At 41.0% G+C, this 264,807-nt stretch overlaps 3 protein-coding genes across 12 annotated transcripts in view; 2 read left to right on the forward strand and 1 right to left on the reverse strand.

Moving 5' to 3' along the window:
* The first annotated feature begins 29,862 nt into the window (after window positions 1–29,862).
* On the forward strand, window positions 29,863–44,763 carry rgmd (RGM domain family, member D). Its single transcript, XM_058638653.1, has 5 exons — window positions 29,863–30,083; window positions 33,795–33,835; window positions 37,190–37,338; window positions 40,905–41,416; window positions 43,143–44,763. Exons 2-5 carry the CDS (start codon window positions 33,798–33,800, stop codon window positions 43,824–43,826), a joined length of 1,383 nt encoding a protein of 460 aa, XP_058494636.1. The 5' UTR covers window positions 29,863–30,083; window positions 33,795–33,797; the 3' UTR covers window positions 43,827–44,763.
* A 7,837-nt stretch (window positions 44,764–52,600) lies between these two features.
* celf5a (cugbp, Elav-like family member 5a) lies at window positions 52,601–231,906 on the reverse strand. 8 transcript variants are annotated; one of them, XM_058638531.1, is made up of 12 exons: window positions 231,415–231,906; window positions 214,364–214,446; window positions 134,775–134,823; window positions 90,082–90,207; window positions 85,997–86,076; window positions 78,801–78,947; window positions 72,009–72,153; window positions 63,142–63,342; window positions 61,791–61,877; window positions 60,398–60,541; window positions 57,725–57,888; window positions 52,601–56,531 (listed from the first exon to the last, which is right to left on the reverse strand). In XM_058638531.1, the coding sequence occupies exons 1-11, from the start codon at window positions 231,773–231,775 to the stop codon at window positions 57,761–57,763; spliced, it is 1,551 nt and encodes a 516-aa protein (XP_058494514.1). In that variant the 5' UTR covers window positions 231,776–231,906; the 3' UTR covers window positions 52,601–56,531; window positions 57,725–57,760. The 8 variants fall into 8 exon arrangements, with proteins under 8 accessions (XP_058494514.1, XP_058494512.1, XP_058494508.1 ...); XM_058638529.1 differs by having other exon boundaries at window positions 61,785–61,877; XM_058638525.1 differs by having other exon boundaries at window positions 61,785–61,877; window positions 71,988–72,153.
* A 17,749-nt stretch (window positions 231,907–249,655) lies between these two features.
* creb3l3a (cAMP responsive element binding protein 3-like 3a) overlaps window positions 249,656–264,807 on the forward strand; it is a 15,769-nt gene continuing 617 nt past the window's right edge. The window contains exons 1-10 of one of the 3 annotated variants that reach the window (XM_058639100.1): window positions 249,656–249,822; window positions 250,350–250,466; window positions 250,620–250,875; window positions 251,457–251,587; window positions 252,001–252,111; window positions 252,200–252,306; window positions 262,738–262,806; window positions 262,971–263,055; window positions 263,785–263,878; window positions 264,633–264,807. The exon at window positions 264,633–264,807 is cut by the window's right edge and continues 617 nt beyond it. In XM_058639100.1, the coding sequence (XP_058495083.1) occupies window positions 249,802–249,822; window positions 250,350–250,466; window positions 250,620–250,875; window positions 251,457–251,587; window positions 252,001–252,111; window positions 252,200–252,306; window positions 262,738–262,806; window positions 262,971–263,055; window positions 263,785–263,878; window positions 264,633–264,807 (1,166 nt within the window). In that variant the 5' untranslated portion in view covers window positions 249,656–249,801. The remainder of the gene's footprint in view (window positions 249,823–250,349; window positions 250,467–250,619; window positions 250,876–251,456; window positions 251,588–252,000; window positions 252,112–252,199; window positions 252,307–262,737; window positions 262,807–262,970; window positions 263,056–263,784; window positions 263,879–264,632) is intronic. The other 2 variants (XM_058639101.1, XM_058639102.1) reach the window with 2 other exon arrangements.

Genomic DNA, 264,807 nt, shown 5'->3' on the forward strand with positions numbered 1-264,807 from the left:
TTTTACTCCACTAAATTTCCTCTAAATATCTTTATTACTCGTTACTACCAAATAAAATCAGAAGAAGAAGAGTTGGTATTATGGTCTGTATGAGCTTTTCTAGTGTTGATGCGCTGCTTTACACTATAGTTTGGCCAATCATCCATCTTTCATACTCATTCACACACTTCAGCATGGGGTTAAGTATCTTGCTCAAGGACACCTGTAGACTAGCAGAGCCAGGAATTGAACCCACAACCTGAGCTACCAGGGCTCAATCCTAACTCCTCACTTTTTTAAAACTTAAACTTCTAAAAGTCAAGTACATTTTATATCATAAAAAGTACCTTTGATACTTAAGTACAGTAAATATCATATACTTATACTTCTTCCAAAGTCATCTTCTGGTAAGATACTTGCCCTTTTACTTAAGTATCCCTTTTAGGTACTTTATACAAGCCTGGTTTTGTATTACTTAATTTTAAGCCACTAGTTATATTTTTTATGTATTTTATTGTGTGACTTTTAATCTCTGTTAAACACGTTGTATTGTGTTGAAATGTGATTGACCGAACACCACGTTTTCCTTTGAAACCTAAGTTTTCAAATAAAAACTCTCTGCATTGTTTCAAAATAGAATTACTAATGCGAAACAAAAAAGGGTGAAAAGTAAGAACAAGGGTTTCTGTTATTAGCCTGACAACAAGGTAAAGTGAAACAATATGAGTGTTTATGGACTTTTCTGTTGACAGCTGATCGTGGGGTTGTGCTTGAGAGCCAACCAGGAAGCAAATACAAGTTTAAAAAAGTGTCTTCAAACATCTCTGTTTCCGGGATTCTAAAATGCCAACATAGTGTGGATAGCAGGTTATTTATGAGGGGAATTTATGAGTTTTTAGACAAAAATGGAATAGTGTGGATGTGCCCTCAGGAGATAGAGCAGGTTGTCTTCTAAACAGAAGGTTTGCTTTTCAATATCTGACAAAGTGCCTTTGAACAAGACTCTAAACCCAAAATTGCTCCTGACAGCATGCGAGTGGGTGTGAATGATGTCTAGTGTAACACAATTTAAGTGGTCAAAAAGCACTGCATACGGTAAATGCCAACCACTTACATGCATCATATCAGGCATACTACTTATTATTTATGACCCTCCTTTAACAAACAATTATAAAGTTATAATTAATGAACCGCACAAGTGCTGTTTGGTGAATTTGACAGAGCCTATATTAGGTTTTTCCCCTGCAATCTTTTGGCTGAGCTACAGTAAGTGGCATTCAAGCCACACATAACAGAGTGAGCTTGGTAAGAAAGTCAAAAACCCCACAATGCCATTATACACCATTGTATACATACTATTTTTTTTTAACACAGGTAAACCAGCTTAAAGGAAGCAGAAGATCTGAAAGAAAGGGAGAAGCCAAAAGAAAACAAAGAAGAAAAAGAAGAAGAGGTAAACCAGCTTAAAAGGTGATTTCACTTCACTCTCTCTTTATGACTTTAGATCACTTTAAAGCCTCAAGATTTGTGATTTGGCAGGTACCATGGTAACCAGAAGTTCAAAGATGTTACCTGCAACCAGGCTCCTATTGGAAGATACCAGCCGTCAATCAAATCGGTATCCACTTATATGAGCCTTGCTTTTATCTATTTTTCTCTTAATGGAAACATACATAGATGGGAACAATAAAAATGTTTACTGATCAAGTGAAACGAAGGCTAATTTTCCCATAGACGTCCATTCAAATGGTGTTCTTTTTGCAACCAGCAGAGTCGCCCCCTGCTGGCTATTCAGTATATTCTTAGTGCCTGTTTAGCTTCAACCAGCGTCCACTTTTTACATACATACATAAAACAAATAAGTGAACATAATATAATTCAGACAGATAAACTTAATTCTGCTTTTTAATTACAAATTGCCGTCTAAATGTTAGCCCACCTACGATCAACTCTTCATCCATGTATTGTGTCTTCAAGTTGAAACCAGCCATTGATCCGCATGGCCGTGTGAGCCAATTAATTTTAAGAAGAATGTTAATCTTTCTGAAAGCCGAGCTTGTGCTTGACCTCTGAGAAGTTTTTACTAAACATTGAGCTATGATAACAAAAGGAGTGAACGGGAGAGAGGGAGTGAGACAGAGGAGGAGCAGTGTGACACTGAAGAGTGTCAGTGGGAATAAAAAGCGTAGTGTGTGTGTGTGTGTGTGAGAGGTGGCCATGGTGGCCCTGTGACCCTTGACCTCCTTCCCCCTGGTCCATTCAGAGCAGGACAATGGTCGACACCTGTGTTCTTTCAATACTGGCACTATTTTTATTTACATCAGTCAGTGAGACAGAGGGAAAGACAGAAAGCAGCAAGAAGTTCTGTGAAGCACGGTGCACCAACCTCATGCCAGCCACCCCCTAACTCTTTGTCATAGAATCTCTCTCCCTCTCTCCCTCTCTCTCTCTCTCTTTCCGTGTGTGTGTGTGCATGTCCAATCTCTTCTCTCTAATTATTTTAGATAACACCAAACACATCAGCAACAGGAAAGGATCCATGAATAGGACGTCCTGTACCTGCTGGTCTGTTGTTTCTGTTCTTCAGGGGTGTTCAGTAAAGTTAAGGAGGACACGCAGACATTTATTAATGGAATGACACTTTTGAAACGTCAAGAAATGAATGTGAAGCAGTGACACAGTGACTGTTTTGTTGGATATGATATAATATTGAGTCTAACAGAGGTTTGTGGAGCATTTAAACGTGTAGAGCATATGTTTTAGATATCAACATGTTGGAGGTAAGACTCAGAAGCTAATCTGCATGTGTTTGGACTGTGGGAGGAAGCCGAAGGACCTCGTGCACATGGGGAGAACATGCAACCTCCACACAGAAGCGCCCTTGGTTACTGTGTATGTATATGTACATATATGTATATATATATATATATATATATATATATATACATATATATATATATATACATATATATATATATATATACATATATGATAACATATAGAATCTAACACAGAGGTTTGTGTGTTTCAGTATTTAATGACATTTGCAGCACAGTCCATTTGTTATGTGTTATGTTGTTGTTATTTATCCCTCTCTTGCTGTTCAGGCTGGTGGGGAGAGTCACAGAGAGCATGGGTGGCAGGCCGGGGGTTACATGAATTCTTTTTCTTTCCACTGGGGGAGAGAAAGCCCAATTAACAAAGGATAAGAAGTGAACCGTAAATACACTCAACAAGGCCCAACAAACCTACAAGAACAAGAGCTCTCTCTCTCTCTCTCCCTCCCTGCCTGCCTCCCTCTGCCTCTCTCTCTCCCTCACCCTCCTCTGCTGGACAACCTCCCCCCTCTTGCTCACTCACTCTCTCTCTTCCACTTCCCTCACAAAAGGAAGGCTCAGAGCTTACAAAGTGCCAATTAACACTGAATGTTTGCCCCTCACACCTCCCTCTCTGAACTGCTGACAGCTCTGGTGTTTGGGTTAATACCAAAGGCCTGCAAAGAATTATAATTCTCCTCCTTGCCCCATCCCCCCTTCTGTCCCTCTCCTATCCTTTTATTTTGTTTCCAATGGGGTGGTTTTACAGTTCAATGCACAGTCAAAGGGTGATATAAAATGACTTTCCAAAGAATTTCATCCAGGGAGAAGAGGGGCTGTGTTGCTTTGGGGCAACCAGGGGCAGAAGCGGGGATCTCGGGGGACCCCGGTGAGACAAAGAAAGACTAAGAAAAAAAGATGGACAACTTGAAAGATAGTGAAAGTACTTTCATGAAAATATTTCTACCATGCGTTGAGGATGCTTTTGTTTCCTTTGTACAAGCACAGAATTCATTTGCACTCATTTCTTTGATAATATTCATGACTAATATACATACATACAACCTTTATTTGTGCTTGAGAAATCATTGAGGGGCGAACTTCATTTACATTGATAAGACAGAGTGGAATACAATTAATGAAAATATTACATGAATGACATTAAAACCTAAAAGAAAGTAAAATATACACATATAATGCATGTATGAATGCATATATGTATACACTTAATACACACCCTTTTTAAACCATATATACCACTTGATGAAGACAACAGCGTGGGTCGTTTATCACAGACAAGGCTGTTTTTATTCCTTGTGAACTCCCAATAAATCAGGCCACTGAATAAAAGAGTGGCCAATGAGAAGAGGTGATGGGGTTAAACTCTGGGAGAAACAGAGAACTCGACTAAACTCTTTAAAGAAGCTTCTGCCCGCACTCATTTCTCTGTCCAAACTGAGTCTGCCTCGACAATTTATGACCTCCTGGGACCTGCTCTATAGCCTCCTCTTTACTCTGCGATAAGGTCCCCTGTTAAAGTAGGTTTATTCTTGGGGATGGAGATTTTGAAGGGGTTGAATTGGATTTTGCTTTTGTCAAGAAGAGGCTTAATATATCCAACAAGATCACAGTATATAACTTGCACCAAAGGAAAAAGATAAGCCTTTTGGCAAATATGCTTATTTCTAATGCAGGGATCATTTATTTAATTTTCAAGACAAGGAGAAGGGAAACATTATAAATACTGAGATTTCTAGGTGATGGCAGTCTAAGATGCAGCAAAAATGAACGGGCTGGATTCAACCTGTCAGTGTTCACTTACACATACTTTTAATCCACAGAGATTGACTGATATATCTCAAAACTTGACAGACTGAGTATGATCTTATATTGCCCCTGGTGTGCTTTTTATGAGTTTGGAAACAGCCTTCGAGGACATTATTCCAGGCCTGCTGTATCCTGATTAACTTCCATTCATCTTACTCCAGAGAGTCACTGAAAGTTTACAAGAACCTGGAGGGAAACAAATGGATGCAATTTGGCTTTGTGACAAACAGTCAACTCTGAAATCTACCGTCTAAAGATAGCGTTGTTGGCACTGGAAGGGTTATAGGGTTATACCATGGCATGGCTCGACTCCTGAAAACATCAGGTTAATCATTAATCACCAACATTTAGCGAGGAAATTTCCAAAATCTCAATATTTAACAGAGGAGTCTGGTGTATTTAGCAACAGCAACAGTATTTTAATTCATCGACTGTGTCAGGCGGAGTCTGTGCTCCGGTCATGCAGGAAGTACTGACCTAATGATTCAGTACACCAAACAGAACTGCTCTGCACACGTTTGTGTCTCGTGTATAAAACGACATCGTGGCATTTTCGTGCAGCCGTGGTATGGCGACTCCGCCCACATTGAGGTGCTACTGTAGGAATGGAAAACGACCCAAATCGTGTAGAGTCAAACCGTGCTGTGCTACAACTGTATAGTGGAAAAGTGCAAACTAGCTCTCTGTAAATCTAGTCTGAGTCCATGAGTTGCCAAGAGTTAACCACAAAATATTGCTTGCTTGTTGCTTCCCATTGCCCCGTCGTCTTCTCCTCACTGGGAACATGTTTAATCGCAGTGATTGACCCCTCCCGTCTCTGGATCTTTGGGGATCCTGTAAAATGCTCTCCTGTTAATCTGGCTCCGTCTGTATTGGCATCCTGTGGCACAACATCTATTCACCATCTTCACGTTTGTGATGAAAAACAGTTGCCAAAGAGAGGAGTTGTCAGACATGTTGCCTGATTTATACATCTATACAGGGGAACTGTGTTGTTTTCCTGTTAGAGGGCGGATTTTTAAACATTAATGAGGCAGGAATTTGGTTCACTGCCAAAATAAAAGCACAGGAAGAAGAGATGACTGTGCCCACCCGGGTCTTAAATTCCCATGAATGCACATTACTGCCGAAGCCGATTAAAACCAAATTGTGTGCATTGCACTCATTTGAAGTAGGAGTGAATGCTGATTAAACACATTCCCACTGGTCAAACGCCTATTTAAACCCAGGATGAAAACTGTATAGGCAAGAGAGTGATGTCAATTTTCTCATCTAATTCACAGCAAAAGCAAGTTTGTTGGCCCTCGCTAAAGAGGGGGAGTAGTACTGGTGGTGTGGGACAAAGCCAGTCTGGCATTATTTACATTCATGTAAGTGGAGCTGAGCACAGAGATGACATGAGCTGTCACGGTTCGTAGTTCCATTCCTAAGGCTGGCTGGGCCTCCACATCAAGCCTGGGACCCTGGGACACTGGGATGAAAACAGTTGAAGAAACAAGTGACTCTGGCCTCTGCTTAAAATCCTGAAATCTAGGATTTCTTTAAATAAGGGGAACTTGAAATGGGAACTTGGGGAGATGTGGGAGTATAACGAAAAACAAAATAAAAGGTCCACAAGGTTTCAGATTACCACATTTCCAGACATATGATCAAACCACAGTATATCATTTTTATCTAAAGATTTATGTGGAAGCAGGTGCTCCTCCTCTGGCTGGGCTGCCAGTAAGCAAAGGAGCACAAAGTCTCCTGTCTGTCATTTCTGATTCATATGACCCATAATTTCTGCTCGCCAAACGACAGATGCAATATTCAGTGATAAGGCAGTGTCAAACAAAGGTCATGCAAAAAGCAAAAAGGAGAATGTGTTTAATTAGACGAGGGTCTTAATTTTCTCTACTTCTTTCTCAAGGAAAAACACTTTGGTTGAAGTGCCATGGTGGGTCAGACCAAAATGTCCCCTTTCCTCCATTTATGTCATTCTATATTCATTGCAAAATCACCTGCATGATCAGGCACATCTTAAACTATACATATCCAAAAAGACTTTGCGAATGAAACAGTACATTTACATGACTTCAGAAAAAGTGAATCAGAGCCATGTCTTCCTGATTCTAATAAATATGCTTAAGGTCATTAGCCAAATGATTATACAGTATGTGTCATCTTGAGAACTGAAGGTGCCGTTAAGCCGTGTACATGCTTGATGTTGCCTCTGTTCTCCTTGGCTCTCCTTTATTAAAATAAATTCCCTTCAACTTAACTAATAACAGACTGTAGAGCCTTCTTCAGCTCCGCTCCTGTTCTCTAAAACCTTAAAAGCAAAATTCCCCAAGAACAAGATAACCGAGTCAAGCACACGGTGAAGTTCAGGCCAGTAAAGATTGATATTGTGCTCAGACTTAGAATGGCACTTGTCATGCTAACAATTATTGCTACCTGTGGAGCAGGGGCCGACACACTTCATTCAATAAATCAACTCCCCACTAGTGCTTGTACACTCAGACAAGAAAAAGTAGTCTGAAAAGTACTGACTGTCCATTGCTTACTTCATGTCCCATGGTCAAATCTAAGAACAAAGGATGATTGTGCCTTTGTAGCAGTGTCTCCAAAATTATGGACCACACTCCCGTTATTTTGATGAACAACAGCTTCTGTTTCTGTTTTTTTAAAAAGTCATCAACGATCCACCCGTTTGGATAGGACCTTCCATTAACGCAGTGGTTCTCTAACTTTTTCTGTTGGGCCCCCCTTTAGAGGAAGACATTTCTCGGGGGCCCCCTTCTCTCACGAAATTGTAACAATGTGTCAAGTATAACATTTATTCAATCAATGTTAGAACAAACGTTTCACTTTTCTTTCAATAATCTGTTTATAATAATCTTTAGCAACACAAATAATCTCAATATTGCTTGGTGAGAAAGCAAATTTCAAACAAAAATATGAAATGTGCAAATAATAGTGTCATTTTAAACAATAAATACATTTGCATAACAAAGAATACTTTACCAATATCAATAATTTGCTGTGCTTTGTGTGTTTTGAGACACAACACACAGAGAGGTTGTTGGTGGCATTTTCTCGTCTTGGGTTTCAGTCGTCAGCTTACGTTGGCTAGTTGTTCTGAAACATTGCACAGTTTTCTTTTTGCCTCTATTATTCAAATCCTGTCACCAGTGTAGATTTTGTTATGGTACGTCACTTATATGAGTCCGGGTTACAGTGAGACCAAAAGTTCCGCCTGCTAAACTTTAGTTAGGACTTAAAATAAAACAGAACTCGTGCCCCCCCCCGGAAAGTCTCCACGCCCCCCCAGGGGGGCCCGCCCCATAGTTTGAAAAAGGCTGCATTAACGTACGTTTTTCTAGTGCGTGTCTATCTTGTGTTTTGTTGGTGTCTATTGTGCTCAGATGTGTGCTCCCATTTTTATGGTCTATGTTTTTGTCACTCTTGTATGGTTTGACTGTTTCCATTGTTTTTCATTGTTTGCCCCTTTTGTCGTTTTTGGGTTTTATTTTTTATTTTTGGGAAAGATGCAATTACTGTCAAATCCATAGGAATTTCCTTCAGTGGGACCATGATTGGCGTGTCCTCGTCTGGAGTCTGTTTGACCCTATCAGTTGTGAGCAGAGCCACAAAGAACACAGGGGACTAAAAGACCTATTGGACACAAGTTCTGGCCCAGGATCCAGAACTGACTTCTGCACCACACTGGATTTCAGGCTGTAACTCACCCTCTGTCTATGGTTTGTGATGGTGCGGAGGTAGGGGTGAAACGCAGGTCAACCATGGAGTGCTTGCTTTATTGTCTGTCTCGGGGAATGAGGGATGGAGGGAAGAGAGGGAGAAAAAGTGAGAGAGAAGGTAGGAGGTGAGGGTGGATGTGACAGGAGGTTGGTGGTTGGACAAGAGAGGCACAAAGCAGGGAGGAGAAAGGGATGAATTAAAAAAACTGGGATGGAGGAGGATTTGACATGAGGGAAGATAGAGGAAAAAATGTATAGTCTGAAGATAGAGTGATGGCACCTCTAATCCCATATGTCTGTCCTCTTCATCTGTTAGCTCCAGCCTTTAAAAATGGCAGATTGAAAGACAGCTTCCCCTCAGCAGACTGGCTGTAAGCTCACTGTGTTTAAAGCCTTGCCAAAACCCTTGACACCGTGTTTATATCAAGCAGATCAAAAGCAACTCCTCCAGTATGTATGTGTTCGACACTACGTGCAAACGTCTAATGAAACTTAGCTCTTGACACTTTAGAAGTGAGCAGAATAGCACTGACGTGGACACAATGGAGAGAATCTACACCTTTTGTACACGCAAGCAGATTTGTAGAGTTCTCTGGGTTATCAAGTGAGATGATTTCTCCCAGATTTTGGGTGTCAGAGTTCTTCACAGAAAGTGATTGATGAGCACTGGGTAATTGTCCATTGTGAGGAGATGTCAGAGGGAGACGGCATGTCACCTCGCAGTGAGAGTAAAAGAGCCGGCAAATGGAAGTGATTACATCTAATATTCTCCATCTGGGAGTGATTGCCTCAGAAGACGAGTTTCAAAGAGGAGAACGGCGGGGAGAAAAGAAAGAGGCAACAGTAATTTGCACAGGATTTACAAATCTCCTGAATCGAATTTGGGAATCTTTGTGCACATCTTGTTCTATTCCCTCGAGACAATCACTCATGAAATGCATGCACACATGCATAAACAACTCTGCACAAATAACTCACACTGTTTTATCTCACAGATGTATTCGCGGCGGGGGAGATAGCACAGCGCACAAATGCTAACAATCCTCAAGAATACATTTGTAATATTTCATGTAGCGTGCTGGAATTCGAGGCTCACACATCAATACTCAATATATTTCGTTGTCTGTCTGTGAGTAATCACAAACCACCCAAGAAATAGTTGCCAGTGTGTCAGAGCTGAGCTGGAGCCAGGTCAGAAGTGATCAAAGACTCCTGAGGAGAGAGAGAAAGAGAGAGGGAGAGGGAGAGGGGGTTATCTGGTCCCAATTACATTCAATCATGGGAAATTGGCAAAGTGCAAAGCGAGAGATCCTCATGATGAGAGCAGGAGGCCAGATGAGCCGAGGTGGTCTGTCGACATTTTTGACTTCACAGAGACGATGGGAAAATTGAGATTAGAACTCTAGTCAAGACTTATTAATCCCCTATTTCTGGGGGATTCGAAGTATTATTTTTAGGGATAATGACAAGAATGGCATGAGAAGGATTTGTCACTCTCTGAAGTCAAACATGATGTAAACAGCAGTAGGACTTTAAATGTACACATCAGATAGAGGAAGTGGACACATCGTGACAAATAGAGTGTAAAGTAGACATATAAGTGAGATGTTTTGATTTATATCGGCATAAGTGGCATGAATGCACTCACAACACTACATACCGAACAATGTGTTATCAATTGTTCACCAATAGTTATTGACAAAAGAGCAATTATACTATTTTCTGTCCACAATTTTGGGGTTATTTGTTTTTTGAGAGCGTGATAGAGTTAGTGAATAACAGATTGGTCTAGAGACTGGTCCAGCCATATGTAGGACATGTTGAGTATTACCAAAACGGGACAAAGAAATCTGATTGTGTCTTTTTTACATGTTGCACATGTTTTTACAGGTCGGCCCTCTCATCAACACTCAGCCCCTAAATCACTGTTGTCGTAGTGTAACTTGGAATTTTACCTGCACTTTCACTCAGATTGTTTCACTCATGACTCACTTGCTAACCTCTGGTTATCATCTCTGGGCAGCAAATCATCTCATGTGGTATGAATGAAACCATTGGTCGTGTTTATTACTGTCTTGCTTGGGCTGGCCAGGCCCAGAGGGTTTTTAGAAATAAATGGATTAAATGTACTCTGCTACAAACTGTAGACCTGAACACCCTGACCCCCTTTTTCATGGGTTGCTAATAAGTGAGATCAGGGCTTTAAAAGCATTAGCAATTGAGGATTTAAATAATTAACTGTTGATAAGTGTGACAATGAGATGATAGTGAAAGAATCTTTAAAGATGATGAAGCTGGGACAAAAGGCCGTCTTTGCATACAAAAGAATTGAACAGACTTCACTTCCCCACCTAATGAATGCTGATGAATGGAGAAGAGATAACCAAACAGGCATAACAAAAGGGATTTCTCTCGCCGTGGTTTTCACTGTGATTCGTCAAGTGATTCTTTCTCCTCCTCTGATTGGTCGGGAGCCCTCACCAAGGAATATTTCACAAAAGTGACCCTCCAGTGTGCACCTCCTCCTCCCTCCCTCATTGTCCCTCATCCCCCTCCCCCCTTCCTTCTATCGCACCCCATGCTTTACTTCTCCACCATTTAAATCTCCCCCTCCCTCTGCCCTCTTGCGTTCTCTCCCAGTTGCCTCACGGCTTGCTGTGACCCATCTTGCACCTCCCAGAGTCCACAACAGACGCTTGGTGTGTGAAGAAGGTCAGGAGTTCAGGCTTGGCTGAGGCTCCATCCCTCCCTCTGCACAGAGGAGGCCTGCCCTTCGGGTTTATAATTGTCTGCCGTTGGCATTCAGCGCAGGTTCAAGCACAGTGCACGCACTGGCACCAGCGTGGGGGGATGCGCTTGGCTACACATTCAGTGATTAGTTGTCCCTAATTGTCAGTTCCTTTTTTACCTTTCTCTCCCTCTCCCAGTGCACACCCCCGACCCACACCCTCCTCCTCAGTTAGAACATATCACATAAAACCCAGAGCTTGTGTTGTTGTGATTCACTCAGCTGTGCTTATTTCTGCTTCATTTAGTATGTTTTCATGACATCAGGGAAAAAAAGCGGAATTATTGTGTCAGTCCAACTAAATGCAGACTTTTAAAGTTCATGTAAACACATTTTTCAGATTGAAATTTAACTTACTAGCATTACGACCACACCCAGATACTTTGGTTCAGAATCAAAATCCTATTGAATGCATACATGCTCTGCAAATGCGTCACAGTTCCCACCCCCTGGGTTTTGACCCAGAAATGGAAGGAGTGGTACAAAGAAAAGATAAGCATGGAGGAGTTTGTTCTCAGGTCAAAGAATTGAATAATTTAAAGTTCATGGATGGTAAAATGACTGGTGTTTGACATGCTGCTGTCTGTGAAAATGTGGAAAATGCCTCACATAACAAGCTGAAATTGGGTCATATTGCCATTTAGTGCAGTGCTAGTATTGTGGTACAAGGGGAGCTACCGCCTTTGTTAAGTCGAGCTACACTACAATTCAACTTAACTGTGCATGGAAGCAGGCGTTTTATTCTTCTTATCAGTCTTTTAATCAGTCTTACTCCTCTTACAAAAGAAACTGCCTTCTGTTTCAGCACCTCAGATGCCTTTGCAGTTTGCACCACAATTTTAACATTTTTACTGAACATTTAAATGATCGTCACAACCCAGACTTTAACAAATAATATCAAAGTAACACCAAAAAAATAACAAGGAACACAACCAACAAACTGTCTGCGCTAACAGAGGATTAAGTCTAGTGCTGAGAGGCTGATGATCAGAGAGAGTGTGAGGAGTGTGACTGCCAGCTTTTAAGGAAAACAGGGAGAGTGGCCAGGTGCTCCCCGTTAAGTTAATTAACTCCGCCCACATACCTGCAGAGACAAGAACCAGGACAACTCAAAAACACAGCAGTCTGACAAAATCATGCAGTGCCTGTTCATTTCTTCACAGCCATTTTTTTCAGCTTAGAAAAGTAGTTTTTATGTTTTTTTATGATGAATTTGAACTTAAAGTGACTCATTCAAGGTTGCACTCAAAGGAGGATGATTCTGCATGCAATAAAATCCTAAAAGCCAAAGATGACAAAGATCTGTTTGAGTGACAGTCAACAGTTTTGGGCAGTTATGTGTTACTCAGTAGTGTAAAGGACAACAATAAAACAAACAGTAATAATTTTACAATTATGCAACGTAACACAGAGTTACTGCATTACTAGATGGTGATTATTTTTGTGTCCTGTAGATGTGTGGGGAAACTTATAAGGAAAATAATATTATAACATTTTAAAGAAGTAATATATAATAAGTAACATATTACACTCTCTGAGTAACAACACTGACAGTCACTGAAATGTGAGAATCAGTTGAACTTGAACTTGTTCATTTACTCTACATGTGTTTATGTTTTCTGACCAGAATAAATGTTCTTTATCATCAACCTAAAGTTCAGAATTGAGCAGGAACATGTGTTCTGTGTGCTTTAATCTGTTCCTGCTATCTGAATGTGCGTTTGATATTTAAATATCTCTTTCAAATGTTCTATAAATACTTTATGCCATGATTCATTGCAGGCTTTAACCCCGAGTTTTGTGAAGGAACTGAGTCGGTTGCACTCAAAGGTGAATGTGTGCTTTCTATCAGCCACTAATATTGGCACTGACAGGCGGAGTGATAAATGACACTGGATAAATCCATTCCTCAATGCCCTCAGAGATGTCTCTGCGCCATTAGTCACTCACACTCGAGATCTCTGAGAGAGTCCATCATTGCTGCTCTGAGAAACACATCTGCAGACCTTGAGACAGACCCTGAAATGGGCTGACAACTGAACCAATACTGTTGGGGGCTGTTGGGGGGAAAAGAAAGAGAGGAACAGCAGTCAGACAGATGTGGGGCCTGGATGCCTGCCAAGCAGCACCCTGTCATCCTACAGCAGACCCTTCATCTCACTGTGAGAGAGAGAGAGTGAGAGAGAGAGAGAGAGAGAGAGATGTGGAAAACAGCAGGGTGTAGGAGGAGGATGAATGGGGGACATGGATAGACTTTATACAAAGGCTCCATGACTATTCCTCCATCTGAGAACATCCTCTAAAGCTCTTGGCATTACAACCACACACCCACTGTTCAATCAGCAGTGCCAGCTGATGTTAGGGGGGAAAGAAAAATTGAATTTGAAATAATTTATTGTGCAAACACCTCGCCGAATGTAGCACCTTGAATGGCCTATTATTCTTTGACATTTTGAGTGGAAAGTAGAACTCGTCCGTCGAGCCCTCCATAAAAATCTATATTTAACACATGCACAGATGGTTGGAATAAAAACCCACATTTGCTCTTCTTCCCCTTTGCTTTTGGTGAAAGGAAGACGTTGAGATTTTTGCCAATTTCCAAGAGCTATGTGTTATGAGACATGGACTTTTGACAGGTGTTTGTTTGAATATCAAACAGAGCCATGGAGCCTGCAGATGGCAAGCAGATTGCATTCCAGACAGGGGCATCAGTCTGGGACTGGGACAGTGGGGGGAGATCCCATCTCTGCTCTTCCACCTTTCTTCAGGGGGAAAGGATTAGCAAACTTTTCATCAACTTCTCTACAATCTTCATCATCATCATCATCGTGGTCAGGTTTTCCATGAGTTGTGTGCACAGACATGGACTCAGTGTTAGGTCATAACCAAAGACTACAGTTTTAGTTTGTTGAGGAAAAATTTGGGTGGAAATTCAAATCAAACACCATCTTTAATTATGTTTTATCATATACTGACTGGGTATTAGGTTTTATTTCTGTGTGATAATGGTCGTAAATGCTGCCTTTTTGCCAAGGTTTCTCTCAAGGTGAAGACTTCAACTTAACCTAAGCACGTCCAGTTGCCTAAAGCTATAACTCCTGAAATCGCATGAGCAGTTTATAGAATCTGGATAGTTTACAATCTGTCTATTCTCTCTAGATGTCTGAATGCTTGTGTAAGATATTGTGTTCACCTGTTGCTGCAATGTCAAAATGTTCCTTGATCTTATAAATGACTTTATCATAAGTGACATAAAAGACGTTTGGCTCCATCTCGTCCCCAACCCTCAAAGGCAAAGCGGTATAGATTATCACCTCTCAATTGTTTTATTTAAGTGACAAATGAATCACATCTTAACATTTAATGCATGTGTTATTGAAAACATATTCATTAGGCTGGAAAGAAGTCCTGAAACCATATTTGGCAACCCTCCCAAACAATTTCCCATGACTCTTCTTCAGGTGCTGACTGGAATGAATGGATAGTTGGATATATAGATAGATATGATCGAGATACATATTCTTATTATCAATAAATGTCAAAATTATCTTTTTTTTGCCAGAATATCTCCATTTGCAATGTCTCAAAGCACAATGCATAACAAAGAAATAAACACAAAACAACAGGCAACGAGAGAAAAATCACTTTCACTGTGTTGCATTTGTATAGATTTAAGTTTTTCTATGAGGTTTTAGGATAAATTGATGCACTAAAGCCTCAATGGATGAATAGTTGGATATAGATGATAATACTGTAACTATGAAACCCATGTTGGAATAAATCATGTACTTTTTTAAGTGTAATAACAATAAAACAGCTGCAGAGATGTTTGAAGACATTACTCTTATATATACACAGTATAACTAGTCATACTGTGACTCAAACACACTTATCTGAACAGATAAAGGTTTCATATTTCTTTTCGCCTCATCTTTGTGCACAATCAAAGCAAACAAAGCCCAAAGAAAGTAAAGAGCAGATTGCTTATCAGATAGATTTTCCTATCTGTGTTTCTGGCTGCTGGCTGGCCGATGGCCTGGTAAGCTGACTAACTGATTTGCTAGAGGAATAAAATGAGAGTAGGAGGAAAGTATGAATAGCTGGCAAGGTGCAACTCAGTGAGTCAACAGACACTGGGCGCTGCCAGAAAAGCTCCATGTGCCGTAGTCTTGTGCAGAGGCAAGCGAGTCGGGTTGTTTGTTCTCGCCTATGTGCTCTGCTTCATGTCACAGTCCTTTCACAAACCTTAATTGTACTTTTTTTTTGTATTAGTTTAGAATACGTTTTCGGTGTTGTTTGTTTCAAGCATGCCATACATGCGAGAGAGCAATGGAGTGGGCTGAAGAAGAGGTGAGAGGCCTGCACACAGGCTCATGTCGGTCCTGCAGAAGAACCAGGCCAAAGTCAACAGGAGTCAGGCCACAGCCTGGTTCCCCTGCCCACACATACATCACCTGTTTGGGGCTCATTACATAACCTTTTTAGAGAACAATTGGCTGAGTGTGGTTCTGTTACTCCCACACATTTTTATTCCACAGACTTAAGTAGCCCTACAGATGTATCTATCCTCACATCCATACAGGTTCTCGGTGTCCAGGAACAGCTTAGGATCTGAACAAGCAAGAATAAAACCCTGAAGGGAAGGTCAAAATTCCCCTACGGTTTTATTTTTTGGTTTTATTTTTTTGTGGAATTGAAAGGGGATTTTTTTCTTTTTTCACAACCATCTGCACTTATAAGACAAAAAAAAGTAAGTCCTCACAACAAGTACCAGATGTGCTTTTGGCTCCACAGCCAAGTCTCCATCAGCAGCCTGCACTCTCCCTCCCCTGAGGGTGGCAGGCCAGCAGCATGCATAATGCCTGAGCTGTTTCATGCAACAGGTAGCCTCAATTTCCACATTCATCCCCCACAGCTTTGGCAAAAAAAGGTATCCTGCAGATCTCTTACTGTGAGCAAAGCCAGAGAGGAGAAGAAGACACTCTGTTTGCCCCACAGCCCCATTGTGATCACCCCCATGCTACTTTCTACTGTAACAATGACCCGTGGTTGAATGCATAGCCTCCACCCCCACCCTCTGCTTACCCGGACCCATGCTTAGGTAAAGACATGAGGTTATTTTCTTAACCCTGATACAAGACAAATAGAATTTCAGGGGAATGGATCAACGGCCAAATTTGTCTTTTAATTCTAAAGAGATCGCAGAGGAGGGGGATACACTTGCTGGAATGTGTGACTCCCTTCTTTCTCAGAGAGAAAGAGGAGGAGGGGGTCAGATGTTAGTCAAGCAGAACTGAAGACTACCTTTCCCCATTTTTTTTAATCAGGAGGCTTCTCTCTTTAAGTCAAACGGCCTCAATCAAGTTTGCTACCTCAATAAAGACGAAGCCTTTTTGTTGTACTTTCACTGGGACAGAAACCACATGAAATGAGTAACTGTTGAACAAAAAAGCCAATAAAATAGCCCACATTGCTTCTCACTGGTCAGAAAACCTGTTTAATCCTGGTTTAAATGCTTTTTTTTAATAAGTGAGACATGTGTTCAGTCAGCATTCAGCCCCGGGACAAATGACTCTGCAATGCACACGGGCTTTTATCAGCTTCTGTTTCAATCTGCATGAGTGGGAACACGTTTCTTCTTTGTCAGCTTCATTTCTGAAAGTGGTGCTAATTTCAGTGCAATTTCCAGTGCAACGCTTTTATGTTATTTCATCTTCTTGCTGTTAGCACCGCCGCCAGCCATGAATGTTTTGCTGAACCTTACTTTTACAGATAGGACAGCAATCCATATTTTTTTGAATGAAGGACTGAAGTTAACGATACAAAATAGTAACGACTATAACATTGTTACTGAGCGAGCTCCATTTTCTTGCTTTCTTCTTTATCTGACTTGTTTATTTCCAGTGCATTTGGAACGTCGCATGTTCATCCCGGGTACACATCAGGGACCACATGAGGTTAGCAAAGGAGAATATACTTTACTTTACTTTACTTGACTTTACTTTAAGACTATGCATTTGGCAGTAAGGGAATCTCTCACCCTGTATGTGGTCGGTTGTGTCTACTTCATGTTTGAAAAAGAGTTCAAGGTGAGGAAAGGTACTGAAAGAATGTGGCTCTTCTTTCAACTGTTGGCATGCTCGCGGCACCTCCTATCAAGGGAAGAAAAACCTCAGGAAGAAACAAACTGAAGAAATGCAAAACAATGCCAGCCTCCTGCTGCCTGATGATTGATTGATTGGGACTTGTTGCATTTTCTCTCTTTCTTTTTTTTTTTTCAAATGGCTGCAGGCAGAGAAGGTGTTTGTCAAGACTTTTGAGTTAATTCTTGTGACGAAAAAAACAATCAGACATTTTAAAGTAATAATCAATGAAGGCTTTTAATGAAGTTAAACTCAATGTTTGATTCTTAATGTGGCTGGCCTTTTATAAGCAATAGCCATTCATTGTACTGTGTTTACAACAAGGTATTACCTCTGTAAGTGCAAAAAACATTTTTCTTCAGCTTGAACCAAACATTTTAAACCAAGATCCAATTATTTATCAGCCTCAGATTTGACTCTTGCTTTATTTCATTTCTGTTAGAGTTGTTGAGTGTTTCTGCAAATGCAAACCAAACACTGATGTTGACACTCTATAAAGACGAGGTACCATCTTTTGATTCAGGAAGGTCGCAGGGCTGCTGGTGCCAGTGAACAGCTGGGTACACCCTGGACAGGTCACCAGTCCATCGCAGGGCCACATATAGAGACAAACAACCATTCACAGTTTATTTTCTTTAATCAAAAAGGATAAAAATGTATCCAGACAATGTGTTTTTGTCAGGATGGACAGCAGACTAAGACACGGTGAGGTGTTAGTTCACACAGTCCACAACCAGGGTCGTATCTACACTGTGCTCAGCTGTTGTTTGGAAAACTTGTGCTCCAATTATTGCTCACCAACAAACTGTTTGTTTGGCTGCACTGTAAACAGTTGCGCCACTGTTGCGTCGAAAGCTCAGTGAAGGTTTGCTGTAGGAATAAATCATACTTGCCCACCACCATGGAAACTGTGGATGTCAGCTAATCAATCACAACTCAAACACTGAGGAATATGCATTTGAAATTGTGTTCACAACTTTCGGAGAAGATGCATGTGTTCACAGCTCTTTGTAAGAATGAGTTTAAAACTTCTTCCTGTGAGAAAATAAGGCACACACACACAAAGCCACTTGTTTGTTCTTTCCCTCTTGTTTTCCTTCCCCCTCCTCAAGCTGCAACTATTTAGTCAGAGCTTTGCTTTGACAGGTGAAGATCAACCGGAGTCATCGCTATTGGCAACCATGTGGGTTCGGGGGAGGAGGGGGGTGGTGGGTGGTCACGGGGTCAGCGGCAGCAGAGTTATTCTATACCCTTTCTATACGTACGGATAACACACCAGAGCCTTTATCCTCTTCTTACAAACACAGTGCAGCACTGTTTCAGACTTAAATCCACAGGCATCAGCAAGAGAAACACTTCATATTTACTACCTGTGCCCATTCCTCTCAACTGTCAACAATAAATGATGAATGTCAACAATATAGACACACCCATATAAACTTACTGTTAGTTTTCCTTTCACATGTGCCATTACAAGAAGACAGCGACTCTGTTTTCCTGTTCTGATGAATGGTCAGCGAGGACCGGTTGAGCCTTACTAACATCCGCTGCAGACACTTAAAAAACGGCAGCCTGATTAAGAAGCAACCACATTTGTAATTACGATAATGTCAATTAAGCTTGTCAAGGATGAATAATTTCAGGGGAGACAGTAAAATATACCTAACAAGGCTTTTCTCAGCGGTAAACACGGGGCTTTTAAAACTGTAATTAGCTCTTTAATGTCTAACACATGGCTTACAAGCCATCCATGGGCCCAACTTCCCTTCTCTCAACCACTTTCCCCGACTCTCTGTAGGACACACTTTTCACATAGCTGGAAATCTAACCACACAAATAGGAAGCTCACTGGTGTAAGTGGGGGTGAGGCACAGGCAGGCGTAATTCAGCAATTGTGGGACAAATTGTTATTTTCCTGTGCTTAAAATAGACTCTAAAGAGATGCTAAATAACATTCTTAACGGGTCAACCTTTGGCTGGTTTTGCTGAATTAAATTTTCTCAAGTATTATGTTTGTTTTTTTTGTTTAATGGCAAGCTATTATACAGGTATTGTTGCTATATGTTCACTGGAATTCCTCAGAAAATTTCCATTCCAAAGAAAAAGACTGGATCTGACGCTAACAAATGCAGCTCCCTGCTCGGCGGCAGCACAGTGCGTCCCAGCTCTTTCTCTCTCTGTCCTATAGCTGCCCCACATGCATCCTCTCTATACACCCATGTCCAAGAATTCCCCCTTGAGAGACAGACACAGATAATTGGTCACAGATTTTTGTTGGCAGAACACAAAGAGACCTCCTATTCACCCCTGCGCAGCTGTCTTCGTCCCATTCTACCATCCCTGCTCCCCACTAGTTGCTTCCCCTCCAACATTTCCCCACCACAGAGCACAGTCACTCCTCATCGCCAGAAAACAGCCCCTTTCACAGGCACAACGAAGCCATCGGGACACATGCCTCTCATGACCCTGACCCAAACCCCCCCCTGTCCCAGCCTCCTTACGCCTCAAGGCCTCAGTGACATCTAAGAGACCTTTGGATCCGTTACCAAGGTCCTTTGATAAAAGCTGTTGCACTAATTAGAGATCCACTGGCTTTGATTAATGCACCTGTAGAGTTGTAACTCACAGTGTTATGAGGTTATTTGTGAGGCTGTCTGAAGAAGGATATACTCTTTTATAAAGTGTAGTATTGTCAAGTATAGTTGTTTTGTGTATCTATCTGGATGATGCCACCACTGTGACTTTCAGATGAAGATAGGTTGCATAATTAAAACTACATCCAATCCTGACATTATTCATTGTTTCTGATTGGAAAATGCACACATTGAGAATAATCCAATGCTGGGAAGCCACAGAATGATCAAATGTTTTACAGGAAACAGAATGAAGTCGAGCAACACGTTTCACCTTCATCTCCCTCTACTTTCTCCCTCCTCTACCTATGATAATGGCTTGCATGTGCAGAGCTGATGTTAAACTGAATACTAAGAGGACTAAAACAGACACACGATGGAAAAAAAAGGAGGCATAAATAAGAACAAGGTACAGTGGTGAAAGAAGGGGAAAGAGGGAAAAGAAACAACGAGAGGAAATAAGGAGAATAAAGTGATTAGAATTCCAGTCACAACCAGCACAGCAGTTTGTGCAGTGATCCTAGATTTTCTGAGCAACGGAGCAAAGCTTTTCCCAGGGGGCTCATGGGAAGGCATAGGTCAACCACCCCTTTCCTGACTCACCACATGTTAAAGGAATTCAGCGTTGCATTGTGGGATATGACACTGGTAACCCCCCAAACTAAGTTTCCAAATGACTAACACATACGTTCTCCAACCTGTCTGCAATTTCAGCTCTGGAAAAATGACAATGGAAATGTATCATGTGTTATGATACTGGTGAGTAAGACACATTAAAGGAGTAATACAGACATTTTAGTGTATATCATTCTCAAAATACCAGATCAATGATTTATTACCTCACTAATAACTGACTAACTCAACAAGACCGATTTTACGTGTTTAACAATTGCTTATCATTATTCTTATTCTTATCTGTTTACCAAATGAAGAGAAAACAAAGATATCACACGAACCACATTGTTCTTTTAGGGGGAAAAAAAAATACATGTTTGTCTTTCAGGATTAAAGTAATTTCTCTCCTCTCCTCTCTGCTCCTCCTCCCTAACATGAGAGCAATTACAGGTTATTAGTAATCTCTTCTAAACATTATGGGCTGTGACTATCTGCTGTTTGGTCGGAAATTAAGTCAGGAGAATAATGAATAAAAATGTAGCCAACAAACATACTCATGAGGCACAAAATTGCTTTATTAGGCACATTAACGTTGAGAACGTTCCTGATTATGTTGTATTTATAAGACTTAAATACAAGCCAATGAGAGGAGAGTGAATTAAAACAGTGAACAAACTGATTATAAACAGCTTTTTGAGTGCTGATAGAATGGTTTATGGTGACTCTGTTTATTATTCAGGCATGTTGTGTGAGAAAACAGTGACTTTTTAAACATCAGGAACATTTTCGTTCTTCCACCCCCCCCCCAAATGTGGGTGTCCATTTTGTTTTTCACAGAGGGATTATTGCCAAGTTCCTGTTCCTGTGCTGTGGGGCCTGGAGCCGTAGCGGGGCGGGTGGAGGTAAACGATGGAGATGACGGACATCTGTCAGCCAGTCACGCTAAAATGAGACAATCCTACAAGAATGTAAAAAAATGGAGAGATAGTGGAAAGTAAGTAAATAGTAGGGAATAGCTCTTGCAAAAATAATAATGCAATAGTTGAAGAGGGTAGACAAAGAACAAAGGGATCCATCTCTGATATCCTCAGGCTGAGTCCCTGTGAGCCCACAGGGACTATTTGGAGCCACAATAGTCCTGAGGGAGGGATCGGCCACAGGTGGCATCCAGCAGCTGCTGCGTGTCTGTATATACAAACACACAACGCCTGCTCTAATGCACATTCTCTGAACATCATATACTGACACACACACACACACACACACACAGGCTTGAGGAGCTATTCTTGTTAGGACACTTCAGTGAGTTCCAAGCATTCGCCCTCGACCTTAACCGTAACCAGTGAACACCTAATCCTGACTTTAACCTAACCACAAGTCACACGTTACCTTTAACCTTAACCAGAGGCTCATGAAATTAGGTTCTGCCTCATTAGGACTGGGCTTCGGACCTGGTTCTGACAAGGTCAGTTTTTGTACCAGACAAGGTACTAAAGAAAAGAGTAAAGACACACACACACACACACACACACACACATCATGGTGTCAAATCAGGACTCATAGATAGAAGCACATTTAAATGCTTGTCACGGCATGCTCACATACATAGCTGACACTATAAGATGCAGAATTTCTCTTCTATGGACACACAGACATAGAGAGAGAGAGGGAGAGAGGGAGAGAGAGAGAGAGAGAGAGAGAGAGAGAGAGAGAGAGAGGGAGGGAGATATTTCCACAGTTAAGTCAACTGATGCGTACTGTACACAAACACTCTGACTCCAGGCTATTATTTTAAATATTGTGCCAGTGTCTGGCCTGCACACCACACATGCCAGCACACAGTGCGCCTGTCCATCAAAAAAACGAAAAGAGAGAAGAGAATTATTCCTTCATGACACAACATGCAAACATATGCGAGCACCACACACACACACACACACACACACAGAGAAAAGACATCTATCTTTTTTAAAAACAAGTGCAGTATGCTCATGTGCACCCATTCTCACACCCACACAGATTCCTGTAAGGAAAATCCAATGCTGCTGTCCATCTTCCAGCTGTAATACTAGACACACACACACACACACACACACCAAGCAGTCAAAACTGTAACTTAACAGCCGTTTCCATTATTATAACACCATAACAATATATTCATGTACTGATTTAATTACATAGAGTTAGTTTTCCATTTATGTTGCAAATGCAATTATGCAGAAATGTGGCGAGGTGGCGTTCAACGTTCCTTGTTCCTTGAAACATGTGCAAAATTGTCTCTAGAACAACAAACTCTAATGATAAATATGGTAAACACTCGCTGACTTTCCAGGCAAGGCCGTACACATTTTGTGAGCAAGATGAACCACGGCGGCAATTTATCCCGGATTCCAGAGCAATGAGGCAACAAATTAAAACAGCCATTTGTGGTGAATTTGAGCTCTTGCATGGAGTAACAAGACACATGACTGACAGCAACGTTATGCAAACCCTCCCACAATTGTCCCTTTCATTGGCCCCCAGGATTCAAACGTGTTGCCTTCCTAACGTGTGACTCAACTCGTGGAAAAGAGAGACAGAGATACGATTAGTTGGGAGGGATTTCCCGTCATTTTTGGCAAATTTAGCTTCACAACAAAACAACTGGTTCCACATTTGACTCGACGAGAGGTGTAGCTGTAGGAGCTTCCATCCACCTCCACGTGTTTGCTTATTAGCGTTCAAGAGTGTCATGTGTTTTCTCGCTGCACTAAACAGAATCATTGCAGCCTGATGCTTCTGGTTTGTCATGACCCTGAGCCAAAAACACAGTTGTGACTTTCATCAGTAGATTATTTGCTTTACCTGCCATGACATGCAAGGACACCACAGTGGTGTCTTCAGATTTGCCCTGATGGAGAGAGAAAGAGTCGAGCAGCAGACCTGAGGAGGCTGATAACTGGGTTAATAATGTCCTCTGTGCAGGTGAGAGGCAGGGACCGTGTTGCACATGGAGGAAATGAGCTGCATCTTTGTACATCTCTCCCCGCCACTCACCTCTAACCTTCCATTTTTCAATCTCTTGAGCTGACACATTTCATGCTGCCTGAAAGATCAGACACTGCCTTCAATTTCTCATAAAATAGGCCTGGATAGAGTAGAGTCCACAAACACTACTTTCTTTACCTCAGTATAGAATAAGTGTTCAAGAGCTAATGATTTAAAATTACACTAACTTACAATGGACAGTGTCAGGCTACATTGACACTATGAGCCCCCCAAAAAACTGACAGAAAAACTCAGCTGGCTTCATTGTAGTTTGAAAACTCCAGCCCTGCATGTCTCACACTAGAGCATTTTCAAATCTTGAATTTAAAAAGGTGGGAGATCACAGACACAACAAACTTTGTAACCGATTGCCAATTTTCGAATCCTGAGAAAGCACAGACAGACGCAGGACTTCAGAATATAAACAGACAGAGTGACGGCATCTTCGGTTAATAGCTGTTGTGTGCGATGTTTTGCGCTAAAAAATGTGTTATTATGGGGTTCTGCTCATGCCCCAATCACTGTTCAGTCACAAATATCAAACATGTTTATTCTTATGATTGAACCCCTCAGACTGCTCTTATCAGCCTAAAATCGGAAGGCAGCCATGACTGTCGGAAGTGCCAGATTATCCCTTAGTGTGGGACACTCTTTATTCTCTTTAAGACCATTGAAAATGATGTTATTCCTAATGGGATCCTATCAGCCACAACACAACTGTTAGCTGTGCAGAATAATATCTGTTAAAACCTTACCCTCTTCATCTGTCCAATAACAGGTCTTAGATCTTAGATCACTTCTTCATATTTTCAGTTTGTCCCATAAAACCCCAAAACCTGTAAACAGACAGTGGGAAATCAATGGAGTTCTTCCTTAAAGCATTGATTGGCACATTCTGGAAATCCAGCTAGTACCACACCATGAGTCTATACTGGCTGCATAATCCTATGAGTGAAGCTGTAATTTATTAGGTGTCTAGAGAGGGATTAGCAATTTTTGTCTCCCTTTGTTCTCGCTGCATTGTCCGCAGTGAGTTGGGATGATGGATTTAGGGCGTGTGAATGTTGTCAGGGATTTTGGTTCCGCAAGCATAGAGTAAATAAAAGTGCTGCATATATGGATCAGTAAAGCTGATACATGAAAGTTAGGTGGGTGCTTATTTGTCAGAACTGCAGGCCTCGTCTTGCCCCTCTGCGATCAGACGTATATCTCTCATCGCAGGACTTTGCTGCAGGGAAAGATCCGAGTAAGCATTCGAGGGATTATTGCTGTGCTCTTCTAGCGTTTGTTTTTCAGGAGGGATGGGGGTGGTGGGTGGTGAAGTGGAGGGGGTGTGGGCCTCTAAAATCTGACAAATTGCTGAAAATTGCCTTCGCACAGTCATTCCTGTTTGGACACACTTGGCACATCTGGTTGTGATCTGGCAACAAAAGCGCCGTGGTGGAGGGCTCAGCTCTCAGAGTGGTGCCACATATTATTCCCTCCTCCTTCTTGTCCTCTCTCCCGGTTTGTTCTGCAAACATACTGATGATCATCCCATTCCAACCCCCCCCATTGGGTGCTGTAGGTGTTGTGTGGTGATGCTTGGCAGTTGTCTCGTCAGAGCATTCCTGAGCTCCTCTTCAGTTTTAAGGCTATCAGTGGGATGTAATTGAGGTGTGTGCAAAGATGAATGCAGCACTCCGGCACTTTGAGCAAAGCATAGTTTCAAAGGGGAAAGCTGCTCACAATCTGGCAACTTAAAACAGTGACAATAAAAAGTCTGCAGAGAGATATATTCTCTGTGTTTGGCATGATGCAGCACACATGCATCCTCCATAACTCACATTAGTAGATCAAAGGTGAAGCATCACAATCCACAGATCTCTCCCTAATTGGTATGTGACTGATCACAGTGTGTGGTGCAGCAGCATCGTCCAACAGCATCTTATAAATCTTCACCTCATTGTTATTGTAGTCTTTACTAATCTCTGGGTTCTGGAGAACATGTGTTGGGGCGATCGCATGTTTTCCATGTTAGCGCTGCTAATGTTATAAAGTCTCCAAGGAGAAACACATGACATGAATAAAAGACTAAGTCGCTCCACTGACTCAAACTGCTGTGGAAAAAAAAGATGCCAAACATAACTTTTCAAACAACTCTAGGCGATATTTGACATATTTTTTCGCACCGTGCAGCTAAAAGACGCTGCTCAGCTCAAGGACATTTCAATTCCACCTCTGCATATACTTTAGATTTCCGTATATACACAAATATTCTTTTGTAACATACTGTAGGTGTCAAACAACATGCATAGGATTGTGAATTAGAGGAGAGGTCATGGGTAAATACTTGAAGTATTGTCAATCCTGCAGCTGTGTTGCTGGGAGAGAGAGAGCACAGCTGCAGACTGAGGCCTCGGCTTCTCAAATTGCTTTTGCCTCAGTTTCCTGCCCTTTTTACCGACCAGGCCAAGCCAAGCCCTTATTAGACCCTCCCCCACCTTAATAATCCATGATGTCACCTCAACATCACTTTTTTTGTGTGTTTTACCTGATATTTTTCTTATATTCCCTCTACTGCTGCTGCTGCCCCCACTTTTGGTTAAATATTAACAGGTGTTGGAGCAGAGGAGAAGGAGGAGAAGTCTCTACACTGTGCTGAGGTTCTTCAGTTCCCGTCCATACATCTATCTGTTCATCTACTGCTATCACCACATCTGCTTCAGTTTTGACTTCCCCTGGTTTGTTTGTCCATCTGTATTTGTGTTTCTTCCCCCTCCTTCTTCTCCTCTGACCCCCCCCTCCTTCAGAGGAGGGAGGCCGAGGAATGATCAGTCAGGCTTTGATGCCGCTGGCCCCTGCCCTGGGTTTCCACAGCACATGAGCCCGGGCAATTACGAAAGCACTGCTAGCCGACTGTTATTACTCTGTAATGCTCCTGTCTGGAGCAGGAGGAAGAGGAGGAGGTGGGGGATGAGAAAGAAGGGAGAGGAGTGTATAGTGTAGAGGAAGAAGGAGAGGGATGAGGAGGCAAGAGAAAAGCAGTGTTGGATTTGAAACAGCACCACCGACATAGTGTCATCTCGCAGTAAAGACGGCCCACATGTCCATCCATGAATTTCTAAATATGCAAAATAACATCAGGAGAAACTGTCCTGTGCCTGCAACACTGTGACTGACAGCTTTCCCACTCCACCACCGCGGAGAGGAGAATAAAGTACATGGACATCTGGATGCTGCAGCACACATGTGGCGGACAGGAAGTACTTGGGGGGCTGGGGAGTTGGGGGAGTTGGGGGAGTTTGGGTGCTGGAAAGATGATGGCCCCTTTATCCCAGCAATCATTAGACAAGACTCCAGAGGAAGTCAGAAATCAGCATCCCATATGATCCATACTTCCCAGAATATTGGACGGGCGTTTTTTTGAAAATATTCAGTGTGTGTGTGTGTGTGTGTCCACAGCTGGGTAAAGCCTGCCATTCAGTGTACATAATGGTCTGTTTGTGCACCAACCATTTAAAATAAATCATGAGGATCATCTCCTTAGCTCTGTTCAAGTATGCACTGCAGTGACAGAGTGATGGCATCTGTTTAGAATAATGCACCCATGAATGGTGAAAACAAGTCCCAATCAATAGAAAATAAGGCAGAAAGTTGCCGTAATTTATATCACTAATTGGAATGTAATGTATAGCAACATCAATCATCTAAGCTGCAGATATTTAAAAGGGAAATTTGGATCATTTTTACATTCTACAAACATTCGATAGTTCTCCTGTGGAACGAAAGACATTTTGAACCATAAATGGATAATAATCTTGCCACATTTTGCTAAAGGTTGTGGGGGAAAATATCTGATGTCATTTTGCTTCCAGAGCCTAGAATGAGTTGCAGCTACGTGAGTTGGCAGCATGAGGAGTGTTTACTTGTCTGGAGAGTAGGAAAATAATTGCTTGCTCAGCATTTGGAGTTGCCAAGAAGAGAAAAGGGTTTGTAGGTATTAGAAAGCTATTGTCATCCAATACAGAAGATTTTCTCTCTTAGTTTTTCACTCCAACATTGAAGTCACAACAATAACTTGGATAATTGACAGTATAACATTTCTTTATAACATATATCTGTAATTTTCTGACATAGGACTCTGCTGTTCTGTATCACAGTTTGATTTCTGACTTTTTCCTCATCATTCCATCCTCAGCACAGTCAAACCAGCTTGGCATTATGGATGCTTATAAGCCTGGGTATGAGTTGAGGGATTATTCTGTTTACTAGAGTCAAAAACAAACGTAACAATCAGGATGAAAGTTTTATATGTTCATAAATGAAATTATATCGTGAGCGTGTATTTGTGCAATGTTGGCAGCCAAAGAGCATGGCCAATTGTTTAATCCCATTAAATCTTCCAAATCAAATCCAAAAAAGTGCACACCACATTTGAAACAATAGACAAGCTGTTCTTAAGTCTGCAGATCACCCAGCACCACTGCCACCCAGCCTCACACTCCTCCTCACACCTGCTGCGTGCCATGAGAGGAGAGAACAACTGGAGGCATGGTCACTCTGTGTGTGATCTTTTGTGTGTCTGTGTGTGTGTGTGTGTGCGTGCAATTTTGGACGAGAGAGAGGTACAACTGGGCGCACAAGCCCTCGTATGAATGTATGTGTTTACGTGTGCAGCGGCTCATGAGAATGCATCAGTGCTTGTGGCACAAGGCACGGCCTCAGCTCGAATTAACCCTCAGCTGAATGCCACTGTGACGCCAGTCAGACTTTGTGTGGCCACATACCTCCACTGAAGAAGATATGGAAAAAATCTGTGGACCAGTAAGTATTGGAGATTATATGGCTCCTCTCGGCTCTGGCATCGATAATGCCTGAGATCCGTCGGTGCCACTGTCACTGCAATTCTGAAGGCTTTTGTCTTCAGGAGAAAAAAAAGAATCTCCACACTATCTTGTTCATGAACATGTGTGTTTGCCTGAGAAAGAGCTGGTGTGTCTGTGCGTGTGTTTGTAAGAGAGAGGGGAGACACGAGAGAGGGGATTATATGTAGAAATAGCAATGGATCAACTGAAACACAACATTGGCTTGATTTTTTAATTGCCTCTCAGCTGCAATGGATGGCCAGTGCAGCTGTCAGTGTGAACAGCTGCTCGCCTAAAAAGATTGGACAGAACAAACTCTGGGAGGGAGAAAAGAACAATGCTGGATGAATCATATGCAGCCGATGAGGTATTTTGCAATTTCACAACTTTGAGAAATGCATGCAGGATTAAGAATCACTTTTATTGGGGATTCACATCTGTTCCAAGGCGTATTTCCCAGGGAGCTTGCAAAGATGCATTCTCTATGCTGCCTGAGCAGGGCAGAAACATTACGCTGTGTTACTGTGTAGAGTAAACGAGAGCAGACAATGTTTTTTTTCTTCTTTCAGCTTTGTTAATGTGGAATTTGTGAGTTTACAAGTTGCAATTTACAGCTGTGGAAGAACCAGGGGGTCTGAAAGATTTGATGGAGCAGTCTGTATGGATTTCCTGCAGAATATTTGTCAGACTTGAATTAAGTACTGTTGTTTTGCTCTCTCCCTCACTCACCCTCAGCCTGAGGCCTTGTGGCTGACTACTCCATGTCTATAAATCACCAGGAACGCATGCTTATATCCCGGAGCGAGCGCGCTGAGCCAGTCTGGGAAGCTTAATCACACTCACATCTCTCTGGCCTGTTTGCAGCAGCCAAATGATAACCAAACACACATTACAGGGCATGATCCCTCTTGCTTGTGAATTCTGCTCATATCATGCTTTAACTGTGACGCCACATGAAAGAGATGGATGGAGTTGAAGCTGACTGCATAGTGTTTTGGTGATTGTTACCAACCATAAATGGCAGTGTCTTGGGTGTTTGAACAACAAAACATTTAAAGGCAAAACACAGAAAGAACTGCTGATGCGGGGATGATGGTGCAGGGGTGGGGCTGGGGTGGTGGGAGGTGAAGATCAACCACAATAACAGAAAGACGTTCCATTCATGTTGCCCACTTGTTCAGCTCAGACTGGGGCCAATCGTCGGCTGCTCTCATATCCATCTGTCTGTGAGTTTGATGGACTTTTGGAGAATATGGGAAGCTTTCCAAGTGTGACACATGGTTTCAAGCCCATGAATATAAGTAGCATAAGTGTAATGTAAGTGTGGGTGTGCATGTTTCTGGCTATGCACGCATGTCATTGTGCTTTAGTCTTTTTTCCATTCAATGCTTTCACTCTTTTTTTTTCTGTTCTCAGAAGTGCCCTACCCAGATATGTACGAATTAGGCCACATCGCTCACTACCGTCCTGCGCTAATCAAAGTGCCGATTCTTGAAACAGACAGCTGTTGTCATGTGCCTTGATTCAAATGGCTATCTGTCCCTGGAGCTGCCCAAGTTCTTAGTTGGCCAGCTGAAGTTGTAGACAGGACGAGGGTATCGGCCAATTGTAAGAGCTGTGCTTTCATTCACAATACAGCATATACCACAAACACACTGATCCAAGGTAAGTTTCCTTTTTTTTCCCCTTCTTTCCTCTGGCATGACTCAAGACGTCCTCAGATTCATAAACACCTGACGATGCTGATAAAAATAATGTTTAAAACTGTTATGGTTATGTGTGTAATGTGTGCATGCTGAATGCAAAGTGCATTCATTCAGATAACCTTTGGAGCTGAGTGTCTATAGTAACTCAACAACACTTTGGTTTTTAACATTATACTGTTTATATTGTTTGTGTCTGTGTGATCCATATATACAATATATATATATATATATATATATATATACTGTATGTACTGTATAAATATACATATATATACACCATGCAAGGATGGACTTTATAGACTAAACGTGAATGTGAGAAACATCTGCTGAAATGCATGGAAAATAAGAAAAAAAAAAGCCATATCAGTTTCCCGGCACTTCACGCAGACATTTCCCCACCTAAAACTTTTGTGCACAGAGTATACTTTAAAAGAGTGAGTCAGTCAAATTTGATTAGTAGCAGCGTTCATCCTTCATCCTTGCCATGTTCCTTCATGTTTCACTGCCTTAAACCAGCTCTAGCAGGAGGGAACATTCCCTGAATGCCTTCCTGGCTAAAAATTTGGTCAATCAGAATGGCTAAATTTATACTCTCATGAGTTATTGTCTATCCCGCTATTCCTGGGTCAAGGCTGTTGTCTGGGTGGGCCACAGCAGTTAGAATACCAACTGTTGCAGACTAACCAAATGACACACTTTATTACAAACACATCTGCAGATTAAACCATAAGCTGTCAGGTGCCAAAGGGCAAACAACAAATGTGGAGCAAAAATCTAAAACAGTTTTTAAAATGCCCAGAATTAGGATGGAGATTAAGGGTCATTATTTCCATAACCCCAGAAATATGAGAGTCTAAAGGCTTGTTTATGAATGTATTTTTTTTGTTTGTTTAAAATCTAAATCTACATATATAACTAAAATTTTAATTATTGAAGTTTTGACGTTGACGGAATAAGTTCAAAGGAGATTGAGCATCCAACAACAAAACATCTCACTTAAAAATGACCGGCTAGTGTTCTTCTGAGAAGCCTGGTCTAATCTGTTTGGTACATAAAAGAAACATTTAAATGTTTTAAATGGAACAAAAGTGTATTTTTGGCACAAATTGAAAGAGGAAAAATATCAAGCGTTAATTCTCACATGCCTCTGCACACGTTTTATTGGAGCAGAGAGAGTTGTCAGAGGCCATCACAGAGCAATTTGTTCCCTGTTTCCATCATGCATCGTGGCTGATGACTAAAAGCGAGGGAGTGCTGTCGTGAAAAGAGAAAGACGAGGCATGTTCAAACAAAGTTATGCATTGGAATAAGCTTCACAGGCTGCTCACTGAAGCCGTACATTTGACTGTTTTTGTTCCCTGATTTATTGGTTTGAAATAACTTGGCCAGAGACAAAAAGGCAGAAAAAAAAACATTAGAGAATTCACGACCAGTGGGGAGAGATTTAACCCTAAAAACACTCACATGCACAAACACACAAACACATATGCAGGGCTTAGGTCAGAGGTCAACTGGCCCTGAACTCTCTCCCTTTGGGCCGAGGACATCAGAGGTCCCTCTGTGCGCTGCTCTCCATTTATTTTACCCATCATCCCTCGTCAGGCTGGGATGACCCCGTGACCCCACAGCTAGGGTTACCTGTCAGTTGACTGTCTATTCATGAGCACAGAGCCTGACGCTGTGTCAACATTTGTCCTTTGAAAAACAGAGGGAGGAATAAGAGAGAGGTTTGGTTCAGTTACAAACAGAGACAAATATATCAAAGCGAGTCCGAGAATAGTCTTATGTTCACGTAACTGAACAAAAATCAATGTTTTCTTTGTTGCCACGCTCAAAACTTTAGATATCGGGAAGTGTGAGGCACTGACTTGTGCACTCCCTACACAGATGTCATGCATGTGCCGTGATTTCTGTTTATTTAGAGACAAAGTGTCACAGGTACAGAGCAAACAGATGCCTGCATGGACACCTACTGAGGGATACCTACAAAAACACTCTAAACCCCCCTCCTTCTCCCACTGTGTGTGCTGTCAGTTATCAATCAGGGTGCCGTAAGTGGGATCCTTGAGCAGAGATGGTATCAGCGCTGCCCTGTATACACTCACACCACAGTTTCCCTTATCTCCACTGAGATAACAGATCCCCTCTAACAGCGAGAGGCCTGAACCAGACACACTCGCTTTCTGAATCTCTCTCTCTCTCTCTCTCTCTCTGTCTCAGCTGTGCTATAGGCCACTTCATTTCAGACAGGGGCCTTCAAAAAAAACACCCAATTTGCTCTGGTTCCTGTTTAAAATTCAATAAGTGTGTCTCTTATGTTGCGGCCATGTGGTGCAGGCGGAGGCCACGGAAGACCCGTGCTCCTTCTGATTCCAGTTTCTGATGTTATCAGCCCCGAGAAGAAACACGATACATGTCTCAGTTGGCCAATCTAAATGAGCATGAAATTAAACAAGAATCAGAAGCATGAAATATCAACAGTTTCCTGAAGCTCTACTCTTTTTCTCTGTCTTATTTTCCCAACACTGAGGTTTACAGACTCGAGTTTGAGTTTCAGGTTAGAAAAAGTATCGTAAATGCACATGTTTAATGTACATACGACTAGATTTTAATATGAATATTTAATATATGAATGTTTGTATGATGGTTTCAAATATACCGCATGTTTACTATGTGGCGATGTGCATACATGAGGTCTGTGCAGTTGTTTTTTTCTTTGGTTTGAGGACAGCGGGCCGAGGAGATGGTCTTGAACTGGTCCTGTTGTCAGGCTTCTACCAGACCACAGTACGTTAGACCTAATAACAAAAACAAGCATCCCCGTATGGAGCTGGTCCCACAGTGTGAGGACCTTAATGAGGAACATGTGGAGCTGCCCAGACACACAGTCAGAGGAAACCCAATCCCTCAGCCCCTCTTTTTCTCCCCCTTCCTCCTCCCTTCCCCCCTCGCTGCCATTCTTTCTCTCTCACTCTCTCTTGCTTCACTCTCCACATTGTCTGCTTGAAGTTTTAACGATTAAGCACCACATTTGGTGCCTTAGCTCTTCTCTGTGTTTCTGCCAGATATGTTGAGTATTTGTGCAAAACAACAGATCCTTCCCTTCTCTTGCTGAGATTGATAAAAAACTGTTCTTCCGATTTTTTTTTGGAGGGGGGGGGGATTTTTTTTATTGCACCAAAACAAGTGACCCACTGTCAGCAGAAGAAATATGTCTTTCTTGTTTTTATACCTGACATAGACTCGTGTAGTCCACCATCGCCTCAGTTTTTTTTTTTTTTTTTTTTGAGCGCTAGTAGTGTATACATATTTGCTGGGTCATGCAATGCAATATGCTTATAAGGAAATGTGGGAAGAAAGAAGTCTTTCTCCACCCATCAAGCTTGACAGGCTGTCTTAGAGTTTCTTACATGCACTGAATTCATCTCTACGCTCCACCTGGATCAATTAAATGCTTGCTTCAGTGGTCATCAGGACCACGGTGTGGAACTACAGGTCATTTACTAGACAGCAGCTTATTGATTGAAACTGTGTCTCTTTGTTGTATAACACACATTAGGTACACAGATGTGTGTATTTCTATCCCTGCTGCTAAAACTGAGCATTTCTCCTCTTCAACTGCTATTAACTGAATTAAACAATGTGTTGTTGTTTTTTTTTCTTTTCTCAGGAAATGCCATCAGTTTCTGCTGAAGACAAACACTGGAACAGGTGAGACACGCATTTGCTTTAGCATTATCAACACCGGCAGCAGACGCTCTCCCTTCAACACTGTGCCACTGTCCTGTCTGCAAGTTGTCACAAGTACTGCGCAGTGTAACCTGTTTGCAGGCAGGGATTTAAATGTGACCATAAAGTAGAGCCGTAAAGCACATCAACTGACCAAGTCTCCAAAATTAGCTGAACAAACAGAGTAAGGTAGAGCCCTCTGGGGGGATAAACTTGGCACAGTGGATCAAGTGTGACAGAGGCCCTTCTGGCAGCACAGAACAATCCAAACGTTCCACTTGGGTTGAGCTGTCTTCGTTTCCCCCTCTACTATATATATATATATATATATATATATATATATATATATATATATATATATATATATATATATATATATATATGTATTATATCAGCCCCACATCAACATGGGCTTGTGAAGACCTTTCACAAGACTGACAGGCCACCTGAATCACACAATTGTGTGGCCAGAGGAGCCTGCATGTGTATAGAAAAACCAGTGATCCAATAACTGCCTGGGTTCACTTCTCTCTCATAAAGTCAGGAAGGAGGCGGAGAGGAAGACCCACAGCTATACAACCCAAATGTTCCAGCTGCACCAAGACAAAGCCTTAACTTTAAAATCTGATTTGAGAAACTACACACAAATATTCACTGTTGCTTTTCGTCTTGCAAAGATTTAACTGAGTAATTGGCTGGTGCATTAAAATTCTTCACTAGCATGGCTCCGAAAAGCTGCACAGTGTGTCTCATGCGAAAAGGTGGTGAGTCCATGTATGTGCCTTGCAGATGGTCTGGCCTCACAGCAGCTGTGCAAATGAAAGACAGAGTGTCGCGGAAGGAGTGCAGGAGACGGAAAGTTGGCCACAAAAGGAAAAGAGTAACACACAAGTTGCTAACTGAAAATGTAATGGAAAAATCAATAGCACACCAAGAATCGCTGAGCGAAAATGAGCCAGTCCTAGTATTTTTCTCTGAGTTTTTACTGGTAAACATTTGACGTCTAAACCAGGAAAGACTTACATTACTTAGCTGAATTTACTGACCCAAGTTTAAAGGGATAGTTCAGGTTTGTATGGAGTATTGACACACTCTCTGTTCTGACTTCACTGAGCACGGGGTCAAGCGAACATCAGACTCTGAGAACCAGCCTGCGACACGGACGCTCACTCTCACTGAAAACATGGCTGCCATCAATGACACAAAGAAACCACAACATTTAGCCTCTTACCAAAAGTCTTACCTAATAAAACCTTTGTCTGATAAAGTCTATGAGACTCAAAAAAAACCAGCCTTTTACATCATGACACACAGGAGTTGTTGATCAACTGCTCTTTCTATCAGTAAATTTCAATTGTGTTATTTTGTGTCTTTGGTATTTGAAACCCTTCATTTAATTTTACATGTGTGACACAAATTTACTAAATGAGGTAGCAGAAGACCAACAGCCTCTGGGACCCTTGAGCTAAACTAATTTCTACCTGTCTAATGTTAGGATAAAGCAGTGGACATATACACAGGTTTAGATTTTACTACATAAGACCTTTGTTAAGTGGCTAAAATCAGTTTCTTTGAAACATCTCCAATCTGTCTCCAAGCTATGGTTTCAGTCAGAGCCATGTCTCCCAGAGACAGCAGCTCAGCAAAGTCAATGTTGACAATGTGTCAATATCTCATGCAACCACACTTCAAAAACCCCTTAACTATCCATTCAAATACTATTTGTTCTAATCAAGAGAGCCCCACATTAAAGGTTATCTCTGTTTACTCTCTCATTACTTCAGGATAATACCAACAATCTGGGTAATTAAACAGTCTATATTTAACATATTCGCTAGATAAAGTAAACCTGTTAGGTTGCACTCGCAGTTGTCAATCAAACTCCATTTTTAAGTCTGGGGTGAGAAAACAACAGGTGAGAAAATCCTGCTTAATGCTGAAAATACATAAACATTTGTTCTGGGGAGGAGGGGAAGTCACAGAAGACAGATGTCCCTGCAGTGCTTTGTAGTGCAAGTTCTTCAGATAAAGGCTACAGCCACACTACTCCATTTTCTTTAATTAAACCTCAGTTCTGCAGATATCCCTGTTGTTCATTGAGAGTCCCAAAATACAGAGAAGTTTGAAAAATGCTGCACTGTTTTTTTTTTTTTTTGCATTGCTGCTGCTGCTCTTTACCTAATAAAGTGTTAGATGAGTGTATGAACCTGGATATTTTAATTTAACTCCATCCCTAGATCATTTTCCTAGATTTTTAATAGGGCCAGGAAAGTAGAATGACATCCTTTAGATGGATAATAATAATCTTAAAATGTTGTTATTTTTAAATGTCAATTGTGTAGTGCTGTTTTCACGAACAAACACAACACAAATTTGTCGCAACAAGTTTACATACAGAGTCAATGCAATGGCGCGACAAATCGCGTCTGGTGTGAACACAGCATAAGAAAGTCTAGGAATTATGGCGGAAGAACGGTTAGCCACCAGGGGGCGACTCTGCTGTTGTTGCTTTTTTTCGTTGGTTTGAATGGAATGTATGTGATAAAATTTGCCTTTTACTCACTTGATTTATGACACCAGTAAACATTTTCCTGAGAATTTAATGGTCCCAATCACTGGTTTTAGGTCTTCTTCAGTAGCACATGTGTCAGTTTTGCTAAATATATTCCCAGTGAGAAGGAAAAACAAAAAAAAACAAACAAAAAAACATGGCACATATAAGTGTGTGGCTGTAAGTGAAACATTTCTGGTTGCAAAACTGGTCAAATCACAAATCGTGAAACTTCACAGTTGAAGATAGTTTTGCAATTGGAAGACTACTCTGTGTCGTTTATATATAGTCTATGTTCAAAGGTGACAAAACTCATAATTTAGTTTTATATTACAAAGCAATTATACACGTGTACCAACATACTTATGGCTTATATAGTCAATGCATGCCCCTTCTACATAATTGCACCTTTACACGTAGACTTTTAAACACAACCTTACATTTTAACCTCAGCAGTAAACAGGTTGTATACTTTATACTAGCACAGATAGTAACACACAGTTGTGCAAATTGAGACACAAAGAAAAAATGTTATCGTGACAATTAAGTTTTCTAACCGCCCCAATACTGTTGTTGCGGACTCTCTCGTCCCTTCAGTAATTGCCATTACGTGTAAATATCAAGTGGTTAGTGAATAATTAGTCTTTCATTGGCTCAGCCATCACCTCTGGGCCCAGACTACACTTTAGTCCCCTCCCTCGTAGAGCCGCCCTGAAGACTGGGGCCCCTTTTTGAATGACAGCGCTTGGGGAAGAAGACGAAATTTTTGTGTGATTTCCCCACAGCCGCAGCGTCGATGAGAAGCAGTCGAGGAACTCCATTCTAACTGAATGGATTGGTATGGGGAGAAGCGGACCTCAAATCACGGCTAAGCGGCAGCTTTGGGACTGTGTAACGATCACCATGGTTTTACTTTCGCTGCTGTTTCGACCAGGTAAGGTTTTTGTTTTTTTTTTAAATGTCAAATCCGTGCTCCTTCACTTGTCCTGCATGCAAAAGTTGTGGTGTGTCCCGGAATGGAGGTGGAGTTGGGGAGAGGGGAGAGAAGAAAGTTGTTTTCTTGAAACTTAGTCATTAAAGTTGATTTTGCGGAAGGATTTTAAAGCTTGTATCGCATGCACCGTGGTGTGTTTTTTTTAATGCATATTGTGTTTTAAAGTTGGACAAATGGTCGCGTTTGTGGGGACGTTTCCCCATCCATAGCGGGGACAAAGTAAAGTACTGTTGCTGCTCCGCAGTGTCCCAGCCGACCCGTCTCCGCTCGCTGTTAGCTAAGCAGCACGAGTTGCCTCCATTTACGGAGTTTTTATTTGGACTAATTTATCGCGTTACCCACTTAAAACAACACCGTAGACACTGCACAGTACGACACACATATTTTTTAACAACTAACACGAATTAACCAAACTCACGTTACACTGCTGCTGCCCTTTTTTTGCCATGTTGCTGTGTTGAAGTTACGGGTTAGCACTGTTAGCATAGCCCGCTAGCAACTGGTGTTAAGTACCTGCGACCTAAAGAAAAATCACGGCGCTTTTCTTGTGTTGTTTTATTTCGTTTTCTAAAGCCGAGAAACACAACTCACACTTGGAATGTACACGCAATGACCGCTTTTATACATAGTTTGGATATTTTGAGCGTTTGTGAGAAGTAACAAGACCTCGGTTATTTCCCACACTTCATGCTTCATTTATTTACTTTGTTAGCTACCATGCAAGGGGGTCCCACTTTTTTGGCCTCTGAACATGTTGGTCTGGGACCAGACAAAAGGTTGCCAAACCATAGAAAACAGCAGGAAAGCGAGTATATTAAATGTGTTGCAATGATTTCTTCACCGAACAGTTATTACACTTGTGTTATTTCGTAATTAGTAAAATTATGTGCTCACTCACATAAGATCTTTCCCAAGATCAATTGTGACTTTATTCATGTTGTTTATGCATGTCATGACATGAGCAAATAGCTAAATATGTTGGATTATTCTTACTGCCATCTCTGTAACATCCACTTCCACGAATTATATCTTTGATAAATTAATCGCAACTTCTTATTCTTGTTATTATAAACATAAAAATGTACAACACACAACTCCTAAATAAATGGCTAGATGAACATCTGCAAATGTATTTAAACCCTAACTTAGTCTCAATTTATTATTTATAGAAAATGATCACACATTTAGTGAACACTGAAGCAACTCAAAGAATTGTGGTTTTATAGTTAGTTACAAATCTGAGGTAAAGGGAAAACATTTATGTTTTATAGCACAAAGTGCGTTTATTCCATGCATAAACATACCAGTATATGGTTTAGTGAAACTTAATTGTTTTTACACTCACCAGCCACTTAATTAGGTACACAAGAGCCCTAATAAAGGCAGACAGTGTAGTCATCTGATGTGAAGTTTAACAGGTTTGTGTGTTTAGAGATGATCTTTGCATACCGTGACTGCAACAAGGGGTTATTTGACTATCTGTTGCTTTTGTATCATTTCAAAAAAAGTCTGACCAGTCTAGTTTGACATCTGGCTGTAAAAAACTGCCACATTGGATATTTTGATGTGGAGGATCATTCTCTGTAAAAACATAGGGTGATTGTGCATGAAAATCCCAGTTGTAGGTTGCTGGTGCCAGACGACACATGGTTTGAGCTTCAGCAGGTCATTTTGACCATGTCCACATGTCAACATGCATCTTCTACCATGTGATTAGCTGCTGATATGTTTGCATTAATTAACAATTGAACAAATGTACCTAATTAAGTGGCTAGTGAGAGTGTATTGTGATAAATTTGTGTTTTATAACCTAGCTATGTATGGGTTAATTTGTGATATCTCTATTGCAGTATTTGTGTGCAATGCAATTTGTTAGGTTTCAGCTAAACCATGCTATAATAAAGAAATCAATCCAGACAATACATAAGTAAATATGATCACTGTATGTCTTTCAGCACACCTTGAGGTCCCCAGATCTCTTTTATTGTTTTGGTACTTTGTAATAACTTTTTGAAACACTAGTTTTCTCACAAACTTTTTTCTGAAGGCATAAAATGTGGCCCGGACATCATTTAAATCTAGGCTAACTTAGAATTAGAATAAAATATGGCTCTAAACATTGGGTATTTTTCACTTCATTCTCTCCAGCTTGAATCGACTTATCAAAAATGTGCTATTACCAGTGCTGTTTATGTGGTCAGTTTGTTTCCCCTGTTTCCGTCTTCATGTTCACCACATGGTCCTCACACTTGTTGGTAGTTTACAGAGTGCTGGAGTAAAAAGAAACTTTTGGGAAATGGCTGGCAGTTGATGACAGCAGTTGTCAAAAGTGTCAATCACAGAGGACCTGGTGACCTTGCTGCAAGATGTGGGCGCCCTATTGGAATTCAGAGGAGAGATGTAAAATGCCTCTAACTTGACCTCTCATACTCCATCTCACTTTTATCAGGAGTGGAGATGAAGTCCAGCATCTGGGAGATCCATAAATCATCTGTCTTCAGATGTATGTGTAGGCGAAGAAATGATTCAAAACATATTCATGTGCACTGGGTGAGAGATCTCCATGCTCGTCTTGTCATGTTTGTTCGGGATGATTTGAGATGTGATGCAGTTTAGGAGTAAACAATAATCCTCTGTTGCAATAAAGGGAGCAGTCTTTTACAAGTGGTCCCAGTCTTGCAGTAGAGGTGATGTATGTGTTGTGGATGCTGGCAGATGTTGATCTGCCGTCTGTTGAAAATGGAAAATGAAATCCAGCCCAGTCAGCAAATGAAAGGTCCCACCCAATACACAACTGAAATAAACTTGATGAATATCCTCTCTCTTATGTCCCACTGAGGTTGTCTCATTTCTTTGTTTTGCTTCACAACACATATCCCACTTGTGAGTCATAACTTAGCCCTAAGACCCAGAATTGGGACCCAAATATCACATGATGTGTTTGACCAGCGTCCAGTTTGGACCCCGAGTTGCTGAACAAGCGTGAATCTTAGTGATATTCCTCTTGAAGTTAGCTCCCTCTGTACACCTAGCCCTGCTGTGCCATATAGTGTAACTTAATGGACTTCAATTACCTCGGCAACAGCCAAACCACATTCAACACCCCCAGGCAGACTAACACAGGTTGGTTTCCTCCTACAGTGAGGAAACATGTCATTCTGTGAGGACGGGTTGGGGGAAATAAGGTTTGACTGACTCTGGAGCACAGTCTCGGATCGCAGCCTCATGAGCTCATGCAGTTTGGGTTTTAATGACTCTCTGGATTGAGATAAACTTGACAGTGGAAATGTTTCGAATGTGCTTGCTCATGTACTGAGTTGAAGTAATTTATCTGTAAACGACGATGGATTTTTAGGTTAGACTTGAAAAAGTTTAATTTAAGTTTGGTCAGTATCACTTTCATAGAGATGGAGGAGAAATTCCATTAGAACACACACGTTCATAGATCACACGTACTGTAGGTATTGCTGTACAAAGTGTTAATTTTCACTCTTCTTTTTTTTCAGCTCACTGCCAGCAGTGTCGAATCCAGCGCTGCAATGCGGAGTACGTGTCATCTACCTCACCCTCTAGTGGTCTACAGGAGGACGTGTCCCTGGACGTGGACTACTGCATTGCCTTGCGGGCTTACGCCCTGTGCACCCGGCGACAGGCACGCAGCTGCAGGGGAGACTTGGTTTACCATTCAGCCGTCTTCCGTATTAAGGAGCTTTTCTCTCAGCACAATTGCTCCAGTGACGGGCCCACTTCCTCCGCCAAGGTCCCCAGCACGTCCCGGCCGGCCGTGTCGGAACTGTGTGACTATGAGAATCGGGTCCTCGCGTCAGGCTCAGCCAGTCAGCAGAAGAAATATGCTCACTGTGGATTATTCGGAGACCCGCATCTACGGACTTTCAGAGACGAGTTTCAGACCTGCAAGGTGGAAGGGGCGTGGCCTCTTATCGACAACCGCTTCCTGTCTGTGCAGGTGACAAATGTGCCTGTTGTCCTTGGCTCCAGTGCCACAGCAACCAGCAAGGTAAGGATGGGTTCGGAGCAGGGAAAAAACGCAAAAAATAATTTGCAACCATTGTTGAACTACTGAGTTTTTTTGTGTATGATTTTAGGATTAAATAGTTTCATTTATTCACACGTCCTCAATAAAAGCTACAGAAAAGCGGCAAAAATGAACTACACTCATCTTTTATAGCTTTATAGCAGATTCATACTGTCGGTTTCCTCTATAGTTTAGAGTTTGCGGTGAGATAAGCATCCAGTCTGTCTTGGTTTCTGTTTTTAACACATATTCTTAATGCATTATGAGTAAAAAAGTTGCACTTTTGTCAAAACCACCACCTTTACGTGTGCATATTAGTAAACGATGCAAACATTCTACCAAGTGGGATTCTGCTGGCCCTATAGGCTACAGAGTACTCGCTCGTGAGCTCAAGTGTTGCCATAAAGTATCAAACATGTGAAGTTAATCGTCATTCCATGGTGCCTCTCGAGCCTCCAGCATTCCAACATGTCTTGGAGCTCTTCAGATCTGTGAGGGGAAAAGAGGAGGGAGTCCTTCAGCGGTGTTGAATCACAGACATGCTTGAGTGCTTTACCTTTAACACATGGGTGGTCATATGGTAGTGATTAACGCTCACTCAAACATTTTCCTCCACCACCATGATCTGGAATGTTTTTTTCACCCCTCTGGTCAAATAATTAACGGGGCCGCTTTTTGTGTAAATATGGAATAATGTGGAAAAATAAGGGAATAATTGGGACAGCAGTTGTTAATTAGAAAGGCAGGCCTTCCCTCCTCTAAATGTTGTCATTGTTGAAACATTTATGCGTCATTTGGTTATCTATAGAAATGCTCATACAAATGGGTACAAAAAGCAGCTTTTGCATAAATATTAGATGATTTGTTTCTGACTGTTACTTTTTCCAAACTTGAGCTTTGTAACAGAATAATCTGTGATATGTCATCAGGGATTCCACAGTTGTGAAGGCACTTAAAGTCTAACCTGTAGTGCGTGTGTACAGTGTGTCTGCGCCAACACTCACATGGACCCATCATGTTTTCATAGTTGTTTTTAACAGCCAGACGTAAAACAGGAAATCATCCATCATAATACAGTATCCCCGCAAGTGTAAACGTAACCACAGCCACTGATTTGTCGAGATGTTTTTGAAGAAACAAGAGGTCCGGCCCCAATTTTTCAAAGCTCAGCTGGAATACAGATCATGTGAGCTCTGCCAGTGGGGAAGTGATGGAAGATGCACAGAGAATTAATGTGGTTTTGAAAACTGTTGGTTTGATCCAGAATTCAAGGACACAAGAGTTATTACTGCTGTTTTACTGTTGAGTGTTTTTTCTTTTTTTAAAGGAATGTGTCAGAAATTACGGCTGATTACAGAGACCGTGCATTGACTTATTGTAGCTTCTCTGACGTTGGTTACAAAGCACCACCAAAGACCACCAAGATCAGGAATCTGGAATACCAGATTATTAATTCATTGTCTTGAGATTACACCAGAGAAAATCCCTGTCATTCGCAGGGAAAAATAGCCAGGGAGGTTCATGAACAAACCACAACCTTTTAGTGGTTTCCTACTGCCACCTTGTGGCTTTAATTGCTATTGCACTTATGAATTCATATGTTGTTTCCAGTTTCTACTTGTAAGCATGTGACATTTAATATTATGTATAGACACATTTTCAAACAAAGTATGACTTTAACATTGATCTGGTATTCTTTTTGTTACAGATAACAGTCATCTTCAAGTCCTACCACGGCTGTACAGATCAGAAGGTGTACCAAGCCACTACTGAGGATTTGCCATTGGCTTTTCAGGACGGGACTCGCAGAGGCGGCGAGAGCGGCAGCTTGGCCATCTCAGAGCGAGGCGGCTCTGGAGTGGGCCGCCAGGTGAAGATTCAGGCCCGCTACATCGGCACTTCCATCATCATTAGGCGCGTGGGCAGCTACCTGACCTTTGCCATCCGTATGCCGGAGGAGAACCTGGACTTTTCAGAGGACAATGGCGGCCTGCAGCTGTGCCTGCACGGATGCCCACGTAACGAGCTCATCAAAGAGCACAGGCTGGGCCGTCAAAGCCAGCAGCCGCGTCTGCAGGGCACCAACACAGAGCTGGGTCCTCTGCGGCCGCCACACCAGGTCTACACGGTGGAGCGGGCCGCAGCAAAGTGCAGAGAGACTCTGCAGGTGGAGGACGTGTACTTTCATTCCTGTGTGTTTGACTTGTTGACCACTGGAGACCCCGAGTTCTCCATGGCAGCCTATGGCGCTCTGGAGGATTTGAAGGCGCTGCCGCCCAGTAAACTGAGGCAGAACCCCAGGACAACTCGTCTTTTTAATCAAGGAGTGTCACACGTGTCGGCTCACAGCCCTTTGTTCGCACTCTTATTCCTCATTCTGCTGCTTTTGTAAAAAAAAAAAAGAAAAAATATAAATGATTAGTAAAGAGAAACATGGAGGCAACCAGAACGTGGAAGCATCACCAGCTTGAGGAAAGAGTGATTATAGCTCAGACGTATATACTTGGTTTGATTTTTGGTTGTTTTTTTGTTTTGTTTTGTTTTTAAATCATTGAATGTGTTTGTCATTTGAAGGATTTCATACTCAAAAAAATGACTTTTGTTCCCTCATTACTTCTTCTGTGGATTAATACACGGATCGCAACCTTTTTGAAGAAACAGAAAATGTGTATAGTCGTGTGGTTTGAGTCATTATCACAGGTTTACTGTTATTCGGTTTACTTTGGTCTCTGAAAAGGTAAAACTCTTACTGACCTCAAGGTGGATGAACAGAATTGAGTTGTTTTAATTGTAAATATTTCATGTTTTTAACTGAGAAAATGTACAACATTCAAAATCTCCACTATGTATGAGGCTCCATATAACTTCATGTAAGATGGCTTCTAGGTCCTACATAATCAAGTACTATCAATAGCACTTTCAGCAAGTTTTGTGCATTTAAGTGTTGTTTCTTTGTCAATTACAAGTTATTTCAGAAATCGGCATGCTAAATACACAGGATCCAACAACTCTATGTAAAAACTACCTATCCATGATAACAAGTGTCTGTGTGATGTTGTCAGCAGTTCTCATCTTCTGTGAAACACTCCTCTTCAAGCTGTTTAGCTTCCAGTTTTAAAGGTTTAACAAAAAAAAAACCTTCACAAATCTTTATATAATAATATATTAAGAGAGTGTATATATGTGTTTTATATTGTGTACATTTGACTGTGTATAGTTGTTGTACCTGTAATATGTTTTACATTTGTGTTAGGTTATTTTGAGACTGTGTAAGAAAAGTAAATATGTGTTGTATCTGTAATTTTCTGTATTAAAGTGTTGAAACTTCAGACCATGTACCGCTCTCTCTTCTTTCTTTTCTTGGGAAAATTTTTACTGAAATATAAAACAAAAAAAAAAGTGAAGATGTATATAGTGATACTTTTACATGGATGGCAGTATCCTAATATTTACCAGATTAACATCTCAACAACTCAGAATCAGTAATAATCAAATTAAGACATGTCATACATTCTGTTTTTTGCTGCATTATTAAAACACATTCCTCCTATTGGAGTTTTCATCACTGAGTCATAATCAAATATAGAGCTGTTTATAGAGTATTTTTCTCAATTGCTGTTTAGTTGTCAAGTCCTAAAATGGATGAGAAATAATGAAAAATGGCCAGACCTCAAAAAGATGACATCCCTACATGTTTTGCTTTGTCCATAAACCAGTTTACTGTCATAGAGGAACAGATTCATATAGTAGAATTTATGATATGCATAACAAAACATAATGAAAGCAATATTCTAGTTGCCACTAATTTAATCATGGGGGGGAGCATTTTATTCAGAATTAGTTAGACAGTTTACTGGTGTCCATGTTGAGCATAATAATGGACAGCAACATTCTGATATTATCAGATTAAGACAGTCGTCTGAATTGACTCAGAATTAGTAATATTAAGAAAAAGGAATATTTAGTCACATTATGTAGACATGTCTTGTCTGTCAGACTAGGTTCTTCAACATGTAAACAAATACAATGAAATATTACTGTATATTAGCTACATGTGTAAATATCACCATCATTATTTGACATTATCATAAGTCGTTTTTCTGTCTCACACAATCCAAAGTGACTGAGGGTTAGTGTGGCTGTAATACTGCTCGTGTCCTGGTGGGGTCCTCAGTCTGTAAGCTGTGACATCTCAATAGCATGCAGACAGTTTTGACAGGCTGGCTGTGTAGCTGTAGGGATCCTCAGTATGTTCTCAGTCCCCTGTGTAAATGTTGCCTCTGAGTGCTGAGCTGGCTGCTGGCTTTGCTTTTGTCTGTCAGAACACTGCATGGCTCCAAATAGGATTTAGTGTGCGGTTAACACCAGGTTAGAGTCAACAACAGGCACACGGCGCTCATGCAGTGGACAAAGAGACGGATGTGATCAGGGTTTATTGTTATTAAAAATGCAATGAAGAAAGCTGCTTATGACGACAATAAGAAGGAACACTCTGATGCGAGTGGGTGTAGTGCTGTCGCACTTCCTCTCTCCATGTTCCACTTGTTCAAAGAGAAAATCTCAGTGAGCTCTGAGGTTTGGAGACAAATGAGTCAAAAAGGACTGGACAAAGTAGAGAGGGCATGGAGAGACGTATCGGTACTTCTTCCTACTCTGTCCATTACACGTCAAAGGTAAAGAGTGGAATTTTTTTTCACTCTGCAACATTTACACATTTAAAAATCTATTGTTAAATACATGGCAAGTTGATTCAGGTGTTTTAGCTTAATCGAGAAAGAGAAAACAAAGAAATCTTTTGTGTGATTACTTCATTGACTTAGTCAATTAAATGCTGAAATATACTGAACATGTCCGTCACTATGTTTAGACGAGGGGTTGAAAACCTTAAGATATTCAGTTTATTAAATTGCAGAGGCTTTAATGAGGTAAAGTTGACATTTTCCATTGAAAAATGATTGAGTTTTCTGTTGATTAGTTTATCGCTTGATCTGAACTAGTAACCAACAACCAGTAAATCAAAGTTACACATCGATGCATTTGTCACAGGGGACATTTGCTGTATGTTTGGTGCTAACACATAGTATTTTCAGCTTTACAGTAAAAACACACAGTGGCTCTGCGTGCTGTAAAACAAAGCCGCAAAGCTTCAGGCCTCATCTTGATTCATGTGACCCACTGAAGTGCAGATGCGAGACAACACTGTCACACACACACACACTAGTTTCAGCCGGTGTTTGAATCACCAAGTGAGAGGCAGAGTTGACTCATCTGAGTCTGAACTAAGATGAAAGATGGACTCCAGTGCTCCACTTAGAGCCTGACACACAAATAAAAAGGTTTTTTTTCATATTAAGCACAAACATCTCTAGTTTGAGTTTATTCTACTGTGTCGTCAGTAAACTGTGCTGTAGCAGGTCTTGTTGCCGCTATGAGCTCACTGAACACAACTGAAGAAACATTAATACACCACTGCATGCGCACACACACACACACAAACACAACAAACTCAAACACTCAAGGGTTTTGTTCTGGCCTCCCTGACTCATGTGTTCCAAACACTTTCTGCCTAAAGTGCTTCAAAACATCTCTCTCTTGCATGTGCAGCAATCAGTCTCTCGCAAGGTCCAGCACACTTCTGCTTTTAAAGGGAGGCAGTGATTACATACAAGCACCAGCTGTGGCAATCAGCTCACCTGCAACTGCCTTCATGATCTCCACACCTCCACCTCCGCCTGCCAACCACACTCACCTCGACATATACTGTGTGATTCAGGGCGTTCCTTTGTCCTCGACGACCACTGTCCTGCATGTTTTAGATGTTTCCTCCGCTCCAACACACCTGATTCAAATGAATGGTCGTTACCAGGCTTCTGCAGAGCATGTATTTGAATCAGGTGTGTTGGAGCAGGGAAACATCTAAAACATGGCAGTGGGTCTCGAGGACCAGGATTGAGAGACACCGCTTTCGGCACCATGTCCCTGCACTCACTTGCTGGGGGTTGTCAGAGAATTATGGCACTTTTCCACTACATAGTTCTGGCACGGTTGTTTCACAGTTAGTACCTGGTACTTTTTCAGTCACTGATTGGTCAGAGTGTCGTTATTGGAAGAGTCATGACACAAGAATCAAAGCCCAACTGTAGATCAATTAAAAATACTTAAAAATCCCCCAAACGTACGTTAATCTAGCAACATTTAGCAAGGAAAATGTCTAAAATCTCAAAATTCAACAGAGGAGTGGTGTATTTAGCCACAGCACTGCTGAAAGCCGGCGATCGTGAGCCGAATCACAACCGCTTCCACTGCATTTCAGTTCAGTGACTTTGTCACCGGTCGTGGAGGAAGTACTGAACGATTCTGTCAACAAATCTTTTTAATGAACTGTGTCTAATGATTCACTACATTGCAAACAACTGCTTTACAAGTCACTAGTTTGTGTGTGTGTGTGTGTGTGTCCCGTATAAAAAGAAGTCACAGCAGTTTCATGAAGCCGTGCTATGTTGACTCCGCCCACGTTGAGGATGTACCAGAGTAATGGAAAACAATACCAAACGACTCTACTCGGTGAGCCGTGCCGAGTCGAACCGTGCTGGAACTGCACATGTTCTGATCCAAGTCTGAGTCGTTAGTGCACATGTCAAAATGTCTGTTATGTTTTCAAAATCACACACACACACACACACACACACACACACACTGCAGGTTTCTGTGTCCTGCACTAGATTCACAAACATCTCCTGCATCTGTTGGACAATAGCAGCTGTCAAACACCCTGGTGTCACCTCGTCAGTTTCCCTCTAAATGGGAACATCATTTACATAATTGACATCATGTTCTATTAAAGAAGATCTGAGACAAAAGCGACTGAGACAAACAAGTCCTCAGGAAAACGTTTACTGGTGTTATAAATCACGTGAGAAGTAGGTTTATTTTTCCGTAGACCTCCATTGAAACTGTGTTTGCTTATTGCAAACCAGAGGAGTCGCCCCCTGGTGGCTATTCAATATATTCTTACTTCCTGGTTGGTCTCAACCAGCAAACTGAAAGCCAGTGTCCACAACACTGTTTATATACAGTCTATATGGTACCAGTGTTCTATTATGACTTTATTACATGTAAGATCTCCAGAGCCAGTGAGATTTATTGTAACTTTGGTCAAACTTTTTTAAAATCAGGAATATGCAAAATCTTCAACACTTTGCAGGAAACTACTGGTCCAGCCTCTTTGAGACATCCTGTCTTGACTTTCCCATGTAAACAAGGACAATTACCAAGCTAATGAGTTGAGGAAAAAAATGCTTGAGTGATTGATACTCTCAAAGGAGAAATTAATTTGATATTAATAGAGCACTTGGCAAGATAAATAGATAGCGGTATGTCAGTCCTCTCCCTGATTGATAATGGATGGACTGATGGCTGTTTTAATGCTGGATGTTACCCAAGATTTAAATGAGGGGGGCCTTGATGAGATGATGTAAAAGTCTGATTCTGATATTTAAAAAGATAATATAGGAGATTATTACAAGGAAAACATCTTAAACAAGTTGCTTTTTTTTAGCAGTTTACTCAATTTATTGATGCTAAATGAAGCGCAGGATGTAAACGCATCCTTTGCTGCGAGAGTGCGTTTGCCTACAATTTCACACGTAGCTTTCCTAAATGACCACCTTGCGTCGTTGCCTGCACTTCCTGACGACTCCTGAGACCCTCGCGCCCTCTCGCGCTGATGCAAGCTGCTTAATGATGCATTCAGGGTCTGATTGTTGCGCCGAGCAGAAGACATGCAGCATATACACACATTACACCCTGTTCCACGGGTCACTGCTGAAGAACAAAGAGCGAGAAGTTACTCCTCATCTCGAGGATTTTCTCTGTGTGTGTGTGTGTGATATAGTCACAACGATTATACAGCTCTCTCACACCACACACTCTCTCATACCTGACCAACTCAATCTCTCTGCATCAACGCAGTAATCAGAGTGACAGCATCTCACCCACTGGCTCGCTGCAGAATGGGCACTGACCTACATATCAAATAATACGCTCCTGGCCGCTATGATAGGACTTTTGTAAGGAGGGTGACAGTGTGTGATGAGCAGGCCTTTGATGGTAAACACCTCTCATCCTCTGGGTTTCCTCTCCTTCATACAGTATGTGTTTTATACATAAGACGCCACATCTGAGGATGAACCCTGCGAGCTGGGAGTTCCTGCCGTCTCAGCAGCGCTTCCTCTGCTACTGTAACAGTAAAGAACAGCTGTGAACACCTGGCTGTCTCACTGTGTATTTTTATTAACGAGACCGTGTCACCAAACTTTTAACAAATGGCCCCCCCAGCACCACGACGCCCCGAAGAACCCAGCTCGGAAATTAAGCATCTGCATCATAAATCTTGGAAAGTTACAATAATTTGCAATTCACTCCCTCATCAAAGGCAATATTACCCTAATTTATTATCTCCCTGCACGAGGGGCGCGCAAAGGCTGTGGAGATAAGAGTTTATCAGGAGGGGGATTGATTTTCATTAACTGATTGTAATAAAGATGAACTGCGTGCGGCGCACACTGACCAAGAGCCACACTTTATTGTAATTGGGACAATTTATTTTATGAGCAAGTGGCTCTACCTTTTTTGTTCTTCTTTCTTTTCTCTCTCTCTCTCTCTCTCTCTCGTGTTGTGCTGCTTCTGTGGCCAAAGAGAGTGTTTTGATGTATGGAGATGATAATTACAAGGTGCAGAAGCAAGTCAAGAGCATCATACTCAGCCTCGGGCGCTGAGGCAATTTAATAGTTATGTAAACTCCAGTGATATGTGATGCCTTCCTTACATTACAGCTCTCTGCTTGTCACAAGGACATTGTCATGCTGTCTTTTCTGTGACACCTGCTGATTCAGGGTGTCTGATATATGACGGTGTTTGTCTTGGTCTTACCTTTCTGTCCGTCCTGAATCACTGTGGCTGCAGTGCTGATTTATAATGTAGGTCACTCCTCCTCGACACATGTGCTGTCAATCACAACAATCAACTTCCACTAGAAAATAGAATATAGAAACAGAATATCACAGGGGAATATTCTGTTTTTATACATGTTAAAAAGTATCCACTGATTGTTTGCTGCCTCCCAACTGCTGGAGGTTGATTGTTGTGATTGCCAGCACATGTGTCAAGTAGCACTGACCTACATTATAAGTCAGTACCAATGTTATAATTGTTTGAAGGCCTGAAGGTCAATACGTCATTACTTTAGAGTGTGCAAGGTCTTTTCTATGTATCGTCTTTGTGTCTCAAAAAAACGACGTTGGTTGTTTTTCCGTTCCACAATGTTTCCATCTATACACCGTTCATATTGCTTATCTTTAAAGAGTTTAAAGAGCTGACACTGGGAGAGATACAGGATCCATCCTGGCCTGGTCACAAGGACAACATAAAGAGACAAACAATAATCCACACTGACAAGGGCAATTTGGAGCCTCCATTCATCCTAACCCCAATCTGTTTGTGGGAGGAAGCTGGGACGCCCAGTGAAAACCCACACAAACACAACAAGGACACACAAACTCCACACAGACACAGGCCAAACCAGGATTCCAACCAAGAAGCTTCCCGTGGTGAGGCACCACTATCTTAATTTTGGTGTATAAATCAGCAGAAATTAAGTTTTCATTCATTTATTATCACCTTAAAAAAGAATTGTTTGTACAGTAGCACACAGACAAATGAAACACTGGCTCTATGACTGGCTGTTGTGCTGCCTGAATTAGAACAATGTGGGTGTTCTTTTTTTGACCGTCATGTGACCTGCTCACACGGTGAATCCCTACATTAGAAACACTATCCTTCTTTTAATGGATGGAATCATTACATTTTCCACTAAATGATGCATCCAGAAGTTCAATATCATTTTAAAGGAGACTTGCGTAAAAAAAATTGGACCACATTCGGAATGAATATGTACCCAATCATTCTTTAAAAGGCAAACGGAAACCAACCGTGACATCAGATTCCTGTCCCCTTTTTTTTATTAATCCAGAATAGATCATATTTAGATGGGAAGGTGCAGCTGGACAGGCAGATCACCATTATGTGATATTAGCTGTTAATGACATCATAGCCATACCCTGAAGCATGCCCTATACTTTATTGTCATTTGTGTTCTAAACGAGACCATCATTTACAAAAATGGACATCATGCTGTACTGAATAAGACCTGAAACTAGTGATTGAGACCAGGAAAATGTTTACTGATGTTATAAATCAAGTGAGAGTCAGGGCAATTTTCTAATAGATTTACATTAAAAAAAAACAAAAAAAACAGTGGTGTCGCCCCCTCATGGCTGACGTTTCACCTCCAACATCTCTTTGGCCTGTGGTTCAACATCTTGTTTGGCATCAGTAGAAACAAACAAACAAACAAACAAACAAAAAAAAACATCCAGTTTGATTTTTTTATTGTAAAATTGGAAAAAAGGAGAGAAAGAGAGAAAAGCCCCAATAAGCATTTCATTTTTGATACATATCTTTATCTTACCATAACCATAACAGAAAAAGTAAAATGAATGAACAAATAAATAAAATAAGTATATAAATAAATAAATAAATAAATAAATAAACATCAAGTTACACACTTGAGCTGATAATTAAATATAAAATTATGAAATCATTAATGATTAATATTAAGTAATCTAAGCAGCAAGTATTAAGAAATTTTAACATGGGTGGGGGGGAGTTTGGTTTCTCAGGCTAATACAGAACACATAGTTATTTTTTTCAAAATAATATTTTTGACTTTTTTTTTCTTCATATTTTTTTTTTATAAAGATACTGCTTTTCCCTGTCAGTGAATCCATGCTGTACTGACGCCGCCACAAAAAAACAGGTGGAGCTCTCCTTTAAAAATAAATAAATAAATAAATGAATAAATAAATATAGAGAAAGGGAAACAATACAACCTGTAAACAGCATTTTCTCTGCCAAGTTCAAAGAATAGTACTGAGATTTCTCTTTTGGCGCCCTGTGTGTCAGTGAAGTCCACTCCACAGACTCATTACTGCTGTTTATGTGTTGTTTGTTTGTTTGTTTGTGCTGAGAAACCAGAACATTAACATCTTTATAATGCGACCGCCACCCCCCCCCCCGACACACCCCCACCCCCGCCCACCCCTCCATTTCAAAATCTTCCCCATATTAACCCAAAGAAAGGTCCTGTGCTGATTTTCCATAATATACAGATTTCATATTTATAATAAGCTACCGTCCTTAGCATTCAAACCATATACAGAACCATATCGTTAATACAAGTAGTACCATAGTCATAATCTTTAACCCCCCATTGAGCATGCTCAGAGACTGAAAGGGCACCGTGGTAGGATGACGACAATTAAATAAAAAAATAAATAAAAATGGAAGCAAAAGTGAAAACAATGTCTTGATGAATTCCTTCCTTTTTCTTTAGTTGTTGGAATACAAAAAGAATCTAACTCTAATTCAACAATTTCATTAGTTTGTTGTCGTCCTGCAGCAGATACAGTATGTACAGTGTGTTATGTATGAGCTGCTCCTTGAAACACACTCAGCTGCAAACTCAATCAGGTCGGAAACTGTTTCCGTCCACGGAACTTTGCTATTTTTTTTTTTTCTTGGCAGATTGAAATTAATTCGACATCTTTTCAAACTCATTAGATTTCGACCACAGCTGACATCTTTAATTTGCATTACCCAAGCTGTTGTGAAGGCCAAATTTAATTTGCTGTTAATAATTAAAAAAAAAAAAAGAAAAATCTCCACTAGAAATCCCATAAGAAATATTTGAGGTGGGTTGGTAAGTGAATGTATCACAGTTTTCTAAAGCAGCAGAGAGTGAATGTAACTCACTGTGAAATCTCCCCTTTTCACTCAATAAACCTATCATTATCATTATTATTATTATTGTTATTATACCTCAAACGACCCCCTCCCTACACCTTTGTAATACATCCCCAAACTCAAATATTTCATTCAGCTAAAGGACGTTTCCTGAAAATGAACCCATGAGTAAGTTATCTTAGAGTTTCAAGGAATCTGGCACACATATAAGGTCTGATAATCAGTGGATATGCTTGCATAATTTGGCAATTCATAATGACAAAAGGCATTTCCACGAACTTTCTTCTCACAACATTTCAATATACGTGGGTGAAACCTACCCTCTGTATTTATACCCATGTCCGTGTCACGCTGGAAATAAATGAGGGGACACATCATCGGGACCTGCACAGTCATTGTGTGATCACATCTGCAGCCACGTGTCCTGGAAACTCAACTTTGTGTGGACGGGGGACACAGAGACAGCGCTGTGATTAGACGACTGAAGCACTGATGCAACTCAAGTTTGGGGGGGCGATGATGAGTCCTGAGGGACAAGCTGCTTCACAGAGCAAACGGACTGCATGATGAACAATGTGGATGGAAAACATCTTTTCAAAGGAAAAGAGTGAACGTGAACTCAAGTGTGGATTGAAATGAAAAAGGCCAATCGGGCAATTCAACAACCTGATAAAAAAAACAACAGATTTCATCTCGGACGTCTTGTGTCTCCTCGTGACAGCGTCGCTTCAATGTGACACAGGTTTAGTTAATTAATCATGTCTGATACGGTGCGATGGGTCGTGACCGCGCTGTATAGGAGCCACGTGTGATCGGCGCTAATGGTAAGCTGTCGTCTTGTTGAAGCAGCAGCAGCTGTAGCGGCTACACTTACAGCCCTGCAGCTGTCTAATTGATGGATCATTTTGCTCTTAATTTGACCTCCTAAGGCGGGTAATGCCAGGCTGTTCCTCACCATGTACAAGCTCTTACTGTGCTATTACAACCTTTAGGAGAGAGAAAAAAAGAAAACAGCTGCTCTTCGCGGAAGAACTTGTACCATCTACTGTAAACAATGCAGACAGATTCTGTTCTCAGCCTGGTTCAACTCTCAACATTTCACTTTAATTGTGATAATGATATAGATTTAAAGCTGCAGTGCGAAACCTTAAATGCCTCTGTCAAGCAATACTATCAGACCTGACTGAGGGAGCATTTGTGTGTATACACCTGCAGAGCGGGGGAGTTTATCCCATCAAACTGCCGAATAACCAGGATTTTTAGGAGGAGAATTCACTTTTGTAATGTCGCCGTTGCCTCCTTCTCGCTTCACGTCAAAACAAACCATTTCCTGTGTGCAGCGCGGGAATGTTGCCAGGCAACACAAGATCCAACCGCCGTGGCACTGATAAATATAGAGTGATGTGGAGCTCATAGGCTTAATCAGCATTGTGTGAACTCCTCTTGCTACTGGTTCGAATCTACGCGAAACTCGTTAATATTTAAAAGTTACACACTGCAGCGTTAAGCGTCTTCACCCTGTCACACGGGGTGCAAATGAATGCCCCCGCTGAGAGTATAGGAGCTAGTGAGAATGAGAGAGAGTGAGAGAGAAGAATGAACTCTGTCACTCAGTCAATTCATTCAAAATGCCAATGTGTAATTGATTGTGCATCTCTTGCCCTGCGGTGCTGCACCCCATCTGATCAATATTATCATTATCCTAATTATGCTGTGGGTTAGCTCTGAGGCCCCCGTGAACTGATGGTCCCTATTAAGGGAGATATGTTGGCACTTGGGGATGAGGGGAGGGAGAGGAGGAGGAGGAGGAGGAGGAGGAGGAGAAAGAGGAGGGGAGCCTGCTGAGAGCAGCTGGAGAAGCTTGGCAGCAGGAGAGGGCACGACCTGGCAGCGACCACTGTGACACGCCGATGGAAATTTTAACAACTTGCTGTCAGACTCATTTGTATATTTTATTAAGCAGTTACAGATGCTGTGCTGTTTTACTGCTGCGTATTCAGCTCAGCCGGGTGGCACTTTTACCACAGTGGTTTATGGTCAGATTATCTGTGATATCAAGATTTTAATCATGACACGGAATGACTCTTGTTTCAATTATGGGATTGCAGCGTGCAGAGGGGAGCAGAGGAGACAGCATAGCACGCTGTGACACTGTTTACACTGCGATGCTGTATTGCGTCACATTTGGCACGACAACGCAACTCTTTCTTTCCCGTCCGTCTTCCAGCACGACAACGGCGACAGATCAAACGTCCGAGATGAAATACTGTGATGCAGATGGAACGATGAGTGGCAAAAAGAACATATCTGAACATGCCGCAACAATTTCTAACCCACATATTCTACGCCACTAAAATAGTATAGCTTTATTTTTTATGTTTTTTTTTAATATTTTGATTTAATATTCTCAAACCCAGTAGCTTTAAATGTAAAAGGAAAAAGAAACCGATTCCCCATTTCGTCTTTTTTTTTTTTTCAACCTGAAGCTATATTTCTTCTTAAGTTAAGTTTTTAATATTATTAGTAGTAGTTTGTAGTATTAGTATCATTAATACTATATATTACTGTTCAGAACAATAAAAATGTTTGGTCCTTTGGTCCCTTAGGGGTGAAAGATTTGCAGTTCTACTGTTGCTAATGGAAACCTCGGCGACCTCCAAGAGTCATAGTTCTGCTTTTGCTGAGAGAGACGATGAGAGAATAAGAGAAAGAGGGACAGAGAAATAAAGTCTGTCAGTGGATGTGCAGAATAGCTTCTTCTTTCCACTGTTTTTCTTGATCTTCAAGTTTTAACCCTCATTTGTCCAGTACAGTAAAAGCCACAAGCGCCTCTTTCCTTATATATATGTGTATATAATATGTATATAGAAATCTATTTGTTGTTGCTGCTTTTTTGTTTGTTAGTTTGTTGCTTAATTAACAATTCAAGTCTCAACAAGAAAAAAAGTTCTGTTGTTCAGTGTCATTACATCTTTTTCATTTGTTTTTTTTCTTTTTGTCTTCCTTGCACTGTGCCATCTGTTACTGTTGAGTCCCTGGGTGAAGCGTCTCCTCCTCCTCCTCCTCCTCCTCCTTCGCATCTTCTTCTTCTTACGTAATCTATATCTTCATAAGTAAATGCTGATATGTCTTCAAAAATTCCTTATGTGTTGATTTTTTTTTTTTAAAACATATGTTGCTTTCAAAGAAAAAAAAGTTTAACTCCTCAGAGACATCTTCACGTGTCCTCTAAAACCTGCAAAAGAAGAAAAAGGCAATTTCAGATCTCACTGCTCATTAAACTGTCATTTCCCAGATCCATTTCTTTAAACTTTGGGCAGTTCAGTGTGGCTCTATTATATCAGTGTAATGGTCTGGAGAGAGCTAACCCACACTGGCAAACCAATCAGTCTTTGTCAATCATGGCGATGACACATTTTGCCATCGTTAATATGCCTGCTGTGCTGCGTATAATATTAACATGTATATAGTGTCTTTATATGTCATGTAAAGAGGGTTTTAGCTTTACATTCACTAGTATTGACAGTATCTGTTCATTAGATAAGGTTCTGGTTTTTATGAGATTTATGAAAATGTTAATAGATACAACGTCACACAATTAGACAGGAAAGTGACAACAAATATCCTGGATGCTCCAGTTTTTTCTCTCTTACATCAGACTCCAGTCATTACTGGGAAAAAAAAAAAATGTTTTATTTATTTATTTATTTATTTATTTTCTCACTGTCGTTGTTTTTACATCAGGACCCAGACATTATTTCCTGAGAAACTGATGAAAATGTTAAAAATAAATATTATGTCACACAATCAGATAGGAAAGTGACGCAAACCAAAAATCTTGGAGCCGTCTGTTAAACTGTAACCACACCAAAAGTTCTTCCCGAGATAATCATCTGAGTTTGATGCAAACTGATTCAGTACTTTCTGTGCAATCCTGCTGACAGACAGACAAACAAACACAATAAACCAGCAGTCACACAGGAGGAAACATCCATCTTCTACTGCTTTATCCTCCACATGAGTCTTTCTTGTGCCAATCCCAGCTGACATAGGCTGAACGGCAGGGTAGACCTTGGACAGGTCACCAGTCCATCACAGGGCCACATAGAGACAAACAACCATCCACTCTCTCACCTACGGCCAATTTACAGTGTCCAATGTGCCTTATCCCCAAATCTGCATGTCTTTGGACTGTGGGAGAACACACGGGGAGAACATGCAAACTCCGTGCAGAAAGGACCTTGTTCAGACTGGGTTGTGAACCCAGGAGTGCTAACTACTACATCAACCGTGTGGCTGGGAGAAAACTTAAAAAAACACAGCTCACAAAACATCGATGAACCGATCTTTCAAACATGAGTTAAATCTTAAGCCTCTGCAGAAACTAAATGAAGGATCGAAATCCTGAAGCAGGCGTCATGTGCTCACCTGTGCTGCTTCAATGAATACTGAAGGTAGGCTGTGTCAGTAAGGGCGGCTGGCATCCTTCGGTCTCTTTAGCTGCACTTTCAACCTCTTCATCCCAATCTGAAAGCCATTCATGGCTTGAATAGCTGCCTGTGCACTAGCAGGGTTGTCGAAGCTCACGAAGCCTGTGGGGGGGGCGGAAAATGCATATTCATTAACTTTAATGAGAGTTAGGTAATTATAGAAGTCCAAATGGGTGATAAATTAATATTTGCACATGATATTTATTGCACAATGACTCAAATGGCTGACAGGGACAAATATATGCTTTATCATCACGGGCTGTCGAACCCCTGAATGAAAGTAGATGGTGCTGTTGAGACGGGTTAGTAAACTCCTCAGTGTCGTGAGACGGAACACTGTGAAAGTGTCTGTCTGTTTCACTTCAGTTTGGTCCACCGTGTAAACCAGGTGCGTTACAATTGGACCTCCACATGTCAAATGTTGCCGCACAACCTCTCATTAAGTGAAATAACAGACTTTAAATACAACCTAAGTGCACGGAGGTTACTGTCTAAAGACATCGCTGTCCAAACATCGTCTCCTAGTTGACAGTTTTTGTCTGGGAAATATGTAACGTAACAGTGTTCTGTGATTGTTCTGTGAGAGGCAGAGGCAGAAGAAAACACATCCACATTTTTAGGTATGACAGTGGTGACAGTGCTGAATAAAGCACAGTCTAACAAACCACCACCTCTCTTTACATAGACAGTATTTTAATGAATAAATACAATAAGGGAAGTAAACATATGTCAGTGATAGCTATTTAATAATAAATAATAATATGTTTTATTTATTGTGTGCTTTTAAAGGGCGTTCAAAGACAACTTTACTTAATGTTTAAACTTCATAAAATGAAACACTTCAGAATTTTACTAACTTGTATGATCACATTTCACCAATTCTCTGCTTCAAAGAACAAATACAGATCTGAATAACATCATGGAGTTCCAGTTCATAATAAGCAGGAGAGTAACTAGGGCATCCTATTAAATTTAATAATGTCCCTGTCTGTGAAGCTTTTTAAAATCCACAGAAAGCCCAAAAATACTGCAAAATAAATGAAGGTGGATAATGTAAATGGACAAAATGCCTTCAAACAAAGCAGGAACACAAACACTTCCCAAGGACACAAGTTTGTCGCAGACACACACAAAAATCCTCAGAGCAGTTTGTCACCTCCTCACACTGATGCCGGACATTCTGTTTCCCTCGTGTGTAAAAATAAAGCCTTGACAATCCAGTGACCAGAAACTACAGTGGAGTGTGTCTCCACTCGATGCACTCCCCCGTGTCTGTGGTGTCATTAGGAATAGTCGATGCCCCATGAAAAAACATGACCACACACAGCCACCTGGGGGAGACGTCTGCCGGCCTGCTTGGATTCAACTCGGCCCATTAGGGTGAAGGCAAGGGCGGTTTGGAGGAAGTCGAGAGAAAGTTTAGCAGCAAAGAAAAAGAGGCGACCTCCTGACCCAGCATCGCGTTAACACACTGGAGCTGAGGAGTGGAAATGAGATGAAGAGGTGAAGCGGGCTTAAAGTTCTAAGCCCAGAGCTCAGTTCTATCACAGGTTAGAAGTGTGCTTTCTCTCTTCCTCTGTGTTTCCTACTCTGTTTCACACCATCAATCTAAGTTTATCCCCCGTTCTCTTCTCTAGATTAATTACACCAGTGTTCTCCCTCCTTCCCCAGGCCTAACATTATGTTGTAAATGCATAGTGTATAAGTCAATACTGCAAATAGCTCTTCTTTCATGAATTTATATGTTATTAAGTCGCCCCAGGGAGTCAGGACCTGCGATCAATTTTTCCCAGGATTCTACATTTCCCTGAAGTGAAAACAAATGCTGATCCATAATTGTCCTTTGCCTTCCTTTCCCCCGGACATCCCTGGCCCGCCTCCTCAAAGTTTTTATAAGCCCTGGAGCTTCTCGGTATGTGTGTGTGTGTGTGTGTGCTGACTGACAGAGCTAAATGGGACAGGGGGGTGTGGCGGTGTGTAAATCAGCCTCAGCAGTGAGGGTATTGACAGATATTGGGGTTACGGAACGGTAATGTTGATGCTGATACAGCAACTCAAGGTTTCCAGGTCACACGGCTGCCAAACTGAAACAAGGACACGCTCTGTGATTGACTGCATCATGGCGAGTTTGGCGACGATGTACTCAGCACATTTTTTTTTTTTCTTCCAACGGTGCTAATACCAAAGCACGACTGTCATCAAGATGCTAATTCGGGTCAGTCTGTCAGGGCACACACAGACACACTCACACACATACATATATATATATATATATATATATATATATATACTTTCTCACGCCTTTCTCACGACGTCAGCTGGGATTGGCACCAGCGACCCCTGTGACCCTCATGTGGAGGATAAAGCGGAAGAAGATGAGTGAGTGAAAACACACACACACACACACACACACACACTCACTCGCACAAGAAAAATCAAAAGATTTGTTTTGCACATTACTGTGTACCCAAATCTGTAAAAAAATAGCCTACATACATGTCTATAAGACCCGTTTTAAAGTATATCTTCAACATTTCAGAGCTGTTCGTATAAGAAGGAGTGAGTAAAATAAACGTAAAGAAGTCAGTTTGAAAGGCAGAGGAGAACACACCGAAACACTTGCTCTGGTTGGTCGCCCGGTCCATGAAGACCTTAGAGGAGATGACGGTGCCAAAGGGCAAAAACATCTGCATGAGTTCATTGTCTCCAAACTCCTGTGGCAGGTGGTAGATGAACAGGTTACAGCCCTCTGGACCTGGATACAGACAGAAAGTGACAGAGAGGGAGGGGAGGGGAGGGGAGGGGAGGGGAGGGGAGGGGAGGAGGGGGGCAAACATCTGTGAAGCTGGTGTTTGGTATTTTCATCTGTGCAGCCTCTCTCGTTGATTAAATTAAGATATAGCGAAAATAGATTTCCTGAGATGTCTGTGACATTATCAGTAATAAAATATTTCTGTTTCTAAACACACAAGAATAAATGGAAAAGTTTCTGCACTGATTTACTGATACTGCATGGACACTGACTCTACATTTATATTCTCCATTTTACATTCTTTACATTTAGCCAGCTTCTCTAAATAAATGTGAATATGGACGACATTTATCTGATCATCGGCTCTTAGTGTAAGTGTAAACTATGAGTTGCATAAAGAATAAACCTTTTAACAATAATATAATTACATTTATATAATTATCATGTTATACATACTTATACATTACATTTTGACTTTTTATGTTTTTAGGTTCTAATGTCATATTTTACATCAGATCGAGCTAACTGCTTTGATTCAAATGTTTCTAATTAATACATTTCATTTAACATGTTTTAATGTCTTTGTTTGCCTATGTTTCTAATGCTTTTATTTGTCTTTTACTTAACATGACTGTAAATGACGATCACACCTCAATGATTTCCCAAATATAAATAAAGGTCATACATATGTATTTTTTGTCCCATCCCCCCAAGTTTACCTGTCTTCTTCTATGTATGTATAAGATGTAAAGAATTTAAACTGTTGACTGCTTTATGTAAGACCTTCAGTCATGTTGCAAACCACATATTCATGTATAATTCATATATAGCTCACATCATGTTCTGATAATAAGAATATGATTATTGAAGCACGGACAAAAGCATGTGGATCGTTGTGGATGATGAACAATAATTTCTATCTATATATGTATCCTGTGTATACACAGTATAATGTACAGTTATTATTTAGTCCTCATGCTTTATTACCTAGGATGAGATGTGAGCTACATTCGATACTACTGTTCTCTCAGCCATAGCATTTTATTTATCTATTAGAGAGAATGAGATGTGTGTGGCGTTGAGGTAATAGTCTTCTCTCACACACATGCGTTCTTTATGTATGTGTTGCACAAGATGAGGTTGCGGTTGGTGTAAAAGCAATATTGGCCTCTCGTGCTCGTCTTCTTTATATATCCATTACACAGGATGAGATGTATAAAGTGTAAAAGTAATAATGTTCTCTCACCCTCACCTTCTCTCTGCTGCTGTTGCTGGATGACCTGGGGTGGTTGGGGCAGCGTCTGGCCAATGGGAGTCAGTGTGGTGGCTGGGTAGATCGCTGCAGCGAGGTAGAGAGAGAGAGAGAGAGAGAGAATGGGGGGAGGAAGAATAAAAAGAGCAGTGGGGTGTAAAAAAAAGAGAAAGAAAGTGGAATGGTGTCAAGGATGCTTAAGGTCGATCACACCCGTATTACATGTAATCAAAGTCTTTGTGATGTTATGTTCTAAGGCGGTGTCCTACATTATCTGAATACATTCTGCCTCACACTCATGCAGTAATTGTGTCTGCTTATTTAGCATTTAAGGTGGAAATGTAATAAAGAACCTGATATTATATATATGTGTCCTGAGTGATTGGCTCACAGGTCTGAAGTCTGAATCTGTCCTGAATGCGTCCTCAGATCCAATCACAGAGAACACATTCACAAGCAGGACTGATATTGATTCAAAAAAATCCATACCATATAAAAAAGTTATATGATATTGATATCTGGAATGCAATACCAATTCCTGAAATGTGTTTTTTATACCAATTTTATTAAATCCTTGACAAAAAGTTATATTGCATATTATGGAAAAACCTTTAGGTGGCCTGATCGTCTTCTTGCAGTCAAACTGCGGAGCAACTTTCTCACTAATATTCATTCTGTGCACTTGTCAACATACCATCACTCATTAAACAAGCGCCAACCTCGCAAAAACACAACACAGACACGTGTTAAGCATAGTCTTCCTTTCTGTCTGCACGCTTACTGGCATCACTGACGCTAATGAGATTCCTTAGGTACCAAAATTTGATATCAAATGACAACATATTTTTGGTATTAGGAGTAAGAGAGGAAGTTCGATACACAGCCTGAAGTTGGGTCAATATCACAAAAGTACTTAAGTTCAATATCTGGCCCTATTTAGAGGTGGTTTGAGAAGGCATGTGATCACATTTCTGTGCATGCATGAGCACAATCTGTCCTCAGGGCGCAGTACAGACCGCCTCCTCAGCTGATGTCTAATCCGTGGCAGTTTGTTATTATGGTTAAAACTTACAGCATTATATGATTAGAGCTTTGATTACTTTCTCTTTTTTCCTCTCTCTCTCACACACACACACATTTTCTGTGCCCTCATGTTTTTTCTCTCGTAAACAGCCGTGACATCAGTGTGTACTTGAATAACGGGCGGAGGTATCACGCCTGATCATAGTGGTCACAGGAGCTGCATAAAAGCCCTATTTAAGGCCGTCTGCCTACGATGGGATCAATGACGATGGATGTAAATACCGGGTACGAACGGGGCCGCAGTAAACACAGCCTTCATGTCTCTCACCTGTGTATTGCTGTACTCCAGTGAAGGCTTGCTGGAGAGTGTCAGCGGCGCTGGGGCTCTGGGTGGAGTAGGGTGGCAGGCCATTGGTGTACACGGTCTCCACGGCAGGATGTCCGTTGGGCTGATGAGGGATGCCAGTGAATCCGTTGACAATGGGTGTGACAATGCTGGGCACGCCGGAGGCTGGTGGAGAACTGAGGCCTGCGGGGAAAAGAAGATTTCACTGTTATTGGATCAGGAGAATTCCATCTGTGTGGCTATACAGATTATTAGTGTACACAAAGATATGCTTCCCCGTGGAGCACAAAGAGTAAAGACATGCACACACACACACACACACACCCACAAGCAGATAAACACACGCACACAAAGCTCGTGACCTGAAGCTATACTGCATTTCGTCTCTAATGCAAGGACACGGCTCTGATGCGAGTCTGTCACATATCTGCCATTTGTCGTGACACATCCTGCAGGAAGGCTGGGAAGTCAACCTGTGAAAAATGAGCCTGTCTGTAGTGTTTGTGCGATACCCTGCTGGCTCCCACTGCTCAAGATGATGAAACCACTATGCAACTTCGGAGAGGGAGGGCAAGAAAAAAAAGATCTGGACTAGATAGGAGGGGATTACAGATGGAGATTTGCTTGAATGAACAGGTAGAAAAAAAACACAAATACGGCTCTTTACTTTTATACACCATAAAAGAGACGAAATAACAACAGTTGGCAGTTTGACGAATGGGGGGGTCATAACATGTATGGCACACGCCTGAAAGGCAGATGCACGACGGTTCATGAGTGGAATTGAAATTGGATGCTCCCTGTCCTCCCTCATTCAATGCATTTTAAAAGGACACTCCTTTAGAAAGTGTTTCCAATTATGCCGTGAACGTCAAAGTACCCATTTTGAGCAGAGTCTCACTGTGTGATGGTCTCTCTAAAACGGCTGCTCCGTGGCAAAGCATCCAAGCTCGTTGAAGTACTGCTCCCCCGAGGACCACCTCTCAATCTGGAAAACCTCGCTCTGATTGGACAGAAAGCCTGGGTTGTCACGGAAACCCTCCAGCATGCCATATCCCTACAATCTGGTGCCTCAGTAAAGAACCCCCCTGTGAGAGGTGGTCCAGATAGGGTGAACGATCACATCCAGTATACACATAATGTGTGCTGAAATTTATGCTAATACAACAATAAATACGTCTGTATATCACATGCTGAAAACTTGTAGTAAAATCTTCCACATATCCAAATGGGACTGCCTTCATCCTCTCCTTATACCTTTCCAAGTTTCCAAGCATTTAAGTTATGAGGAGACTGACAGTAAGGTCTACTGCCGCAGTGACCAGGGGAATTATCCAGGTCCAGTGAGAGCTGTTGTGTCTTTTGCACTGGTTTCCTTTTTTCTCTCTCTTTTTTTTTTTTTGAAGCCTCCCCACGATTGCTTGTTTCCTGTGGAGCTGTGATGAATTAGACTGCAGCTTCAGCCTATTCTCCTACCAGGACCCAAGAGACTGCCGCTCCTATTCTGAGGACGAGAGACAGCCAGTCTGCTCGGGCCACACACACTTTACTGTACCACCAGATAATGCACCCTCTCCATCATCAGGCAAATTCATTTTCCAAGGCTTTGCAGGGCTGTGGGAGTGTGTGTCTATGTAAGTACGGCAGTTATAGAGGTGGCAGGAGTGCTATATTGTGTGGACACCTTTCATGCAATTACATACGTTCAAAGGTCAGCGGGTTGGACATGAGGTGAACACATGGCACAAGTAACAGACTGGCTCCACTGACTCACTCCCGGTTATCGTGATGGAGGAGTCACAGCAGGGGAAAAAGCACACAAGTCATACATGTGATAAAACAGCATTCATGCTAAAGTGAATGCTGAAAAATATGACAGAAACGTGGTGAGGTCACGATACAGGGGGGAGGGAAAGACAATAAGCAACACCATGCCCAATAAAACAATGATTACATGAGGGAGAAATGTATGTATCCTCACTGTCACAATGGCCGAACATCCAAGTGGAGCAGATCCTGGAAATGCTCTCCTCAGTAGTAATGGGTAAGTATTTCCTACTATCCTGAACTAGAAAATAACAAGACATTTTCATTTTATACTTCAGTGGACATGTAGTTCTGGCATTGCATTGTGGAAAATTGTATTCATAGCCTGTTTACAATGCACACACACACACACACACACAAGTGCAGATATACATGTCGGGGTGCGCTGAGTGTGAATTGGTCTGTAATAATGACATGTTGTTCCTCACTCTGAGGCTGAATGGGAAGCTATAGGACAACAGATTACATATTCTATGCAGCAAGCACTTAACCATCACCTCTGCTCTCTTATTAGTGAAAGAAAAAAGTAGCAATACTAAATAATATGTCTATGTGTATGTCACATATATTGATGTTATGCAAGGTGAATTACACTGATATTCTTGCAGGCTGCTCCTGTGAGGTGGGAGAACTGTTGATTTGCTATGTGCCACGATTGCCTCCAGAGAGGAGTCTTCACATATTTATTATGCTAATTATGCATTCAAATATACAAGAAATGCTATACCCATACTGGTGAGTGCAGTCATTATCAGCACAAGGACCGCCTTTCGCTGGGGCAAGTAATAAGCAGTCAAAACAGATGCTTTCATCTAACTGATTTAAAATGTCATGCATTAAGACTCAGATAAAAATGTCTGTCTGATTCTGAAATGGTGAATAATAAATCTGAGTATGGGAAGTGAAGCTTTTTCAAAGGCACTCTATGTGCCAAAATAAAAACTCACGGTATTCAACATCACTTTGAATACCGTCCCTTAGGTTACTGATAAATACTTGAACATTTGAGCAAATAAAATGTGACATAAAATGAATGTGTTTGTGAAATAATGTGCCCCTACTTTGTGACACTCACATTTTTTATCTACTAAACATTTAAACGCTCATCAAAATGCAAATGAATGCAAATTGCATTCTGTGTTAGACACAGACTCTTTCTTACCAATAATGTCACACACAACCACTTGTAGGGTCTATAAGGTGCTTCCACTTAGAAGCCTTGAAAGTCTGTTTTCTTAATTTGCGTCCTACTCTGAGGGCTGTTGTTTTGATGTCAAACTAACACATTTACTGCAATATGAAACATTGTTTTGCAGAGATGAAATCACATCAGTGTCTGAATTCATCTATTAGATTTAAAATACATTCATTGGCTTCATTGATGCCCTTGTTCACGTTTGTGAGATGCAGTTGTATGTTGACGAGGCAACTCTATTTGGCTTTGCTTTATATCATCTGTGGCTGAAGTGTGACTTAATAAATGAATACATTTACCCAGGCATTTCATAGCCAGTGAGGAAAACTAATACATATATATTTAAATCACTATCCGAAGTCAATGATGCTCTTTAGAATCTGCACTTCAGTCATCACATCCACTAAGAACCGTGAACAGTAATCAGCAAGCTGTCAAGGCCCTCAGCTTTGAGCTTGAACAAAAGCCGCAACTCAACTGACGTGAGCTATAATCTATAACACACATGAAAGCAGTATCTCTGATTGAACATCGTGCACTTATGAAGATTTCACCTTAGTCTTTTTGAAAGTACCTAAAAGGAAAGCGCAAATAACAAGGACAATGTTTGTTTTCCCTGCAGTCACGGTCGCAAAGCCAACAGTGAATCTCCAAGTCATTTTACCTCCACCATAAACCAGACACTGGATTATTTGTCTCCTTCCAATCTCACCAGATATCCTTGGACACAAGTTTCCTTTTAACACAGTTTTACTGACATTTAAATATAAATGTATTAAATTCATTACAAAAAAGTGGTAGTAGAATATTTCCTCCCTCACTGTGATGTTTCGTAGGAGATTTGACAGGTAAAGACAGGTAAAGTGGATGATGTAATTAAAAGATGACTCAAATGAAACAGTCAATTATCCTTAAAAGAAATGTTTAGAGAATGTGAAACATTTTTTTTTGATATTTTTATACGGACACAAATGTGAAACCAAAAGTGAAACTTTAACCATTAATCATTAGTACAAATTACAGCAACTTTCCACATGACTGTCTCTAAAACGAATACTGTCTGCTTCACACCTGAGGCCAGTGTACATACAACGACCAAACCAGTGTGTCTGACTTTCAGACCCCTGGACAGAGCAGATGGACTCTGAAGCTCTGCTGCTCGTGCAGAGCTGTTTTTGCTCACACTGACCAGATTTGATCCAAGCGATTGCTGTAGCTGCACTTACACACACCAGGGGCAGAAAAGCCTTCACAGACCAGCTCTATTCCACTCCTGGGATTTGTTGTGATTCTGATGCAATGGGCCTCATTTAAAGTGAAAGCAGGCATAACTGAGGAAAAATGACCCTTTGTGCGACTGGACATGTTTCATAGTTGATATATTTACCCTTGGAGATAAAACTCTTGGGGAAGGGAAGAAAAAAACCCTCGCAGACAGCATCTATGATTTGAGAAGGACTATAAGCTGGAGGTCACACCATCAATTAAGACACACAGGTGTTCATGTGGCTCTCGACACAGTATAGCACTACATTTTCATTTCAAATAGTTTGGATGTGACACTGCTGGAAATCTGCCTCCAGCATTTGTTTGGTGCAGAATTGGACATTAAATATAATGTGTCTCTATGACATGTTGGATGCGTCATGGACGACAGGTGCACATACTGAGAAAGATTACTATGTCCAACAGCTCATTAGTTTCATGGTGATTGTCACAATGGAAGTGTTGCACGTCAATGTTGCAATCATGCACGCCTCCAGCAAGGATGGAGGAAAAAACACACACACACCGCAATCTGTCTGCGAGTCTCTGGATGTGAAGCATGTGCAGTATATTCTGTGTAACATGGGCTTTTGCATATCGTTACAATGCAACCGCAGGCATAGCCACAGACATCTCGTCCAAACAAAGCGTCTGACACTCAGGGCCCTGTTTAAACGATCTGTAAAGTATGTGGTTCAAGTGTATTTGGGTGTGTCCAACTTAATTTATGCTAATTACATGGTGCATCATCTTGCCGCAGACTGAGCTGCAAGGCTGCAAGGGGGGTTCTATTCAGTGTCCAAAATATTCCTAGGTGTGTTTTGGGCATAACATCAATAAAGCCAATCAGAGTTTCACTTTTCATTCCCTTTAAAAGCCACCTGTGCCTGGTGCATTGCTATTTAAGTGGTGAGTGCAGGAAACTGGAGAAGTAAACGATTGTCTGAAGCAGACTGATCTGCTTGTGCAACCTCACGCACGAGCACTTCCCAGTGGGTCAGTTCTGTTTGGGCAGCGAGCGATGTGGGTAAAGCAAGGGAGACTAACAGCTGATAAAGCACTAAGAAAGCAGCAAGAAAAGCTTAATGAACTTAAAAGGAATGGCCCAAAGTCAGAATAAGAGTTGATCAGACAATAGTAAACACATGCTTCAGTGTATGCACAGACACACAGGTACATGTGGGAGAAGGGACGGGGTTCGAGAAGTGTTTCGTAATCCTAAACCCTCGGCCCTGCATGTTTGAGATATTTCCCTATACTCCAACACATCTGATTCAAATCAATTATCAGGTTTTTGCAGAGCTTGATGATGAGCTGACCACTTGAATCAGGTGTTTCACAGCAGGGAAATATGCAGGACAGTGGGTTGCCAGGACCAGGATTAAGAGAAAGGGTTTGATCAACTCAAGGAGGAAGTAACTGATGAGGAAGAAGAGTAGGAGAAGGCACTGAAGCGCATCTCCATCCACTGATTTCAGACCAGGTTTTTGTTGGTCAATGGCGCTGTGGCTTTCAGCTGCAGAGAGTACTGTGCTAAATATGCACCTGACCACCAAGTGCGGTTGCTACCTGCACAGCGTGGGCGTGGGGGGTTTTGCTCCGGGTGTTAGATAGAGCACTCCACACATTCACGGCAGGTCTCTTTCCGCTTCTCTCTCTCTCTCTTTTCCTAAACCCTTATTTTGTTAAACTTTTTATTTCTTCTGCAGCGCTCAGGGAGCAGCACCTGGTGAACATTATTTTCAAAAAGCATCATCATGCATCATTGTAAGGAAACATGCTCTAATCAGCTGAGCCATCTGGCAAACGGCTTATGCACCATCAAGCTTAAATGCTTTGCATCTGTTGATCAAATGGATGTCTCATTGTTTTCAGAGTAACACCCTTAACCTCTGAGCCTCTGCACCACGGCCTGCTGTCACAAACAAGAGGACTTAATGTTGTAGAGGTTATACTGATCATTTAAATAAAAGATTAATGTCATCTTCATCATTAACCTGTCATTAGAGGCTTACCTACATACTGAGCATAATGTGTTATTTAGCAAAGCAGCAGTGTAGCTATCGCTTTGCTAAAGGAGACACTGACCTTTTTATCCTTAACGGTCTTTTTTGATACAGCTACCAAATGTATGAATTTGTAGAGTTGTTTTGAGCTCTAATTTGTTTGATGAGATTACTTAATGCATGACTCAAACCTCTGTCGGTCACAGCAGCAGAAAAGCACTCAAAAAACAGACTCTGATATTGCAATTAATTATTCCACTGACTCATTAGACATTCTACAGTCTCTCAGTAGTGTCAGGGTCTACTTATAGAGACAGTTTGGCCAGTAATGTTATATATTCCTTGAACAGACTCTAAATAAGTCATACCCACAAGTGTGAAGGGGAGATAAATGTGTACACCAAATCATCAAGCCAGACTACCAATCCTGCCGCTGCTGGCAGCAACAGTCAAATTAATGAATGAAGAAATTGGAAGTAAAACATTTCATATTTATGGCAGTCCTTGAAATTTTACAAAAGCCATGCTTGTTCTCAAGGATGAATAATAAATTATATTACATTCAATAATAAAAGGTAATTGTGTCCGAACGCAGATAAATGGCACAATTTCACACACAGATTCAGACACTTATTACTTTTCCCCTCTGTCTCTGAATGGCAAGCATAAACATATTTCAGTCTCTTGCCAACTGATATGAAATGACTTAAAATATTTATAGACGTCTAAACTATTTGTTCAGATGTTAACAATAGCTAAGAGAAATAATTTTTTTGACTAATTTTAGCTTTGCACAGCCATTCTTCTTAAGACACTGAATTATCCCTAACCTTAATCATATCAACTTAATTCCTTACCCTAACCTTAACCTCTATAACCCAACAAATCTTAACCTTAAACTTAACCAGTTCTTTAGAAATGCCTCATTAAAACCAGGTTTTCGTCTCCATGAGGACTACTGGTCCTGGTCAGCGTTTATGTCAGAAAATATCCCAAAGAGGTAATACACACACACACACACACACACACACACACACACACAAAAACACAGACTGAGCTCCTTGCAATACAGTTGCACTATCTTTCATCAGCACTATTGTGCAGCAAAATACAGGTATGCATGCTGAACACAAAGATTTGAATTACCTTGCCATCAGTGCTTTACCCATCAAAATAAGAGCTTCTCAGCAAAGACCAAGCTGCACTTTTAATCACTGTCTGATTGGTCATACACACCCAGAAATGCACTCTTTGTGCTGAAAACTTCAGGGTGAATATGTAAGAAATGCTACTCTTCTCCAGATATGCAGCTTGATGTTGAAAATGATAAACTATACTATATAAATATGGATTTAGATGGATACATGTTTGATTTAAAAAGTTATACAGTTGGTTTTTGCTTCAATTGCTAACAAGCATTGATCAATATTGAAGGTACTTTTTCAAACGTCTCTACACAGTCTGTATTTCCAACATTTTATGTTCATCTCAAGCTGAGGAAAATCAGAATAAAATTTACAGTAATATGACCTTTCTTTCTTTCTCTCTTTCTTTCTTTCTTTCTCTCTTTCTTTCTTTCTTTCTTTCTTTCTTTCTTTCTTTCTTTCTTTCTTTCTTTCTTTCTTTCTGTATTTCTTTCTTTCTTACAAACGGAGCAGCTAATTTGTAGCAGAACAACTTAAATAGGCATTGTTACACTGATGATGCCCCCCCCCCCCCCTCACTCTCTCTCTCTCTCTCTCACTGATTGGTCTAAAGTTACCAAAGTCATCACCTTAAAAACTCAATACTGCAGTGTAGACAAAGTAGGTGAGCAGAGCACAACAAAGACTTGGATACTCTATTATTTATTTCAGCTTGTGCTTTTGTTGAGTTGAGAATCTTGAAGTTTCCTCTGTCTCAAGGAAAATGAAGCACTGCTGAGTAAGCAAATGTTATGCAGTGGGTAGGTATTTCAAAGTCTTTCTTTTTCCTCTGTAATGTATCTGCATGGGAGGTGTTTGTTATGGAAAACAAAACCAACTGCATGCAGATCATGTGCAAGTGCTTCAAAGCACAAGGTCAAAATACTACGGGGAAATTAGTGCCTTATCTGTAAACTCACTTATTGATATTCCTTATTCGACTCTGCTCTATCCACAAATATTTTCGGCGTGCACAAACAACATCAACATGCAAATCCCACTGAATGTATTTTTTCATCTCAGTCTATCTTTTTCTCCAGTGGAATAATTTTGGATTACCAGGAAACAGGCACTCTTTCTTTTGGCCTCACTGTAGCTCTACTCTTTTTTATTCTCATGCTGCGATCACACACACACACACACACACACACACACACAGATACTCATACAGGCATTATCAAAAATACCCCACAGCAAAAGCACCTGCACGTACAAACACACACTGACAGTAAGACCTAAATACGAGTTTACAAGAGACCTTGGTCCTCGCATTCCTAATCTCACCTACTTGACAAACAAAGGCACAAACACACACTTAGATGAGCTAAAGAAAGGAAACTGAGTGCTCACCAAGGGTATGATGAAACTCACCCGACACCGGGGTCATGGGAGTGGGTGGGAGGCTGTTGATGTTGAGCGCCCCCATCTGGTGGATCTGCGTGGCAGGGAACGCCACGCTCGGTGTGAGGTAACCTCCGTGACTTGCTGCCATGATGGCTGCCTGCTGCTGCATGAGCTAAAGAAGAGGGACACGGAGAGATGTGTGGAGGGAAGGAGGGTTGCATGGGATGTGAAGGAGAGCAGGAGGGAGAACAGGGTGCAGCAGATGTGAGGGGAGGACAGATGGTAATAACAATATTATAAGTTGAGAGGGAGTCAGACAAAGACGGGAGAGGAGAAGCAGGAGTAAAGAGAGAAACATAGCGAGCAGAGGGAGGGATGTATGTTGAGGTTGATGGATGGATAGTGCATGGGAAGTACATGGAAAGTAGAGCAGAATAAAAGAAAGGGAAGAAAAAAGAAGCCTGTCAACCTATGTTTAGTGAAACTGTCTATCCCCACAGCTGGAAGCCTGTCACCAGCTACAGAAACAATTTAATAGCTGTCTCTTGGGCTCATACAAATCAAGAAACTGACATGTTCACATTATCTCTGTGCATAGGGAACTGGCAAACTTTTCAGAAGAGCTGAAATGCTTTTTCTTTACAGTTATTAAAACTTCACAATATTCTGTTTGGCTGTATAGAAATGCCACAGGCATCTCCCAGTCTCTGCTGTTTTTCCCTGGACTCATCTTTAATTTTTCTGATGTCTTTGTAATGATTGCCACTTGTAGCCCAACATGTATTTGGGGTTTGGATTAGCTTTGTTTTATAATTCAGTCAGAATACCACCAGGCCTGTCTCTGGATTACTTTTTTGACAAAATAGAAGGCATTTTTCAAAATGAACACATTTGAGGTTGGAAAATCATTGCATAACCACAGTCTTAGTGTTATCTGTAAAGCTGATTTAGAAACAACAATCAGTATGTTTTCATGCGCAGTGTAGTGTCAATATCCCGTTCAGCTTGTTAGCATTCGGCAGTTTTCGATTTAGCTGGCAGCTAGTTGTTAGTAGTTTGAGCGCAAATCCTACAATCCATGAACTTTGAAATATTAAATTATTTGAACTTACAGAGCACAAACTCAGTCTCCTTATCCAAAATGCCTAGATTTCACCACATTTTTCATGCCGTTGTGTTTTCTTCTTTGGAATGGGGTTTTCTATTATTTGGTATTATTATTATTATTATTATTATTATTATTATTATTATAATATCAAACCCGGGTGGCTACGGAGCATGAGCAGAATGCCCAGGCCAGCTTGAACTACAGGTACAGTATACATGCAGTAGAAATTTGACCCCCACTCACATTATCTAGGTGTGTTAGTGTGAGTTTGAGAAATATGATTTTATACAATTGCAGTTGAGGTAACATTTTACATGTGTTTTGAAAGTCCAGTTTTAGTCAATTGTGATCTTTGTTAAGTGCTTTAAACATATCAGTGACTCCAGGATTATCAGTCATTAAAATTGCATTTTTTTAACGGTACAACATGGCTACAAAATAAAATGTGAATAATACAGTCTATAACCACTCAGAGGAATTTCAATGGCAGTTGATTTTCACCCCTTGGACTGTCCCACAAAGAGATAAAATAAATAGGCTTTCATTCACTCTGCATTTATTCTCGGGTATGAAGTGAAAAGCGAGAAATGAAACTATTTTCCATCAAATGCAGCCCACAGCGTGTTTATTCAAATGCATAGGACATGCCAACACGCACCACTGCCCTGCACTGTGCTCACACACATACGCACAACAAGCATAGAGAGACTATTTGAGTTTCCGCACTCAGCTTAAATTCTCCCTGAGCAAACCACATGCTGAATGCCTAATTCAGAAGAAAATCCATTATTGTACAATGGCTTTTGCAGCCTAGGAACCAATGGGTTTATTTGGGGAATCAATAATCTTTCTCTGGCTGTGTAGCTGCCCATCAGGCATGTAGACCTGCATAGCTGCTCAGTGTCAGAAGAGCTGCTGATGGCCGTGGCCTGGGACTGACTCCTATAAGCAGAAATCAAACTCTCCTGCCACTGGCACTAATGCTAATGACGATATTGCGAGACAGTGGAAGTATAGAATGCCACTCTCCCATTTACATGGTGACCCTGCAATGAAAAAGCCAATTATTTTCCCTCAGTGCCCCTGTCAGGTAACCTAAAAGCAACTGTCCCGCTGCAGAGTGCCCAATGCTGGCATCTCATCCATTAACCACATGCCTCACCACTGCTATCTATTAACACCTTTTTTTTCATTTGCATAATTTTATTAACGTGACAAATGAGGACCATCCATTCCTTTCCACATAAGATGAATTGAGCCTTTCAGAGGGCATGGATGCAGGAGACAGCAAGGGAATAAGAAAAAAACAAAAACAAACAAAGAGGTCTAAAGGACGTGGGGCTCCCTTGCTTTGTCAATGCGGTGACTGCCCTCTTATTAGGATGTGAATAGGGCTGGACATCAGGATGAAGGGCTGAACTGGGCTGGTGTTAGAGAATAAATACACTGTCACACGACTCATTGTTTTTTCTGTCCTTTCAAAGGCTTTGCTCACATCTTTCAATGAGCACAGGGGACTTGAGTCTAATAAGACTGTGGTCTATTCATTTGGACCCAGTGGCCTCACACAAGCAAGAGGCCTGAATGGAGTAATAATAAAGTGGAAGTGTAACCCAGTGACTTTAGAATACTAGCCTCTCTACCATTGCATGTCCTAGATAACCCTTCTGATTCTCAAGGATAACAACGCTGGCATTCATTGATGCTTCAATCCAAATTAAATTGCAGCAAATTGGAAACTCAAGCATGTAATTACATTCAAATGCAAACAGGCTCTAATAAAAATATTCAAATATTGACAGATATTTATTTTCATATTTCATATGCTTTTTTTTCTTTTTCTTCTATTTCAAAGCCTTTCTCTCTTTATTTCTGCGCTACATAGCAAACGTCTCTTGAGGAGAATGAGCACAAATGAGTCTTCATCATCACAGACAGACACAACCTTTTCTGCTTCCTCGTGAATAGAGAGAAACGGGGGAAGAAAAAGCTGTCAAAAACAAGGGGGACAAAAGAGATGAAAGGGAGCAAAGAAAGTTGCCCAGGCTTCAGTGGCATTCATTTAGTGTCAGACATCTGCTTTTTTATTGCAACCTGATGGCATTACTCTCCCATGGTGCCAGCAGGCAATCACCTCTTTATCACATGGCAATTATCTCCGTAGCGCTGCTCTGTGACTCGCTGACTCTCAGAACTGTCACATGTGACCCCTTATAGACCAATCAGCCAGCAATGTAGGTAAAGAGGGAGAGAGAGAGAGCGAGAGAGAGCAAAGGGATGGAAAAATGACAGCGAGAGAAAGAGAGAGTGGGTCACTGTGGTGAACTAAAAGACTGAAGACAGAAGCTCAAGGGGCTCATTTGTAACCCCTAATGCAAACAGGCTATATTTTTCATCTCTGGTGCACTTTGTTCTGCATGTGCATGTGTGTGTAGGCACACGCAGGAGCAGTCAGGAGCTAATCCTCACAAGTATAAGACAGCGAAACCAGGTCACACACATCACATTGTATGATTGTGAGCAGTTTGTTGTGCAGCCAAATGATGCAGTAATCTGTTCCCATCATTTCTCGCAAGGGCTGTGCAAACGGTTTGAATGCAAGTCCCTCCAACAGGGGGAGATGTTTCCTAATGTGAGTTTACAGACATCATCTTCCCTCTCATCCACCCACACACTGTCACTATTAGCACCAAGTTAAACCATTTTCTCTCCTCTCATTTATCTGTCTCACATGAAGCCAACAGCATCTTTTAGAGAGGCAAGAAGGGCCAAGGAGCTGGAACAGTTTTACCTCTGCTGTCCTCTGACACAACGTGTTGGTTTTCCACCTGAGGAGACCAAGTGAAGCTAAAATGGCTGTCTGTTACAAGGAGATGAGAGAGAAGTGAGAGAAGTGACTTCAAATGTACAAACCCAGTGTTTATGTCTTAAAGGGAAGTAATAAATCTGATTTTATTACTTGCATTCAGTGATTAATGGGGGAACTACAGTATTATCACTCACCACAAACACTGGGATGAAACATGGATCTCTCTCTATCACTCTCTCTCTCCGTGTCTTTCTTCTGTGGCTCGTGTTTTATGAAATCACCTTTTTGCAAATAGGATGTACGCTGTCAGAGCACACCAGTGTCTGTGTCTGTCGTGAAAATGGCACATTTCTCATTTTTGGCATATGTTGTCAGTGTTGTACCCCTCCAATTTGTGTTCATAGCCCCCTCCTTCTCCTAAAATCCAATTTACTGGCTGTCAGCTCAACTCTATAATCCTATCGGCTGCTGTAGTGGAGAAGTAGCTCTTTGAATTTACCATTTACTGTATGCTCTGGTTATAGCTATATATACCACCTCTCCCCAAGTCTGTATTCTATACTATGCCACCTCCTCTTCTCTTGGCTCGTGTATATGAAGAGTAGGCGAACATGTAGTGTGTCTTTGGAGATAAAGTCCTTTTTCTGTCACTGCAGGTTTTTCGTCTTGAGGGAATATGTGTAGTTTATCTTGCCATACAGAAACATTCATTGTATCACTTCAGCATATTCCTGGTGGCTACAAGGAAACCAACACAGCACATCATGTTCATGTAGCCAGTGCCAATGACTGTAATGTAATCATATCCACTGCACAAGCTGGACACCCAGATTAAAGATAACTAATTATTCAATTTATTCCATATTATAACGTAGCTAGTAGTCCGAACCAGTATTTAGATGAATTAAATAAGTATTTTGCTAGATATGAAAACAACCCTTGCTGATAATTCATTGTTGGCTCTTGTGAACTTAGCTCATTACTTTATTGAGTTGATATCCAAGGTTGCCTTTCCTCTGAGTTGCTTTATTTTGCTGAATTCATTGAATGCCGGTACATGGCATCCGTAGTGTGTGACTCATATTGCTAATTCTAGAAGAATTTGACCTGCTGTATAAGCTAATTGTGAAGAAACGACACAAGTGCAATTTCTCCTCTGGATTAAATGGTAATTGATTGCTTGTAATACTGAAGTATCCCCCTTATCCTTGTTACTTTCACTCGAAACTCAATTTCCGATGTCATCCTCCTGCTCTTTGTCATATAGTACATAAGAGAGACAGGACGGCAAAAAGTGATAGAAAAAACAGTAGAGTTCATGATGTGTGTGAGCACGCTTGTGTGCCTCCGTATGAGTGGACACGGGTCTCTGCCACAGTAAATATGAGTCATGGCCAACCTGAGCATGGTACAATGGTCTTTCCGCAGACCATCACTGCCTCCAACACCCCTTAAACATTTACATTTCTCCACGTTTCCTGGGAAAGGGCTGCATTTCATGAATGATAATGAAGGTGGGAGTTTTACTAGAGAGAGAGAGAGCATTAGAGATGGCCTCACAATTACTCAGGGATGGTCAATTTGCACATTGCACACTGGGTACCATTGCTGTGATATGAAAATGAGGGAAATGGATAAGCCCCAAAGACCTCGCGAACATCAACAATTAATCCTGGCATTTAGAAGCTCTGAAAAATATAACTTTTACATCCAAATAAGTACGGGGGGGGGAAATTGTGTTTCTCTATCTCTGTAAATAAACGCTATAAATACTGCATACGTGTATTTATGCAGTTTGTTGCAACAGAGGCCAAGATTTTTATCTCAGTGCTAGTGGACTGTGCATATGTGTGTTCTGCCTCAGCAGTGAAGAAGAGAGTTTCTGAGCACATAAGTTGCCCATGGAATAATCTGAGTCAACTGTGGAACTTTGGCCCAGAGGGAGGGACAGGCGGAGGAGGAGGGGGGATAGCAGGAGGCTACAGAATCAGTGCGACATAGGGAAGAGGGGGCGCATAGGCTGTCTGAACTCATCAAAGAGCCGGGGGTCTGCTGTGTGCATAGTGCCATGCCCTGAGGGGGAGGGGGTATAGTAGGCGGGGGTTGGAGGGCAAAGGAAAGCTGATGAAGGGGTTGGAGGGTACTAGCTAACTACTGTAAAGACATGTGCCTACGTGTGGAGGAAATATAATGGTGTTGCAGCACTGCTTTACAGGACAGGAATATAGAGTGGCTGTGATGGCTGTGATGACAGTTTACCAAACTAAGTTTAACTTATGACAATATGTACCAATCAGAGGTCACAGCACACGGAAAAACAAACTCCGGAATTGCTGGGAGGGTTACGAACTACAGATTTCAGAAGCAGGCACCCTGCACTACACTATGTGATGATCATTTGATCCAAACAGGGCAAATGACCCGTGTGTGAATCCTGTTGGTCCAACACTGATCAGTGATCAGTGATCAGTTCATTAAGCGTCAAAATGAAGCAAATATCAACTTTTAAGATTGTACGGTTATACAAAATACAAAAAGAAAAAGCTGTGTGTCTAGCAGAGATCGAGCAATATCAGCGCTCTTTTGAATGTGTTTCTAAATATTGATTAATTAAAGTCAATATCCACTGTGGTTTGATTCCAACTGTGATACATATCTGGCACTATAGATGAAAAAAATGCCATTAAGTTTAATGGTGACTGTTATATAAATGATGAGAGCAGCTTGGATAGCAAATAATCAGCATTACGCTAATCAGCGTCTTACACCAATAATCATTGAATTTGTATATGTCACATGCATAGTGTATCTGATCAATTATTATTATTATATTATTAAATATGTATCCAATTGACTATGATCATTCTGCTGTTTGAGCTACATAAAGCCTTTTCCAACTCACCGCATGTGCGTAAGAGCTGTAGGTGCTGAAAGGAAGGGCGATAGCTGGGTTGAAGATGCCAAACTGCCCGACCATTTGCTGCATACGTCTGATGGTGCGCTCCTTGTCTGTGTCGGCAAACTTGACCACCAAGCTGGAGGAAGCGCCCTGAGGGAGTAGAGAGAATGGAAAATCAGAGGAAAGACAGCACGGAAAGTTCCCCCTGCTCTACTGAAAGCACCTTTAACACTAACAGTTAATGAACAGTCCACATTACTCAAAACATATTGGAATCACTCACAAAAGGTGTTGAAGAGGAAATGCCTCCTTTATTATCCAGCAAATGGCCAGCGGGAATTTCTACTTGTTGGTAACAGCTTCATGGGTCATTCTCTCATCAGTGTAATATAAAGTCTCTTGGGGCAAAGCATCTTTGCTGTGCTTGACTTAAATACTTTAAACTCCCCTGTCCAGGTTTCCGCCTTTCACAACAGAACAAATATGTAACCTTGGTGATGTCCTCCTACAGTTTGGGTTAAATGATGTGCAATGTCCAGTGATTTGAGATAAGAGCTATGAGTGTCTGTGGTTGCCACTGACCCTGAGTAAGAATGGCTTTTAAAGAAAATGTTGCTAGTTTTTTGGGAGGGACAATTTTCCCCATTTTGTCCATCTTCAGATTCAGCCTCCCTCTTCTTCAATCTGTGGCAATCCCTTTATCAACACTATTACCTCTTTACTGCAGCCCAATATTGAAACCAGCAGGTGTGTCTGCCACTCTCCCTTCATTAAGAATCTTCAAATGATTTAGCGCTACAGTTGACCTTTTGTGTGCTCAGCCGCTCCTCCCCTCTGTGCCCCCAAACTGGCCAATCGATCCACATAAAAGGCCGAAATATTACTCTGATCTGACAGTGTAGAAAGGTTGTGTGTCAGTCACGATAAGAGGCCCCTTGAAATTGATGCAAAATTGTCAATATCAGTGGTGACTGTGGAGAAATGCTGGGAACCAAAGTTGGGGGTAGGCGGTGTGTCTTGGTTTGTCAGAGCCGGTGGGAAACCTGGCAGGAATTGGACTGAACTGTGAACAAGCCTGCGTAAAAGACAAATCTAATTATATAGAATATAAGTATATATTTACATATGAGGGACTTGGGGATGTCTGCTAATAAATACATCTACAGCGAGTCTAGAGATGTTAAAAGACCAGCACTAGACCATTCAGTTTAAGCATAAAGATTTTATCCTCTTTCCTTCCCCCCTCTCTACACTCAATATTCCCTCTGGCTCTTTCCTCCCAGCTTGCTTGCTGGGTTGAAGGGTTGTAAGAGCATGGCCAGTTGGTTAGGTCAGCTGCCTGACTAAATGGCTGATTGTCTAGTTAGAAGAATGATTGACTGGTGAGCAAGCTATTTGACTAGGTGTTTGGCTAACTGGCTGAAGGAATCGTCAGACCATCAAGAAGCCGGACACCTGTATTCTGGCCAGCTGAGTGACTGTTTCATCTTACTGTACAAGAATACAATAGAAACAAGAGATAGTACAACTATCTATGCTATACCCCACTCCCACTGGTACCAAAAAAAAAAAACCTGCTTAATCCTGGGTTTGAAGCGGTATATGACCAGTGGTAATGTGTTTAATCGAACTTCACTACTGAGTCAAGTGGAGCGAGAGTTTTTATCGGCTTGGGTCCAATCAGCATTAGCAGAAAGTGGCTGGAACTTTCATCTTCCAGTCGTTAGCAATGACACAACTTTTTGCAACTTGGAGAAGCACTCAATATTTGTATTTCACCTTACAGTTCAGTTTATTAGCAACCTAAAATCATTCACTTGCTGTGGAGTTTGGGGGACCCAAGTTATAGATGACAAATACTACTGGACGCTGAGCTCCACTGTTGTTGTTTTTCCCTGTGCTTTTGTGACACCACATTTCATGCATGGATAAAGCAGGGGTGGAAAAAACCCACCACAGGGCCACAGGTAATAGAAATGGTGTTAATCACCTTTTGTAGCAGGTTCACACAGGTCGCATCGTCTCGTTTATTTGGAGTGTACGAAGACACTTCAAGGTTAAACTTGGCACAGTCACATGTTTAGGGTTTGTCTGTTGTGACTGTACAGCATTTTACGATCTGCATCATTAACTTTATTATGAGGTTAATCTTTGGGAGAGTCCAGGACAGGCCAGCGCAGCACCAGAATACAGAGACACTGCATATTTTAACTCCCTCTCAATGTTCCTGATCTGCTTCTCTAATTTTTATTTTTACAGGTCCAATATTTATAATCTGAGCACTCAAAGCTGGAACTTTACAATACAACTATTTTCAATTTAGACCTAGACTGGAGTGTGTCTCCTTGACTCATTCAGTCATGGCATGTGGTGAATTGACCCGTCTGTTCGTATAAGAGCCTTGTGTTATTCTCTTTCATATTCCTGAATGTACATCACACACTCTGCAAAGATTTCCTCCATACAGGGAGTTTGCCCTCCTGCTGTTTTCCCTCAGTACACCTGAATCATATGGCTTGTCGGCTAAGCATCCATTGCCACATGTGTTTATCTCCTAGCTTTTAGGCTTGTCAGGATATCAGTGAGGATGATCTACAATGCTATACAGAGAAGAGGATGAAGTGTAAGAGTCTCATTAAAATTTTAAGCTGCCAAGGGTGAGCTGAATCCCCCTGCCAGGAGGCCCCCAGCTACCTAGAGAGCCACTGAAGGTAGGGGAGTTAAACAGGGAGGATAAAATGGCACTACAGAGATTCAGAGCCACGTGAGGAAAGGCTGCTTCTTTACAGTTACTTCTCATTGCCAGGGAGGGTTGGTGCGTATCCATGTAGCACTCTACATTTCAAATAAATAAATGAGACAATGATGCAAGCCCTGCTACAAATATAAAAAGACATTTTTATCCTTACAGAGCATGCCAAAGTCAAACTCAGACTCCGCTACTTGGGAATCTGGGTAAGTTCAGCTTGGAAGTTCAGATTCACAAGGACAGGAGGTGTATTTGCAGTTGGAACAACAGATTTTTGCTTATGTCAACACCACAGCTGGGCTTAACTGTACCTGCCTGTACTGTGACAAAATATGGCTTTCAGGGGAAATACTGAATTGACAGTGTTCTCTGTACATTGCACTGGCTCTGTTCACTTCAATTTATATTTAGTTTTTGTTGTTATTAAACTGTGGTGGTATAAACTTCCTAAAAAAAAAAACTCCCAGAAACAAATATCTGGGACAAAATTTTACTTACAAAGAAAAATATTTAAAACGACAGAGCCTTACTAGCAGGATTTTTTAAATGCTGACAAATAACTACCAGAATGTACTGCCTTATGCTACACTTTTCTCCACAACATATGGAATTATCTTCAAATTTTTATATGATTACAGTCCAAAATCTTGACCAGAGTGTCTCTCTCAACAACATAAATGTGTAGCATGCTGCGTATAATTTCCTTTGGGGCTTTGGATGAGTTTCATGTTTGTTACACAGTACATGCCAAATTATCATTAAAAATGTATTATGCCTTTATTGTGCCCCAACTAACACATGGTGAAGACAGTGTTATATCAATGCTGTACAACTATAGGAATTACAGTATTCGACGTATATAAATGTATAGCCAATATTTCATGCACTTGCTTTGCTTATTATTGTATTCTAATAAGCCATTGCCACCCATTGCTCCACCCCAAATACCCACTGAAATCATATAAATGTACATCCTCTGTGAGCCTACAATAATGTATGACTATAATAAATTAGGTTATTAGAATGTAAATTTCTTAGGTGGAAAACAGAAGGAGAAATGACAGATCTTTAATAAATACGACGTTAAAAACATAAATGCACAGCACTGTTTAATGAGTAGAAACACACCAATGGATGGTCTTTGCGAAACATGGACATTAAACCTCTACATCTCACTGAATACAAAATGAGATCATAACTGAAACACGATTTTACACAATCCACACATTGTTGGACTTTCCGTTCTTTCATTTTATTATTATTTAAGGCAGTAGCATGCGGATCTGTACATTAAAACAATGCGTCTTGTTGAGTGTTAAATCTTGGCACTCACAGCATGTTCATGCTCACTCTTTGAAGTAATGGAGAAGATGCAGCAGCTGGGGAATTACATTTGGATGCTTTTTTTGCCCTTTACTACTCCACGCTCTCAATCATCGTGCTCTCTCTTGTGCAAACTTTACCTCATTTGCTTTCCTTTGTTCTGCTCTTATCCTTCCATCATCCAGCCCCAGTGTTTCTATCTCAGTCCGTGTGTCAGCTGAAACAGCCTCAAACTCAGGCTGAACTGATGCGTGTATGGAGTGGAAAAAATAATCACCACGGAGCTGTGGACTTGACCTGCATCCCCCTCGTCTCTGCATAATTCTGTCCCGGGACTTACTGCCTACACAGTCTTGCTGAATCCCAGCAATTTGCTGTACAGCTCTAGCGTTTAAATGTTTAATTGAGCCACTCATACCCTGAACTGTGTGTGTGTGTGTGTGTGTGTGTGAGAGCCATAGTTAAAGGAGGCTGAGGAATGGTATTGGTCTGCATGGAAGATTGAGGTCTGGATGCTGAGAAAATGATGGGCTAGTGTAGCAGGAGATCCAGCCAAGGCTTTATGTGTGACCTGCTGATGCACTTGCACTCTTGCATCATCATTCATGCACTGACATTTGTAAATGATATATACACCAAATATCAAATAATCATTTATTTTATATTCATCACAAACATACAGAGACGAATGCATTAAAGTATACGCTTTCCTGTTCACGGTGCGCATACATTAAGTGTATCTTAGTATGCGCTGACCGTCACTAATGTACACACGCTCCACATATGGGCACACTTTTCATGCAGATTTCCTCACTCCTTCCCAAGTCACACATACAATACATACAAAATGCCCACTGCCCTCTACATGAATAACACAAATGTATGCAGCTCAAGTCCTGTGAGCTGGAAAATAAGATCAGTCAGGAAGCCTTTGACCCTCGCCTGTGGCTGTACGAGCATGTGACAGTCAAACAGAGAGAGGAGATATGCGGTGTGAGTGTGTGTCTGCACGCGCGCACATGTGCGTGTGTGTGTGTGTCTTCTCGGGCATGCAAATGTGCTACCCACAAAATGCTTCGGTTTGTAGATGTTTATGGATTCACACACATGCGCATATGTGCATGCACGTGTGTGTGTGCGCGCATGTATATATATATATATTCATAACCTCTGACAAGTCATCGTTCATGTTTTGGAGGATTGGCAGCAGATCTATCATATCTGCAGTAGTTAGTCGCAGAGTTAATATTTACCGCACTTCAATGCTTCAGCTAGCAATGCTACTGGCAGGGCTCATGGTATAATCTCACCACAGCCATTGGTCGGACAGTAAATATGCACAAACAATGAATTGCTTCTATAGACCTCGATGTGTGCTGACTTCAACGATTCCCTTTGCTTTTAGGCACAAATATTCACTGAGCAACACGTCTTAAGCAGAAAATGAAAATAATCTTTTTCCCACAGTTTCCGTCCCTGAAATATTTACAGATCAAATGGATGCCAGTGGAATCACCGCTGTTTACAGTCGAGTATGTTTTTTATCATTTTCAAAAGTAAATGTAAAACATAGCAGCAGCTCTGCAACAATGCAATCACTTCTGTCACCTTCACACACTGCATACACATTTAAATATGACTCCCAATACTGTACATGCAACTTTGGTGTTTGGTGTTAAACAGACACAGAGGATGTCTGCGCCAAGGTTTTTCCAGGATCTCTGCTTCACTGATTGACTCAGTGCTCTGGGAAACATTGTCCTGCTGAGGCCTAATGTTCAACTGTTGGTCCGCTAATGTCGGCAAAGCAGGCACAGTGTGCCCTCTCCTCCAGGAGCCACAGGATATGAGATGCTGATCAAATTTCTATAATCAGTTTACCAGAGCAGGAGGCATAAATCCTGTCAATTCACTCATTCTCCCTCTGCCCTCCCCCATCTTCATCTTTCACTCCCTCCCCAACTCTCCCTCCTCCCTTCCCTTTGGCCCCCTGCTTAGATGAATAATTCAGCAACCAATGTGGTGAAAGGTGAAGTAAACAAGTCCATTGCCTAATATCCTGCCAAAAAGAGACCTGCACTAGAAGAGAGCTAGTAGAGATGGGATGGAGCATTCGAGAAGGAGGCTATCTAGTCCAGGTTCTTTCCCTCTGACCTGCAGTCATTTGCACTTAGATTGACTCGGACAATGTGCCAAAATGTCACAGCTGGTTTCCAGTGCTCCGCTCTGCATCCCTCTCTTGAGCGACACTTTGGCAACCATTAATAATAAAAATCCTACAGTGAAACAGAACACCTGTGAGAAGGGCAAGAGATCAGGGTCCCTGCTTCTCTGAGACGAGGTTTTCCAAAAACAAAAACGAGGATAAAAGCAGAGTATACTTCAGGCCAATGAATAATATGGGAAGTGACTTTCATTCCGCCCGTCGGATGTCACAGAGAACACGTCTTCTCAGGTTTGCAGAGTAAGGAGCTTTCTTTTTGACACCTTTCAGTATATGGGGTCTGTGTTAGAACACGAGATACATTACATCATCTGTGCTCATAGTAAATCCAATACAGAGAGAATTCAGAGGACACACTGTGCTTACATAACACGCAAACGTAATCTCACACTGACGTTATATTCATGGATTATGCAAGCAGGTGCTCTCTTGTGCTTTAAACTTTGTCTTTGGTGCTGCATAGGTGCTGTACGTAGGGATTTTATAGACATTGTGTATACAAAGGATGTTGCCAGGGATGTTTTAAGTGACTTGAAAAAGGACAAGGGGGGGCCTACACCCAACCAAACAGAAACAAGCTTGTGGCCTTTGTACAAGTTTGTGGCTTTACAGAAAGTGTGCACACTAAATAATCACTGGGTGCTGGGCAGAACTGAGAAACTACAAGAAGTATCTGCAGCACAGTTGCTGAGAGCAATAAGTGGTGTGTGAACACTTTTTCCAATTTTTAGTTTGGGCTTTTTTGTAGTGTCTCTTACTTAGCCAATCAAATAAAGTAAGGGCTTTCTCACAACACTGTGATTGCCGTGAACTAACAAAATCATCTGTTCTCAAGGGCCTGCAATAGCTGCCTTCCGTTGTGACATGGTGTGTGTATGTTTGCATTTCTTTTGTGGTACTTACTGGCATGGTCTGGCTGCCGTGGAGGGCACTGATTGCAGACTGAGCCTCAGTGTGTGTGGAGAACTTGACGAAGGCGCAACCTGGAAGAGAAGACAAATGCACGTGCACGTACACACACACACACACACACACACACACCGTATACAGTAAATGCATTCAACTTGAGTGAAGTTAAAAGCCTGCCATATATTAATAAAGGATGTTGAATTATATTTGACACCACAGAAATCACTGTGCAGTAAGAGGCTCTCATTGCACAGCAGGCTGCCCCACTCAGGGCATTAGGCAGGCAGACAAGCAGGCAGAAGCTTCAGGCTAAACATTGCACTGATGAAGCAGAAAAGCATGCTATTTAGCACCACATGCCTGTCTGTGCATATTAAATACTAGCCAAACTGGCTATACTCCATGTTTTCTGGTAGAAAACCATCCATTTGAGAATGCAGTAAAGTTTATTGTCTCCACAAGAGCATGCTCTGCTCATTGTTTGTGAATATGACGTATAAAGCAAACAAAAAACACTCTTATCAGTGATGTCCTGCAGGGTTACTGTCAGTGGTAGATAAAGTGAAAGGTTGAAGATGGCTGTTATGGGTTTACAAAGTGCATAGTGCTGTCACACATTACATATTGAATTATTTACTGAAGTAAAGCTCCTGCTGAAGTACTGGGAATAGATGTTATGGACATTATGAAATATATTATATTTTGATTCAAAGCTGTACCCTTTGGTAAACTGAAAATATATGAATTATGTGCACGCTCATACTTAAGCTTCACCCTGCCTGAACTGATGTAATACTAATATCTTTAATAGTTTGATAAAGATACTGGTAAACACATTTTCAAGAATACAATGACGCTTTGTCCTACATCTATATACCTCACTAAGGTCCAATCATGAATCATAATTATCACAATCATTTTATTGATTATATAACCAGTGACAACACTGATGTCAGAATTATATTATATATATATATCTTAAGGCAGATGTTTTCCTGGAAGGACATGATGAAAGATCAATCTTGCAAATATGATGTTTTCTGCAGTTGTTGATAAAGTCATCTTTGTCTATGTGTCCTTTTTAAGAGGGCGGACACGTGCAGATGCAAGACACTTGTTGTTATGATTGTGAACAGTCAAATCTGATCTGTAATTAATAATCTGAATGGAGTCAGATTTGAACCATGTGACTGGTAATATGAACGTAGCCATAAAGAGTGAATGTGGGTCTGTTGCAATGAGGCACCAGTAATATCCACTATCTCCTCTTATAATTATACCCTATTTCACCAAATTTTATTTCAAGTTTCTTTTTTTACTCTTATTTAATCCTTCACACATTATTCTTCTTATCTTGAATTGTGCTTTACCCAGCCGCCCTGCCATTATTCACTTCTTAATGGGCTTTACCCCTGTGGACACTAGCAAGTCAAGATGGCCATTCAGCTGTCAAACCATGGCCTCCTATTGAGCTATGGATAGAAAACAGCTTGAGTTTTGCATGATCCATACAAGGACTTTGCTACTGTGTACGAACTATATGCTGCTATAATTGGATATGTAACTCCTGATAGAATAATTGGTACATAGTGTATTGCCTGAACCAACCCTTCACAATGAGTAAATGAGTAAATGGCACAACATATTCTGCTATCGATTTTACTGTAGTAATATAGCTGTATTTTAAGTAGAAACAGACGACCTTTGACCTCCTCCTTTCCCAGCATGTGGGTTTACAGGTACTTTCTTGACAATATGAGAGAGGAAAAAGCATGTTCACTACATGGAATTGTCCTAGTTTAATTTCTTAATAAAATATGTTTATCATATCAAGAAAAAGGTAACTAGAGTAAGGGTTGGTGTCAGGGTTAACTCTAATCTCAGTGTTTTTATAAAGGCAGAGTAAAACACATTCATAGTAAGTAAACGATTAGGTAGCCATGTTCTGTTACTTATTGATCTGGCAGGAAAAGCAATGACTGTTTTGAGCCTAATCAAGTTTGACCTTTTCACTTGTTTTACCTCCGTTTCACACTCATATCACTCTCCATCTTTACCTCCTGTGGCAACAGAGCGCTTTCTTTAGGCAGCTAGTGTTTTCATGGTTACTGTGGTTGTTCTACCATCTGCCATTACTGTGCGAAAACTACTGATTGCTACTGGGAACAAAACAAAACTGCGATGTCAGATGCACTTTATTTGTGTTGTTAGTTTTTCAATGACATTTCACACCCATTGGAATAACTGAATAGTCAAAAATGTTCATTTGGGTCAGTGTGAACTTCAGTCCCAGACGCCTGATGCAAACTAAGGAACCGGTCTCTGGTCTGCCTAAAATCAGTGGTCTTGGACCGCTTGCAAGTGAGGTACGGTGCAATTCATCACGAGTGTAAAGTCAATTTGCACTTTTCACTGTAAGTGGAGCATTTACAGCTACAGTCTCAGTGTTCTCATCCACAGTGTGGAGAGGGGAGAACCTGGATGAGAGCCGCTGATAGATGGAACTGAGAACGGTGCATCTATCCTGTGGGTCTGAGAGGTCACAACTCTTCTTCCTCCACAGGTATATGTATATATATATATATATATATATATATATATACATAATATCACCAGAGAGCACCGCAAAACTGCAGACTAGCAGGTGAGAAACAGCAACAAGTTGGCACTCCACCCTAGAGTGCCAACCTGTTGCCAGCCGGCCTAAATGTGCTAATCTACCTGAGGAGGATGAAGAGTTGAGACCTCCCAGATCTGAAGGATCAGCATTAGTCCTCTGGACTCTGTTATGCCTATCAGTGGTTCTCCTCCAGATTTTCTCAGCTGCTCACTAGGGAATGTGGATAAAAAAACACAGAGGCTGTAGCCGCACGCTCCATCATCCCATCGGCCACCTCCCGGCCTTTGGTGCGCAGATTTTCCCCAGAGCAGCAGGGCAGAACATTAACCTGCAAATGTTTCATGATGTAGAAATTGCACAGGATTGGTCATTTTACCAGTCTACATGTGTGACCAATATGTGAGCAACATGTCTGTCCACATGACTCCACTGTCCACTGATTTATAATGTATCCAATTTCTATCAGTAGACTGAAAACACCCTCAGAAAAGAATGTGGTTTGGTTTCACACACAAAATAATATAAATGTAACATAAGCAACTTATACAAACACCACACGCTGAAAGAGTTGACACTGCAGATCTATAAAGAGGGATGCCTCTATTCTTACTAATCCCTTTGCCTTGTGCTGCATGTCAGAGGGAATTGATGTTTTCAAAAGTTTTTTGGCTTGTCTTAAGGCCTACATGATAGCAACACTAAAGTACCCGAGTTACAGTCCAGGCCTGCTTTACAATCATATAACAAATCTTTCACATTAACCCTCAAACACAAACAGAATACAGATCATGGCTTTGTAACATACAGTATGTAAATATACCATTTTCTACCTGAACAAGACTGAGAGTGTGAGATGGCACATTAAAACTCCTTACTTGTCTTGAATCCTGGCTGTTGATGTGCTTAACTGAGCACTAATGTAATGTTTTGAACCCATCTTTGGATTATTTTAAATGACCTCTCCATGTACCCTGTCTTTAATCATCCTTTTTTTTAAAGACTGTTTATTTTGAATAATAATTTCCACAAAAATACAATCATTTCTCTGCCTCTGCCAGACATGTCTAGTAAACCAATTATACCTTATAAATCAAAATGTGCAGCATTAAAGCGCCAGTGTGTGACTTCTGTCGCCAAGATGTAAAACGCATCACTCTGTGTCACCACACACACAAAAACAAAATATCACCCTATACTGAGAAACACAGAGAGAGTCAAATGGAGACGATAGGCCTAATCAGCATTGTGTCAAGTCGTTTGACGATGTAACAGACATTTGTTTATACTCAAAAGTTATTCACTACAGCTACCAGGACGTTTGGAAAATCCAAATAGACCCACAAGTGATGCATGTGCCACATATATTTCATGTACCAACAGCTGTCGTGGACGCTCAGACACACTGTCAGTTCTCTGTCAGTGACCTAAATAATGATGACATGCGTATCATGGCTCCTACCTTTGCTATTTCCATCAGGGCCTCTTAGGACCGTACACTCCTCGATGACTCCATAGGGTTCAAAAAGGCGGTAAACATCCTCCTCAGTCTGTTGTTTGTTCAGCATCCCGACAAACAACTTCCTGTCTTCTGGAACAAACAAAGATATGAAAACATAAATTAAAACTTTGAGTGCAATTACTTTGACTTCCACAGAAAGAAAATGGATTTACGGTAGAGAAATAGTCTGTTGAGCTGGTTGAATTTCAGTCACATTGTATTATCTCTTCTCCAAGACTGATCATTTTTAATCTCCAGTATAAGCGGGTTCTGTCCCATATGGGCACATACAGTATACTGTAGCTGCTGGGAGTAAGTGAGCGGTCAGGAGCTGGAGGGAAAGAGCAAAGAAGAGTAATAAAGAGGTGACACACACACACACAGAGAGAGAGAAAGAGAGAGAAAAGACAATGAGAGAGACTTTGGTCGTTTAAAAGCACCAGGGGCTTGAGGCAATAGCACCAACCTCCTACACACTGGCTAGAAACTCACTCTCTCACTCACTCTTTTACTTACTGTCTCCCTCTCTCTCTCTATTCATCTGTCTCCCCTTTCTCTCTTCCTCCTCTTCCTTTTCTCTCGCTGATTCTACATTTTTACCCTTTTCATTTTTTTTTTCCAACTGCCTCCCTCCTTCCCTCTCTTTATCTCTCTCTGACTCTACTAATTGCTGCTGATCCAGTGTTTTTTGTGTAGCCGGAGAAATATTTCAGTGTGCTCCGCGGTGAACAATGGCGTGTCTCTCCTGTGAGCAGCAAAGGCTGGGAGACATGCCATGAATAACGCTGACTTTTCAATAGATAGCCTGTATGCTATTGAATCCTGTTAAATGCTGTGGGATCTGATCTTTACCTTGACCTGTCACACTGTGTTTACTGATGTTCGCTGGCCTTGTATGATTAATGCTACTGTGCACTACTGTGTCTCTGGTTGGCAGTGGAAGCATTAAAACCTTCCCTTTTGTGCAGAGTGTTTCTCCAACTCTGACCTGTGAAGTCACAGTGGAGAGACTGAGTGAGAGACAGGACTGTCAACCACTGTCGTGAATTGCAGAGTGGCATAAATCGTGTGTCAGAGGTACTGCATCGTGTCAGGGTGACCTGTGATGACTACTGAGTATATGTCGTGTTGCTGTCGTTCCCTGACCCAGACACAAGATGACACCCACATTTCTGCAACAGGCACAGTGGCGAGTTTATGCGAACACGACGCCCAGCTCACCAATAATCCACCTTTAAAATAATCACCTATGTCAGAGGGTTGTCTAGGGAGGGGCTTCCATAGTGCTGGCTCCTTATTGCAAGTGGCAGGATCAGAGGCAATGTATCAAAATGGAAGTGATGCAATGTGACATCTGTCAGGGTGGATTGGAGAACATTTATCTGCAAAAAAAGGAAAGCCCTGAACTGGAAAATGAAAGGCCAAGATGGTCCTTCCTTTTGCTGGAGGCAGAATATAAATTCTGATGTTGGATGTGGGAGATGAGCCCAGGAGAGGGGGGAGGGGTTGACTGCACAAATTTCTCTAATGCTACCACACATCTCATACACAGCCAGAGAGTTACACAGAGCAGCCTATATGCAACCACACGCGTCCTTTTGCGTTCCCCTACTTTGGCTCTAACTGCCATGTTCAAGTAGATGATGGGGTCTGACAAGTTTGGAATTAATGCATGACCTTCATCAATTTCATATGAGCTGCACTCTGGCGATTACATGATAAACAGCCCACACATGGCATGCTATAATATATGATAGCACATCCATCCTTCAGCTGAAAGACTACTAACTGGTAAGTCACCTCCAGCTGAATGAGAAAATATTTATAGGACTCCAAGTATAACAGAATCATTGGAATAATAGTAAATCACAAAATAAAACCTTACACATCAATGTCTTGGTCAATGTGTGTGTGTGTGTGTTTTAAAATAATATCTTGATATTTAAAAACATACAGGAGTTGACTACAATTTTTAAAAAAAGTCTCATTATATGATTGCATTTACAGCGATGGCATTTACTCAGAGTTCAGCATCTGTGGCTGAGAGAGAGAGAGAGAGAGGGGGAGAGAGAGAGAGAGAGAGAGAGAGAGAGGGAGAGACAGATTTAGTGCGTGTTATGAATGTGCTCTGAAAACAAGCTAACCATGCATGAAAACAGATCATCAAGGAGATCTTGTTCCACAATCCAAGATTGTGCTGTGGCAGCTCTCAACTAAAATGCTACCTTGGGAATTCAGGTCTCGTGTTCATCACCAATAGAAACATAATCTTATTTATCTACTACACTGTATAGCACAGCACAGCCGGGGCGAAAACAGATTGCAGACATGGGTGCAAAGAAATGAGTCAAAATTACGAGTACGATACCCTTTCCCACCCTGACACAGACGATTAAAGATAACTGATCTCTCACTGTTAACTATCTCCTAACTACAGTGTATTGACTTTTTCTTCAGGGCAGCTATTCTTTGCATTAATATTGTGTATGTGCTGTGCAGGCTACAAAGTAACTAGAATTACTGCCTTGCTATAAGCCATCAATCAGTCTAGTTGCATGTTTACATTCACACCTGCCTAGACTAATATGTAGTGTATTTTTGTGGCATCATCACAAGGTTTTCCTGAAATATCATGAGAATAGGATTGATAGATGTCTGTTTGGACAACACTAAACTAATTAAACAGCTGTGGAGTCTCACAGAGACATATGAGCTTGTCACGTTCACTACCTTTTATTAAAATGATGCTGCTAACTGCAAATCTGGGTCTAGTTTCTGCTATTTTTCTTCTCTCACTCACTCTTTTACTTAACTGCAGAACTGCTGCTCACAGAATAATAACTGTCTAAAGTGTAGAAAAACTGTCTGAGTGTGGTTTGCCTGTTAACAGAGCGTGAAATCCAGACCTTTATCTTCCTGCAGCATCCACATTGGCCCCTTTGATCCAAAATGGGATCCAAAATGAAATTAGTAGACGCAACAGCACACAAGTGCTGATTGTATATCTGCAGCTCAAATCATTTGATTTCATGTAGCATTCATCTTTACGTCATTAATGCATAACAATCTCTGCCCAGTCACATATTCAATGTGTGGAAAACTGACACCCTTAACTGCAGGAAAGGATTTATCTGTACAAGTAAAACCAAACAAAACGTGCACCTTGGCTCCATTTATGCTTCACTCACCGAAAGATGATAAGAATGTATCTGATTGAATCATGTTTGTAGCTCAGTGAACTGAACCATCACACTCACTAGAACTTGATTAGAAGTGAGGGCTGCTGTGGGTGACTCTTTCTCTTTTACAGTCTTCAGAAACAGCTGAGGCACCTTTTTGCTACGCTTAAGGTGAGTACCCTCTACTGTGTAGATGAATATAAACGCAGACAAGGAAATTCTAAGTTATTTTTATGCAAAAAAAGGAACCAAGCGAACATTAAGACAAACATAGTAGAGAGCAGCTTGGTGCTTTATTGTTTAAAGAGAAGTGCCATCACCTAAACAATTTAAGGGTCTAATAACCACACGCAAGTTAAGTGATAGATAATAGTGAAGCATGCTGGCACTGACTGCATTTACAGCTCACTCTCACATTATCCAGCTTTATTGTGACACACCAGTGTTGTCCTGCATTTCACCCCCATCATGTTTTCATTTACTCAGAGGTATTAAACATATGCTTGTTTGCAATAAATGCCTCAGAAATTAAACTCCAAAATAATGAAATGGCTGTGTGCTGTCTGGTTATACATAGCGAAGATTACTGGGACCATTTGAACTCTTTCTGATCAATAAAAGCATTTCAGTAAAAGTGCGCCGGCGTCTGGTGAAGTGTCTGAGTCGCTGCACACAAGCAAATTAAACCCGTCACATTTCATATCTCTAATCTTCATGCTGTAGTCTATATAACCATTAGGGCTCACGCATGACTTACAACACCATTGTGATTCTTTGCTTACACACATGCTCCAAAATCTCGACACGGCACCCTCTTTTATTACATAATGTACAATTCTGCTGCAAGTTTGAAGACTCTAGTTGGCCATAAAACACACATACACACTCTGCACAGCCCGGCACACAGGAGACTTATTACTGTATGGTCCATGATTACACTGCAGACTGCTGAGGATTTTGACAGTGAAATGAGACTTACTGAATAGTAATAGGGCAGGGTGAGAGTTTTGAGCAGCAAGAGAAAGAGAGGGAAAGAGAGTGCCAACTGAATCACAGATATAGTAAAAGAATATGAGAGAGAGAAAGAGAGAGAGAATGTGTGGGAAAATGAGAACAACGTGCCCATACTGTAAGTTGCTGTGCATACAGGCCTGCAGTCCTTGATAAGCCAGGATGGATGAAATAGGTGCACCACAGGAGTTGGTAAATCATTGTCAGGGGAGGGGAGGATGAGGAAAAGCAACAGTGGGAGGAGAGTGAGAGAGGAAATGATGGGAATGGGGGTGAGGGGTGGAAAAAAAAAGCGTAAGTGCCTGAGGTGGTCTCTGGTTTTCAAATTTTCCTTCTCTGTCTCTTTCTCAGTCATTGCAAGTGGAGATGGAGGGAGAGAGAGAGGGATATTGTGACAGAGGGCATGAGAGTGCTATAGAGAAAAACACTTGTCATAAGGACGGGGAGGTTGCTATGACAACTACTTATACAGCAGGCTGTCAGTCATGTTTCATTGTTGCGTTGCGAGAGGAGGAGAGGAATGGGAAGGAGGGGTTGAAGAAGGGTCATTTCTCCATCTCTCTGCTAAGCAAGATTGCAAATTTGACTGTTAGGGTTGGAGATAAGGACAAATTATGAACAAAATTAGCTGGTTGATAAAAAGGAACAATAATGAATGGATAAATATATTAAAACCAAATGAGATAACGTTCAGGCAGAAACAGGAGCCCTGAGACACCATCCAGGTTTCTCATTTGGAAGGAAGATAAGAACTGGAAAGAGACTGTGAGGATGGAAAGGATCCACCATATTAGAGCTTGAGACTGTAGCGTATTTCCTTGTCTAATGAAAGAAAAGGAAGAAGGAATTAAAACCACTTTGTAGCTGGAATACCAAACATTGTGACTTCCTCTCCCTCTTTCACAAGCCTATTATACTTCTCCAATGAGCATGGTGTAACACAATAACAGTGTCAGCATGTGTTCAAGCTTAAAAAAAAAAAAAACACAGACAGAATGGAATGAAATTAATTAACCCTAAGAGATCACAGTGCTTAGCCAGTGGAATTTAATCCAATTTATTACATATAGGGATCTAACTAGGGCTGTGTTTGCATTAATGAGATGATGTGTATTAAAGTGTGTACAGTATGTATGTGTGTACATGAGTGTACAACCTTCCATGCTCTGTTGTGTACAGATGTGCTAAGGTCATCCTTTCCCATCCTGTGTATACGGTCAGGGATTAGAGGAAGGCGTGGCAGAGACCATCGAGGGAGGGAGTCTAAAGCTTGGCACAGCCTTGGAGAAAACCCAGCCAAATGAACTTCTGAATAATGAGCCTTTCATGTGCTGCATTATCACTGGTGAGAGGACAGCCATGTGTTTTGTCATAATGCTGGAGCCACTTCAGACAAAACAGAAAGAACCCATTAGTAGGTTCCACCAGTACACCTTCAGCTGGGGAAGAAATGTGGGTTGATAGAATAGATTGTTTACCAATTTCTAAAGTAAATGAGCACTCCTGTGAGTATGTGCTGTATGTGCAACTGTCTTTTGAAGTTTCCATTCTAACCCGCCAAGTTGACAGCACAAACTGTAAGGCCTACCATGCACCGTGCCCCTAATGAGGTAGCTTATTAGCGCTGTTTCTCTCGTACCTTTCCGAGCTGTTGCTTGGAAACAGCACTGCAAAGAAAACAATAATACGGTTCCCACCTAGAAGCCTTCACGTCCAATGCTCCCTGCTGTGCATTTTCATCACCAAAGCCATCAAATTGGACTTGAATGAAAAACAACATGAATCGACATGGAATCCTATATGAATGTTAAACATACTATATTTTAATGTCACTCCTGTCATGAATAATATCATTCAGTCCACAGTTCGGCTTTAACAGTCGCTGCAGCCACCAGCATCAGTAACTATAGCAGCACCTACAGTGACACTGGCTTGATTTCATGTCAGAGTTTCATCATTTTGGTGTCAAGGCTGCTCATTGGCAGCTTGGCTGCATCCCATAAAAGTCATCAGTAAAAATGCCATTGCGGCTGCGTTTAGGGCCTTGATGGCCATGCTGCAGAAACAGCGCATCCCTCACTAAGCACTCCTCGGGGATGGATTAGGGTTGCTGAGTTCACATACATATATGGCACAGGGTTCTTAAACTTTTCCTGGCATGCCCCTCCCTTTAGAAGGCGAGAGAAGTTCACTGGCAGCCCTATATTCTTTATTAGTTACTAAAAATAAGAAGGGGAGCAACTACTGAAATAAATAAAAGCAACATCAAACTTTTCCTATGATGATCACACAGTAACTAGCCACTTTACAATAGGTTCAAAGAGGATGGTGTTGACCATCTGCTTCAAAGTCCAACATGATGTTGGTTCAGATTGGACTTCTGCATACCTGCAAACAACTGGTTGTTTGAATTACTGTGGACTTTCTTCACCAAACAAGGCATTTGGACCAGAGAACTTCTGCTTATTCATACCATAATCATAATGAATTACTAGATCACTAGATCAGCAGTTTCTGAAATAAACCAAACCAGTCCATCTGGCACCAATAACCATGCCACATTAAAGTAACTTAAACCACCTTTATTCAGCAGTAAACATAAACATCTAAGACAGTCCAAATATCCCTGCAGTGAGTGGGAGGTTGTGGTTGATTAACAATTGCATCTCAAACCCTACAATGTGTTAGTCAGGCCAAAGAGCTTAAAATCAAACTCTAATATACTGAACAGCGGCCTCACTTCTGAATTTGAACCATACACATTTCCTCCACGCACACCAACTGAGTCGATTCCTTCTCAGAGGGGATTTGGAGACCACTGATCCAGGATTCTTTCTGTGCCGCTGGCACAACGAATGATGAATATTATACATAGCACTTGAAAGACTCACCCACACATCTGTATGTGCACACATACGTTTTCTTATGTGCGTATAAACACGTAAAAATGCACATACAACACTCCTGTCCTCCTGTCACTCAACATTCTCCAAAGATCCCCACAGATTCTATGCATCAGTGCAGTCTAATGGCTGCTCTGCACTGTGCTGCTGGCTGGGGGATTTCAGCTGCATCTTGGCCCTGCTGGAAACCTTGAACATACAATTACTGCCCTCTGACTTCCTTAAATGCTACGAGGAAAAACCTCTGAGGTGTGCAAGCAGAAGTAAAAGCGCACAAGAGTGTTTTGTGTGCTTATTGCTGTATAGTTACAGTCAGCTCATGGCCCAGCTGACAACGTACCCTCCCCCCTCACCCCCACCCCCAACTCAAAATGAAAACACCTGAAAAGAGAAGAACAATATATCCACTATATATGTCTCAGCAAATTTACACTCAATATGATAACAAATGTGAAATATTACTCACAGCCTTGTGTCAACTTCAGTGTATTACGGCTACGGTCATAAATCCTGAAACTGCTGTGCTGCGTGTAAATGTAGCTACTGTATATAAACATTTACAATATGGCAGTGCTATTTATATTGTCTCCCTTTCATAATGCCATCTGAAGGGCATTTTGGCATCCGTTATGATATGGATTTTCTCTCCTACATTTTCGTCTATCCCATTTATTGCCATTCTTCTTTTCCGTCCAGATTGTGTTTCTGCACAATAGAATGGGCCTTTTACCTTTGGCAGTATTTAACACAGCGCTACCCTGTTTCTTAATTATTTTCTCATCGCTCCACTGACACTGATTCATGAGGGTAATGTTGGACACACCCCCTCGCCCAGCCCACTCAACCAACCCCCACCTCCTCTCTTCTCCGAGTTTCTCCCTCATTCCTTCTTCCTCCTTACAGCAAAGTTGTTCTTCTATCATTAATCCATTCCTGCATATGCTATTTCCCTGTGCCATTCTTCCTCCATCTCTCTTCCTTTACTTATATTACCTTGAGATTATCTTGGATGGTTAATGAGTTACCATGACTCATTAGCTTTCATCGCTGCTCTCAAGTAATTACTTTTTTTTTTTCTAATATAGAAGGACAAAATTGACGACAGCAAGAGTCAACAAACTTCATTACAGAACGAGCCAAACGGAGCCCCATGTGATATCCTGCCCCCGATCGTACACTGCGTTAAATATAGAGTACAATACCAATATCCTCGCACCTCCTCACCTCTGAACAACTGCAATATTAACGAATAAATAAAAAAAGCTCACACAGGAACAAAACCCTCTATGTGAGAAAAGACAGTAGAAAGGACAGTCAGACAAAGCCAACATCATGGAAGAAAACTCAGAGAAAGGTCACAGCATTATTTCTCAATTATGGGAGACAGCAAACCCGAAGTCTGTGTGAATGTAACAAAAGAAATGAACAGCGGAGAAGAGGATGTTTGATGGTACTACAATAAATGTAACATATATATATATATATATAAAACCCAGAATTAACATTCAACAGCCACCAGAGGTGTCTCTGCTGGTTTGATTTGAAACATTGGTAAACATGTTCAAATTAAAGTAATTCATGGGTGTAGTGGTTAGCACTCTTGCCTTTGCAGCAAAGAGATGCAGGTTTTCGTGACCCGGTCGGAACGAGATCCTTTCTGCATGGAGTTTGCATGTTCTCCCTGTGTTTTTGCGTGGGTTTTCTCCGGTTTCCTCCCAAAGCCCAAAGACATGCAGGTAAATTGGACACTGTTAATTGAGCATGAGAGTGGATGGTTGTTTGTCTCTATGTGGCCGTGTGATGGGCACACAGTCCAGGGTGGACTCCGCCTACTGGCCTATGTCAGCTGAGATTTTATCCTCCCAATGTGGAGGATAAAGTGGTAGAAGATGGATGGGTCTCAAACGCTAGTCTTTCTCAATACAGCATGATGCCAGTTTTCTACTCATAGGTGATAAAGCATGACACATATGAGTGGACACCAGTGTGACTGACGGCTAATGTCGACCAGTGCTCTGTTGCAGGTGAATTTCTTGTTGCAAAAACAAATCTCTGGTCAAATTGCAAATATCAAGGCTTCACAATGACAGTTTTTTTTTTTTTTTCATAAACAGTCTACATTCCCACCAGGCATAACTGTAATATAACACGATACATTCACAAGAATACAACAAAACTCTCAAATTTTAAGAAATTCACATGGTGCTCCTAACATGTCATGGTCAGATCACATACAAGTCAAAAATAGAATGCTCCTGGCCATAGCTGTGGGTAATGAAGGCACACAAGTGTAAAAAAAAAAGGTTGTATGGGCATTTGAGAGAGAGAGAGAGAGAGAGAGAGAGAGAGAGAGAGAGAAAGGGAGGACGCTCAGGAGACAGAGAGCGAGAGGCCATGCCCATCTCCAGCTTGAGAGCGTGGGGATGTACTAGAATATGAGCTTCTGTATCTCTCTGAAGCTTTGTGTGTGAGAGCAACTGAGCTGGCATATGACTTTGCTGCACATGAACAAAAGAGGCTTACAGGCCGAACTGCATGTCAGCTTTCTCGTGGTCCAAAGTGTGAGAGCTGTAGGGGAATGGGGTGCACTTGAGGAGTAACCTGCCTGTATACCGACACAGGATTTAGATTCTGCTCCGTGCATGTGGCCTCAGCCAGCACCTTTATTTTTATATATTCCAGTTGAGCGTGGGGAAAAAAAGTGACGCGTTCAGTCATAAGATGAAAATGCTGTGAGGATATATATGTAAATGCATAAATAAATACATCAGCCCTGCAGCATTTCACTAGTGTATTTTATACTTTACTATTAGCATATTATTAGTTGGAGCGGATTCTTGATGGGAAGCGAGATGCTAAATTTGGAGCTTCTCAACTCCGTGCTGTCGTGTTCTTTTGGTATGCATGGCCTCTGTAGAGCTGAAGTGACTGCAGGGGGAGAGCCTAACCTCGTCAGTCACACTGACAGCCGAGCTGTCTCATCTGCTCTCTGTTGGCGATGGTGCACTTTAATTAGGCTAGAAGGTCAATCAGCACTTTTTAAGAGATGGGAGTCTAGTGAAAGCTTTTCATAATGTGGAACAGCCATAGTGTTTTAGTAGCCTAAGGCAAACACTCATATGAGACTCTCTTACATTCCATTCCAACTTTCAGCTCGACATGAATAATCAGATCTACTTGCATCGCATATTTTTTTTTTTTTTTTGCCGAGCTCTGCTCTTCTTCAAATCTGTCCGTGACATCCTGTATGTTACATCTTTTCTCAAAAAAAGAGAAAATATTTTTTTTTTTGGCATTTTATCACTGTCACTGACTACTGATGATGCAAGGCATCATGACAGCATATTGCTTCTCATCACTTTCCTGACACAAACACCTGACATGACCTGCTTAGGATTAAAAAAGGAGGGTTCAGAGGGATTCCACACAGGTTTGTCACGCACACTTTTTGCTCGCACCTGCCTTTTTGACTTTGTTAGTCAAACTTGGATAAAGGCATTTATATTTTAATGTAGAAACTGCCATGAAATGCTGTACCATCAACTACCAAACTGGGAAGTGCATTCCCAAGTCCAAGTCACCAGAAATAAGATATGGGGTTAAAATGCTTTGAGTTTTTTTTTTACTTAAACGATATCCATGCACTAATAAAGGATTTTTTATTTTTTTGTTATACATTGGAGGGCTGGGATGCCTTTCTTTTTGACTGTCACATTAAAGTATGCATAAAGCCACTGCAGAGTTTCTCCTCTTCACACATTGTATACTATATGTTAGAAAATGTGTAAAACATTACAACTGTACAAAAATTGGACACAAACTCACATACACGCTTTAGTGGAGGCCAAAGCAAAATATCCCATCCCTATAAGTTTGTTGAGGTTTGACAGCGACGTACAAACACTGATGAACAGTGATATTCTGCTGCTTTGGTCCCCAAAATCAATTTACAATTTAGTATAAGTTAATACAGAACAGGAAAAGATTCTAAAAATGTAAGCATGCCACATAAAAAGGTCTACGCATGTGTTTTTGTGTTGTTGCAAGAATGACCCCCATCATTTTCACACCCATATTAACACAGGAAGGGACGGCTCGCTGTGTCCCTCTCCTCTTGCCCCATCGTCTTGACAGCTCATTGTTGTCATTCCAAGGATATGCTGCTTGATATCAAATGGAATAAATATCTATATATTGTGCAAATCATCAAGAGAGGAGGGTGGAGTTTGTGTACACACACACACACACACACATCTAATGTACAGTATACAGTCTGAGTTGTGAGGCCGTCTCATTTCTATCAAGCTAATACCCAACAAGACCGAAAAAGATGGAATTATGTCTGTTACCAGGTTGGACTAAACTATCAGGCTGATCTCTTTTCCTCCTGCCCTCTATCTCTTCCAAAGCTCCCTCCCTCCCTCCCTCCCTCTCTCTCTCTCTCTCGCTCCATCTGTTAAACCTTACAGTAAGCCTGATCTTTCCTATATCACCCAGATTGGCCTGTTGCTTAGGGCCAAAACAATATGAAACTGAAATTTTAAGTACAGAACATCTTAAGATGATCCTATGCATGAAGTAGGTCTAAAGTATTTTTTTTAATTTGAGTGCTGCCATATGACTTCATGGACTTTCTCTAAGAGCTTTCTCTCTCTCCTTCTCTCTGATCTCTTCTTGCCTATGGTAATCTGAGATCATATGATGCGAGTGTGAGGGGGAGGATGAGCCAGTACAGCGTCCCCAATATTCACATGCGTGCATGTACATGCACATGCACACACACACACTCACAGGCACACAAACATGGCCATGCTCCAGCCCTAATACACTGAGCACCAGAGGGCTTTGTGTGCAAGGCTGAGAAACGCCATGTCAGCAGGCACCACATTGAAGTTAAGCGGGGAGGGAGAAGCTAAATAGTGTAAAAAAAGAGTGTGTGATGAAAAATGCATGGAGGGGAGCTGGGACAGTGGCTCCCTGCACACAGCTGTCTGCTAGGAGGCTTCAGCAGATCATTTCCTCTTTATCCAGCTGCCTCTACTGTCACTGCTGCTGCCCTGACTGACCACTCACTTCTAAACAGATGACAGATTGAGTATCAAAATGTGACAGACTGGCTTCCACCTCAAATGTAAAATAAATAAATAAATGGAAATGATTGTAGCCTAGTACTGCAACTGGAATCTGTATACAGCACAAAGTGGTTTGGCAGAATGCCAAATGGCCTATCTAAGTCTGCCTACAAATTAAAAAAATGCATAAGGGTATGGTTATTTAAAATGTGTTAAAGTGCAAAATGTGCCATTGTAATGTTATTTCTTTTTTATTACATTATTCATACGAGAAATTGTCTGTGCATGCCACTGCAACACTTGTGTTATAGGAAATGATGACCGTGCTGGCTATCATTTTACTCTCACTGTATGTGCAAGTATTTTATTTGTGTGTGTGATTTGTTTTTCTGGCCACTCACAACATTATTAGGGATGTTTTCTAGGCCTTGCAAGATTCCCTCAGAATTAACTGCAAATATCAAAATACATAAATCCTCTTTCCACTTGAGGTAATGCGTTAAAAAAACAACAACAAAAAAAAAAGTATTAAAAAATACAGATCGATTATCTCAGCATTGGATGAATCTATGAGGCATTAATTTATGCACTGGATTACATACAGATTTATGATAAACCTGAAAGTTGTTTTTGGAGCTTGTTGTCTTCCCGGTAAACAGTGCAATGCTTAAAGGTTAAGGTTAAATATGGGTTTGAGCAGTATGTGGATTTTACTAACTAGGTCGACTAACTTTTTCTTCACATCCAAACAGTTTACCAGTATTATTGAAATCTCTTCATAATATAATAATATCAGCAACAAATGTAACCATAAGCAAACATAAATGTAAAGTAAAAAATAGGTTATTTTGAAGCAAAGCTATAAGTCACCAAATGTTTTCAAAAAACAACCCAAAAACTACATTTTGAGTTTCGAGAAAGTGTGAGTCTTAATCAAAGAAGTCGTATCCTGCTTCATTTTCCCCCACAACCTTCAAGACTCCTTAATCACATGGTGGAGGTGATGTAATGACAGAGAAACACTGGCAATTAGACGCCCGCTGAGCAACCCAATTAGCTTTAAGAACCCAGACCGTTGTGTCCAACAGTCATTTAGGGAAGTTCAATCATTTCAAGTATAGGTATGTCCACTATCTGCATTTTCCTGCACTGCAGATATTGTGGTCCAGTTCTTGTTTTCTGATTACTGATTTCAGGTCAGGCTTTCAGAGGTGTTCTCTGTTGCTATGATAATACGTTTTTAACGTTTTTAATATTGTGTTAATCTGCAGAAGAGGACCATGTTGACAGAACACATGAGGGGGGAACATTTAGATCTCAACAAAGAAACTGAATTTTAGCAAGTAAACCTCTTATAAAGCATTAATTCATAATGACTTGTGTTACATTTTAATCTTTTAAGAACTCCAACCTCACCACCGTTATCTTAAGGAGGTTTGGGTCTGCAGTGAAACGACAGGCAAAAGCCAGCGACGAGGCATGTCTGCATTTCAAATATCATAGTTGCTGTCAGGGTGGCCCAGTACAGTGAAGGATTATTTGAAATGATTTGAGTTCATTTATCATTTTAAAGGGCAGTTGCTTTTGCTGCTGATTTGTTATTGTACACACTTGTCAATTAAGGATCCCTGGAGAGTTTGCCTCGAGAGAACTGAAGCCATCGTCAAATGCAAACACAGGCACAGGAGGCAGACAAAGGAAAGAAGAAGAGTGAAGAGGAAACAAGACGCAGAATCACATCACATATTTTATCCATTTCCTGAAATCATGTGTTACTTGCAATTTGAAATAGATAGATTTGACGTGCTACATGTATTTCAATAAGGTCTCGGATTAAATTAAAACAAAGGCATTACATTATTTACTGTTTTAGAGGTGGGTGTTGTGTAGCAGAGATAGAATTAGAAAAAATCAATGTGCGAGCCTTTGTACAAAGAGGCCAAGTGGAGGCCATCACATTGACCTCTCCACAGGTTTCCATTCCATAGTTACTGTTGCTATGATACTAGGTTCAGCTCACCATGCTATAAATGGCCGAACAGAGAAACTCGGTCCAAATACTGTCAGAAACAAACAGTGAATAGTCTTGTATAGTATTAAAGATAATGTCTACTGTAGCTCAGGGTTTGGATTGGATATACAATATTCTGAATTGATATGTGTGTGTGTGTGTGTGTGTGTGTGTGTGTGTTCCATGGTACTCCTGCTTTTCAATCCTGCCAGCTTGTTGAATAAAGTTAATTACATTCACCTTTCTTCTCTGGTGGCAACCAGTTGCCAATTAGGTGTTTGGAATGAGAAAGCCACCTATTTAATCCAACTGGGGCCGTGACATTGCTGCTAAATGAGTAATTGTTGCATTGGAGTCCAAGAACACCAGATCATTCAGCAGTTATTTTGCAATTACCTAAGGTGTAGGTGTTTATTTTTTCAGATTTCATAACTAGTTAATAACAGACTCTGTTCACTTTATTGTCGAAAACGTGTTAAAAAAGGTAGAGAACAAAAACTGTTACTTATGAAATACTTATTAAATATACAATAAATAACTAGATAAGGAATATAAAACCTAGTTCAACCTAATTAAAACCGAGCAGTGTGTTTAAAAAAGAAAAAGTGCATCAAATCAATTAGTGAAAAGGTCAAAGGTCTTGATTTTTATGATAGTGGACGAAAATGTAAATGTTCTGCCTGCAAATGCAGCGATCCACATCGAACTGTGTGGACCTTGTTTTTTTCACAGCATACAATGTCATAGCAGTGGAAAAATTGATTTAGTTTAATAATGGAATGATTATTATTATTATTATTATTATTATTATTATTATTATTAATAATAATAATAATGAACAACACATTTATGAGAAAATGTGTTGTAATTGTTGTTTGTAAGACTGTACATATCTGCCGTGGGTGTCTAACGCTATTAAGAAATAAAAACAAACTGAAATGTTGTTGCCAGACGATCTTCTATGAGGTCAACATCTCAGATTTGTTTTACTTTGAAAAATATACATTTTATAAAGTAAGAATTTGAAGTAAAGTGACTGCAAGCCCTTTTCTCAAAGCAGTTGTGTTTATATGTTTACAGTATGATTTTGCAGAAGCACGAAAGGTAAGGAGAAAGGTAGCCAGTGCTACAAACATGCACATCATCAGGGCACAGACTTTTTATGAGTGGTAATGATAGCATATTGCACCATGTTAGAAGTCAAAGCTTGTGTCTGACTGACAGAACATTGAATACAGAATGCACTGCCCACCCGGTTGGCCTCTTTCCACCTGGACGACCCCCAAATAATTCACTCACCATACAGCGAACAAACCAACACATTCTGACCAAACTTTCTCTTTGTAAAAGCATAACTAACCCCGTGTGCACCAAGGGAGGATCAGGCGGCAAAGAACATGAGACAGGGCTCTGGTATATGCAAACCAACATGGTCTAAAACCACAGGGGTGCATGCAACCGTCTGCATTGGAGGGCAGTGTTATTAGAGAGGGCAAAGTCAGAGCAGTCATTTAAATGTCCACACAGGCACTGCTCTTCACATCAGTTCCACTGCTGACTTTTGAAAATACCAAGAGGGGTGAGGAAGGCGAAAAATGCTGCAAAAATGAAATGAGAGAGTGTTTTCGACAATTTCCAATTCAATTTTCTCACACTGACCTCCCGTAACAAGGGAAATCAATGCAGCTGGGAGTAAACCAATTTGAATTGAAGGATTGTAACAGGCTTCGTTTTTTTTCTCGACCAAACCTGGAGGACCATCTTTGTTTTGGAAGATCACTCAGCAAAAAATAAATCACTCCGGAGTAGAGTACTGGAACTTTTGCTTTCTGCAGAAGGCTCTGACCCAGACACATAAACACTCTGCTCCAAGTTTGCCTCAGAGAAATGTCATTATGTCACAGTTGTTGATGTCCACTTCCACACTTCTACCTCATGTATTATGAGGTACACAAAAAAAGGAACTCACCACAGCTAAAGCTAAAGTTTTTCTCTTTATGAAACACCAGATAAATTAACCTGAAGTTGTTGCAGCAGAGGAATATATCATGAAAAAGAACAGACTGCCATTTTCCCTGTTTCCTATTACACCTAGTGTTTGTAGTGGGGGGTGAAGAAGCTAAATGAGATATCTCCTCCATTCCCTCCACCTTAGGCGAAACCCATCCATCACCAGGGAGGATGCCCTGCAGGATCATGGTGTAAATTACATCCTTGATCAGAGGTGTTACCTGGGATTAAAGCAGGTGCTTCTATTGAACATGGACGGCTTTGACAAGAAAACTGGTCCAAATTATAGCCACATCTTCCCCCAGTAGATACCTAAGATGAAGGGGTAATAGGGAAACAGGGGAACTGTATCCCGAGAATAAGTTTCATCTCCATGGCAGTAAGTGATGGAGGCACTCTCCTATGGCACCATTAGAGCCTCACTTCTGACATGAAATGTAATGAAGAGAAGCATAATTCACAGGAGGCATTGGTTTATCCTGTGCTACATCATGCACATTAATGCAACATATTTAAATATCATGTCCAACAACACATGTGTGGTATGTGTAAGGGTGCGTTCACGCCAAAACCAACAAACATTTCCGCACAATGAGATTATATACAAACACAAAGCAAAGTCATAAGTAGATGCAACTTCAAGTCACTTGTGTGGGCGATACAGAACACACACGCAAAGATGTGAAATTTCAAGTCATCAGTTGATGACGTTGAAATATTTGAACTTGATTCGACATGATGTTGCAAAAGCCAATCAGTGTTGAGATCCAACATCCCAATGTTCTATCAGACATGGAGAACAGTCCGGTACGAAATGAACATGAACATGAATCAGTGGTGATTCCCAGCCCAAACACAGACCTACATTTATGGATGTCCACAAATATGAAATATGGTTCTTCTAAAGTACTTCTGATGCTTTTTAACTAAATTCACAGAAGAGAAAGTAGTCATTGCTTCAAAGGTGTGTCTGTAAAAAGGTTTGTGACGGTGACTTACTGACTTAAGAACACGGGGAAACAAATGGCCAAATAACTTAAGCAGCATGAAAAAGGTATTTTCCTTTTCCTTTTGGAATAAAAAAACAGTTTCAAAGTCCAAAGATTGTGAAATGCTGCTTTTCTTTAGGCACAAGGAAACCTGAAAAGCTAAGGTTACAGCAGTTTAGTAACCACCCTATTTCATGATTGAGGTCTTTTTAGATGTTGTGTGCTATTCACACCTCCTGGAATTCTACACAGACTCCTACCGGGTTGCTGTGCTGCAGCTGAAATTGTGGAAAGCGTTTTTCACAGTATACTGTCACATATTTCCTTCTTTGACAGCCATAGCTTAGGTTGGATCCATGCAGAGTGGCCAACTGGTGCTGCTTGATGTCTGATTCCACGTTCTTATTCTTACTCTTTTTCTTTCTCACATTACAGACACAACTTAAGCAGTGCATTAAAATTCAAAATGTTATTCTTGTGTACGTTATTTTCTTTGGTCTGTGATTTCCCCGCTGAGATAAATAACGATTGAGGAGCAGATTTCCAGGCAGAACAGAGTCTTTAATGCAGCAGCACTGCAAAATGAAATAGCTGGCAGATGTCATCAACTGCTCACCTAATGCGCTCCAGAAAAGTCCTCCGTCATATTAGAGCTGCTATACTGTAGAGTATATAGAGGACAGAGTGTTGCACAGTAATGTTATGTCTCCCCATCTTCTCATCAAGTGCATCCCAAGAGAATTGCCTTCACTCATCAGTGGATGAACAATAAACCTCTGGTGCTCTAGGTAACCTTGATAGCCATCTTGAAAAACACCACAGGGACGACTCCTGTCAGCTGGTGTATGAAGTGTACATTATGGTAAAGCAACCATCAGAAAAAAATGTTATACTTCTTGATTTTTACTTAACCTTCTTCCCCACCTCACCTGCATCCTCGGCTTCAAGAGACAATTTAGAATTGTCCTTGTCTCAAAGGCAGCACTACTTAAAATACCTTCAGAATTGGTGCACACACACACACACACACACACACACTCACACATCAAAGAGACCAGAAACTTATTTTCAAATATTTTGCACCCTGAGGCTAGGAGCTACTTCTAAAGCTGCTGTATTTCTTGTAAATAGGTTGGTTTTCTGTTCCACAGATCCCAGCAAAGCATCAACTAGAGAGCTGGGCATGCGAGGCATGGGCCTCCATGGTTACATACCACCAGAGGTAACTGGGAGAAATCACTGTGCATAATAGTTCTACCACTTGCTTTCCTAAGGTGTTGATCTTTAATGCTCACAACAACTAAACTCAATCGAAGTCTGCCGGGGCAAAAGCATACGGGGTTATGTTCTGCTTTTTGACTTTGAAAGATCAAACTTGCCGAGCATTTGATGGTGTTACCTGTGGTGTACCTGACGTTTCAGAGCAATTGGAGTCTATTTCCTGCAGGACATAACCAGGATATGTATGATAAGGGATAGTCGACTTTACCATACAACTTTGGCCCTTATAGTGTCTCCATGAAAACTTTAAATAATCATATTCTGTTATTTAATTTTGTGTATCATTTACGCTCAGATGCAAATGCTAAACGTAAACTTAACTTATTGTGAAACTTTTAAGTATAAATAATCAAAGGTACCCCTACTGTTCCACTTTCCGGTAACCTTGCCTTAGGCTAGCACAGTAATGGTACAGTATGATACGGGTGGGACAACAGTGTATTCATACAGATGTCTTGTTGAGACAAACAGCCACAGCTGGATGTCCTCCGTTGTTGTCTGTTGTGTTGTGTCGTTCATTGTCGGTACACAGTACAATGTCATGGCCGTCTAGCACACCCCACGTACCAAGTGAAGGTCCAGTTCTCAGGTGAAACGCAAGCCTGAGGGCTTTAGCGTTCCTTACTGTACCGTACTGTACCATTATGGAAACACGGTTTATGTAGCAGTGTTTTTTTTTCCAGTGCTGCACAAAGAAGGATGCATTTTTCATCATGACTTATACTGTAAGGGCAAAGAGGAAGTACAACAGCTACATAACGCTTGTAATGTGAGAAGCTTCATACAGTTGGACAATGGCTACAAATGCCAAGAGGCACCCATAAAAAGTTTAGAAGTGGATAAGTATATTGTTAAAAATAAAGCTGGGACTTCTGATAACAATCTTGGCATCTTGCAAAAGCGACAGTCTGATATTCAAATGCATGCCCTGCCAAGAAAATCAAGTGCTCCAACTGCCAGCATGTGTCAATCATAGCTGTTGCTGTTCCTGCACCACACAGCTCCAAGTTTTCTGGACAAATTCTCGATGAGTAATTCTATGTTAAGATATGGAACATACAATATATACCTTACTGAAGTTGGTGGAAACGGAATATCTAATCTCTATTTTCTCCTTCTCTCTCAGAGTGACTGAGGAGGGGCACGGGGATCAAGAGACAGATGGCACAACATGACACTGTAGTGTTTGGATAATTACTCAGAAGTCGACATTTAAATAGTTCTCTCTGGCCAATCAGTGTGTATTGATTAAAACAGGGGAAACATATTTAATTCAATAGGCTTTAGCTGCATTTTTACTGTGTATTTATCTCATGTATATCTATCAACAGACAAAGAAGTGTATTGAGTGACACTAATGTGATATCTGATGAGACTTAACCTGTCTCCTGTTGGCAACCCTGGACAAATTGGTGGGATTCAGCTTAGAAATTGACCAGGATGGGTATAAAGTACAGTCTCTGGAAAAGAAAAGAAAAAAAGTCTGGCACAGACTTGAATGTCAAAGAAGTTCCCTTTGCTCTGTCTTTCAAATAGCACCAATCAACATTAAAGATAATTGTACCTTCACAAGGTAGTTGAAATGTGCTTTCAATGAGAGCTGTTTCAGTCTTCTGTGTCGATTGCTTTGTCCCTTACAGGGATGCCTCTCTTTGTAATGGCTGATGCCAGCCACCAATTCTGATGCCTCAAAGTGGATAGCATCATTCATAAGAAGACTGCTTGCTGTGATTAGCCCTATGCCTTAAGCCATATATGGAAATTCATTTCAAATGTCCTTTAAAAACCCATAAAACACCCTCACTGACTTCAGGGTTGCCGTGCTGTAGGGTGCTGCTAATCAATTCCCTCTATGGATCATTTAGCCACTGTGTCATTAAAGACAATACAAATAAAATAAGTGTTAACATGATGGCACTTTGAATCCTTCCCTTACAAGAAATACAATTCTGCCTTTCCTCGCCAACTGTCAATAATGTGCACCACATGTTTTTCTTGGTTTCCCATGCTTGCAGTGTATTTTTGTGCAGATAATTCCAGTTAATTATGAGGTAAATCGTACAGAATGTGCTCTGTGACCATTACAATCCAGTTTGCTATGCTCAGCAAGGATGCATCCCTCAACACACCCACACAAACACGAGCGCACGCAGATAAATGACAACAAAGACATAAAGACTCCAGTTAAAACAGCGTAGCCAGATTTCTGTAAACCACACACAACCAAACTGTTTTCTAGCTCTGCTGATTAGATGCATACATCGTTTTAATCTCTCGGCTTCAAACAGATGTAAAATCTCAACTCTTTGCTCTACCCTCTCTTGACTTTGACCAATATTGTGAGATGGTGGTATTCCAGCAATGGAACTTTAATGAAAGGTTCTGCAGCGATGCATAGACGCTTGGTTGATCTAATGAGATCCCTAACTGTTCCTGCCATCTGCCAGACCCAAGTCATGACATTAACCATGCCGCCGTGCTAAGCTTCAATCCTCTTTTAGATAAAACGACCCTCACCCGCTCCTCATCGAGTGCTGGTTCAAAAAGGTACATCTCACAAAAAGTCCCAACTACTTGCAATAACATGTTGAGTATTGTGTGACTGTGCAGCACACCGCAGAACATGATTTAAACTTTATTAAACCATATCCTCACAAAGAAAGCCCAGCCTGTGTCTAATGATTTTCTTTGATTTCACTGTGCTTTTAGAGATATTTGTGCGCCCACTATATAAGGCCCTGCTTTGAGTCAAAGCCATACCCAGTGCAGAGGGTGCCATTGTTCACCAGGCTGGGGAGAGGTCACCGCAAGAGAGGAGAATAAAAGCAGAGTGATTGACTAGACTCTGTTGGAGAAATGAGTTCTCCATTCATTCACAGGCTTCCAGAGGTGAAATGTCCTTCAGGAAAGTAAACACAATCTGACAGGGCCCCACAACAGAAGCAAGAGCACAGCATGGCACAGTCTGTAAGGACAGCACTTTGCTCCCCTGCATCTCTCTTTTCTTCTCTCCTTTCCTGCCTCAATAGTCTGCACAACGGCCCAGAACACTTCAATTCTCATTGCAGTTATTATCTTTTCATTATCAATAAAATAATAATTTATGGATTTTGTTTGACACATTTGTAGATTTGTAGTATGCAATGATCGTGGTCAAGTGGACCCTTGTGGAAACTACATTTGAATATAAAAAAGGCCATTGCATTCAACTATTTGTCAAATTAGTTCACATGCCTGATGACATTCAAGGCTGCACACAGGAAGTGATTCTTTTTTTGAACAGATGTAGGCAACAGGAACATTAAATAATAAAGTGACACCGCTGCAAAGAGATTGGCATATGACTGAAAGCACATGGAAGTGGCCATGAAAATTATCACAAGTTAATTCTACTGCTCACAAAACTTGATACAACATACAAATAATGTTTCATTGGTTTTGTTTACAAAGGCCAAACAGAGGCAGAATAATAATATTAACAAATCACCAAAGTCAAAGTAGGTAGCTTTAACTCTGAAATAAAAATGGGATACATGAAAGCTAAGGTACTGTGTGATCATTCACAGAGGAATATTAGTCCCTGTGGGCTACCATCCCAGTCCTTACCAGATCCCCTCCTGGACAGTAAATTGAAAACTGATGCGTCCATCAGAGACCAGATTAGGCTGTTTTCCCGACATGCTTAAATTGCTCCGATCTTGAATGCAGATCACATCTGCAGCTAATTGATGGATTTGCCAGAGGATCTGAGTGTGGTTAGGCTCCACGGTGAGCTCCTGTGTGTTTACAGGACGCAGATGCTTTAACTCCTCCCTGACTGCTGCCGGCGAAGACTCTAGGCCAGTACAATCCTGAAGCAAGCAGCATATACTGTCATCAACTGTGACACAACTGTCCAAAGGCTTAGCGCAGGATTCTGCCACTAACTCTGCCTAATAAAAGTAAAAGATATTCCTGGGTTTCTGGTATAAACTGGTTTTATATAAATAATTTAAAGCATATGAAATTTAGTGTCGTTCTCTGGGTTTTCTTTAGCCATAGATAGCAATTTAGCTGTAAAAATTAAAGTAAGAATTCTGACCAACATGACAGAGTTTAACTGCATTGATTGTTGACTATTCTCTTTTTTCATCTGAAGACAGAGACCCCCTTTATCTGTAGACTCACCCTCAAAGGAGCACAGCAAGGTTTTGAACCAAACACTGTGGATCTCATGTCAAATTATGTTCACATAAATGAGGAGTAAACAGTGTACATATATTAAAGGGAGAAAGAGCAACTAAAGAAATCCTGTAGACACATTTGCACATGTAGGTATTTTTGCCTGTGATTACTCACAACAATATGTGTGAGCACTGTATGTGTTTGGAGATGCGCTCTGTGCTGTGGTTGTGCCAAGCAATGATCTATTTTTTCCTATTACCCCACTGCATGCGTGTGGTTCATTTACATTCATGGTTATCCAGATAATGAAGCTTTCAATCCGGGGGATCCTGTGGTGAGAACAATGAACCCAATTACCTCCTGCCGCCTGTGAGATGGGATGGCAGACTCTGAGACAGATGGGTGAGGCTGCACTCGGCCGGCAATCCAATCACATTCATCTCGCTTGCTTCCCGTTTCGTGTGTTCTGCAGCAACTTATCAACAGGCAGAGGCTAAAGAACCTGAGATCATTACATCACACACACCAACAGTTCTGTAAACATACACACACGTGCACATACGCAAGTACCTGAGGTCCATCTCCCACCCATCTGCTCCCCAACACTAACATGCACCTCAGGTTTCTGCATCATTCAACGTTGATCTGAGCTACTTCGCACGCTGGAGGAGGAAAAAAGAGGCAGGGAAAGGGTTTTGTGAGGGAGATGATATCTACCTCAATCTTGATCTCAGCTTAGCAGCTAGCCAAAGGTCTGAATAAGAATATCTCTAATGACTTATGTAACATATTCAAGTTTTCCTTTTCTAGTTTAATATTTCAGTGATGTGTTCTGAAGTCAGGAAGATGTGCTCAATAAAAGTCAGTGCCCACACTATCAGCGCATGTGTGGCTGTGCAACACGGTGGAAGAAAATGGAAATAGTGTCGATCAAGAAGTTAAACAAGCGTAAAGCTCGTCTTTTTTGATCATGTCTCTGATGCAATCCAGCGAAATGAAATCATAAAAGATCGCTGTTAGATGAGCGTTAGTATAAATTAGACTTGGGCACCACAGGGATTTGCTTGATGATTACGATGTACAACCTCAAAAGATAAAAAAACAAACAAAAAAGACTCATAATTTACTAAAAAAAACAAACAGCAAAGCTATAAAATGTGTAGCTAAAATTTGAAGTCCTTTATCAATCCTTGACGGAATATATTCCACTACTAGATCATTAGTTGGGGAATGAGTGAGAACTGATACTACGCTGAATAACACTTAAATATTTTCAGCACGTTTCAAAACACATCGTTATCTCCTCTCCCATCCCTCTAATTTTGGCCCCTAATTATGATACGGTAATCAATAATAATTGCCTTAGTGATCGATGTATCCCTTGAAGTTTTCCATCAGTCTGGAAGGCAGTTGCATCCACACAATTATAGGACAGTGCCTGCCTTGTTAGTGGGGATGTGCATGCTAATGCTTAGCTGCTCCCCTGAGCGGCATATAGGTATTTTTATGTTAATGAATGTCAGGAGAAGATCTCTCGCTGGTCATCCCAGGGTACCCACAGGTCTGTACGCAAACACACACACACACACACACACACACACACAGAGGGAGACTGCATACTGACGGAACCCTTGGATGCATTATTGATAAGCTACTAATTACGCTTGTTGCAATTTCAGCTGACCTTTCCCTGGAACATCCCGGATCATTATAAGCTGTATTCTGTCTTGAAATTGCAAAGGTAATCTACTGTCCACCTGCCTCATTCTCCTTCCACACGTAACACCATCGACTCACCGGCTGCTGGATGGAGATTTTTTTGACTATATCTTTAAAGAGCAGGGTAAATTGTGAAAGAAATAAGATACATAGTAACCACAATGATTAGCGAGAGGAGAGATTGGTAATAGATCTGAATTTAAACCATTTTATTTACATTCAGTATATTCTGAGCAATGACTCTTTGCGTTTATCGTTAACACCTTTTCATTTCAGTCTGGTAAAGGTTAGAATCTAAACCATTTTGAGTTTGAAGACATTTTAGCTGGGAACATTGTCGTGATGGTTTACCATTATGGCCGATACTGTGCGCGAGTGTAATGGCTCTGTTTCGGGCAATTTCGGGCCCAGAAAGTCATTCCGCACACTGAAACAACTTAATGATATAACGTGAGTTGGAGCTCACTGTGATACTGTGAGATGGGCAAATATTGCTAATGTTCTTTTCAGAAAAAAAGACTGTATCATAAATGATAGAGGGTATCGGAAACAAGAGGCTCCAATACAAAGTGCCACAGCAACATACTGTAAGGTTCAGCAGGCTTCAACAACTTCAGATAAGATTTGGTAAGGATTGGTGTGTATTTTAAGAAGTATGTACTTTAATTAATAATGATTTTGAATGTTATTAAAGATACACTTGCCAAATGTCTGTAAGTGGTAAAAGGTTTATGTACAGTATTTACTTCTATTTCACATTAAATCAAGGACAAATGTAAAAATGACATGAAGGAGATTCAGCACTCCCAAAATGCAAAGTAAATTAATTTATTCACAATCAACATGAACATAACTGATTACACGTGAAAATGTATGTATGATTTTTGATTGAGTGGGACTTTCCTGGCACTGAAGTTCCAAATGATGTATTAATACTATGTGGGTGTACAGTAAAAAGTCAATATCCACTGAGTGAGCTTCACACTCTTGCTCTTGTGACTGTTACTAATCCATATTTTATATTTGTCTAGAATCATACACATAATGTGTGCGGACTTTGTTGAAAAGTTGCAGATTTGAGTAAAAAAAATTATTTTCTCAAACCAATATGTGTAATTTTCTTCATTCTTATACCTTTACTCAATTGCCAGTTTTTCCTTTCCACAACTTTCCTCATTCTTAAAAAAAAACACACACAACACACACACACACACACATGTTCGACATTCATGACTTGAGGGGACATTGCATTGACTTACATTCATTTCTTGGAGACTTACTCTAACCTTAACCACAATTACTACTGGCCTAATCCTAATCCTAACCCTAACCCTAACCCTAACCTCAACCTAACCATGAAACATATCTTCACCTTAAAATGTAGTAATTTACGTTATGGGGACTTGCTTTTTGTCCCCACAAGGAGGACAAGTCCCCATAATGTGACTGTGTAAACAGGTTTTGGTCCCCACAACATTAGTAATACCTGGTACACACACACACACACACACACACACACACACACACACACACACACACACAGACATACACACTACATTTTCTCCAATCCACACTTTATGGAGTGAGTCTAGATGCCAATTGCGATCAGATTGTATTGGTGATAGGAGCTGACTCAGAACCAAAATAAATAAATAGATAGGTTGGGTGAAAAAAGGCTGGGAACAGCAATTTGCTAACAGCGCTGTGAACCAGGTGAGCCAGTGCAGGCAGTGACGACACCAGCCAAAGGATTAATGGTCTCAGGGGAAGCCAAGGTAAGCCTGCTGCTCCTGCTTGACATCTTTGTACTTGTAAGAGCACAGAAATTAGCCAGGCAATTCAGTGAGTAATGGCCAGGGTGCTTCCATCAGTCCCATTTAACAATGCATGCAAAGCCAACAGAGGAAAAATGCAGGGGGAGAAAAAAGTGAATATTCTCTCCTGGGTATATGAGCACAGAGTTGCATGCAGCAGTTTATTACAGAGAGCGTAGTGTTGTGAACGCAGCTGAGGCATTACACTTAGGTCCTTTCTGTTTAATTACATACACTAGTCATATAGATCATTGTTGTTTTTTGTTTATAATAGGAGCAGAAATAAATAAATAAGAGACAAAATTTGAACACTGCACATTCTGCAGCTTCTCTGTTATTAGGAACTCAAGATAAACAAGGTTTCGTACACCACCCTGGTGTTTACTACATTTGTACTTGTCTCGCAATGTGTTTAGAGAAATTACCATCTTACAGAAACATCACCGAGGAATAATGTTTGAACATCATGCTGCCGAAGTATTGGCAATGACGACTCACAGGGGGGAAATAAAGTATCAAAACAACCACAGAAGGTTCTCAATCTGCTCCTGCAGCTCAGTCAACTTCTCCAGTATTCATCACTTTGTTTACTCTACTCGTTGTTTGTCAGCATTGGAATCAAGCTGACCCAACTAACTGTTGATAAAGATGGGGTTCACAATTATTGTATATGGTTATGACTTCACACATCTTTTGGAAGCCATAAAAAAAAGTTTTTGAAAAATTGTGATGGATGTTAGATTTTTTTTTTTTGCAAGAGGGCAGGGGAACAGGGGAGCATAGCACATTTGTGATTTATACTACACAGACATTGCCAGTAATCTTGCATATTTAATATGCATTGATTCTTTCAGCACCTGCAAATGTGTGGATGCAACTGTCTCTGTGATTTGTTCTGTTTTCCATGGGTTCTAGTAATTCTCTGGGTGTGATTTACAGTGTTTGTCTGTGGCTGTGTTGCACCACAATGTCGGCCGCTGCAAAAACACAAACTACTCTCACTTCTGATCCGTCATTTTGGTGATGTACACGTTTATAGCTCGACATTTCACACAGGGGGCTGCTTTAATCAGTAAACTTCATAGGGAATTATGATGATGTAAATTGCAATTCAAGGGATTTGCTGAAGTTAAATTGATTGTTATGATTGCAACAGCCTGAATGGATTAGCTAATCACTTTTTATGTATACATTAAAAAAAGATTTGAACATTTCTTCTACAAAGTGGTTGTTTTAGTTTTTGTTTCCCTAGAATTGTTTTCCTTGCCTTGTATATGCTACATAGTATTCACCGGGAAGCCTCATTTCTGCCTATTCCATAAAGAATGATGAGGAAAATGTATTATGCATGTACTATGTATTTCCCAGGCTGAAATAGGGCTATAATAAAAACAGGTGGCTGCATTTCATGATGAGTGCTGACAGTGGTCCAGACCTATGTGGAGCCTGGACCCCTCCAGATGTTCACACTGTATCATAGGGACATGGGCATGCTCTCCCCACTCCACTCAGCAGAGACTTATGTCTCAGCACACACCAAATGTCAGTGACTCATACGTCAGATGGTATCACAACATGCTCAAAATGCAGGCACACGCATGCACTCACTCACGCAGGCATGTTCTGTATAAACCCGAAAAAGGATCAGCAGATAAACTGTGAGGACAAAGCAAAGCATTAGGCATTTTGTTTATATGTACAATTATTGTTTTCTCTCTGTTAGACCATTCCAGCAAAATATTCATCCTCAAAATACGCTCAGATGTAAAGGTGATGCTCACTGTGAAAACAAACAACATAAGAAGAAAAAAAAAGAGTAGAGCAGTTCATAATGTGCAGTGTTTGCAAGATATGTATAGATTCTTCATCAATATGCTTCTCAAGATCGAATGCTTTGCAACTAATCTCAAAAACAACTGGTGCTGCAATTTGATGGAAAAGTGTGAAAAACAATCACTTTATTGTATTTGTAAACTTTTATAATAGCTGTCCTGGAATTTTGACTGTCATTTCATACACCAGAGAAATTCTGTATAGTAACCATAACCAACTGTAGATCTACTTTTGGACAACCACTGCAAGGAAGGACACGATAGCTAACCACCTTCATCCACAGTCCACTTGCTTCTGAATTTGTTTCATTATTTACTTGAAACCATGCACACCCGCCTCTTTCCCCATTCCAAACTCTATTCTGTGTCTACTTTATACAGTATTTCTCCAGAGCCCACAGACCACAGTGTCTTTCCTTCCACACCTGCCACACGGGACTGAGCCTCTCTTAATCTTGCGTAGGAGCAAGAAGGTTGAGAATACAAGTCTTTCTTGGCAGGGATAGGAAAATGGATGGATGCAGGAATGAAGGGATGAGGGGTGATAGAGGTTTCCCAGGTGTCTAAGACCCCAGTTCGTCCCAGCACACTGGTTCTCACTAATGACCAGAGGCCCTGAGTTCCTGTAGCTCCCCTGAGACAACAGCTGCTGCCATCCCTTGCTTCTCCACATGCTTTGAAGGGGACGTGGCAGCAGTTGAGCTGGCTACGCTCATGCCTAGCAGAGCAGCAACTCAGGGAAGGGGACAGACAGGCTTGTTGTGCCAGCAGGGCGGCTAAGCCCGCCGAAGCCCCATCCAGCCAATTACGCTCTACAAATGCCAAGTTGGCTCTTTAATGGAGAAACTGGGGACCACACACTGTTAGGTCCTCTTGTCGGTTTACAGGTAAGCAGTAACACTCCCACTGCATTGTTTTTTTACCTGTGCATTCTGACACTTAGGACTAAATGAGGAGAAAAGCTCAGTTTGATTCTCTCCAAACGAATTTGTTTAAAATGACAAATTCCTTTTCGAGGTCTTGTTTCTCTGCGTCGTCTATCCACTCACACATATAGCCCCTGGTTAGGCTTACCCTTTAGACTATTTGCAGAGAGAGCGAGAGAGAAACTGCTGTATGGAAAAGAAGTGAAAATGGCCAGGCCTATGGTTAGCCTCCCTAATCATTCTGTTCACGTTCCTGCTGTTCAGATAAGCAGCACAGTGCCTCCAGTGAGCCTCCCCCATCGACGGCATACATATACTTTAACACAGCTAATTTGTGCAAGTCTTGCAGCACTTGCACACCATTTAGAGATACACTTCAGATTTCACTAGAGACACAGTGGACTGTGTGGCGGGATGGAGGTCAGAATAAATAGAGCTGCTACAACCCAGGAGAAATACATTTAAAAATATGTATTGTTTCAGCAACTGCTGTTCTCTGTGAGAGCTGATGCAGGAGCAATCAACACTACCAGCACTGCAAGTGTATTCTAAAACACAAATTGTTTTCCTGTGCCGCACAATCAACACAAAAAGTTGCATCTAATTAAGATGAAGAGATAAGGCTTTGCTAGTCACCTGGCAGCACACGCAATGCAAAAGTAAAGGTAGTAAAAGTAAACATGCAGGAAATAGATTTAGAGAAATAACATTCTATAACGTTTTCTGACCTACAGGATACAGTCAAATTGAATCGGAGTGAAGTATAGAATTACAGGCTTGTAAAATTCATTGTGTTACATATGACAGCGTCTGCACTGTTCTTTTCCCCCTCTGTGTTTACAAAACAATTTGTTGGAGTCCGCTGAACCAACTTTCCTTCAACAATGTTTTATCAGACAGAGAAAAACAACAGAGAATCAATAGGACCTGTGGTCATGTATAATTTGCAGGGCCAGCACCTGGCTGCCAACAAATAAAGATCTTTTTTATTTTTTTCCTGTGCGTTGCATTCAAGGATATTGGACAATTTTGTTGGAGGTTGGCAGCAATTTTCACCAAATCCTGGCTGCGGGTCAGAAATGATTGAATCTCTGTAAGCTTTGTGGGTGCATACAACACTGTCCCCATGTAAACAGCAGGCTGGAGTGTGTTCTTTTTTTTCCTTGTTATGTTTATAACCGTGTACGAGCTCAGCTGAGACACCCTAACAAACGGCAAAAGTCAGCCAAACCACACTGGCAGTAAAATAAATCTTTAACTGCATGGAGGGTGTAGTGTGTGTTTCTCAGCATCTTTTTCTGTGTTCAATATTCGTGACCATTCACTATGTAATCGTAATGTGTGTGTGTGTGTGTGTGTGTGTGTGTGTGTGCGAGTAATTATGTGTGTGCAGTGTGTGTGTCAGGTTGGTTGGCAGGCCGTGAGACTGCCTTGGCTTGTCAGAGAGCTCTTCTCCCTGAACCAGCTGGGCCCTCCTGCCTCTCTCCAAAGTAGTCAGTGCAGCTCACATGGTCTCACCCCCCACTCTGAAAGATGACATTCACCCTCACACAGCGAGACACAAATGGACAGCAGCCACACGTTTACAGTGCACCAAAGCATAGTCAAATATTCAAAGGAACAACTTTGGCTGTCCACACACCACAAAATAACCTGTTCTGCTGAGCCACCCAGTCACGTTTAATCGAACAAGCCTCATAAGGAAGTGCACCATCCAAAATAAGGAATTACAACAATATGAGAACAGTATTAGTTATAAGCCAAACATAAATGTGTTCGCTGGATATTTTAGCTATAATCCTTGTAAATAATGTTATTGTATTTACACTTTGCATTACATTCTTTGTCACGTTAATTTAGGCTACTTTCTTAAATTCTGTCTCTGTATCATATTTGATTATTGCTATGTTATTATGTCCATTTCTCTCTTAGATTTGTTGTAATCTTGTCAAATGGCTACAAATGTCCGAACATGTAGAATAAACTACAGGAGAAGCGAGGTGACCAGCATGGATGCAGTGTGTATGGGTACTTTATGTCTAACCTGTCTAAACTGTTTTTGTTTGTAACGGAGCGAATTTCAGTGAAAACTGATAATAAAGTTGTGTCATATTGTACGAAAATATCGTAATTTAAGTGACAAAAATATATATGACACAACATAAGCTCACATCTTAAAGCATTGGTGTTGTTTTTAGCTTGTGTTTTGTGTTGATTGTTCATTTGTCTAGAATTTCACTGTAAATTCTATTAAAAGATTACTGTAACTGTAACTTTTTGTAAAGGCTGCATAGGTACTTTATTCATTGCCAAATATATTGTTCTGCAGAACAGGTGAACTTTTGAACCACGTCACTATTTGGCAAAGAAGCTGTTCGCTCTCAGAGTTTGTTCTCTCAGTCTCGCTGGATGAGGAGATACAGAGACATGATGTGGAGAATGAAAAAGAGCTAAGAGAAGGACAAGAAGTACAACAGTAAGACGTCGGGAGGCCCAGGTCACACGGTGGACCTGTGGAACTTGTGGTGGAGGTAGCACACTTCCCCTGAGCTACATTTACCCTTTAGCTGCAGCCAGGCAGGCAGGCTGAGTGGACAGAGGTAGGTGGAGGGGGAGTGACGAGGGGCACAGAGAAAATGAGAGGAAAAGCGAAACAAGTGAGCTGGAGAGAGAAATGTAGCAGTGAATTCTAATGTCAGATCAGAGCCGAGCTGAGCGGCAAGGAGATGTCTGCTGCCAGCAGCATATATGAACATGCATCAGTATCAAGGGTAAAATATTGTGATCTTTGATTATTCCCTGTTTCACCTTTCATTAATGTCATCCAGATAGAAGGCAAGGCAGCTTGACATGCATACACGAACACAGAAAGGATTTCACAGACACACTGGTGAGATAGCACAGGATTCTGACAGAACCCTTTGTTTCTTCTGTGCTGAAGCTACATATTGCTTCTCTGCAGTTGTAGGTCACGTTCATTTCATATGGAGATGGAGTCTTCCGACTGTCTGTCTTCCTATTTTTTCTCCTGTTTGTGGGCTCATGTGATAAGGATGGAAATAAGCAATTAGCCGTCATCATGAAGACAGAAAGGACATTAATATGTGGTATCACTCTTTCACAAACGCACACACAATAATATATGTGATATGATGACAAGGAGGGTAAAAGCAACTAAAGGAATGGTAAATAATGGTGAGGCTTGGATATACAATTAAGCTTATTATCATACTAGTAATTATGATCATCTCTGATAGTGATTTCAATCATATATATAATATATGCAACATCTTGAATAAACTTGTTTTAAAGCAGTAAAATATTGTGCTATATTGTGCTATAATGACGATGATAAAATGTACAATTGATTACACGACTTGAACAAAACTTATAAAAAAAAAAGAGAGTATAGTAGAGGCCTTCTGCTGAGAACTATATGGGGGATGTGGCATTTTAATGGAATCAAGTGGTACAAATAACGATTTGTATCACTGTGGTGCAGGGATCCAGCTCCAGATAAATAATTCAAATTGTACATGCTGCGAGGCCAAGAATATTCCCAGAATAACAGGAGGATGGAGTGGGTGGGAGGAAAAAAAGATGACACCTATCAGACGGGGCTGACAACCAGCAAGCTACAGATTTCGTCATTCCCTAAGCATTTCAAACTCCAGTCCCTTTCTTGACCTGAGAAAGGGAGCATCTCTTAATACCTCTGCTGTACCAGGTATCATTACACCCGCCATTCCGCCAAAAGACGATGTTCTCCTGTCTTGTGTCTGATAGGCCCAGATTTAACATGTCCCCCCTGTCATTGGCTGCTGCCCCTGCTGTCAGACCGGTCTTGTTAAACTGAGCTGCCACAGATTAAGAGGCCTGATCAGATTAGGATGCCAAATCACCTCTCACAAGTAGCTCTCACTTTAACAGTCAGAGCAGGGTGGTTGCAGCAGTGCTTCAAGGTTTCACTTTAACATTCAGGAATCAATCCTTGCTTCCAATCCAGCGTATTAGGTTGATGTGTGCCAGCAGTCAAGGCAGGCAGCTGTCAAGTGCTGTACCTTTCCCTAAAGCACATCATGGTGTCTCTTAACTAGCCCAGACATTTTGTTAATATTAGAGTTGTAGACTGGCCTCCTTTCTCTGCTACCAAATCCCTTCCTTTTAAGAGAAGCACAATATTGACTGACAATATCTTCTACATCATCAAGAGCCGAGCCCTTCCCTTCCCTGTTTGTTGGGGGAAAACTCAATTAGTAATGAATGGGTTAATTTATATTTTTAGTAGGAGTGTGTCATGTTTTGCATTTTGTGACAAATTGATTGCTGTAGGGGCAAATGAGGATGAGGGATGTGAGAAAGATGTGTGATATAATAATGAAGTGAAAAACAAGAAGGTGGATCTCTATCAGCTCTTGTTCTAAAGCAAACATCTGTTGCAGATAGTGATCTCTTCCTTATCAAGACACTGCTCCACCTCTGTCATTAGTCTAAGTCCAACTCAGTAGCTAATCTAGAATGAAGAAGACAATTCAGACCTTATGATCTCTCCCAAATCACTTCCTGCAATATCAAAGTGTTCTTTGAAGATGACATTCTACAGTATAAAGCCGGCTCAAGTGTCAGGTCAGGCTTCCCGCAGATGAGCGAATAGCTGTCATTTGGAGCCGCCTTCTTCTTTCTACTTATTCCCCGATGCAAACTTGACTGCCTTTATCTTCTTTATGATTGGCTCTTTTCATGTTTATTGCAAAGAGACAATAACACTGGCCTGTGTCTGACCTGGCCAAAAACCTAAGAACTGAATTGTCTGAGGATACACTTGATAACTTCTTTGTACAGAAACCCATTTGCCAATCATCCTTGACAGTGCCAGTTCACCTGATAGACTCATCTTTGAGAGAGGGCCAATGGAAAGTTAAAAGGTAAAAAAAAGATGGAGGAATACAGAGTAGTATAAATTGGGAGAGAAAAGGCATATGGAGCACATATTAGAGCAGGGACCCATAGATGGCTCACTAGAGATTTTATTTTGAGCACAAAAAAACATTTGCATGATTCCTTTTTCCAGCCTTTTACTTGAAAATGCATTTTCATTATTGTTGATATAACTGATATAACCATCGTTAATGTTCCATTAACAATGGAATATTATTTGTATGCTGCATCCTTCATCTGAAAATGTGCTCTGTCAAGCAGTACTATCAGACCTGACTAAGAGAGTGTTACTAGTGCAATGTTGCGGTATCTGTCTTGACATAAAATAAATCACTTCCTATGTGCAGCGCGGGAATGTTGCCAGGTGACATTAGACCTAAACACCATAATGAGAAACACAGAGATAATCATGTGGAGCTCATCTGAAAATGGTTTGAATGTAAGGGTAGTTTCCGTCCATCCATTGTCTACCGCTTTATCCCGCGTCGCAGAGGGTGCTGGTGCCAATCCCAGCTGACATAGGGCGAAAGGCGGGGTAAACCCTGGACAGTCCAATTAACAATTAACGGCTGTGTGGTCCGTGCTGTTTGTTTTTATTTAAAAAATTACATTCTATAGTTTTAAGACGTAAGACAGCATGTAACCGCAACCCTCATGTGGAGGATATAAGCAGTAGAAGATGGATGGATGTTTTTCAGATAAAATGCTTGGCAAACTCGGATTTAGTGGATAGGATAAACCTGCAAATATTAGTGCAGACTCTAAGGGGTCTAAAGGGAGAAGATGAATATTGGCATGTTTAAAAAAAGAATATAAATTCTAATCAAATGTTAGCATGAACCGAACCATGTCAGGGCCACAACAGTCAGAGCATGACCACAGCAACACTAATACTTCAGGTGGCAGTGCTGCTCTAATAAAAAGTCAGAGGACATTACATTGACTTACATTCATTTTCCACAGACTTGCTCACCTAAACAAAACTACTACTACTGGCTTAACCTCAACCTCCTCCTAACAATTTAACATGCCTTCACCTTTGATTAATCATTTACGTTATGGGGACTTAAGCAAGACAAGTCCCCAATCATGTGACTGTGTAAACAGATTGAGGTCCCCACAACATGAGTAATACCTAGAACACACACACTTATTAATAATGTCACAAACACTCCTTCCTTCATGCACCAAAGCAAAGGTTACTCCAATCATCTTTTCGGCTTCTGCAGTTTTACAGCCCCAGAATGACGACTTCTCTCTCCATTACCTCTGCACTCGTTTGACTGGCAGATGGGTGGAAAGACACTGGATTGAGAGTGGGAGGGTGGGTAATCATGGGGCTGTATGTCACAGTGTGTGCATACTCACAGCACGATTTGTCTTCTCACCAGGTGAGGTGGAGAAGACAGGTGAGACTTGTCTGGGCCTAATCTAAAAGCCTCTTTTCGGGACCCACTGAACTAACATTGGCATTCCCTAACGGTGGATCACAGGCTTCACTGTGCTGTGCTGTGCTGTGCTGTCCCATGCCAGCCTCATGTCCTGTCTGTCATTGCTTTGACTGCTGCCTCAGCTTAAAGTCACAACAATGCACGTAATACACAAGGGCTGTCACTTTTCATTCGATATTTGGATGAACTTAAACTGTATAAATCTGCCTAGAAGTACATCAGTCTGTCTAAAGTAAAGGTGAACTGTAAGCACAGCTTGGCCTATGTCGTTTCGGAGCACACAAGTACGCTAAACCATCTTCCTGAGCAGATACCCACAGCATTAAACATTTGTAAAGCATAAAAGCTTCTACACTCACATGACTAAGAGTTATAATAACTAATGCCGTCAAATTGAGTGTGCAGGCAGGGAAAATATGCAAATATATAAGAGACAACCCTACAATACAAAGCCATATTTCTCACCATATAATGTTGAACAAAGCATTGTGTTTTCATGCGGGAGTACTAATCTCAGCATGACCTACTGCCTCCATATCAGTGCTTGAACCGTTTCGTTGGGGCAGGTGTCCTTTCCACTCCAGTGGCAGCATGATGCAGTGATTTAAGTGAATGGCATGAACTGACAGGGAGGCAGACAGAGGATGATATGAGAGGGTATGGGAGTTAATATGCTGCAATGGTGAGAGAAAGCAGAGGAGAGGCTCGACCAAAGGACCAACATTCCGAACAAGCAGAGTCACACATACTTAATCTAGCTACAGATCTAATTTTACACAGGTTGTTTTCTCCAAGACTTTGTTTCTTGTTTCTCCATCTTTCTGCTGCTGGAACTAGTTTATACTCACAGAGCTCAACTGCACTCAAAAATTCTATTACTGTCATCATCCCTGCACAAATGTGTAAAATTTAGGTTTTCATATTTGAAAAAACCCCAAACACATTTATATATTGAAATACATCGGATGGCATTTTCATTTATCAGGAGGCAACATATTGTGAAATTCAATTTCCCCCACACTTAAAGTGCTTCACTTACAATTTCCCAGTAAAGTTGCAGTGTTTTCTTGTGTAAACAAAAATGAAAAGTGACTGCATTGCATATATTTTGACTTCCTTGTTCATACCGACTGGAAAAGCATTTTATTTCTGCCCGTATCCTGAGGTGGACAAAGGTATTGTTCTTTTCCTTCATTTGTCTCTTTCTTTATCGTCACATAATTTGCCCTGCCACTCTTCCCCTTGTTTGTTCTGTTTTTCATTTTCAACTCATCTCTCGCGCTCCTTTCATATCTCCACTCGTGAGATATCCAAGGTAATTTATATACAGTGGAAAACCACAGGAAACAGATTAAAATAGGGACCATGTTTTTCTTCATATTAAACACTGAAAATTATATGAAGGTGTTAACACGCTCAAACCTTGTAAATTGCAAGGTTTGTGTTAGTTTAAAAAAAAAGAAAAAAAGGGCTCTCAAGCGCTAACGACCTATAAATGCACCATTGTGTTCAAAGGTGAATGAGTGATAATGATAGTGTGTACTGTATTTTCAAATATATTTGCAGGAGCAACAATTATTTTGTTTGTTTTCTGTCTGTCGTTCTACAAACCAAAGCTCCATGGAGAGAATTCACTGGGGGGAAGCAAAAAGTGGAGGGAACCTAAAATATAACACTAATAATGTGTTACCTGAATGAATAGCCTGACCTCACCCTGCATAACATGCGTGTACGAGTGTGTGCGTGTGTTTTTGTAGTGGGTCGCTTGATGAGCCTGGTCCTTCATGAAGTGGTGTCATTAAAGCAGAGAAAAGAAGCAAACTGTTGATTGCAGTGATTTGGCAGAGGTTGCTCAGACCCCTGTCTTCTAATCAGAGCTTGGCTGCCCTCCTCCAGCTTCACTGCAATCACAGAGCAGTACGTCCACCGACACACACACACACACACACACAGACTAGTTTATCAGCCTAGGTACAGACTTGTAACTGCTATTATCTGCTTATAAATTGTGGATACACATTGGAAATGGGAAGTGTCACATGGGCACGTCACGTTAACATCTAATCACATTGTCAATACTATTACCCTTAAAATGCACTGTGCAATTTTTAGGATTAATTGCATAGTAAATCACAAACTTATATTAACAAGATTCAAGTTGAAAGGTCCACGATGCTGCGACTGAGGTGGTTATGAGTGGATTGAAATTAAATCCAACCCAATTTATTCATGCAAGATATTTAACAAACGTGCTGCACAGCAACGGAGCATACGACGTACATTGCACATCTGACACTGAGTTGAACGCCAAAGAGAAAAGATGTGTGTTTAAGACAAACTTAAACACAGGAAGTGGCAAACAAAAACAAAAATAATGAGGCAAAATCAAACTAAAAGACATAAAACCTCTTTGTTAAGCATGCACCAACAGAAGGTACACTGCATTGTATAGAATTGTGAAATTATTACGTTATTATCCTCATGGACTGCCTGAAATGTGGATGACAGTTTAATAAAATCACATTAAACATCATGTGTATTCTGGCATCAACTTTAGTTGAGGAAACCAGACAATCATGTCCCTATTTGCAGTCACATTTTAATGTAAGATTATACATGTATCAGCGAAATGACAACTCGAGCATCAAAGTGCCACATTTCGTGTGGGATTCGCAGCAATTTGGAAATCTATTGTACAATATGTTTTGATGTGATCAAAGGCTACAGAGAAAATTGGCATGGAAACAAGACGGAACAAAGAGAGAGACAGAAAGGGAGAGAAAGTGTGGAGAATTGAGGACTAAATTGATCTGCAGTCTGTCTGTCCCCAAAGAGGTTCATATGCTGTAATGAGAATTGCAGACCAGATGCATATGGGGGCCGTCTCTTCCCACGTCTCCACCCCTCTCTGAAAGAAGACAAGTTTGTTTCTCAAGGTGATTGTTGCTGTGATAAGGGAGAGGGTGTTATTAAGGGTGACAGCAGAGGGGCTGAGAGGCAGAGGCTGACTGGATAACCTTGTCCCCATCCCCGCCTCGCTTCCTCCTGCATGAGCATCTCCACCACTGGCCAGCCCTGCCTGCTTGCTCGTCTGAACACAATCTGCTCGCTGGAATTACCTCCCGGCCCAAGGAAAACTAAACATGATTTCTGACCTTTCCTTTCTGTGTTCAACAGTAACCTTTGCTACGCTACGAGACCACTGCAACGAGCAAGGGACAGGGGGTGACAGAGTGTGATTTTTTTTAATAAAAAAGGGCAGTGGCTGTTTTAGGTGAATTTATGATTTAAGTGCATATTCACAGGCGAGATATGGGGGAAATGCAATAACTGCAGGATCTGTACAACATCATGCAACAATGGCATCAACTAACATTTGAGTTTGAGATGTTGTAGGTTAGTGCATCGCAATAAAGCACAAGATAATGAAACATATACTATGACTCATGTAAGCTCTTTAGCCGTTTTCTGCTCATAAACTACAATTAACTGGTTTACTCAACTTTCACAGGAGTAAAAATTAATCTTTCGTTATCTGTCATCTATTGTGATCATTTATTGAGATTATTAGATGTGAACATTTGTATTTGTGACCGTGCATTTGACCATATCACCCAACCATAGCAAGTGCTTTAATATACGGTGTTTATGTAAATGTATCTCCACAGAATAACTTACTGCTACTAGTTAATGTGCAGACTGACTGTATCCAAAGAAGTTGCATTAAATAGTGAAGATTGTTGGGAAAAGAGTATTTTTGCAAACACAGTTTGTTTGCAGAGAAGACTGCATGTTTTCCAAAAGCTAAAGTCATTATGTCATCACTCTGCCTACTTGCATTGTTGTTTGCCTCGTCAGCAAGTTTGCATTGGTATTATCATCAGGAGTTTGGTAGATAAGGCTAATTGATCTCCACCTACCCAGTGTATTAGCAACCCGTTGTGATCTACTTCTTCCACTGACTCTGCATAACTGCTGCACAGCCTCAGCACAATCTGACCCTCAGGAGCAAAAGCGTGTCCCTGTAGAAATCATTTCATCATCGCTTTCTCTCCCTTTTTTGTCTGTAGCTCTCCTGCGTTCTGTCCTCTTGTCTGTCTTCCGTAAACCTCATTCATCTAAACCCCTCTCTTCTAAAACAAACTAGTTTGTGCTGACGTTTATGATCATACAGGCAGGGTGACCTGAACATCCCAGGGCAGCTTGGTGGAGTTAGCTGATGTGAAGAACGGCTTGTGGTTGTGTATGGTCTGTTAAAGAGCACCTGAGGGGTTATGAACAGGAAGTGAAGTGATCTCTGAATATGTGACCCACACCTGGCCTTGACCCTTAGTGCTCGCACGGCACAGATTTGCCACAACTCCTTAAATGGACATCCAGGGGGATTGTGTGTTTATAGGTCACATATTCAGGCTTTAATAAATGCATGTTTTCCCATCTTCTTATGTGTTGTTCAGTCAAAGTTATGATTCATTTTCTATCACATTTTTAGTAGTGATAATTGTGCAGTAGTCACAAAATAGACCGTTTTTCTTTTCTTTTATAAGAAGAATATGAATAAAAGCCTGTGGGTTGTGCTGAAAAAAGGATATAAGACACTCTATATTGCACATTCTTACAGCCTCTGTATGTAATGTGCATAATGGAAAAAAAAGCAGCCGAAATGCTCTGTGTTCTAAGGGTTAACATTGTATTACCTCACCCCAATCCCAACAACCTCTAAAATGCTGCTTTCTATTTTAAGAACTCCTCATTTATGCCCAGCCAAGCACATTGTGATCAGTAATGTATTGCTTGCATCTCTCCAAAGGGAGAATATATACAGTTCAGCTTTTAGCTGTTCCTCTGTCGGCCCCTCCTTCTCAATGGTTCATTCACACTTTTCTCTGTTTATTCTGCTCTTTTGCAAAATACAGCTTTTCTCTCCCACTCTTACAGTAAAAAAAAATCCCTTTCTTTCAACCTTTTTCTTTCCTTATTTTACTTACTTACCATCTCTCCTACTCTTTCTCCTCTCTTTTCTGAAGGGGATCAGTGGAGCTTAGAGGCCTTCCTGCTTGGTTCATTACTGAGCTGCTCTGACATGTGAGCTTGTCTCTCTAGTAAAAAAAAAAGGAGAATGCCACTGATGTTTAATACATAGCCCACTCTGTTGTCTTTTACACCAGATAAATTCATCATCAAAGGCTGAGCACAGAACAGCAACAGAGCATGTAGCCTTGCTCTCTCAATCTAGATTCCCAATCTTTTCCTTTTTTTTTGCCCTCACTCTCCATTTAACTTCTCTGCGTTCGTTCTCTCTCTCTTTCTGTGTTTCTGTCTGCCTCTCTCTCCTTTTTTCTGTCACATTTCAGTGAACTGGAGCAAACCTATTCATTGTCCTTCAGGTGGAATAAACACACAAACACAATGCAATGCAGAAGCTGAGCCTGCAACACTCGAAACATGGTGCATGAAAACAAAATTGACCCACTCCGTTCCACATATATGTACACTGACTGTGTGTGTGCGTGTGTTTGTATGTAAATATGTAATCTGAGCATGGCCCTGTGTGTGCACATGTGTTCCTATAATCACAAACATCCAGCTTTCCACTGGAGGTATGTATGAGAGAGAGTGAGCAAGAGACAGAGAGTGTGTAGATGTGTGTGTGTGTGTGTGTGTGTGTGTGTGTCAGAGCCAGTTTGTATGTGTTCACGTGTTTGTTCTCTGTGTGGGTGTGCGTGGGCAGCAGGCCTGCCTTGCTAATGCCAGAGCCTGTTTCTAATCCAGGCCCTCTCAGTGGGCTGTAGCACTAGCTGTGCCAGGCTGTAACTCCAACGGAGCTCCAGCTGACAACTAGCCTGCTCCTCTCTCCTTTCTGGACAGAGCCTAAACTCAAAACTTAAACAATGGGTTGTTTTGAAAAACGACAAGACTACAGTACAGGTGTATTATTGCTTTCAAATAATACAATTATATTTTTGTAGCCTAGAATAAGCCTTTTACATGTTTATATGCCATGATTCTACAATGGCCTGAACTTCTATTTCAACTCCCACACACCCAATGAATAAACCAATAAAGGAGAAGGAAGTGACAAAGAGAGAGAAGAGATCTGTGAGTGTTGACATCTTTTCTGGTAATCAAAGGCCAACGTAGTTCACTGACATGCTTGGAAAAGAGAGGGCTGAGCAGAGGAGTCCTCAGTTTGTCGCTGTCGGCATTCTCACCCAACAGTTGTCAGTAATTCTTACACACTGGAACGTTTAACGTAACGGGAAAAAGATAATAGGAAAGTGAAAATAGTAAAAGTGGAATCCTACAGGTGGTACCACTGGAGAAGGGTTTTGGAAGAAATCAAAGTGGTCAAAGCCTCCAAAAATGAAATATCAGCAGCAGCAAGTGCCAGTAATCAGTGCCACGTATGATGAGAAATCAATTCATTTCATACCAAAGACCTGTCAGGAGGAAACGGGAGAGACGCGTCCCTGCTGCCTCCACTCTTAGCCTCTTTAAATGTCGACCCTACATAAACATCCCAGAATGGTCTGCGTCATCAGTGACGGAGACATTCATAGTGCTGGTGACTGAATGTGGAGCGGCTGCTGTTCTGCTAGATTAGGTAGGTGATTGGCCATTAATATTCATTTCACAGTGTGTCTTTGTTAGGTGACAGCAGGGGTTGATGGAGTGTTTGGATGGATTTACTCTTCCATATATTTCCCTTTAATTTCTACAAGCAAGGTGGTTTACGCTCACAGCCTCCGTGAAACTCTTCACTGCCTGGATGGATTGTCATTTTTTGGGACGTTTTCTTCAAATTAGTCATGGGACGTATGAGATTCTGAAGGTACGATAACCTCGAGGAAAAAATGTCACAGTATCACTGTGTCATGATATTGCAATTACAGCTCTAAATGTCACCTCCTTTGGCCATCATACCATCGAGTTCCCTGCTCACTGATTTTGATGAGTCATAGACAGCTTGTACTTTAGGCACACTATGACCGAATAATGTTGTGTTTTTTAATACCTTAAAACCAGTTATTGGCCCATAACTTCTAATGTGTTTTCAATATTGATAAAATTATTAACTAAATGTTCTAGAGTCTGTTTGATGACGACAGTACCCTGTGAAAGTACATTGGTCTTGTCTTAATAACAGCTGAGAGCTGCTCTTGGAGGAGCAGAGGTCCAGCAGGTACACAAACAGGTTGTTCCCTAATGGATGGACAACCTGGTGCCACTGATCTGAACTGTCCTCCCCATAATGAGATTAAGGGACTAATTAGTATGACTGTATGTTGTAGTGTGACGATGTGCACTGAGGAATATGTGCCCTGTAGTGGACTAAAAGTGGCCCTGGAGAGACTGTAGGTCTGTCCCTGGTGTCTCTCCTTCCGAGAGGCTAATTAATACTTCTGCATCTGCTCTTCCAGCTCCTATATACCATGCTGTGAGTTATAGTCCTGAAGTTATGATCTGGCAGATAAAACAAAAGATTAACCTTGGCAGTTTTGACAGTGTGAAATAAGAGGAGTAATAATTAAAAGACCCTGAAATTTCAGACAGCACAATGAACTCTCTTCAGTCTTTTGCAGCATATAAGCGGCATAGGCTTGTAAAAGAAGGCCATGGAGGAGCATGAGTACTACAGTCCACCAGCTACCAGCACAACGAGCAACTGAAGACAACACCAGATAATGAGAAAACCAAAATTAGATTTCTTAGAAAGCAGTATGAGAACAGGATATCCAAGTATCCTTCACACTCTTTTCTACCACTTCTGCTTCTTCTTCCTAACCCGTTAACGTCATGCTAGTGTTTGATTGCCCCTGTGGCGCCACTCTGGCCTGTTCATTTAAGATGATGTGCAACTCTCAGGTCTGTTCTAACACTCATTTGTTCCTCTGTAGGGTCCCCAAGGCTGGCCAATAAGAGTAGCCCGTACTGACCAAAGTGCCATGGGAGCGCTAAACCTAGCCACTCACAAGCAAGGAAAGAGACAGCTGAGTGTCACTGTTAATGTGGACACACAGCAGCACAATGGCAAAATCAATGGAGCTATAGCGAACATCAATCTTGACAACATGAGACCCCATTGCTTGTCTCACCACTTCTCTGAAGCTCTGAATGAATGGTTGAAGAAAGAAAGAAAGAAAGAAAGAAAGAAAGAAAGAAAGAAAGAAAGAAAGAAAGAAAGAAAAGGCATACAGTAATCTTTATTGGCCTTTCCTCCATCCATCTCAAGGGGTAATGCTGTCCTTTGAAGACTCTATGTATTTGACAGGCAGCCAAGATGCCAGCCATTCTAATTCAAGCAAAACAGGCAGTGTTTTTTATGTAAAGCCTCAGAAGTGCAGCACAGCAGCTGGCTCTTCTTTAGCAATTTCTCTCCCCGTCTTTTTCACTTCCAAATCTCTCTCTCTTTCTCTCTTCTCTTCTGCCTGGCTCCCTCTTTCCCTCTCTTTGCCATGATGGGGAAACAGCATCCCCTCCTTTAACTTTACAAAAAAAGCACTTGCTTTGCTAGGGTGCGTCACAAAAAAAAACCCACAAAAAAACCCAGATCAAGGTTCATTGTCTTGGCTGCTGACTTGAAAGATGCCTCCTTATCTTATTTACATATATGCAGATAGGCAATGAGTAAATTAAAGCCTCTAAAAAATGTTGGAGATCAAAGACAACACATTAAGGCCACGTAATGAGGATCTTGGCAGGAACCTTGCAAATGTATTGATTGTTTGGCAAGCTGTACGTGTTCTTGCTCCATTTTCCCCTCTCAATACCATTTACTGTCATGTTTTGAACGCAAACAGATCAAGCAGTGTGGGCTTTAACAGGGCCTTTGCATGGCTATGGCTCCTGTTGAGCCTAAACACCGACTCATTTACAGTGCAGTGATAATGTACTTGGCAGAGAGAATCGGAGAGGGACAGCAAGGATGCCTATCCGAGCCCTACGTCATTTCAGTAAGAGACTCTTTAATTAATTACAAGTGGGATGAGTGTTTGCAGCATAAATACACCCAGTCAATCTGAAACTGAAATAAATAAAAACTATGTACACATTATGGGAAATATGAGTGATCAAAAACATGTACATTTAAGGTTTTCACTTAAATGTACAGATTTGAACCATGTGTTAAACTTTATCTGCAGTTGCTTGGTGTGTGTGTGTGTGTGTGTGTGTGTAGCAACGTAAGAATGAAAATAAAAAGAAAAGAAAGTAGACGAAAACAAGCGAGAGAGGAAAAACTGCGTTCAGTGCAGTGGAACGGATGAGATCAGAAGGGAAGAATCAAAAGAATTACCCTAGATAAGACATATGAAAGTGGACATGAATAAATGATGAAGAAAAGAAGACAACTACCTCCACGGCTCTCGCTGTCAGCCGGTTTCACCTGGATGGGCCGAGTCATCTGGAGGAGAGATAAGAAAAGGCAACAGAGGAGTTAGCGCTGGCGACTCAGGCTGTCGTTGTTACAACAAGAGGCCACAAACCGTTGGTGTCAAGGCGCTTTCTCCCATACTAATACTGTAGCTGCTCTGCGATACTGATCAAAGTGCCTCGGCTGGAGAGAAAACCAAAACACCATCATGCTGCTAAGCTTACTTGACACTGTAGTGTTTCTGCTGCCTGTTTTTCAGTGTAAACAAAACAACCTCAGCTCAGTGTGTGTGTGTGTGTGTGTGTGTGTGTGCATTTGTATTTGCAGTTTTTCATGGAAAGTGCATGGAAAGGTTGTAGAGCTGCATATATGTGTGTGTAGAAACGCTGGGGCAGTCCTAATAAAAGTGAATCCAGCCACAGGAGGAGAGGGATCAATGCAGGCCTATTGATCGAGGCCCTTGGGGTGTGGAGAGAGTCTGGCTGGGAAGGATTCTGTGGTTAGGAGGCTCACTCTAATCCACTGGACCCTGATAAGAATGGCACTGCCTGGATTAGATGCCTCTGTCATCACAGTTTTTGTGTCACGCTCTCCTCCTTCCCCAATTTTACCTCCTTCTTTTTTCATTACTGTTGTTCAAGCTGAACAGTTTCTCCAGACATGAAAGATGTAGTTGTGATTTACAGTTTTTTTTTCTTCATTTTTTTTACACTTGCACCACATTTTTTAATGAACACATGCCTCCTAGTCACATATAAGCAAACATACTGTATAAGCCCATACACACACATTCAATATTCACGTATTATGTAGTGGAACATAAAGCTTACAAGATAATTCATGTTCACAAATCTTTGCCAGTGAATCTCCCCCTTTACTCGACTCAAAACAAATATACTTAATAATAAAATCAGGCACATTTTTATGCCAGTGGGGCCAATAGTAGCTCAAATGTATAATAAGATTACTGAACATAAAAGCAACCTCTTACCATACACACACACACACACCCACACACACAATAATAGTAAAGCATTTGTGGCAGCTATCTTTATATTACTTGGAAGTGTTTGCGATGACCAGGCATTCCAGCTAAATCATTGAAAACCATTCAGCAGTGATATTTTTAAACCTTCATATGTATATTTTGCACTATCGTCCTGCCACGTGTCTTTCTTTCTGTTCAATTTCAGAGCAGAGCTGAAAAGGTCAGATTTAAAGACAGGGCAGTCCAATAAAAGCATGACATGTTCAAGGAGAAACACCATAATGGGATTTTAAAATGTCTTAATAACATGCTGATATATGGGGGAGAGGCCCAGGCCCGATTCATTAAGTGCTAAACGTATCCATTTTCACCTTGAGGAACTGAGTAACCTTCCTACACTGAAATTATTCCATAAATTTATCCATCGTAAATAATAACTAGCACCAGCTAAGTCTTTGTAGGAAAACAGGGAGGATATTATGCTTGTGAAGGTTGAGGTTTTAGCTCCTTGTTTCTTGCCCCCCCGTCTACACATGCTTTCTCTTCCTTGTACAACACAAGCAAAGTAACACTACAGTATGCTAATGCAAAGCCACAGGGAGCATCGCTCCGCGGCATGTACGGATAGATTACAGAATCAACCAAGACACTTTCAACACACGTATTCAAAGCAACCTCTGCAACATAAACACCTCCGAATGGGGAGAAAAACATCTGCAAAAGAAATGTGCAGATAACTTCGCAATCCTCCGTTCCTTCACAGCAAAACATGAAATCTTTGAATTTGCCTTTGACGTGTCAAACGGACAAAAGATGCTTATATCCTGCCAGTTGATTTTTGTTCAAATGCACGATGGAAGAGGCCAAATGTACTGCCGAGGCTCCTCTAACATGTTATGATCTCAGTAATCTCGACGGGGTGCCTGTGAGTGGGAAGCAGCTCTCTCTAAAGCTAGTTACTGTTCAGCCTCCAATATGCCGGCTTAATGGTCTATTTATTTGCCTAAAAGCAATGCATTGCAGTCCTGAACAGCCATGACTGATGGCTTTCAGTTTGTTCCATTTCACATTAGGAAAATTATGGAATGCCAGTACAAATTAAGTGCATGATGTAGAGCACACCTTTATCATATGTAAGCTCACACACACGCACAGATGACTTTAAGTAATGATTATTAAGCGCTGCTGTTACCAAGGAGGCCCTTCATTAACTTCACATAGTGTCGGGCACGTCGTCACTCTTTCCTTTGTGCTATAGTGGCATCTTGACACATCCATGTGGAACTGAGTTAAACAGCCAGTGCAACTGTAACAGGTTTTAATCTGGATGTTTTTAGTTAAGAGAGTGGTGACGCCGAGACAAAAGAGATGGAATATGACAAAAAGTGATGGAGAGACGTTTAAGAGAGATAGAGGAAGTGAACGAGGAGGAAAAAACTGCCTGTGAGTCTTAGATAAGATTGCTTCTCTGGTTAATAGTGGTTCTGCAGCTCCGACTCCACCCACTTTTCACTTTCAAACATTCTGACAGTGCAACTATTCTTCCATTAGCAAATCAACCCCCAGCATCTGCCTTGCTCCCCAGATAAAATTGACTGTTTGCATTTTGTTGTACATTATTTATGATTTGGACTAATGAATAAATGTGTTTAAAATCAAATAATTATGGAGATTTTCACTGAATCGTTGATGTATTTATCTACCCGAGGACATAAATGTGACTTAATTATCATGATTTAATCAACAAGGGATAAGATCATATTATTAATAACAATAATGTGTTATATCCGGTGAAGGAAAAATAATTTATCTCTTCGATGGGCTACTTAACACTCATCAACAAAGTGTGTTGATAATATAGTATTTAGTGTGATCTACTCTGAGATACTGTCGACCCTGGCTGTCTTAAATCTGGAATGGAACCCTAATTAAAATGACTGGTAAAACCTGTCTTTCTTCTACTACAGTCTATTACGCCAGGTTTATACAAGACATTGCATTTACATAAAGTACATATAGTGTATACATGTTGTATGAGTTAAACTCATTGGCAACTTGCTAATTTACTTTCAGTCACATTATGTCAATACAAATGCCAATGATCACATAATGTAACAGACGATAAACCAACACAGTCAGTGGAGAGTCAGTTGAGACTGTTGTAGAGGTACTGTATATAAAATCATGGCCTGGCCACTGTCTGATATCAAATTACCCCGAGCAAGTCAAGGAACTGTACTCAGGACTTGGCCTGATTGTAGTGGGGATGATTTAGAGTCTACAGTTGGCACTATCCATGACACTAATGAGCTGATGACTAGTAGAGTTTAGTGGGATGGAGCAATTCAGAGTCTCGCAATCCACACTGCTGGAACTCCAGAGAGGACCAGCAGCAAGAGAGTATTGCTGCTTTGGAAATTGTTTCAAAGACCTGGTGCAATTCCAAGCTCCAACCTTTGCTAGTCTTTAACATCCAGAAAGATGAACCTCATCACACGGGAGCGCAGTAAACAGAAATAAAACTGTAGTAAATCTTGTCCTGGTTTCGCAGAAGCTCATCTCTCAGTAATAAAAGTCTTTTTACAACAGTTATGCAACAGCACTTACTTACAGTGCTTGCAATAAACTAACTCTAATGGCCAATCACTATGTGCGGTATCCTCTGGCTTTCACTCAGCTTTAATATAGAGTAATGTTTGTCCTGGGATCATTAATACGTATTAGAGGGCCATCAAAGCTCATATTGCAGCACTGCTCAGTAACAGGAACATAAACAGCCCCCCTCTGACTGGACCATCTCTACTGATACAATTAATATTTCCAATTATTGATCTGAGGTAGTGCTGAGTGGTGACTGTCCGGGGGCCTCGGCTTCAGCTAATAAATCTGTAGTGTATACAGTATGGAGGAGACAGAGGGAGGCAGTGGGGGAGAGGGGGTTACACTGAGAGACAGCGAGAGCGCGGCTGGTGCAATGATTTACAGTTATGAACTGCTTCATTGCAATCACAATACTTGTTCATTAAAAATAAATTTACAAATGCAGATCAAATTTGAAATGCTTTCTTGAGTTGGTAATGAACAATCTCTTAATATTGCAAATTAACTGGATGTGAGAAGACATATCATCATTTTTCCATGAAAATGCAACTGCATTAAAGCACAGTTTTGGAGTGAATAATATCATCATGAGGCATTTTTACAACAATGCACATTTTCAGTCAGATAATAAATCACTGTGACAAAGTTAAGAGCCTTAGTAATGAAGAAGGACTATGGGCTCTACATTTATAGCCAGAGAGTAAACTAAACTGAACGTAATTTGCATTCTAGTAATTCTCCTGTGTAGACTCTTTACATGGGATATTTGTGGGGTACTGAGGCTAAACAAAAGTGTAGAATAGCCAGGCTATCAGTATATCCATCCTCACACAAACAGTAAAATACTGGAGTGTTCTGCACACTGCATTATTTTTCTTATCGATTTATCTGTCATTTGGTCCACAAACCATAATAAAGAAAAAGTAAAAATGCACAAAACGAATTGCCAGAACATATGTTTTCTTAAAATCCATAATCTTTTCTCCCCACGTAAACAACAGTCCAGCGTGCAAAGATATTCATGTTTTTACAATAATTTGAAAACTGAGAAAAGCAGCAAGTCATGGCCTTTGAAGAAGTGAAAAATCATTTTTTTAATAAGATATTATATATTATATAACATATATATAGCTATTATAAAAAGGAACTGATGAATCGATTATCAAAATGGTTCCAGGATTAATTCAGTAATCCATTAATAATCAATGAGTCATTGCAGTCCCTCTCTAATGCACGTGGTGGAACGTGCCAGAGATTTTGCACCCATGTGAAAATGTGCTGTCCGCAGCAGTGTGGCACTACTGATAAGAAGCATCAGTCAGTGGTGGGAAGATGGTGGCCAGGATAAGCTTTGTGGATCCCTATCAGGATGAAAGACGATTTAATGCTTGAGATGCTGACATGGACTGAGACACACCTTCAGAACTCAGCTGGTCAGTAACACATTTGTATGCCAGTTAAAAGGTTCTTTGAAAAGTTCTACTGCACAAAGTTCCATTCGTTTTGCATCAAATGGATGTCACTGTGTAGTCGTTTTTATTTTATTAAGTATTATGCCCTGTAAAGGGTCATTTTGTCTTTCAGAGACACAGGGGCTTGCAGTTGTTTAGAAAGTGAAACTAGTTTTTTTTGCTTCGTAGTTAGTTTGCACAACTGGTACTTTTTTTTTTTTTAGGGGCTAAACAGCTTCTTTGGAACAAAACTGTTGATATCCATCTGCCACACCGACTGTGACTTGTAATACACCAATTACCAATGAAGCTGCAGCTAACTCACAAACACGCACAATCTGTAGCACCATTACTACTAGCACCACTTTAACATCTCTGATCTAGACCATTAGACCTTCTGTCGTTCGATGCCTTCCAAGTTCCTGTTTATCTCTTCCAAAGCATTAACTGCCGCCCATACAGCCTGAAGTCCATGTACCTAACACTCTCCAAAAGGCTTTCTAACCCTCCCTGTTATCGAAGCTTTGCTAGTTGGAGTGGTTGGCCAGCTGTCTGACTTCTACAGTCCTCGTTATACAGACAGTAGAACTCGGCTCATCTCATCAAGATTTCATGAAGGTGAATGTCACACATCACAGCCAGCGTATTTGTTCGAATTGTGACTCAGCAGTTACACTGCGTGAATCCGTGCTGCCCTCCTTCTCTCTCTACACACACACACACACATATATAAAGTTAATGTGATTATTTGCAATTATATTAAACATATGTAAAACACATGTTTTATCAATGATTGTATTGAAAAAAATCTTTAAACTCCAATCTAATCCAGTGCATGTATAACAGCAATTTGGCAGCAGCAAGCATTTAGTTAATGGCATGCATGTGTGTTTGCAGAAGTGACGAAATTGGATAAGTTTCTTAAATGCATCTTGTTAGCTCAACACACTGAAAACCCAACACTATGGCTCAATACCACTTATTCATGCCTAATTCATCTACCTATTCAACAATTACACTATCAACCCAATACAATACAGTGCTGATGCATTTACCACCTCGCTTTAGTTTAGTTTATGTCTTCCTGTCTTGTCGTGTGTAAGCTGCTCTCTACCAGTATTTGCGTAAAGGGACTGTAGTCGTGCAAGACTTGTGCAGTGGACGAGGATACGTGGGCGAGAGAAACACAGTGTAATCATGAGGGGGAGAAGATAGGGGGATTGGACTAATGCCTAAATCCTGTCCTACTGTAGCAGGGCATCCAGAAGATAAAGGGGAAACAGAGGGAGAGAGGAGTAACAGACAAAGAGATGGTGGCCGGGGGATTGTTAGAAGTGACAGAACGGGGAAAACTAATGAAAGACTGGTTTAGAAGATGTAGAGATAAGAGTGGGTGGTGGATTCATTAAAGAAAGACAGGGCAAACAAAATGAAAAAAGTATATATGTTTTTAGCCCCTCCCTATCATCCACTTCCTAATTTACGAGCCACACTTTGGTTATCAAGGGAAGGGCATCATTCCCGGACACCTTTGGCATGGCTGCTTTTCAAGCCCAAAGAGCTATTGACATGGCGTGTTACTGTAATGCGTGACGCAGTGGGAGACTCATTGTAAATCTGTGTCAACAAATGCTTGAGCAGCAGCAAGTTCAATCTCTCTCTGTGTGTGTCTGCCTCGCTTTGCCTCTCTCTTGCATTTACCAACCTATCTAATGAATCTTATCTGCACAGCACACTGGAGGCTTAAGCTTTTGGTGGGCTCACGTCTCTCCCCCACACACAGACTCACTTTCTTATTCCGCTCGCCGTTTGATGTGGTTTGTGCACTTCAGTTCATTTCTGCGGCACTGGCCTAAAAAAGATAAGATCATGACGACAGACCCGACAACCCAGTGGCTTTAGAAGGGAAACATCATGCCAATCCCAGCATGCGTCACAGCAAGCGTCCACACTGAGCAGAAAATACCAAAATGGCAGAGGATATGTTCCATGACAGAATTACAGATCTCGCATTGTACGAGGCTTTTATGCTTAAAGGTGCCCTTATGCAATGACGCCATGTTCCTATCGGGCTGCTGCCTTGATATTTGCTTTGAAGATTATGTGCAGCCTTCACTGTCAGTGAGTTACAACCATGATAATGATGTACAACGTCATATACAGAGGGAGGACAGGCAAGCACACTTCTTGTACGTGTATGAAGGACTAGGCAGCATGACCTGAAAACCATATCAAGATTAATTCACATTCAACTTGTTGACAACAACAGTTATTTTATAACGACTGCAATTAAAATGTATTTAAATTTAGTATGTCCTGGGAAATGGAGAGACATCCTTTGTACACTAAAAATAGTTGACCTTGATTAGTAACAACTTTATAATTAAGTTCATTCAAACTATAGTTTGAAGTGATTTAAGTTTTTCATAATTTTAAGTGTAGTGGACTGAAGCATGCATTGAAGGTTTGTTCTTGTTTTTACCATAAATTAGTCGTACTTCATGAAATAATTGGGTTTTGTTATAAAACGAAAACAAAAACTAATACTTACTGGAGAAAATGGGAGTTAAACTGAGAAAAATATATATATAAAAAACCTAAACATGCTTCGGATCAATGCTGACTTATGTACAGTAATTAGTTATTTGAACTTTGGATTAAATGGGATTTGTTGTTGTACTTTCAGGTGCATTTACTAAAAATGCAACACTGAAAATGTTCCCAAATCAAGTTTGATTATACATAAATAATGTCATGCTTAGCTACACTCTTTGCATGTAGACACACACGCACACACACACACCCTTAACTGCATGTATCCCTTACAGTCCGTGTTGAGCCCAGAATGCCCCTGCTGCTGTCACAGCAGCTCTAGGATTGTGACAGATTATGGCCTGCCACCCTGACCAATACAAGCCAAGAAGTGCTGCCTGCCCACTGACTCATAATTCTTGGCATACCTACTGTATGTCGGGTTGATGTTTCTTTAATGGCCCCTAGACCTCCTGTAGGCATCCTCATCCTCAACACTATGATTGCCTATTAGCAATTCACCGGCACTGGCATTTTTCTGCCCCTTCCCTCATAGGAGAGGAGAGGAGAGGAGAGGAGAGGACGGGAAAGAAAAGTAAGCCAGCACAGGATAGAGATGGAGAAGAAAAACTTACAGACAAAGCTAAGCATGTTGGTTTTGGATTGGAGAGAGGTCTATTACCAGTTTTACAAACGGTAATAGTTTGTCTGCTTTTGCTGTCTATACACTTTCTTTTTCACTGGAGGAATTTTCCACTTGGTCTCATTAACCGGACACATCTGCTATAGTTGAAGATCAACATGACATACTGGTTATTAGTGATAGGATGATCAGCCATTTGTTATTCTGTACAACTATTATCAAGTTGGTAAAATATGGACTTAGCACACTGTGTGTGTGTGTGCGTGTGTGTGTGTGTCCAAAAGGGGATTCTGAGAGGGAGCCAGAGCTCATAGGATCGACACAGGGCCAGCCTGCTCTGTCCATCTGCTCCGAGCTCCATTCCCAGCATATCAATACCCCAAGTCTACACACACACACACATACACCATTCTGTCAGCAGCGACTTCTGCTGGTTCCATCACCAGTCCATCCCACCACTCCAGCTGGCTGTGAAGCCTGCTTATGTTTCATCCTGACACTTAGAGAAAATCTCAGCTTGTCTATAAGCGCATTCAGCACCAAACCAAAGGGACAGGCCTGTCTTTTAGCCCCATCTCTCATCCCTACCTCATGCTTTCATGTCTGACAGGAAAGTCTCAAGTCTGCAGCACAGCACAACTGTTTGCTAAATAAACACACCCAAAAAAAAAACCAAATTCTAATTGTATCTGTGGGTCAGACTACCAGCACAAGAGCCTGACCCCTCACCATTTCTCTCAGATGGCAGCAAACACACTCTGACAAAGTGAGAACAAGAGGTACTAGTGTGGAAAACCCTTTGGAAGTGTCTCTGCCAAACAACCACCCCCATCCCCAGGATTTGGGCGGGTGAATGTAGTTTGGGGCTATTATGTGTTTGTGTCTATTTTGTAAAATAATTGTCCATATCTTTTCAACCAATGAAATCAATTTGCTGTACAGGGAAAGAGTGAGTGACAATTAGCAGATAATCTGTGTTGCAGCTAATTAGACTACAGTGGGCTACCACAGTCTAGGAAACACTGTGCACACCGCAACAGTCAGAGATCTGGCAAAATCAGCAATACCACCGATGTCTCAGGTTTAATAACCCTGTGAGACAAGTCTAGTTCTACTACGACGGGCTCTGACAGACCATGGATCTCCAGATGAAAGATGTATGCATCATCTGTTTCAGTTAAGGTCCAAAATGTTTGACCCACAAAAGTATGAAGGTAATGAGTCAGCAGTTACAGTAGTACCGACTAATGATGAACTAACCTGAGGTTTAATCGAGCTGCCGTCTTTGTCTTCCTCACTGCTGTCCTCATACTGTAAGAATATCATTGACAGACTATGACCTCACCTGTCCCTTATGCCTCCCTCAATCAAGGAACATTTGTATGCATGCATGTATTCATGAGCAGGTATGAAATTGAAAAATGTATTTTCACAGTCACTGATACAGCTAATGCAGGTCAAAAACAGACAGCGAGAGGGAGAGAAAAAGAGAGAGAGAGACTGTGCACTCTGCATGAACTTGAGTTGAATCGCATGGAAACGTCACACACTTCTTCCCCTGCTTTACTTTGGATTTTATTATTTATTAATTGATCTATTTAATAATGTACATCTGAGCACATTTGTTGAACAACTTGGATACAAAGGTTTAACATTGTGCAATATAAGACCTTAAATCTTACTGAATTTACGTTTGGGATTTTAGATGTGTGTTCTTTTTCTTTTCCCTTCAGTGCCTCATTTGTGTGTCGGATGTTGTTTCTGTCATTCAGTTAGGTCAGGATTGTTTTTTCTGAGAATTCTTTGTTTCTGAGTGCAGTCCTGGGTGCTCTAATGGCTCTCTGCTTTGCATCATTTTCTAACTACAAATACCAAGGGGCCATGTCACAGAAAGAGCCCTCTTAAAGCACTTACATGTAACAATGTAACCTATATACACTCCAGTATGGACAGAAACATGCACACATAAATACTCAGCACACGCATATACCATCACTTGGACATGGGGTGGCTCTTAACTCAAGGGGCGGTCACACGGGGGACATTTGCTCTCAGACTACGCCACACACAGAGCTCAGCCAATACTGTGTACAGCCCTTATACCAAAGTAAAGTGGATGGAGAAAAAGAGGGATCCAGGAGAGAACAGTGCAAAGAAAATGGAAAGGGCCACAGAAACTGATTGCGTCTCATAGTTCATCTTCATCTGAGTGCCCTGTCCCAAACCCCAGCTCATGAAATAAGTCCTGCTGAAAATCAATGGCAGCTGGAGCCGTGGAAAGGTCAGCCATTCAGCAGCACTGGCCTTGGTGGACCAGTCAAGCCCGGGCTTGTACTATGAAGCTCAGCTAAGTAGAATTAATGGAGGGATCGATTATTCTGCACACGACTTAAACTGAACTAAGCAGAGAATCATTTTAAGGTAGGAACTGTATCATGACATGGATCGTGATGCATTTGCCACATAGTCAAAGCCAGAACTCATTTAGCACATAGATGGGGGGGGGTATAGGATGAGATTTTTAAATAAAGGGTCTTGTGCTCTTAGCTTTGAGCTCTTCTTTTTGAGTTCACCTACTGTACACTGATAATACCCTGAACCCACCTGGGACCAAACTAATAGATGTGATACATAGAAGCACTTCTCCTTTCCTTTCCTCTTTCCTCCCCCCCTCACTCCATTTGCCCCTTACTTCTTTTTACTATTATTATTTGATGTAACCTCCAGCACCTCATTTTTCTTGTATTTTTCCCCTTGTTTAAAACAAAATCAATATGGAACCAGAGAAGACAAATCAACGTACGGTGGCACTGCATTGGGGAGGCCCAGCAGGCTCCTACCTCTCTGCTCATATGTTCCCCTCTGCCTGGCTCTGTGGCGTGGGGGAGGGGTGGAGCAAATAAAGGAAGATAGGGAGGGTGGGTGGAAGTATAGATGTACGGTCGGACTAACGGAAGGATAGAATGATAAGACACCAAAGGACTGGAGAGAGATGAAACAACATTCAAATGGGAGGGCAGATGGACAGAGAAATGACTGAAGAGAGGGATGACGAAAGAGATGAAAAGAGTGGGCGGCAGTAAGGGTGGTGGTGGTGGTGGTGGTGGTGGCAGTGGTAGGTGGGGAAGTTGAGTATCATGGAAAATTCTGCTCCAGTGACTGGAGTGCAGAATGGTAGCCCTCATCTATAATGTATATCATGTATTCATGAGAGATTTTCATACATATAAAAAGGAGCAGCACCAGGAAGTGTCTCACTGCCACGGTATAGCCAAGAATTACCCACAGGGGCAATTTCAATACTCTGTTGGGTTTGTACTTTCATACAGCTAATTCATATAAACCCTTGTGTTCCTTGGTGTTTGCTTCCTGCTGTGTAAGTCAAAAAGGATTAAAAGACTTGATGACTATATGTAAACACATTTTATTCAAAATTATTCCTCAACAGAGAAGAATTTAAAATGCATCTACACTTGCAGAGAACATGCTCTATTCCAACAAGCTAAAAATAACCACTTCAGTTCCAGTTAAATATTAAAAAGTTTACGAAACACAACAGACAATAGTTGATATATAATCCCATTTCACTCGCTCTGTATTACATTTCTTTCTAAACAGCTTGGACAGCAAACACAAGCATCATGTGGGAATGGGGTAAAAATGAAATAAATATACATGACAAGTGGCCACTTAGCCGCAGCCTCCCTCATTGAAACCTGATGAGGGCCCTGTCTCTGCAAACTTCAACAAACGCTAAGTGACATGCTTAAGTGGGTTCAGGTTGCGCATCCGGGCTAATTCAGTAAAAATACAAATGAGGCTGGCTGGGAAAACAAATCACTAAGCACTCATTCAAAATAGAGGGAGAGAAATAGAGAGACTTTCATTTCTTTTCTGTCCTTGGGAGAATTCTCCGAGTCTCACAATGACTGTCACACATGCACACGTACACCGGCACGCACACACGCATGTACACTCACCTATCTATAAACAGCACTATATAGACCTGATTGGGAATCAATAACAAATAACCTCACTTTCATTGGTCATTATGGCTGTTTCGACCATACCCAGTTGTCTTTATCTGCACACCGGTGTCATGCCTGACCTTGAGCTCCCCCCCCCCCCCTCTATCCCTCTCGCTCTCTGTCTTTGCTCCCTAGGTAGATTTCAAGCAGAGGGTTTGGTCCTGGTTTTTGGAAAGGTTCAAATTGAGCCCTATGGGAGCGAGGAGAAGGGAGCAGCCATCTCCCATGACAGATCAATGGTGGGTCTCACCACAGGGCAGGGGGCCAGCGACTCGCACAACCTGCTAATAGAATCCCAATGTCATTGCTGACACTACATCGCCGGGGTTGCTGGAGGTTAGCCTGAGGTAGGACTGTGAGACAGCCACAGTTTACATTTGCAAAACGAGATCCCATTTTGAAGCTTCATGGTTCGTAATTTGGTTGGCGTCATGACAAGGTTCACAGACATTACCTACAATCACGGATGATTATAGCTGTCAATCACACAGATGTCCACTCATATGTGCCTGAAACTAGCGAGTGGGACCATTACCTCCTCAAGAAAATGTTTACTGATGTTATAAAACAAGTGAGAAGTAAGCTTGTCTACCCATAGATTTCCATTCAAGTGGAGTTGCACCGTAGTGGTTAAGAGCTAATTCAGCCCTACTTCCTGGGCTTCTATTTTGAAAACCATTTTTTATACACAGACAATGATGAGGTAGCATAAAAACCAAAGCAACTTTCTACAATGTCCTTCCCCTTCGTGCAAACTCATTGAGCCCGTCACAGTCTAAATTCAGACTCTCTTCTTTTGCATTTTTTAAATTCCCTTCTTCTTCCTCCCAGTTCAGAGATACAGTGGCAATTTTAGGCCTTCATTAACATCCCAGACATCCCTCTGCAATGCAGAGCAGAGCAGTGAAACCCATGATTCATTGCACAAATCATTCCATATGTTCCACTTACAGGCAGGCTGCAGTAGCTGTTAAGATGCTATAAACACTGATACAGATGTATGAGTGAGTGATGAGGGCAGGGGAAATCTTGGTCACCAGAGGAAACTAGTCTCAGAGTCTTAACAGCTCCTGATGAAGATGAAGAGAGGATTAAGACCTTTGCATATTTTACTCCCACTTTTACTCTCCGTTCGTTCTACTGTGTGTGTCACAATAATCGCCACATATAGTTTAGGACCTAAGAGCCCTTTTTTCTGCTGCTCCTCTATTTCTCTGCAACGCTGACTCTAAAGTTTCTGAAACTTTGTTTTAGGAATGAAGCTCAATATTTACATTTAATGGACCCGCGGCTCATAGTGAGACAGGCATTACCGAGTACAAGGTCCAACCCTGGACCATGTAATATGAAAATGCACAAATTAGCATAGGTAACACTTTTCTCAAACAACTTCAATCTCTCTTGTACTTAACCTTTACCTTCTTTTACTTTGCCTTGGAGTGCTTTTTCTATTACGTATCTATCAAACCCATTCACATGATGCCGACACAGCCATTACGAGTAATTTTGGGGTAAAGCCTCTTGCCCAGGGACACATGTGTATGTAGGGATCGAACCCTCAACCTTCTACTGTTCCACTGCCATGGGAACAATGGTCCTTTATTCTGTTTCAACATTCTGTTTAAAGATGCACAAAGATGGCGGTGTTAATAGCTCAATTGATAGAGTGACTATAGGTTTGATTGTGGCTTGTGGCCCTTCCCTGTATGTCTGTTCGGTAGTCGCACACCTGGATTGCTAGCTGTGTAAACAGAAGAACTAGGATGGCGAGGCAGAATGCTGACGTGCTTGTGTCGGCAGGCTCAGAAGTCGGCAGGCTCAGAAAACTCTCACACTGGGCCAGCAACATGCTGGCTTGCTTTGTGTCAATAAGCAAAAGCAGCATAACAAGGGTCCATCTTAAAAGCCATAATGTGGGATCTCTACATAAAAGGGGCTTTTAATTACTCATTGACCCATCTAAGCTTACCCCTCCCTCCTCTTGTCAGTGGGAGTCATGACATTTGGCAGTTGCGTAGTATGTCAGCCCCTTGGGGCAGCTTGATCCCCAGCAAACAGCTACTGTACATTAATTAATTACCATGAAATTAGAGTACCATCTTTTCCGATGGCTGCCTCCATTACACTCTGCCCTCCTTTTTTCCCCTGACTTCACCCAAACCCATATGCCCCTTATAGTATCCTTGATCAACAGAAATAAATGTGTGTGCTCTGTCACTTGCTTTCAGGACAAAGACAAATAGACACCTCAACAGATGCACGGTGACGCAGCCAAGTAGAAAAAAAATAAATCACTGGACTGATGAAACAGCCTGAGCAACACTATCATTTAGATACTGATATGATAAGAAAATCCTGGACGCAGTAACTATTGTATATGGAACATTTATCAACATAAACTTATGTGTTCCAATGACACCATGACAGTTTGTGGACCAGAGAGAACCAAGAAGTTTGTTGCTCAACTATCAATTGTCCCACTCAGTCAGAATTCATAAAAAGAAGGCTAAAGGATTCTTGTCAAAAATGTAGATCATGATATAAAGCAGTAATACAATTTTAAAATCACTTTATATGGATTTTTTTTACAAACTGCAAAACTTTGTCTTTGCAAACATAAAAATATGACGTTTTAAAGAACAGAAAAATGTCTAATTTTCACTTATCTAAAGTACATGGAAATACAAATGTATACTCAAATTTCCACACTCATTTTGTAATTCACTTATTGAGTCACAATTGTATGCACAGTATATCTGGGAATGTGTACTGTTGCTATTTGGCTGTCAATTGATTCAATAAATATAATGAATATTGTCCTGCTAACAAGCACAAAAACAAATACTTTTAAAAGAACACATCCATCATCTTTTTGTCTGCTTAAATAAAAATGGAATGTGCAATGACAGCAGCAGGCAGCTGAGGCCTCTCCACAGCGGAGTGATCGCACACAGACTAATATCCATCTCTGTAACTGAGTCCAGATGGGTATGGATGGTTGGTTAATTTCACTTCTCGGTGATGTAAACAAATTCAAATGCAAACTAAGACGTGTGCACACTCAAATAGACATATGCATTCACAAACCAACACACTGACAGAGCAGGCAAGCGAGGAGGAGATGTGTGTGCTTCTGCCTGCATTAATTCTGTTAATGATCACAGAGGGTCAGCCTTCCTGTGATCCCTGTCCTACCATTAAACAAATAAAAACAACACTGATTACCAGGATGTTCACTGGGTGCATCAATCTTGAGTAATTAGAGAGTGGTGTTTTGACTCGCTCCCCTTTTCTTTTCCTCTTTTCTTACCCTCGCTTATACCAAAGTCAGGCAGCAGCGGCAGCAGCAGATTCCTTTTAATGAACTAATAAGGGTGCGTGCTTGGCTAACCAAGAATGAGACAGGAAAGAGACAAATAAGCGAGAAGAGAGCCTGCTTTACCAGCTAAATAAAGCAGCTACAAGCCACAAGCTGCTGCCTTTCCCTGCGCAAGTTCATCGCTCTCCTTTTTATTATAAAAAAATAATAATAATAGCCTATTTTAATGTGGAAACATCCAGTTATGTGTGTGGGAGTGTGTTGCCAGCTGCAAAAGGACACAGCTGTCACATTAAGATCATACAACCCTTATAGCATCAATCTGTCTTGCAAAACATTGAAACCTAGGGCACTATGGTACTTAAAGTGTACACCAGTGTGAGTGTGTTTATGTACAGTATATGTGTATATACTTGAGTAGTTGCATCTGTAAGGAAGGAGAGAGATAAAGATGCTCGAAGGGCATATGGTTCAGGATTAAAATCCAGATGCTCACACAAACTGCAATGTGGTATTGGAAGAAAACAAGATGGTGGAAGATAAGCGAAACGAAACTGGGGTTTAAAAGAGCCAGAAAAAAAAAAAAAAAAACATAAAGGAAATGAGGAGAAAAAGAGAAAAAAGGAACTGACTAAAAAAGATAAGGAAGTGAAAATTGAAAACTAGTCTGATGCAAGATGCTGCATATGACATAGATTTGAGCTTGATTGTGTCCTGGGCTGCTGCTCATGCTTCACAATGCTGAGCTGTGTTATTCCCACACTATGAAGTGTAAAGTTTGCTATGCTGTTTGTGCACTATATGGTAACCTGAATATGGTGAATGTGCTATGCAATGCCGGCTATGTTGTTTCTTTGCTGTGCTGTCCCGGGTGGTGACAGCCTCAGCCACTGACAGGTCCTTTAAATTCACCACTGCCAATTAGAGTTGCTCCAGACCTGGTGGTGTGTGCGTGAACGAGGAGGCAAAGTGAAAAAACTGCCAGGACGATGGTTGCTGGCCTGACAGGCCTGATGTGGAGATGGAAATGCGGTAATTTGGAGTAATTCGGCAACTCGCATGGTGCTTGCCTTGCCTGCCTGTCTGTCTGTCTGTCTGTCCGCTGAAATAAATGGGGTCAGCAGCGTGTGATCGGCAACTTTCATTTATATGTAAATGACCCTATCGTTGCTGCAGCAGCTGGCGTGGAAGTCTGTACACACACACACACTGAAATGCTGGTCTGGAGAGGGAAAGCTGAGTCCTGTCTATGGTCCCTCCAGTCTCTCTCTTTTACAGCAAAGTCACAATCGTCCACACATGTACTCACCAAAAGTTCTTAATGTTTTTTTTTGTTTGTTTTAAATGGTCTATTTTGAGTGAGAGAACAAATCATAGTAAACCTTGCATTTACTCCACATCCCAGCACAACTGAGAACTGTGATGCAAAATTAAGTACACGCTCAAACACAGTGACAATAGCCTGTGCTAAATTGTCTGCGGAAGTTTTTTGTTCAGCTCTGTCAAGTGTCAGTTTATATGTTAAAGTGGTTGTTATGTAAATGAATTAAGAAGTACTAACTTCTCCAACATCACACTACTGAGTTTTCACCATTGAGTTTTGAGCTTTGAGCTCACAAAATGTACAAGATGAAGGAAGATGGTATCAGAAGTGTCGGGCCACTTCTTTTAATTACATTACAGCACAGGGTGAAATCAAGTCAAACTCGATGACGTTTAAAATAACAATTATAGCTATTTGTTGATGATTTCGCGTTCTTAAAGTGAGCAGTAATTAATTGTAAGGTTGTGACTCATTTCCATTTTGCTAACTCGTGGCAAACATAAACTAAATAAAAGTGATTGTTTTTTTTTTAAAACCTATTTCAACTGGCAAATGCATAGAAGAATGGTATTGACATACTTAGCATCAGCTCTGGTCGGTCATTTCAGTTTTACAGTGTAAAGTGTAGAGGGGACTTTAGACTATGATCTCCCTTGGTGATCTCCCTTGGTGATTCCATGCTAATTGGGGAATTTACATAATTAAATGTTTACATGTTGCATCATCCCTAATTAACTACATGCTATTTCACACAATGAGGAATAAGATAATCACTATACAGTTTAAACAAATATTCATAAAGCATATTTTTTTATTCCATCATGCAGACTTTGGTTTGTTTAATAGTTTTGTACATGAATTATAAAGCATGGAATATACAAGTGAATATTAACAACAAATACTGTATACTGCAGTGTTGTAGAATATAATGTGGCAAAAGTAAAAGTAAGAGGAGGGAAGCAGATCAGACAGTGTATTGCAGAGCCTGGAGGTGTGTTCCTTCATTACGTATAGCTAGCCATTGTGCTGATGCGAAACCAGGGTCCTGTAAATTCCTGCCTGCTTGTGACACCATAGATAATTACACTTCCATAAATAATGGAGTGTGCCTTGCCCACTTCCTATAGAGCTCCCCTAATGAGATTAATATACAGAGGGCAGCTAAAAATCATGTGGCAGGTACACCTTAAATCTTCCCTTTTTTTCTGTTAAAGGGCATAATCCATTCTGAAAGAAAAAAAAAAAAGTTGCAGTTATAAACAACTGCTGGTGGTGAACTATCTACTTCTAAAGGCAATTTCAGTGTAATCTGTACCACAAATTGTTCGAATACTACAGAGAGGATAAGTCATTTACCTCGATGTTAAAAAGGTATCTGAGTAAAAAGGCAATTATTAAGGCTGGGGTTAGGAAGCAAGTGAAGCATGTGAGGCATCTCGTTAGGGAAGTCTTTGATCGTGTCTGTCTGAAGACATCACAAATATTTCCCTTTTTTGTGTGTCGTGTTGGATTTTTTTTTATTCTTGAGGAAAATGAGCTGGATGTTGACATTGGGTCGTGCTGGGATTTTCCTCAGTGCTGCCACAACGATGCTACGATGACGTTTTTGCAGATTTAAAAAAGAAAAAACAGCAGTGAATAACAGACGTTTTCTGGGTCACTTGCGCAATAATGTAAGAATCATTCCCACAGATTGACTCATTTACTCTGAGGAAATAACACAGAGAGAAAGTGGATTCTAGAACATGCTGGACAATCTGTAAATTGTCTCCTATTGTTGTTTTTGTTTATTAAACTTTTTCTTATTTATTAGGGACAATCAACCTTTCCAAGGGACAAAAGATGAAAATCAGCCTTTGGCTAATCTTGTTTTTTTTACATATTTAATGTTAATTGATACACACTATTCCTCTTTTAAAAAAATCGACTTTAAACTGGAAAATGATGAAGCATTTTAATAAACTGTCATGTACAAAGAGTATAGGATGCAGTTTAAAATATACATTCAATTGCTAACTACACATAAGGTTGGTATTATTGTTCTTTTGTAAAATAAGAGTAAATATCCTCCAGCGATATCTGTGAACACCTACTACACAAGAACTAACACTTATTGGCTCTGTAATGGACAATCGTGGACACATTAAAGTGAGCTTTTATATACACTGCTGCATTGCTTTTATATTTAGCATTGCCTGCAAGTTCTGTTTATTTGTTGTGAATAATTCATGAAAGAGATGCTTTTGATGATATACTGATTTTATTTTCAAAATCTTTAAATCATCTTTCATCTGGAGTGCATCTTTTATTTACAGTGAGGTCCAAAAATGTGAGACCACTCTCCTGTGGGGGAAAATAAATATAGCATGCATGTTCGTCTTGAAAGCTGAAATATGTGGGATGATCTAATTTGGCTCTCTGGACTCTTCGGATCGGGCTCTCAGGATTAAAGTCGAGTAAATAATGCATGTGTTGAAATTGTTCCATCTGAAGTATGGCAAACATACAGAGCAGAGTTTTGCTTCTTTTTTTTAATAATGAAAATGATTTACCTTGTAATAAATGTGGTTTGTATGGCCCCCCTTTAAAGGAGAAATCCAAAAATCTGTTCAAAGTGTGATGAGAATCCCTCAGAAGTTATTTCAAAGACAACTTTATTTTGAAGTTATCTGTGTGCCTGGTTTGTATTTAGTCATTGAAAAGGACTAACAGGGTTTGGAGGGTGGAGAGATACAATTAAGAGGATAGTGCGGAAACACGGAAACACCTAATATACTCCACCAAGAGTGAACACACACACACACACAGAGAATTGCATTTCCATTCTTATATTTTCCGCTCAGTTATATTCACTCTGCTTTCCATTTCCTTTTCTTTCCAACTGCCGAGGCAATAAAATCACATCACACTGGAACAGTGGCTAATAAATCAGATTTGTTTGGAGACACACACACACACACACACACACACACACACTCACACTCACACTCACACCTAAACAAGATGCTTGCATCTATAATGTGACTTTTTCTATTTTTTTTAAAATACAGCCAAGGTCTGTGATGCTATAACTAAAGCCAACAAACGTCATTGAGGTTTTTAAGCGTGTGCTACTGACTGTGTTGTCATGTGCTAAAGGAGTGCGTCTAAAATGGCAGCCCATGGCCAAGAGGAAAGGAACTGGGCTTGTAACCGGAGGGTTTCTGGAACAACCAATCCCCCATTGCTCCCTGGGCTCGACTTGTGTGTGTGTGTTCACTACTGGTGTGTAATAAGGATGGGTTAAATGCAGAGGGCAAATTCACTATCACTAATTGGTGTGTGTGTGCAAAAATAACTTATTCTAAATGAACAATGGACCAGTCAACTGTGCTTGAAGGATGCCCAAGAAGTGCAAGAGCAAAGCACCGCTTATAATTACATTAAAGCATTTATCATTCAAAGTGACGTGTAATTATTTCATACTAATCGTTAATCATTTCAATATTTCACTGGAATATTTCACTGGACTGTTGAGTTGATATTACATGGTTGAAGCTTGAATCACATCTGTTGTATCATATCTGACCTTGTGTGGGACACAGAATAGGTACTTCAATCTTTAAAGTTCCAAAACTCAAACTAGACCAGGCAGCTTTAGCTCTGAGAGGACAGTGGATGTTTTGAAACACGCTGCAACTCAAAACTGTATTTAAACATTGACATACCAGTCTATGATTATCTACCAACATGTTACTCCTCCATTTTGACCTAAGGTGACAAAAGTCTGAGAGTTATATTCATCATATTACAAGTTTTCACTTTTTACTCCTCTACATACTCTATAATGACCATGCTATTGCTATTACCACAAACTAAACATTTGTATTACAAAGACAGAGGAAAAAAGGAGAAGGGTGGAAAAAAATAGATGGAAGTAAGAGTGGGTAAGTGTGAAGGAGGGTGTGAACTGCCTTTAAACTCACTAAAACCACAGCTCCACATCACAGGCTTAGGTAAAGCTGAGGAAGAAAATAGTTCCACTAATGTCTGAACACTCAACCACAGTGTCTGGCTGTGAAGGGGAAATAAAGAGAGGGCCTGATTAAAATTTCAGAGGTACCAGCTGGGTGTCTGACCCCCCCCACCATTCGTGTCCTTGTGTCTGCATTGAGACACACTCACCTTGATTTCTTCATTTATTAACCTTGACAGAAACAAATCCGCATCCCCACTCACACTCACACTCACACAAAGCACGGATAACGGGGGCAAGTACGCAAACATACAGTGCAAGCGCACACCTCCTCATGAATCCGCACGGAGCCTTGCATACACACACGCACGCCAGTGTACATACACATTGTGCTTTGATCAAGCGCACATATTGTATGCACATTATAAACCTGCATGCATACAGTATATACACTTATACATTCAAACACAAACAAACACACCCCGTAGGCCCAGACAAGGCCGTTCTTTAATGAACAGCTTAATGGGTAAAGGAAAGACACAACAAAGCCGTCTGGGAGGACTGTTTGTAGTGAGATGATCAAATACGCGCTGCGGTGATATCCTTAGCATGAATAGTTATGATGATAAGCACAGAAGAATATGAAATCAGGTTCATTTTCATTAAATTGAAGTATATATATATATTTTTTTTCCCCCACTGCTGCAGCACACAGGGACAGTTTAGTTTTTGTTTCACAGCTTTTCTCTCTTTACTCAGAATCTGAGCTGATTGACGGTGTTATAACGACCAGTATATAGACATTAGTACAAAATTCACGTATGTTCCTGCATGTCTTTGTGTCTGGATATCTATGTGTGTGTGTGTGCATGTGTGGGCAGTTGCTAAATTGAGGGGCCACATCTTCATTTGGCCTGCCGGATGGCGACCTTGCAGCCCTGTCTCTGTGTCTTGTGACTGTCTAATGAACACTTCAGGGCCAGACAGACAAATTATAATAAATTGCAACACTATTGTGACTGGAAAGTATAGCTGTTATAGCGTGCACACGTTCACTAACAAAAATATAAGCAGACTGAATACACACAGCGCACATACAATAAAAAAAAGGATCTCTATTAGCACACACACACACAGCCACGCAAACACACTGGACACACACACTCATTGAATATTAGACAGTGCATTAATTCTCATCAGCTCGGGAGTAAAAGTGCATGTGATGGTGTGTCCTGTGAATGCCTCCTGTTCCAGGGACTGCTTTTCTTTCACAAAACTGGGTCCTTTAATGAAAACATCACAATCAATATCTGATATCCCAAGTGAAACATTAAAAAAAAAAAATATATATATATATACCCCTGGGCAAACGTATAGCCAATGTTACACAATATTAAATAAGAGAGAGAGATCCACACAGAAGAAGGAGAGAGGGAGCTACAGGGTAATGTTTATGTGAAAGCTAAACCTGAGTTTGATTTTGCACCTTTATGTTTGTTTTTCTGCAGAGTTTGTGTGTAGTTGTCACCCCGGCAAAGTCTGACCTTTAACAGTGTTAGAAGTTAGGTGAACTTGTCTTTCTTCTTCACTTAAAGGAAAGTGACATTTAATAGTCCCCACAGGTCAAAGAGGGTAACAAACACCAAATAAAGGCTGCCAGATGCCTGAAACAAAGGACAGCCATCACTCCATGTGGTTGAGTCAATGACTGTGTCTGTGTGCTTTTTTGGTTGGACCACAACAGCTAGACCGGCTCTGGAAACTTGAAACATTGTTGCCTGAGAGATAAAGTTTCTGTTACATCATCAGGTGAGTGTTTACTGCCAGTGTTGCGATGTTGGAGCATTTGTCTCCAAATGTTCAGACCTCTTTGGTCTTTTTCAAACAGGCACCTTGCAACAAAAATTCTAGAGGCTAACTTTAACAACTCTTCAGTGTGTGAGCATGAGTTCAAGTCAAGCTCACCTCTCCTCTCAGTCCTGACATTCACCTGAAATTGTGCAGAATGCGATGTCTACAAAAGTAATCAAGACATTTTCTGGAATTTCTCAAAATTGTTTAAATGAGATCATGCAAAACACAGCAGGAAAAAGCTCAAGATAATTCACAGAAGTATCCTTTCTCTTGCCTTCTGAAGCTAGGTGCCACACCCTCACCTTAATGTTTTAGATATTGTTCCACTGTTGTGGACATGTCTGACCTAGTTTTCTGCTGTGTTCATATCTTAACGACACATCCTGGAATGTCATGACCCAAAAATGTGTGATATTTCATGTTCATGTTGTTGTAACTACTTAATATCTGTTCTATTTCCTTGCAAGGAAACGGAAAACTAAAAAGAAAACAGCGTTATAGGGAATTTGGCTGTATTAAATATGTGAGCACAGAGAGTAGGAAAGAAGCAAACAGATATAAGGGTTGAAAGTAGCTGACACGAGGCAGAATACAACTGTGATGCAACGGTGTCATAAATATGCTAAATATTATCATCCAGCGACATTTGGTGACTTTTCAAGGACTTCTTTTTTTCAATATTCATACTTGTGTACAGCAGTTCTTCAACAACATCCTCACCTTTGAACACTGAACATACACATCCACAGCCCTATTTCTGACCTATTTTTTTGTACATACAGTATTACAATGAAGGTCATGCAGCCATTTAAATAATGCTCCAACACTCCACTGAACGACTGCTCTCCATGTTCTCACTCCTCGCTTCTCCTCTTGTTCTTCTTCCGCTTCTAAATTTGACTCCTTTACAATTTACATTACGTTTCTCCAGTTGGGTGCATCACTTCTTTACTGCTGCCTGTCCAGTCCCTGTTCTGGGGCAATTAAGTGTAAGTAAAGGAGAGGTGGTGAGATGAAGGAATGGAAAGTGGGAGTGATGGCCCAAGGCCATGCACTCCACCAGACAGACACTGTTGCCATTGGTCACTGTAACAGATCGCTCTCTCTGGAGTTTTAAATGATTCAAACATTTGTCCTTTGCTGTTCCTGTCATGGGCAAAGATGTTCTTCATCCCCTCCCCTGCTTCCAATCTGGCTCCCTTGCTCTTTAATGTCACTATGTTTCTCAAGCACTTCCATCCATTTACCTGATTCCATCTCCACTTCTCCGGAACACATTTTTTTAAAGACAACAGCAAAATACCCAAACTATAAGGATTTACTATCTTCCCCTTTTTCCACTATCCTTAATATATAGATACATTCTCTTTAGCCAGCTTAATTTCCAAAATATAATTTGATAGGTGAAACAATGCAAATGTAAAATATGTTCAATTAATACAAATAAAAATGCACAAATGCTCAATAAATTTTGAACACAATATAAATTTAAACAACATAATAAATATCAACAAGAGACAAAAGAGAGACAGTAGGAAATAAAGCAAGGCCAGAGACCTGAAACATCTTGAACCCAAAGCCTGGACATATTTTGATATAATTGGCAGGTTTCTCAACACTTGGCAAGCACCCTGGAAGACTAAAAATGAGAGGAAAAATGTACTGCATTCAGTCAGCAGATTTCCAGGGAGGTAAGTTGTTAATTCTCCAGAACTAAGCAGCAAAGGTTAGCTGATGAGGAGGCCAAGGGTACAGCAGGCGGACAGCAACGCAACAGTGCAACACAACTCTCAAGCCCTAATGACTGACAGACTGAGAGCAGATGAGCTTGCAGTAAATACATTAATTACACAGAGCAAGGTCAAACAGAGCTGAGCTGGGCCAAGCTGAGTTGAACTGAGCTGGGCTTAGCAGGGCTAGGCTGAGCCAAGCTGTCTCTTACTAAGAAGAGTTAGGCCTCTGTGCAAGGCTCATGAAGGATGCTCGGTCTCTGTGGAGCAAGCCCCGGGTCTCATTTGGGATGCAGAGAGGTTCTGACGCCCATCACCTGTGAGCTTTTTATATCTGAAATAATCTCTCGGTAGATATTTCTTACATCCAATAATGAGCAAGTTATTACTCCATGCAACAGAGAGGGAGGAAAAGAGAGGAGGGGGTAAAATGAGCAAATACAAAGAGAGCTGAAATGCTGAGATAGATAGAAAATCCACTCAGATTTAAAGGGCAATGGTGATAAGGAGGCATTCCTGTTCAGTTTAACACTATCAGTGTTTACAGCATTATGACTCTGAATCCAATAACTTGACAGCTCCTCTGCCTCGCTCCTTTTTTGGGCCTCAGAGGGAGTGAAGGGAAAAACGGGAGCATGGAATGGGAGCAGCTCTGCCTAATAAATACATAAACAAGTGCATAAATAAACAGAGCATCAGACCGCTGCCTGACATGGCAGAGACAGCACCTGCAGCACTGGAAGACGAGTCATCCTTCTCTCTCTTTCACTTCTCTCTGCTGTCTGCATTGATTGATGTGAAGGAGGAGGATCAAAGGGCCGCTGAACGGTAGTACTCAGGAAGATGGAGAGATAGAGAGGGAGCAAGAGGGGAAGGATGGCGCTGAAGGAGAAGGGTGGTGGATGAAGGGGGAAATGGAGAAGTTCAGGGCCCTGTGGTCTGTCAGTCAGCTCCACCAAATGACCCTCTAACAACAGGGCTAAGTCAGACATTAAGGCCTCCAGAGTCAAAGAGTATTCACTCATTTTCATTCTCTGTCTCTCTCCTCAACTCATTCCCTTCCTCTTCTCTCTCTTTTATCTTTTCTCCTCTGTGTCCCATCCTGGAGAGGAGGAGCAAGGCCAAGCACCATTAATCTCCTATCTAATAACACTGGTAATGTTACACATTATTGGAAAGAGATGGGCAAAATGAACCAATAAGTTATCTGATATGGGTCTCCCTTCTCTAAGCCAGTCCCAAGGACATCTTGGCCAAAGACAAGACACACATGCAGGGATTGTGGAACAGAAAGAGAAAGAGGGGGAGGACCAAGGATGAAAAAAAGGGGTGGTCAATGTAAAATATTTCCTGCTATCGACCTCTTGGCCAGGGACATGCATAGATTTCTGTATGTGGAAGATAAGTGTCTTTGATAAAGTAGGTTAGCATTGATTAATCCATGAAATCTTGGGGCTGTGGAGTTGAAGTTAATGAGTAAGATTTTCTATTTTCTCTGCAATCTTTCACGACATACGTTCTCACTACAGCCTGGGGACCCTGCAGCCGTAACACGGAGGCCCCCCCTGTTATTTTTGGCTAAGATGGCCAATCAATGGAGTTGACATTTGTTATTGTGAAGGATTCACAATGCAATCATGGAATAAGAGTTGTAGGGGCCTTTTAGGTGCATGGAGAAGGGGTGGAAAGGTCACGGCTAATCTAAAGGGAACAGGAGTTATTTATCCATACACACCAGAATAAAAAGAAGATGAGAGACACAATCTATATATACAGCCCATGGGGGGGTTATGGAGACATTGCACACACATATGCAGGCTCACACACACACAATTGGTAATAAACACTATGCATTAAGTGACCTATCTCAGAGACCGTAACTGATTTTTGCAGCAGCATTCAACAGCTCACAAAGAAGAAGAACATTTTATTACGCCATTAAACATCATTTGTGTTTGACTTTTTTGCAACATTATGATAATATGATAGCACGTTCTTTTTGCATGCAGCTGTAGTAAAGAAAAAAGAAAGCAAACAGGACATTGACTGGGCACATCGGTCACATTTAGAAAAACCTTGAAACAAATAGCACTATGGACGCATCCTCGGGCACAGAACACAGAGAGAAGGAAATCAAGAAAGACAGACAGGCTTACTGACTGTACATCAACACTCTTTCACATTCTAGTCGCTCTCTCTCTCTCACTAACTCATTCATCCATCTCTCTCTCTCTCTCTCTCTCTCTGTTGTAAATTATCCCTCTCTTCGTCAACCGCAGCAGCTGTGCAGAGGAGGTAGAGTGGATGTCAAAATATTTGGCAGCCATCTCTAGTGCCGGTGTAGCATTTTAACCTCCGTGGTTATTACACATACACAGGTTTGTCTGACATCCCCTCAGGCATTAGCCTTGAAATTTCGCTCTCCCTCTCGCGCTCTCCGTCTCCCACTCGCTCCCTCTCGCCATTCATCACATCATTATCCTTACAGCAAGGATACACAACAAGCTCACCCCCCCACCTTCATTGCTCAGCACTCTGTGAATGGCTCAAGCTTCACGCCAAACTCAGCATGCCCCTTATCCACCAGAGTCAGAGCTGAAGTAAGGCAGAGTGTTCACCTTTTGCAACCACTAGAGTGAGGATGGACGAGCAGAACACATGCACTCAATCTTAGGTCTTGCGTAATCCATTCACTCCCCTCTACTACTGCGCACACACACACACGCACACACACACAAACACTACTGCTCATGCTCTCATACACACAGATATTTTCAGCAGCTAATTATCCAATGCCTTCAACACCAACTTGGAGTGTGTAAATCAGGAGTGTTGCGGCAGGAACTCTTACCCCCAGGCTCTGCCTAAGCCATGCATACATATACACCTCTGCATCTCCACCATTTCGTCTTTGTTTCAGAGCTTTTTTTTTTTTCAGAAGGTGTGGGTTATTCCTGGAAGAGAAGGCAGCCCACAGGGCTCTTGACAGGCCGTGTATATCAAACGTCATAGAAAGACCTAATGGTGTTGCACGGACCTGATATACGGTGCTGTAGTGTGCTGACAGCTGCATGTACTGTGTGAGTGCACACAATATGTATATATGCACCAGACACACACATGCATCTATGCACTAACACAACCAGCATGTATACACTAATGCAGTACATAACATGCAGCTTAAATTTGACTGACAGTGGCCTTGCTCAGCAGTACCAGTGGCCGAAGGTCCCTCATGACTGAACTGAATGTGTCTTTTTGTTATATGGCACACACAGGCACACACATACATACAACACACCATTTTTGACCCATTTAGTTTTCCTAAATATACTCTACCACTGTGTGATGATTCAGAGCTAAATATGTAAGTCTACTCTGCCAGTACAGCTCCAAAAATCCTGCACTAAATCATCATTTGCTTATTTGTTGTACCTTCACATGTTTAAGGATCCTTACTGCAAAAAGAGCAATAACATGCAAAACTGGAGGTCAGCGCATTTAAGATTACCAATTTATTTAAAAATATCCTGGACACCAGTTAATTTTGCACTAAAAATAATGCAATTATTTCAAATCACTGTGACTTATTTCAAGAATAAAATAGTGCAAGCATTAGCAGAGCACATATATGCATAAAAAAACATGAAGCATTATCTCGTGTTTGGGTGTAGAGTTTTATTATGGTAGATCAAGGAAAATGAAGGAGCCACTGATGTTACAGTGGCCGTTAGGATACACAAACATATCTCCTCCTTTCTGCCCCATTAAAACCTGCTCTCCTCTCCTGTGCCCTATTATCACCAATCCTCACACAGTTCTTCTGTGTACCATCACAGATATTTCCCTGCAGTGTGTAATAGACTAACTAACCATAAAAAACACTTGTTAGCATATTTCTTACAATATTGTGACACTAAAACAACACACAAGCAACACACTGCTACATTAAAACAGCAAGGGGTTCACTACTAACAAACCACTTCTCATTATGCACTGAAGTGCCAATATATATAGCCAGGACAAGGGTATATGGTCGAAGTGGAATATGGAATGAACCCAGAAAGCTTTCTTTAACTACTGACTGATGTGGTTTGGTGCCGTTTAATGTATAGTGACAGATTATTAACGTAAATCAAGGTATTATACATGTTTATGTTCTCTGTTGGTTCACACAAAGCACAGCATACACAGGTAAATAAATACAAGGTTAAAGACAAGAACTCAAACTTACAGGTTCCAGTGTGCATGGCAGTACATAGTTGTACCAAGTTCAATTTCTAATTTTCCCCAGCCTGTATGATGCTCACTTATGCATATCATGTTTCAGCCTAACCACTGATTTGACAGAGGAACCAAGAAGAGAACATGCTGACCTGTAGGCTCGCCACCCCAAGCATACATATTTATAGAGAAAGCAGGAGGCCAAGGAGGGTCATTATAACCTTGCACAGACCTGAATACAGCAGATTCAGAAGTGTTGTTTCTTACCTTCTATTTTATATTCGCTAATAATGTTGGTGTAGGAAAGAAATGTAAAGAATTTACTCTAGGAGCGAGACAGTAAGTGTGGGGGTGTGCGATGAAATGGCTGGTAATGAAGTGTGAGTATAATATAGAGTTGGTCTGAGAGATGGAGTTGGATGCAGAAAGCAGCTCAAATCGTTGGTGAATCATTGTGGCCATGCCTGGTAAGCTCTGACTCTGAAAGTGTAGGTGGAAAATGAGCATGGTGTGTGTGTGACCATGTATGTCTGAGCTACGTATATATACTCTCTGCTCTGGCTGCAAGAATATGAACCCTTTGCGAGTATGTGGCTCTGTTGTCTGTCTGTCTGAGTGTGTGTTGCTGCAGCGGTGACAGTGAAGGTCAGTAGCGTGGGTGTGTCTCGGGCCTCCCAAGCTGAGGCTCAGAGCTAAGGAGCCATCACTGTCACATCTCTGTCTCACTGCTGAGCGCCGCTGGCCATGCAGTACGGCAGCACACTGACTCACACACACACGCACACACACACACAAACACATACTCAGCCCTGTGGCTTTGAGCACTCACACGCACAGAGAGAAAGAGAGAGAGAGAGGGAGAGACACGACACATAAACTAACCTCCGGGCACATGGAGATTCACAAATAAATACAGAGTGAGATGTCATATGAGCATAAAGTTGCAACTTTAGCTGCGCGCATACACACAAACACACACACACACACACACACGTTTGTGCAGCTATCATTTTAAGAGCACACATTGACTTCCATTCATTTGGACAGCCTAAACAAAGCATTATCCCTCATCTTCAACATAACCAGTTATACCTAGTCAACAATTCAAATTCAACTAAACTTAACCAGTTCTTTAGAAATGAGGTTCTGCGTCATTAGGATCAGGTTTTGGTCTCAAGAGAGTCAAATTAATTCAGTAGTTTCTGCTGTGTCGTCTCAGCCCTGTTCTCCGCTGTATTCAGCAAATATCTACAAAGTTAAAATATTATTATCTCCATTTACTGTCCATCTTAGATCCCAACACTTACTTTTGAAGCCACTGTAAGATCAAAGAGATCAGGAAAATAGAAAATGTACTGTGAATAAAACACATTGACAGTGTCATGTAACGGGACATATGCAGTACATATAGTGGCGAGAGTTAAAGGCACTCATCCAGTTAAGGCGACGGCCTCTTTCATTAGCCCTTTTGGTGAAATACAGCAGGGGGGTTGTGTCTCTTCCACTCCCCTTCAAAAATGAAATATATGTGACCTCTGGCCACAGTGTAGCCCTGAAATGGACTGATGGTACAGTGCACACCTCAGTGGCCCACTCTCCCATCGTCACACTCTCATCTTTATGGCCCAATGTATGGCACATAAAAAGGAGAGCACATTGCACAATTACTGCCTAATTAACTGACCGATATTTTATGTGGTCGGCGAGGCCGCAGACAGACTGCAGATCATTGGCCAGAGTTTTAGAGGATGTGTGTCTTGCTGGACTGCTCTCAGGGTGATTTACTGTGAGTGAGAGTGTGTGTGTGTGTGTGTGTGTGTGTGTCTACATACAAGGTTGCTTAAATACAAGAGGCTGTATACTGTACGTCTTTGGAAGGAGTAAGCTATTTGTCTGAGTCATGGTTTATACTCTACACTGCTCCCCAACCTCCTTCCATCCCCACCTCCCTCCACCCTTAACAGCAGCAGGTTTGCTTTGGGATTTGAGGTGTAATTAAATTCAATAAATAGGCGAAGGTGAAGAAATAAATCAAGTGGAAACTGATGAACAACAGGAGATTAAATGCCACTGAGCCATGCAAACAAATATTTCAATAGAATTTTCAACAAAGGGCGCTAAGAACTCCCCTGCTTGAAAACTTTTTAAACTCAAAGTCAGCTCTCTAAAACTGCCTCTGCTATAATTACGTTGAATGCCACTGTCGTGTCGTAATATGGCACACACTATGGAAATGATAAGTCTTTGAAGGACAAAGAGTGTTTGAGTTGACAGGCTATGTTTCCTGCCCTTCGCTGCTCACACACCTCCAGCATCATTGTTTATTCAGAAGCCAGCCACCTCGTTATTAATGACTATTGAAGTAGCAGTTAATGCTGCATAATATATGAACTACAGCTGTGCAAATCTGAATAAAATCTGATTAGGTTCTAAAGAGGATAGAGGAAATACTTCTGGAGCATATTAATGCTGTCATTTCAGAGTGGCGGGGGCTGCTGCTGCTGTTCATATCGGACCAGCCAGAAAATCAGTTACTCAGCCAGTCCTAAAAGTTAGTCACCTCAGAGGCTCATGGGGAGGGAGACCACAGGACCTCTGCTCCTGATTCAATTTTAAACAGTGCAAGTCACAGCAGCTTGGTTCTCTCACTGATTCGCTTGCACTTCTCTATAGCGCACCATACTGCCCTCCTGGGCATGACAGGCGTAAGTGCTTAAAGTCCCCCTAATGGAAATGAGGTCTTTATATAACAGGCATCGTTCAAGGCCACACCTGGTGCAGTGAAAGCACCCGGGTTGACTGTACTACAAATAACAGCATTCACAGACTTCATACAAGGTTTGAGAAACTCTATAAACCTCTAGCATGCTAGGTCAATCTCGCCATTGTGTTCAATGAGTTTTGTTGTCCAACCCTAAAATTGAAATGATAAGGACAAAACTGCTTCTGTGGCCTTTTGAAATGATTAGCCATGTCCATTCCTCTCTCTCCCATTCACCATCACACTATTGCCCTCTCTCTCTCTCTCTCTCTCTCTCTCTCTCTCTTCATTTCTGCTCTTTTACCAGTCAATAAATCTTTAATTCCTAAAAATACAGTCTCCTCCACTCGTGTCCTCTTTGTGAACAGCTGCTTTTATTACGGTGCTCTGTATCCCCCTATCTCGCTTTCTGACCTTTTACTCTAATCTTCCAATGGCCTTTCACGTGCAGCCCTTGATCTCCAATTCCTTTGACATGCTTTCAAATATTAGATTAGACATTGCTTTGTTTATCGAGTCAAAGCAATCGGAAACTTTGGCCAACCAAAAATCTCCAATTTGTAGCTTCTTTCCCTTCCTCTAATAACATTTAGTTACTCATTGATTTGGGTCGAGTGCACTCTACTGCTATCATTCTGTGGTGCTAGTTGTTGGCACTGAATGTGGCAGCACAAACACAGTGTTTTAGAATAGGCTCTCTAATGGAAGCTTATGAGAGTTTGTGTTTTCTAATCATTCAACACACGGTTGCAAATGGGCTGAGCAGTCATCCATTAAGCTAGCCACCAGAAACTCAGTCTAATTGTGGTAATGAAGTTCAGTCTGACCCTATAATGCAAGGTCCATGCATGATGTCATCCTGACGCTTTTATGGAACTGGCCTGAGTTACGATCCTGTCTCTGATAGGCCAGTGGAGAGAAAGATGGAAAGAGGGATGGAAGAGGGTTGGGAGGGGGAGCTAGAGAAAATGAAACTGCATGGGAGAGCAAAAGCGAGAACCATGGACTGCTAAAAAGTCAGGCAATGACAGTGGGACAGGAATGGGTTTCCAGTAAATCATTATAATGAAATGAGTCATTTGCTTTAAGGACATTGCACCTCCAAGGGACTGTTCCAAGCTCCATCTTGGCCTGGCCCTACACCCTTCAGCCTTGCCCCTTGGCCCATTTGCCCTGGGGCTGGCCTTCCATCTTCCTCCACATCTTTTCAGCCTCTCAAGTGAGCAGACCCAATCAGGAATCAATAGCCATGTCACAGGGAACCCACACTGCTTTGACACCAGTGAATACGACAAAAAAGTCTATTACACGGCAATTATCTCCATTACTGCTGACCAAGTTGGACTTGAAGAGGCACAGAATGGAGGGTGGCAGGCAGAGGAAATTGGTGAGGGTGGTGCTAGTGAGAGGTTGTGGAACTCTAATTCAGAGCAACATGTCTGATTAACCTGCATCTCTCCTTTGAGATCTGGACTGTGCCAGACAGAGGATGCAACGCACAGACCCACATGCTCCAAAACAAACACATTACTGTTCACCAACTCACTCATTCTCCCTGTTCTGTTCTATATCTTGGCCTAACATGGTTGCAAAGTTGAATTTGAATCCAACAATTGTTAATTTCAAAGACTGAACTAGTCTTCTCTTAACTCATCTTTGGTTTTAAGAAATCTTTTTTCCAACAGCTTGGCATGACAGATGGCTCAAAGAAATACAATCCATGAACCTCAGTTACCGTTGCTATGGAGAAAATGTCTGTCATACGTGTGAATCGTTAAGAAAATTTAAGTGATTATTCACTACAGTTGTAAACAAAACAGTGCAGTTGAAATAATCACAAATTAACCTTATGTTGATTCAGGCCAGACATTAGCTGTTTTTGAATCTTAAGCTTCTGTCCACCATTAGCCAGGTATGTTAAAAGGACTTTAAGCTGCTTGGCTAGGCATTTGTTATTGAAATACAGCATGTAAATAATTCCTGACTATTTCATGTGCCCAGGTTATTATAATTTCTTTCGGTTTCAGGTCTTTTGAACTGCTGAATCAAACGGGACCATTTTATGCCATGAAACGTTTCTAAGCTCATATATACTCCCCAGAGGAAATCAAACACTTTTACTTTCAGCAGCGGAGCTTCAAGAACCTTAGGGTGCCCATGGCAAAATGGACCAGGTGAGCTCTACATCGAATCACTCTGAGGCAAGATGGCAACGTAGGATCTAGTGAGGCTGTTTTTAATCATGGTGTTATTGCAGCTTCTGTACATTGTCAAACATACATTTTCAGAGTGTTACTGAAATGTTGTTGTTGTTGACAAATATAACATCAAATTGAGAGGGGGCCCCACACAATGCACTGCCCTATACTGCAAACCCCTGAATTCTAACTCTGTGTACACAGGTGTCCATGTCTGAATGAAAACTGCAGGAAATTGGCAGAAATTTGAAAAAATGTATTTTACAAATGTGCTGTTCTCACCATAGACCTTGGGTTTCGTGAAAGGCGCTTTATAAATCTAAGTTATTATTATTATTATTTTATTATTATGAAACAGGTATCCATGTTTGAGGTCAATCACCAAGTAAAAACATACTGAAAAGCCTGTGGGAAAAATTAGCCCACTTCTAACTTGATTTATAACCGTTAATGTTCTTAATCACTAGTTTAGGTTCTTCTTCAATAACACGTTAAGTCAGTTTTATGAAATATGTTCCCATTTAGAGGAAACAGATGATAAAGTACAGCACACAATGGATGGATACCAATGTGTTTGACAGCTGATATTGTCCAGTTGGTGCCGGTTTACAGGCCCCTGAACTGTCAACATGGCGGCACCGGTTATAGGCTTCAAAATGGGAGTTCAGATTCTTATCTCTTTCTCTTTTCAGATGTGCTGCCCATACTCTTACTGAGTTTAGCATAAACAGGGGTTTAAATCATGTTAGAATTCAAGTAAGCATTTAAGTCTCCATAACCACAAGAGGTCAATCATCAGTAAACATGTGCATGGATATATGAATTAATAATGCTAACATTTTTCTGGTGAGGATATGTTCAATGTATGGAGTGTTTGAGTGCACTCTGTAGAGAGAGACCTAGGGGACAGAAACCATAAAGCAAAGTGACACTGCTCATTGGGCCTCACCTTGGCCTGGTAACCTTGATCAGTCAGGGCATCAGTCAGTGTTTAATTGCTGAAATGTTATGTGTGGGATGTGGATTGGGTGGCTTGGTCTATTTCTCCAGGGAAAGGGACTCTTTCCTCAGTGGGTTCCCTCTGTGGACCACTCTGCACTGCTCCTGCCTCTGGCTTGCTTTATGACACTCATTTGCCTGATTAGCTAAACAAACGCTGACTGCTCCCTCCCTCACCTCTACAAACATACTTGTGGAATTTCACCCTGTGTTCGTTGCTTGTGGCTACAGCGTGTGCGCGTGGACTACGCTCACGTGCACGCGTAACCATACATATTTCCATTAGCAGCGCCTTAGAATGAACAATGTGCATGATGAAAATTATCAGCTGTAAAAGTGCTCATAACTCACCACAGGGTCTGAATCAGCAAACAGTAGCATTAATCAGTGCCTTCAGCACAGGGACTATACAATTAATGCAATCTATTTATCATTTAATATGTGTGGGATGAGCATACTACACATCTTCTGCTCATTATAATGCATGATATGTTTCGGAACAAACTAAAAACATTTTCCTAATGTTTTTATCCCGCCATCTTTATGTAATATACATGTACAGGGTATGCAAATGAGCATTTAGACCCTCCCACAATCAAAGAAACACAGCACAACATTTATCTTGGTAAAATATAACCTTTGATGTGCAGAGCTTTGGTGGTAATGAAAGCAATAGGTCTCTGTGAGTGCAGATTGCTTTTCCAGAGCTTCATTTTACAGCCGGTTGTTGAATACACTCTTCTGGCAACTCCTCTTGAATGTTTCATCACAGAGAAGATCCCAGGGGTTGGTTCAACCCCCTCATCACACATACACGCTCACTATGAGGAGCTTTCACATCAGGCATGTGGAGGATATGAGAGTCAACTGGATGCCATTTCATCTGCTGGGGGAGCGATTTGATTGCATATTCAATGTGGGAGGATACAAACAAGATAGAATGTCAAGCAGGGGCGGCTGTAGTAGCTACAGTCGGCCGGGTGTGTCGAAATAGGTTTTGGAGGTGTCAAATTATCCTTTCTTATCTATGTCGGACAGCCTAAATGTAGTTCTTATGTGGCCACACGAACACGGTCAGGTGTGTGACAGATATCTCAGTGTTTGATTACATCTGCAGGATGGAGGAGAAAATAATGAATCTGCTAATTTTCTTTGCCAAAGAATCAGTCATACAATCTCAAAATAATTATGCCATCTATAAATATTAGCCACTGCCAAGAAGATGCCAGATGGCTTATTGGGGGATAGTGATTGACGCAGCTATGTACAAAAACAGAGTGATTTTCTCCGACTCAGTAGTTCAACAGAACTATGCGGTACATCTGTCTCTGAGAATAGACAAGACAAGAATGAAACAGAGCCAGTGGAGCCTAGTCTTTGAAGAATGTCAGGATTTTGTCTTGATTGAAAGCACTACCTGGGGAGAGCCGATATGAGTTTGTTTCTGTCTTCATGTCTGTGTGTATCTACATGCATTGGACAAGGGGAATTAGTGTCTGTGCTTGAGTGGTCTTTATGCTTGCTTTGCATGAATTGCTGCATAAAAGCGGAACCAACTGGGTGTGGGAGCAATGTTTGTGTAGTGTCAGGTGGAAGGATTTATGTTTAAGATCTAGAGGCACATGTGTGTTCTGGTGCCTCTGAACTTGCCACCCGCTTGCAATTGGCTTCATGAGTGTCACCTAAAGTGTTTGAATGGCAGTATACAAACAAAGAAATGTGACTGTTAATATTTGAATTACTATCATATGCATAAGAAATGTGAATTCCCTTAGCACTGCATAGTCCGCATTGTCTGTGATACCATGCTTAATATGAACAGTGTATATGTATATGCATATCATCAGGACCCTATTAAATAAAAAGAAAATGAATAAAGATCTGAGGTCTTCACACATAAGCACAATAAGGGCTTAAGTATTCAGCTTTTAATTAGCATTAGTCATATCAGTACGGAGTAATTTGAAATTGTCTTCAGGTCTGCAGAGAGAAAGACAGAGAGAGAGACTTTAAACCATTTAGCTCAGCTGTTATACCAGTCACACCAGTGGAGTTACTATCTCTTGCAATAATTTGATCTCTGTCCCTTTGTATTTTGCTTCTTTTTTAAAACCACATGGTGCCTCCCTGTCTTCCTCTTTTCCTTCCTTCCTACCCCTTATCTATTTGATCCAGCCCCTTTTCTTTCCACATTTCTTTTCCTTCAAGCTGCTTCTTTTTTTTCTCCCCGTGTTCTTTATTTCTTCTGGCTCTAAGCTTTTCTCTTGCTTTTATCTCCACTTCATACAGAATAACTGTGCAACTTGGTGAGTATAATGAGGCTCTTCCTCTACAACTTCAAACCTTCCTTTCACCCGTTTGCCAGGGTTCTAAAACAAACCCGGAACAAATATTTTGACATTCAGACACAAGGGAAGACGTGTGGAACCAGTGCAGGCATTCTGACTCATCTCCTACTAAAACAAAAAGTATTGTAGTTAGAGAAATTATTTAAAATACTGTAGATCAAATGAAAAAAAATGTTTTTTCACTGGTCTCTTTGATTTCACTGATTTCATTGATCTCTTTGATCACGATATTAGCTGTCCACTATGAAATAAATGAGAACGAATGTGGAGCTTATAGACAGTGAAGGTAATTATACCAAAGGACAGGCCCTATATGTTGTACTGCAAATGATTTAGCAGGGCAGCAAAGTACTACATTGTCATGGATCACACTGGGCCGCTTATTGTGAAGATACATTGTTACTGTGGCACATTTATACTGGTAATTGCAAAGAATAAAACACCCATGGTCCGACATAAAATGCCACTCCACAATAAACTTGATTATCATGGTAATTATGTAAGTATAAAACACTTTACCATGAGGGTCTCGATCTATCATCACAATTGCTCTAAGTGCATAACAGAGAGAGAATTGCAAGACTGGCTATATGAAAGGCCAAACCATCGCATCGATGCGAGTTGTTGAAAATTAGAAATCCCAGTGTAGAAATGGACACTTTCTGTCTATTGTTATCATAATCAGTTTTCTTGTTCTGCTATTGATTTAGCTGTGGATGCATTGGCCTCTCTCACTCAAAAGGAAGGAAGGGAGTGGTAAAAGCAGCATGAAAAGACAGAGGGACAGTGGTATACGAGGGTGGAGGAGAAGGGTTGTGATGAGTCTAGAGCTACCCTGAGCAGTAATGAGGAAGCAGTAAAAAATGAGATGGCATTGTGTTGTACTTTAAGGTAGTTCATCTTTAAAATGAATAGTCCCTGAAGGACCTGGTGGTTAATGCCATTTATTAATAGACAGACAGGGCCAGCAGTTTGGGCTGCAGCCCTCTGAGAGCCCTTAGTTGGGATAGGGAGAGAGAGAGAGAGAGAGAGAGAGAATGACTGTGTGAGAATGACTAAGTGATGAAAAGAAAGGATTTGGAGTGGGATGGTAGAGCTGAAGCTGGGCAAATAGAGGACAGCAGGTACAAAAGGGTTGTGTTGAGCCTGCCTATTGGTCACAAGTCTGAGCTGTAACAAATGTTAGTGTGTTGCCTACTGTTAATGAAGAATGTTTTTGATTAAACACTCAAGGCATTTAAGGTGGGATCAACCTTCTAACACCAGCTGATCACCAGACACTTAATTCACCTCAGTGGTTTTGGCCAAGGTCAGGTGAGTCAGGTTTTATTTGGGAACATCTTCATGACTTCATCATTAAAAGGACTGTATTTTAAGCAACACAATGTTCTGAAGGTATTTGAAGGTTGAACTCCTACCTTCAAATACCTTCAGAGCCTGTGCAGGTCTGCATTGCCTGCAGTGGCACTATACAATCCACAAAAAGAACTACAACATTCTACTTTAGCTTGCTGTGTGTCAGGCCGTATTACTGAAGTCATCCTGTCCTCTCATCCATCTCGTTCATAAATCAAACGATACATACAATGTGCATACAATGAGCCATGGGTTATATAAGCTGGGTTGAAAACGCAAGCTGCATAACTAAAAGCAATGTCGTTCTTTTGGGGCTAGTTTCGGTTTATAAAATGTTGAAAAATAAAATAATAGTCTACTGTCTACATAGGCTACTGTACCTGGTCTGAAGACGTGTTTGTTTGTGCTGCTTCAGAGTATCGTTGGCTTGTCAACAAATGCAAATGTTACCTGAACAGTTGTAACAAATTATTCTGTTTACTATGGGGGGGACACTGAGAATAGATCCTACATTGTGTAGACGAGAGTGTTGCTTTTAGTAACCTCATCAGTGTGCATCTTGTCCATGAGTAAAGTAGTGCAGTGTCCTCTGACAGTTTTTGCCAGAGCACTTGATACTTTGCGATTCTAATTCTACGAAATAGGTTTTTCCGAAGTAAATAAAATGCCAGGGAAGTGCAGTAACACTTCCATTTGTGCAGGCGTAAACAAGAGTTTGTATAAGTGTGCATCTCTGTTATGCAGTGTATATGTCTATTAGGCCCAGAGCAGGAGCAATGTATGTCTGGTCATGAGCCCACAGTGACCCAGCCTACTAATGAACCAACAGGCATTACCTCCCTGTTAGCCTGCTCAGCACCCCACCATTTGTCATAAACTGGGGGAAGCTGTCATTGGAGGGGCTGAGAACTGAGGAGACGCACCACACACACACACACACACACACACAGCGGCCTGAGCTGAACGCTGGACTGTTTTCAACATGAGCCAGAGCATTTTTAGCTCCCTCCCTGGACGCCAAACAGAGACAGCTCTTGCCAAATAGCTTTCATTACACGAGGAGCATCAGTCTTGATAAAAGATCCAAACAAAGAGGAGAGGTGGATTTCCTGGGCTGCTTCACCTGGGCTCTCATAATATTGTTGGTGTCTGGAGTGAAATATCCCTGTTGCCATTTGCACACATCTAAATCTCTGAGTGTAGACAGTGTCAGTGTGTAACTAGCTACAGGCTATATTACTATTGATTGGTGGAATGATAGCACAATTTCTTACCTGATGTTGGAGATGCACCAGAGCCAAAGGCATGGGGGAGGAAAAGAGAGAAAATTTGATTAGTTGTGGCCTTGTATTGTATATTGTACACACTCAGTGGGGATGTACCAAAAAAGCTGAGGACACCTTATTATTACAGAGTTACACGTCCGTATCTGCACCCTGAAAATCAATTCACTGTTCTCCATATGGTTTTAACACATTAAAGGCACAGTTGGCAGGTTTTGTTTGGCCTACAGAGAAAAGAAACCGGGAAAAAATAGAAAGTCCAACAAGAGATGGAACTAAAAGCCTTTCAACTACAGCAGAGCATTTCAGAGATGGAAAGATTGCCTCTGGTCATCTGTCACATAAGAAATGACTGTATGTGTCCATGCGCATCAGATGAGAGGAGATAAGGACAAGCTGTGAATAACCCACTGATGAAACTCAATCTAAAACTATTTTCCCAGTGACCCTGCCTACTCCAGTAAAAAGATATTTTCTGCAGTGTAGTTTTTAATATATGAGCTATACTGCACTGCAAATAAAAAATATAACACAAAAATCCACAATCTGCAGCATCCATTCCCCATCGTACAAAAATTGGTGCAAATTATTTAAGCACTTTTTGTGGAAAAACACCCAAAAACAATCAGCTGCTCAAAGCAGCAAACAAATGCAGAGCATGTGTGGGGGGGCCCATTCACTTTTACAGAGCAAGGATGCCTTAACCCTAACCCTAACCCTCAGCAAGGTCCTACTGATAAACATGAAGACATTTTAGGCCATGAAGACAGCTGAATAGGAATCCTCATCCCCTTAAGCTACACCCTGTGCCACTCACTAAGGCTCTGAGTCAAAATCTTGTTCTGATATCCACAGGAGCCTCCCATCACAAATGTGCTTTAAAGACATAAATATTCATTGGCATTGCAAATAAACCCAACCCATATGCCGGCGAAACCAGCCATCTGCATTAACAGAACTCAAGCTGTGAGCTCAGCTCCGTCCACCAGCCTTCTTCATATGTATATAAAGTACATAAGTGGGAGCCTGGGCAAAGCCAAATTCCAGCACCCAATTCCAAAGCAACCTACAATTGGCAAGTAAGATGGTGGAAAAACTCAGCTCAACTATTGACGACAGAAGCCTGCGACAATATATAACTACTCCACATGATCTTAGTTTGGAATGTTTGGTGGGCGGGTGTTACTTTCATGTTAGTTTTGAAATGCATCCCTACAAAGCTGTAGTATGAAAGGTTTAATGTTTAGATTGTTTCCTTTGTTGTATTGTGGTTTCTGTTTCTCCACCTCAGACCAGAGGGTTAAGTTCAAGGTCTGAGAAATGAAATGTATGCATTTTTTTTTTTCAAGCAACACCAAGCCACGGAGAAACCTAACCACTGATCTGCTTTGACTCTTAAGCAGACCCTGTCACTGAGAGCTCTCGATGCTGACAGATTCCCTTTACAGATAAAGCCTGAGGATCTCCAAACAGATACTCTGTCACTAGAAAGCTGTTTTTCCAACAGATTACATCAGGCTTGGTTTAAAACAGGCAGGCAAACCAAGTTTCACCTATAGCAGAACCTGGTATTAGTATGGCATAAACTGCTGCACTGTGAAGGGGTTACAATTCCCTGAGCCCTAGGTTCCCACTGTACAACTCTGGAGGACTTCAATGTAATTACTTAAAGGCCTTGAATTACAGTCTATAATGGGAGCAAGAAGGCAGCAGTGAAATACAAAGTAAAGGGTGGATGGAGGGATAGAAGGAGGTATAAAGCGCCAAATTAGAAAGTGTAAAAAAAGTAAAAATCTATTCAACTGAGCTAGAAAACAATGTCACTATTCATATAGCTTATCATGATAAATGTCATTTTTTGCCATTGAGTAGAATTTGAATAAACCAGTAAAGTGTGGGTTAAACATTTTAGTTATTACATGTGTTATACCTCCAACAGTGTTTGAACGATGCATCATTATATTATCTATATAGTTATTAATGATTGCCCAGCCCAAGGTGAGAGTATGCTATATGACATGTTGCCTTCATGTTGCCATGCTGGCTCAAAGGATCAGCCACAGGGATGAAATAACTCGATCTGAAAACAAAAATGACCCAACAGTACACACACACACACACACACACACACTGTGTGTTTGTGCTACTCATGCTGCAATTCTGTTGCTATTGTTGTTCTTGTTTTACAGCCATTGGCTGTGTTACAGTCGTCTTCTTTTCTTTCCTTTGCCTCTTCTACTCCGTCCCTCCTTTACTCTTCCTGTACTCGCTGCTAATTATGATGCAACAACCAGGAGCTGTAATGCTCCAGTGATGATAAACAATCAACATTTTGGATAGGGAGCTGGATGGAGAGAATGAGAGAGGGGGGAATAGAGTGTGGCAGTGCTGCATGGGCAAATAATATTCAGGGGCTTTTTTTTTTTTCTAACATGAGATAGTTTCGGTCCTTTTAAAATGACTGTTTGAAGTTGGGGCTCAGCTGAACACAAGCTGTTTGAAAAAGAATGATGCAAGAGCGGAGCAGGAGATGAGAGAGAGAGGCCAGAAAGAGAGGGATTCAAAAGGGGGTTGGGTCGAGCATCCATGAGAAAACCATGCACAGTGGGAGAAATATATGGAATGAGCATAAAGTTATATTGCGAGACGAGAAAAGAAAAATGACAGAAAAAGGCCTCCAGTGGTACGCGAAGGATGTTGCAGCCGATATACACTATGCAGTTGATATGACACTCGATGAAATATGAATAAAAAATGTGAGATCCAAATTGTCTTGAGGCAATATTACATATTACTCTAAAAACTTGAAAAAGTGAAAAAGCTTAAAGAGAAGTCAATCACTTTTCAGTAACATTAAATATGATTCAGGAGACTGTGGATTAATTCTGTTCTTGTAAAAGAGGACTCTTGTGGAGGAAGGTCAAAGTATTTTTTTTCTTTCTTCCATTGAAAGCTTTTTCCCATCCAACACACAGACAGACACACACACACACACACACACACACACACACTTACAACACTTTAATCAGAGCGTGGCATGCTCTCAGTCCAGACAAAGCCCAATCAGAGCGGTGATAATTTGGCCTCTCCTTCAATCAGGAGCACCATAATTGCATCAGTCACAATCTCCATTTCATCTTTCATCTCTGTGTCAGGATGGCGGACAGGAGACAGAGGGACAATCTGAAAGCTGAGACCTATCATTAAAACAGACAACCAGCAAATCCAGGGGAACAGACATGGAGAACAATACAACAAATTGTCATTTCAATGACTCACTCAGGTTTTACCTGGGCATCAGCATTTGTCTCTCTTTACCGTTAACATACTGGCATTACGTCAGCGAAGATTGTATTTATAACTGTGCAACCGTATATAAAAAAATGAAATAACCTATATTATTTTAAAAAGGACAAATAATGACGAAAGAATAAAGTAGACACAGGGAGACTTTAAAGCAAAGCAAGGCAAAGAAGAAATCAAGATAGAGAGAGTGACAATGACAAAGGGGAAGAGAGAGAAAGAGAGAAAGTCATAGAAAAATGTATGACTTCTTGTTAACTTTGTCAAAATGAGTCATGTTTTGCATGTATTATAATGCATATGTCAAAGCATATGTCATGTTAGTGAAATTAGACCATGAATGATTAATGAGACATTTGAAATTTTCATGGAGGGAACACTGGAGTGGGGAGTGAGGCATCAGGAGTGAGGAATCTCTTATATATTAAAGATCAAGTCAGGCCCGCGGATAAAGATTCACACCTATAATCACATTTTACACATTTACAAAATACACCAAAAAATAATTTAGACATAAGGCCACATTAAAGAAAAACATGGATTGTGTGACTTCAGCGGACCACATAGATTCCAAGACAGGGATCGTACTTAGAGGAAAGAAACAGATCTGTCGGTGATCTCATGTGGATATCTGAAATCAGTGTCTGACGCACAAAGCCGAGCTTAAACGTTGTACAATGTGAGCACAAAAGTACATCTGTCCTGTCCTGTCTTTACATAACTAAATAAAAGAAGAGCTTGTTTCTCACTCAAACTAATGGGTCCGTGCTGGGCAGCTTGAATAAAAGCAGACAGAAGGATCAATTTAGATGATCTATGAAAGTTATTAGTAATGACATTTATGAATATTTTATGGAAGGTAGAGAATGTCATCATACATTTTTATATAAGGAAATGAGGCAGGAATATAAAACAAACAGCATTAAACATTGAACGTGGCCCCCATGTCAAAAGGAGTGTGTCCAGAATAATGGCTGAGTTAACAGGGAACAGGGAGTGCGATGAAAAGAGAGAAGCGAATCAGTCGACCTGGGTGTTTCTGCATCTATGGATGGAAAGGTCAAGTCAGTGGGCCCAGTGACCATTAGAAGACCAGGGCGCACCATGCTGTGTTGTTACAGTTGTGTATGTTGTGTGTTTGGGAGTTACACAAAAGTAAGAGCCATCATAATTCTTTAATTTATTAGTTTGATAATATTGTTCCCCTTTATGTGCATAAATAAATGCAAAATGAAAGCTAGCAAAATGTTTTACACTCGAAAAACCTCATCCTGGAATTAACATGCACTTCATGTACCAGTCAGAGCGCGATATGAGTCAGTAAGGACACCATTGCTGAAACAGCTGGGATATACTGAACCATAAAGAGACACCTGATCCACCACTTCAGACTACACCGCACTGACCCAGAGTAAGTCTACTGTCTTGTCTATGTGCATTGGCTCCGGTAACTGCTCTTTATGTACTGGCTGTGTTAAAAAAGCCTGCTCTTTCCTTAAAAGCTAGTTCTCTATTGGCCGCTTGGGGGTTTCCAGATTGTTTCTCTGTCTCCCCATCCTGTACTCACCTTCTTCACTTCCATATTTACATGAGTGTGTATCCTCCATGTCATATGTCGTTTATTAAAAGTATAACTCGTCCCTGGGACAGATGGTCAGGCCAAACTAGAAGCAATTCATTGGGATGGCAATCAAGCAAAGACACTTAAATGCACAATAAATATGGGCAGCGAACCTGACATTTTTACTCCAGACCATAGTCAAAGTGCAGCAACCGAGGTAGTATATACTGCTGTCCTTGCCTTGCTTAGTGTATGTCACTTTAAAGAGGCTCTATTTTGCTATTTAGTGCTGATGTGAGCAAGTTTTGTAGGGACGGGAGAGGCATGGAACATCTGGACAGCGTTTAGGCTGTTTATAAAGACAGGAAGTCCTCTCTGACCTGTTTTTCACACTTCATTTAATGCCATGGATTGATGTCAAATCTCCCTCTGCGTGTGCATGTGTGTGAGTGTGTGTGTGTGTACACAGTAACTACACACAGGCTAAGCTCAAGCACACCTTTTTAACATAAGGTGGTAAAGACGGTATGCCTATAATTCCCCAAAAACACACACTACTCTAACTTGCTCAACAAAGGGTCTACATTGTAGCTAGTCTTGACATCCCACTACTTAGCATCTCTGGGCAGCCTAATTATTGTCCACATGCAGGCAGCTCTGAATGAGTGTGCAGCTTTGGAGTGGCTTTTCTTCTGCCAATGACAGTTGGTTTGTCAGAGGCCGGGCAGAAGAATAGCATGCAGCCAAGAGGAGGGGATTAGCATTCACATGGCACCTGTTGCCAGCCCATGTGCCCAGGCAGGCTACAGATAATTACAGTGATTTTGTGGGGAAGAGGAGTGCAGGGGTAATTGTAGTCTTGGCAGAGCAAAAGGGAGAGGAGAGAAAGGAGGACAGTGCTTTCATTATCTCACGCCACAGAGCTGTTGATGAACACACTCACTCGTGTGCATGTGCGCCTTCATACACACAGATATGATGTTGGCTAAAGCTGAGGACCACATATAAACACACACAAACGTGTACATATGTATAAATAAAATATCAAATATATATAATTGGGCTTCTGTTGCCATAGCAACTAACAATAGCGTTAAGCTAAAGCGGGACAAACATTTAGAATGGTAATCAGAAGACCTAATGGCACGGATGTCTGCAGGGCTACTGTAAGTGGACCTGCCAGGTCTCTCAGCTATTTGCCATAGATTAGCTTTAATAAAAAATAAATAAATAAATAAAAAAACCTCAGCCAAAAAACACTTGCCTCTGCTCACTCACTTAGCAGGCTTGTTGTGCCATCACTTCAGCCATTACAAATTATGTTATTTAGTAAATGTCTGCTGCGACACCCGAGGGATGGCAGCGGGGGTGGATGTTGGGGTGGATGAAAGGAACATATAATATTACATAAAGCATTAGCACGGTGTAAAGCTTCCATGATTGGTGTTAAGGTTTTCATTACACCAAATGAGTAATTGCTTGTCATTTGGAGCTGGCATATCCCACAATCATCCTCGATTCTGTGCCATCAATCAAGCGTTTAAGTGCTGATGACTATCCTTACATTTAAACCAAAGCAGCCGAGCCACAATACACTGGGGAAACTCATTGTTTGCTTCGTTACTCCTCAAAGCTCAGCTACTATGTGCGTGTGTTCTTGTGTATGTGTGTGTACTTAAGTGTGCTTATGTGTGCGGAAGAGAAATAAGATTGGGATGTGGTCTTGCGTTCCTAAGTAGCACTTCATTTCTCAGTCCATAATATGTCAGTTATAATGCTGTGAAGGAGCTGGCAGAGCATACGGGGCAAAGACAATAAACTGGAGACCCACCTTTATTTCTGTGTGTCCATGCATGTGCTGGAGTGCAGTTTGTGGATAAAAGCCGATGAAAACTTAGTGGGACTCTCTTTAAAAATTAATTTTGGCAGTAAAGTGGGACAAGTTACACACAAAGACATATCCTTGTATTTCTATCTTTGTGAGGACACTCATTGACATTCCTTGAACAACTTAACTGGATGCTTAATCCCAAACATAGTTCTAATCCAGACCTAAACCTAACTGTGCACTAGTTTTTAAAAAACTTACCCTCAAATAGTCATTTAAAGATGTGAGAAACAGCTACACTGTCCTCACTCCACAAGGTCTACTCATCAAACTGATCCTAACAAACAAACACACACACACACACACTGAAGTATCATTTGGACTACGGTGCTGGAATGTGGCCACAAATGTGCCCCATCTGTACCCACATAGCTCAGTGAGAGAAAAGGCCACTCCCATCCCTGCTACTCCGTACACCCCACACACACACATTCATACATACACACATCGTTCTCCCCAACCTGAAGAAGAGCGGCAGAGGGCAGAGTGGGACAGGAGATGAATAGACGAAAGGTGGAGGAAGTGAGCGAGTGGAGGGGCACACAGCGCTCAACCAAATGATTTGCTCAGTAAAGTAAAACTCAAGTGGAACAACAAGCTAAGTCTCCAGTCGACCCTGAGCCATCGTCTCTCTCCCTCTTCCCTCACACCTCCTCTCTCCCTACTTCATTCCCCCTTTGCTCCCGATTCCCACCAAATCTCAAGCTTGGTTTGACATCAATAAAGTGTGCAGCTCAAGCAGAAAGAGCTCATAATATACTTTTTTCATATAGATCATTTTGGACTGAGAAGGCAGAAGGCAGAAGCTTAATATAGTGTACAACATAATGACAATTAATGAGTCACGAACAGTGGCAAACAAGGGATCTAAACAACAACAACACATGGAATCCTTCAAACAGACCAGAACACACCATCATCACCGTCATCTTTTTTTTTTTTTACAGTCAGGACAACACTACATGTTCATATCAGAACAGCAGCTACCTTCTTTTGCGTACAACTCAGTCAGCATCTCTGCTTTGTTGTGCAGTGTGCAAGCTGCTTCTCTTTGTTTATCCACCATTCACTAGCACCATGTTGAGAGATGTCTGAAAAGTTGTTCTCCTGGAATGGTGGCCAGACGGGCAGTCGGACGGACAGCATGAAACTGAGCTAGAGCCCAGAGGCCTGGGCAAAGTAAACAGGTATTCATAGCTAGTACAGAGATAAAGCCGAAGCAGAGAGAGATCAATAGCTTCATGAAATTAGCCTGGCTTTGAAACGTGACTGCCAATCATATTTACTGAAGGCTGTTTGTAATAGCCTGGCTCAATATGTAACAGCTATGCACATAAACATCCCCAAGCCGACAACAAAAAAGAAAAAAAATCTTCAATGGTGCTTTGACACAACAGGAGCTGTCTGCAGTCATTTACCTCTGAAGGAACAGCACTGAGATATGAGGCTACATAAAACCCTCAGACTTGTCCAAATACGTTTTACTGTTTTTGTGATATTTGATGTCTTATCTTGTACCCAAAAAGCAGTCTAAAATTAAATTAAACCCATAATCTGTACCCACTCCCACAGAGGAATTTTGTATTGTCTATTAATGTTGAATTTTCTATTAAATGGAAAAACAACAAAGACGAAGATCCTAAAAAGGAAGTGGTTGTAGATGAATAAGAAGGACACCATATTTCACCGGTGCTTGGGGAGATGAGCATACCTCTGTTTGTTACAGTCTGCAGTCTCACCATTAAATGGAGGACTTTAATAAGGTCCATGTGTCTTAAAAGAGTTTGAATCTGTCTTACCCCTGACTGAAGGTAGTGCAGAGGTGCCACACCAATACACACACTGTACACATTTAAATATTTCCATCCACACACCCACATATACACAAAAAGCCAAGACCACTACTGGGATGGCAGGTGCGGCAAGCGATTAAGGGCATGGAACAGATGCCCACCTGCTCCCCCTGATCTTGGCCATGCCTTGGCTATGCCAGGGTGTCCAGGGTTGCCCCTGGGTGACTTTATACACAGTTTCCATCTGCTGCCTGGAAAGTGAAGGGCAGAGATGTCCAAGTGCAATGGACACAATCCTTCTCTCTCCCTCTGCCAGCCTCTACTTACCAAGCCTGCCATCTCTGTTGCATCCGCCTACCTATTGTCTGTGAGTAGGAAAAATGTACATTATCAGACTAACACAAAGCCCGGCTCTTCCCTTCAAGATATCCCATGAACTAAGCTGAGTCTTCAGCTTTCAGCTGACAGACCAGTTCTGTGCATTTAGCATAATTATGGCACGAAGGCAGAAAGGGAGGAGATGAAGAAAGCTGCCCAGCATGTCTTCTTTGATTTAGCTCACACTCACCCATTTATCAAAGGAAGGCCTGTATTTGCACCCTGAACACAACAGCAGCAAAAAAATGAGATGTAATGTGTAAAGTAGAGTGTGTTTACAGATAACATAAAACATTGAAAACTACATATAGTGTTGCCGAAAATGCATGTCCATCAAATAACAGTCATTCTGGATTTTCTCTCTCTCTCTCTCTCTTTTTTTTACTGCAGTTGTAAATGATTATTATCAGCACAAAGCCTGCCTTTATTCTAATTACCTTGTAAATAAACTTGCTTGTCATTACTTTTCAAACCAATTACAGGCTGCCTAATGGAAGCGCTTAATTAGCACACACTCTACAAGAAAAAAAGAAAGAAAAGAGATGGGGGAAAGAAAAGAAATGAATACAAAAAAGGCAAAAGTGCTGGTGGGGGAGGGACTACATTCACTGTGTAATTATACAGTCATCAGATGTGTTTTTTGTCTCCTCTGCTGTTTTGCAGTGGTGGCACAATAGAGGTTGGACCTCTCTTTCCTTTCTCTGTCTGTTAAGTGAGCAGCTGACAATGGAGCACTCGGCAGGCGGTGACCCAGACCCCCTAATAGTGCGGTGGCAGCCGTAGTCCTTACAGCTGGAGGACAGGAAACAGCAGAATACTGCATGATGGCCAGCCCATCTGCCCCCACCTCTATGGCAAGCCTCTCCAAAACGACTACATCCTTAATACACCCTCCCCAACCTCTCATCATCACCCCCATTCACAGTGATGCAATTTCTACAACTAAGGACATCTTGTAACCTGTAAAATCTAACCTGTAACGATGTCATCAAGGCCATCTTCACAATTCTAATGCTTTGTTCTACAGTTTTGGTTGGGATTGTACTTTGTTTTAAAAGAACTGTCAAAGAGCAGCCTGACATTATACAAGAATCTGAATGTTCCTTGACGCTGATATCGACATATATGAGATACTGCCTGTCTTATGAAAGACAGCTAGTCAACATTATTATAGTTTAACTTATTTTTCCTTGACAGATGCTTTGGGAAAGCGCTTGTCTTTATCAGAGTTTGGCCACGTCTCCCAGAAAACTCATTGTTGTTTAACTATTCTGCCAACGGCGTACTGACTGGAAAGCTTGAATGGCACATTTTGGCAGTTTTTATGTGTCATATAAACATTTATAAAGTGACGTGTAATTCACAAGCTCACAATTCTCACAAGGAGTTGGTGACATGTGCAACATAGTGATTTGTCAATTAGACCACCAACAAGCAGCAGGCCAGGATTAAAGTTCAAGTTCAAGAGCAAATTTTGGAAGATAAGTTGCAGATTTATCTTCTAAGAAGAAAAAAGGAAAGCACCACATGAGATATTGTGAACTGCTGGTGAGACTCAAATGACTCAAAACAATGTGTGTTGTGTTCACCGTGACATGCATTCCCTATTACGACCTAAAAGCTGCTCAGAATAAGTGTGAAACACATTAAGGGAGAAAGAGGAAAACAGCTGTAACTATCTCCATGCTGACAGGAGTGTTGGACTATTCCATAGAGGGCGAAAAAATGTTTCTTTAGTGGTGGTGTTATCAGGCACAGTCCATCTGACTGGGCAGGGTTGAGGAGGCGAGGGGGAGGGTGGTAGAGAGAAAGGCAGGGTGAGGGGTGTGATTACAGCCATGTTAAGACCTAAGAGAAAGATCTGTACCCACAGAGATCTCACAGAAAGGTATAGGGATGGATGGATAGAGGGATGAGGGGTGGAGAAATGGCAATGCAGGTGGCAGTAGTGTTTTACTAGTGTTTGGGGCTTAATATAAGGATTCTGCCAATATAATTGCGTTTCAGCCCTTATCCCCGGCTGCATCAGGCCTCGTTTGGCGACAGTTTCGTGTGCCTTATCTGCTGCCATTCTTTTCCTATCCAGACCCAATCAAATTTGCTCCGGCTAGCAAGGGACAGGCAGAGGAGGGAGGAATACAGCAATGATAAGGTGGAAGAGGGGGGTGACTTGTATTTTTTTTATGTGTGAGGGAGATTTTTTTTTTTTTTCTAATTTGAAATGAACAGTTTGCTTGGCATGCTTATCTTGCTTTCATTAGTGGGCTGTCACACAGTGAAGGCAGCCACAGGGTAAGGCAGGAGTGAGACAGACAGGAGAGGGAGAGAAAACAGGCAAAGCAGTGTGGAGTCATGCAGGTGAGGGAGGAAGACCAGCAGGAAGAGGGAGAGAGGCAGACAGACAGCCTTGGGAGAAGGGACACAGGCAGGAACTGTCTCATACAGTAGACAGGATGACGTCAGGCCTACAACACATCCTGACCAAACACGGCTGAAAAAAATTAATATCTACTTGTGAAAATGTCAAGAGGAGATGGAGACAAATTCCAGTTCATTCCATTTAATTTCGGACACTTGGGATTTCAGATTAGCAAAGATGATCTTCAACGATGAGCCGGAGAGTTGTTGTAGTTTTCATTAACAAAGCCAAACTGGGTAAACTCCCTTTATATGTAACCTATTATCAAACAAAAGTTGGTCTAGGCCTAAGAGCAAGAAAGCCATAGGTTAGACTGACAAATCGATACCGTATCACCGATAAAAACGGTTTAAAATGAATGAATATCTCACTCACACGCTACTTAACTCCTCTACAGGTTCCCAGGTTTCTCTCTGAACATGGTACAGCAGCCTTCAAAGTCATGGTCATTATATAACCTTCCAAACATGAAAGCTTAATAAGTTTAATAAAGTTGATGTGTTCCTCAAAACACTAATAAAAATCTATATAACTGAAAAAATGTAATTGTTGCTCCTAGGCTGGACTTCGGTATTGTGGAGTGGTTGTTCTTTGTTAATCTTAACTTGGTTCTTTTAATTAAGGCTATTGAGGTGAGGTAGCCCTTGAAAAACTGACATTGGTCACAAGGGACTTTTTGGTTAAATAAAGGCAAATAAATAAATAAATGAGACAAGTTGGGTAACTATACTTTTGTCTGTATGAAACTGCATTCTCCTTTATACTATACATTGTATACTGTATTTGAGGCAGAACATTGAATATTAATGATGTTGTCTGTTTTCCATTAGAAACCATAATGTATAGCAGCCAACCACTGGGGGCTTAGAGCAGCACATACTTGTGCACCCACGCAACACATGTGCACACACATACAGTATATGTGCAACTGTGTAGGAGGTTTCAATTTAAAAAAATATAGTTTTCCTTCGACCATAAAAAATTGTCTCCTCCATCATAATCAAATATTCCGAACATTAGTCATGGTCCCGTCTGAAAGATAGGGATGGAGAAATCACACAGGGTGGAAATTTAAATGTCATGTGTGACGCTGGGCCATGTTTATATGTGACTACACACAAAGCAACATATGAAATGTATGTTCTTGCTTGTGTCTATGTGTGCTGCTTTGCTACTGCTTGTAATGGTGTTCCTATTGTATAGTTAAATAATATATAGGAGCAAAAGATAAAAAAATGAGCCATTTGAAGAGGACAATTTAATAAACATACATTGTTACATTCAAATAAGTTAGAACGAGACTGGGGTGTTGAGGTGCAAAAGAAATAGAAAACTAAATCACAGCAGCCTTGAAAAAAATGTGTGCAATTAAATGTGTGGTAATATAAGGGAACATGCTTGGCAGTGTTGGGTGACTCCACTATCATCCTGATCTCAGCTTCACTGATTACAAATGAAAAGTGGGTGTGTATACATGAGTTAATTACAAAATAAACTGATTTCTGTCTGCATCAATGTATTATCTTGTGCTTTAATGCGGCATGCAAGATTAATACTCAGGTATATCATGTCATACTACACAGAAGAGTCGGAGAATAACAGCGTTATCTTTATTGCAAATGCTCTATGTGCTGTTAAGTAATGTGAGACATTAACACCATGGAAAACTGTGCACAGCCAAACATGTTGTCAACAGTGAATCTTTAAACAACATATTAATACCATCATTCTTTAAGTCAAATAGTGAGCAAGTCCACGAAAACAAACATGGCATGTTATCAACACAGTGTCAGGGGGCAAGTGCAGCATAGATTACAGAATAAATTAAAATAAGATGAAATGAGCATGAAGTACTTTTCTGTTTGTGGCCTGCAGTCAATCTATATTTGTGCATAAGAACATTTAATAATGCAATCTTGTTACGCAGTTGCACTTCAAAGTATTTACTGAAACATCGCCCGGGGTTACAATTTAAATTCTGAATAAATGTGTTTCTGGATGAGGCAGGTAACAGTGGATCTAATCTGACAGACTGGAACAGAAGAGCAGGGTGTATGCTTGAACCAGGTGAAGGTTAGCATAGCTCTACAAGGCATCAATCTCCATGACAGAACACAACAGACACATGGAAACCAAGTGCAGCTCAGGATGGAGAGAGTAACTAAAGAGAGAATGATAGAGGGGGGGAAAGTGAGAGTGAAGTAAGAGTGAAAGTGGAGATGAGAGCTGGCTAGATCAATAGAGAAGTGTTGCCATGGCAACAGGTCATTGGGAACCATCATTGTCATGTTTTTTCCTGTTATTTTTTTTTCCTTTCTTTTTTTTGCAGCACCATCTTAACACAAATGTGTGAAAACAAACAAAAAAAAAACGAGAGGCGTCATTTCGCGAAATGAAACGTGGGGTGCATTACAGATTCAATGCATGCACAAGCCAGAGAGCCTGTGAAATAACATTACAGACCTTTATTTTATATTTTGTTTGTCGGACTAGGAGCCATTTTTTTGTTTACGATGCGTCGAGGCTTCAAGTGGGATTGCCGCTGGTAAAGGAAAAAGTGGACGGATTAGGTTGAACAATGTCCAATCAGACAAAAGAGGCCTTGTCTGCAGAGGAATTTTCTGGAGGCATTAATCACACTTCAGACATCAACAGTTGAATTCAAGGTAAACAAAAAATGTTCTCCTCCGCCAGATGGTTTGCATATTAAAACCCAATAAAATGCAAGTCACCTTTGAGACATTTTTTATAAACACTACCGTCACAACTTTTCCTGGTGGACGACTGAACCTGCCCACCATTATCTATTGTAGTTATTAACTGCAAGAATCCATTCTAAAGGTAGGCTGTGTACAGCTGATACAGCTGATGCTCTAATCACCCAGGATCTATGCGATCCATTTTTCAGTTGGAGAGACGCTGCTGTCTTCCCTAGACCCAGATGGTGTCATTACTGTGGTCGGGCTGAGTGATTATACGCCGTTCGCTCTGGGAGAAACAACGCTTTAGAGTTCTATAGGCATCTTTCCTGACACATGCTCCCTCCCCTCTTTTTCACACCCATATCTGCTCTCTCTCTCTCTCTCACTCCTTCTGTATTCTCTACTATCTTATACTCTTTACTTTACAAATCTTGGGTTTTTCACATTCATTAATTTGTCCAGCCTCTTTTTCATTCTCCCCTATGCTGAATAAACATTTAATACAGCGGAGTCCAAAAGATTATCAGGATCAGGGCAGTAAAAATATCAATATCAATAAACTAAAAGGGTGTACCCTGCCTAATGTCCTATTTCAGCTGAGATTGGCACAGCACCCCCAGCCACCCTCCTGTGGAGGATAAAGCGGTAGAAGATGGATAGATGGATGGATGGATAATGGCATGATACCGTATCAAAGTTTTCTTTTGCATTTAAGCCTCCGACCACTAGTTAGCAGCAGGCTTTTGGCCATTTGACTCTCTCCTCATCCTCTTACCTGTGCTTCTACCTACATATATCATTGTTATTTGAACTGTGAGAGGTTTTTTTTTGCCTCGCTAATATCACAAAATATCATATCGCCACCCCTGTATTGTGATATGTATCATATCACCAACGTCTAGCCAGTAAAAAGCCCTCTGCAGGATGCACACTAGGGCTAAACAGTTATTGTTTGCTAATCTAAATCAACAATTACAGTAGAGCTGAAACAATTAATCGATGAATCGATTATTAATCGATTACTAAATTAATCGACAACTATTTTGATAATCGATGAATCGGTTTGTAGATTTTTTCATGATTAAAACAAGATTTACGATTGTTTAAGCTTCTTAAATGTGAATATTTTCTTCATTTCTTTGCTCTGGATAACACAGAAATCATTAAAAGTGAATCATTTTGGTTTGTGGACAAAACAAGACATTTGAGAACATCATCATTTCCAGGTTTGCCGAAATTTTTTAAGGTTTTCTGATATTTTATGGACCAAACGATTAATCGATTAATCGAGAAAGCAATCGACAGATTAATCGATTATGAAAATAATCGTTAGTTGCAGCTCTAAATTACAGCAAAGGCTGCAATTTGGTCATACTATGCCAATTTATATTATTATATAGATGGTAGAAACCATTCTTATTTGCGTAATCATGCATGCATTACAGTATATGCATTACCCTCTGTCCTAACGCACACACCCACACAAGTCCACACACATTCACAGAAATAACTATGAACTTCCCCACACACACTCACACAGTCCAATCTGAACCCAGTGGCAGGTTGAGATAGGGGCAGGTGACTGAAAGCCGACAGGGTGGTATGGTCACAGCGCATCAGCTGGAGCTATTGTTGCCAGGCAATCTTGTCAATCCTCACTTGCAAGGAGAGAGCCGTGAGCAGAGTAATCTCCAACACAAAGGTCAACAAGTTGCAAGAGTGATGGAGAGAGCAGTGACACACCTGTCACACCTCTGACAGGCTATGGGGTCAGGGTGACAGGACGGGGAAGAAGGAAAAAAGACAGAAAGACAGAAAGGGAGGGAGGAGCCCCGAGAGAAGGACAGAGAAATTTGAGAGAGAAAGGCAGTGAAGGAAAAACATTTTCGAGGCGAGACAACACCCATTCTCCAAAACTATTAATGAAACAAACTAAAATAAAAAGGGAGGAGAAGGAAGCCAGTGGTTTGAAACGCAAAGGAGAGGAGTGAGGAGTGAGCTTGAGCTGCAGTCTGTGATCCACTATGAATTGAGGAATGGGAAATGGAAGGGAGAGGGAGGGGGGCAGATTTTGTTATTTTTCCCTTTCATGGTCTATTTGGTTTGCCAGACCATGCAGCGTAAATACTGCCCCCAACCAGCAGCAGTGCAATTCATGACTGAGGCAAAAAACACATACACATACACTCATACATTCAGTGCATGCATTTAACATCTGCATATCAGACATGCGTATTGTGAGTATGACATCATCGCTGGTAAGTTTTCACACAAGGTTAGACTTCTAAAAACATTCAGTACACACACACACACACAAATGAATGCCAGTGTGGACACACATTCCCAGTTTTCCTTCTAATCCATTTAATCCCTCATCGACTCACTCGCTTTCTGGGACTTTGGGACTCTCTGTTGCACATACGGTGCTGTTGCGGTACTTTTCTCAGATGCATCGCTGCCTTTCACTCATCTCCACATTCTCTCCAGGCTTGGCTCTTTTGCCAGCCACATAAGATCTTGTAGTCTGTTTTTTTTTGTTTGTTTGTTTTTTTTAGACGCTACCAACCCTTGACACGCTCAGTCTTTGTTTTCTTCTATATTTTTTATGCCTCTCTTGGCACCTCTGTCTGTTTTTATGTCTTTTCTGTCCCTCTCCTCTGTCTGTCCCCTTTCACTCATTCTGTTGACAGAGAAGCTTCCTCATCTCCAGCAGAAGCAACATTTCCTAAGCAGCTGCATCTACTTGTGTGTTAGCTTGTGTATTTCAGATGCCAGTTTGCCCCTGATAACCCGCATGTCTCTCCTTTGTTTGTTTTTTTTACATATCTTCCTGTCTCAGTTGCTCCTATTTACCATACACTCTTTTACATTCATGTTTCCTTTGCATACTTGCTCATTTAAATGTCTTTTTGTATTACAATTGTCTCTTTCTATTTCCCTCAACCTCATCTCTTAGCCTTATTACCTCACTCTCTGCCCCCTCCCATTCACTGCCTGGGCTCATTTTCATTCTCTTTTGTTCATCTTCAGTCTCGCTCTCCTCTGTGTCACACTCTCTACTTTCTTTTTGCCTTTCCTTCTTTCTTTTTCACCCCTCCCTCTCTCGCATGCACTCTTCTCTCACACTTCTTTCAGCATGTTGAGATGGGAATCGCACAATGCCAGTGAAGAAGGGGGTGGCGAAGTGCCATTTCTACATAGTATTCACACTTCTACTGGTGAGGACAAAGGAGAGAGCACTGCAGTTTTTGGGACATAAATAAGCGGCAATATTTTGCACAAATGAAGATTATTCAGTGCTACAATGATTTAACTCCAGAATATTTGTTGCATATTTCAGCGGATGGTAATTTATGACCAAAATATTATATCCTGGTACAGGTTATATTCACATCCATAACAATTTTGAATGTGATTTACAAAGTGATTAGGCAGAGGATGATAGTAAAAGCACACAAAGTGAAAAAATATGAGTCATGAGGTCCTGGAATGACTGTAGCAGGCAAGCTAGACAGCATTTTCAAGTCACTCAAATGATTTTTCCGTAGTCACGATTATGTGGAAAATGCAAATTCATCCCATTCATTGGACTGTAAATGCTTTTTTGTGGCAACATATCATCCTATCCCTAATCATGACATCAATTAAGGATAGCTGTAGTTAAGCTATATTTTGCATACCCTAACTCCAAAGTTTCACTTATCCACACACTTCACATACTCTGCAAAGCAACCAAAGCCATAATTTGGCGCAATCCAGGATGGAGCATTGCTGGGAAGACAGCATCTCTCTCTCTCTACAATGGAACATGGCAAAGTGCCTAGACTTCTCATAAGGATGTGAGGAGTGAGGAGCAGCGTAGGGGGACAAAGAGGAGAGAGAGGGGGAAGAGAATCAGTAATGTACTCCCCCAGCATACAACGAGCAGCATGGAGGAGCCAGATAAGGCACCCTGGCCCCTGCTCTGACTGCTGGAGTAAAGCCTCTCCACCAACACGAGCAATGACTGCAAGGCTTTGGCCGATGCTCCGCTCTATCCATCTATAGCTCTGTGATGCCTCTATTACAATGGCTGCCCCAGAGCTACGTGGGCTCACGCCAGCTGCACAGGATTATAATTAGAGGAACCATGAAGTGCCCTGGACACTGGCAATTGATCTGACTGACAGCCCAATATTTCCACCAGGGAAATAAACCTTTGTTTGCCACTGAGGCAAAGTGGGAGTGTGAGTTGGGAGTAGAGCTGCAACTAACGATTATTTTCATAATCGATTAATCTGTCGATTATTTTCTCCATTAATCGATTAATCGCTTAATATCACAAAACCTTAAAATGTTTTGATTTTTTTAAAAATGATTCACTTCTAATGATTTCTTTGTTACCCAGAGCAAGGAAATAAAGAAAATATTCACATTTAAGAAGCTTAAATAATCGGAAATCTTGTTTTAATCATGAAAAAGCTTCAAACCGATTAATCGATATCAAAATAGTTGTTGATTAATTTAGTAATGGATTATTAATCAATTAAACGTTTCAGCTCTAGTTGGGAGTGTTATGGTTTAAAGGTATAAGGGGATAAAACGTGAAATGGAGGTTCCCTGCTGTTCCGTTTTCTACTTTCACTTAAAGCTGTAGTGAGTTTACTTCTGACAAATGAAGTTTTGCCTCCATTTGGTCTTTCTGAACAGAAACAGTAGAAAATTACTTTCACGCTGTATCTGGAAACAGGCTCTGTCAAGTCATGTTTTGTGTCAAAACACCTGCTGGAGCACAGGCAGCAGGTGCGGTGATGACATTTGGTTCACATAACACTGCTTACAACTTCTCACTCTTGCCTAAGTCAGAGGGCTGAACAACAAATCCATTTCAAATATGAAAATGCTAAATGAATAACTTATTTAATTTTACCACTAAATTATGTATTTATTGATGTGGCCAATGTAGACCTGTTAAAACAGACATTACATTATATAAAGGATACCAGGGAATTCAAAAGTTTTGGGGCAAATCAGGGTTAAACTCATTTTATTAAAACGTGTGACCATCTGTAAGACAGAGGATGGACTAATTAATTATCAATATTGTATTACCCACGAAACCAGCGGTGTGAAACGGACAATCGCAGAAAAACAAGGCCATAAAATCATCCTTCTCACTCTTTCATACGTGGATGATTAGGATATATTCAGCATGAATGTCAGTGTCTGTTCACCTCAAATGCTACATTAATATCACCTGAAACAAATGGAAGAAAAATGATTTTGTGAATTAATTAAGGTTACCGTGTCGTACATTTGCGCTTTGCCCTCGGCTTTATTACAAGACTTTGGTCAGTGTCCTCATCATTAATTAAATAAAATACAGAACCTTTTTCCTTTTTCTGATAATCTAAATCTCTCACAGAGAATATCGCCTAGAAGAGAAACAGCAAATAATAGCGCTGTTTTGGGGCATTTGAAAATAACCTTGTGACACTGAAAACTGTGCTCAACTTAACTCAGGAACCTATTAAATGAGTTTATAGTTTAGGAATACAATCCTCTGAACTCTGACAGAAAACCCTTTTAACATGATGTTTCCATGAAGAGGTACTTTGATTGAATTTAGGCAAAAATAACTACTTGGTTAGATGTGAGAAAATGTTGCTGACATTGTTTCACACAAACATGAATAACAGCCACGCAGCAACACATTCTGCCTCTACTTGTGATCAAAGCCATAAGCGCCTCATATCTGCAGCGGTGCACAACCAAGACAAGGACAGTGCAGGTGTTTTCACCGCTTTATATTTTTCATTTCCAGCTCAGCTCGGCTGGCAGATGTGAAAGTAATAATATTACCTAAAAATAATTTGTAACACATTAAATTACTTTTTTTTTTTTTTTTTTTTTTACAATTAGTGATAGTGAATCATACCATTTAACCCATCCATTTACAAACCAGTAGTGAACACACAAACCGGACACATCAGCAGTGGCCAGCACTTATCTGTGCCCAAGGAGCAATGTAGATCAACAAGTAACTTGCTCAAGGGCACGCCAGCCCTTGAACTGTTTTTGAACCGACAACCCTCCCGTTACAAGCCCAATTCTCTTCTACTTGGCCATGGACTGCCAGAAACAGTGACATTGTGCGAGTAAAAGCCGTCCTGTTTAGTCTGAAGTCGAACACTGCTACTCTGAGAAGCACAGAGACAGTCGTGTGGAGCTGGTAGACATTATCACCTTTATGTGAACTAATTTGACAATGACTTCGATGTAAAAGACATTTGTATGTACAGGTTTCTCACAGAAAGTTAAGGATGCTTTAGTACACAGGAGCAAGTTTGTGTAAGGACAGTGTGTCAGTGTGAGCGTAGACCTACTTTGGTGCATCTGACATTATGACATAAAGTGAAAGCTTATCCTTCTTGAAATTCAAGTCGTGCCTTATCCTGCCTTTAAACATGAAGGCTTGGTTGTTGTAGCAAGTCTTAATGTCTCCCCTTGACAAGGGTCTTTCAGCAGATGTGTGAGGAAGCACAGCAGCATCGGAAGAAGGGGAACAATGTCAAACCCATCTGCTTTTCTATCTCTCAGAAAGCAGCACGTTGTGTGTTGACACTTTTCTATGGTAAGACTGAATGCTGTTTTGAGTAAATCCAGGTCAGCCTGACAAATACAAGGGTTTGTGTCGACATTTTGAGGTTGTTCTTGTGTTTCCTTCTGTTCTTTCTGTTCTGAGACTCTGGGGAGGCTTGACAGCATCACTACAGTTCCCACAAGCCTCCTGTTAGGTCACATGCCCACAGAGAGAGAGAACAAGAGTGTGCAATCTGGGGGGGACGGGGGTTGGCGGAGCAAGACCGGGGCATCCAAAAATGAAAGATGACTTTTGACACATTTCAAGGCTGTGAAATGTGGAAAGACACACTGGTGTTGCTTTTTATAACATGTCTATGTACATAACTATAACTATGCTTCATGGTTGAGCATACCCACACTCAGATAGGAATACAAACATACAAGTAAAACTATATTACTAAAGGGAATCCTATTTTTTTAGTATAAAATTAGTCTTAAATTTAGCATTTATCTACCAAAAGTACATATTAATGCCACTGAGTTAAATCAAATAGAAATACATTTATTGTTCTCAACCTAGAGACGGCTTCAAACCACTTTTTTGGTCATTTGATTTTGGCTTTTCCCTATATGTACCCTTACATTATTTATCGGTATCCGTATGGCTCACAATTTATTAGTATTGTAGATTAGAAACTTAAGAAACAACAGATGAAACAACAACAGCCTAAAAGTGTATAAAATGCCTCTTCAACCAGATGAATTGATAATGAAGAAGAAGGAACAATATAATAACAGGTGATATTTTGAGAATAGACACTGAAGGAGAGGTCTGCACGCGTTGAAACTGCTGTAATATTAAAAAGCTGCAAATAGCTGAACTACAGTCTTTTTAAAATGTTGAATTTAAATAATTTACAGACAAAATTGTATTCCTTTTTGAAATTCTTGGGTTGTAAATTTAGTCTGGGTCTCATAGGACAACATGTGAATTACTTTTAGTGTCTGTACTTAGAAAACTGTGCTGCTTTCAACCAGCATCCCAGATTTAATACTTCTTGACTGCAGCAAAAACCAATCTTTCTGCACTGATTTGTTTACTAACTCTCTCAAGGAGAGACTATGGACAAGCACACAGTCACTTTATGGGATATAATAAATATCATCTCCTTTGTGGCTTTCTTTGTTTGTGCTACGCTGCTCCCTTTGTGTAATTTGTTTCTCAAGCTTTATTTCTTTTTCTTTCCTAAACTGTGTTTGATTAAGCTGAATTCTTCATCTCTCACCACAATGTTTCACCCTCTTCCTACATTTCCCTCGCTCTATTTTTCTTTTTTTGCCCATTCTTCAGCTAGCCCTAACAGATCAAGGTCTATTCAAAGCAGGCACCTATTGCGAGCTTTATGTGTTACCTGCCAGGCTGACAGTAATGCACCATTTCGTTTCATCTTCAAGCAATGCCACCATTATCAGTGCATAAGATGTATGGCAACACAATATTAATGGTCTCTTTCTCCCGTGCAAAATGAAGGAGGCCTCAGCAAAATAAACAATCTGCTCTTTCTTCTCAAGGCAACTGAGCAGGTACATCAAAGCGGAATAAAAAACGACCACGATGTGCGCTGTTTGTCTCTGCTGTGTCATGAGAGGAATGACTTTCCACAGCGGGAGGATGGCGAGAGAGCCTCCGCTCACAGCCTCTGCTTTACTGTACACGAGAAGGATCCACTGTTGAGCCGACTTTTCTGCATGGAGCTATGAATGAGCACTGACACTACATAAGATAAAGCTTAAAGTAATGCTTAGCAAGTATCAAAATGTTCAAGTAAAGCAGAATGGGATGCTGACAACGCAGAATATTAATGAGATAAGTAATAAAATCAATTGAATCCTAAGATTTTGTGTTACTGTGCATTGAATCATCACACAGTATATCATACAGTGTCAGCGTTATGCATTCTCCTCTCAGTCACAATCCATATCCATCCAGAGTCCATTTTTAGTGGTATTTGAGTACAAAGATGTTCTGTAGATCGTGACTTTTTTTGGACCATGAAGCTCGTGTATGTAGCAACTGGCTGTGTAGAGCGCCAGGTCATTTTGCTTTATGTCACGAACAGGGCACAGCTATAAAGGACAGAGCTGTCTCTCTGCATTAAAACAAAATGTACTACTAGGGGGGCTTTTCTACGTGAGTGAGTGAGTGAGTGGGTGGGTGGGTACAAAGTGACTTGATTTCTCATGCAAGCAGAGGGTGGAGTAAAAAAAAGGTTTCGGGGGAACTAGAGGTAGGATTGAAATAATGGCATGTAACCATTTGTGGCTAATTATAAAGAATAAGCTTAATTGGACATTTTTTTTTATTTCCATGATTCAGTGAAAGCATTGTTCCCTTTTTTATCTGCTCTACTTGTGCAGATATAAGTTTTAATGAGCTTCTCTTAAAAATCATGCACAGATCACAAGCCAGGCTGATGGATGATAGCTTAAGAAAAGTGCATTAATAAATGAGTCTTCCTGTCTCTATTCATTCTTGTCAGGATCTATTTTGCTCCAGCTGATTCTATGACTTAATTCCAGTTTAGAATAAGGTCTAAACAGAACCGCGGACAGATTAAAACCCTTTGTATTTATTGCACATATACGTGTACATTTATTATCATCGGTTTATTGGCAAACCAATGCTGTATATAAGATCAGCTGCTTATAAGATTTTCAGACACTGGTGAGGTATGGAACGGCAATCTGCTGCTAAGGAGATATATTACAGGAGGAGAAACCTCCCAAGCAAGTTATTAAAAACACTAAAGCATTAGCTGGCAGAGCTGGGGCTCACTCCTCCTTCACTCTCCTGATCTCCTCACTGCTCTCTTCTCCCGATAGGCTAAAATTAGACAGTACATCCCTGACACACACACACATTACCAGAACAGTGACCTATTTGTTTGGTTTCTGAACTGACTGGACTGCACTTTTATACACACTGTGCTGAATAGCTGAGATTAAAATAAGACATTACATCATACGGGGCATGTCAGTTAGGCAATGGGACTTTACATTCACTGGCTTTAAAAACAATGTAGATACATTTATGTACTGCAAAGGGCCACCTTGGCCTAAATTGGCATAGAGATCCTTTGTCCACAGTCCATTGATACAGAATCCAGATATTGCATGGTTGTACTTTATTTAAAGAGGACTAATATAAAGGAGGTTTGACTGGTCTTCGACAGACTGTTTGTAGGCTACGTTCTGGCTTCAGGGAAGCCTGCGGCGCTTTAGCACCCACGGTCCCGAGAGGAGTGCCACCACTGCTGAGTGAGGAGAAAAATGGCTCTGAGACACAGAGATGGAAATATGTAGAAAAGAGGAAAGAGAAAACACAGGGAGGGAGAAAAGGCAAATGAGTTAGAGAAAATCAGAGATAAAGGGAGTAAAGATAATGAACAGCACATAGGAATGTGCATTCAAATAAAACGTGAAAATATTTCTGTGCTAAACAGAAACACATCTTACAGTATATGCACCGGGTATGACGCATAGTCACCACAACATATTAATTAACCAAACAAAAAGTGTTTAATCTAAAATGTTCCATCCATCAATAGTTCAGGGAGCGCTTAAGAAAATACTGTTGCAGTCAGGCCCACATAGGTTCAGCTCATTTAACGGAGTTTGGCAGCATGACAAAAACATAAATCAAAGATATGCATTTTGGTTTATATAAAGGCTTGGCTAAAATTACAGGTCAGAAAAGCAATTACTCTTTTCTGAGGTTGTCAAATCGAATAAGCTTTGTGTTTTAGACAAAAGATGGAATGCGGTCTACTAGATGGGTGTCATACCACGCAGCAGTTTTGCCCTGAGGTGGTGAGAACCGTTTTTCCTTGCAAAACATGTTTTTTTTTCTTTAATGTGCATTCACTCAGCAAATGGTCTCTGACTCAACACACACATTTCATTCATGTCAGAGGTACTGAATCATGGACTACTCCAATGCAACTAAACATTGTGTACCTCTATTATGACTACTACAGAGGCCAGGTGGAGATCAGACAGAGAAATTTAGAAGAGAGAAACAGTGAAGTCGGCATGTAGAAGAATGTGTAGCAATGCTGCTGGCCATTTCAGGACCATGGACAGAACCACGGACAGTTCAGTACTTTCTTGTTGCTTGTGTAGTTGTTAACTACACAAAATACATGCGAAATATCTCTGGCATTTCGTATCCCCTCTTTGTGAGGGGGCGGAGGAAGCTCTTTTATTGATATAGCTGTTGTATTTCTAGCAATATCTATTGCATTTCTTATCCAAATACCACCAAAGTCAGCGCTGCACACACTGATGCCCTTAGTAAGTCACCTGCTAAGTTTGAAGACTCGAGTCAAGAAACAATACACCAGTAGTGCTGCTTTGGTATGGTCAATAATATCTCCCTGCTGCTGCTCTTCACTTCTGGTATCCAAAAAAATCTAAGACAATGTGAGAAACCAGAGGCACTCTAGAGGGTGATAGATAAAAAACAAACAGCTTTTCATGACTATTGAATCATATCAACAGTAAAAACATGCCAACGCATTTCAGCCATCAAGGCCTTCATGAGAGGAAACATACAAAATGCCTTGTGGTCATGTGAACACAATGGCAGTCACATGACCACTGCAGACAGTTCAGGTCACATGGCAACATGTCCAGCAGGGGACAAAAAAAAGATCCATGAGTAAATATACGAATATATAAACAATTCTTTAAAAATATATTCATGTACTTACAGAAAAGGAGCTGTTAGGACGTTCATTGCATTTATAGCTAAATGTTACATTGTTGGATTCACTGTTAAAACCTGTAACAAATAGCTTGCAAGATATAAGCACCACAGCAATGATAAATATTCCATCAGAATCCACCGATATTTGATTAGAAGCTAAAACCTTTAGCTACAAGACAACATAATTGCAACTGCACCATCATCTCCATACCCTCTGATTATCCTGCTGGGAAAAAAAAACAAAAACAAAACATAAGTAAACAAACAGGCAACACAAACAAATTAAAATAGCAGGCAGCAACAGCATATAGCCCTGATTTTGGAAGCCAACACTCCAGTTAAAACCTCCATCTGTTGAAACGCATTCCCGAGGTGCTCCTAGAAACTGTGAACACCCACACACAGAAAACTCTGCCAGGAGAACAAAGACAAACATTTCAGAACCCCCGTGCACCTCTCGCACCACAGCGCATGGAGAAGAAAAAAGCCTTTCCCCTGCTAAATATATGGGCTTGACGTGGGAGCGTGTGGGCTGGTGAAAGCTCAAGATGCAATGCTTTGCTTTAACACATATACAGCAAAATTAAGACAACCATCTCTCCTATCAGTTCGTCTTGCTCTGACGTGCACTCACATTTCCACAACACACTGCCTGGTTTTGCAGGATGCATTCTTCTCAGAATATTGAGGAGAGCAGTGACAAATATTCTGCCTTGTATTATGTGATTAGTTTTCTAATAGCTTTGTAAATTAGATTACAATACAGTTAAGTACATTGAAACCTCACTTAAATCTTGATACTCAGCATTCGCCTGCTGTCTGTTCCGTAAACATCCACAAACATCTCCAAAAAAGATTTCTATACAATAATAACCACAGCCCTCAGTGCATTTCGTATTTATAGCAAACATCAAAGGGAAGAGGCAATGCATTAGAGCCCATTTTGGCTCAAGGGGAGAAGCCATTTTCACAGTTTCTCAACAGGAGAGTAAAACCGCCCCTCTCTTGTAACCCATAAAAATCCTGAAAAAAAAAAAGAAAAAAAAAAAACATCCACTGTATTAAACAGTTAAAAAAAAGATGTTTAATTAGTGGAAATGATGTTAATTTGAATTATTCTAACCTAACGGTTCTTAATCAGAGGGCCAACAAACCTTAGGGTTTGAGTTACCAGGCTGAGAAACGCACAACAAATGCACAAAGCCCAAGAGACCACATTGGATAAACTTTGCCTTTGTGAAAGCTCTAGACAAACATTTAGACACAAAGTACAGTATATTTGCATAAATATCTTTACCCAAGGATGCAAACCCTAAGGTTTGTTTGCTTTGCTATAATGCATCACTATATACCAAGGCACATGCAACATGTGCAGCCCTTACTGCAAGCATCAATGTCAAATCAATGTCAAACGATTCAAAGGATTAACTATGTAAAATGTTACCGTTAATTATCAAACTCAACTTGACAACCAGTGCGACATGATGCACTTACAACATACACTTCAGTTCATTTATAAGCTGTAATTTATATGCTTATTCTTAGGACAGAATAACATAAATAAGATGAGCATTTCTGTCTGTGACTTGAATGATCATTGTCTCCAAAATATCACAAAAGGACATCACCACCACAACAGTGCGGATGGAAGCAACAGAATAACACACAAGGATATTCAGTTTGTTATTTTCACATGCTGACACAAAGAGATCCCACCCAGTTCTATGTGAGAAGAAGTCACACCAAAGACTAACACACACACACACACACACACACACACACACACACACACACACAGAGGTAGGCACAATTTGATTACATCAGTGTGATGGCTCTAAATAACACGGGGTGAATATTTTCTTACCGTATAAAAATGCACAATTTCAAACCACCAAACAGGGTAGATACTGAACTGTTCGTGCTGTTTCAAACCTCAGGAAGAGTAAACAGTATATGCTGTTAACAGAGCTGGTGGTGATGATTATTATGTACATCATTCACTGGGGCTTTTGGGAGTTACACGCCACAATACAAGATTTTGTTTTATTCAGAAAGTAATCATTTCTAAAAGAGTACACATTCAGGGACATTACCTCTGTGACTACTAAAATGTTTTGACAACACATAGGACACACCAAAGGAACTCATTGCTATTTAGACGTTTGAATTGGTGTTATATTTTTATGTCCTCATTTATGCGTCTGAAAAAACATCCCGTCTCTTCCTGTCTTCAAGGCAATAAGAGAGGATGCAGCACCTGGGGCTTTGTTGTTCACCCTAATGTGAGTTAATCTGGACACTGTCACATCAAACACTGGTACATCTTAGGTGTTATGTAGATGGTGTTAATAGAAACTTAGCCTGGCACAGTCCCTGTGGGCCCCTCTCTTGCCTTTTCATTTGGATGGAGACAGAGAGATAGGCCATCTTCAAAGCCCTCTGTGTTTTCCCTGTATCGACCACACTTCTCTGCAGCCCTAGAGGCTTCCTGTTAGAAAGGATTTGCCTTACAAGCTCTGTGTGCAGCCACTTTGGAAAAATAAAGCAAATAAAAAGTGAGAGAAAAAAATTCAGCGCAAAAATAGACAGAGAAAAGATCTGTTGATAATGATAATGACAATCTACCAGCAATACTGAAACCTGTCACAGTAGTTTTAGTGTCTATGCTGGTGTTGAATGTGAGAAAAAGATAAACATTATATTTTTCAAACTATTATATTTTAGCAGCTGTAATTTTTATATTAGGTGAAGGGCAGATTCTCTCTCTCTCTCTCCATCTCTCTCTCTGTCAGAGATAAATACGAAACTAAACATATTGGTGGTGTGAACACACACACACACACACACACACACCAATCATGGAGTGTGAACCTGGCCTCACAAAGTATGCCAAATTTAATTTTATTTTTTCCTGGTTATAACATTTAAATAAAATTATGAATGGTTGTGAGGAGAAGACGAGGAAAAGGAGCAGGATAGTTCAGTGCAACCTGCCGGTCAGTGGATGAGCTCATCCCAATGTAGTCTGAGAATTAATTCAAACGTTACTGGAGACCATTTACTGAGAGCAGGAAACAAAGATGCCGTGAACTGTCAGATCAAGCTGTTCACATTCATACAAAACCACCAAAGGAACCTTCAATAAAAATTTTTTTTTTTTCCTCTGGTTGCACAATTAGTGGAAAAATACAAATACATGTACATGAATCAAAGTAGTGGATATAAAATATGTAGTGTGCAGGATATGGTCACTGTTTGTGTTGCTAGGCAACAGTCAAGTGAGTCCGCTTGTGGAACTTGTTGTAAAAAGAAACGAAACAAAAACCATACCATAACCTGTTGGAGCTTCTAATTGTCATGCAGTTGTAATAAATATCAGCACGTCTGTGATCATGCTTGAGCATTACATACAGTTGTTGTTGTAAAAGGTAAACTTGTTAATATATAAGACCAACTTTCTGTCACGTCATTTCATTTAAAATGCCAATGATCACAGTATTTGACAGAGATAAAAACAACAAAGCTGGTGCCGGCCTGAGACTTTTGCACAGTACTGTATCAGACGTGGCAATTGATCACTTCCTTTCTCCCACATTCTCCCCTGCTATGAAACACATTCTGTATCTCATCTCATGGCTCCATTTACTCATTAAGCAGGGCAATATGTTATTATTCTCATTGTTTTCCAGAGGGGAATAGAGCATTCTGCCCTGTTGGTTTACACTACAGATAATCCAGGATTTACAGCTCAGTGATCCTGTGTTTTTATAGGGCGGGGCTAAGGTTGGCATTTCTTGATATTTGCCGTTTCTTTTTTCCTCTTTAGCTTCAGCTCCATGCTGATCTTTAGATAACCTGACATCTACTCTTGCCTTTATTATTATTATTATTATATGTCCTAGGCTATAGCCTGACTACTATCAAACATCTTCAATAAAGGGGGCTGGGCAGCAGAAGATAGCAATGTTGACAAAGAAAGAGTGAGAGACAGTGAAAGGGAGACTGAAGGGAGAGCATGAGAAAGAAAAGGCTTTTATTTTCTTTCTGCTACAACCTGAAATATACTCAGCCAGTGTAGCTGGCCAGCCTATACCCACAGGGCTCTTACTATGTACAGGTCCACACTATAATAAATCTAACATTATCAGATCCTGGTCATAGAGCAGACACAGCCTAAGTGCTTTTAGATGTGTCAGAGGACATGACAGACTTTCACTGCCCTACCGATGACTTCTCATCAATCCAGTTTGAAGTTGGTTAACAGTCCCCAGAAGAGCTGCGTAAATGTCTTCAATTATAGTTTCTTTATACACAGCATTTTTCACCAAAACAGACTGTGTATCCTTAAGGCCTGACAAAGCATTTTATATTTTTGCAACCTTCAATGTTGCCATCTTCTCTTATTTTAGCAAACTAATAACCAGGTTTTCCCACTGGTCAGCTCCAGCGCTCCAGAAAGGACATTTCATGAAGAATCGTGCAGATGAAGTGGACTGGAAATCCATGCTCTGTCATTTCCCAAGAAAAGAGTGACACTGACGTTTATTCCGTCTTTCAGGGACATATTTATACCACTGCAGAAAAAAGCACAATCATGTGCTCAAGCCCAACCCATCAAATAAATCTGAGATAAATGTGCATGTATCATAATCTATAATGTTTTAGAGATGAAATAACAAAAAAAAATTAGAGGATTGAAGAAACTCCTGACAAAAGAAACAGATTAAAAGAGAAAAAGTGAGAAAAGACATTGTGATGGGGAAAAGACCATGCATTGTAAGGTCAGATAAGCAGACAGACACATTGCAACTGTCAGACGGGAAAGTACACAGGAGAGCAGCCAAAGTCTATATGCTGCTGCAAGTGTCATATAGATTGATAGATTCATAAATAATGAATCAAGAAAAATGGGTAAAATAAACTCTGTAAATAAATGTGCTGTCTCATTCCCTGCCCCAGCACCTAATGGATTGTGTGTGTGTGTGTGTGTGTGTACACTTATTTAGGCAGTGTGAAGGCGCACACCACCGTGGCAATCACTTGTCTGACCCCCATTACTGATTGTGTGCAATAATCATGAGAGCATATACTTTACAGAAACACAACAGACACATGTTTATTCATGTCTGTCTGTCAGAGCATATCATCCATCATAAATATTTTATATTATATTTAATCTATTTCATATGTTTATTCAATTATTTTGTTTACTTTTTTAGACTTAATTTAGTTGACAGTCTTTTGAATTATTTGTTAATGATTGTAATTTCATACTGATTTCTTAAAATGATGTTGTTGTTTTTTTTAAAGAAAGTGTTGTTATGAATCTGCAGCACCTTGAATCTGCTGTGTATGAATATTACGTTGCCTTTTAATTACACAATCATGCTGCCAAACACTTCATAAAATAAATTGGCAAAGATAAATATTGCATTTTATTAATAACAGGAGCATAAAATAAAATGACAATGCAAGTTCAAGATCGTTCACCTCTAAAAAGTGAAACCTTACCACAGATACAGTTTTGCCAATTTATATTCAGGCCGTGCTTCACTGAATGTGACAGCTGTGCACAATCAAACTCAAGAGGTGTGTAAACACTTACTTCCCAGTTGGTAATTTTAGCAAGTCTGCCACTCCCCTATTAAAGCAAACTAAAGAGAATAGAGTAAGCATTTCTTCATGTTTCAATATGTCTCCTACAAGTTCCTCAATTGTGTCTTTTGCGAGGTAATAAAAAATGTACATGTTGAGTTAAAGTAGGAATATATAGATACATATTTCCCATTTATCATAGACAATAGAACATTTTGGCATATTTTAAACAGCCCATTCTCTATGGCTAAATGAGATGGACAATCAAACCATAATCATGCAGAAGACTTTTAACAGTTGCAGCTGCAAACATAATCTGGAAATTAACTGTAAGTGGATTCACTCTCAAAGGGCATTAGTGGAAAAAGACACAGGATTATTATTATTTGTTTCTTTTTTTTGGGGGAGGGGGTTAATATTACATTATTACAATAATAATAATAATGATAATACACTGACAAAGAAGAACAATGTGCAAAGATCAAAGCTGATTAATTGTTTTGGTTCTAACATATTTCAATAACGTCAGTTCTCCAACCTGCTTTTTTCCTCATGTCTTTTTTCTCCTTCCAGGAAGTGTGCCTGTTTTCATATGTAAATCTGAGAGGTGGTGCATATTCCGTAAGTGAGCATCACACTGTCATCTTAATGATTGCTCTTTGGGGTGCCTCTCAGCTTCATCATGGGATTCACAGGAACAACCACAGCGCACATTTTCACCTGATTCTCATGGCACAGGTTTAAACCACCAGGCACTGAGGCCCTTCATCATTACCTCTCACTCTATATTTTCTATTTCTCTCCATCTCACTCATTTCATCTTCACAACTCAGTCAGTCAAATATTGCTTCTCTTACTTCCTTTTTAGTTCCAGTATCTATATCTACTTTATGACCCTTCTCCACACCTTCTCCTGTGTCGCTGCCTCTATCACACTAATCCATATATCTTCATCTTCTTCTCCCGCTTTTCAATTTTCACTTTACTATACAACACCTCCCACCTGAGAACTTCAGAAAGAACATACAGTACATGCACCTCCAATGCACACCTCCAAAACTTGCCACATGCACAGAGCAAAAACAGTGTGTGTTGTGTGTGCTTATTTTCTTACAAAGCCCATCATATGCATTTTGGGGTTGTGGTGGGGTAAAGGGACTTGGGGGGGGGGGAAATTGAGTGTTCTCCCTGTATGTGAACTTGCTGTGTGGGAGACATCCAGTATACTGTTTTACTTTTAATTATTTACAGCTGCCCCTTATTGCAGTTAGGACTGAAATAGTTGAGAGGCAGTCTATAGCTGTTGGCAATAACTATATAATTTATATCCCAAACTATTCTGTGGCCATCCAGCATAATTTCCTATATGAAACACTTCTAAAGCTGCTACAATGGAAATAAGTGGAACCACTCGCATCAAGTGTCAGCTAAAAAGTTTGATAAAAAATGAAAAAAGTGGCTCAAAGGAAGAAGAAAAAACTTTCAGAATCTTACCACAAAGAAATGTGGACTGGGTCAAGGTGTTTGATCTCGCTGGTGCTGCTTCAGCTATATCCTGTGTCTGTAGGGCAGACGACAGAAGATTTCACCCTGTCACTGGCTCCCTGAGCGATCTCAACTGTCAGCCCTCTTCTGCAATGCAAATACCCACTTCCACATGAGCAAGCCCATCACTAGCACTCCCCATACACTTGTATTCCATGTCATTACCCCCAGGGACCCTCACATACACTGTTCCTCCACTCTCCCCTTCTGCTGCCCTTATCAGGGATGGGAGAGGCAAGGGACTGGGGCTTAAAACAATTCAGGATGTTTGGCTGATACGTTGGTAGCCATAATGGAGGGCTGCCACGGGCTGTTTCCACTCAGGCCTCCTGTCACTCACACTCCTCTCCTTGCCCTCCAGCCATGTGTACTGCATTTCATTAGTCCTGATTTTTGCTGACAAACGCTGGCTGTCATGCCGTGCATGTGGCCCCCTTACCCTCTCTGTGGACACTAAAACAAAGCAAAGATCTGCCTTACAAATGAGCTCCCTCTGGTTCCACGACACTAGTGTGCCATCTCTCAGACAAGCACAGATATACAGGACATGTACACGTATGTGTGTATTGAACACGCTCACACACACTCACACTGCAATGTTTGATGTCAACATGACCCTGTGCTTCCCTCTCACTTTGTTCTCAATATTTCAACTATTCTGTCACTTCACCCCACACTAATATCTCCCACAAACCTCACTTACCCTCCTCTCTCTCTCTCCCACAGGCACAAAGTCCAGCCAGTGTGATGTCAGCTCAGATTAGCGACAATGGGTGAAATGTGTGTCCTTCATTATGGAGTAAATTGACATGTTCTCAGCGACACTTGCCTGTGCCTCCTGAAGTGTCATCTTGTCTATTTGAATATTCATTTTTTAAGCTAATGTTTCCAACATACACAGAAGGGCACGGACTCACACAGAGACACTTACACACACACACCCCATATTCATCATCCATGTGGGCACCCTGCCGCTCAGTCCCACTCTCTGTCTTTGTGTCTGCAGGCAGTGGCACACCTGTACATGGACCCGCAGATGGATTGTCAGTCAGTATCTGGGCCTTGCCTCTTGCACAGCTTTGCACTGCCATGCACCCCAGGCTGGAATAAAACCAGACTCATCTGCGTCTGTCTCGCTGGTACAGGTGATGCTTCAGTGCCAAACTGACATTAGATCATATGAAAAATCACAGCCAGTCTTTGTTAGCCTGGGATGCAGGCGGGGACAATGAAATGTACAAATAAATCAAACCTAAATACACACACACAGCTTCCCCCATTACAAACAAGGCCCAGCCCTGTAACCCAGATCACAGCCTTGTCATATGATTGAATCTCACAGACAGGCAGGCAAGCAAGTCTCCAGCCAGAACCAGAAATAGGTTAAACAGGCTAAAAATATAAAAAACATTAATAATTCAGCTTTTTTGCTAACCTGTACCCCAGAAAAAATAGCACACTTCTCACTGTGCAGTAGCTTTATGGGCAGGGCATGCATAGAATTATTTTGGTATTTTACACAACGTCTCCCCCAAGATTCAATAATGTAAGCAGTGGAAGCAGCGTTGTAATGTCAAAAGTGCTAATGTTACAGATGGGGTCAACATTGGGTCACCTGGAACGCAATACAGTATACTTTGTTTCTCATTATTCTATAGAAACAGAGAAATGATTTACTACAAATGATATTTACAGTTTTACTGTTATTTTCACATTAAAGGGAAAACAAGCAAAGACAAGAAACAGCCTTGAAACATATGCAACTCCTTCAAATAAAGCAGAAGTTAAGGGCTCTTTACTGATTTTGCCACAGTTGCATGCATGCATACAGTAAGTGTAGGTGCCTCCATGCATGAGCTATCTCCTAATATAAAGCTCCCAGTGAATATATTCAAAATACCCATCCATCCATTGCATATGGCTCTAGTTTATAGGAGAAAAGGAAATGTCATATTTCCACTGTTGCAGTGAATATTGTTTATTCTCAAAAGGCAGGTGCAGCCTGCAGATCCTACTCCTTTTCAAAATACCCTGAGAAACCAATCCCCTGAGGATAAGAAGCCTTTTCTAAATATGTGGCTAATCTACCACACAGAAAAATGAGTCGAACAAGGGAAAGGAGTGTGTGCACGCGCGCAGGTGTGTGTGTGTGTGTGTGTGTGTGAACGTGTGTGTGTTTTAAAGGAGTACCAGAGGAGCAACAGTGAGACAGACGGTGGAAAACAAGCAACAACGTGATGGCTCCAACAGTTACTCTGTTTGTTTTAGTCTATTTCTAGCCCCTTTGCTTTAAGTGCGTGCATGTGTGGGTGTGCATGTGTGTGCGTGCTGAATGCATGTGTGCATGTTCTTAGGGCGTGAAGATGCAGTTCCCTGAGGAGCACTCTGGTATAGCATCCCTTTACTGTGTATACATAACTCAAATATGCCATTACAGCTAACACACTATAGTGAGTGGGTGTAAGTGTGCAGTGTTAAGTCTGCTGTCATACCTGAAGCAAAGTTTAATAAGTAGGAATCAAAATAAAACATTACTATAGCCCCCTGACTTTTTATGATACCACCTGCTCCTTCGAGTCATCTGGGTGATTTGACTTGAGTAATAAGTTCAGAGACAGGTTAGGTTATAGACATAAAACCCATGCAGAGCCGGTATCTACAAAGCCATCTTTATTCTCATATCAATGTATCCACAAATGTTATAAAACACAGACACTGGAGGCAAAATCCTGCTGCTTCTGAGACCAGCTGCTGCCTTATTGTTGTACTTAGACCACCATGAAGGGCACTGAAATGTTTGAACAGACATATGGATCCTTACTTTCTGTGTTTGTTCATCAAAGAGATCATATAAGCTGTTAAATACACACACACACATCTAATATTAAAAAGGAAAAACATAATGTTCACTTTGAACAAATCTTTTATGTACTGAATTCATAGAACAGAACATTTCTGTTTTGTTTTGGGGTTTCTTTTATGAAAAAGGGAAAGAAAAAAAAAACCTGCTTATTTTAACATTCACTCCATTATGGGTTTTTTTTTTTTTACCTGAAAACACACACACACACGTTACCCAGAGGCTAATTTCTAACGAGTACCCTCTCCCTGACTACAAGGCCACAAATCCTGCCAGCACTGATCGGCTTCATGCTGGCCAGTCTACTCCCTCCTCCTACCCCCCACAACAAAAGCACATTCACTACACAATCACAATCATACAGTTCACCATGGTCATACACGTTCAGAGTAGCATTGAATTATTCAGCCTTTGTGGTAGAAAGCTTGGCTGTAGTTGATAAACAGGTGGGTAACACATGCATATATGTTTGGACTGTGTGTGTGTGTGTGTGTGCGCACGCACACGTGCACATCCCCACAGAGGAAATGCTGGATGGTTTACGGCGTGTTGGGGAAGGGCTCCATAGAATGGCAGCCTCATTTCCACAACACAAGGTCGGCCACTCTCCACCACACACACCCAGGCTCTCACTCGTAATACATCTTAATACGGCTGAACTGAGCGACTGCACAAACACATGCACAAACAAACCCATGCATACATGCATAGAAACACACAAGCGTCCACTCACACAGCAGCCTAACAGTGCAGGTGTGAACTGTGCAGCTAAGGGCAAAGTGCAAGAGAGACAGGAATTGAGTCAGAGGGAGATGGAGGCAATTGAGAGGGAGGGGATCTACTTAGAGTGTTGACACTGCAGGAGCCCACATGTGTGTGTCGGAGCATAATCTTCTCCCTGCTCTCATTGGTTTTTTTAATGCGGGTGCTATTTCCATAAACCTGCCTCCTGAATCACTGCCAGCCTCTTACACTCCCCCCAGGTCGAGCTGCACTAATACTAGAAGTAAATGCAAGCAGCAAACACATTTCCACCAATGTTTCTCCAAGACAATCACTGTTGTACACAATTCTAGCATAACAAAAAGGCTAAGGCGGCATGTTTCTCTGTGCTACAGCAAATAGACTAGCTGCAGTGACTGAGATTATTTCTTGGATCTGCTGGATTTGAGGAGTGGCAGTGGCAGGACTGAGAGTTCGAGGGGAGGGGGGTTGTCGATTGAGGGAGGGGGGGGATGGGTGGTTGATAACATAAAGGATGCAGGATTTTGTCATGATGCTGGGATGGGTGGAGTAAATCTCCTGTGGACTTGTGTATAGAGCTGTGACACACTACACACACACACACTAACTGCTGTAAAGACAGCCACTACAGGCCTTAACACTCAGTCTCTTTCTGTTGTAAGCATAAAGGGATCATCAGGAAGACATTTTAGTGCTCAGGTCACTGGGGGATACTACGATTTCCCTTGTTAGGAGAAAAAGAGGATGTGTCCATTACGCAGACATCACACATCCAAAAAAGCACTCATATGGTTATGTAAAACACTGCAACTCCATCAGCAACAAACAAGCATGAAATACAATGCAAATAATATATATAACCTCATTGTGTGACAAGCTGCCATGTGCGCATTTTTTCTTCCCACCTTTACACGCTGCTATCTGTATGTACATAACACTTGCTGCCCTACAAAGCCTGCAGATGACACATTCACACACACAGCTAATAGAGCCAAGCAATGCACACCTGGTAAACTGTCAGTGTCTCCCATTCAGTGGCCAAACTTATGTCAGGCACTCGGTGTCCCCAAGGTTCCCATCACACTTCACCACAGGAATCTATATTCCAGCCCAGTACACTTCCATTAGGCCATACTGTTCCTTTCAGCAGCTAATGTGTAACATGGGGGCATGGATAATAACAACCATGAACACAGTCACAGGAAAAAAATACAAATCTCTGGATAATAACAATATAAATATTTATATAATAAATCATTCTTCAGATTTCTTTTTTTTTTTTTTATCAAACTACATTTTTCATAGTACTATATCTTCCAGAATTCATTAGCAGATTTTATTTGCTCCTCGACAGTATAGAGGAGTTTTATCTGACTAAGTGACATGACTTATATGATCTGTGTTGTATAATATTCTATTTATTTCAGGGAGATGGCATTATCAAATTGCGAAACACAATTACATGTCATGTTGACAGCCAATGCGTCATAAAGCCTAGTATAGGACAGACTACAGTGCATGGCCATAAAAAGTGCAGAACTGCTGCCTAAAGATGCTCAAGTGATGATAAAAATGAGCCAACAAACACTGTCAGGAGGTAAGAAACAAACGATCTATATTAAATTCAAATGCTACATTATGTGAGTGGAGGTGGTTTGGAGGTGGTTTGGCTTGAAAAGATGGATGTTAGTCAAACGACGGAAGTTGGAAGTCGATTGCCATTAGAAGTGCTGCACTAAAAATGATAAATACGAAATGTTTGTGACTAGCCAAGGTACCAGCACTGGAACACACACAGGAAATGAAAGTGGAATCATTCTGCAAAAAAACAAATGCCATTAAACAAAAAAAGCAACAAACGCAAGACGTTACCAAACTCTTTCGCCTGTTTAATCGTAAAAGATATGGTGCCAATTCAAGATGTTGAAAGAGGGTATCAACTATCGAATACTTTAGATCTAAGATGCACAGTACTAGGCCAAACATGTTACCAAACTCTAGTGTTATGTTAATGTTAATAATGACATATGCAAACGAGTATGAGCACTGGTCAAAATCTCTATACAACAGCAACAGTGCAGGGGTTAATGACAAAACACAACTGTTAATAACACGTAATTAATGTCTGGGGAATAGTTTACATTACTTACAGCACAGCTGAGCAAATGGCCTATAAAGCAGGTTTTTGCAAACAAACAGCTGGCATATCTAGTTACCATCAAGCAGTGAAGCAACAGGGGTCATACCACAAAAGATTTAGGAACAGAAAGCTCAAGAGACAAGACCAGGAGAAGCAGTGGGAGGCAGTTGAACACGCAATGGATCATGTATTTTCTACATTATGCTGCTGAAAATGATCCTTATTAAAACTGGACATTCATACTTGTGAATCCATCCTGCAGCATTTGTATGAAGCTAATGTTCTTGCCTGTGCTATTTGTGGATGCAGTATTACAGCCCACACTGTCTTGGACCACTGGTGTTTGTGTGAGTGAAGCTGAGGGGAAGAGAACAGCAGAGCAGCCTTGTCTGCGGCCTGACACTCATCAACGTCTGCCTGTTACATTTCTATGACATGCTCTGTCTCAGGAAGAGCAGCGGCAGTGGAGCAGTGGAAAAGGAGGATGTGAGGTGGTGAGGACGAGGTGGGGCAGAGGGTAAGTCAGCAGAAGGCTTAAAGCAGGACTGAAAGGTACAAGAAAAGGGTTTTATTTCTCACAAGTGACACATAGCAACTTTCAGTGTGACTGGATATGTGTGCACATGAGCACGGATAAAGAAGCAGCCATCAAGACGTATTTGAAAAATGTAACATGCTGGGCTGTGTGACCTGAACATACTCTATGCATCAGGATTGTAAGATAATAACGTGTTACAGGACCAAGAGCAGAGGTATTATAAACACCCGAGACGTGAGAGAATAAACTTATACAACAGACAACAGACAAACACAGAAAGACAATCAAATTCTCAGTTTTAAAAACACACTGCTGAATAAAGTTTTAAGCTTTAATGAACACATCCTCTGGCGTAATGTGAAATGGTGTTTTTCATCTGCCTCTGTCTCCCATCTTATTATTCAGTGCAGAGGGAAATTCTGAAAATAACGCCCTCCAGCCTCATGCTTGGCTAATTTGCAGGATAAACGAAACAACTTGTGTCTCAGAAAAGCCACCAGAAAAATGTTGGCGGTAGTTGCATTTGCATGTTTAAATCCATGTTTATCAAAAACATGTGGGCTGGGTTGCTCAAGCTCGTTGTCTTCCATTAGAGAGAGTGCTGTGATTAAGTTCATCTTTACTGATATTTCTCCCCGGTGACAACTTAATCGGACCATGTAAAGCCATGCTGCCACCATGGGAGCCACTTCTCGCCACTGCCTTCCTTCCATTTCCCTGTCATTGACTTAACACTAACAGGATCTAATAAAGACCACTATACACAGAGGTGAATATACTGGACATACACATGCATATATAGATAACAAATATGAATGTGGGCGAATGTTACTAGCCCTAACCTCTAATCTGGCATATTTTATGTAACTGCAAAGCTTTGCACCTCAAAAAAAACATCATTCTATGTCACGGCTTTAAAAGTATGAGGCAGCGTTATCTGACCAATGCTGGCAATACTCCCTTGAGAACAGACACACAGAAAAGTTGAAACTAGGTCTTCAAAAGGCTAAACTATTGATTCAATTGCTTTCCAAAGTGTTTTCATCTCTGGTGCTATACAAGGCGAATGCCGGCTGGTGTGCAGCCGGGCGCACATGGCGTGGCTGACCATAGAGAAAGAAAATAGAAAAAGAAAGAAAGAATAATAAGAGGAGGGGATAGGGGAGACAGACACTTACCCCTGGCAGTGTTTTCTGTTCATGGAGGGCATTCTGGGCTTTGATGGCCGACTCCCGGGCGCAATAGGTGAGGAATGCGCAACCTGCAACAGAGGAACAACATGAAAACCAGATCAGAATCACATATGGGCTTAAGTTTAAAAACATTAGCCCAATAAAAAAATGCGTCTCCACCCTGAATGGATGTGACAAAGGGAAAGACAAGAAAAGAAGGAGGGGAGGGATGTGATGGATCAGTGAAGGAAAAGAGGAATCTCATGGGGGAATGCTTAACAAGTATACGTTCATGCATGTAAACACACACTCACAAACGTCCACATAGAATTGATGTAGAGCATGTACACACAGAAGAGAAAAGAAGAGAATGAGAGAAACCAGATAAAGTACTGAGGCAATCATTTCCCCACCCGACTGTCTGAATAAATAGATTTGCTTGTGTTCTATTAATGAGGTTCATATGGGTTACCATGCATCATATTTCTGCCACTCTGAAGATGGTTTATTAGCAGCCACTAAATTTTGGATCTCATTTCAACAGCCAAATGTATTCGGTGGGTGGTGATGTATTAAGTGTCTTTACACAGACAATATTCCAATTCGTTTTCCATCGTGCACATGAGATCACTTTTACCACCTGAAATTTTTGCCCTCCATTTTGTCTCATGGATGATTATTTTCTTGTGTTTGCTATTTTAATAACCCTTACACTTTGGCTGTTTCTCCAGTGTAACTTTTTGCAGGACTGCATCAAAAAAGAGTGCTGAAATGCAATGTCACTTATTGATTTATTGAGTGACCTATAACCCTGCTGCCTTTCCCCCCTGCTCTACGTCTTAAGTGCACTTTCATGTTAACACATTTACATACAACAAAGACGTGATCAATTTCATTGAAATTTCACTAAATTCTTCCATGCAGCTCTTCTTGTGTTAAGGACAATTGGTGATCACGTCTGCTGTGCTTTTCCGTATGAAAAATAAAGAGTGTGATGTGGACTCACAGGGGTTGTGACCTTTGTTGGCTAACTGTAGCAGCACAGTCTCCCTTGTCCCAGAACCCCTAACCTAATGATTTCCAATGGCCACCAAGCAAATCACTCCATCACTCTGCCAAATTCACTTTCTTTTCTCTACATCAGCTTGTGAAGTAATACCAGGAGGGTGGAAATATCATTTTTCTTTTGGAGTTGTTTATTTGTTTGTCTGTTTCTCAAATGAGTAAATCTAATAAGGAGGAATGGCTCCATTTACATGTTTTTTGTAAGCTCTAAGCTACTGTTGGGTTTACTTGACAAATGTTGGCCCTATCCCTGAATAAGACACAAGTGTTTTGCAATACAATCGCAGATGCAATGTATTTGTTAATGTTTAATGCATAGGGCACTGAGAATAAATTAATAACGACCACAACACTGGCAAACAAAAGAAAAAACATGAACTCCATTTAAATGTGATGCTGTGCTCTTTAATGTATGGCTTAATAAGAATTTGCAGGCCACAGGCGAAAAAAGCTTTAACAACTCCATAATTGGAATCCAAACAGGTACAAATTGACACTGCTGCATTGCACACCAAGTACAAAATTGTGTGTGTGTGTGTGTGTGGGGGGGGGGGGGGGGGGTGGGGTGGTGGGGGGTGTGGTATGATGAAATTGTTTGAAACACAACAAAAAGCCACTGTAATCTGAGCCTGCTGACACAGCAGAGAGGGAAGCCGTCCCATTGTGAAGAGATGATCCTCTGCATCATCTGATAGTTCTAAAACAACCGTATCTCACACCCAACTCCAAACAGGAAAAAGAAATTCCAGTTTCCCTCTTCAGTCCCCTTCACCCTCCTCTCTTCTCCTGTTTTTTTTTCTAATCACCAATTCTATCACCATTCAGCTCATCTCCCATTTCATAGGAATGCATCCTTAAAAGAGCGCACTGTGCAGTGTGTGTGTGTGCGTTAGAAAATAGATCAGAGTCCCTCCATCTCCACTACACTGAATTGCCATGTAATTAAAGAGTCTTACATGGAAAAGGGAAAGAATATGTGAGACAAAAAGTGGAAGATACAGTATCAGTATCAGCCATTTGCATACTCCATGGCCCAGGCTCTTGTTATCAGAACTAGGGTTCTGATTTCTGTGAGAAAATCCATATGAAACACAAACACACAAAGCACTTCTTTCAGGCTGTGAAACAACAAACGCTGCCTGTGTGCCACAACTAAATTATATACTAGGTATACAACATATCATGTCCCATCCTAACTGTAAATTCTCACAGTATACATTATCTGTAGACGGCGCATAATTATAAAAGGCATGGAACTTAGATGTCACATCTCCACTTCAATTCTAATTTTAATAAAGAGGAAAGGAAATGTTTTCCCAACGATTTAATACTTAATTTTGCTTTCTGAGGTGCTCCTGGAGCAGTAGCCCTACCATTCATAATTTGTTTTTCTGCAGCTTCGAGCAGCTCCTTAATTTCTTTTGTGCAAAGCTCTGTGGGACATTAATGTCCACCGGCATCAGAGTATCAGGCTAATTTTGAATGCAAATCGACATCTTTGATCACACTTTATTTTGTCATGAGCTGAGTGCATACGACGTAGAAAGCCTGCTTCACATTGCTATGTAATGAGCAGACAAACAAAGGCAACACATCTATACATATGTGTGAATAAATGTATGAGCACAGAATCCTATTTTTGAATGTACCTCAACTAAGCATTAAGCAGCTGCCATTCACATAAAAACAGCATGTCAATGTTACAGAACCCTGCAACTATCTTACAATTGCTGCATGATGCAAATATTATGCCATGGTCATCAAAAAAGTGAGGATGTCAGCACGACATTCTCACTTTTTTCCCCTGGACAGCACAAGGCTTTTAGCAACAATAAGCCACACTGCTTGTAAGAAAACCTCACCCATGTAATTGACATCTCTTGCAGTGGTGTTCTTCTTATTAAAAGAAAACATTCAGCATGGCATCATGTGTGAATTATCACTGTTATGAAAAACCATTCAGCACAGAATCATGCATGAATTATTCATGTTATGGAAAGCACTCAGCACAGCACCATGTACCCACATTTGATACATAAGCAATGAACTCCATGAAAAACACCTGCTGATATGTTGCCTCCAAAGTAAACACGTCTTATATCCCCAATTTAATGCCATGAATTATCCAGCTTGTGGTGTCTTCTATGAACGAAACAAAATGGTGTATCTAAATGGCATTTAAACACAGACATGCGCCGTGCTGTCATTGTGGTATAGAAAATAAACTTAAACATATCAAGCAAACCTTATGTAACAGGGCTAACAGGCATGTATCAATCCGCTAATTAGCTTTAATTAATTAGGGTATGAGATTATAAACTGAGACTGTCTTTCATGTCTTTACCACAACTTACACATTTGCACTGAAACCACTCAAAACACAAAAATGAACACATTTACCACTGTGGTTAGTACTAAAGAGTTACCTTTAGCTAAACACATGCAGCTAATTGACTTGTTTCATGACTCACCCACTTCATGTTGGTTTCAGTTCCTCTTTTTATTCCACAACTGAGCTCTCAGTGATTTTCCATGACTTGTTTAATTGTGGCATGGCAGCAGGTGTGTTGTTATCATGCTCCTGTGCTGCCACCTGATTCAAGTTAGCTTGATTAGCAAGAGTGTTGCAGTCAAATTACAACCACAAACTAAATATACCTACTTATTGATGAATCCCTAAAAGGAAAAAGGATATATTAATCTCACTCTTACCAAAGTATTAGCTTACTGTTTTATACTTTATATTATTATATACTATTTCCGTCCAGTGAATAACTAATAGCATTATAATTGACACACTATATTCTGGATTAATCAATTAGCAGTTTGCTCCATAAAATTAAAATATAATATTCACTGTACTATACTGCTATATATATATATATATATATACATATATAAATAAATATAATACATATATACATATATATTAAAAAAATTTAAATGAGAGAATTTGCTTTTATTTCATAATGAATTAAGTGATTAATTATCAAAATAGGTGGCAATTCAATTTATTTTATATAAATACATTTATTAATTTTAATTTTATTAATGTATTATTAAATCAATTGTTGCGGCCGTAAATTTGAGTGCTGCTAAAGTAATTTTTCCCTGAAAGCAAGTCCATTTGTCTTGAATTGAAAGCTAGAATAGCTTGACATTTATGTAATTATGTAAGTATATACCTAAGCTGGTACATTTTCCTCAACATTAATGCATTGTGATAAATGTTATTTTAAAATATTTAACTCCATGTGTAAATCTAATAGTATCTTTGGGCTCAAAAATATAATCATCCCTCATCCTTTGTCCTAAGTTAATACATATCCATTAATAGGACGGAAATGCAGAATGTAACTTATTCTTAACTTAATGTTATGTATTGGTTTTGTGTGTATATTACAAGGTGTCTGACCTGGAGGAAGTTCTATTTCATAACATGTCACAACAATCTAACTGCCTCAGCAGGTAATGAAATCGATATATATCCAAGCAAGTCCATGAAGAAATGAATTTGTGCCTGTCACCATGGCAACGACTGCTGCAAGCTGTTACGTCAAACACAAGAACGCAATGTGAACGTCCCACTGCTTACTAAATCGTGTAATGCAAAATTGTCAAATATGAATGCAATTCCGTGGAGACCTGGCTGGTTCAAATCGCAATCTCTCTCATTTCACTCCCCCTTTCATAAAGTCTTTGCACCCTTGTCTCCATTTCCTTGCCCCAGAGGATCCAAGCTGCCCCAGTGTAATGAAAAAGTGTGAACTTGCTCTCAATGTGGCATTTCCTTGGCCAGAAAGTGTGATGGTAGCAGAAACTGAGCCAGTCCTGGCACCACTGCTCTCCTGCTCCCTCACACATCATTTGCACGCTTTGGAAAATGCTATCACTGTTGGTAGATTACTTGCTTACTTCATTTACTGCCATGAGGGGCTCTGGGGAAACTGATAGCCTTTCAGAGGGGTCGGAGGCTGAAACACACATCAGCAGCACTGATACAATGTGATTATGACCTGAATCATTGCCAGCCAGGGAGGCAGGGGGCTCTGTGGCACAGACTGACCGTGAGGGGGGTAATCAGCCTGGTCTCTGAGAAGGACAAAGAAGACTTATAATAAAAAACAAGAGCATAGAGTTTGCAGGGACTTTCCAAACTGCTCTTGCTCATTGTTCTGGCAAAAAAATGTTCTCTGTCCAGGACTAATGGGCACGTAATAAGCACTGTAATATAAGCAATGGCCTAGGGTAACCTGTAAACTTTACTTAAGACCAACAATCACATTAAAGGGAGCCTACAACTGTGCTCACTCACAATATCCTGTTCCTGAAGCTTCTATCACACCCCCATCAATCACTCCATCCTTTCATCTCCCTTCCATCTATCTTAAAATCCTCCTCAATTCCTCTTTTCACAACCCTTCCCATCATCGCTTCACCTTGAGCAACGGCTGGGGGAGGATGAACTCTGCGGAGCGCCGAGGTGTACAGCTGTCCATCACGAGGGCAAGAAATAGTCCCCAGACCCTGCCTGGAATCCTCTCTGACCCCTGAGTAGGAGACCTCAGCCATTGATTTGTTGCATCTTGTTCACATAGACTACACTAAAGCACCAGTCAAACAGATCCATTGGCAGCACATCCCAAGGGACTGCCTGATGTGTGAAAACAAGTGTGTGTGTTTTTTTTATATATATACAAAGTATACATGCACATGTGGTGTGCATTGCCTAATGAGCATGAGGATTGCAAAATATTTTTTCTGAAAGGGTGTGGTATTTTTTTCATGATCAATACTGGGGCAAAGAAGCCATAATTGCAATGTAGGAAGATGACACTCACCATCACTGAGGTTAAATAGTTCTCTCTGTGGACAAGTGGTGCTTCATGTAAAATCCAACTGTGGAGTATTCCTCTCAAAGGCTTACATATAACTACTTATGACTGGTTCCAACATGAAGAACACTACAAATAGTAGATGACTGTGTTTGAGAAAAAAATCAACATATACAGTATTATGTTATCAAGTTGTGGAAAACAAATGGTTTAACGCAACAAAAACAGATAAGAAAGTACAAATAACACGTAAAATCTGCAACATGTCAGGCTGCATTAGAATTAAAAACAAGTAAAACTTAAAATTGGATTTTAAAATACCAATGCAAAGAGATTACCAAGTCAAGAGTTTAGGGACAGCAACAAGGAAAGCTTCATTAAAAAAAAAAGGGGGCTGAAAACATTATGCATGCAGTTTCAACAAGTGCACAGTTCCTAATGTTGTTTGGCAATTTTGGGACGTAATGAGACAAACTGCAACTGGCCGGTCATTCCCAAGTGGGCTGGTATGTGTATGTGGCTCAGGATAACACTTTGGATACAGCACTTTCTGCATCTACGGTCAGTGCTATGGTCTTAAAAGTCAGCCTTGGCTTTTGTAGACTGTGTGGGTATTTCATTCCTCTCCTTCTATTAAAGCCAAGGCCCGATCTATATATACATCTAGTGGCCTGCATCCCTGATGAGCAAGCTAATTGACACAGTTAATGGATGGAGTTTCACAGAGCTGTAAATAATGTGTAGGTTCACACTAACTCCCTCACGCTGTGTTACGTCTGGGAGGGCATGGGAGTTTACCTGCCAAGTCCCGTCTCTCGATCCCTCCCATGTCCAGCCAAGTCTGCTCGGGCCAGGGGATTTACACAGAAATCAATAAAAGTTTCTCGGAGGGTCCCCGCCCTCTCGCAAGAAAGTCAGAAAACTGCATCTCCTCTTTTTGTACCACAGCAACCTCTTAGAAAAACAAACAAGTCAAAGCAACGGGAAATAATAACATCGTTCTCACTTGTCTCCCACCTATTTATCTCCTGTTGTATACAACATATATTGTGTTTCCACTGATTTCATGCACCGGATACATTATTCCTAACGTTCTCTTTCAAAAGGTTAAAAGCCTTTAAACCTTTGGGACAGATCAATTGATCATAGCAGAGCCACATTCATAGATGACTGGCAGCGGCAAACTGACTGTGGACTGAGAGACCAAGCAGGTCTCTCAGTCACTTTGATTTTACAAATTGAGAGATACCTTTAAAGACAGCACTTCAAAGGCCCAGGGGTAGCTTGGATGAAGTGACTGAAAGAGGAACGTGGTGGAAAAATGTGTGTGAGGGGGAGAAAAAGCACGCTCACATTCTTCTTCATTATACAACTACACACAGGCCACCTTGAGAGGAAACACTAATTGTACACATCTTTATAAGCAAACTTGTAATGACTACTCTGCTGCTTATTGTTGTTCCTTCCATTCAATGTATGCACTGAATGGAACGTAGACACATATTTTCAATTACAACCCTGCATGCCACGGAAAAGAAAAAATACGACTCTGTGTCGCTGTCCCTACTTTCATTGTGTTTATTTGTCTCGTGTCACTACTGAAAGAAAGAGGAGCTTTAATTAACACTAATGGTCTGAGTAACAAGCACCAGGGTGTTAAGGGCATTGACATATTCCTATAGTAACCACATACAGCCTAATTAATTCTTGAGATATTCTGCCTGTCTAATTATGGACGCACAGTCAGGGAGTCACATAAGGTGTGGAACGATAGATATGTGGAAGAATAGACAGTTAGACAGACAGACAGACAGACTCACTGTCTATCCATTTTAATTCAACCATATTATCATATAATGACTGAAACACAAATTCCATACGCCATTTGTCTCTTCTGCACCATTCAAGTTTCAATTTGCTTGTATCGCACATGCAAAAATGAAAAAGAAATACATATATACTGATGCAATACATCTCCAGTACAAAGCCCCAGACCAGTTTGTGTCTCTGGCAATAAAGTACACAGGCTGTTACATACTGCATTTGCTCCTTCACTGGGGAAGATAAATGGGAGGGGTAAGGGGAGCGATGGCTGTGTGATGGAAGCAAGGGGGTGTGAGGGAGGAACAGAGGGGAGAGATGAGGGGGACAGAGCCCTGCAGCCGTCTCTCCCCCATTCTCTGCGTTCTTTTGAGCACAGTATGGGAGCAGTCTTTTGGGGGGTAGGCTGGCAGGCAATCAGTGATGTCATGCCAGCAGTGCAGCGACGGCAGCTTAACCTATTTTCGGAAATACCACAGAATTTCTATATATAACCATGCTGAGCAGCATGGATCTTCAAACATCCCTGATGGACCTGAACATTCATAGACAGTTTTCGATCTTAAATATGATGGGGACTGCTTCATATCTGTGGAGAATGGTCTGAATGTTGATGGTATCATATTGTAAATAAACATCTGTAAACGTGTCTCAGCTATCATTAGTTGTTGTTTCTATTTGAAGTTCAGGGATAACAACAGTGGGCCTCATGGTTGGTGTAGTGGTTAGCACCTTTGCAGCAAGAAGAGCCAGGTTTGGGACCTGGTCGGAAGAAGCAGTTCTCCCTGTGTGTGTGTGTGGGATGGGGGGGTTCTCAAGGTTCTCCGGTTTCCTCCCACAGTCCAAAAACATGCAGATTTGGGCAAATTGGACACTCTACATTGACTGTGTGATGACTGGTGACATGTGGTAGATAAAGCGGTAGAAGATTAATTAATTAATTAATGAATAATAACAGTTAGAACTTAGTAATAGAATAAGCTACATTAGCAGTAGGGGCACCTGAGTTAATATTGGAATAACTATTAGTTTTTACACATACCAAATGTGGCCTCTGCTTGTCCTTGTCATAGACTGAAGTCTATGTAATCAAAGGTAGACTTCCAGTTTGAACAGTGACACCTTGTAAGTAAGAAATAGCAGGTAGCCACCAGGTGGAAACTCTATGGCAACATGAGCCTCCTTCTCTCTTGATTTATAACATCAGTAAGAATTTCTCTGAAGCGTTAATGATCTAAGTCTCTAGTTTCACCTCTTTTTCAATAGAATACGATGTACATTTTGTAAATTACATTCCCACTTAGAGGAAAGTAAACAATAAAGTGTGGTACATACAAGTGGATTCCATTTGTGATTGACAGCTAGTATCAAAAATTGGCACGGTGTTGTTCAAACTGTAAATCTTGAGGCTTCACATCAGGAGTTCATTCCCTCAACCTGACCACTGTGTCCATTTATGTATACAGTCAATAGTCCTCCACCCTGTATCCCCAGTGCACCCCTCCAGTTCTAAACCTGTCATAGAGATCCTCCATGTCCTAAGCTAAGCCATCACTCTCTTCTCCCATTGCTTCGGGATAAAAGCAACCATTTGTTTCTGCATCTCAGACAAACAATTTTCGTCTCCACCATACATCCATTGTTCTGTGCCCATGTGCCTGTCTGTCATTTGCCTTGTGGGCCTGGCTGCATACATGTGCCATCCTCCCTCTACAATAACCCTCTGTCACACTGGGCTATGTGACAGAGAGGGATGAAGTGAAAGTGCTAAATCATAGCCGCTCAGCTTTGTTATTGCGTGCACTCTCAGACAGATACATGTATAACATGTATGCATTGTTCACCCACACCAGCATCAAGAGCTCAGCCATTTGGCGATCAGAGAGATGTGACAGCTTGACTAATCTGTGATTGTTTTCTGGTCAAAACATGAGGTTAGCGAGGCCTCCAAGGGCAAAGTACTATAAGGCAAGACAAATAACTTATTATTTTGCAGGCTTGTACAAGGCTTTATCGCATGAGTTCTCCTAAACCATTCCAAAATGGAGAGGGATTATCACAAAACATTGCATTAAAATCTCCTCTCTCCCCTCTCTCTTGTTATTTCATTTTCCCTCTAAAATGAATCTGTGCCCAGTCAGGCTCAAACACAACATTAAAGAGCTCATGCTATTCTAACAGAAACCACCAACCCCCTCCTCCCTTGCTCTCTCCTTTTTTCTTTTTGTGCCTTTATAACTCCCCCCTCATAAGAGTACACTCTCTTCTGTAGGCTATAGCACTCTCTACTAAGCTACCCATACAAAATAGATAGGCTTCTGTCTCTCTCTATTTAGACTAAGGAAATAGCTGTAACCTTTGTGTATGAACGAGAAGGTGGTACATCTCTACAGACTAGGAGAGAAAAACGAGACCTGCATATACTGCAGATAATTCAACAAAATATCCTTTTATTCAATCCGAAAACCCTGTTAGTGCAGGTATGAGAAAGAACCTATAACAATTTCTAATAGACTCACATTACTCCTTCTTTTATGTATTTTTTTATAGCATTTGGAATCTGTAATGCAGCATTACTGCCTCCTTTTCTTTTGCAAAACCAATATAGCAATACAAGTTTTTGTCTCCTTAAAATACTTATTTGACCAGTGCTGCAAGCTTAGTTGTCATATTTACTGCCATTAACATAGAACACAACAACATTATCAAAACTTTAAACATAGAGAAACCACAACACGGGAAACTTGATTAAAAAAGCAGTGAAAACCAAATCTTGTTACATAATAAATATATAATAACAGGTTAGTTGTATGGTAAACTGGTTAGAACTGTGGTTTTCATGTCTCTTAATACAGCACTGCTGGCAAAGTCCACAGTCAAAAGAAAACCAGCATAGAGCTTTATTATGTCCACTCACTCATTCACTCACTGATATTCTACTGCTTTATCCTCCACATGAGGGTTGCAGGGTACACCCTGGACAGGTCACCAGTCCATCACAGGGCCACATAGTTCACTCTCACCCACCTACCCACCTACGGTCAATTAAAAAAAGAGAACAAAAAACTCAGGTGCTCCTACTACTTATGTAGCTTCTTCTATTGCATCTTCTACTGCTAACTGTTTAACTGATGTCATTCATTCATTCATTCGTTCATTCATCTTCTACAGCTTTATCCTTCACATGAGGGTTGCAGGGGGCACTGGTGCCAATCCCAGCTGACATAGGGTAAAAGGCGGGGTCACACACTGGACAGTTCGCCAGTACATCACAGGGCCACATGGAGACAAAGAACCAGAGTGTCCAATTTGCCTAATCCCCAAATCTGTGAGAGGAAACCGGAGAACCCACGCACACACATGCAAACTTCACGCAGAAAGACCCTTGCTCCAACCAGGTCGCGAACCCAGGTCTTCTTGCTGCAAAGGCAAGAGTTTCTTTTTGTCCATTTAGTAAAAAAAAAAGTACTGTTTTCATAAACCTGTGTCTCTATGATAAAGTGAGCCTATATCTTTCCCCTGAAACCTCTAAGTACATCTTCCCACTTCTATCCCGACTCCCAGACACACGGCACCAGCAAATATATTCCACAAAGGTCACAGAATAAAGGCACTTCCAATATATGGAAAGCAAAATGTACTGCAAGGCACAATGACTGTTGCATCGGTGCAGGAAATCAATCCATCTGAAAGGTTCTCTTGGGCAGAGATTTCGGGGGGGGTAAGAGGCAAAACAGAATAAAAGCTAGGTAGGTTTGGTTTGCAGACACTAACCTCCAGCAGAGCACGGCCTTGTCGGCACCTGAGATTGGCAATCTCTTTGGAAAACCAACAGAAAAGGGAGAAGAAGGAGGCCACACTCCTCATCTGGAAGTCAAGGCCCATAGTGCCTGTCAGTACCAGTTGAGCTGCTGCATCTTTTATGAGGAATGCCCTGTTGCTTATTACAATATTTACAGACGTTTAAAGATAGCGAGGCGAGTGTTGTTACTGCATTAGCTTGGCTCGGTGGCCTTCACTCACTGGCCCTGACAGAAGATTTTGCTGAAGATTTGTTAAACCGAATCACTGCACACGACTGCAAGCAGACTGAGAACTGTTTTTTTCCCAGCAACGCAGTTTTTCTCATACACAGGAGGAAAGGATTTTATTTCTTCCTAAAACCTTATTTCATTTAATTAAATGAATAATGATATCACAGTGTGTTTATGTAAGTATTATTCACGACACTTATACAGCTGTGTTTATGGTCTGTAACTGAATGTATTCCATCTGTTTCCTCAGGGGAAGGCTGTCCTACAACAGCGCCATGATCTTTGACACCTCCCATAAGGACCCCCACAAAACAGACACATGTAGATTAATGCACACGCTCCTTCTATCAAAGAGGACAGTAAAGCCTCTTTTACACTAAAACAAGTGAGTCTCAACCTGTGCGGGTAATTGTAAATAAAATCATAGCTCAGTGGCTGCTATTTTGCATACAAACTTTAATTCTGACGGCTATACGGACAGTCGGAGGATGATTGTTGCACCAGAGGGGGCACATTGTGAAGAAGAATGTTCCCACTGATGCCATACAGAGCTGGAGCTGAACGATTTTAAATAAATACCTAACTGCGATTGCGATGTGATATCGGACGGAACGCAAATTTTTACGTCATTATTTTCATTTTCATTCGAGGACATATTTAAAGTGTGATATTTGTGCAGAACTGTGAGAAACAAAGATGTTCTCTTCAGTCTACAGTTGTTCCGATTCCGATACCAGTATCGGAAATGCCTCCGATACTGCCGAGAATGTGGGCATTGGCGAATACTGGAGTCCATGCACCGATCCGATACTACGTAATTTATTAGAGCTCCATTAGCTCTGACACGGTTCTTCTTCGCCGCTCTTGAAAAAGTTGCGCTGTGCCGTTTTAGGGGTGTGAAGAAGAACTGATCACCCGACACCTGTAGACAAGGAGCTAACGTTAGCTCATGTCGGCGGTTTGGCAGTATTTACCAGTTAGCTCCGTTAGCGTTGTTAGCTGCGCTAGCTCCGTTAGTTACCTGTGTCCTGCGTATGTATGCCTCTGTTTTTAAAGTTTAGCGTTACTTCAGAGACTCATTTTAACAATCTGGAGTCATGTAAAAATGATGTCACGCGCGTCCTTTCCCGGTCAGTCGTCATGGAAACATGAAGCTCTGCCAGTGCTGCGGTGTTTGGACCAGAGTCAAAACAAACATACAAGCTGAAAAACTAAATAACATATCACCGGTAAAAAATAAATGTTGTCCATTTGCTGTATTTGTTCATGTTTTACAGAGGGTTTAACCTGAGCCAAACTTTACCACCAATGATAATCATATCACAGTCATGCAGATAGTATGATATATTTTTTTTTATAACACACTGGTATCGGTATCGGTACTCTGTATCGGCCGATACCCACAGCCAAGTATCGGAATCGGTATCGGGAGGGAAAAAATGGCATCGGAACATCTTTACTTCAGTCTGTAGAATAAGATGTGTGCTGTATAGGTCAAGACAGTAATGAATCTAAAATGATATTTTGACACACATTTTAGCTTTAACAAATATTGCGCCTCCTCCTCCTCCGATTTGAAGATTGCACTGGGCTGTATTGCGATTTCGATCAAATTTAATAAGCCAAAGACTTCAACTACCCAGAGCTTTCTATAATCTGTGCTCATGCCTTTTCATTTTAGTGTATAGTAAAAACGTTAGTCTCATATTAATATTGTGTCATTTTGGTTTAACGCATATGCCGTTGCAGCGTTTCCTATTTCCTTGTGTCGCTCCTGTTTACAGGGAGGACCACCCACAGAGGAACACTATCCATCAGCCTGACTCAGAGGATGAAAGAAATAAAAACATGAATAAATATTTCATTAGATTATTATTTGATTGACTGTGCTTCTGCTTGGCTGAGGTATATGGCAATATCTCTGGTCCATTTATTAATGCATTAACACAATGATACTCGACACTGGCTTAATATTTCTGGGCAGCCTCATCTGGCAGATTGGAGCGGTTATGAGTGTTGTTTTGTCTCTCTGCATTTTCTGCTCTGCTGAATCACACCTGCAGGTAAAAAAAGAACATATTCTCTCTTCTGCTCTATTGCTCTACTTTGAGTACACGTTACTCAACAGAATGAGGGGAGATTAGTCAATCTCAGTCAAACCCAAAGGATATAATCCATCTTGACAAATAGAGCAATTCAACAGAAATCTACAGCCGAAATAAATAGCGAGCTCTGCTCTGAGGGCACGTTCAGTTTTTATTTTCAAAGGAGAACTGTCAATTTAAACTAAAAAGGAAAGTTGAAAAGCAGCAATGCAAACACATAAATAAAAAAGAAAACTACTTTTTTCATGACAACCCATTAGCCCTGGTTCTGCATACATGCATGTGCATATGGAAGTGTGTGTTCTACATGTGCTGTAAATGGACGCTAATTAGAGCCGCAGGGAGAAGTTTTCACAGTCTGGGATAAATTCAACATCAGGAAATCCTCTACCTATTAATACCAATTGGGCGACAATAATTGGCAGGCCATCGATGGCGTGGGCAGAATTAATCATTTGAAGAGGCAGACTAGACTGAATTTTTAATTGGCAGAGGCAGTCACTGTTTAGGGAGGCAACCAGCTGATCACCCGAGAGACCGCTGCTTCAGACAATGCACATTTGCTAATCCTCCTGAGTCAAGTTATTATGGCCGTGCATTATTATCACGCTTTACAAACTAATCCCATGTTTTCCCTCGTGGATTACCTGGGGTGTGGGATGGACGGTGAGTGAATGAGGGGGTGTGGGGGCAAAGAGTAAAGGTCTGTACAAACTCCGCAAGAACAGGGAAATGTGTTCTCTGCTGCGAGAAAAGAATGACGTCATTTTCTTGCAGCCCCCTTTTTGGAGTTCATCTGGGAAGAACTTTTTGCTTGTGCGTTGTTCGACAACGATACTGTGCGATTGGCCAGAAATGTGAAGTGGGCGCGGTATAATGCGGAAATGTTGTCATTCTCTACGAGGAGTTCTGCACTTGAGTTTCTCGTGAAATATAAAAACAGCAAAATGCAGACGAAATGACGACAAAGAATGTGCATTTGTCACGTGTGTCTTTCTAACTGGATCCCTATGGAACTATGAAAATAACCTCATCACAGATTATTCTGAGGGTTTGATTATGTGTCAATTGTTGAACCAGAATTCATTACACTGTAAGCTGTTTCATTTCACTGACTTGCCTGCAATTAATCAAAAAAGGGGAGATGTTAAGAAATAAAGAATTCACTTTTTAAGTCATCTTATCCTGTCTTATGTCAGTGTTTCTCAATCCTGGTCCTGCGGACACACTGCCCTGCACGTTTTAGATGTTTCCCGGCTCCAACACACCTGATTCTAATGGTCAGAGGACTGTGACGTCTGGTAACGAGGCATTTATTTGAATCAGGTGTGTTGGAGCAGGGAAACGCCTTAAATGCAGGGCCAGGATCGTTGGACAATCTCATCTACCCGAGTTAATGTTTGTTAGTTATGTATCCACCAGAATAAAGGGCTGAAATAATAAGAATAATCGTAAGAAAGTAAATTATTTTACTCTACTTCTGACAATAAAAGATTGCAGTTGAAATGCATGTGTCAAACGGCTTCTATGTGTTATTTTCTCTTTATGAAAGTACATCCAGGAGCCTAAATTATCATTTCCCTGACACCTTAATGAAGCAACACTCACTCAAAACCCCTGCAATCATTATGCAACACAGGGCAATGGCATTTTGGCATGTTGGCACACACACACACACGCGCACACACACGTACATGAAGGCCAAGTGTCTTCCTGTCTACAAGCTGACTATCAGTCATAAGATCACTTTTGGCGGTGGCTAATGATAGCTGGTATGACATCTTCATCAAGTTTAACATTTATTATAATTATAATCATTTCATTTTTTTCCCTTGAACACTAAGTCTGCAAAGGGTTCCGCACATGAGTGTCATGGAAAGACATTTCCGATTGCTGTGAAGGTGGTTCTCGATGTCATAGTAGACATGACACTGTTGGCGGTGTTAGCAAGCGGCATTTACATCACTGTCACAGATCGCTGTTTGTCTTTTCCAAATGTCACTGCAATGGAAGGCTTATCTCCTGCACTAACATCACTCACACATCAGCATCTGCTCTGCACGAAGATGCGAGATGAAGAATCTAAAATGGCATTCGGAGAGAGAGAGAGAGAGCGAGAGAAGAGCTGTGACAAAATGACAGTCATGGCTACGTGGTTGCGTGGCTCTGTGGTCGACTGGGGCAAGTTTTAAGGATCAAACCGTAAAATATCGTGCAAAAGAATGAGATCTTCTTTTCGCCTCCCTTTGATTTATGATACGGTGTTGCAGACAATATCAACAGTGTATCATGTGGATTTATAATTACAGTAAATCCAATAATTATGATACTGCTGGCAGTTCACGGTGATATATGATGATAAATGAAAGTCTAAATGTCACAGGGTTATTATTTACACCTGTGTTGCATGTGATTTATACACACACACACAAACTAAATGAACAAAAGTAAAGTTTGTGATGGTGATGATGATGATGATGTCTACACTGCATGTCGTGACATTTCTTCTCCACCCAGTCATCCTCAGTGGACTGTTGCTCGGGGAAGGTGGAGGTTGTCAGTGTGCACGGTGAGCTGAGTGGACTTACACCCACTGCCTCCCTCAGTCTTCCATTTCAGCGGAAGCGGCACTGCATCACTGCCCACTCTGCGTGGCGACGTCCGTCATCTTGTGACAGTTCTCGCGCCCCGTGGACGGAGAGACGGCACTGTGGCGCTGAACTGATTTCTCTCGCGCCTCAGTCTTGCTCCATCCACACATGGGGGAGATGTTATAGGAAGCATATGGATGAATAAATGATGCCTTGGAAGATGGGACTGCATGGCACGAGGAGAGGCTTTTTAAAAATGCAGCTTCTGCCCCACTTAAGGGGAAACATACTCTTCAATTGCAATAAAATGAAGAACGTGCACTTTGAATCGCAATTGCACAAAAAAGTGACATAAAAAGATGATAATACTAAAAAAAAAAAGAGAAAAGGAAATGAAAAAAAACTATTGTTAAACGACGACTGTTTTGGAATGAAGTTATTTTAGCTCTAAATTAAACATGAATACATACTTATTTTACACGCAAATATAAACGGTTCACTTTACTATTGTCACACATGTTCATTCAAAGGACACACCTCCTAATAATAAACAATTATTCCGATAAATAAGGGCCTCGCAGCCATGAGAGACGTTTGACACGTTACCTTTGTGCATGCCGGTGTATCGGTCCTTGAGAACTGTCAGTTCGTGGATTTTCCCAAACTGTTCAAACAGAGGTTTGAGGTCTTTCTCCTCCAAGTTCCGCGGTATCTGCCCGATAAACAGCTTAATGGCATCTTGGTCTTTCATGTTGCCGCTCTCCGGATGAATTGATATGGGTTCTGACCCGTTCATGGGTTTCGGGAATGTGAACTGAGGGTACTGGTGCTGGTGTGGGATAAATAGTAGTGGTTGTTGGGTCGGTGGTTCTCCCGGTCCGGTGAAAACCAGGCTGGAGTAAGCGGACTGGGGCTGCTGAGGATGATGCTGCTGCCTTCTTGTTTCAGTCTGAGTGAATCTGGCCATTCTGAGCTGCAGGAGCACAGTGGATAATAATGACAACACACACACACACTCACTCACATATACACACACTGGGAGACACACACACTCTATGAGAGAGCAAGCTCTCAGCTGGAAACCGGGCTGACTTTCTATCCGACACACACACACACACACACACACACACACACAGCAAGGCACGAAAGAGGGGGCGATCGTGGAAGTATAAACGCACAATAGCGATATTAGACGCTCTGGAGCGACACCCAGTGTTCGTTTTAAGTACTTCAGCTTTGGGAAATATTAAGGGAATTACTTTTTTCTCAAAGTTGGTTTTGTTTTGGGGGGTTTTGTGTAGCAGCTGCAGCTGTTTGTCTGCTCACTGAACAAACCATGGAGTAGCAGCCTTTTGTTTTTGTCCCTCAAACTTCCTGAAAATCTAAGGTTTGCTTCTACCCCAAGAATCTTAAAATTGTTTTATTGTTTTGACAGAGCTTTTTAAGAATCAGCAACTCCCATCTCCAGCAGTGTTGTGCAAATACTTTGATACTATACTTAATTACAAAAATTCAATCTCTACTTTACTTTGTTATTTATATTTCTAGCAACTTTTACTCTACTACATTTCCTAAATAAATTGTGTACTCCAATACATTACACATAACTATCAAAGAAGAAGAGTTGGTATTATGGTCTGTAATTGCATAGAGCATTTCTAGTCTTGATGAGCTGCTTTACACTACAGTTTTCACCCATCTTTCATACCCATTCCCACAGGTTAAAGTGTAACAGAGCCATGAATTGAACCCACAACCTTCCAGCTGAAAGACAACTCGCCATACCACTGAGCCACCATGGTTAAATCCAAACTCCTCACTTTTTAAATACTTTTACTCCTAAAAGTGAAGTACATTTTATATCAGAAAATAACTTTTGATACTTACGTACCGTAAATGTCATATACTTCAAGACTTTTACTTAAGTATTATTATAAAAAGTGACTTCAATTTCTACCAAGGTCATTTTCTGGTAACATATACTTTTACTTAAGTATCCCTTTAAGGTACTTTATACAGGACTGATCTCGAGTGTAATGCCTTTATTTATGTATGATTACTAATTTTTCCTGCACCGAAATAGCAACGCAAATGTCATTTATTTTAATATCTCCTAGGCAATAAAACAGATATCTGTATCTGACAGAAAAGTGACTCACGTCTGCTCTCAGTCGCTCATCTATGTGCTCCCTCTCTTTGAATAAGGCAGAAATAGTGTTTATTATTTTTTTCCCCAAAGTGATTGGATCTGTCTGCAAAAGATACCGCTAATCCTGTCGGTCGTTATTTATCAACTATTTCTCCCGACTGTGCTTTTAAAACAAAAGTATTTTAACATTTCAAAGTGTGTTGAAATATACTGTAATAATAAAGGTATAAAAACAAGATAGTGAGTGCCCTAGATTAAACACGAGAAGTTATATGACTGTAAAGTGAATGCAAGTCAAGGCTAGTGGTATTGTAATCGGCAATCGTTCATTAGGTTGAGTCAAGGGACCAGCAAACATTAACCACAATTAGGAGACTTACTGTAAGTACTTTCCAAATAGCACACAGGCTAATCCCCCAAGAGAAGCTTTTATTTGCATCATTTGCTTTCTCTTTGCAAATTCTGTCAATAGCACTCAGATCCAAATCCATCATCTAAATACAAATGCTGACATGTGAAAAACCCATTTTTAAAACAAGTAATGTAAAACAGAGGGTGCAGTTTGGCCTTCAACGTATAGCCACAAAACCACCATTCAACTAAAATCACATCTGCTGGACAGATTTCTAATTGCAGCCAATTTAACAGTGGATTAAATAAAGTGATATACTGTCTGTGACAGCAGGCTCAAGGCTGTGAGGTGAATCAATACTGCTGCTGCTGCTGCTGCTGCTGCTGCTGCAGGAGTCGGCACCACACAGGTCCAATCCTAGAACTTTGACTTACACTTAATCTGAATTCAATGCAGCGTCCCTACCTGTAGAAGTGAGGAAAGGTTGTTCAGTACAGTAAAGCGGGTCATGGTTTGCAGTTAAAAACAGACGGGTCAACAAAGCCGAGAAGTTTGATGAAAAACATGGGTTATCCAGGGCAGCTGGTTGTTTTCTTTGGGGGCGAATTGGGGATAATTCCAGCTCTATTGAACTGTGTTCATAATATTTCTTTCTGCAAAGGTCGATCAGTGCAAGTGCAGAGAGAAAGACATGAGCAAGCTGAGGCACACACTGACATTAGCAGTCAATAAAACATTGAGTGGTAGCTTCACAGACACAAGGATTTGTATTATTATTATTATCATTATTATTATTATTATTATTATTGTGAACTTGTTCTTTTGATATGAGTATGTAATTCTTTGAGGCAGTCGGGCCCCAGAGTGCAGAATGAAATATAGTTGCTGAACGTGCTGTTTGTTTTCGATGTGCGTGACCAAGTCTGAGTGTTATTTTATGCTCAGTTCATGGTGTTATACATTTATTGATTAAAAGAGGCAGGGTACTGACCGAATGTGGCTGGTTGTGTGAAAGGGAATTGGCAGGGATGTGAGTTGAAGTATGTGTTTGGTGGATGGCTCAGCATGTTAGTCTGCTTACATGTGCAGTGGGGAAACAAACAGAGCAGCTCATATTGAATAAGAGCACTGAGCTGTCATGGCAGCAGCCTCTGAGGGTGCTGGAGACTATTTTTAGGGACGTGGTCAACACACAGGGAGGGGTATTGAGAACTTCCACTTCAGGGTTTTTTTATTGACCAGTGCCATTAGTGTTTCTCCGAGCTGAGGGCAGAGACAAGAAATCAATAAAGGTCACACTATTAGCTTGGAGTAAAAAGTTACATATAATTTAACTAGCTGGCGTTTATTCTGCTGCTTGTTAACCAGACTGGACTGTGAGATGGAGGCTGACTGGCTCAATGTGTTCAGGGTCCATGGGGAAACAAAGGCAGCTGAGGGAGTAACTTTGCATTCTGTGTGCACTTGCAAACGAAACTAAAAGACAGTCAGACACACACACACACACACACACACACTCGCTCACTGGTTTCCATGACTTCAAAGGACATTGCATTGACTTACATGTGTTTCCTGGAGACAGACTCTAACCTTAACCATAATTACTACTGGCCTACTACTAACCATGGCCCTAACATTAACCTAAATATCTTCACCCTAAAAATGTAGTAATTTAAGTTATGGGGATTTAATTTTTGTCCATAATGTGACTGAAAAACAGATTAAATGTATTTTTAACAAAAGGCACACACACACACACCTCCTAATAACTCATATTCTACACCTCCCCAAAGTATTTCCACCACATCCTTGCATATAATGCAAACAAATGCTAACCCTAACAATAACACTCATAGGTAAGGAAAACATACACAGTTTAATTTGCCATATGTACTTTATTTATGAGCAAATGTTGGTGAATTTATGCAGAACTTGACATGACAAGATGTTGCTGTTCAGGGAAAGAAGCTTCCTCTCTGCTCGGGCTGGCATGGAGAAGTAGTGGTTTAATCAGTGCTAAGAGGTGGAGACGTGTCCCCTGGTGACTAATTCACCGCTGCGCTGTGATTATGCATTGCAAAGCATGCTTGTTCAACTGTAAGGTGTTGTTCAAGCAAATTAGGCCGCGATGTGATGACGGCATGCCACGTTGGAGGCAGCGTTGCGGGCGAGTGGCTTAACAGGCTGATGAGATGTGATAAGAGCAGACTGAACTGTGGAGTCAGTGTGCCAGTGTGCACCTTCCTCTTCTGTTCTTAGGTCCTTGCTCCAGAAGTGGAGAACAACTGTGATATCGATCAGAGCTTTTCAAATAAACAAGTCCTGCATGCTTGTCTTCCGTTGCTAATTGCAACCAAAAAAAAAAGAATAAGCTGTGTGGGTAAAACTTGTGTTGTCATAGTTGGTTGTGCATACTATGAAATTAGGAGTGTTTTTTCTGTGAGGTGAACTTTAACGGAAATAGGAGTACAGGCTGTGTGAAATTACAACAAGATATGGTATTGCACATCGATAATGATACTGTATTTTGGCACAGGTAAAAGTTTATCAGTGCTAAGCTTCAATATTCAATCAATTATTTTTGAAATATTACATTTTAATAAGTTATTTGAATGAGACCCCTTATCCCGAGCTGTCAAAACAGGAATAATTGCAGGTTCTACAAATTCACACATCCTCTCTGGTGTATAAATAATCAAAAGAGACACAGCGTTGAATTTAAAACAACCATTTGAGCAACCCGGTGTCACGCTTTTTTAAATCCATTGAGGATGGAGCATGAATACAGTCATTAGTGGGGAAAAAGGTCAGAAAAGTGTCTCTTGCAGTCTCAATAATGATGCACTCGCTTTGCTTTGCCCACAGGTCACTTACAGTATACTATTTATAATAATATCAGACTGGAATTGCATATTGAGTTTGTTTTACCATTATGGTTTCGAATGTTTTAAATATACCAGCCTTGGTGAGATTTTTAATTAGTTCTGGTTGCATGTGGCAGCTGCTTCTTTGTTTTTGTGCTCTCAGGAGCGTTCTTGGTCTCCTGCAGCATGTTATTATCCTCGCGTGATAAGAGAAGCGTAGGAATCCCTGAAACTGAAGAAACAATTTTTCATATGTTTAAGATTAATTTTATCATCCCAAAGCTGCCGCCACAACAACCTTATCGCCCGCTGTGATGTTGCAGTTTTGTTCTATCACCAGCCTGTAAGGCGATTTATTATTATCATTATTATTATTATTATAACAATATTATTTTAAGATACAGGACGTCATAACAAACCAAAGTAAATATCAAGACTGTCTGGATCGCTGCTGTTCAATATCTCCAGGAAAAATATCAACAGACTGCCTGTTGTTCAAACGTCTGCGTCATCCTAACCTGTGTCCTGCGCTCAGTTTCACGCACTTACAGAGAAAAAATGTATCTTCTTTCAAAATATATATTGTGTAAATGTCAGGAGGGGGAAAATAAATCTTTGTAATATGGAGCTCAGACGTATCAGAGGATTGGTGGTATTTGAGAATGATCAAAATCCTCATGTATACTTGATCTCCTCTCTTATTAGAGCTGGGCCGACACACACTGACAGTGTTCTGTTAGTGCACGCAGCAGGTAAAGGTCTAAACAAGGTGAAGCAACCCTTCAAATCATGCAGCACAGCAGTCGAACTGACTTAGCATAATAGTTTATTTACATTAAAGTACAGTAGCAACAATAGGATGGTAATAGAAGATACAATTATTGTTGTTTTTTATCATACATATTTAGTTTGTTTTCATATTGTTTCAGGCTACTTATATTGTTACACAGATTTAACATTTGTATTTAACTATTTCAATTTGAAAATTATTTTACTCTTAATTCTCTTCTATTATTAACTTTTCACTACATGTTTTTGAATAGTGCGTTTCATATTTGGACAGATCTTTACCTGTGTGTGGAACGTGTTTAATTAAAAGTGCATTCATTTGCCTTCTACAGAAATGTTGTTAAAATATTTTTTTATATATTATCTGCAGAAATGCAGATAGAGCAAGTCACTGTGAAGTTAGTCATGTGCCACATTCAGTCTTTAGATTGTGGCTCACATGTGCATTCAGCTGTAGGAAACACTCAACACCACACAAGACACAGTAAAGCAACATCAACAACATATGCAAATATCAGTGGCTGCTGAACATGTACTTACACTTTCTGACCACTAGATGGAAGCTACATTCCACTGTGGATTTTCTCCACCAGGTCATGTCAGGTAAGGACACTCGAGTCTAAGTAATGACTAACTTGTGATAAATTATTGCCAGTTCCCCCTAAAGCTTTGTCTTAAATATCAATACATATAATTTAAGGGCTCAGTTTTGGGAGTTTGGCTTCCTCAGTCGACAATAATCTCTCTGCTTTGGCACAGTGCAAGCAAATAAGACTTTAGTGAAACTTTTTATAGCGTGTGACTAAAAGAAAAACTGTGGTGTGTGAAGGCCTGAAGGAAATGTTGATGGAAGGTGCTTCAAATACTCTTCCCACACAGGTCAGGTGACACAATCTGACAGTCCAAGTATAATTTTGATTCCTGCAAACACAACTTATGTATAACTTACATAACAAGTAGCTTGTTACGACAAAGTCTAAAGACATGTAATTTTCTCTCCATGTTGTTTATGTTTTTGATGGTGTTTTATGACCCCCAGGGTTGTGCTTTCCATTTCCCTTTCCTGTGTGTGTGGGTGTCTGAATGTGTGCATGCTTGGTTGAATGACATGTGTGTGAGTATATGAAGGTGGATCCTGGAGGTTGGCTGGTCCTGCACATGAGGTTCCAGTAGAAGGGAATCTCCATGTCTGAATGGCCCCTCTTCTGTTTCATCTTAGAAATGAGTTTAGTAATTTGTAATTTTAAAACTAAGGTTATGTAAAAATGTCTTGTGTTTCCTGAAACACCCTACATATGGGAATAGACTGCTGAGGTTATGGTGATCAGTATTCCCCAAGCAACGGTCTGAGGGGGCAGCAGCCTTGTCTTGTTCCTTCCACAAGTAATAGTAATAGAAATGGTGCTGACCTTCCGTGGATGGTAAGGACAGAGGAGGATGGGCGGGCACAATGCTGTAATCCAAGAAACAAACTGACAACGAACCCAACTTTCTAAGGCCATTCTGCCTGATTGAATTTCACAATGTCAAGGGAATGATTCGTGATTTTGAGCAAGGTGTTTCATTATCCGACTGAGTTTTTTTCACATGCTTAACAACCAAGAGCGGCAGAGCTTGCTCAGTGTCATTAAACCTTCTATTACAGAAAGAATGTTAGAGCACTCTGCATCGTGCTTGTTAGCTGCCTTCACAGAAGTGATGTTTAGGGAATACAGGGGTGTCAATCTCCCATGTTGCTGTTGCAGCACACAGGAGGGAATCACATTGAGGTGCAAAACTCCTATGCATGAAACAAAATGATACCACAGGGGCATAGTGTTAATAGCCCATGGCTGAGCGGAAGGTAAATGGTCTTGTAACCGTAGGATTGCAGATTTGAATCTAATCCCCCACCCTTGAGCAAGGTACCCAATCCCCATTGCTCATTGTCAATTGGACACTCTAAATTGACCCCCGCCTCTGGGCGCTATATCCAGTTAAACCATAGTGCCAGTGTTGAGCCCAAAAGTGATTGTCTGCCAAAAGGTGATTTCCACCTGCGGGAGCGCATGTAACCTGTCAACACTGTATACGTGCTGTACCTTGTGACCTAAAGGTTTCTTTCTGGCTTAAAATGTCCTGATTTTATTCATCAGGGTAATATTTGGCAGATCATACCTCACCCAGTCCCTTTCACCTGTTGGAATACCCTTAAAGGGCCAGTAAAACCCATTAGCCCTTTAAGACCGTTAACAGTGAGTGAGCAACATCCACGGGTTAAATAACCTACAAACACCTACAGTTACACTGGACAGAAAGTTGTGAAGAATGAAAGCGATATAAAGGCGTTATTAAAATAAAGTAGCTACATTAAGGCACTCCCCTTGCATTTTATCAACATCTTGATCTGATCTCAAAAAATAGTGAAATTAAATCAAATTAAAGTGGGTGCCAAACGGCACACAGCACAATCTGCAGCAGCACCTCGTGTTAACAGCGTACAGATGTTGTTGATCCAATGCTGCCTCCATCATGAAGTTTAAACATGTCTGTGAGTTTTGCATTTGAAATCCTTCCTTCAGATTTACCTGAGCAACAGAAACTTAACAAACCAGTTTCCATGTGCCACCAAGCAAAAATTGTTGATTTTTCTCAATGGAATTTGGTTTAGGAGAGTGAGTAGTTTACAAAGTGACAAAAAATTTAATTTTCCATTCAGAAAAGGCCGTCTAATAGTGAGATGGAGTGACAAACATGCTATTAAGATAGTGTACACTTACGCCGGAGTAAAGTGCAGTGTTACAACTCTAATTGTCCCCATTTTCCTGAACCCCTCACTCAGCATTAAAAGGTAGGAATTTGTGTTTTACATATTGCACCCGAACAAACAAAAAGTAACCTTGCAAACCGAGGCGTCCTTTTGAACTGACGTCTTTAAGCTCTACCGTGATTGATGCCCAAACATTCCTGTTCCATTGATATAAATCCCCTCAGCTTGCGCTGATTTCACCTGAGGCAGTGACAGCATCTTACAAGATTGTTTCAAGCCTTGGAAAACTTTTCAAAGCTTTTTCCTTTGCACAGGCACGGCTCAAAGCCTCGATAGTAACACAACGTGTCATGTTAGGAAAAAGAAACAAAGTAGGTTAACAAATTAGAGGTGAAATGAAGTCAAGCTCGTGAAATAAGTGATGCAAATAACCTGTAGACACACTAGAGGATCACTCTATCTATTCTGTCTGCCTGTCTGTCTACAGTATCAGGGGGTTATTGAAACCATTATAAAATCATTTTTAATATCAGCACAATGTGCTGCACATTCTACACGCTGGCTGATTGACATTGTGACATTAACTGACACCAAATCTGGGTCTTTTTCTTTGATCAGATCAGGATGTTGATATACAGGACATACTCACAGTATTGTTTTATGCCACCAGGCATTAGTGTGGACAATCACAGCTGTTTACACATTGTTGGCTCCAAGAGTGTTCCCTATCAATATATTTATACATAAATAAATGGAAATCTCATCTTCTTTTTAGTTTTGACACACCAGCTCTTATTAAATATACAGTTTGCTTTATCTTTCCAGATTGCTCTGTTCACAGTGGCAGTTGCTGGTCTTTGAAACAGGGGAAGCTCATTTCAGGCCCAGTTATTCATACATAAATTCATAATACATAAAAATTGTGCAAACAAACAACTAGAACAAGGAAACGCTGGAATAGTATGTTTGTACAAACGAGTATGTCGCCGGGCAAATAACACACAGCGAGCAGTTTCTCTACAGACAGACAGGCAGAAAAGGCTCCACTGTCGTGTACAACACAGTATATATTTGAGGAAGAGGATAAGAGGAAGCTGAGCTCCCCTTGCTGTCTTAGAGCAATCACCACTGTCTCTTCATCAGTGATTTGTTTACTTCAAGTCGAGCTAATCCATTTTTTTTTTAGTGACAGAGTGTGAACAGATTGTGTAACTGAGTCAAACACACATCACTCTGAAGTGATTGGAAAGACGCAGAAAAGCAGACAGAGGTAGACAGAGCGAAAATAAGTGGTTAAGGCTTCTAGGGATTTAAGTGTCGTTTGAACTTCACATGATTGACGATCAGAAATAACTTTGATAAATTACTGTTAAGTTTATTTGGTACCTGGCCATACAGAGAGGCTTTGGGGTTGGCAGTAAGTTGCATGCGAGAGACAAAGTTATTCTTGGGGGGAAAAAGTGCTTTGAAGGGATCCGTGTGTAGGTATGGTGGCATTTAAGGGTAAAGCTGCATATTGCAACCAGCTGAATAACTTAAAATTGCAAAATAAACAAAAAAGAACAAAAACAAAATAAAAACCTGGTGATACAAAATGACAGACATGGTAACAACAACTCACCCTTTCTTGATTTTTGTGATACAAAACTAATAAATACATCATTTTCAATGTTGTATTTCTGTTGATAGACAAAGAATAAATTCCAGACCCTGGAGCTTTAAAGAAACTTCACCCAGGACTTTGAATGATAACTTCAGTGAACCATTAATCCATTATTTATCTGAACAGTTTATCATGTGGGTCACGCTGTTGGGAAAATGTCCCGGCTCATGCTGGCACTATTTTGAGTATACAATCACACTCACAGATTCACCTAATCTGCATCACTTCTGATAATGGGAGGAAAATATGGTAATTGTAGGAAAGGCAGAAACAGGTGATTACATTCAGATTTTTCAGACCCATTTAGACACAGGAATCAGATGTGTCACTTCATATTTATTCAATATGTGACCATGCAACATGAGTGAGAACAGAGTATCATAATCCATGTGGCTTTTTGCCTGTATGCACATGTACTGAGCCCCTGACATCATCAACTTGCACCAGCAGCGCGGCAAATCAAACAACAACAGCGCCCACTAATTTGCTGCAATCGCTTCTATGACACATGAGATTTTCTGATATCGTTGATGACGCCTGCAAAAAGACGCAGTGAGTGCATGCGTGCCACTTCAGATGACAGTCATATTCACATGAGTCAGAGGTAGGAGACTTATAACGCATGCAAACTGCCAAATCTGATCTGTGTCGGAATTTAATAGGATTTGAAAAATGTGGCTGAACATACTGTAACCTTTGGTTGTTGGTTTTTTGCACGTTACATATTGGCTTCAGTCTTTTACCCCTTGCCTGAGTCCTGACCCTTGTCTCCTCATCACAAGTACAATTGTCTCCAGTGTCTTTTAGCCTGAGAACTGCTCATGTGTGTCTTCACCTGAGTCCACGCTGCCTTGAAAGCTTCTCTATTGAACAAAATGCATTAGACAGCTGAGCTCCCTCTTTCTTCCCACCTTGTGGTTATTTCTTCTCTCACAAAGTGATGTCTGCTTTATCGTGTTCATTCCAGTGAGTGCTCTCCTTTAAGTTTGTGATGATTTTCAAGAAAAATGATTCTCTTAGTCTGGATTATTTGGCTGGTGAACTTTGTCATTGTGCTTTTGTGGCTAAGATTCATTAATATTGCAGTCCATCACAATTAAGTTGTCATTTAATTCCCAGATCACGCACTTGCTAATTTATCGAAACACAAATCAAATCAATCCCATTCAAGCAGTCACACGTATTGCAATGTAATCATTGATTTATTATTGTTGCGTCTAATTAGTTCTGCCATAGAAATGTATTTTATTGGAATACTTGCACGATCTTCTATCTAAATTCTCTTTAGGAAATAGGTGACATCACCCAGATCAGGGTTATTCACACAGTCTTGATGATGACCAGAACTCAAAGGGATTCTATGGAAATGAGTCAGTTGTCTCATAGCTGCTTTGACATGTTAATAGTCTCTTGAAGTCAGACCCTGAGTGCTACTTTGTATTCATGGTAGATAGATTATTTTCCACTTCTGTGGTGTATACGGCTGAAAAGAATTCCCCCTCCTCTTTACGCAACTCAAAAAAAGCCTTAAGATATCCAGCTGCGTTTAAGGTGACAAATAAGATATGGTAATACATAAGGTTTTTGATATAAATTTACATTCTAATAAAGAGACAAACAGACACTTCCATCTCACTCTGGTGACATCATTTGCAGCCACAGTATGTTGTGATTGTTGTGAGTCCTTCAGTAGATGCTAAATTAAACTTATGAGTATATTCAAATTTACACGGTATTTTTTTTTAAAAAGACAAATATTTAAAAACGATGTTACTGTCTACATTATAAATATAAAATAAAGGGGAACTGTAATCATAGTGTGTCATGACTCAGGTGGGACTCGAGCATCTCCTGATCATCCGCACCTGACTCCAATCTACTCATTCTCTTCACCATGGCTGCACAACACCTGGGATTCATCACTCCTTTGTCAGCTGTTTAACCTCAGCAGTAGCTCGACTTATTTTGTGTGAGCTAAATATTAATTTATGGGTTGTTTTGTATACATCTACGTGTGACCATAATCACACAGTGATTTGTTTACTTCAAGTCGAGCTAATCCACTTTTTTTAGTGACAGAGTGTGAACAGATTGTGTAACTGAGTCAAACACACATCACTCTGAAGTGATTTGAAAGACGCAGAAAAGCAGACAGAGGTAGACAGCGCGAAAATGAGTGGTTAAGGCTTCTAGGGATTTAAGTGTCGTTTGAACTTCACATGATTGACGATCAGAAATAACTTTGATAAATTACTGTTAAATTCATTTGGTACCTGGCCATACAGAGAGGTTTTGGGGTTGGCAGTAGGTTGCATGCGAGAGACAAAGTTATTATTGGGGGAAAAAAGTGCTTTGAAGGGATCCGTGTGTAGGTATGGTGGCATTTAAGGGTGAAGCTGCATATTGCAACCAGCTGAATAACTTAAAATGCAAAATAAACAAAAACAAAAAAAACAAAAAAAAAAACCTGGCGATACAAAATGACAGACATGGTAACAACAACTCACCCTTTCTTGATTTTTGTGATACAAAACTAATAAATACATCATTTTCAATGTTGTATTTTATTTCTGTTGATAGACAAAGAATAAATTCCAGACCCTGGAGCTTTAAAGAAACTTCACACAGGACTTTGAATGATAACTTCAGTGAACCATTAATCCATTATTTATCTGAATAGTTTATCATGTGTGTCACGCTGTTGGGACAATATCCCGGCTCATGCTGGCACTACGTGTGACCATAATCCTTCCTGCACTATGGATTCAACAATGAAATCTTACCTTGGCCTCAAAGACAGGGGGCAGGCTGAGGAGGGCGACAACTGGGAATAGGGCGACAGGCAGAGCAGATCCTTGGAGTTGAAGGGCGAGAGCTGAGGGCTGCACTACACGGATCAAAGGAAGAAAAAAGAAAAACAACTGACACAGATCGAAGTGGTGGGTGATCGATTAAAGATCAGACGGAGAGAGACAAAGAGAGAGGGACACACACAGAGAGAGATGGAGAGAGTTGTCCTGTTTTGACAGTATGATGTTGTTTCAAACCAGTATGACCTATGATGGACTCAGTCATCACCTGTCTCACCTGCTGTGCAGAAGATGTGGAGAAGATGTGAGAAGATGTCACACTGCACATGCACATGCACCATTTATAACGAGACATGTCTGTAAACTACATTTAAATGCAGATTACTTACGGTCTGTATAATGTACGGCTTGTTTATTTAAATTTTTCTGTTTTTGCAAAATGATTTTATGTGATTCCTATCTTCTACTTCTTTATGTGAGACAGGTGGGGCGGGCCGCCACTGGAGGGAACATAGTTTTGTTCTAGTTCAGACTCTGTTTACAGCCGGGCCTGTGATTGAAGACTGAAGACAAGTTTCCACCAAGAGTGGTTTGGCATATTATGCAGTTCTATCCTGGCTCTCAATATTCTGCTTAAATAACAATCATAACAATGATTCCTTGCAATACAATGGCCAAATATTATTTTGTGTTATGTCTGGTGCTTTGTAATTCAGTGTCTGGCTCCGGTAAGAAAATCATGTCTGTATCCTGAGGTTGAACCTTGTTTCCTAAACACATTCTAACACTAAACTGCATTCTCAATTGCTTTGTATTAGAGGTAACATTATGCACTTACATGTCAACATATGTGCATAGCAACATGATAGTGTTTCAAAGGAATACTTCACCGATTTGCATTTAGCTTTGTATTACTGGAATAGGGGTAGTATTTTTGAAAAATTGTGCTTCCCAACCTCAGTTTACCCTGAGTCGAGATATATCTTCATTCTTTTTTTTTTTGATGCTATGTGCCCACCAGTGACACTTGGTGGCTTGAAACTGCAACGCTAATTCTGCACTTTTTAGACTCACTCGTAGGGCGACGGGACCTCATTGTCCTCCATCTTTGCTAACAGACACTTGGTCCAGTCACTGGTGGGCATGTAACAAAGAAAAGAATGAAGATATTTCTCAACTCTGAGGAAACTGAGGTTGGGAAGCGTAATTTTTCAAAAATACTACTCCTATTCTATTAATACAAAGCTAAATGCAAATCGGTTTGTGGCACTTATGGTGTAAATGAGGGTGATGATAAATGTGGTTAGTGTGAGTAGGTTTAAGCTACTGACTCGGGTTAGGAAAAAGTCACTAAAATGTTTTGATAAAAACACACTGTAACGTCCTGATAGGTCCACAACAATCTGCAACAGATCTTTCGAGTATAGTAGCGTTCTCCCCGTGTGTGTGTGCGTTTTCTCAGGGTTCTCCGGCTTCCTCCCACAGTCCCACATGCAATATGGGGATTAGGTAAACTGGACGCTCTAAATTGACCATAGGTGTGAGTGAATGGTTGTTTGTCTCTATATGTGGCCCTGGTATGGACTGGCGAACTGTCCAGGGTGTACCCCGCCTATCACCCTATGCCCCCCCACGACCTTCATGTTGAGGATAAAGCGGTAGAAGATGGATGGAAATGTTACCGGATAGAAATGCAGTTTAGCTGAGCGGGTTTGTTCACAACCTGTATCGGCTTAACTCGTCGTTAGACAGTCTCAGCTGTCCATCATGATGTCTCACTCTATTTTATGGCATCGTTGACTGATGAAAGCTAAAATGATCTGTAAAGTTTAACACTTGAATATCCATCAGTGTGATAAAAATGCCAAAATGTCAGAGACCATGCCGTCTTTGAAAGACTTTAATTTTACATACCATTGAAAAACTGTGCTACAATACAAGTATTACATTAATGTTTGTTTTTATATTGAACCCTGTTATGGATAGATTAAATTCTAATTAAGAAGAAAATCACCTGGGTGGCCTTGCGGTGCATTAGCTCCAACTAGAATAATATTTACTGAAATGATTGGCAGTTGGCCTTCAGCATCTGTAAATCTGAAAGCTGTGTTGTTTTCAGAGGTCATTAACGTTGCATGTTGCATCTTCCATCTCAGACTTTGTTGTCATCTGACCCTCATTTTGTTTCCTGGAATATGAAAGACAGCACGGTGTAGTCCTGAAATGGTGAATTAATAATTAAATGTAAAATGTCATATCAACACATCATGACACAGGCTGTCCACCTCACTACATCCATTATGCACTTTTAGGTGATAAGATGTTAATCTCTGCAAGAGTAGCAGAAAATAAATGTCCCTTGAGATTGGTGAAGGCTGATGTTTCCATAAGAGTAAGGCAAGTGCATTACTGTTACCTTTAAGCACATTTAAATTATCATTTCACATGCTGTCAGGCAGATGACCTTTAAGTGTGCAGGCGTCTCCCCCACGAGGCACAAGCAAATACATGCTTATGGCATTTCTGCGTCTCAGTCCAGCTACCACCTACGTTAACAAAAAGTGTTCTGTTCTAATTTTCTATTTTAAATTATTCATACAGGAAACTTGAGAGATGTAATTCAATTTTACTAACTCACTGCAGTGACTGCTACACCTCTAACAGAAGCCTCAAAAAGTAGGTTCTGCCTCAATACGACAGGTCTTTTGTCCCCAACCCTAACCCTAACCTGAAAATGTCGGAGTTTATGACATAAAGGACATCTGCCTCTATCTAATAATACTGTTGATAACACCGATGAGTTTGAAGTAATTACACATGATTTATTACTGCAGATAACTCTGATTGTACAGAGCACCACTTTTTTTTTTTGCTGTTAAGTTAAAGAGCTTGTTGAATCATCATTGCAGGGCTGTTGCCCTTTGAAACCTTTCTGTGATAGATAGCAAAGCAATAATGCTGATGCAATTCTTCTTTTATGAAAACCCAGCGGGCAAGTCCTGGCTAGACACTGTAACTGCGATATGTTAGCCGACAGCTTACCTATCATCCCTTCAAATGTCAGTGGACAGATGACATTGATGCTCTTTTTAAAGGCCTACTGCGCGGTACACGCTGCCATCCACAGTCACTGATTCACCTGCTCAACTCTTCTCATCCTCCCAGCTACTATGGTGGTTCTAAGTTTAACACAGGATGATCAGTTGCTATTTGTTCCCTCACTCCAATGTGCTGCATCACAACATTCGAGCTATGAAATCAAATGAGTCAATATCTTAGATATGATTGCTGTTTGGCAGTGACTTCGTTCCACTGTTCCTTCTGGCCTTTAGACCAGATGGGATGTGAGGGAGAGATGCTGGTGCAGTGGAGAGAAGCGGGGACAGGCATATTTGTCTCATGTGTAAAATCATGAAGACATTTTTTTTACAGTGAAACATTAATTGTGACAAAATGACCTGCAACAATGTGGTGGTCCCACACATCTGAACTGTGGATACTGAGATGGTGAGCGTTAGATGAGAAGTTCTGCACGATTGCCGTGTCTGTACAGACAGTTTGTACTGTAGATAAAATCAGTTTTATGGCTTAGCGTAAAGACAATAAACAGCTATTCCGTCTGAACATTAAGACTCAATTAAAAGTCAATTTCAGTGAAGCCCATTACTTCAATATATAATCAATATATTATATGTTGTGTATTTAATCAAATTCAGTATATTTTGCAGTATAGAGTTGCAGGTAGGGTGATTTTTGTTCATTTTTAAGAGTGCCTGGTTACCTATTTTCCCAGTGTGTCCAAGATGCCAAGACAATACAATAGCCTCAAATTTATAGGCCCTCAAGTGTTATAAATCTTATCGTGTAACTTATTCGTCTCAATATTTTCAAGCCTTGGATACTGCTTCAACACTTTCTGTTTCTTTCTCTCAGGGGAACAGGACCCTTACTTAAGTCTCAGCAGAGACATTCAGTGTGTTCTTCTAGTTCTGTGACCCTTGTGCTTCAAGGTTTGGTGTGTTTTGCATCCAGACAGTCTGGCCACAGTGACCTCTGGTATCAATAATGCATTTTCACACAGAACATTGCCATTTAATGGATGTTTCCTCTTTTCAGACAATTCTCAATGAATCCTTATAGATTAGTGTGCACAATATTCTCAGTAGAGTAGCAGCGTGTGAAATACTCATACCAGCCCAGCTGCCACCAACAACCTCCAACCCAATCTCACGATCAAAGTCACATTAGATCACTTTTCAGCCCCATTCTGATCCTCGCTTAAATGTCAGCAGGTCACGTGCCAAAATATATTAAGTTCCTGCCATGTGATTGGCTGCTTAGGTATTTGCTTCAATAACCAATTGAACAGGTGTGACTAATGAAGTTGCTGATGGGTATTTTCTCAGTTTCAGTTTGATGGGAATTGGCAGCAGCTGAGCATGAGACTGGTTCTGGTTAACAGGATCCACAGATTCACCGTCTCAGCTGAAGACTTGGAGTCGGGTTGGGAGAAAGCGGGCTCAAAACTAACAGACTATGTTGTATTTTAAAGTCGAGTAGGGTGGTTAATGGAAAACTAGCTGGCTGAGAAACTGAGTGACTGCAGGTTACAAAAAAGGGCTGTAGAAAAACAAGGTCTGTACCTGAAGTGGCCATAAATCTTGCCAATTAACACTGGGTACAACCTACTACTATATGTCGAACTAGAAGAATAACATTGGACTTATTAAACTTGCAGATTCTCAGGCTGACCAGCAGGCAGGCAGAGAAAGGCTAGAAAAAACAGAAGTATTCGATGGTCAAACTGCATGTGAAAATAATGATAACTGGACTGGAAGCATGGATACCAAATACTCAAGGGAGGTAAGTGAGACTTTGACACAAATGAAATACAGTGCATCTGGCCAGAAAGACAATCTCAAAAGTTAGAAATAATGGACACACAAAGCACATAACAAAAGGTCTGAATGTCATAACTTATTTTGTTTAAAAGCTTCACAAAAGGCTTATTCTACAAATAGTTTCTTTAATCGTCACGCCAGCATACGAAATAATTGTTTATTCCCTTTCACAAACAACTACAAGCAACTGGATTCCCAGTCAGTAGAGGTGAAGCACATACCTAGAATATAAGGGTGTGTTATGTAATGTCACACAACGTACTTTATCTCAAGGCAGATATCTTACAATATCATAGAGAGAAGAGATGAATAATGACAAAGAACTGTCCCAGCTGAGTAACTATGCTCTGAATGTATGCTAAAGGTCAGAGCTAACCATTTGTCAATATGCTCTCCAAAAAAAGGAAACAACAGACTTTGGCCTTTCTGATGTTTTTCTCGTCATCCGTCTCAAGATATAGCAACATGTGAAGTTCCTTAGTTGCGTATTAATCACTACCTATCAGATCATATCTCCTCATAGCCAATAGGCCCACAGCAAGTCAGTTGGCTGGGTGTGTTGAGTTGGAGTTTAAACTTTGGACCCGTGAAGAAGAGCTGAGAGATACTGTGGAGACTTTCAGGAACAAAGACAAAGCTGCTACATAACAAGGCGATTTGGATATTTTGGTTGGATCTTTGGAGATCTCTCTGCTGTGCCCAACAAAAAGAGACTTATGGAGAACTGCCCAGATCAGGTAAATATCTAAATATTGCCTTTTCATTACATCATAGTTGTCCTAATGTGGGTTACTGGGGCATGCGCAGTTCAGGCTTCAGGGAGGAAATTAAAACCTACATCTGATTATTAAATCGAACTTCAGATAAATGACAGACCGTTGATTCAGGATGATGATGACAGTGCTTAGGTAGGTACAGTAAGTTTGCTGGTTGGTGTAGGTCCAGTTTTATACATTGGAACCTTTTCAACGATAGAAGTAACAAAACCCACCAGCAAATGTCGATGGAGGCACAGAAGCACAAATACATAGGAACAAACTCAAATACAGACGGCATTTAGAAGAAGGGTTACAGAAGTCTTTATTTTGTGTCTAAAAGGAGACAGCGTAGAGTACACACAGATAGATTGGTCCTTATCTATATTTTACAGTACAGTGTGTCCCGGCAGGATCATCATGACCTGTTACCCATAAAAGTGAAGTCATCAAGAGTAAGCATAGATATCCCAATGTGTTGTCTTTTAAATGTAATGTTCTCATTTCAGGGTTGTGGAGACATCGAGCTGCTCCACTGGCTGTTTGATCAAAATGATGGAATTCTTTGTCAGGAAGCGCCAGAACACCATAGCAACCATCACAGCTGGACAATGCAGGAACAAAATGTGAGTCTCTGACAATGGGACCTCTAATGGCACTCCATACATGTTCATCTGTTTGTTGTGTAGTCTGCCCTTGGCGTTTAAGTGTACAGCACTATCTGCTTTCAAAAGAAATTTCCATTTCTTGCCATTTTATAATTTAGCTATTTCTTTCAGCAGATGCTGCAGCCATCTGAACAGGCAGATGACGACTTTCTCAATGCCCTCCTGAGAGGAAATGATTCTGTGTCAGTGTCAGGGTCCCCGCTCTGGTCCCCATCTCCAAGTGATAGTGGGATCAGTGAGGACCCTCCCTCAGACCACATGGACAGCCCTCAGCGCCCTGAGACCCCCCCGGGGGACACTCAGTACTTCAGTCAGAGGCTGCAAACAAAGGCAAGCCTGGAAGCAGCCAACGTCTCCATTGACCTCAGTGAGTCACAAATACACACAAGGAAAAATGTTAATTTACTCTAACAAAAACAATAGCATAGATTTTTGTTCTATCAGCTTCAATCACATTGTAGTGTAGTCTAGGGCGGAGGTACAGATGTATGCTAAATAAAGACACACACACATTGATGACACATGGTCAGAGGATTTGACACGGACAGCTGTTGCAAGAAATCACATTATGTACATACATAGATGTGTCCACTGAGGATAAAGAGGAAAATAAATAAATAAAAACAAACTCATTTGTTTCCGGTAACCCCAATTTTAAAAATCACCTCACTATTGGCTACATTCCTGCACATAAAGATCCTGCGATCCTTGCATCACAGAGGATACAACAAGATCCCATATGTTATTTGAGATATTGCAGAATAGTGCTCAAACTATCACTGACATTATTGCTGATGAAATATGAAACTACACTTGTTGAGGTATCAAGCAGAATAGTGGGTATTTGAGGCTCTGAATGTCATGTCTAAATCATTTTTATTGGTATTGTTGAGTACACAATCCAAACAATGCCACTGTGTGTGTACCCTTCTGTCTGTGTGGATACAGATCCTGCATTCCTAATGGGCAGAACAAGGGTTACACAATATCCTCCAGATGTAGGTAGTCCACAGCTGTCCTCTGACTTCCCTCTAACTGTTAAAGACCTGCTTCTGTCTGGAACACAGGAACTGGTGAGTGTACGTGTCTTGGCTGTGCTCAGGGGTTTCTGTGAGTCTTTCTTAAGCCTTCTGACACACAACTTGTTTGCTTTAGATAAAATGTGACAGATCTGTTTTTCTTTTCAAAGTTTGCCGCATGCTCAGATGTCAGCACACTGCTCATATTCCCAGTTTAATCAGATGAACAAGAGAGTGGCAGAAAGCAACTTAGGTCTCTTTGCCATAATTGCTTTGAGGTAGCCATGAAATGAGAGTGATGAAGATGGTCTGATAGGCTGCTCTCATTTAACCACATCCTGTGAAGCTCCACAAAGTGAGGGAGAGAGTGTGTGTGTGGGGGGGTGCCTGCGTGTGTGTGTGTGTGGTGGAATAAACTCAATTAAACTGCAATGGTGATGTTCTCATTATTAGTATTCATATCTCACCACCAGCCCCCACAGCCATCCCAACAGTCCATTCAAGAGCTGATTCTCAATGAGGATGAGAAGAAGCTGCTAGCAAAGGAGGGGGTCACTCTGCCCAGCCAGTTACCTCTCACTAAGGTACCCAATTACAAACGTAACCATAAAAACACTTAAAAAATATATAAATATGTATAAATAAATATATCGCCTACACTCTGTTAATCAGTACGAAGAAAGGATTCTGAAGAAAATACGCCGGAAGATTCGTAACAAGCAGTCTGCCCAGGAGAGCAGGAAGAAGAAGAAGGAATATATCGATGGATTGGAGAGCAGGTGAGAACCCTAATTTAAATATGTAAGATTGACAAATAAAAATTATGATGGTTTTCGCACATTAATTACAAATTCAATATGCTTCCATTAAAACTGATGGTGCCCTCAAGGTGCCCTCAAGGTGTGGCCTTACATTTTTTCACCATATAATGACATTCTGATGGGCCACACATTTCTTCACTGATTTCTTCCATGTTCTTATTATGAGCTTTTACACGTCATTCTCCCTCTGTGGTGATTGTCTGTATGAGTCCTCAAGGACAATAGAGATCAGTTTGGTCTCCAAATGGACATACTGTCACGACGACGACAAAAAAAAAAAAAAAACATGACTAGCGCTTTATAGTTTGGCTTATTTGAAACACTTACTTACTTCTAGCTCTTGTTTGTACCCAAATGTTTAAATGCACTTATTGTAAGTCGCTTTGGATTAAAGCATCTGCCAAATGACAATGTAATGTAAGGGGAAGTGGGTCGGACGCTATGTGACAGTAAAGGGTTTTAGCTTAATATTATAAATATTGCATTAAACCACTTCTTAGATGACAGGGATACATTTATAATTACAGTACTATCATGTACGAGAATAAGGGACTAAAGCAAGTATCTATAACTCTAGGTGAATACCTTTTTTTTTAAATTAGGTCAAGGTTTGAACTTCTCTCTACTACACAGTGTATTTTCTATATGCTATCACTCGAGCTGTACAAATCATGTTACGGCTTTGTTTTGAACTCTGTTTTGATTCTATTTTCTTCCTTCTATCTGCACTGCAAATGCCGCAATTTCTTTGTCACAGTACGACCTGAGCCCAACAGAATGCTAACCATTTTTGAGGCATTCTGACCCCAGTCCACAGTGTTTGATTTACCCTGTCCACACATACAAAATCTGCACTTGATTCAAATTGTATTTGTCTGAGAGCAGGTTTTGAGTGGGCTTTGTTGGATCCCCAAAGGCTCAAAGATTCCATGCTTTATCAATTCTTTAGCAGTATTTTACCGAATTATTGAACCGTCACAAACAAAAACAAACAGAAACCGAGTCAGGAGATCTTCAGGAGAGACAGGAGAAAAGCTGACGTTTTAATATTTAATGTTTGTAAATACAAAGACTGAAATCCTCTTATTTAAAAGGGGAAAAAACAGTGCACATCCAGAACCCAAAAGTTTGCTACAAACACTGTAAAAATAACACTATTATTACGCACTTCTTCACTTATATGTTTATACAGTACAGGTAGACTGTTCCCCACTCAAATGACACTATAAATGTGGTTGGAATTAGCATTCAGTAGTTGCCGATGTGTGAACACATAAAATCACCCAATAATTTATTCAGGTCCTAATTATATATTCCAAACAATAATTGTTTTTTTTTAAAGAAAAAGAAAGCAAGTGGAAAAATAACTAGTACCGCGCGCGGTTCTGAACGGGTTCGAGCCGACCCACGCGGGTCGCCGTGTGCCACGGCTCCCCGCGTGCCTCGCGCTCTCACCCGTTCATTCACCGCGCGCGGTACTAGTTATTTTCAGTACTAGTTATTTTCAGCGGCGTCCCCGCGCATGTCGATCCAAATTTCGGGGGGATCGGGCAACGTATGGCAAAGTTATAGGGCACTTCCTGTTTAAAATGGCTGACTTCCTGTTCGGTCAAATGCGCGTCCGTTAACGAGTTCAGGGAAGTTCCCTTGTCTTACATATCAAGTTTTGTTCAGATCGGACAATCTTAGAGTTTATTTCCTGTTTCTGGCATTCCACTTCCTGTTGGGAGGTCATCTTTTGCAGACATGCTCAGGACAGGTCCCTGGTGTCACATATAAGCTTTCGTGCAAATCGGACAACGTACGGCAAAGTTAGAGGGCACTTCCTGTTTAAAATGGCCAACTTCCTGTTTGTCTCTGGAAACATGTTCAGGGACGGTCCCGTAACTCACATATCTAGTTTTGTGTCAATCGGACAATGTAAGACTTTACTTCCTGTTTTGGGCGTTCCACTTCCTGTAGGGAGGTGACCTTTTACGGACATGCCCAGGACAGGTCCCTGGTGTCACATATAAGGTTTTGTGCAGATCGGACAACGTACGGCAAAGTTAGAAGGCACTTCCTGTTTAAAATGGCGACTTCCTGTTCGGTCAACGGCGTCTCCGTAAACATATTCAGGGAAGGTCCCGTAACTCACATATAAGGTTTTGTGCAAATCGGACAATGTACGGCAAAGTTAGAGGGCACTTCCTGTTTAAAATCGCCAACTTCCTGTTCGTCTCCGTAAACGTGTTCAGGGAAGTTCCCTTGTCTTACATATCAAGTTTTGTTCAGATCGGACAATGTAAGACTTTACTTCCTGTTTCGGGCGTTCCACTTCCTGTAGGGAGGTGACCTTTTACGGACATGTTGAGGAAGGGTCTGGGGTCCCACATACTAAGTTTCAAGTGGATACAACAATCCCTGTTAGAGCAGCATCAAAAACTATAAATGTAATTCTGTCTGCTGTCACTAGGTGGCGCTGTATTTGAAATTCAATATTTTAATATAGACGTGTTCAGGGCCGGACTATCATCAATCCCAGCAAGTTTGGTTCAGATCGGACCAGGATTGGCAAAGTTGTAACAGTTTGTTTTTTGAGAATTTTCTACCACCACCAGGAGGCGCTGTTTTCAAAATGTACCGTTTCAGCAACATAGTCGTCTTCAGCAACTAACCATCATCATCTATAGCAAGTTTGGTTGGGATCAGACCTTCCGTCGCAAAGTTATAAGAGTTTTACTGTCTGTTGTGAAAAATTATTATTATCTCCAATTTTGGCGCCCCCTATCTCGTACGCCATACAATATTTTAAAAAGCTTTTGATAACTTTTGATGCTCAACTCGTCCACATTTATCTCACCAAGTTTGAAGGTGATCGCACAAAAGCTCTAGGAGGAGATAATTGATATACCAGCTGTCATATTGTCTGCTGTCACCAGGGGGCGCTGTTTTCGAAATTGAATATTTTCATATAGACGTCTTGAGGGCCGGACAATCATCAATCCTAGCAAGTTTGGTTCAGATCGGACCAGGATTCGCGAAGTTGTAGCAGTTTGATTTTTTGTCGAAAAAATACGACTTTGCGTCGTTGCCATGGCAACACCGTTAAACGATTTGTCGTCATATTGATCACGCATCATCTACCATGTGTTTTGACTGTTGTCACCAATTTTGAGTGCGGTACGATTATCTGTGTAAAAGTTATTCCCGAAATCGTAAAAAAAAATTTTTTTGGTGTATTTTCTTTCACCACAAGAAGGCGCTGTTTTCAAACTTCACCGTTTTTTCATAGACGTCTTCAGCCATGGCCCATCATCAATCATAGCAAGTTTGGTTCGGATCGGACCTTCCATCGCAAAGTTATAAGAGTTTTGTTTTTCTGATGCGAAACATCAGAATCATCACGAACTTTGCCGCCCCCTATCTCGTGCGCCATGCGACATTTGAAAGAACTTTTGATACCGTGAGCTCCTCAACTGGTCCACAGGGACCTCACCAAGTTTGAAGGTGATCGCACGAAAACTTTAGGAGGAGTTAGTTCAAATACCATTGCTGCGAATTCGCCAAAATCGCCAAAAAATCGCCAATCAACCCAAGATGGCGGATTTCCTGTTGGGTTTGGATCATGGTCATAATGTAATTTTTTCTTCATCCTGACCCACTACACATGTGTACCGAATTTCGTGCATGTGCGATATTTGTGTTGGTCATGGTGAATTTGGACAGGTGGCGCCGCACTTATTGGCCCCTCCCACATTCAATTTTCGACGCACATTCCCCGAACCTTTTTCAGACGTAAATTTACACCAGGATTGATGCGGTCACAAAAATTGGTGAGTTTTGGGGTATGGGAAAGGCCTCAAAAACGCGATTTACTTTAAGGAATAATAAGAATAATAATAATAATAATAATGAAAATAACTAGTACTGAAAATAACTAGTACTGAAAATAACTAGTACCGCGCGCGGTTCTGAACGGGTTCGAGCCGACCCACGCGGGTCGCCGTGTGCCACGGCTCCCCGCGTGCCTCGCGCTCTCACCCGTTCATTCACCGCGCGCGGTACTAGTTATTTTCAGTACTAGTTATTTTCAGTACTAGTTATTTTCAGCGGCGTCCCCGCGCATGTCGATCCAAATTTCGGGGGGGATCGGGCAACGTATGGCAAAGTTATAGGGCACTTCCTGTTTAAAATGGGTGACTTCCTGTTCAGTCAAATGCGCGTCCGTAAACTTGTTCAGGGAAGTTCCCTTGTCTTACATATCAAGTTTTGTTTAGATCAGACGATCTTAGAGGTTACTTCCTGTTTCTGGCATTCCACTTCCTGTTGGGAGGTCATCTTTTGCAGACATGCTCAGGACAGGTCCCTTGTGTCACATATAAGGTTTTGTGCAAATCGGACAACATACGGCAAAGTTAGAGGGCACTTCCTGTTTAAAATGGCCAACTTCCTGTTCGTCTGTGGAAACATGTTCAGGGAAGGTCCCATAACTCACATATCTAGTTTTGTGTCAATCGGACAATGTAAGACTTTACTTCCTGTTACGGGCGTTCCACTTCCTGTAGGGAGGTGACCTTTTACAGACATGCTCAGGACAGGTCCCTGGTGTCACATATAAGGTTTTGTGCAAATCGGACAACGTACGGCAAAGTTAGAGGGCACTTCCTGTTTAAAATGGCCAACTTCCTGTTTGTCTCTGGAAACATGTTCAGGGACGGTCCCGTAACTCACATATCTAGTTTCGTATCAATCGGACAATGTAAGACTTTACTTCCTGTTTCGGGCGTTCCACTTCCTGTAGGGAGGTGACCTTTTACGGAGATGCTCAGGACAGGTCCCTGGTGTCACATATAAGGTTTTGTGCAGATCGGACAATGTACGGCAAAGTTAGAAGGCACTTCCTGTTTAAAATGGCCGACTTCCTGTTCGGTCAACGGCGTCTCCGTAAACATATTCAGGGAAGGTCCCGTAACTCACATATAAGGTTTCGTGCAAATCGGACAACGTACGGCAAAGTTAGAGGGCACTTCCTGTTTAAAATGGCCGACTTCCTGTTCGTCTCCGGAAACATGTTCAGGGAAGGTCCCGTAACTCACATATCTAGTTTCGTGTCAATCGGACAATGTAAGACTTTACTTCCTGTTTCCTGCATTCCACTTCCTGTAGGGAGGTGACCTTTTACGGACATGTTGAGGAATGGTCTGGTGTCCCACATACTAAGTTTCAAGCGGATACAACAATCCCTGTTGGAGCAGCATCAAAAACTATAAATGTAATTCTGTCTGCTGTCACTAGGTGGCGCTGTATTTGAAATTGCATATTTTCATATAGACGTGTTCAGGGCCGGACTATCATCAATCCCAGCAAGTTTGGTTCAGATCGGACCAGGATTGGCAAAGTTGTAACAGTTTGTTTTTTTAGAATTTTCTACCACCACCAGGAGGCGCTGTTTTCAAAATGTACCGTTTCAGCAACGTAGTCGTCTTCAGCAACTAACCATCATCAACTATAGCAAGTTTGGTTGGGATCAGACCTTCCATCGCGAAGTTATAAGAGTTTCATTGTCTGTTATGAAAAATTATTATTATCTCCAATTTTGGCGCCCCCTATCTCGTACGCCATACAATATTTTAAAAAGCTTTTGATAACTTTTGATGCTCAACTCGTCCACATTGATCTCACCAAGTTTGAAGGTGATCGCACAAAAGCTCTAGGAGGAGATAATTGAAATACAAGCTGTCATATTGTCTGCTGTCACCAGGGGGCGCTGTTTTCGAAATTTAATATTTTCATATGAACGTCTTTAGGGCCGGACTATCATCAATCCTAGCAAGTTTGGTTCAGATCGGACCAGGATTCGCGAAGTTGTAGCAGTTTGATTTTTTGTCCCAAAAATCCGACTTTGCGTCGTTGCCATGGCAACACCGTTAAACGATTTGTCGTCATATTGATCACGCATCATCTACCATGTGTTTTGACTGGTGTCACCAATTTTGAGTGCGGTACGATTATCTGTGTAAAAGTTATTCCCGAAATCGTAAAAAAACTTTTTTTTTGTGTATTTTCTTTCACCACAAGGAGGCGCTGTTTTCAAACTTCACCGTTTTTTCATAGACGTCTTCAGCCATGGCCCATCATCAATCATAGCAAGTTTGGTTCGGATCGGACCTTCCATCGCAAAGTTATAAGAGTTTTTTTTTTCTGATGCGAAACATCAGAATCATCACGAACTTTGCCGCCCCCTATCTCGTGCGCCATGCGACATTTGAAAAAACTTTTGATACCGTGAGCTCCTCAACTGGTCCACAGGGACCTCACCAAGTTTGAAGGTGATCGCACGAAAACTCTAGGAGGAGTTAGTTCAAATACCATTGCTGCGAATTCGCCAAAATCGCCAAAAAATCGCCAATCAACCCATAATGGCGGATTTCCTGTTGGGTTTGGATCATGGTCATAATGTAATTTTTTCTTCATCCTGACCCACTACACATGTGTACCGAATTTCGTGCATGTGCGATATTTGTGTTGTTCATGGTGAATTTTGACAGGTCGCTTTGCACGTTTTGGCCCCTCCCACATTCAATTTTTGACGTACATTCCCCGAACCTTTTTCAGACGTAAATTTACACCAGGATTGATGCGGTCACAAAAATCTGTGAGTTTTGGGGTATGGGAAAGGCCTCAAAAACGCGATTTACTTTAAGGAATAATAAGAATAATAATAATAATCCTTCCAGTTTCAATAGGTTTCTTGCAACCTTGTTGCTCGAACCCTAATAATAATCCTTCCAGTTTCAATAGGGTTCTTGCAACCTTGTTGCTCGAACCCTAAAAATAACTAGTACCGCGCGCGGTTCTGAACGGGTTCGAGCCGACCCACGCGGGTCGCCGTGTGCCACGGCTCCCCGCGTGCCTCGCGCTCTCACCCGTTCATTCACCGCGCGCGGTACTAGTTATTTTCAGTACTAGTTATTTTCAGTACTAGTTATTTTCAGCGGCGTCCCTGCGCATGTCGTTCCAAATTTCGAGGGGGATCGGGCAACGTATCGCAAAGTTATAGGGCACTTCCTGTTTAAAATGGCAGACTTCCTGTTCGGTCAAGTGCGTGTCCGTAAACGTGTTCAGGGAACTTCCCTTGTCTTACATATCAAGTTTTCTGCAGATCGGATAATCTTAGAGTTTACTTCCTGTTTCGGGCATTCCACTTCCTGTTGGGAGGTCATCTCTTGCAGACATGCTCAGGACAGGTCCCTGGTGTCACATAAAAGGTTTCGTGCAAATCGGACAACGTACGGCAAAGTTAGAGGGCACTTCCTGTTTAAAATCGCCAACTTCCTGTTCGTCTCCGTAAACGTGTTCAGGGAAGTTCCCTTGTCTTACATATCAAGTTTTGATATGTAAGACAAGGGAACTTCCCTCGAGCCGACCCACGCGGGTCGCCGTATGCCACGGCTCCCCGCGTGCCTCGCGCTCTCACCCGTTCATTCACCGCGCGCGGTACTAGTTATTTTCAGTACTAGTTATTTTCAGCGGCGTCCCCGCGCATGTCGATCCAAATTTCGGGGGGATCGGGCAACGTATGGCAAAGTTATAGGGCACTTCCTGTTTAAAATGGCTGACTTCCTGTTCGGTCAAATGCGCGTCCGTTAACGAGTTCAGGGAAGTTCCCTTGTCTTACATATCAAGTTTTGTTCAGATCGGACAATCTTAGAGTTTACTTCCTGTTTCGGGCATTCCACTTCCTGTTGGGAGGTCATCTTTTGCAGACATGCTCAGGACAGGTCCCTGGTGTCACATATAAGCTTTCGTGCAAATCGGACAACGTACGGCAAAGTTAGAGGGCACTTCCTGTTTAAAATGGCCAACTTCCTGTTTGTCTCTGGAAACATGTTCAGGGACGGTCCCGTAACTCACATATCTAGTTTCGTATCAATCGGACAATGTAAGACTTTACTTCCTGTTTCGGGCGTTCCACTTCCTGTAGGGAGGTGACCTTTTACGGAGATGCTCAGGACAGGTCCCTGGTGTCACATATAAGGTTTTGTGCAGATCGGACAATGTACGGCAAAGTTAGAAGGCACTTCCTGTTTAAAATGGCCGACTTCCTGTTCGGTCAACGGCGTCTCCGTAAACATGTTCAGGGAAGGTCCAGTAACTCACATATCTAGTTTCGTGTCAATCGGACAATGTAAGACTTTACTTCCTGTTTCGGGCGTTCCACTTCCTGTAGGGAGGTGACCTTTTACGGACATGCTCAGGACAGGTCCCTGGTGTCACATATAAGGTTTTGTGCAGATCGGACAACGTACGGCAAAGTTAGAAGGCACTTCCTGTTTAAAATGGCCGACTTCCTGTTCGTCTCCGTAAACGTGTTCAGGGAAGTTCCCTTGTCTTACATATCAAGTTTTGTTCAGATCGGACAATGTAAGACTTTACTTCCTGTTTCGGGCATTCCACTTCCTGTAGGGAGGTGACCTTTTATGGACATGCTCAGGACAGGTCCCTGGTGTCACATATAAGGTTTTGTGCAGATCGGACAACGTACGGCAAAGTTAGAGGGCACTTCCTGTTTAAAATGGCCGACTTCCTGTTCGGTCAACGGCGTCTCCGTAAACATGTTCAGGGAAGGTCCGGTAACTCACATATCTAGTTTCGTGTCAATCGGACAATGTAAGACTTTACTTCCTGTTTCTGGCGTTCCACTTCCTGTAGGGAGGTGACCTTTTACGGACATGTTGAGGAAGGGTCTGGGGTCCCACATACTAAGTTTCAAGTGGATACAACAATCCCTGTTGGAGCAGCATCAAAAACTATAAACGTAATTCTGTCTGCTGTCACCAGGGGGCGCTGTATTTGAAAATGAATATTTTCATATAGACGTGTTCAGGGCCGGACTGTCATCAATCCTTGCAAGTTTGGTTCAGATCGGACCAGGATTGGCAAAGTTGTAACAGTTTGTTTTTTTAGAATTTTCTACCACCACCAGGAGGTGCTGTTTTCAAAATGTACCGTTTCAGCAACATAGTCGTCTTCAGCAACTAACCAGCATCAACTATAGCAAGTTTGGTTGGGATCAGACCTTCCATCGCGAAGTTATAAGAGTTTCATTGTCTGTTATGAAAAATTATTATTATCTCCAATTTTGGCGCCCCCTATCTCGTACGCCATACAATATTTTAAAAAGCTTTTGATAACTTTTGATCCTCAACTCGTCCACATTGATCTCACCAAGTTTGAAGGTGATCGCACAAAAGCTCTAGGAGGAGATAATTGAAATACAAGCTGTCATATTGTCTGCTGTCACCAGGGGGCGCTGTTTTCGAAATTGAATATTTTCATATAGACGTCTTTAGGGCCGGACTGTCATCAATCCTAGCAAGTTTGGTTCAGATCGGACCAGGATTCACGAAGTTGTAGCAGTTTGATTTTTTGTCCCAAAAATCCGACTTTGCGTCGTTGCCATGGCAACACCGTTAAACGATTTGTCGTCATATTGATCACGCATCATCTACCATGTGTTTTGACTGTTGTCACCAATTTTCAGTGCGGTACGATTATGTGTGTAAAAGTTATTCCCGAAATTGTAAAAAAACTTTTTTTTTGTGTATTTTCTTTCACCACAAGGAGGCGCTGTTTTCAAACTTCACCGTTTTTTCATAGACGTCTTCAGCCATGGCCCATCATCAATGGTAGCAAGTTTGGTTCGGATCGGACCTTCCATCGCAAAGTTATAAGAGTTTTGTTTTTCTGATGCGAAACATCAGAATCATCACGAACTTTGCCGCCCCCTATCTCGTGCGCCGTGCGACATTTGAAAAAAATTTTGATACCGTGAGCTCCTCAACTGGTCCACAGGGACCTCACCAAGTTTGAAGGTGATCGCACGAAAACTCTAGGAGGAGTTAGTTCAAATACCATTGCTGCGAATTCGCCAAAATCGCCAAAAAATGGCCAATCAACGCAAGATGGCGGATTTCCTGTTGGGTTTGGATCATGGTCATAATGTAATTTTTTCTTCATCCTGACCCACTACACATGTGTACCGAATTTCGTGCATGTGCGATATTTGTGTTGGTCATGGTGAATTTGGACAGGTGGCGCCGCACTTATTGGCCCCTCCCACATTCAATTTTCGACGCACATTCCCCGAACCTTTTTCAGACGTAAATTTACACCACGATTGATGCGGTCACAAAAATCTGTGAGTTTTGGGGTATGGGAAAGGCCTCAAAAACGCGATTTACTTTAAGGAATAATAAGAATAATAATAATAATAATAATAATAATCCTTCCAGTTTCAATAGGGTTCTTGCAACCTTGTTGCTCGAACCCTAATAATTATATTTCTGTTAGTGACACAATTAATTTCATCTTTCACGTCTGCTTCCCGTGCTTTATCTTCTCCAGGATGGCTGCCTGCAATGCACACAACCAGGAGCTGCAGAGGAAAGTGTCACAGCTGGAGAAGTGCAACATGTGAGTAATATTAAAAAGTTTCTCTTCCACTTTCAGTTTTCTGTAATTTTCTGGGAGCATTCTTTTTTCCACCGTCTTTTTGCCCTCTTGTTCCCTCAGCCCCTTGTTAATCCACTTACTTGTCTACTGATTATTCTGTGTTTCTTCGACTTTGCTCCCCTCAGGTCACTAATGGAACAGCTGCACAGGCTACAGGCTCTGTTCATGAATACATCTAACAAGCCAGCCCAGACTGGAACATGTGTACTGGTATGTGCATCATCTATGTATGAGTGCGTGTGTGTGTGTACTTGTATTTTTTTGGACATTTTCTGGCATAAAAACTGACCTTGTCATGACCAGTAGTCCTCATGGAGACCAAAACCTGTTCCTAATGAGGCAAAACCTCAATTCTGAAAAACTGGTTAAGTTTAGGGCAAAGATTTTATTGATGTTAGGTTAAGGTTATAGGGTTAGGCTTCGGTTAGGCTGTCCAAATAAACTGTCCCCAGACCGTCCATGTTGTTTTTAAATCACACTCTTAGTCAAACAGGTGGTTTATCCACTGACAAAGGCCAATCAAAATTCTTTTATGTTTGCAATGGACAAGACATTTCACTGGAAACAAAGAGCCCGAGGCTTCATACAGAGAATTAGACTGATCGTATTTTTCCTTTCATTGCTGCAGTGGAAAAAATAGCATGACCCGAAGCAACGTGAGTGGAGAAGAAGAACTTTAAAAATTAAATTCCTAATCTATGAATAATAATAAGTCTCAGCTCAGTCACAGAATATTTTTCCACAGCAAGACTACTTTCTTCTGACTACTGCAGCCTGAAAGCATATTCAGTGGTGATGCCCTCTGCATAACCACTAGACAAACCAAAGCCCAACACTTTGGTTTTCAAATACTAACTTTATTTGACTTGAATCTTATGTGTAGTACAATTTTCTGCATATTTTACTTTTTCTAATTTATTTTTCATATCTCTTTCTTAGGTGTTTGTGCTGTCTCTGTCCCTAATCTTGTTCCCCAGTATTAAGCCTTTCGCTGACACCAAGGTCAGCCAAGGAGACTTCAGTCCAGTCAGAAGTGAGTAAACTTCAGCAGCAAATAGACTCCTGCGCTCGCCTGTCAGCTAATCCAGAGCCTCTCTGTCACAGCTGAGGAGCTTGTTAGAAGTGCAGTCTGTAACAGGAGCTGGAGAGGCTCACAGCTCTAGTGCCTCCCAGACTGCTGAGGATTTGGCTGCAACCTTTTATAAGATCACATCCAGTGCACAGAGAATCCCATGTATTATTACAGTTATTAAGCTAATGCTCAGCATTTGATGAAATACCATTAATTATCATAGCAAGATGGGGATTTGTACAGCAGCAAGAAGTCATTTGTTACTTCAAACATCTTAACAGCTATGGGCCATCAAATGATTCAACATCCTCCAAGTACTACAGGATTAGACCACACGTCTAAGACAAGGTCGCAAGTCATTAGATCAGAGGTTCTCACACTTTTTATACCAAGAACAACCTGAGAAAATACTGAGCTCTTGAAGTAACCCCATTATCGCCAACATTAAAATACATCAACATATTAACAGTGAGGATTTCTTTTTACCCAAATTCTTTTAATATTTTGTTCTCATTCAGGTGCACATACAGATAAACACAAACATGTTGACAGCAGATGCATCTATACAGTCATACTTGAGTCACATCCAGGAAGCAGGATGGATGTTTATATCAGTTCTGAATGGAGTTGTAAAAACACATAATTAGACAAAAACATAAAAAAAAACTTGATTTTTTGACGTTTTTCTCCCACAATTTTTTTTCTTCTCCCACAGTTCAATCGAGGTCTCTGCAGAACCTCCAGGCTTCTCGTGTGCTGCAAGTCACCGAGGCCCCATTCTCCACTGAGGATGAATCAGAACCTCTCCACCGGCATTTCCCAGGAGACCAGGGACTGGAGGATATTACTGCACTAATGGGAAAACTGGGAGTGAACCAAGAGCGGTCCAG

Source organism: Solea solea, chromosome 9 (genome assembly GCF_958295425.1).
Source record: "Solea solea chromosome 9, fSolSol10.1, whole genome shotgun sequence".
Lineage (NCBI taxonomy): Eukaryota > Metazoa > Chordata > Actinopteri > Pleuronectiformes > Soleidae > Solea > Solea solea.

What these genes read in the sequence shown, in the direction of transcription:
- rgmd (XM_058638653.1), top strand. Translation starts at nt 33,798, where the DNA reads ATGCCATCAGTTTCTGCTGAAGACAAACACTGGAACAG. An exon ending in TTCGCTGCTGTTTCGACCAG is followed by an intron (nt 37,339 to 40,904) that starts GTAAGGTTTTTG and finishes CTTTTTTTTCAG; the next exon opens with CTCACTGCCAGCAGTGTCGA. An exon ending in GTGCCACAGCAACCAGCAAG is followed by an intron (nt 41,417 to 43,142) that starts GTAAGGATGGGT and finishes TTTTTGTTACAG; the next exon opens with ATAACAGTCATCTTCAAGTC.
- celf5a (XM_058638524.1), bottom strand. Translation starts at nt 231,775, where the DNA reads ATGGCCAGATTCACTCAGACTGAAACAAGAAGGCAGCAGCATCATCCT. An exon ending in ATACACCGGCATGCACAAAG is followed by an intron (nt 214,447 to 231,414) that starts GTAACGTGTCAA and finishes CCTCTGTTGCAG; the next exon opens with GTTGCGCATTCCTCACCTAT. An exon ending in AACAGAAAACACTGCCAGGG is followed by an intron (nt 134,824 to 214,363) that starts GTAAGTGTCTGT and finishes TCTCTCCTCCAG; the next exon opens with ATGACTCGGCCCATCCAGGT.